Genomic DNA, 231576 nt, shown 5'->3' on the forward strand with positions numbered 1-231576 from the left:
CATTTTAAAGTGTTCTTTGTTGCTCAGTTAAGCTGAACACAAATGAGAGCCAGAATGAGTCATGAATTCAAAAGAAATCCACACAAACACAATTGGAGCAAACAAACCAGATGCTGGAAATCAGAAACAACATTGAAAGCACAAGAAACAGCCAGCAGGTCACATTTCGCAGAAGGTTTCCTTGACCAAAATCGTCAATTTTATGATTCTACCCCCACTGGGGCTGTCTGGTCTGCCGAGTGCTTCCAGCATTTTCTGCCACAGAAATGTCATTGACGCATAATATAACAAGTATTTCTTCATAACTAGCTATTTGAAATGAAATTTTATTTATGAACTAAGGTAGCATTCCTTGCTCAGAAACCCATGCAGTCAACATAAAATAACAGATTAGCTCAAAGCTTCCACAGAAACTCCAAGGCTTTGGGCTTCTTTGCACTAGTATTGGGGTTATTAATTTATTGATTTGTTTTGTTGCTTATTACATGATATCTATGAGTATTGTGTTTACAGGCCTGTTATACTGCTGCAAGTAAGAATTTCATTGTTCCGTTGTCGGTACAAATGGCGATTAAACACTCTTGACGACATTTGAATTGCTGGCATTAACCTTTACATCTGCGTCAATGTTCTGGATGATAACATCAATCCCAAAATTGTGTACAGTTGATCGTCAAGGACTTCCTGTTATTTATCTGTCATTGAAATCCTCATGAAATTCAGTAACTTGGCCTGAACATTGTATGAATGAATGTCTCAGTGTAAGCCCCCTTGGCACTTACACTCGGAGCTATGAGCCCATCAATTGAATGAAGTAGAATTGCTGTTAAGGCGAAACTTAATTCATGTCATTGACTTTATTTATAGTTGGGTCAATTGCTCATTGTGTTTTTTACATGGGTTTCAAAATGTTATAATTTTTAAGATTTGAATCTTATGCTTTGTTACATTAAACTATTACAGTTCTTTGTTTAATTCAGTTTTTTGTAACATGTATCTTATAGAATTGGCTCTTATTGGATCTTATAGAAACTAATAGGATCTTATAGAAACTTATAAAATTATAAAAGGACTGGACAAGCTAGATGCAGGAAAAATGTTCCCAATGTTGGGGGAGTCCAGAACCAAGGGCCAAGGGGAGGGCATTTAAAACTGAGATGAGAAAAAACCTTTTCACCCAGAAAGTTGTGAATTTGTGGAATTCTCTGCCACAGAAGGCAGTGGAGGCCAATTCACTGGATGAATTAAAAAGAGAGTTGGAGAGAGCTCTTGGGGCTAGTGGAATCAAGGGATAAGGAGAGAAGGCAGGCACTGGTTACTGATTGTGGATGATCAGCCATAATCACAATGAATGGTGGTGCTGACTTGAAGGACTGAAAGGCCTCCTGCACCTATTTTCTATGTCTATGGGTACTGAGATAAAGTGAAATGCTTTTTTTGTTTCGTGCAATCCAGTCAGCAGCAGAAAGACAATATGTGATTACAATCAAGCTGTCCACAGTGTACAGATACAGGATAAAGGGAATAACGTTTAGTACAAGACCAGTAAAGTCCGATTAAAGATAGCCTGAGGGTCTCCAATGAGGTAGATGGTAGGTTAGGTCCACTTTCTGGTTGGTGCTAGGATGGTTCCGTTGCCTGATAATAGCTGGGAAGAAACTCCTTGAATCTGGAGGTGTACGTTTTCACACTTCTGTACTTATTTTTGGATTGACAAGATTGCTAAGATTTACACTTTAGGATTGAGGCTTAATTCATCCTCAAAATGTTTCCATTGGGACTTACAATCAGACAAGCTTGCACTTTTCTGATACAATACAAAAAAATACAATCAGTTTTATTCGTCAATTGCATTTTAAAGTGAAATGAATTTGCCAGCAGCGGTACAATGAAAAAGAACACACAAAAACACAATAAAAATTTAACACAAACATCCACCACAGCATTCATCACTGTGGTGGAAGGCACAACATTTGGCCAGTCCTCCTCCATTTCCCCCCCGTGGTCGGTAAGGAGTAGGTTTAGCAGCCACTTGACCAACCCGGGCAACTTCAACTCAACAGAAATTCAAGACTGGTATAAACATGGGCTGATGCATCCAACATAATGTTAATATTTTGCATGTCCCACTAACAATGAATTTTCACATTTTATTTTGAACTGTTATAAGATATATTAATATAAACAGGCTCTGTACTAATTATCAGAATAGAAAGATCCACATGTACGCACAGACAGGGAGCTTGTAATTTAGGCAGTTGCAAGTTGTTAATTGTTGCCAATTACTACAATCGGTGTGTTCTGCCTGTAGTTAGGATTGTAGGAACAAATTATCAGTTCACTTAATCAGCTTTCATTACTTACCTAAATGTAGCAGCTAAAAGCCTCTGTAGACCACTTATGGGCCCAGAACAGCAAGATCCTTTTTCAATGTGAATTTGACATATGAACTTGTTCTGTAACTACTTGTAAAGCACAGACACCTGAGATAGGTTTTATGTGTCCCCTGAGCCCTGGCTATGTCTAAAAGCTTTAACTAATAAAGTCTGATTTATTCCGATGTCTTAGTAATTTGAGTGCTTGTGATGAAGCAGAGATAGCGGAGCAGATGTCTACAGTATCACTTCCTTAATTTAGGCCATGAGTATATTCTGCACTTTACAGCAGTTATGTAGTTAGAGAGTGGTGAGAGTTGGCTTTTTGTTAGATCTCTATATAAAGACCAGCAGTCTGCAAGGCAGCGCCAAAATATGAAGCAGCAGAGATGTTTTTATCAATGCATTTCATTGTCTTTTTTTAAATAAGTGTCATTTATAATGGGAACAGATTGCTTTGTTATCCACAATATCTGTTCATGAATGTCGAACCAAGACATGGCAAATAGTCAAAGTCTGAGCCTTGATGGGTTGCATTGCATTCACTTCGGCTCCTCTCTGGCTTTTGAGTTTGTTAGCTGATATTGGATGGGAAATTGTGTATTTCAGTTTTAGTTGGGATAAATGTCACAAAGGCAGATTGAAATAGGCTTTTTAAATAAAATCCTGTGTTATGTGACTCAAGGCAATTTACTGTTGCTAATTCATTTCAGATTGTTCAACATTTTGATCAGTGGGAAATACCTCCAATAACAGGCATTTGTATATTATTTTCAAATGGTTAAAATATCTGTTTAGGCATCAATTCAAACAATGCAAACGTATTTACAGTGCAATAACAAAACTGCTGAAATATAATGTTAAAATCTGCAGACCTTTATCCGACTTGGTCAGGGCAGGAGTCTTTTCCCCATATCCCCTGACTCCGCTATCTTTAAGAGCCCTATCTAGCTCTCTCTTGAAAGCATCCAGAGAACCTGCCTCTTGGGCTCACACCTTCCCTAACCAACAATGGACCTACCAGGCGCCGCCCTGACAGGTCATTTTGTGGCTATGATTGGTCCTGGTCTACTCTCGTCTCAAGCTATTCACCCCCCCCCCCCCCCCCACTCTCTCAGCATATGACCATCCTGCCATCCCGGGAATTAACCTTGTAAACCTATGATGCACTCCCTCAATAGCAAGAATGTCCTTCCTCAAATTAGGGGACCAAAACTGCACACAATACTCCAGGTGTGGTCTCACCAGGGCTCTGTACAACTGCAGAAGGACCTCTTTGCTCCTATACTCGACGACTCTTGTTATAAAGGCCAACATGCCGTTCGCTTTCTTCACTGCCTGCTGTAACTGCATGCTTATTTTCAAAGATTGATGTACAAAGACCCCCAGATCCCGTGTAATTCCCCTTTTCCCAACTTGACGCCATTTAGATAGTAATCTGCCTTCCTGTTTTTGATACCAAAGTGGATAACCTCACATTTATCCACATTAAACTTCATCTGCCATGCATCTGCCCACTCACCCAACCTGTCCAAGTCACCCTGCATTCTCATAGCATCCTCCTCACAGTTCACATTGCCACCCAGCTTTGTGTCATCTACAAATTTACTAATGTTACTTTGAATCCCTTCATCCAAATCATTGATGTATATTGTAAATAGCTGCGGTCCCAGCACCGAGCCTTGCGGTACCCCACTAGTCACTGCCTGCCATTCTGAAAAGGTCCCGTTAATCCCTACTCTTTGTTTGCCAACCAATTTTCTATTCATGTCAGCACTTTACCCCCAATACCATGTGCCCTAATTTTGCCCACTAATATCCTATGTGGGACCTTATCAAATGCTTTCTGAAAGTCCAGGTACACTAAATCCACTGGCTCTCCCTTGTCCATTTTCCTAGTTACATCTTCAAATAATTCCAGAAGATTAGTCAAGCATGATTTCCCCTTCCTAAATCCATGCTGACACGGACCGATCCTGTTACTGCTATCCAAATGTGCAGCTTTTTCATCTTTTATACAATAAAAATGTATAATTGACTCCAGCATCTTCCCGACCACCGATGTCAGATTAACTGGTCTAAAATTCCCTGTTTTCTCTCTCCCGCCTTTCTTAAAAAAGTGGGATAACATTAGCTACCCTCCAATCCAGTGGAGGATAATTGTAAATGGGCACTTGATGGTTGGCACAGATTCATTGAGCTGAAGGGCCTGTTTCTGTGTGTATGCATTCTATGACCCAATGAATATCTTGAATGATAAAACTCCAAAAAAGGTAGTCACTACTTGGTTGTGGGATAACAGACTATTGTGGATTTGCATTCTCTCTTGGTGTGCAGTTGGCAATCGTTTTTCTTTATGAGAGATGGGGTTAGCAGCATAATTTGCCATAGCAAATCTGAATTGATCATTATCCCGCCAATATTATGATGCAATAGTCAGCCTCGTAGCCATATGCTGCACCCAATTCAATGAATGGCACTTCAGCAGCAAACTCTTGTCTTTCTGGTACACCGCAACATTAAACAAGGAAACAATTTGCTCCAAGTTATGGTTTCTCACGTGCCTGGTGTGTTTCAAAATGATAAATAACTATTGAATAATGTTTGATGAATAGTCATTGTTAACATCTGGGCAATTCTGTCAGCGAAATTGTTTGCAGCAAGGTTTCCCAAGTAACAGCTTAGGTAAATAACCAGTTAACCTTTTGTTGGTGTTAGTCTAATCAAAAATATAGATTAGCGCACTAACTCTTTATCAAATCATGCTTTTTGTGTCTCCTTTAGGAGATGATACACATTGCCTCAGTATTGAATGGAAGAGCCTATCTATATTTCATGCTCAGATTCTCCTATGAATTTCTCAGGTACCAGTTTTTACTTATACAAAAGTGTGACCTCATACTTAACCCCAAGATAATGTCTTCTCACTACTGCCCTCCCACAGTTCCTCAATAACTTCACAATGGATGACTTTGAAATCATGGGAGACAAAAAGGCAAATTGCATTGTATCTGACACCTTGTGATTGCTAAGTATTCAATGCTGCAGTAGGAATGGGCATCCATGTTGCTGTGAAATATCTACTAGTGGATCTATACTGCGGACAATAATTACTCGTTTGCATGGTTTCTTTGGAGGACATCTACCAGCTCTCCGTTGTGTTCCAAGGAACTCGACTTAGAAATAAACTTCTGGATTAGCACAGGTGGCAGGGGTTATGGGGAGAAGGCAGGGGAATGGGGTTAGGAGGGAGAGATAGATCAGCCATGATTGAATGGCAGAGCTCGATGGGCTGAATGGCCTAATCCAAGGGATTGAGTGAAGTGGAGTTGAGAGGCAGATGGAATGAGGGGACAGTTAAGAAGAAGGGTTGAATATCAAATGGGATTAACATGGTGTGCATGAGGGTTGGATGGGGACGGTTTGGCTATTTACAATTTTACCAAGCCAATTAACCTACAAATCTGTACGTCTTTGGGAATGTGAGATGAAACCGGAGAACCTGAAGAAAACCCATGCCTGTTACATCGATATAGAGCTACGTGGCTCTGTAACTTTCTTTTGCTTTGAGATAGAATGAACCTTTCTCACAAGCTTTTGGTGATTTGTGCTGAACTTGTGACTCTTTGCTGAATGCGGCTCTTGATACTGCTTCTGTCAAAAATTTGCCACACTATAACAGTTTGATTTAAATGGGCAAACCAGAAGTCATAGAGTTCTCCAGCATAGAAACAGGGCCTTTGGCCAAACATATCCATACTAACAAAGTGGGCATTCTGGGCTGGTCCTATTTGCTTGCATATGCCACATACCCCTCCAAACTCTTCCTATCCATACATCGGTCCAAATGTCTTTTAAAAGCTGTAATTGTATCCACTTCCAGAACTTCCTTGGGCACTTCATTCCAGATACTGAGTGAGGTCCTTCTTAAATCTCCCACCCCTCTTAACTTGAGCCGATGCGCTCTGGTTTTAGTATCCTTTACCCAGGGTAAAAGGTTGTGAGTGTTCACTTCAATTATGACCCTCATGACGTTGTGCCTTTGATAAGGTTACCCCGAGCCTCATCCTTAAAACTGCAAGTCCCAGTAAAATGAAAATTGAAAGTGAAAAAATAGAAATGCTCAGCAGCTAAAATTGCTAATGTGGAAATAGAAACAGAGTAAATATTTCAGGTTGGTCCCATGTCATTAGAAGCTGCAGAATCTATCTGCACAGACACTGCCCACCTGAGCATTTCTGTTTTCTAATGCTGTGTATTTGGAAGTTCAAAATTTGTTCTAGAAAATAAAGAACGCTTACTTTGAAACTTATTATTTTACATGTTACTTTATTTTACATATCACAGGCATCAAATAATCTATCATAATGTTTTTGTTAATGAAGCCCATAACAATAGATACAGTTAAATAAATTTTGTTCTGATGTTTTCTCCAATCCAGCCCGTGAAGTTATCGAAAGTGATTCAAAGTCCGCTTAACAGTTCGTTCCTCGTCAGTCGCATTGTTTGCACTATGGAGAAACAATAGCAATGTTGCATCTTGGCTCTGAAATTCTCTGCCATTGACTGAAGAGACTGGGGATGAATATAGAGGCAATTGGCTTAATAACAAGCAGCTGAAACAGCACAGGTGCAGATTTGATTGGTCAAACGGCTCATCATTATATTTCAGTCTGAGTTCATTGTGTTTGGGATTAGCCTTTACAGTACTGATGTATCTTATTAACCTGCTGCGTACAGTTTTTTTTACCTTCACAGTTAACACTAGTGAATATACTGAGGTTGAATGTGAATAAAATGCATGTTCTGTAAAATATACAGTAACTAATGAGGCTAAATTTAGGCTATTGTGCCAAAGGGCACGTAGTATAGATTAATGTAACTTTTAGTAGGATCTGAAAGGCCCATATGTCAAACATGCCATAACACAAGGGATGTATGTAACCTTTCCGACAACAGATAAAACTTCCATTGTTCACTAACACTGCTGGATATATTACATGGGTGGCTATTGAATCATATTCTGATAAACCTTACCACTTGAAGATGAGATGCAGATTGCAGTTGGGGGCTTTTCAATGCTGCTTCTGTGTTTTTGTTTGATTCTTTTGTGAGTAGATAAGGCAATTAATCTTTTGCAGAGGCCGTGCAAAAGGGAAAAAATATATATATTTTCTCCAAATGCTTTAGCAAGGCCTGCTTACATGTTACCAAGGGGTGAATTTATTTGGTTAGTTTGGGAGGTCTAAGATTTAGATCTGATATGAGTAAAGAATTTCAGATGGAATTTAATCTGAGCTAATGTGAGCTGCTGCAGTTTAAAAGAGAAAGTTTAAAAGAGATGTGGAGGGCAAGTTTTTGTTTACATGGAGGGTGGTGGGTGCCTGGAATGCACTGCCAGGGGTGGTGATGGAGGCAGATAAGATAGTGGCATTTAAGAGGCTTTTGTTTCGGCACATGGATATGGATCACATGCAGGCAGAAGGGTTTAGTTCACCTTGGCATCATGTTCGGCATGGCCACTGTGGGCAGAAGGGGATGTTATTGTGCTGCACTGTGCTAAGTTCTATGTTAATAGGTATGATAATTTTCTTACAGGGAATGGAACAGCATGAATTGGAGGATTTGGACTCTGAAGGTACAAACTAAAATATTAAAATGAAACTTTGCAACAATTAAACTGAGATATTTAATGTGAACACTAAAATCATTTCATTTGTAATGGGCAGGATGTGGGATATCCTGAATCAACAAATCTTCTGGAGAGTGCACTTGCAAGAAGTTATAATTAAATCCTTTGAGAAGCAAGTTGCCAGATTCAAGAAACAACTTGCAATCGGGGAAAAAGTTATCCGGAACATACTTTTCAGGTAGGTGTCTGCTGAATAGCAAGGACAGAGTGCTGCAAAAAAGTAAGGAAGAGTGTCATCCTTAAGAGATAACAAGGGGAATTAGAAGAAACTTGTGAAATTTGATTTACCAAACAGATCTACTGTTCTAAGAATAGCAAGAATGGAACCATTGATGAGGATAATCTAAAAACGATAGAACATTTTCAATAGATTGAGACCAGTGTGAATTTATGACAGTTAAATCATGTTTGTCAAATATATTGTTTTTATATTGGAATTATCAAAATAGATTAGGCATGAGCCCAAATAATGTGATGTATTGGAGCGTTTAGAAGTATTTTGACATTGAAGATAATTAAATAAAACTAGAACAGATGGGTATTAGAAATATTAAAATGTTAAAACTTTAAAAACCTGCAGATGCAAAAATTAAAAAAAAACTATAGATGGTGGAAGACTGCAATAAAAATAGATTGTTGGAAATACTCCACAAGTTAGGAATAAATTGTTAAAGAGAAACACAGTTAACATTATGAGTCAAAGACAATTGGTAAGAACTTAGAGTTTTAAGTTCCAGAGGAGGGTGCAGGAGGAAGGGATTGGATGAACCCTCTCACCACTTCCTCTCCAACTTAGAACTGCCTATTTATCTCTCTTTTGCATTCCTGACAATAGGTCCTCTACCTATAACTTAACAAGGTTTCTCTTTCCATAGATGCTACCTAACCTGAAAATTATTTCCAGCATTTCTTTTTTTTTTTTTTAAGTAATGGAGCGCAGAAATAGCCCTTTCGCCCAACCAGCCAAGCCAATCAATATAACCCATCCAAGCTAGTCTCATGTGCCTGCACCTGTCCATTGTCCAAATGTTCGTTAAATGCTGTTATTGTACCTTCCTCAACCACTTAGAGTCATAGAGTGATACAGTGTGGAAACAGGTCCATCAGCCCAACTTGCCCACACCGGCCAACATGTCTCACCTACACTGGTCTCACCTGCCAGCATTAGGTCCATATCCCTCCAAACCTGTCCTATCCATGTACCCGTCTAACTGTTTCTTAAATGTTGGGAAAGTCCCAGCCTCAAATACCACCTCTGGCAGCTTGTTCCATACTCCCACTACCCTTTGTGTGAAAATGTTTCCCCTCAGATTCCTATTACATCTTTTCACCTTAAACCTACTGCCTCGGGCACTGTCCGATTAGCACACCACTCCCTGTGTAAAAAAGTATCCCCTCTGGTTCCTATTTAATCCTTACCCTTAAACCATAAACCTATGCCCTTTAGTTCTTGCTTTCCCTAGCCTGGGCAAAAGAGTGCATTCACCCAATTTATTTTGCTCATGATTTTACACACTGCTATATGATCGCCCCTCTTTCAAGATCCACCCCTCCATCAAGATCACCCCCAGCCACTCTTCAGCATGTGGAACCTCCAAGCTGCATCTTGATCAACACCATCAACGGCAATAGCCGGTGGTGTCGATTTTTCTACTGAGATAGACGAGCATTAGAGCAGTTCAAACTTTAAATTACAGCAAACAGTCCTCTAGTGACAAGTGAAAACGTATACAATCATGAAATGACAACTTAGGGATAAGTGAAAGTGTAAAATTACGTGTGCAGTGTAATTTTAATGATCGTACACAAAAAATATGGTACAAATTTAGTGTACTGTATTTTGCCCTGCTGCTATAATGTCATAATTTATTAGTGCACTGAAGAACATTGCACTTCATTTCCCTTATTCTATAATCTTCAACTATTATCGATTATGTAAAAATGTACTTAACTCTTGACTGAGCAGCATTTTAACAAATATACATCCGGCTCCAGTCCTTGTGGATGCCATTTAGCCTCTGCTGGTGGCACATGCTTCGCACCCAGAAACATACATACACAATATTCACTAACATTGGAGACACAAGTGACTGCAGATGCTTAAATCTGGAACAACAGATGATCTGCTGGAGGAACTTAGCGAGTCGAAGGGAATGTAACGGTCAATGTTTTGTGTTGAAACATCGACCATTCCTTACCCCCTCTCCCGATGGATGCGCTTGACCAGCGGAGTTCCTCCAGCAGCTGATTTGTAGATTCACTCACATTATTTCTCGTAGGCTTGGGTAGCCAGGGAGTTTAGCACATCTCCTCCAAAACTTTATTTAAATTTGCAGTAAAGAATCTTCAGAAATGAAATGAATCACGGTGAGAATCTGTTCTTGTGAGCATGATAAATTCATGATAATAGTGGACGAGCAAAACAATTCCTAAGATGCTTCTCTGGTCTTATTTCAGGGAAAGCTTTAAATATTCTGCCTGGGAGGTTTGGAGTCTGAACAGGTTAAATGTTCACCTGCAAGTACCACTCATAATAATTTTTATTGTTTGGTGAGAAAACCTTGCTCAGCAGGTTGAGAAACAAGAAAAAGCATAGATTAGCTGGACACAAAATGAAGAAGATAGCTATTAATAAACTAACCAACTACAGTTAAAAAATGAGTACATTAAGAAATTTATAGAAACATGGATGACAGCATTGACAGCAAGTTTTAACCCTTTCCTCATAAAAATGAGGCTAATCTGAGCAATTTTGCTGTTCGGATTCAATCATTTTTTTTCAAATTAAACTTGGATTTTCTTTGTTCTTCTGAATAACTAAACCTGATTGCTTACAGCGGTAGCAGTAGTGCTTTCTATATAAAATGGCAACTCCCGCAGAGAATTTCAGTTATGATAGCATGCATTCATGAAAAGGCAGATTATCTGTTTGTGGTCTTGATTGAAGTGCATAGCAAGCAAATATAGGGTTTGCCCTGTGCAAAGATATTTGAATCAGTGTTGATGCCACATACAGCCATATCCATTCAATAGTGCATGTGGTTTGAAAGCTTAAACCCTCTTCTCACACAGCACCAATCCTGTGATGAGGCACTTGCAGCGTCTGAAGATTAGGGCATGTAAAATACGGGGCTGGAAGAAAACATCCTGCTATTCCATTGGATGCAAATGGTAGCGTTGGCCCATAAAACACCTCTTCTTTACCTTCCGTACTGACATCCAGTACCTGGCAAAACAACATAGATTTTCGAGTGTCACGTGCATTTTTATTAAGTCATATATATATATATTTATCACAACAATTTCCTGGTTAAAATATACCATGTTCTCACTTGCATTTTTAATGTCTGCTGAGATTTAAGCAGCAGGCATGCCTTCACCTCCCCTTTTAGCATTTTAAGTGAAACATTCCCTTCGCAATTTTCCAGTATGTTCTCACTAACCACTACATATTTTATGGAATTTACCCTTGCAACCACACGACGCAAGGCCTGTCCTTTCTCCTCTTTCCCTCCCACCATACTGGGATCCAACCAGCCATTCCTCAATTTGTTTGTCCTTCTTCCAATGTCCTCTATTGCATACAGTGTTCTTAAAATGGAACATCACTTATTTTTCCATCTGAACGCATTGCAGTCTTCTGGATTAGATAGAGAATTCACCAACTTTGGGTATCTCACTTTATCTGCCTGGATCAGAACTGGTCATTTGTATCGTAACCGATACCTGTAGGTCAGTGCAGTTTAGTTTATTGTCACGTGTACCAAGGTACAATGAACAGCTTTTGCTGCGTGCTATCCAGTCAGCGGGAAGACAATACATGATTACAATCGAGCCATTTGCACTGTATAGATACATGATAAGAGAATAACGTATAGTGCATCAATCTGTAATATTGATACAGTTTTACCCTCTCCATTAGTACAGTGTTACCTGCTACACAGGTCTCTCAGCCTTGCTACTGCCAACATATAGAGTATAGACAAGAAGTATATTCACTCTCTAACTATCCCTGTAATCCATTTGGGCGAGTCTCACCCTACCAAAGATATTGTCTGTTATATCTATCCCTCCAGCTGCTTTCTCTGCAAACTTAAATTAACATTTAAACATTTTTATTTCATCATTCTGACCTGTAACATTAACTCTGTTTCTCCTTCCACAGATGTTACACTGACCCACTGGGTGTTTCCAGCATTTTCAATATTTATTTCAGATTTAACATGGGTTTAGATATTCATTCAGAATAATAGCGTTTATAAGTTCTTTTGCACCATTTAAACTTCAAACATATAATTTGTTTTCCTGGTCATCTTATCTTGTGTTACAGGTCAGAACAACAAAAGAGATATTAAAAAATGTTCATTTAAATTCTGAGAGATAGCGGCTGGAGGGATGGATAAAACAATGACAATATCTGTGGTAAGGTGAGACAGTTCATTTCATATTTTCCAATATCCAAAACTAGGTATGCCACAAATTTGGTTAATTATAGCTGTCAATTTCATTTGTTTCAGTCTAATCAAGATTCCTTATTGTAGTGGATAGTGGCAAAGCAATGGTGCTTACTGAAGATCTGCACAAAAGTTGTGCCATTTTCTAATGCCTGTTGCTCTAAGGCATCAATTCAGTAGGATCTCTGGAGCCCATCAGCTGTGAGGCCATTGAATTAGCAATGTGGTTAATCAAATAATTTTTACAGCAAGCAAGATGGAAAAAAAAAAAGCAGTGTTGAATTAACTTTTTTTTTTACATTTTAGAAAACATTACTGCACTTAATTAACTATAATTAAGATTAAAGTTGAAATATCCAAAATAAATATTAGAAAAATAAACTGATTTTTTAATTAAAATATGATGCAATATAAATATAATTTCACAAATATAAAAATAGTTTTTTTTAAATAGCCTAAAATTACATTTAAAACTCAATTAAGCTACAAAGCATATGTTTGACAGTAAGTGTCTTTATATTAACAGTAATTTAAATGATTTTCAGTGATTTCTTTGGTGAAAACTGCCAAAAGCACATTCTGTGCAGGAAGACAGAATCACAGACCGCACCTTCTGGATTTCCATGTCAAGCGACACACACACAAAAATTGAGAATTTGTTGCTGGTTTCATTATCGAACAAGTAGCAATGCCAATAGTCACAACATTTTTAATACTTTAAAATCTGAACCAACAGATGTATGTATGCCATTGTGGCATTATCCACAATATTGCATCTTGAAGATTACAACTAAATTTCTTCATAAAATGTATTAAATAACACAAATGAACTAAGATACTGACCTGGATACAAGCTAGTGGCTCATTGGTCCATATTGAATACCCGCCAACTAGGTATATTCTTTCATTGTGCACTGCGACACCAGATTCATTTTGACCTCATGTAGAAAAATATAAAGTAATGATTTGTAAAAATCTACCACAGCTTAATTCTATGGAATTTGAATATTGTACTGGTATTCTGAATAAAAGATGAAAATTATAGTTAAAATAGTTGATAATGTCTTTTAGTCATGCTTTTTAACCATTGCTTACGTGTTGAATTGTATTATTCTTATGGAGCTCGATGCATCAACATTGATGTTTCTTTTGCCTTAGAGTCATAGAGTTGATAAACACGGAAATAGACCCTTCGTCCCAACCCCTGCAAGCTGACAGAGATGTACCTACTGTAAGTACTTCACTGACAGCTTGTTCCATATACCCACCAGCGTCTGTGTACAAAAGATGACCCTCTGGTTTTTATTATATTTTTCCCCTCTCACCGTAAACCTATGTCCTCTAGTTCGTGATTCCCTTATCCTGAGAAAAAAGACCATGAGCATTCACCCTTTTAATTTCCCTCATGATTTTATACACCTCCAAAATCACCCCTCAGCTTCCTGTGCTCCAAAGAGTAAAGTCTTAGGCTGCCCAATCTCTCCCTAATGTTCATGCCTTCAACTCCTAGCAACATCCTCATAAATCTTCTCTGCACCTTTCCAGCTTAATGGCATCTTTTCTGTAAAAGGGTGATTAAAATCTGAACCCAATACTCCAAGTGCAGCTTCACTAACATCTTGTACATTGTAACGTAATGTCCCACCTTCTCTACTCAATTCCCTGACTGAAGAAAGGCCACCATGGCAAAAGCATTCTTCACTACCCTATCGACCTGGGACGTAACATTTTCAGGGAACCATGTCCTTGTACTCCTGGATCCCTCTTTTCTACAACACTCCCCAGCAGCCCGACCAATGCCCCTATGACAGAACTTTCTCTAACATTTTCTGATTTATTATAGGTGAGTATGGTTGATGTGTAGACCTCCACGTTCATTCAATGGAAAGGTCTGCTTGTGCAAAGATCAGGACATCTTATAAGTAACATTTTTTTTAAAAAGAGGAAGAAATTATCTGTAATAAAAGTGTGAACAAAGAAACAAATGCCTACCTCCTAACACAACCTCAGCCCGCCCAAAGTGTTCGGCAACCAGTGAAGTTAAATACTGGTGTTAGGCTGAGAAAAATTCACATTTAAAAATACAAAAACCAAAAAGGACATAGAGTGATACAGTGTGGAAACAAGCCTTTCGGCCCAACTTGCTCACACCAGCAACAATGTCCCAGCTACATTAGTCCCACTTGCCTGCGCTTGGTCCATATCTCTCCAAACCTGTCGTATCCATGTACCTGTCTAACTGTTTTACTTAACAGATGGGATAGTCCCAGCCTCAACTGCCTTCTCTGGCAGCTTGTTCCATACACCCACCCCCCTTTGTGCAAAAAAGTTACTCCTCAGATTCTTATTTCATCTTTTCATCCTTCACCTTGAACCTATATTCTCTGGTCCTCGATTCCCCTACTCTGGGCAAGAGACTCTGTGCATCTACCCGATCTATTCCTCTCATGTTTTGGTACACCTCTATAAGATCTCCCCTCATCCTCCTGCGCTCTATGGAACAGAGACCCAGCCTACTCAACCTCTCCCTATAGTTCACACCCTCTAGTCCTGTCAACATCCTCGTAATCTAATCAAGAAGGTATCAAGTAAATTGCTAAACAAGAATATAGGTATGAAGAGTGGAGTAGCCTGGGTAAATAACTGCTGTACATATTGTGGATGGTGCACTATGCAGTCATGGTGTGTTGGTGGTGAAGTGAATGAATGTTTAGGGTGAAGGTTGAACGCCAATCACACTGTTTGCTTTGTACTAGAATGTGTAATTTCAAACAATTAGATACAAAAGACAACTTAGTGAAAACTGAGTTAGATAAAAAATATTTGGATATCATGAGAGGAATAGATCGGGTAGATGCACAGAGTCTCTTGCCCAGAGTAAGTCAATCAAGGACCAGAGGACATAGGTTTAAGGTGAAGAGGAAAAGATTGAATAAGAATCTGAGGGGTAACTTTTTAACACAAAAGGTGGTGGATGTATGGAACAGGGACTATCCCAATATTAAAAAAGGTTAGATATGTACATGGATAGTACAGGTTTGGAGGGATATGACCAAACACAGGCAGGTGGGACAAGTGTAGCTGGGATACTTGGTCGGTGTGGGCAAATTGGGCCGAAGGGCCTGTTTCCACTATGTATCACTTTATGACTATCACTCAGTAAAACCATGACCTGCATGGCTCTGGATCTAGTGCTGGAAGGTGTGTATAAGTTGGGTTGCCCTTTCTCAACCTGTTTGAGAAAGAACTGCAGATGCTGGAAAAATCGAAGTTTGACAAAAAATGCTGGAGAAACTCAGCGGGTGAGGCAGCATCTATGGAGAGGAAAGAAAGTTTCTCCAGCATTTTCTGTCGACCTTTCTCAACCTGCACACACACTACAAACACCTCCTGTGTTGTAAATGTTAGGGCTAGAGCTTGGGAGAGACTATGCTCAGTTAGCAGGGGCAAGGAAAGATGTGGTACTTATAGCTAATTAACTAGTGATAAGTAAGTCCACTGATTTTTGGCGTTGAAAGCCAGGAACAATGATTTTAAAGAAGACGGACTGAAATAAAGGCAATCTTCAGTCTTTGAAAAATGGGCAGCGATGCCATTAAACTCTTTATACTCTTAAATAGATCAGGTAATAAATGATTAAACTAATTGCAACAGACTCTGAAGATGTGTACCATATCAGGGAAATATCAGATTTTGGTCCGAACATCTTATAATCAAAGTTTATTGTTCACGAGTGAATTTACCAGAAACATCTGCCAGTACTCCAATTGGTAAGTATGTTACTTTACAATAATTCAAATTTACTTGACATAAGCTGCAGACTCTTTGCAGTCATTTTATTCTTGGCAAACAAGAAAATGCTCTGTTATTGGAATTATACGAATAAAAAAAACTTCCTTTACAATAGGTTTCAGAAGACACATGTAATTCTGTAATTCATCCTAGTTGCATGCATTAGACACGTGATTTCACCTATGTCTCATACTATGCTTCTAAAATTCAATTCAATGAAGTCAATGCAATCTTAACTTCAGAAGCAGAGTACATCACGCAGACAATTGTGAAGCAAAAGTTTAACATGAGACTAAAATTGAACTTCTAAGAGACTAATCAATCCAAGGTCATTACTATGCAATCCATTGCTGCCCATTTCCCTCAAACAGCAGTCATACTTTCATTTCACTGCACATCTTGTATGTGTATGTGACAAATAAACTTGACTTGACTGTGTATAGCTTTGTGATTTTCTTCAATAAATAATACAACTAATTAAATGCACATGGAGATAGAATGCTAAAAACAAAATTTTAAAACAATGTGAAAAAGACTTCATAAGAAACTAATTGATGGAATTTGTCATTAATGCAGACTAATTAAAATGTAAGGTTAAATACCTACCTGTGAGTAAGTTGAATTGGCAGCGTACCCACTGGTCGGTGTCTATGTTGTAGCAGTCAATTTCTCGAACCAAAATCCGATCATTATTATAGTCCAAGTCATTTCCACCAAGTACATAGAGCTTTCTATTGACAGCTGCCATTACATGATAGACTCGCCTCTGTAACATGGGACTGTGGCTAATCCATTTATTCTGAGTCAGAAAAAAATGTAGATTACAAAAGGATTTCAGGGCTATTTCTTCGTTACTATTATCCTGACATGACCCTAAAGCTATTCTGATCTGCATCATGTCCCCAGAACGCCTCAGTTACTGAACAATATTGTGATGTTTGTAAAGCAGTGAGAGGTGGGCTGGTTCCCACACCTTGTCAGAGCCCGGCGAGCGTGCAGGACTGGTTACGGATGGGGCAATAAACCAGGGGGGAGGTTGGAGCTTTTATTAGATCCATGACGAAGATACAATAATCTGTTGAAATCAGCTGTATCTTTGACAACTGGTTTCCAAGAGTGGATCAAAGAGAATCTGCAGCTCATTGATTACTTTCTTTAGGAATTTATGTTGTCATTGGCAGATTTCTTCACCAGATTTACAAACAGAACCTGACCTGACAATAAAAGTGTAGGAAGTAACTGCAGATGCAGGTTTAAACCGAGGATAGACACAAAAAGCTGGAGTAACTCAGCGGGACAGGCAGCATCTCTGGAGAGAAGGAATGGGTGAAGTTTCGGGTCGAGACCCAGCACCCATTCTTTCTCTCCAGAGATGCTGCCTGTACCGCTGATTTACTGCAGCTTTTTGTGTCCATCTCTGACAATAAAAGTATTGGCAAGAGAATATATATGAGCTTCCACATACACATCTACATGTTTCCTCAGTGTACTCTCTTCCTGTTGAAAATGGAGCACATTGCAGTCTAAACCAATACCAGTGTGCATCAACTGCCCCTATCATTCTCTTAAATGGATGACTTCTTATTTTTAAACACTGACCCTTACTTCTCCCACAAGAGGAAACATACTTTCCATGTTCATCCTGTTAAGATTGCTCATGATTTTATCTTTCCGTTGCCGGGCCAGCAGGTCCAGGAACAGCTTCTTCCCTGCGGCTGTTACATTACTCAACACTGTACCTCGGTGATTGGCAATCACCCCCCCCCCCCGGACACTCCTTCCACCAGGAAAAAAAATAATTGCACTACTATGACTGTATGCACGTGAATATATTGACTTATTGCACATATTCTATGTCGCTTGTTCATATTCTATGTCGCTCTTCTAAGGAGAAGTTAACTGCATTTTGTTGTCTCTGTACTGTACACTGCACAATGACAATAACATTTGAATCTGAATCTGATGATTTTATTGATTTCAATCAAGTCACATCTCGCACTTCCAGCCATTTTGATCAACTTGCGCATTCCAGGTATTAGTCTCGTACATCTCTGAATTGTGTTCAAATGCATGCCGTCATTCTTTAAATAAGGACAACAATACTGTACACTGCACACCCGATGTGATCTCACCGATGTCCTTTCTAAATAAGGCATGACATCCATACTGATGTATTCAACAGGAAAAGAGACACTGGGGAACTGTGTGGTCATTCAAAAATAAATAAATGACTAGCTGATACTAATCAGTGGAGAAAAAGAGGAGTCAGCACTGTTAGCAGCTACCTGCGTGCTCGTTTGCACATGGCAGCTATTATCACACGACAGACAACGTGCTGAAAACAAAACCCATCTTAAATGACAAATAATAGACTTATTGGAATTCAGAGCCATGTCCTTCCAACTGTGACTTTTGTTGGACACTATTCAAATAAAACGCCACATGAATTTTAAAAAGCCAGTGAACGTGTAAACACGAAACAGACCTGATTAGAAAAACATTCACTCTTTGAACACTGCAATGGCAGTTTTTTATTAAAAGTTCATTTGCAAATAATAGACTAACTCTCCTGCAGTTTTAATCAAGGTGCATAATGTGGTAATATTTCACAACGGTTGCTTTACTGTATGAACAAATTAAGTGTTAAACTTTAATTGAAGCTGTGCTCGCTGAGGAAAAACCTTGTGTTTAAGCCAAAACTAAACTAATGGGCATCTTGGTTGGCATGGACAAGTTAGGTTGTTTCCATGACTGTATCTTTAAAGTAAACTAACTCTAATCCTATGTGTGCGAAGGAACTGCAGATGCTGGTCTAAACAGAAGATAGACACAAAAAACTTGAGCAAGTCAGCAGGGCAGGCAACATCTCTGGAGAGAAGGAATGGGTGATGTTTTGGGTCGAGACCCCTCCTTAGACTGTGTGAGGAAGGGTCTTGACCCGAAACGTCACCTATTCCTTCTCTCCAGAGATGCTGCCTGCCCCGCTGAGTTACTCCAGCTTTTAAATCTAATCCTATTGTCTAAGGGTGGCACAGCTTCATTACATTGCTGCATTGCAACGCCAGAGACCTGGGTTCAATCCTGACTATGGCTGCTGTCTGTATGGTTTTTGTATGTTATCCCTGGATACAAATGATTAACCATTGTTGAACCTGATTAGTACATTTGGTTAACTTCTTGCACTAAACATTTTTCCCCTTATCATGTATATGTACAATATGGATGCCTCGATTGTAATCGTGTATAGTCTTTAGACTAGCAACAAAAGCTTTTCACTGTACCTCAGTATAAATGATAAAAAAACTAAACTAAACTCCAGGAATAGTTAAGGGCCTGTCCCACTTAGGCGATTTTTTAGGCGACTAGGCTGTTGCCGGGATGCCGCCTGTATGGTCGTGAGTAGTATCCTCGGTCGCCGCTGGAATTTCAACGTTGAAAATTTTTTGGCGACAGTGAGATGACGCCAATGAGCGTTCCTTGACCTCTCCTGACGTAGGTGCTGTTGTAGTTGTCGCCAGGTTGTGCCGGTGCAGACCTTCTTTTTGTTGTTAAAGTAATGATTCTTTTTCAAATTTTATGTCGAGTGGGGGGGGGGGGTCCAGTCGTCGGTTTTTCAGCAACCTGCTATGTCTATGACAGTCGCCTAAAAATAGCCTAAATGGGACAGGCCCTGTACAGTAAAAGAGCGATAGGCCCAAATCAAAAATACCAGAATCTCAACATAGATAGTGAGGTAGATGTCTTGACAAATGTTTCCAAATTCTTGATGAACCACATGAAATATATTCTTGAGTTTAGTTTATTGTCACATATACCGAGGTTACCCCATTTAAGCCCTTAGCACCATGGTAATCCCAGTCTACATTAGGAAAATTAATATTCCCTACTATGACCACTATCAGTTTTGCAACTGCATGCGATATCTTAAACAAATCAAATTACACTTAATCTTTTATATCCAAGGAAATACAAATATCATGTGTTTAATGCTTACTAGTATTGCGATCATTTAGGTACAATTAAAGTAAATTTATACTGCATCTGTTCCAAGGCTGTCATTAACCTTTACGTTGAATCTCAGAAATGCTCACAGTTGATGCAGGTAAGTAAGGGTTGTATGTAATTGCGGCTTCACATCTGTCCTATAATACTACACTCTTCTTTCAAATTCTGATTATTTTCTAAACCAGTTTCTGATAATTTAACGATTTTCCTATAAGGACACCCGAGTCTTTTTGATTGAGAGCTAAGCTGAGGCATGAGACACTGAGGAAGTTACTGTTAGCAGGTTTAGTTCCCATTTCATAAAATTTTAATTTTCAGTGCACACTTACAAATGTTAAGACTAATCATATGAAGAGTCTTTACAGTATAGAATAATGATGCTTACCTGACTTGGATCGTACACCATAAGCCTGTTCTGGTATTGAGCCGTGTTCGTCACTCCACCTAACACAAAATAATAATATTAATTCCAGCTAAATACTTACTTGGTGAGTATTTCATTGTACTATTACATTTCATTCCAAATTTTCATCAACATCTATCTCACCCTGCCTTGCCTCTCAATTCAATTCAATTCAATTCAATTTTCAATTCAACTTTATTGTCATTGCACAGATACAAGTACGGGTACAACGAAATGCAGTTTAGCGTCAGTCGTAGTAATAGTGCAATATAGAAATAAAAATACAGAAGAAGCAAACAATGTGGACGGAGAGACTGGAGAAATCTATCGGCGGGACTCCGAGTTCAGCAATGTGATAGTGTTGTTGTAGAAGCTGTTCCTCATCCTACTAGTACGAGACCTGAGGCTCCTGTACCGCCTCCCTGATGGGAGGAGGGCAAACAGTCCATGGTTGGGGTGGGAGGGGTCTTTGATGATCTTCCCGGCCCGTCTCAGACACCGTTTTCGGTGGAGGGTATCCATGGCAGGGAGCGGGGCACCGATGATGTACTGAGCGGTTTTCACCACCCGTTGTAGTGCCTTCCTGTCCGCTACGGTGCAACTGCTGTACCATACCGTGAAGCAGGTGGTCAGGATGCTTTCGATGGTACAGCGGTAAAAGTTGGTCAGGATCTGGGGGGACAGGTGAGCTTTCTTGAGCCTCCTCAGGAAGTAAAGGCGCTGCTGCGCCTTTTTGATCAGCTTGGAGGTGTTGAGGGACCAGGACAGATCCTCCGAGATGTGTACCCCGAGGAATTTGTAGTTGGAGACGCGCTCCACCTCAGTCCCGTTTATATGGATGGGGGTATGTCTGCCCCCTCTGTTCTTCCTAAAGTTAACAATAATTTCCTTCGTCTTCTTGGAGTTGAGGACGAGGTTATTGTTGGCACACCAGGTTGTCAGGTGCTGGACTCGTCGTTGTCACTGATCAGTCCTACCACCGTGGTGTCGTCGGCAAATTTAGTGATGGCGTTGGAGCCATTCTTAGGGATGCAGTCATGGGTGAAGAGGGAGTAGAGAAGAGGGCTGAGCACACAGCCCTGTGGCATGCCAGTGTTCAGTGTTATAGTGGAGGAGGTGAGGTTGTTGACCCTAACAGACTGTGGTCTGTTGGTGAGGAAATCCAGTGTCCAATTGCAGAGGGAGGTGGAGATGCCAAGTCCGCTGAGTTTGGTGATCAAGCTGGCGGGGATGACAGTGATAAAGGCAGAGCTGAAATCAATGAACAGCATCCTGATGTAGGTGTTATTGCTGTCCAGGTGGGTCAGGGCAGAGTGTAGGGCCGTCTTCATCCCCATTTCATAGAAAATAGGTGCAGGAGTAGGTCATTCGGCCCTTCGAGCCAGCACTGTCATTCAATATGATCATAGTTGATCATCCAGAATCAGTCCCCTGTCCCGCTTTCTCCCCATATCCCTTGATTCCGTTAAGAATATCCAGCCAGAGCAAGGTCTTGAGGGCAGACCAGAGTTATTGGAGTGGCATCTGTGATTATTTCTATAAATTCACAGTGGATTATGGTTCCAGAGCGATTGAAGCTTCATTAGTATCTAACCTGAGTAGTTATTCTTCATACTGACCATGAGTAGAAAATAGCACCAGGAACCATCTTTCAACAGGGTTTTAATGGGAGCCAGGAGAGCTTGTGGTTAGTGACCAATTAGCGTCTACGGACAGTGAGTGGAAGGTACCCAGGGATCCAGTGGCTGGCAGGAACCAATGAATAGTGAATAAGAGAATTCAGTAGACAGAGGAGCCAATGGATAGGTAATAATAATAATAATACATTTTATTTAATGGGCGCCTTTCAAACATCTCAAGGACACCTTACATAGTATATCGGAATAACATATAATCGGAATATAACAATAAAGACATCACAGAGACACAATTTAAAAACAGGATTCAATCCAAAAACAGAAAATCAAAAACACAGTGTGAAGAGGGAGCAGCGGCAGCCAAAGCGCGCCAGCGTCCACTCTCTCTTCACGGCAGCCATCTTGGACACAGGCCTACAAGACTACAAATAGACAAAAAAATCATCCCCCCACAGTGGATAGCACTGTGGGGGAAGGCACAATGTCCTGATCCCCTGCTACAAGGTAGGTAGCAGGGGATCAGAGGGTAGTGATCAATGCGAGCAAATGGACCATGACAAGAAGATACCAAGGGATAATGTTCAGCCGATGCCAGTGGTGACATCTATGGAGAGCCAGTGGACTGAGAGAAAACCAGTCCGTTGATAATGAACAGAAGGTAGCAGTGGATGATAACCAACAAGAGCCAATGATCAGCATGAGGAGGTGAGTCTGTATAGAGGAACCTGAAGTTTACCCTTCTCCATCTGTAAGCCTGGGGCCAACTGTGACACCAGTGTTACTCCTTCTTTTGAAGTTGATTAACTTGGCACTGTTCAAAGCAAAAGTTCTTGTGAGCATTACCATTACCACACGTCCATGTTGGCCAGTGTACACGTCAAATGAGCCTTCTTAATATTATTTCATTCTATCTTAGGCCGATTGATATTGTCCAAACTTTGAGAGAAACATGCTGCTGGATAAAGCAAAGTGCTTATCTACTTAAAATGCAATGATATGAAAGGGAAATGGTATTTATGATGCCACAAGGAACTGCAGGTACTGGTTTACTAAAAGAGACACAAACTGCTGGAGTAACTCAGCAGGACAGGCAGCATCTCTGGAGAACATGAAGATGGGTCATGAATATATATGCACATACATACACACAATAATAGTGCAAAAAGACAAAATCAATGCCCCCGTCTATGTAGTTCAGAGCTTATTTGAAGGTTGTGTTAAATAGCTTGATGGCTGTAGGGAAGAAACTTTTTCCGGAACCTGGACGTTACAGTGTTCAGGCTCCTGTATCTTCTTCCCGATGACAGGACTGTTCTCATGAGATGCTGCCAGACCCGCTGAGTTACTCCAGCACTTTGTGTCTTTTTTGAATGATACAATATTTTAATGTTAAAAACAAGTGTTTTACTCTTAATATGTTGCACAGGTAAAGAAAACAAAAATGATACAATTAATAAATAATCAAATTCTTAAGTACCATTTTAAATATGCAATGGATTAAGGTTTAGCCACATAAACTTGAGATTTTTATTTAGGTTATTTTTCCGCAAAAAAAAAACATTTGCTGTGCGCTCCGGGCATTCAATACGACCTGAAGGTGACTCACTTTTAAGTACAATCATACCAAAACACAAACCGAGAAACAACCCTCCATGCATGAAACTCCAGTGTACAATCTATTCACTGACAGACCCCACCCCCCTTCGACTTAATCTTCTGTCGACAGCTCAGTAAAAACACCACTAATCCTTGAAAATATGAGAAACTCTAAACTCCACATGTACGACTTAATCAATCAGTAATAGCCTTCGTTGACACAAGAAATTAGCCATGTGTTCCAGTCGGTAATAATATCTATTCTTGGACATTTCTTTCTTAAACATTGTGGAAATTTCATGCAGTGAAGATCATGTCCACACCGTCTCTGGATTGACAGAATCTACATAGTGGCTCAGGAAATGTTGAATAACACAGACTAACGAAGAGGGCCAGTTTTTTCAGATGTTTTATATATACATTATTCTCGGGCACAAAACTGTTCCTTCACAAATTCCACTTGACATAATTGACACTTGTTAATTTTTAATCTATCTGCTCCAGGCCTAGGCCACAAACTGGTTACAGCACTCGTTTCCATTCAAATCATCAATGACTCTCAGCGTTTTAGTGATGGAGATCATATTTCGCTCAATCATCTTTACCCCCACTTAAATCAAGTTCTGGCAAACTTTAGCTGCATATCCTAGAGATATGGCTGTTCTCTTCTTTGATCTATCTCCAAGCCACAGAATCGTACCAGACAGAAACAGGCTCTTCGATCCACCCTCTGCACCAGCCACCTGTTGCCTATCTACACTAATCCCATTTCCAGCACTTGGCCCACAGCTTTTTATGTCATGCTGTCTCAAATACTCAACAAAATACTTATTTCATTTTGTGACATCACTCCTCAGACAGTGTGTTTCAGCTTTCAATCAACCCTTAGGTGAATAATTTCTGTCTAAAATTCCCTCTAAACCTCTAACACCTTACCTTAAACCTACCTGGACACCTCTGCCAAGGGACAGAACTTTCTCACCGTCTATGTCCTTAGATACCACAATTAAGTCCTCCTTCGGCATGCTCTGATCCTTTAGAATCCAGCTTCATATCTGAAATGCTCCAAACCAGGCAACATCCAAGTGAAGATAGACACAAAATGCTGGAGTAACTCAGCGGGACGGGCAGCATCTCTGGAGAGAAGGAATGGGTGACGTTTCGGGTCAAGACCCATCATCAGATCCTTTCTGTGTCTATCTTCAGTTTAAACCAGCATCTGCTGGTTCCTTCCTACACACAACATCCAAGTGAAGCTCCTCTCCACCCCCTCCAGTACAAATGACATCCTTCCTATAAGCGTGGCGATCAAAATTGTGCCGTATGTTTCGTATGGTTGTACCAATTCTCCCTCTTATATTCTCCATCTTGGCTTTTATTGAACCACACCTCTCGTGAGATAGATGGACCATTTTGCCCTTTGAGCTTTTCCAGTTTACAGAGCAATTCAACTATTCCAGATGGGGCGTGTCAAAGGCTTTGGAGAAGTCCATAGTACCAACTGAACTGCTCTCATTAATTCACTTAACCATCTCTTCAAAATATTAGCACCATGACAAAGCTACCCCTGATTAACCCCTGCCTTTACAAACCCAGATTAATCCTGAGCCTTAAAACATTTTACCAATTTGTACTGTTCTATGTTCTACAGAGTTGGGCACAGACATGGTGGGTCGAAGGACCTGTCCCTTTGCTGTAATCTCTATGTTCAATAACTTCTCTACCACTGTCGTTAGATTAATTGCCCTGTAATACCTGGTGTATCCCTGCTGCCGGAATAAAGTTACATCATCACTGACATACATTTATCTGGCATTTCTTCTGTGACCAGAGAAGATATAAAACTTTCAGTCAATTTCCTAACCAATCTGTCGTTGGGATAATCTCATTTTGCCCTGGGGATTTTTCTATTGATGTCTGCTGAAACATTCCTTTTCAAAGGTACTTGGTTCTAGAATGCACAATCCTCCTCCCAGAATTCTCCATCTACAATGTCCTTGTCCATCGATGGGAAACAGTCATTTAAGACCTCACCTGTATCCTCTAGCTCCATCCAAGGTTTGCCATTTTAATTAAATTACCAAAAAGACCTTGAGCAATCAAAATAGAACAGAATCTATCCGCCTATTTATTGTCACATTTTTTAAACAATGCTCTTACATTGACATTTATAAGAGGTGAACATTTAAAATAAACCTTTCCAAAGTGTCAATTAAGAATCCTGGTGCAATTACAGATTCAAGCAACTTAGCGATTAAATAAAATTAGTTTCACAAAAATCCTCCAAACTGGCCAATAATATCTGCCTTACACCAATTTCAACCTTCTCCCAAGGTCCAGACTTATCCTTATTCCTAACTATCTTAAAACATAAAGATTTGTGTTCACTGTTCTCAAAATGCTCTCCCACTGAAATGCCAGTCATCTGGCCAGGCTTGTTTCCCAATACAAGGCCTAGTTATGGTCGCATCTCAATAGACAATAGGTGCAGGAGTAGGCCATTCGGCCCTTTGAGCCAGCACCACCATTCAATGTGATCATGGCTGATCATCCCCAATCAGTACCCCGTTCCTGCCTTCTCCCCAAATCCCCTGACTCCACTATCGTTATCTCCAGTTAGACTATCTGCACATTATTTCAAATAGCCCTCTTGGATTCACCTATCAAAGCCTCTTGAACTGGTAAAGTCCCAGTCAATATTGGGGAAGTTATAGTCACTCAACTGCAACAACCCTGTTGGTTTTGCATTTTTCTATCGTCTGTCTACATACCTATTCTGATTTACATCCAGTGCAAATTATAAATAAGCAGTGTTGGCTCTTCCTCTGACTCTGCCCATTCCTATTTTCAGACGTTATTCATACAATACAATAATACTTTATTAGCCAAGTGTGTTTTGCAACATATGAGGAATTTCATTTTGCCAAGTCAGTCATACAAATAAAAAGTAACAGAACACACAAAATACATTTTAACGTAAACATCCACCACAGTGACTCCTCCACATTCTTCACTGTGATGGAGGGACGAAAATAAAGTTCAATTTCTTCCCTTCTTTGTCGTCCATCGATCGGGGGCCTCGAGCCTCCCGTTGACGGGATGATCTTACTTCCGTAGCCAGCAGCGGGCCCCCTCGTCGGGGCGATCAGCTCCTGCATTGGGGGGTGGGAATCTCAGCACCCCCATGCCGCGAGATCGGACGGGGCTACTCGAACGTCGTGAGGCTTCCAGAGCTCCCGACTCAGTCTCTCCTGAGACTGCGAGCCCTGGATGGTAAAATCCGCAGGCCACGGTTGAAGCGATCCCAGGCAAGAAATCGACCCCAATGGTAAGTCCACGCCCCGCGGTGGGGCTCAAAGTCAGTCCCGAGCGAGGCCGCAGAGCAACCGGAAATACGACCCGAAAAACAATCGCATCTCCGGCAAGGTCAGAAACTGAAAAGTTTCCCCCGACCCCCGACCCACCCCACCCCACAAATAAAACAAACCAGAGAACATTTACATCAAGTTTGTAAACTCTCTAAAAATAACAGGCTGCCATCGTGTGGCGCACCAGGTGGTCTACCTTCCCCTCAATTCATCCACTTGCTGACCTGCTGCTCTGACTCCAACTCCCCTGCCACTCCCCTACGACACAATACAACTTTATTCATCCCCGGAGGGTTAATGCAGCCCGTGGGTCACATGGTTAGTATCACCCCGTAATACGTAGACACAACATGCTGGAGTAACTCAGCGGAACAAGGCAGCATCTCTGGAGAGAAGGAATGGGTGACTTTTCAGGTCGATATCCTTCAGACCCAAAAGGTCACCCATTCCTTCTCTTCTGAGATGCTGCCTGTTATGCCCCTGTCCCACTTAGGAAACCTGAACTGAAACCTCTGGAGACTTTGCGCCCCACCCAAGGTTTCCGTGCGGTTGCCGGAGGTTGCAGGTAGTGAAAGCAGGTAGGGAGACTGACAAAAACCTCCGGGAACCGCACGGAAACCTTGGGTGGGGCGCAACGTCACCAGAGGTTTCCGTTCAGGTTTCCTAAGTGGGACAGGGGCATTACTCCTGCATTTTGTGTCTATCTTTGATGTAAACCAGCATCTGCAGTTCCTCCCTACACCTCTTGAAACATGCTGCTCGGAAGTTGGTATGAATAACACACAGAAAATACAGAGCTAATCTCTCACTGATTAATCTCTCCTTGACATGGTGAATGCTTGACAAGCAGTGAATATTGTTTTATTTGGGAGGAGAACACCATGGAATGTCTATTATTTGTATTTTAAAGAGAACATATTCAGTGTTCAGTTCCGTTTCGGAATGTAATTCCATCCACATGTGCACTTTATATTCATTCCTATCTATCAGCGAGGAACTCTGAGGATTTGCATACAAATTTGATTGTACAAAAACAGGTATTAATTTAGAGTGTTCTTATTGTTTAATTTGCTTAAAAGTGAGGTGCATTTGCCTGTTAAAGTTCTCAAAATTCATCAAGCTGATTTTTCAGTTACGTTATGCTACCTCATGCTGGCACATCATCCCTTGCAATCAAAGCCCCATGGATTCCAGGGCTCACCTATTGAGCGTATCAGACAGATTAACATTTCATTCTATTTGCTTCCCAGGGGTCTAATCAGCATGCTAAGGTTTCAGTGCAGCTATGATTAAATCACCTGATGTTGTTAAAGATGATTCTACAGCTCTTGGTTTCAGTCTTGACAGTGTATCTCTGGCAAGATACTGAATCTTGGCTCTCCTCTGTAGTTTTAATTTCAGATCAACAGCATGTACAGTTTTCATTTCAGTGGTTTGTCTTTTTTGCATTTTTCTCAAAAATATTGTAGCAGCTGTTGGCTAGGAAACATAGCTCTGTGATGCAACTCTGTGTACTGCTTAATTGAAATCTTCTATTCTTATACTACAGCCCTGCATTCTTGATTGTGATTGTGCTTATGTATGTGTGATTTTACTGAATTATATGTTAAACAACAATTTTCACTGTATCTCAGCATGTGACAATAAAATACTACTGATTAAAAATGTAATTTATGTTGTGCCCAATGGAGAGGCAAATTTGTGAAACTGCAAAGGCTCCACTGTGTACATTGACTCAGGGGGGCCTGAACTGGCCAAGTCTTGACCTGAAAAGTTAGAATTTGGTCAAAGATTAGTCCCCAGCTGAAAACAATACGTCATTCTGTGGTAATTGACTCCATGTAACCTGCTACCTTTGAGCCCTAGAATGCATGTAGGAAGACATAGATCACAGGTGGAGACAGAGACAGACAGAGGGACATTTGGCTTGAAATGGTTCAGAAGTGGTAGGATCAGAATTAGGCCATTCAGCCCATCAAGTCTACTCTGCCATTCAATTATGGCTGATCTTTCTTTCCCTCTCAACCCCATTCTCCTGTCTTCTTCTCATAACCCCTGACATCCATACTAATCAAGAATCTATGCCTTAAAACTATTCATTGTCTTGGCCTCCACAGTCTTCTGTGGCAATGAATTCCACAGATTCACCACCCTCTGATTAAATATATTCCTCCTCATCTCGTTCCTAAAGGAACGTCCTTTTATTCTGAGTCTACGACTAATTTCAGACTGCATGCCATGTGCTTAATGCTAGAGTAAAGGACACCAACAGGTTGAAGATAGACATTTATGTGGGCTAAATTAATCAGCTATAGGTTGTGGTTAATGTCGGAACTAATGACATTGATAGGACCACAACGGCATGTTGTGCCTGTTTCCCATAATGAGGGATCAGTCATTGCCATCTTCCGGGTCGGTATAATATATCGGGCGGAAATCCCGGGGGGCCAGGTGGAACACGCCCCCCCCTCCCCCGATTATGAGAGGTGGAGGACAGTCCCCCCCCCCCCCCCCCCCCCCCCCCCATTTTTTGTAATCCGGATTTTAAAAACCGGTGAAATTTCCGCTTTCCGCGAGACAGTGGGGGTGGGACTGCTGATTGAGGGCGCTGATTGGACGAGCGAGACGTCGGTCAGCAGGCAATGGGGGCTGGACATGATAATTCAGCGCGATGATTGGAGGAGGGAGACGTGCCAAAACACTCTCGGCACAGACCTGCGCCTCATCCACAGCCAGGATCGATCCCGGCTCTCCGGCACTGTCCCGTCCCCACCCGAGTGCCCCCACGCCCGGGGGTGGCCAGAGACGTCGGGAGTCAGACGGGCACGGTGCCCCCAGGCCCACAGCCAGCGCAGAGAAGCAGCGCTAAACTCAGCTCAACTCTGCCTGTCCTGCCAGGTTAACCTACAGCCCTGCCTGGACTTGCGGGAAATATGGCCCAGGCTTACAGTCAGCGTGGAGAAGCAGCGCTGGTGTCCAGGCAGGGCTGTAGGTTAACCCGGCGAGACAGGCAGAGTTGAGCTGCATTTAGCGCTGGATTAAGCCTCCGAAGCCTCGCGCGTGGGTGTGTGCGCGTGGGTGTGTGTGCGCGCGCGCGCGCGTGTGTGTGTGTGTGTGTGTGCGCGCATGCACACGCGGCCACCAAGAAATTCTGTCCCCCCTGTCCCCCGATCCCCTCCATATTTTGATAGCAATTTCCATGCCTGTAATATATAGAGTGGTCAGATTAGAGATAAAAAAACAAATTAACAACAACCGTGGCCCTTTTATCTTAACTCTAAAAGACAAGCTGGTGGAAAGAAGTTCAACAAACTCAAGTCCCTTGTTCACGAAATGTGTTGTGATTCTTCTCACTTTTTTGATGGTCACCGTCCAATTAGGTTTTCCGTCACTTCTAACACTGGGCAGGACAGTGGTGCAGAGACAGTAGACTGCTGCCTCAGCCTAAGAGATGCATATTCGATCCTGACCTTGGGTACACATTCTTGCTGTGACTGCGTGGGTCACCTCTGCATACTCTGGTTTCCTCCCATGTCCCAATGTAGATTTTTAAGTTAATTAGTCTCTGTAAAATGCCCCTAGTGTTTAGGAAGTGGAAACGCAAGTGGGGTAACAAAATCAGTGTGAATGGGTGACCTATGGTTGGCGTGGACTGCGGGAGGGGGGAGGTGAAGGGGCCGTTTCCATGCTGTATCTTTCAATCAACCAGCACTTCATTAAAAGAAAAGTATCCATATCCACATTTTTTTTTAATTAAACAACCCATGCCAACACTGTCAAAACAAATGTATATAGTGCCTATTTTGTGTATCTGTTCTCCCATCCTTTTGTACCAAATTAAGTGTTTTCCCCAAAGAGTATAATTTGGAAAATGAAAAGCTGCTGAACCTCCACTGAGGATTCAGCAGATGACCAGGATGAACACTGGGATAGGAGTGTTCAGCTGTAGACTGCAGCTTCTTGGCCAGTCAAGAATGTTCAACACAGATAGGTGACACCAATAAGATATCTTAGATTAATTTAGTTTAGAGATACAGTGTGGATACAGGCCCTTCGGCCACTGAATCTGCGCCGACCAGTGATCACTCCCAAACAGCAGCACTCTGATGCACACTAGGGACAATTTACAATTTTTACCATAGTCAAATTAACCTACAAACCTGTACGTCTTTGGAATGTGGGACAAAACCGGAGCACCCGGGGGAAAACCCACGCGGTCTCTGGGGCTGTAAAGCAGCAACTCTACCTCTGTGTTACTAGGCCGCCCCTGTGGAGTGCCACTCTGAGGCAGTCAAGGCCAGAGGGTTTAGAGTTATGTCAGAGTGTGAACTAGTCTTCTTGCGTTTGAAGCAGCAGCAGTTATGTAACGTCCTCCTGGCGCTGTAGCCAGTTCAATGTGCTGTTGTCGAGGGCCGTGAGGTCTACCCCTCCACCGGGGGGGTGGAGGACAGCGCAGTCGAAAATGACGCACTGCGCTGTTTGCTGGTATGCTCCACACACGCAGGCTGCTGATGAACTAGTGAATTGATGCAATACTCTGAAAGCCCTTCATTGTCTCCAAGGTTATTTGTCAGTGAAAATAAACTTGAAATTCAGTGGCAGCATAGGGGAAGACGATGACAAGTGTCCTCTCCCAGGTCTACTCATGCTCAACCAGCTCTGTTGGGTGGCCCACATGATCCATGTACCTAATACCAGACTTTCAAAACAATTACTCTCCTAAGCCAAGTTTCAGCACGGCAAGCGGTTTCTAGGAGTATGATGAAAATACATTGAGGATCAGAGGACAATAGCACATAGGTTTAAGGTGAAGGGGAAAAGATTTAATAGGAATATGAGGGGTATTTGTTTTCACACAAAGGTGTTGGGTGTATGAAACAAGCTACCAGAAGAGGTGGTTGAGGCAGGGGCTATCCCAACGTTTGAGATACAGTTAGACAAGTGCATGGATAGACACAAAATGCTGGAGTAAGTCGGCGGGAAAGGCAGCATCATTGGAGAGAAGGAACGGGTGACACTTCGGGTCGAGACCCTTCCTCAGACTGATCTCCACCCGAAACGTCACCCATTCCTTCTCTCTAAAGATGCTGCCTGTCCCGCTGCATTACTCCAGCATTTTGTGTCTAGCTTCGATTTAAACTAGCATCTAAAGTTCTTTCCTTCAGGTGCATGGGCAGGGCAGGTTTGGAGGGATATGGACCAAACGCAGCCAGGTGGGACTAGTGTAGCTGGGACACCAGGGCATTCTCACAGTCCCTTTGACAATTTCTTCACAGACTCACAAAATCCATGGCTTGCAGTCAGTCAAAATGGAGAAGGAACATCTGATAAGATGTCTCTACAATGGAAGACAATGCACAAACTTAGGAAGCAGCATACAACATCCCTAGCCATACATCCATCCGTTGAGTCAAGCACCCCCTGTTCCATCTAGTGCAGAGTCTGCGAATACTGTGACAAGCACTCTAGAAACAGGAGTGAGAATAAGGTGCGCCGTGACTTATGCTGATTGCAAAGATGCATGTTCAAGATTATAAATTTTCTGACAGTAGTGGGTACAATTATTATGCATATGGATATCTGCATTTTTTTTTTAAATATCTACATTTATCCACGAACAATGCAACAATAATTTAAACACCCTCAAATGTACAAAATTTGTTAAATGTTCAAATGTTTTCCCTGTTTTCAAACAAAGCACTTGCAACAGCATTTTGTTTTTAGTAGGAAATGCAGTTTTTCAAGCACTTGCAGGGATGACCATTTCTGACCACTAAGAATTAGAAGAGGAAAGATAGAGGCGTACAGAAGCCTTTCGTAGGTTTAAGTCTGTGAAATTTGAAGCCTCACAGAAAACTGCGGAATACTCTTTTCCCCCTCAAGATTTTTTTTTATTGTTAATTTGACTAACCTCTTTCTATTCATTGTGATTTTATAGTGTGCAATTTGTTACTTGCAGTTTGTTTTCAAGTACTACCAGCTGCCATGGTTTTAATCATCGATGTAATAATTGCAGTATTTCTAACTAATCGTGACTGACAATCAAAAATTCACAGCGATGTTTCTGGCATAACTGATGCATTTTGTCCCCAAAGTAATGTTAAAAATTACAGCAAAACCCAGTTATTAAAAGCCTTGAAACCATAATTAGCGATGAGCAAAATCAAGTTTTGATTTTTTTTATCTCTTCCGTTATGTTAATCTTGATATTGTTTCACTATGTTTTCCCTAGTCGCACACCATTCGACAATTTAAACGACAAGGAACAGCATCTCATATTTCGCTTGTGCAGCTTACAGCCCAGTGGTATGATATTGATTTCTCTAACTTCAGGTAGCCCTGGCATTCCCCCTCTCTCTCTATCCCTCTACCACCTAAGTCACACCACCTTCTAATTTTCACCCAACGAGCAGCTAATAATGCCCTTATTATCGTTACATTTTTGCATATCTTTCATTCGTTGTTCTTTATCTCTCTACATCATCGCTTATATCTCACGTTTCCCTTATCCCTAACCAGTCTGAAGAAGGGTCTCGACCCGAAACGTCACCCATTCCTTCTCTCCAGAGATGCTGCCTGTCCCACTGAGTTACTCCAGCTTTTTGTGTCTATCTATGGTTTTTAACCCGTGTTTGGCACAGCATTTTTGTGCTTCCCCACCAAATAACATGAATGGATAATATCAACAACCTGCATGAGGCAGTTTCATTTCCAGAATTTAAAGAGTGATTGCATGCAGTTTGATGGATTTTGCCCTTGGGAGTGCACCAGAAGGAAATGGCAGAATGAAGCGCGAATCTGATGTATAAACTTCCAAAGCTGTAAAAAAATAAATCTAAATTTGTAAAAATAACATCCAGAATGTGCAAAGTAATCTCTATCAGCAGTATCACTGTCAACAAAGGTTTTCATAGTAGCAGACAAGTAAGCAGTCGTGAGGTGTCAGTGCTCCTTGGCATATTTCCCTGTCATATCTCTAATCTCCTCAATTGCCACTGTGTTCACATCATACTTTCTCTGGCGATTCCAGCAAGCCCAGGAAACATGTGGAAACACAATGAAATCCATTTATTTCTACCTTTGAGATCCTGCCCTTTAAGTATCACAATTACAAATATACCACATTCACTACTGCCATCACAATCTACTAGCCTGCTAGTTATCATCTCAAAAAAAATTTCAACTAATTTATATTCAAACACAATTTTACAGTCATGGGATCATAAAGCATGGACACGCCCTCCAGGCCAATCTGCCCATGCCGACCAAGATTCATGCTCGTCCCACATGCCCACGTTTGGCCCATATCCCTCTGAACCTTTCCTATCCATAAATCTTGATTTATTAATTCATTGTGACTCTCCCCAAACATACATTTTCTAAAGGACTTAGAACTTAGAAACACTAAGGGGCAGAAAACGCTGGTGGGTGTTGTGTACAGGCCACCTAACAGTAGTAGTGAAGTTGGAGATGGTATCAAACAGGAAATTAGAAATGCGTGCGACAAAGGCAAAACTGTTATAATGGGTGACTTCAATCTACATATAGATTGGGTGAATCAAATTGGCAGGGGTGCTGAGGAAGAGGATTTTTTGGAATGTATGCGGGATAGTTATCTAAATCAACATGTAGAGGAACCAACGAGAGAGCAGGCTATTTTAGACTGGGTATTGAGTAATGAGGAAGGGTTAGTTAGCAGTCTTGTTGTACGTGCCCCCTTGGGCAAGAGTGACCATAATATGGTTGAGTTCTTCATTAGGATGGAGAGTGACATTGTTAATTCAGAAACAATGGTTCTGAACTTAAAGAAAGGTAACTTTGAGGGTATGAGACGTGAATTGGCCAAGATTGACTGGCAATTAATTCTAAAAGGGTTGACGGTGGATATGCAATGGAAGACATTTAAAGACTGCATGGATGAACTACAAAAATTGTTCATCCCAGTTTGGCAAAAGAATAAATCAGGGAAGGTAGTGCATCCGTGGATAACAAGGGAAATCAGGGATAGTATCAAAGCGAAGGATGATGCGTACAAATTAGCCAGAAAAAGCAGCAGGGAGAAATTCAGAGACCAGCAGAGGAGGACAAAGGGCTTAATTAGGAAAGGAAAAATAGATTATGAAAGAAAACTGGCAGGGAACATAAAAACTGACTGCAAAAGTTTTTATAGATATGTGAAAAGAAAGAGATTAGTTAAAACAAATGTAGGTCCCTTGCAGTCAGAAACGGGTGAGTTGATCATGGGGAACAAGGATATGGCGGACCAATTGAATAACTACTTTGGTTCTGTCTTCACTAAGGAAGACATAAATAATCTGCCGGAAATAGCAGGGGACCGCGGGTCAAAGGAGTTGGAGGAATTGAGTGAAATCCAGGTTAGCCGGGAAGTGGTGTTGGGTAAATTAAATGGATTAAAGGCCGATAAATCCCCAGGGCCAGATAGGCTGCATCCCAGAGTACTTAAGGAAGTAGCTCCAGAAATAGTGGATGCATTAGTAATAATCTTTCAAAACTCTTTAGATTCTGGAGTAGTTCCTGAGGATTGGCGGGTAGCAAACGTAACCCCACTTTTTAAGAAGGGAGGGAGAGAGAAAACGGGGAATTACAGACCAGTTAGTCTAACATCGGTAGTGGGGAAACTGCTAGAGTCAGTTATTAAAGATGGGATAGCAGCACATTTGGAAAGTGGTGAAATCATTGGACAAAGTCAGCATGGATTTACAAAAGGTAAATCATGTCTGACGAATCTTATAGAATTTTTCGAGGATGTAACTAGTAGCGTGCATAGGGGAGAACCAGTGGATGTGGTGTATCTGGACTTCCAGAAGGCTTTCGACAAGGTCCCACATAAGAGATTAGTTTACAAACTTAAAGCACACGGCATTGGGGGTTCAGTATTGATGTGGATAGAGAACTGGCTGGCAAACAGGAAGCAAAGAGTAGGAGTAAACGGGTCCTTTTCACAATGGCAGGCAGTGACTAGTGGGGTACCGCAAGGCTCAGTGCTGGGACCCCAGCTATTTACAATATATATTAATGATCTGGATGAGGGAATTGAAGGCAATATCTCCAAGTTTGCGGATGACACTAAGCTGGGGGGCAGTGTTAGCTGTGAGGAGGATGCTAGGAGACTGCAAGGTGACTTGGATAGGCTGGGTGAGTGGGCAAATGTTTGGCAGATGCAGTATAATGTGGATAAATGTGAGGTTATCCATTTTGGTGGCAAAAACATGAAAGCAGACTATTATCTAAATGGTGGCCGACTAGGAAAAGGGGAGATGCAGCGAGACCTGGGTGTCATGGTACACCATTCATTGAAAGTGGGCATGCAGGTGCAGCAGGCAGTGAAGAAAGCGAATGGTATGTTAGCTTTCATAGCAAAAGGATTTGAGTATAGGAGCAGGGAGGTTCTACTGCAGTTGTACAGGGTCTTGGTGAGACCACACCTGGAGTATTGCGTACAGTTTTGGTCTCCAAATCTGAGGAAGGACATTATTGCCATAGAGGGAGTGCAGAGAAGGTTCACCAGACTGATTCCTGGGATGTCAGGACTGTCTTATGAAGAAAGACTGGATAGACTTGGTTTATACTCTCTAGAATTTAGGAGATTGAGAGGGGATCTTATAGAAACTTACAAAATTCTTAAGGGGTTGGACAGGCTAGATGCAGGAAGATTGCTCCCGATGTTGGGGAAGTCCAGGACAAGGGGTCACAGCTTAAGGATAAGGGGGAAATCCTTTAAAACCGAGATGAGGAGAACTTTTTTCACACAGAGAGTAGTGAATCTCTGGAACTCCCTGCCACAGAAGGTAGTCGAGGCCAGTTCATTGGCTATATTTAAGAGGGAGTTAGATGTGGCCCTTGTGGCTAAGGGGATCAGAGGGTATGGAGAGAAGGCAGGTACGGGATACTGAGTTGGATGATCAGCCATGATCATATTGAATGGCGGTGCAGGCTCGAAGGGCCGAATGGCCTACTCCTGCACCTAATTTCTATGTTTCTATGTTTCTATGTCCTCCATACCATGATTGATTCTAGTATTTACCCTTATGGTGCTGGCCAGTTCAAATTGGGCTGTCATCTTTCCCTTGAAAGAAGAGTTAAGTTTACCTCATTCCAGTCCAGGGGGAATCATGATAAATCATTCTTCCTGTACATTGGACTGGCACCGATGACTGAAAAAATAACTTATTACCATTGTTTAAAAACAGAATAAGGTATGACCTAAGTAATCACAAGACAATTAATTTAGCTTTGAAAGTGGGCACATTATTGGAATCAGTTCTGTGGGACATCATAAAACTGCGTTCAGAAGGACACAGAATAACCAGGGACAATCAACATAGACTTATTAAGAGAAGGTCATGACTAACTTGGTTGGATGCTTTGAGAAAGTAACGTAGAGGTTGGTGAGGTAGTGTGTTTTGTGTTGCCTGCATGGATATTAGGAAGGTATATGGTAAGTCATCTATGGTGGGCTGATCGAAGGAGTAAGGATGCATCTGAGGGACCGGCACCTTGCAACCAGTATTTTCTTACTCACAAGAAACAAAACATAATGTTTGATCAGTGTTTTGTGGAGGATGGTGCCAATTATCATTGTTATTCAGGGAGGCAGAAACCCTCATTACTTTTAAAAGATACTTGGATTGTGACCTATGGAACAGTTACAGGAAGATGGGATAAGGCAGAGTCACTCTTTTTAACTGCAACAGATACTGTGAGCCTCCTTCAGTGTCCTACATTGCCTATAATGTAACGTTTCTGCCTAGTTATTTGCACTAATCCTTTTTATATTACCAATTAATGCTTTTGTAAATACTTTTATCCCTTTTGCTAGTTTCTCACTCAGTTTTCATTCTCAGTCAATTTATTGGTGATCCTTTCCTAAATTCCAAAAACTCGTGTTTGATTTTCTTTGCCCACATAATAAGCCCTTAATCCACCGCCATCTTTGATTACTCTGATTAGCCACAATTTGATCATGTTAATTTGTTAACATTTATTTTTTTAGGATTTAGGATTTCTTTAAATATTTGTCATTGCTTATAAAGTATTACGTCTTTTAATCTAGTTTCCCAATTTATCTCACCAATCTCTCCTTTCATATTTAAATCTTTTACTTTGTCCACGTTTTATGTCCTAGTTTAAGACTAAAGTTGTCAGAAAATATTACTTCAACCATTCTTCCCCAAAGTCTCCTCTCGCATAAGGTTATTAATTAACAATGCTCAAATTAACTGTACTAAATCAAAATTTGCTTTTAATAAAATAGTTATTCATCATTCCGATCTCAATAAACTATCTCACCTTTATTCTCCACATTGAATGTTGCCTCTGTGAAGATAACTGAGTCTGAAGAAGGGTCTCAACCCGAAACGTCGCCTATTCCTTCGCTCCATAGATGCTGCCTCACCCGCTGCGTTTCTCCAGCTTATTTGTCTCCCTACTGAATTAACCTCGTTTCATTCAGATTAATTTTCTTATTTATTCTGAGTCTAATACTGCCACAACTGTTAAAGCACCTACTGACCAGTCCCTGTATTTTATGATCTTACCTTCTTCAAAATCAATTCAACATCTTGATTTTTCAAGGTAAGATGCATTCTGACTCCTTTCTAATAAATCAAACATCCCAGAATGTTCAGTTCTGAACCGTGATCACTGAACAATCACAGCTCGGGAGTGGGAATCTGTTGAAATGTATTTAAGTCAACGACTCTACATTTTTAAGGGAAAGTACAATGGGCAAGCACTACTATATTGCAACCTTTGCAAAAGAGATTTTGGATGCGTTTCCACGATTTTAGCTAACATTTTTCCGATTTTCAACAATGCCCATATTGATTTGCTTGATTTTCTATTTCTGACGTATACTGTTTATTCTGACCAAAATGTTATAACCATGATTCTTTTCTTAAAGTTTTTCCATTTTCCACTTTTCAGACTGCTCCCAAGTGCACCAGACTAATTTGAAGCTCTATTGCCCTAGTTATTTTATTTTTCACTGGGCTCACATAATAGTCTGCCTGGCATATACATTCTTGGACCATGGCATCTCAATTCTTTCAGCAAAATCTTAATACCTCATCTGCCTATGTGCACAATATTAACTAGGTCCTGATATAGACACAAAATGCTAGAGTAACTCAGCAGGTCAGCATCTCAGAATAAAATGGATATGTAATTTGGTTCAAGACCCTTCTTCAGACTAGATATAACTGGTCTTCATTTCAAGAGAGAGTTAGATTTAGCTCTTAGGGTGAAGGGAATCAAGGGATATGGGGAAACAGCTGAAACGGGGTACTGATTTTGGATAATCAGCCATGATCATATTGAATGGCGGTGCTGGCTCGAGGGGCCGAATAGCCTACTCTTGCACCTATTTTCTATGTTTCTATCTAGTTTTGATTAGATCCTGGTCCAAGTCAGTAACAACCAGCCAGGTTACACATATGGAGGTGATTATGATAAAACATGGTATCGTGGACAGTGATGATGTTATCAAGATTCTGATCAGCTGGGTGAGTGTGCCGAGGAATGGCTCACTCACCCAGTTCAGTTCAGTTTGAGCTGTCCTATTTTAGGAAGTTGAACAGGTCCTGCACAGTAAAAGGTGGGCCCTGAGAAGTGTAGGAAGGAACTGCAGATGCTGGTTTACACCGAAGATAGGCACAAAATGCTGGAGTTTAGAAGAATGAGAGGATATCTCATTGAAACATATAAGATTGTTAAGGGTTTGGACATGCTAGAGGCAGGAAACATGTTCCCGATGTTGGGGGAGTCCAGAACCAGGGGACACAGTTTAAGAATAAGGAGTAAACCATTTAGAACGGAGACGAGGAAACACTTTTTCTCACAGAGAGTGGTGAGTCTGTGGAATTCTCTGCCTCAGAGGGCGGTGGAGGCAGGTTCTCTGGATGCTTTCAAGAGAGAGCTAGATAGGGCTCTTAAAAATAGCGGAGTCAGGGGATATGGGGAGAAGGCAGGAACGTGGTACTGATTGGGGATGATCAGCCATGATCACATTGAATGGCGGTGCTGGCTCGAAGGGCCGAATGGCCTACTCCTGCACCTATTGTCTATTGTCTAACTCAGCAGGCCAGGCAGCATCTCTGGATAGAAGGAATGGGTGATCAGATCTGCACCTATCGGGTCATCTGGCAGATCATTTCAAATAACCACCACGCTCCGTGTGAAACATTTACCCAAGATCTGTTTTGAATTTTTCCTCTATTGTAGAGTTCTTTGCCCTGCAAAAAAATATTCTACCTGCACCCTCATAGATTAAAAAACTTCTCTGGGGTCATCCCTAACTTCCCATATTCCAATGAGAATAAACCCAGTCTATCCAATCTCTCATGTTAACTACTGTTTTCGACAACCAACTTAGTCAATCTCTTCTGCACTCTCTATTGCTACCACATCCTTCCTGCAGTGCAATGACTGGAAATGTACACAATACTCCAAGTGTGAAGTGTGATCAAACGGAAGGGTTGTACAGCGGCAAAATGATGTCACAGCTCTTATACTCAATACATAGATACATAGACAATAGATGCAGGAGTAGGCCATTCGGCCCTTCGAGCCAGCACCGCCATTCAATGTGATCATGGCTGATCATCCACAATCAGTAACCCGTTCCTGCCTTCCCCCCATATCCCTTGATTCAGCAAGCCCTAAGAGCCCTATCTAACTCTCTTTTGAATACATCCAGTGAATCGGCCGCCAATGCTTTCTGAGGCAGAGAATTCCAAAAATTCACAACTTTCTGTGTGAAAAAGATTTTCATCATCTCAGTTCGAAATGGCCTCTCTTGCATCTAGCGTGACCAATCCCTTAATAATTTCCATAAGATACCCTCTCATCCTTCTAAATTCCAGTGAATACAAGCTCAGTCGTGCCATTCTTCCATCATATGACAGTCCCACCATCCAGGGAATTAACCTTGTGATCCTACGCTGCACTCCCTCAATAGCAAGAATGTCCTTCCTCAAATTAGGAGACAAAAACTGCACGCAATACTCCAGGTGTGGTCTCACCAGGATCCTGTACAATTGCAGAAGGACCTATTTGCTCCTATACGCAACTCCTCTCTTTATGAAGGCCGAGGAAGACAAACCAACCAAATGTCTTCTTCACAACTGTAACCACCTGTATCACCACTTTCCAGGAGCTATGGATTTGTAGCCCAAGGTCTTTTTGTTTTCAAAACTGCAGTTCAACACATTGTATTTAACTTTGCTGAAATCCACCACCACAAATGTAATATTTGGGATAAATTAAAAAACATAATGAGGTCAGCACTTGTCACTTGCACTAAACTGGAGATATAAACATCCTTCTTTATTAGCTTATTTATTAGCGTATTGAATTTTCTGAAGAAATAACCAGGAGAGGTGGAGGCAGCAAAAAACATGGCAATTGGTTTTAGCTCTCCGGTTCCAGATTAGTACAGGAATATATAGCAGAGCTGGCATTTACTCTATGAACCATTTAAGAATCTTGATATTCTAATGCATCACATTTCAGAGAGCTTTACCTTTACCCAAATAAACAACACCTGATTATCGCATGGAAAATATATACTGGCGGGAATTAAAACTCAAATTGTGCTCCCTTACCTGATATCCAAAGCAGCCCATCAGCCGTACATCCTGCATGACAAGACAGCGATCTATCAAATGACTGTACGAAAGTCCACTTGTTCTTCTTTGTGCAGTACCTCTCCACAGTGGGCAAAACCTGCCGCAGCTCATTCCTTCCACCCACTGCATACAAGTATTCATCCAAGGTACCAAGTACAAAATGCTCTCGGCAGTTTTTCATGGGAGCTATCTCTGTCCAGGTGTTGCTGCGAGGGTCATAGCGGCATGCAGTCCTGACTGCACAAGTGCGGCCCGTCGCGTGTTCCACCTCCCCACCTGCCACAAAAAGGAAGTCTCCCATGACCGTCACGCAATGATGACTTCTCCCGATGGGCATCGGAGATAGCTCACTCCAGTTTGAAATACCGGCGATGTGAACGTTCTCCTGGTTCACTGGGTTAAAATACCGCAGGTCTCTCACTTTGCAAATCTCACGTTTCTTACCGCCTACAATATAAAGTGTTTTTGACTGGAAACGAGGCCGTGTCCTGATGGTTTGCCATATGGGCTGTGCATAGATACTCTGGTGGTACTCCAACGACTCAGTAACGAATGCTGTGGCTCTTTCACTGGCCTGTACTAGAGGGTGAGACAGGGCCACAGCGTGAAGTGTATTCACATCCATTAGACCGAACCGTATGTACTCTAAGAGTTCATCCATGTACTGATAACGACAACCATGTTCCAACCACCTCACTGCCAGCTGTCAAACAGAAACAAAATAGGCCCATTAGTCTTTTAGTGCAAGAAGAAATGCAATATGTTATAAATTATCAATAATTATACTAATTTAAAATTTGAACATTGAATTAGTGTTCGGTTCAGTTTAGTTTATTGTCACGTGTACCGAGGTACAGTAAAAAGCTTTTTGTTGCATGCTAACCAGTCAACAGAAAGACAATACATGATTACTGTGTATAGATACATGATAAGGGAATAACGTTTAGTGCAAGGTAAAGCCAGCAAAGTCCGGTTAAGGATAGTCTGAGGGACATTAAATAGGTAGATAGTAGTTCAGCTCTGCTCTCTGGTTGTGGTAGGATGATTCAGTTGCCTGATAACAGCTGGGAAGAAACAGTCCCTGGATCTGGTGGTGTGCGTTTTCACACTTCTATACCTTTTGCCTGATGGGAGAGGTGAGAAGAGGGAGCGGCCCGGTTGCAACTCGTCCTTGATTATGCTGCTGACCTTGCCGAGGCAGCGTGAGGTATAAATGGAATCAATAGAAGGGGGGTTGGTTTGTGTGATGGCCTGGGCTGCATTCACAATTCGCTGCAATTTCTTACAGTCTTGGATGGAGCTGTTCCCATACCAAGCTGTGATGCATCCTGCTAAAATGCTTTCTATGGTGCATCTGTAGAAGTTGGAGAGGACATGCCAAACTTCCTAAGCCTTCGAAGGAAGTAGAGGAAGTAGTGGATGTTGCCAAATAGTCAAAGTCATAAAGTCATACAGCATGAAAACAAGCCCTTTGGCCCAACTTGCCCACACCAACCAACATGCCCCATCTACACTAGTCCTACCTGCCCACGCTTGGCCCATAACTTATCCTATTCATAATTCTCCAACAAAAATCTAGAATGATTCTACTTATCAAAGTATATTCCTAAAATATTCCTAAAGACTGATGTTGAAATCCCACTCCATTTAATCTCAGATGGAAACTGGGAAAATAAAAAACATCAGAAATAATACACGGTCAAAAATATTTATCACTTCTAAAATCTGCAGAGTAAAGGCATTCGATAACAATAAATTGACCAGAAATGCACCAGAATTTCCAAGGCATTCGCTGAACCGAAATATAATGGGTGCAAGCAAAGATGGAGTATTACCACGATCCTTTTAATTCAAGGCTTAGAAGGCAAAACGAACGTTAGAAGGTAAAAAGAACATGAGATGGCAAATTGTTTAAGGGAATAAAACTCTGAGTATGAGCCCATGGCATGTGAATGAATGTCAATGACAGGATAATGGACGAGGGCATCAAAATAAATAATAGATTAAAGCCCTCAATTTATATTGTTGTTCCTTCCAAAACGTATTACATCACGACATTAAGCTCCTATGGCTTGTGTAAGTCCATTCCAGTATTATCTTCCCGATTGTAAACCATGCTTCCAGGTTTGTATCATTTGCAGATTTAGAAATAGTGCCCAATAGCATGGTCATTAATGTTACAAAATCATAGATTGATTGCATTATGGAAAGAGGCTGTTTAGTCCTTCATTTAAGTTCAAGATACCCCAAGAAAAGCAATTAACTTATTACTGACCCTCGAGGTCTTCCCCCAGCTCAGAAAATTAATGGTTCATCCCTGTACTTACAGTAATTACCCAAAGTCAGTTTCTATCCATGCTTTCACGTCCCTTTTAGTTTATCATCTTTTCGGCCCATCAAGCCTACTTGATTTAATCATGGCTGATCTATTTCTCCCCTCATTGGAGAAGAGGGTTACCATTCTCCCGCCTTCTCCCTATAACCCATGACACCAATACTAATCAAGAATCTACCTATCTCTGCCTTAAAAATATCCATTGACGGCATTCACAGCTTTCTGTGGCAAAGAATTCCATAGATTCACCACCCTCTGACTAAATAAATTCCTTCTCATCTTCCTAAATGGACGTCCTATAATTCCTTCATTTCGGTCCTTAATTTTCTAAAAATCTTATTATTTGGTACATTATCAAATGCCTTTCTGTAATCTCATAAAAACTACAATTAACTTAATTACTATTTGCCGACAACAGATCCAGGCTGGATTTCCTTTTTTTAAATCCACACTGGACAAATTAGCTATTAATTCTAGCTTTCTCAAAGTTGTGCAATTTCCCCTTGGCTTCCCACAGTTTTAAATATTGCAAATAAATCCTGGAACTGTATATACAAAATCAGCTAAAGTATATCATCCCAACCAATTGTGGAAAGAAATGAAAAATCACATCTGAACAGCATAAGACACAAAATCTGTGGATCAATTATATTGCTGGGACCTCGAAGACTGTGAATGACAACAAATTGAAAAAAAAATATGCTGGAGTAATTCAGCAGGATCTCATATTCCTCTTGAGTAGCTTACAACCCAATGGTATGCACACCGAATTCTCCAATTTTAGGTAACGCTACGGGTGTCAGAGGTTATGGGGAGAAGGCAGGAGAATGGGGTTAGGAAGGAGAGATGGATCACCCATGATTGAATGGTGGAGTAGACCTGATGGGCTGTAAGGCCTAATTCTACTATTCCTTATGACCCTCCCTTATCTCTTTCCCATGCCCTCCCGATGTACACCAAGTTTTCGTATTTATCCTGTCTCCGTTTCCCCCCCAACCCATCCCTTTTCAATTATGGTTTTACATATATGGTTCAACTTTACTGGCTTTACTTTCACTCCTCATCTGACACTGTTGCCTCCTTGTCTCTCTTTTCTTTCCTTTTGTCACTCTTTTGTCTCCTTTTAATCTTTAGCCTTTGTCCATCCTTCTGCCAGTCAATACCTCACCACACTGTATCCACATATCACTTGCCAGACATTGTCCTACCCCACTCTTTTCCCCATCTTCCTGCCCATACTACAATGATTCCGAGAAGGGTCCCAAATCATGTTGTTGTCTATCTACTCCCTCCAGAAATGCTGCTGCAGAGTTACTCCAGCACTTCATGTTCTGTATAAAGATAGAAATCCATACAGTTTTCAAAACTTATAATACTCACTTCGATAAGCAATATATATGGGAAATAAATTATATTAATAAATTTGATATGCCCCAAGTTGCTGATGTATTGGTTTGTTAAATTAAATTTAAAAGAGGATTGTGCTATCCTCCATATCGGAGCTGTCACGTAACGTTATAACATTGAGGAACTAGAAATGTCTGAGGATCTTTTTATGTTGATCTTACCCTGACCTGCATACTGCATTCCTTGCTCTGTCTGTCCCACAGCTCTGGGTCCCACTCACTTACAATGGACCTCAAATTTTAGTAACCCTGCACTATCCATAATACTCCAGGAGCCATTATTTTGCATTTGGGATTACTTTTAATTAAAATACTTGATACCTAGATCTGTTTTAAATATCTCACGACTAAATGCCACTGTACCGTAACTGTATTAATATTTTATTTAATGTATAATTGCTTTTAACATCAACCTCTGTTTATCAACAGAACATTTGCCTAAATAAATCAATGCCTGCATTGTTTAATATCCACCCAAGATATTAGCGCAATAGACAGATGTGATTTATTATCCTTAGATAAGTAAACCAGGAACAGCAACAAGCTTAGATATTTTAGATCCTCTTGGCACGATATAAATGTCATCATCTCTGGTGATGGGAGGTTGAAAAAGAATTCAAATGGGGAAAGGCAACATCATAATGGCCTTTCATTACACTGACAAATGTGTAGATATCACTTTATTTTCTCATTAATTTCTTATTTTTCTAAAGACACCATACTCCTTGCTGGCACACAGTTGGACATTCTTGAATTGCAGTTGAACAGTCACAGTTGAAGGGTAATAGAAACCACCAGTACACAAAGAGGCCATTCAGTCCATCATGTTCATGTCAGCCTCTCTCAAGCACCTCATATATTTTGTAGGATCCTTGATTATCAGTTCAGTTTAGTTTAGTTTATTGTCACGTGTACGAAGGTTCAGTGAAAAGCTTTTGTTGCATGCTCTCCAGTCAGCGGAAAGACAATACATGATTACAACCGAGCCATTTACAGTGTATAGAAACATGATAAGGGAATAACGTTTAGTGCAAGGTAAAGCCAGTAGTGTCCAAACAAGGATAGTCCGAGGGTCACCAATGAAGTAGATAGTAGTTCAGGACTGCTCTCTGGTTGCGGTAGGTTGGTTCAGTTGCCTGATAACAGCTGGGAAGAAACTGTCCCTGTTTCAGGAACAGTCTCAGGATATGCTAAATCCTTGTCCGTTTACCCTCCCTAATGCAAAAACTAATGGGCAATAATCTCATTCTTTATGCTGCCGAGATGATAACAACAGATCCCACAGCCTCAATAGCCCACTTTCTCTGTGATTTAACTCTTCGAGAAATAAGAGCACAGATTATGTTGCTTGTATGATGCTTAGCAGGACACGTTCCTGCACTGTACTGTTCTAGGTTTTTGAGGTATTTGTGCCAATATTGGGCAAATGGGCCGACGATGCGGCATTTGGTCGGCATGGATGAGTTGGGCTGCAGATCCTTTTTCTGTGCTGTATGCCTCCATGACTCTCAGACACTACGGAAATGAAAGCTTTTGTTGGCATACTAGCTGAAGCCTGCAGACTGAAGGGTTTCAAGGCAAATTATGTGATGGAGCTCAACCAATGACCTGCCTGCCCATGACTGCATCAAATTCCACTTTGAAACACTGCACTGAGTCTACAATTGAATATCAAAAAACTGCAAAGCTGGAAATCTGAAATTAAAACTGTTGGAAATACTCAGTTGATCAGGCAGCAGAAGTGGATAGGGGAACAAAATTAACGTTTCAGGGCAATGAATCTTTGTCAACCCTAACTGAAACTAAACAGATTCCGTGCCAAACTGTTGATGGCAGACAGATTCAGCTCTGCACAAAAAACTTGAGGCGACAAATAAAAACTGGAGCTGTGCAATCACCCGAGCACAGACATAAAATAGCAGATGCAAATAGTGGCAAAATTATATTATTGCTAGAAATTTGTGACATTTATTGGAACTGCCTCAATTAATGACAAGAGTTTGGTTTATTCCACAGAGAGAATTCAAATAATTTCTTAATTGATTCACCCTTTAGTAAATTCAGAATATAACTCATTACTGCAGTTACTTCCCCATTGAATGTCTGAAGCTTTGGGGGGCAATGTCTGGAAAAACACTTTTTTTTTATTTATCAGGCACGCTGGCCTAAGGCTGTTTTTCAGGCTGCTGTGGCTTTGAAAGGTGTGAGACAGCAAACTAATGCGCAATGTAAGATGTTAATCAAATTAGAAAATATTCATTACTGTTGCTCACAGCGGCTTTGTTTACAACTCCTACCTCTTAGAATTGCAGTAATGAAATATTTTTTTAATGTTTTGCTTTATCTCTGGATCTGGTCTTTTTTATTTGTTTTATCTCTCCTGTTTAATGTCTATGCTTAGTGAACATATTGTTCCTTATTCCAAGATTTTTTATAAAACATGTCATTCATCTCCAATGAAAGTACAACTCCATATCAAACAAAAAACAAATATAAATCAAGATGTAAAATTCAATCAGAAAATTTCAATTTTCAAGTTTTTAAGGTTAAACCTTAAAAATCTTAGGCTGTACAGTGGCAGAGATGTAGAGCTGCTTCCTCACAGCACCAGAGACCAAGGTTCGATCCTTCTGCAGTTGTACAGAGCCCTAGTGAGACCACACCTGGAGTATTGTGTGCAGTTTTGGTCCCCTAATTTGAGGAAGGACATTCTTGCTATTGAGGGAGTGCAGCGTAGGTTTACAAGGTTAATTCCCAGGATGGCGGGACTGTCATATGCTGAGAGAATGGAGCAGCTGGGCTTGTACACACTGGAGTTTAGAAGGATGAGAGGTATTCTCATTGAAATATATAAGATTGTTAAGGGCTTGGACACACTAGAGGCAGGAAACATGTTCCCGATGTTGGGGGAGTCCAGAACCAGGGGCCACAGTTTAAGAATAAGAAGCAAGCATTTAGAACAGAGACGAGGAAACACTTTTTCTCACAGAGAGTGGTGAGTCTGTGGAATTCTCTGCCTCAGAGGGTGGTGGAGGCAGGTTCTCTGGATGCTTTCAAGAGAGAGCTATATAGGGCTCTTAAAAATAGCGGAGTCAGAGGATATGGGGAGAAGGCAGGAACGAGGTACTGATTGGGGATGATCAGCCATGATCACATTGAATGGCGGTGCTGGCTCGAAGGGCCAAATGGCCTACTCCTGCACCTATTGTCTGACCATGAGTGCTATTTGTGTGGAATTTGTATGTTCTCCCTGTGACCATGTGGTTTTTCGCCAGGTGCTCCGGTTTTCTCCCACATTCCAAAGACATGTGGGTTTGTAGGTTAATTGCTCTCTGGAAATTGTCCCTACTGTGTGTAGGACCCTGTAAGTGTACGGGGATCGCTTGTCGACACGGACTCGTTGGGCCAAAGGGCTGTTTCTCTAAACTAAACTAAACCAATAAATACAAATGCAGTATTTTTAAATTAAATATGTCCGCTTCCCAAATATCCTGATGCAGGGCCCAGGCAACATAGATGTGAATGAATTGGTTGATGAATTAAGGAAAGATTAGAACATTTATTCTGTCTAAAGTATGGTGGCATCTGGAACTGCCTCAATTAATATAAGAGAAATGCTCATAACAATTTAAATTAAAATATACATAAAAGTGTATATTTTAAGACTATACACTTAAAATAACTTAACTGTATAGTCATGTCACGCTGCAGCTGAAAGATGAAATTAATCATTGTACGAATAGCCTTTGCTCTTTCTGTAACAAAATTGTGTGCAAGGAATTTTGTTTTGGAACTGTCAAGGACAGCCACGGTTTCTGGTTGGATCAGTAGCACTTTGTCACGGGACACGAGATATATGGTTGGAATTACCCAACAACATCAAGACCATGGCTGACAAAGTTTGTGGGCCTGCTGAACATGGAAGACACAGTACTTGTCTGGGAAATATCGTGATTCGATTGAATGATTGAAAAGTACAGCATGAGAACGCACCCTGCAGCCCACACCCACCATCGATCATCCATTCACACTGGTTCTATGTTATCCCACTTTCGCATCCGTTTCCCAACACACTCGGTGCTATTTTCACAGGCCAATTAACCAACAAGCAGACAGATCTTTGAGACGTGGGAAGAAACCAGAGCACCTGGAGAATATCCAAACAGTCCACAGGGCAAACTCCACACTGATCTTACCAGCTGCGTCACTGTGTCACTCTCATAGCTCCTGGAATTGTCTTCAATTATAGAGGTGTATACAATCATGAAGGGAATAGATAGGCTGGATGTACAGAGAGTTTACCCAGGGTGGTGGAATCAAGAACCAGAGAACATAGATTTAAGGGGAGAGTTAAAAAAAAAAAGGTTTTCACTCAGATGGTGATAGATATATGGAACGAGCTGCCAGAAGAGGTAGTTGAGGCAGCTACAATATCTACATTTATAAGATATCTGGACAGCTACATGGATAGGAAATGTATAGAGGGAAATTGGCTAAATGCAAGCTAATTGAACTAGCGTAGATGAGGCATCATGGTCGGCATGGATGTGTTGGGCTGAAGGTCCTGCTTCCATGCTGTCTCACTCTATGACTACAATAGTTCAAACACAACTTCATCCATCAGAGACGACAAAAACACTGCATTATCTGAAAGGACATGCAACTAGTTCCTAGACCCATCCTCCCTCCACACATTTAACTCTTTCCCAGTAGTTTTGGATAGGAGGAAAATCAACACCAATCAGAGTTCTGCGAGTTAAGATAGCCCAGGTCTGAACTGTTCTCAGGCGTTCCTGCCTATCCTGTCTCTCTCGTAAGGCGTGAATTTTAAATTCAAGTTTTTATTACACTTCATCTTTTTCATTTTGTTTTAAAACAAGACTATCTGACAGTGGTAACTATGCTGGTAAACAGTAATATGTTGAAATGACCCCGTAGGTTTTTCCTGGCAGATTCTGAATTGACTGACAATCTCCTTTACAGAGAAAGCTAAACAGAAGTCAGAGCCAGCTCCACTGCAGTTCTATTCAAAAGGCTGTGAAGGTCACCGCCGAGCAAATGAACTTCCTTCTCAAGGCAGAAATAAATAAATGGCAAGGAAAGAAACTAAAATGCAATCTCTAGTGTTCAGGACACGATCTCTAAATGACAAAGATTGACAGCTGAGCTATATCCATGCAATATCGGAGATAGCACGTTCTCATTTACCTCAGTGTAGCAAGCAAGCACACATTAAACATCCGTCTGATGCCCAAATTAACCTTCTCAGGAAACTGAAAGAGGCACAAACTATCATAATCAGCCTTTCATTATCGCAGCAGCCTCTAGTTAAAGGGTCAGAATAATTGTGCCATCAGAGCAATGATTGTTTTCAATCAACAGACGGCTGGAATGACAGGTCTGTGATTGAATAGTTTGATGAAACTGCACTAGGCCTAATCAGACCAGATGAAAGGGAGGCATGATTGGTGCAAATGAACATTCAAGGCTCTTCTCTTCATTTACAATTTGAAATTACACTTTAAATTCTAGTTTTCGTTTGAGTGTCTTGAGGGGGGGATGTTTGATTTGTTACAAGTTATGGCAGCTGAGTGTTATAAAACATAGGACGGGTGCATCTGATCTTGCAACTATTGTAATCTTCGCATAAAATTGTTTAGAAGTTCAAATTTTAGCTCCACAAGGTCGTGAAAAAAAATAAAGACTGACTATCTTTGTAGCATTTTATCGCTTTATAGGACATATCACTGGAAAATAGTTGCAGCAGCTATGCTCAATAAAGGCTAACTAAAATAAAAGACCTGAGGGGCAACATTTTCACACAGAGGGGGGTGGCCTTATGGAATGAGCTGCCAGAGGAGGTAGTTGAAGCAGGTACAATAACAATATTTAAAACACATTTGGATAGGTACATGGATAGGAAAGGATGAGATAACACCCTAACGGGGATAAATTGGATCTACTTAGATGCGGCATCCTAGTCGGCTTGTACAAGATGCCTAAAAGGCCTGTCTCCGTGTGGTATGACTATAACCTTTTAACCTTCTGATTAACTGTATGTTTTACTTAGTACTTTGGTTTTCAAATATCTAGGCAGTGACTTGTGCCAAAGAGAAAACTGGCTTCATTTTTTAATGGAAGTTCAGTTTTGAAACCATAATCAGAGAAATATAGAATTGTTACATTATATAACAGGTTTTCACAGCTACAGTACATGTGGACTAAGGCATTCAGTCAAGTAATGGTGAAATATAACTAATGTTATATACTGGGAAATAAAGCAGGTAAATTGCACACAAAATCTTAATGTTTTTAGAGGCATTAGTAAATGAAAAATATTGTACAGGATACAGGAAACAATCTACCTGCTCTCTCAAAATAATATTTTTTGGTATTCATATTGTAACACCGGTAAGACTAGGGTTTATTATCCTTTGCTAATGACCCTCAAGAAGATGGTAATGAACTCCCCTTTTGAATAACTTTAGTGTACTCGTAAATTCATTTCTACAGTGCTGTTGGGGGAAGACAGGAATATAGAGTATTGAACATGGAACACTACTGCACAGGAACAGGCCCTTCCAGCTACAATGTCTGTGCCAAACATGATGCCGAGACCAACTCTTATCTGCTTGTACATAACCCATATTACCTCCATTCCCTACAAAATCATGTGCTTATTCAGTCTCTTAAATGTCACCATCGTATCTGCTTCCACCACCACCACCACTGGCAGCACTTTCCAGGCATTGATCATCCTCTGCGCAAAAAAACTTACCCGATCATCTCCTTTAAATGCTGCCCCTCTAACCTTAAACTCTGCCCCCTGGTATTTCATACTTCCAGACTGGAAAAAAGGTTCTGACTGTCTACCTATGGCTTTCATAATTTTATATACTTCTATCAGGCTGCAACATCTGGATTCAAAGTTTTAGACCAAGCAACGATGAAAGAGTAATGGTATATTTCAAAGTCAAGGATGTTATGTGGTTAGAAGGGAAACTTGCAGATCGTGATGGTCCATGTACTTGCTACCTTTGTCACCCTGTGTGATAGAGTTTGCAGGTTTTCTGAAATGCTGTGAGAATAGCTGAGGCAAATCACTGCAGCTTATGCTGTACATGGTACACATTGTAGTCGCTGAGCAGTAGTGCTGTAAGGAACAAATGTTTGGGGCAGTGGATGGTTCAATTAAATGAGCTATTTGATGGTGTTGAGTTTCTAGAGAGTTGATGCAGCTGCATTCATCCAGGCATGCAGACAGTATTCACTCACCTCTGTGCCTTGTTAATGTCACAAAGCCATTGGGTATCAGGAGACACATCAAATGATAGCCTGTGAACCTCCATAGTGGTCACAGTGATTGTCTGGTCCAATTGAATTTCCATCAGAAACACGTAGAATATTGGTGGTGGGGACTCAGTAACAAAAATGCCATTGATTTCCTGGAATGGTGGTTACATTCTTTCTTGCTAAGATAGTTACTGCCCGGGACTTCAATGACATAAATATTATTACCACCCCTCCACGCTCATGCCTGAATGTTGTGAATACAGGCATGGATTGCTTCATTTGCTGAGAAGCTACAAATGGAATTTAGACATTGTACAATGAGACCAAAATTCCAGAAATCTGGAATCGGAGTGAAGCTTTACACATGGCCCTGAGGGACTGTGACGTCCTGAGGCTGAGTTGAATGTGTAGGAAGGAATTGCAGATGCTGTTTTAAACCGAAGATAGACACAAAAAGGTGGAGTAACTCAGCGGGACAAGCAACATCTCTGGAGAGGAGCAATGGGTGACGTTTTGGGTCGAGACCCTTCTTCAGACATCCGAACACCACCACCTCTCTCACGGCAAGTTTTGACTCCATCTATCGCATTAGTTTTTGCTTGATGCCCATTAACTTTACTTTACCAGGGCTCATAGTTGCCATACTCAGTCAAGTTCTGCCTTGATATTAAGGGCTGTCACTTTCACATCACCTCTGAAATTCACGTTAGGACTAAGGTTATAATTAAACCGCGGGTTGAGTCATGTGACAAATCAAAAAACTGGGCATCAATGAGTAGGTTATGCAATTGTCATTTCATAATACCGTCAATGATACCTTCTATCAGTCTTTTGGTGTGGCATGGAGTTTCAGACTAATCTATACATAACTAAAACTCTGATCATGTGCTCTTCCGGTTTGTGTTTTTGTTTTATTTGCGCAAAAAACGGTACATGATAGTGCTATGATTTTTTGCCACCTTACTCACCGTTCTCCTGTGCTCAGGTGCAACAAGTTTTGTTCTGATCGATGGTATAGTTTACAAGTTATCAAAGTTTAAACATCTTAAAAAACACGCATGCACAGATTAGTTTCCTCTCCTGCCAGTCTCCGCCACGCAGATTGGTTTCCTCTCCTGCCAGTCTCCGCCACACAGATTGGTTTCCTCTCCTGTCAGTCACCCGGCACAATGACGCCCAGGTTGGGATGCCAACACCCCGTCCAGCGCAACATCGCCGCACTGATTGGCCGAGTCCACTGTCTCTCACCGGCGGGGAGAATAAAGCTGAAGGAGCGGAGCAAGCAGAGTTTGTGCATCACTGCCGGCTGGAGCACGGCTGGAGCTGCGTCAACCAGAGCCTGGCCGACTGCGAGTCCCGACTGCTGCAACCTTGAGATCCTGGGGAGGTGAGGACGGAGACTCTGAGGTCGACTCTGAGGCCGACTGCGAGTCCCGACTGCTGCAACCTCGAGATCCTGGGGAGGTGAGGAGGGAGATTCTGAGGTCGACTCTGAGGCCGACTGCGAGGCCAACTGCTGCAACCTTGAGATCCTGCGGAGGTGAGGAGGGAGGCCCTGAGATCTACTCTGAGGCTGGCTGCGAGGCTGATGGCTGCAAACTCAAGATCGTGGGGAGGTGAGGAGGGAGAGTGGGGGGAGTAATGGAGAGGAAGGGGTATGGAGGGAGAGGAGGGAAAGTGGGGAAGGTGATGAGGGAGAGGAGGCGGGAAGTGGGGGAGGTCGGGAGTGGGGAACAGAGGGCGAGGAGGGCAATGGGGGAGGTTAGGAGGGATAGTGGGTGAGATAAGGGGAGGTGAGAAGTGGAGGAGGTGGGGGATAGAGGGCTAAGAGGGGAGTAGGGAGGGGAGATGAAGGGAGTGAGTGACTGAGGGTAGGGGAAAGGAAAAGGAGAGGTGAGGGGGGATTGGGGGAGGGGAGGAGGAGAGGGGAAAGAAGAGGGAGGATGAAGAGGAGGGAGAGGGAGTGCTGGGGATGAAGGGAAATGAGCCGTGCCTGCGCAGTTAGGGGCTATGCGTGAGTGGTGGAATATTGAGTTGGGGGAACGGGTTGCTTTGGGGGCCCAAGCCTTCCATGTGACCGGGACCCAATGGGTCCCACTTAGTCTAGTGTACCACTAAATGCAAAATTGTGTCTTTGACAGTACAGCACTCCTCACTACTGTTCAGAAAATCATTTACGATAACATACTCTGGTGTGGGACTTTAATCACTGAGCCATGGCCAATAGCAAACTTATATAATTTTCGATTGCTGTGTCACTATTAAAAGTTGCCTGCACAGGACACTTAGCATATCGCAATTTTATTTTTTAGATCCTCTAAATTCACATTTCTGAATTACGTATTGTTCAATGTTTCTCATTAACGTTCTTAACTGTATTGTGACCAAATCTATATTTTATTTATATTTGTCAATCCTTACTATGTTTTATGAATACCATGAGGCATTTAGTTTAGTTTAGTTTAGAGTTTTGAGCGCCGAAACAGGCCCTTCGGCCCACCGAGGCCGCGCCGACTTGCAATCCCCGCACATTAACACTATCCTAATACACACCAGGGACAATTTACATTTATACCAAGCCAATAAACCTACAAACCTGCACGTCTTTGCAGTGTGGGAGGAAACCAGAGATCTCGGAGAAAACGCACATGGTCACAGGGAGAACGTACAAACTCTATACAGACAGCATCCATAGTCAGGATTGAACCTGGATCTCTAGCGTTGTAAGTGCTGTAAGGCAGCAACTCTACCGCTGCATCACCCTGCCACGCCATTCTAAATTTTACGGTAACAAATATTAAAGTGTTCATATTCTGTTTATTAAATATGCACTTCTATTTGAACAAATGTTCAAAATGTTTGCAGATGGAGGATAAAAGAACAATCAAATAAAAAGCAATTCATCATCAATGACTGTCCAGATTCTTATTCCATAACACACTACCCAAATTCTTAGGGTGCCATTGGTAAATTATCTTATCCAAAAATTGCTATGATGTTCCCAAACATGAAAATATGGTTTAGCATTGTGCTTGAAAATATAAAACAAAATGCTAAGCAATAGTTTACCTGGCTACTTCTTAAGTGCAAGGTCAACCTTCCATTCTTAAAAAAATGAAATTGTGAAAGCAAGTGCTTACCAATTTAAGTCCCTTGCTATTACCCTTTGTCCAATCCAGAAGATGCATAGAACATCTTCTAGATAAACCTCCTCTGCACCCTTTCCAAAGCCTCCACAATGTTCCTGTGTTGGGGAGACCAGAACCACACGCAATACTCCAAATGTCCACAATAAAGCTGCATCATTAATTTCTGATACATACACAATGCCTCGACCAATAAAAGCAAGCACAGTTGCCAACTACCATTGATACAAAAAATGTAAATTAATTTAAAATGTAATGACCAACAAAAATCAACCTATGTAGACAGCGAATTACACAACGTCAGAATCAGTCTGACATTGAGCCACAGGATTGTGATTTACTCGGTAGCCTGTCGTACCTCCAGTGGCAGCTTGTATCTTGGAGATAATGAATGTCAGGCAATTTGCCTCATGAGTTGTGGTCCAAAAGTATGAGCAATGTATTAGAGCTAACCTCAATGAGTTTGGAGTCACGGAAAGACTCCTGCCAATAACAAAAAGGTTATTCATAAGATCATAAGACAAGGGAGCAGAATTAAGCCATTTGAGTCTGCTTCACCATTCAATCATGGATAATCTATATTTCCCTCTCAACCCCATTCTTCTACCTTCTCCCCATACACCCTTACTAATCATGAACCTATCAATCTCTGCTGTAAAATTACCCAATGACTTGGGCTCCACAGCTGTCTGTGGCAATGAATTTCACTTCCCTCTGGCTAACGTAATTCCTCTTCATCTCCATCCTTTTATTCTGAGGCTGTTCCTCTGGTCCTGGATCCTCGGAAAAAAACGTTTTAATTTCATTTTTTTTAAATTTCCATTATTGGTGATTTAGTGCTCTCTGAAGAATGTTGCTCTAATTATAAACAAACGGGACATTAAAGAGGTGGCTGCAATTTATCATGTACAAATGACCCGTAGCTGCTGTAAGCCTCCAACAACAATGACAAAGCATCAGGCATTGACAAATTCCAATTTGATATTGGCTATCCCACTACTAATTTATATGTCGTTTTATCTATTTCTACGCTGGCATTGAGAGATAGGTTGTTGTCTTGGCGCCAGGTTACGTGGTTCTCAATCTCCTTCCTGTACTCTGTCTCATCATTATTTTCTTGAAGTTAGAGAAAATAAATTCATACCACTAGGTTGTAAGCGAAATATGAGGTGCTGTTCCTCAAATTTACATTTGGCCCCTCTCTGACAATCGTGGAGGCCCAGGACAGAAAGATCAGTACAGGAACGGAAAGAGGAGTTAAAGTGTTTGGCAACCGGGAGATCATGTAGCCAAGGCGGACTGAGCAAAGGTGTTTAGCAATACGATCGCTTCTGGAGAAAAGGGATCGGGGACGTTTCTGGTCCCTTCTTCAGTCTGCATACGAATCTCAACCCAAAACATCACCTATCGTTTTTGTCCAGATATGTTGCCTGACCTGCTGAGTTATTCCAGCATTTTATCCAACATTCTACCTTCACCAGTCTAACTGTGGCACAGGCACCTGTCCAAGATAGGAAACACAGAGCTGACCACTATACAGGCCTTGAGGAGAAGAATTCCCTTTATCACACTGAGGACACATTTGTGAGGCGCGTCACTACGATCATGCTAAATCATAACAAATCAAGCCTGCACCCCTGGAATCAATCCAGTGCATCTGCCCTCCATCTCCAAAGACTGTACATCCTTTCCTCAATAAGGAGATGAAAGCTGCACACCACAGCCTAGATGGTGTCCTATTAAAGCCCTATACAACTAGGATAAGACTGTAATCAAACCTTCTCATTACAAAGGCAAACAGACAATTTGCCTTCATTTTTAACTGCTATACTTGCACGTTGGCCTTCAGTAACTTCTGTACACGCATGTCCTAATCTCAGCCATTTAACAAATATTTTGTGCTATGCTCACAAAAATGGGTGACCTCCAACTCAATTTACAATTCGTGGATGACACACCTTAATGGGCTAGATATAAAAATAATGATGAGCCAGAGTACAGGAAGGAGATTGAGAACCACATAACCTGGTGTCAAGACAACAACCTTCCTCTCAATGTCAGCAAGACCAAGGAGATAGTTGTACCCATACCCTGGGTATACATTGATGGTCGAAAGCTTGAAGTTCCTAGGAGTAAATACCATCAGCAATATCCTGGACCATCCAGATCGAAGCAATGGCCAAGAGAGTAGACCAATACTTCTACTTCCTTAGAAGGCTTAGGAAGTTTGGTATGCCCCCAACAACCCTCACCACCATCTACACATGCACCATAGAAACCAGTTGATCAGGATGCATCACAACATGGTTTGGGAACAGCTCCATTCAAGAAATTGTAAGATACAGCCCAGACCATCCCACAAACCCACCTCCCTTCCATTGACTCCATCTGCATGTCACCTGCCTTGGTAAGGCCAGCAACATAATCAAGGACGAGTCTCACCCCAGTCACTTCTTCTTCTCCCCTCTCCCATCAGGCAAGAAGGAGAGAAGTGTGAAAACACACACCTCCAGATTCAGCGACGGTTTCTTCCCAGCTATTATGATACAAATGAACCATCCTACCAGCAACGAGAGAACGGTCCTAAGCTACCTCTTTGGAGACCCTTGGAGAAAGGAGAGACCCAGTGGAGAGGAACTCACAGTACTCCGGTAAAAGAGGAAGTACCCATGTTCCTTTTCCACTCCTGCCATTCACCTTGGGTTTCTCTCCATTTGTTCACCTTTTCTATCTCTCTTACCTCCTCTGCCCGCTGTTACCGAGACTTTGCATCCTTCTTCACCTGGTCAATTACCCACATATCCATCAACCCAAGTTTAGTTTTTTTTTTCAGTTTAGAGATGCAGTGCGGAAACAGGCCCTTCGGCCCACCAAGTCCATGCCAACCAACGATCCCCGCACATTAACACTACCCTACACATACTAGGGACAATTATTTAAACATTCATACCAAGACAATTAACCTACAAACCTGTATGTCTTTGGAGTGTGGGAGGAAATCAAAGATCTTGGAGAAAACCCATGCAGGCGATGGGGAGAACATACAAACTCTGTACAGATAAGCACCCATCAGGTTCGAAACACTACCGAGACTACCGCTACGCCTCCGTGTCGCCCTGAAGTCTCTTTGCCGATGGTTCACCTCTCTGATCCCTTCATCTGCCTCAAGTTCCTATTTAATCTTTTCCCTCTCACCTTCAACCTATGTTATCTGATTCCTGATTCCCCTACTGGGTAAAGGACTCTGTGCATTCAGCCCGTCGATTCCTTCATGATTTTATACACCTCTATAATTGAAGTATTTTCCATGAGCTATGAGGGTGACACAGAGGCGCAGCTGGTAAAGCATTCAACCTATGCCTATTCCTCTCATGATCTCATACACCTTTATAAGATGCCCCCTCTTTCTCTCCTACGCACCAAGAAATAAACTCCTGTTCAACCCCTCCCTATAGCTCCGGCCCTCCTGGCAACATCCTCATAAATCATCTGTGTCTTCAGCCAAGTTGCTCCAGTGTTTACAACAGCTGGCATCTGTTAATGAAAGGCAGGACAAACCAGTACTGTCACGCTGCCCATAATTATGAAGAACCTGCTCATTTACTGTCACATGTTGGATCCTTCTCCGTCTCCCCCGGCCTCCGCCCTAACGGGCCCTGCTTTGTTCTCAGCCACCCACACACTGGGTCCCACTTGTTACTCAGCTGCCCCACCACGCTGGGTCCCTCTTTGTTCTAGGTAAAAGCCAGGTAAAGCCTGGCCTAATGTCTCAGTAAAATGCCAGGTAATGACTATCGGCAACAAGAGGGAGTGTAACCTGTAATAGTGGATACCTCACAAGGAAGCGGAGATGGATCATCGACATGTCACTTCCAGCTGAATTGGGTGCAAATGCTTCAGCCTTGACCCTGGGCACAGTACCATTGATGACATTCTTGAAAACCTTCTCCCCCTGAATGGGGTTCTGAATCTATTCAGTTTTAAGGATACAGGCAGTTTTGTCTCGATGTAAGAAAAACAAGATGAGCACAGCCAGGTCTCAGGGTGTTAAAATTGAACCAGGATTTGATCTGGCTAATGCTCCTACTCCTTTTTTTTTTTAAATAGTCAATTGAACACTGACTATCCCCTGCTCACATTTTCCAGCCTAGGGTTCAGCCCTGTAGAGTCTTCACGGCGAATGTACAATCATTCTCTCGCCAACAGACTTGATTGAGATTTTCAACGTGACATAATTTTCATTCTTGTTAAAGTAGTGATTTGTCTCCTTCATCATCAATTTCTGTACTAATCCATCATCAGTAAATAGATGATCAGTATCAGTAATCCATCATCAGTAAATTAGATTTCCAGCATCTGCAGTTTTTCTTTTTGATTTTCATCAGCAAATCACTTTTTGATTAGTTTTATACCATGACAATGTTATTTCCAAAGTTATATAATTTAATTCTTATAACTAAGTACTACTTTGCTGACTTGCCCTCAAAAAGTATTTTGTTCTAGAAACAATACATTAGCATTCTTAGTTTATGGCAAGTTAAAACTGACCGCAGTTAAAGTAATGAATGCACCTTGAATTTAACTAGTGAATCACCCGTGGTGATAGAAACCGTATTTGGGAATCACAGCCTGCAACTCAGAAACTGTAAACGCGTATACAACATGTTGCCAGTGAATAGGATTGCACAAAATGGCCATTGTGTGCACATACAATTTTGCTGACAATTGTTTCTTGGTCAATTAACAACAGTTAGAAATTGTCCCTGCCAGAAGCAATCATGATTCTGCTCAGTACAGCTGACATTTGCCTGGGGGTGGGCTACAAAGGAGGTGGTATCATTGGTCATCGAACACTCAACTACCAGTAATAATGGGAGCTCTGGGGAAATCCATGACCTTCATTAATAAATCAAAACAAAACAGGAGGACATTTTACACAGTTGGGGAATGAGATGATCAAGTCAAGTTGAGTTTATTGTCACATGTACAAGTTTGGCGAGGAACTGGTACAACGACAATCTTGCTTGCAAAGCATCACAGTGACATAGATTCACAAAAGCACAAAAATAAATTACATGTAAATTATACATAAATGGTTTATTTCCAAACGAAAGAATGTGCAATAGAAATTACTGCAACACACAATTAGAAAAAAGGTCCATGATAGTGCAAGAGATGGACCGTAGTGGTCATAGGATCATGTGATAGTAGAATTAGGCCATTCGGCCCATCAAGTCTACTCCACCCCACCATACAATCATGGCTGATCTATCTCTCCTAACTCTATTCTCCTGCCTTCTCCCCTTAACCTCTGACACCCGTACAAATCAAGTTCACTTGTCAAGGTAGCATTAGTGCTGTGCAGGTAGTTTTTGAACCTGGTAGTTGTCGGAAAGTTTTTGAACCTGGTAGTGTGAGACTTCAGGCATTTGCACCTCCTGCACGATGGTAGCAGTGAGAAGAGGGCATTGCCCAAATGGCTGGGGTCCTTGATGATGATGAATTGAAAGGCCTATTCTGTCATATCCATGGCTTGCATGTAGCATCTCCCAACCTCATTCTTCAATGGCCAGTGTGGTGCCTTGCACACTGGAACCTACCTGCAGTGGCCACGGGTCCCTTCATCGGTGCATGCTCAATACATGTGACATGCTACTTGCAAGTTTATCGAGTTAAGTCATGTTTATTGTCATATTATTGTCATAAAGCAAATTCAATGCTGGCATTCATTTCAAGAGGGCTTATATACAAAAACAGGGCATGTCCAAACCCTTAATAATCTTATATGTTTCAATAAGATCCCCTCTCATCCTTCTAAATTCCAGAGTGTACTAGCCCAGCCGCTTCATTCTCTCAGCATATGACAGTCCCGCCATCCCGGGAATTAATCTTGTGAACCTATGCTGCACTCCCTCAATAGCAAGAATGTCCTTCCTCAAATTTGGAGACCAGAACTGCACACAATACACCAGGTGTGGTCTCACTAGGGCCCTGTACAACTGCAGAAGGACCTCTTTGCTCCTATACTCACTGCTCTTGTTATGAAGGCCAACATGCTATTCCAGGGCTCTCACTTAACTTTTTTACTCTGTTGTCAGCCGGGCAACCTTTGCAGCTTTTTAGGTTGCCAAATGACAGTATAGGTGGTCATTTAAGACGGTTTGCATGACGCGTGCGATAATGTGCTTGAACGAAGTGCGTACTTACCAGTTGGAATTATGCTCAATGAAGCATTCACATATTATTTCTGCTTCAAATAAAGCCACAAACTAAACATATTCACCACTCAAGACATGATATTTACCACAATGACATGCAGCAAAATTGTAATACAGTATCTCAACTCTTTTTACACGTTGCAATTAATGCAATTTCTATTATTTCATTCCACTTCCAAACAAATATGTAGTTGGATTATTCAGCGTATGATCAACCTCGGTGAGACCAAGCGCAGGCTTGGCGATTGCTTCGCCCAACACCTCCGCTCGGTTCGCAATAACCAACCTGATCTCCCGGTAGCTCAGCACTTCAACTCCCCCTCCCATTCCGAATCCAACCTTTCTGTCCTGGGCCTCTTCCATGGCCAGACTGAGGCCCACCGTAAATTGGAGGAGCAGCACCTCATATTTCGCTTGGGCAGTTTACACCCCAGCGGTATGAACATTTTCTTCAATTTCAGGTAGTCCCTGCTTTCTTCTCCCCTTCCCAGCTCTCCCTCAGCCCAATGTCTCTGTCTCTTCCTTTCTTCCCGATGTTGGGGGAGTCCAGAACCAGGGGCCACAGTTTAAGAATAAGGGTTAGGGTATTTAGAACGAAGATGAGGAAATACTTTGTCACACAGAGAGTTGTGAGTCTGTGGAATTCTCTGCCTCAAAGGGCGTGGAGGCCGATTGGCTGGATACTTTCAAGAGAGAGCTAGATAGGGCTCTTGAAGATAGCAGAGTCAGGGGATATAGGGAGAAGGCAGGAACGGGGTACTGATTGTGGATGATCAGCCATGATCACATTGAATGGCGGTGCTGGCTTGAAGGGCCGAATGGCGTACTCCTGCACCTATTGTCTATTGTCTATTGACTCAGTAGGCCGTAGGGCCTGTATCTCTAATCTAAACTAAACTAAATGGTGGAGTTTCAACAGTGACTTCAAGCAGCAAAGTGATTCAGGAAGCCCGTGTCCCTAGAGCAGCCGTAGGAGAAGAAGGAGCTACGAGCACTCCAAGGCATTCAATGCAATAAATGTCCCTAGCATTCAGCTTTAGATCAATCAAAATCAAAACAAATTATTATGAAATATTTTTTGCAAAGCAGTCAATTAAAACAAATTAAAAAAACATAAATAGTTAAAAGTAATGAATCAAAGCAACAACATTATTTTTTTTTAATTACTTTTCTTCCTTTGCCACATTCCATTGAATTAATGTCTCAGGGCCTTGGGTCAGAGAGTTGAATCCTCTGCAGAATGATTGTAAGGAGGTCAACAGCAGAACACCATGGCTCAATGAGCAGCGATTAGCTGAGTGGATATTTGAGTCGTCCATTTTTGCATGGAAGCACAGATCATCTGCACCGTTATGCAGGTAAAAGCCGGTGGGCCAATTAGTTTTGTTTTCGTAGCAGTCTAATAAACATGATGGTTGGAGTTCTTCCGTCAGCGTTAACTGGACTCTTTCAGTATCACAATTTAACAGTCCTTGTTGCCACTTTTACTGCATAAACACTAATTATCCTAATATTGCCATCTTCCGCTCACTTCATATAATAATAATAATGGATGGGATTTATATAGCGCCTTTCTAATACTCAAGGCGCTTTACATCGCATTATTCATTCACTCCTCAGTCACACTCGGTGGTGGTAAGCTACTTCTGTAGCCACAGCTGCCCTGGGGCAGACTGACGGAAGCGTGGCTGCCATTCTGCGCCTACGGCCCCTCCGACCACCACCAATCACTCACACACATTCACACACATTCACACACAGGCAAAGGTGGGTGAAGTGTCTTGCCCAAGGACACAACGACAGTATGCACTCCAAGCGGGATTCGAACCGGCTAACTTCCGGTCGCCAGCCGAACACTTAGCCCATTGTGCCATCTGCCGTCCCATATAACTTCAGCTCACCAACAATCAGTTGCCAATACAAGTGTGCACTGTGGTTCTCTTATTTACACATTTATCCTGCTCACAGGTCTGATATTTAAACTAAATAATTTTTCCTGATAACATTGTTTTTATTATAAGGTTTGATAAACTGCTCTGGAAATCAATGTGAATTCTAACTGTGCTGATATATTTTTCAGCATGCAAAGTAAATTTTAATGCATGCCATTTTTATGTATTCACCATTTTTAATTGAATGGAAAATACTCGGTAAGTATTTTGGTCGAGGAAGGAAGAAACGTAACTCATCCCAATTATCCCAAAACCTAAAATCCTCAATGTTTTTACCAGGTTTTATTCCACAATATTTTTTTTCTCCTTGAAGTTGAGACAACTTTACTAGGATGTTGCCAACTGTGATTACTTCCATGCATAGTACTAAACTGGTCATTGTTCATGTGCAGGATACATTCAGGTTGGGCGAAGGGAGCTGTAAAATTGGGGTACAGACTTCCTCCATAAATGCATAATGCAAAGTCAAGCTTGCGTGCATGTAAGGAACCTGCCTCATCATCTTAAGTACTTGACTTTCCAAAATGTCATTTCCTCCACATGTCCCTGTTTGTTTGTAAAAATCAATAGGAATGACTTGGAGTGCATACTGTCGTTGTGTCCTTGGGCAAGACACTTCACCCACCTTTGCCTGTGTGTGAATGTGTGTGAATGTGTGTGAGTGATTGGTGGTGGTCGGAGGGGCCGTAGGCGCAGATTGGCAGCCACGCTTCCGTCAGTCTGCCCCCAGGGCAGCTGTGGCTACAGAAGTAGCTTACCACCACCGAGTGTGACTGAGGAGTGAATGAATAATGCGATGTAAAGCGCCTTGAGTATTAGAAAGGCGCTATATAAATCCCATCCATTATTACCTATTCAACTAGTGAAAGATCAGGTTAGATAAAATCTGTAGTATTGTGAACATCTTGGAAAGGATGTACAAGATTTGGAAAGACAACACTGTATTTTTTCTACTCGGAGGGTGGAGAGTAATGAGCCTGTCCCACTTAGGTGACTCGTTAAGCGACTGCCAGGGACTAGTTTTAATGGAATTCACCTATGACACCTAGCGACAAACTATGACAACACCTACGACAACGCCCACGACAACCCACGACGCCTACAACAACCTACGACAGCAAAATTGTCTCCACTGTCACCAAAAAATGTTCAACGTGTACGTTCTAGCTTTGTTCCGCCCACTACACTGCCATCAGTCTGAAGAAGGGTCTCGACCCGAAACGTCGCCCATTCCTTCTCTCCAGAGATGCTGCCTCACCCGCTGAGTTACTCAAACATTTTGTGTCTACCTTCAATCCAAAATAATAGCCAATATCAAAACCTACAGTTGATGTTTAAAAGTGCCATTATAATTTTCAATTTGATTTAGTTAATATGGGGAAAGAATCAAGGTCAGTGGATTCAAGCAAAAATTATGGCATTTACATAAATACTCAAATTTTGTTGTAATTCCCTTAAAACTTTGATAATTCTGTCACCAAAATCTGAAATCCAGCAAATTGCATTTTGCAATCGCATTCATTTCTATGACAGCGGAGAAAAACTTGCTTTGTCTTTTGTTTTCGTGAACTTTTGTTTTAAATATCAAGAAATAATCCTTACTTTGGCTTCACCAAGATACGACATGTCAGACATTGAACAAGAAACCAGGCTTCTCCAGACTCCTACAGACTACTCTCATTCTCTTTAATTTTCATACTATTTCCCTCAGTATTTCTGAAGCAGTTGTACTAAAAGTACACTTGCAGTAGTGAACTTTGGCACCTGCAGCTCCTGGATTCAAATAAGGTCATGTCGGAAACCGGGCTGACAACTGCAAGAATGAATATTCTACACTGCAATAAAATTACCCATAATGTTAGTGGGATTCATGCAATATTTTAAGGAGCCATTTTAATCTGTAGATAAAGGATTTTTGGAGAATATTAGTTGTCAAAAATATAACGAAGCAAGCCATTCCTCATCTCTGGATGCTGACTAATGCCATTGGTGCTTTCTAAAATGAGATGATAAACATACTCTCGCTTTGTTTTAGAATTATGAAGGCGTGCTCATTTCACATAACAGGATGGGTTATTCTATTTTCCCTAACAATTTTGTTTTAGAAATATATGCCGTATCAAAATTTAGGTGGAGGAACAATTTTTTGTAAACTATTTTTGATTATTGTAAGGAACATACAGTTTTAATATTCTATAATCCCTTCGAGAATTAAAAAAAAATTCCCAGAGAATTATTTTATCTAAATTCTCAGCCCTGCAGCTTATTCAGAGCCACACACTCGAAAAGGCATGGATTCCTCATGTTGCTCATTAACTAAAAAGAGGCAGATGATCAGAGAGCTGCAGGTAATCATCACTGTGGCAGGTCTCATTTTCATCTGATTGCAGCGAGTTTCTAAGCTGTTAGGCCAGGTTGCTACATACGGTGTTTTCCAACCCTCCAGTATATGCCCCTAGTATTGTAGGAAAGTAGTTGGCAGAATCACTCTCTGAAACCCACTCTCTCTCTTTAATTTGACTGTCCTGCTTTGTTCCATTTTCTCCTTGCATGGCTAACAACCTTCCAAGCTGCTATTCTTTTTCAGTGGGATTGAGGATGCAGGAAAGTCAACGAGCACTTTATTAAAGCCAGTGAGCTTGGTAATGAACAATTCAACAATTTAATGAGATTTTGTAGATCTGTCTCCAGCCTGCCCATCAAGTTTCACTTCTATAAAGAATGCTGACACTAATCCTGTAGACTATCCAATCTTCACCCAAGGCTGCATATTAGATTTTTCCACGGTATATTGCACTAACAGTATAACCTCAGCAGAAATGCTGGAACTTGACTACACTTGAGACATTATGGTTCAGTTAATTTTATTTTATACTGTTGAGTTTACTATTTAAATTGTCTGTTTACTTAAATAGCAAAAACAAATATCCATGCTTCACTGAACATATAATTGGCTAACAATCACACATGCCTGTTAATTGACTCCAAATAACAAAGCCCAGCTTCAAGGAGAACACTAAAAGAATTATAAAGATGCAGGAAACTGGGCTGGTAATTTTAGATTAAAATAAACCTGCTATTTATATCAAACAATCATCAGTAATAGGTAGACACAAAATGCTGGAGTAAATCAGCAGGCAGCATCTCTGGAGAGGAGAGAAGGAAAGGTGGACAGGCAGCATCTCTGGAGAGAAGGAATGGGTGATGTTTCGGGTCGAGACCCTTTAATCATCAATAATAGGTTTATTCGATTGTGCCTTAATATAATTGGCCTGAAATTCCTGGAGCCGCATATTGCATTACCTAAAGTATTGGAAGATAGGCTCTCCAAACACCACTCTACCCCAGAAATCACACCAACCAAAAATGCAGAACAAGAGCATTTATTATGAAGGAAGGAACTGCAGATGTTGGTTTAAACCTAAGACAGACACTAAATGCTGGAGTAACTCAGCGGGACAGGCAGCATCTCTGGAGAGAAGGAATTTATTTTTAAATTTCAAATTAGACTTTATTCAGGTAATAAATATATACAATACCTGAACCGTGCAACAAATTCATCCGACATTTTCGAAGGCTATACAAATTTTTCAATACAGTCTACATACATTGCTCAAATTTCACAAATTTATCCCCCACCCTTGCCACTCATGTGGCCCACTGGCGTGGGATCCCTTCCCTTATTTTGAGGGGTGTCTCCACCACACCCTGCCTCCCATGTCCAGCAGCGGAAGAACCGTAGACTGTGGTCCTCCTCCACCGGGCCTTGGCGTTGGCAGCATCGAGCTTCAGTGCGTCCCTCAGCACGTACTCCTGCAGTCTGCAGCGGGTCAGTCGGCAACATTCCCCAACGGACATCTCGCTCCGCTGGGTGGTGAACAGCGCTCGGGCAGACCAAAGGGCGTCTTTCACCGAGTTAATGACCTTCCAGCAGCACTCGATGTCAGTCTCTGAATGCGTCCCTGGGAACAGTCCGTAAATCACAGAGTCCTCTGTGACGGAGCTGTTCGGAATAAACCATGACAGGGACCCTTGCAGACCTCTCCAGACTCTCTTTGCGAATCCACACTCCGCAAAGAGGTGGGCAACCGTCTCCTCTCCATAGTAGCCGTCCCGAGGGCAGCGTGCGCTGGTAGTGAGGTTCCGACGGTGCAGGAAGGATCTGACTGGGAGGGCTCCCCTCACCGCCAGCCAAGCCAGGTCTTGGTGCTTGTTGGTGAGCTCTGGCAATGAGGCATTTTGCCAGACGATCTGGGCAGTCTGCTCTGGGAATCACGCCACCGGATCCATCGAGTCCTTTCCCTGCAGTGCCTGCAGGACGTTCCGTGCTGACCTCTGCTCGATGGACTTGTGGTCAAAGGTGTTGGTCCGGAAGAACCTTTCCACAAACAACAGATGGGTCGGCAATGTACAGCTGACTGGCACATTGTGTGGCATCTGCGCCAGGCCCATCCTTCGTAACACCGGGGACAGGTAGAACCTCAGCAGGTAGTGACAGCAGGAATGGGTGACATCTCGGGTCGAGACCCTTCTTCAGACTAGTTAGGGGTAAGGGAACCAAGAGATATAGACGATGAAGTAGAGAGATAAAGAACAATGAATGAAAGATATGCAAAAAAGTAACAATGATAAAGGAAACAGGCCATTGTTAGCTGTTTGTTGAGTGAAAACGAGAAGCTGGTCCGACGGGTGGGGGAGGGATGGAGAGAGAGGGAATGCCGGGGTTTCTTGAAGTTAGAGAAATTAATATTCATACCACTGGGCTGTGAGCTCCCCAAGCAAAATATGAGATGCTGTTCTTCCAATTTGTGTTTAGCTTCACTCTGACAATGGAGGGGACCTAGGACAGAAAGGTCTGTGTGGGATTGGGTTGGAGAATTAAAGTGTTTAGCAACCGGGAGATAACGTTTATGGATTGTGAATGCACTGCCCGCCAAGATGGCTCACTACTTCATCATTTTGACATTGAGTCCTAGTTTGGTTAAATTCTTTCTCTCCAGTTATGCTACCTGTCCCGCTGAGTTACTCCAACTTTTTGTGTCACACTTTAATACAATAGCTTATGACAGTGCAAGCAGCAAGATATTAAATGTCAGATTGACTCAGTTGGTGGCATGTTTATTTCCAGAATAAAATCCCAGTAAGGGCTGGAGCATGTAATCCTGTCTGATGATATTCTTTTTGAAGAATTACTCGCAAATTAGGTATTCAACTGAGGTACAGTTTCCTGATCAGGACATCAATAAACTTGCAGAACGGAGAAATAATTGGCAAATGGGGAGGAAGATAAATGTGAAGCAGAACTTTTTGATAAAAAGAATTAGGGGTCAGATTACTTGGAAGGTGCAGGTGTAGGTGGTGGTGACAATGGACTGGTTGAGACGAATAATATAGATACATTCATGGGAAGGCAGGATAAGGATGTGAGGGAAAAGGAATAGAGTATTCGATTGAAAGAACACAAAGTGCTAGAGTAATGCTCCCGTCCCACTTAGGAAACTTGAACGGAAACCTCTGGAGACTTTGTGCCCCACCCAAGGTTTCCGTGCGGTTCCCGGAGGTTCCCGGAGGTTTTTGTCAGTCTCCCTACCTGCTTCCACTACCTGCAACCTCCGGGAACCGCACGGAAACCTTGGGTAGGGCCCAAAGTCTCCAGAGGTTTCCGTTCAGGTTTCCGAAGTGGGACAGGGGCATAACTCAGCAGGTCAGGAAGAATCTCTGGATAACATGGATAGATGACATCTCATGTCCGGGCGCTCTGAAGAATGATTCCGACCCGAAACGTCAGCCTGAAGAAGGGTCCCGACCCCAAAAACGTCAGACGGCCGAAGGGTCCTATCCCCCTGAAACGTCACCAATCCATGTCTTCCAGAGATGCTGCCTGTGCTGCTGAGTTTGTGTGCAAATAGATCCTTGAATTCCCACCTCAACCAGCATCACCCAAACATCCACAGACTAACTCAATTTTCATTCATGAGGGGGCTCACTGTGCATGGCTGTAATAATTAATGGGGTAAATATTGTGAGAAACAGTGAAGCAATTGTGCTCATCACTTTAGCAACGTCTTCCTAAAGATTGTGATCCTTGTGGCATAGACTAGCCCTTAACTGCCATCACTTCTAGAGCATCACCAGCAAGAGGAATATCATCAAACTGGCAGTGCAGCCAGTCATACTGCGCTTACAGCACCAAACATTCTAATAATAATAAATAATAATAAATTTTATTTAATGGGCGCCTTTCATACATCTCAAGGACACCTTACATAGTAATCGAAATAAAACATATAATCGGAATAAAACAAGTAATTAAAGACATCACAGAGACACAAATTAAAAACAGAATTCAATCCAAAAACAGAAAATCAAAAACACAGTGTGAAAAGAGAGCAGCGGCAGCCAAAGCGCGTCAGCGTCCACTCTCTCTTCACGGCAGCCATCTTGGACACAGACCTACAGGACTACAATTAGACAAAAAAATCATCCCCCCACAGTGGATAGCACTGTGGAGGAAGGCACAATGTCCAGTCCCCACCCCATGTTCACCCCAAAGTCAGGCCTATTGAGGCCACCGCAATTGCCTCTACGGAGGCCCGATGTCCCTGGCCGTTCTCACCGGGTGGTCTTGCCCCGGCGTCGGGAGAGTCCTTTCGGCGGCTGGGCCACTTGGAACGGCCGCTTCCTGGTTGGAGACCGCGGCTGCCGAAGCCGACAAGGCCGCGTCGGTTTGGCGCTCCCAGGCTCCCGATGTTAAAGTCGGCGCCCGCTCTCCGCACTGCCGCCTTGCCGCCTCTACGCACGCCGTCTCTCCGCTCCACAAACCCGCAGCCCGGAGATGTTGCTCTCGGCGGTCCAGCTCACCAGAGCTCCAGCGCGGCGACCCAGGCAAGGCATCGCCCGCTCCGCTCCGCTCCGCTCCAGCGCTCCAATGCTGTGCCGCCACCCAGGCCGAGGTGCTGGGTGGTTCCCGCCAAGAAACGGTGCTCCAAGCCCGCTGGTAGGCCACGAGGACGGGTCGACGGGCAGCCCGGAAAAAAGGCTGCCACACCGACCAGGTAGGGACCTATAAATAAAGTAACACCTACCCCCCCACATTAAAAGACCATATCCCCTACAAACAAAAAAACAGGACTCACTAAAAACTAAAAAAAAAACGAATTTAAGACGGACGGCTGCTGGCTAGCAGCCGTTCACCAAGATGGCTCCTCCTCCTTCTACCCATGGGAATACAGCACAAGTTTCATCCCCCTTTCTCCCTTCCAAATTGAGTCTTCCAACTTCACATCTTATCTGTCTACATTTTTAATTAAGTTAGCCATCTGAAGAAATGCCCTGATTCAAAACGCCATCTGTCTTTTCCCTTCCACAGATGCTGCCCAAGTTCCTCCAGCACTTAGTTTTTCTTTGCTCAAGATTCCACCACCTGCAGCCTCTTGTGTCCCCAGCTAATTAATTCACGTTGGTTGGTTGGTGATTAGCAGATGCCAGATTGCATGTTCCAAATTGAATTCCAGTAAGCAAGAATGATCTAATATCAATAGGGTCTATGTTTACAATGCTTCTCTGCAGCCAATACGTTTTAGTGCATTCATTGGCTAAGGTAGATTGTTAAAACAAGACAGATGAAGCCTATGAATTCAATCGCCAAGGTGTTAAATTATGAACATAACACTCATACCATCATAAACTAAGAGACTGCAGAAGCCCTGCTGAAGATTCTATATTAGTACAGGTATCAGGGGTTATGGGGAGAAGGCAGGAGAATCGGGTTAGGAGGAATAGATAGATCTGTCATGATTGAATGGCAGACTTGATGGGCCGAATGGCCTAATTCTGCTCCTATCACTAATGACCTTCTGAAGAAGAATGACATCACAGCTTTTTTTAAGTTCTTTCCAAAAATTGTTTTTAATTTCTTTCCAAAATTATTTGTGTTAACAAAAATGAGAGATTTAGAGCAGTAGAAACACAATGATAGTTCTTAGTATGGATTTTAAGATTAACCTACAAGTGATGCGAAGTTCCAAAAACAATGCATTATAAAACCCTCAGACTAAAAAAATTAATAGGACACACCATTCTAAGTCAGAACTATAAAGTGGAAAAAGGGCCAACATGCCTCAGCTATGAATTTTGTTATCTTTGTTCAGGTTTGTGTGGATTTAAGCTTCTACCCTGACAACACTTCACAGAACTATTAGAATATCATTACATTACCTATCTAGCTCCTGCTGTTATATTTTGGCACCCTAATTGTTATATGAATTTACTTCTCTACATCTTCTTTCTCTTTAAATTGTTTGTAAATCTTTTCCTCCAGCTGCCAAACCATTTCCAAAAGCACACCATATTTGCTTTTCTTACTCTATCTATTAGAGGCACTGTCTCAAAAAAAGGTAACCAGCATCACCAAGGACCCACATCACCCTTCCCACGCTCTCATTTCACTCCTGCCATCGAGAACAAGGTATAGGAGTCTGAAAACTGTAACGTCCAGGTTCAGGAACAGCTTCTTGCCAACTACCATCAAAGTATTGAATACTACAAACTCCACCAAAACTTTGACTACGAACTGCCTGAGTTGCATTAGGAACTTTGGGCTTTGTTTTGATTTTTGCACTACACCACAAACTTTGCAATACTATGGTTGTTCTACCTAGTTTGACATTTGCACTGTCAAGGTCCAGTTTAGTTAGAATAACTGATACTTTATTGTCTAGTTTTTGTGGTTGTGTTGCATTGCAGGTTATGTGCATGGTTGCAGCAGGAACATTTTAATTGTCCAATACATATAGCCAATAATTCATGACACTGATATGTTTCTCAATGGCCATATCAGTCCACAAAATGTAGTATATAACTAGTTTATCCACTCAATCCCTTCTTTTCCATGCTCTACTAAATTAAGTGAATTTTCTTTTTTCCTATTAAGTTGCAGATTAACCCATGCCCTGTGATTATTTTAATCATTATGTACATCTCATTCAATCCAAAGTGTACATAAATACTGCTAATCTACTGTTACTTTTTTTGTTAAACTGTGTGGGCATTTAGCAGGTAGACATCAAAGCAAGGAACAACCTTTTCAAATATTGCACATTCCAGTCCAGAACTCTGGATTTAAAGAGCACAGCGAAACACTCCAGTCAATAACATTTGGTTTCATATTTCATAGCATGTCAAAACAGAGAAAAGTATAGCACAGGAACAAGCCCGTTGGACCACCAAGTCTGCCTGATCATGATGTCAATCTAACTAATCCCATCTGCCTGCAAACCATCCAAATTCCTCTATTCCCAAATTCCTCTTAAACATAGCCTTCATATCTGTTTCCACCACCTCCCTGGCAGCGCATTCCAGTCACCTAACGCTGTGCAAAGAAAGACCTGCCTCACACAACTCCATTAAACTTTTCCCCTCTCACCTTAAAACCCTCCATTGCCTGATATTTTCACCCTGGGAGAAAGACAGCCTCTGACACTCCAAAAACAATCAAACTTTGTCCCACCTCTCCTGATAGTTGACACTCTCCAACCCAGGCAACATCCAGGTGAACCTCTTCTGCACCCTGTCCAAAGTTCCACATGGTTTCTATAGTGTGGTGAGCAGAACTATACAATCCTCCAAATGTGGATAAGTAAAGTTTTATACAGCTGCAACATGACTTCCCAACTTTTACACTCAAAACTCTGACCAATAAAGGCGAGTATGCTGTATGCCTTCTTTCCCTCCCTGTCCACTTATGTTGCCATTTTCAAGTAACTATGGACTCCCTCAAAAAAATGAATACAATTTAATTTTAAATGTTAATCCTTTTTACAAATAACACTAATCTAGTTTGAAATCATCAACAAAAAAAATCAGTGTTAGTGGGAAAGCTTATACACCGCAAAACCATGAAGAAATCATAGAAACACCACTGCATAATGAAGCCCATTGGCTTTGATGATTAGTCAATGAATCAGTAGGTATCAGTGGGGAAGCGGAAAGTCAAAATGTGACAGGAGACAGAATGTGTGAAGATAAAGCTCTAGATGTAAAAGGGGCAAAAACGGAAAGGAAGGGTAGTAAAAATCATCTGAAAGTGCTTTATCTAAATGCACGGAGTATTCGTAATAAGATAAATGAATTAACGGTGCAATTAAGTATATATAGTTATGATATTGTGGCCATTACGGAGACATGGCTGCAAGGGGATCAGGACTGGGAGTTAAATATAGAGGGGTACTCGACAATTAGGAAAGATAGACAGGAAAGAAAGGGAGGAGGGGTGGCCCTTTTAATAAGGGAGGGAATAACGGCAATAGAGAGGAAGGATATTGCATTGAAGGATCCGGATAGTGAAACAGCTTGGGTACAGATAGAGAATAACAAGGGGAAAAAAACACTAGTGGGTGTAATTTATAGACCTCCAAATAGCTGTGACGCTGTTAGTCAGAACATAAATCTGCAAATAGTTGACGCATGTAAAAAGGGAACTGCTGTAATCATGGGGGACTTCAATTTTCATATTAATTGGGCAAACCAAACTGGGCAGGGTAGACTAGAGGAAGAGTTTATAGAATGTATTAGAGACGGGTTCCTAGAACAGTATGTCACAGAACCGACAAGGGGGGAGGCAATCTTGGATCTGGTCCTGTGTAATGAAGCAGGATTAATTAAAAATGTCATAGTTAGGGACTCGTTGGGAACAAGTGACCACAATATGGTCGAATTCCATATTCAAATAGAAGGGGAGCAGGTTGAAACTCAGGCTAGGGTGCTTAGTCTAAATAAGGGGGATTATGAAGGTATGAGGAATGAGCTGATCAAAGTTGACTGGGATAGCAGACTCAAGAATAAGACGGTACATGAGCAGTGGTGTACGTTTAAGGGTCTACTGTATAACCTTCAAGAAAAATTTATTCCTATGAAGAAAAAAAGGGGTAAGGGTAAGAACAGTCAGCCATGGCTCAGTAAAACTATAAAGGATAGTATTCGGCTGAAGGCAAGGGCATATAAGGTAGCCAGAGATAGTGGGAGGGTAGAGGATTGGGAAGCATTTAAAGGTCAGCAAAAAATAACTAAGAGATTAATTAAGACGGGGAAAATAGACTATGAAAGGAAATTAGCAAACAACATAAAAACTAATAGTAAGAGTTTTTATAGCTATATAAAAAGAAAAAGGGTGGCTAAGGTGAACGTTGGTCCATTGGAGGGTGAGACTGGAGAGTTGTTGGTGGGGAACATGGAAATGGCAAAGGCATTAAACGAGTATTTTGTATCAGTCTTCACCATAGAAGACACAAAAAATATTCCAACGCTGGATAAACAGGGGGCGGTAGGAATGGAGGAGCTAAATACTATTAAGATCACCAAGGAGGTGGTATTAGGGAAATTAATGAGACTGAAGGAGGATAAATCCCCTGGGCCTGATGGATTACATCCAAGGGTCTTGAGGGAGATAGCGGTGGGGATTGTGGATGCATTGGTGATAATTTTCCAAAACTCCCTGGAGGCAGGAACGGTCCCAGTGGATTGGAAAATGGCCAATGTAACACCTATATTTAAAAAAGGAAGTAAACAGAAGGCGGGTAACTATAGACCGGTTAGTCTAACATCGGTGGTGGGTAAAATGTTAGAGACAATTATTAAAGAAACACTAACGGGGCACTTGGATAAACATGACTTCATCGGACAGAACCAGCATGGTTTTGTGAAGGGGAAGTCCTGTTTAACGAATCTGCTCGAATTCTTTGAGGAAGTAACAACCCGGGTGGATAAAGGGGAACCGGTGGATGTGGTATACTTGGACTTCCAAAAGGCTTTTGACAAGGTGCCACATAAGAGACTATTGCTAAAAATAAAAAATTATGGGATTGGGGGTAATATATTAGCATGGGTAGAGGATTGGCTAACAAATAGGAAGCAGAGAGTGGGGATAAATGGTTCATACTCGGGATGGCAACAGGTAACTAGCGGGGTTCCGCAAGGGTCGGTGCTGGGACCCCAGTTGTTCACAATTTATATAAATGATTTGGAGGAGGGAACCAAGTGTAATATATCAAAATTTGCGGACGATACAAAAATGGGAGGAAAAATAGGGGATGAGGAGGATAGGAAGAGTCTGCAAAAGGATATAGATAAGCTAGGTGAGTGGGCAACAACTTGGCAGATGAAGTTTAATACTAATAAATGTGAAGTCATTCACTTTGGGAAAAAAAATGATAGGGCAAGTTATTTTCTAAATGAGGAGGAGCTGCGTTGTAATGCAACGCAAAGGGATCTAGGGGTATTAGTACATGAATCACTAAAAGTTAGTATGCAGGTGCAGCAAGCAATCAGGAAGGCCAATGGAGTTTTGGCCTTTATTGCTAGGGGGATTGAGTATAAAAACACGGAGGTCTTGCTGCAGCTGTACACAGTATTAGTGAGACCACATTTGGAATACTGTGTACAGTTCTGGGGTCCATACTTAAGAAAGGATGTACTAGCCCTGGAGGCAGTGCAGCGAAGGTTTACAAGATTAATTCCTGCAATGAGGGGATTGACATATGAGGAAAGGTTAAGTAGGCTGGAACTCTACTCTTTGGAGTTTAGAAGAATGAGAGGCGATCTCATTGAAACATATAAGATCGTGAGGGGCCTTGATCGGGTGGATGCACCGAGGATGTTCCCAATGATCGGGGAAACTAGAACTAGGGGACATAGTTGCAGAATAAGGGGGGGCTCTTTTAAAACGGAGATGAGGAAGAACTTCTTCACCCAGAGGGTGGTTAATTTGTGGAATTCACTGCCCCAGGGAGCAGTGGAGGCAGAAACTTTAAATATATTTAAGACTAAAATAGATGGTTTTTTAGCTGCCAAGGGGATAAGGGGCTACGGGGAGAGGGCAGGGATATGGACCTAGGTATGGTTAGTATAGTAAGACCTGAGTGATCTCCTGGACAAGTGTCGATCGCCTGGATTGGGGTCGGAGAGGAATTTCCCGGATTTTTTTCCCGAATTGGACCTGGGTTTTTATCCGTTTTTTTGCCTCTCCCAGGAGATCACGAGGTTTTTGGGGTGGAGAGGGGTGATAGCGGTATAAAGGGGAGGGTAGTGTCTTGTGTTCTGTGTCTTATGTCTACTGTTTGTGGGTAAGTGTGTCTGTTTAGTGTTCAGCCATGAGCGAATGGCGGTGCGGGCTCGACGGACCTGGTGGTCTACTCTCGCACCTACTTTCTATGTTTCTATGTTTCTATGTTTCTATACATATCTTCACATCTTACAATAATTATTTCCAGTAAATTAATACTTCTCTATCCATTTTGTCATGAATTTGTTATTTTCAAAATATTGAATGAATTTCCCCCCCCCCCCCCGAATAATTTTATCATACTTAGCACTTGAAGTGAAAATTGTTTTTTTTCAAATATTGCTTATTATGTATAGTTGGACATAGAAGTATTTTTAAAGATGTATACTCCCTGACAACACATCAAAGTTGTGAGAAATACATAAATTGGCCTTTAATTGGATTTAAAATATGGTTACAAGAAATAAAATAAGAATGTGCACACGTGCTATCAAAATTTTATGTGGCATGGAGTTATTTTGCTAAAATTTGATTTGACCTGGCAGCACAAATCTGGATATACATTCCATCATCAAACATCTGTAATAATACAATTTGCAATGTCCACTAAATAATAGACCGAACAAAATAAATATTCCACCAAACTAAACTAAAATAGTCTATCACTTTATCTTACAGCAACACAAATCAACCATCTTGTACCTCAACTGCACTGTTACAAATATATATTTTTGGCTTCACAACAGTATATTTTTTAAAGAATAATTTGGGTTCCAGAATTAGTCAGCTTTTTCTTGTAGATGGTAAGTTAATAAGGCCCTTATACAACACAATAATTAGCCAGAAATCACTGTTCCATTATTGGATGAATTACTGAAAGGTTGCTAGCACGATCAAAAAAAATCATCTTGATTTCTCCAAAATAAACATAATATTAAAATAGAAGTTTGCCATTCAATTACCTCAGTAGGACAGACACAAGAGTACAAAGGCAAAAAGGATTGCAATATCAAATTTAATATTCCCAAATCCAAATGACTTCAAATTCAGCGAACTAATTTTATGCAGCGACGGAATAGAATTCTCAAAGACTCTCCCACATCGTCTTCCAACACAAACACATAATCTGACAGTAACAGGACTTTTGTGACAGTCTTCTTTTAATCAGAGAATGTTGGTATGTCTATGGTTGAGTGATCACAATTGTACCTGTGAATTGTTTCACTTTGTAATCCAGATATTCCCTTTCTCAATGCCTTCCATGATACGATCACCAAAGCAGAATGCTTGGAAGAAAGCTTATCAGCCTAAAATGAATAGTCAATAAGCAATTAATAAAAGGCCCTCATCCTATTTCGAAAGATCTTTACGGTCTCAGGAGACAGGCAGTGAATCAAATGAGCCCTTTTCTACGCTAAAGGTAACTTCAACAGCTATATTGCGAACCATTTTAGAAGAGCTTGAAATTAGTCCATTCTAATAAACTTCACACTTCGAAATAGTTTTGAAATACTTAGTCAGGAGCCTGAAAACTGTAATGTCCAGGTTCAGTAACAGCTTTCTTCCCCACAGCCATCAGGCTATTAAACACAACCACAAATAAGCTCTGAGCTCTGAACTGCAAAAGACTATATATTATTAGTTGTTATTTGCACTATATTTGTTATTTATTGAACTGTTTCTTCTTTTTTTTCCCCGTTATGTACAATGTTTACATATTCACATAGTCTGTTGTGCTGCAACAAGTAAGAATTTCAATGTCCCATCCGGGACATATGACAATAAAACACTGTTGACGTTTGGATATAAAATTCACATCCACAGTGGGCTCACAAGAATGCACCAATGGAAAATTTGAACACTGAACTATTATGTATCCTATCTACATATATGTTATAGGAAGGTGACTACTACAGTTTAGGAAGGTTGCAGTTTTGATCCTTCATGCATGCCAGTCTTTGGCTATCAACTAAAGTAGCAATAGTGATGAAAATAATGATCTAGTTCAGGATCCAGTGCACCAGTGTGCTATATTCAGCGCCACCTCCTGGACATTTGCAATACAGTCACTTAGCAATTATACAATAGAAATTTAATGTGAACAACCAATAACATGTACACTCAAGGATCACACCAGAAGTCCCACTTTAATACAAAAGATAGACACAAAAAGCTGGAGTAACTCAGCGAGACAGGCAGCATCTCTGGAGAGAAGGAATGGGTGACGTTTTGGGTCGAGACCTTTCTTCAGACTGGTTAGGGATAAGGAAAACGAGAGATATAGATGGTGATGTGGAAAGATAAAAAACAATGAATGAAAGATATGCAAAGATATGAAAGATGATGTAGGAAACAGGCCATTGTAAGCTGTTTGTAGGGTGAAAATGAGAAACTAGTGCGCCTTCGGTGAGGGAGGGAATGCCAGGGCTACCCGAAGTGAGAGAAATCAATATTCATACCACTGGGCTGTAAGCTGCCCAAGCGAAATATGAGATGCTGTTCCTCCAATTTGTGTTTAGCCTCACTCTGACAATGGAGGAGACCGAGGACAGAAGGGTCTATGTAGGAATGGGAAGGAGAATTAAAGTGTCCAGCAACCGGGAGATCAGGTTGGTTCAGGTGGGCTGAGCGAAGGTGTTCCGTGAAACAATCGCCCAGTCTGCGTTTGGTCTCGCCGATGTATAAGAGACCACATCTTGAACAATAGATGAGGATACAGTAGATGAGGTTGGAGGAGGTGCTTGAAAAACTACTCACTACCACTTTAATACAAACCTGGTGGGGATAATGTGGATCCATAGCACAAGAAGGAACACAAATATTTTCAAAGGGAAGAACTTGGAACACTGCAGGGAGTTGAACATCTCAGCTTTTACATTACCTTCCATATCTGCTCCTCACTCAGCGAAGTCAGACGGTCACTCTTTAAAACCTCTCGAAGCAGCCTGTAGGGAAGAGTCATGACCTTTTCTGCATGGTTCTTCAGTAGTTCAGAAAGGTGTTTGACCAGGAAGTTCACCACTGCTTCTTCCAGCAGTGTAAGGTTAAATAGGTCAGCAAGTTTATACAAGTCCAAATAATTGAAACTATTCAGCTCCTGGAAAAACAAAATAAAAACAAAATGCCATTCCTGTCAATCAATCGAGTAGGTAAGGTACATACAGTTTCACAATTGTCAATTTCACATTATTACCTGGTTGGGTAGCACTGGTACAATCGCAATATATGTTGAATGATAACATTGGAAAATATCATGGCAACGAGAAAGTGAGTCTTCAGTTAAGGGAGCTACCCCAGACAGATTTTGGATGAGCCAGGATAGAGACATCACTCGTTTGATTGCATATGCAGAAGAGCATTAGAAAGGTGATTGCTGTACCTTCCAATAATTGAAAAGATGAAAGGTTTTATTTTGGGAGTGGGGTGCAATATAGACAGATGGAATCAGGCTGTGTGAAGGGGAACAAAGGGGGAATACACGCCTCCTACCCAACATTCCCTCCCCATCTGTTTCCACCTATCAACTATTCAGGGGCGGAAAACACGGGGGAGGCCAGAAGGGACATGCCCTCCCCCATGTTTTGAGAGGTGGGCGACATCCCCGCCAGGTTAACCTGCCTGGGCTTGCGGGAAATATGGCCAGCGAGGAGAAGCAGCTCTGGTATCCCGTCAGTCCAGACAGGGCTGTTAGTTAACCCGGTGAGACAGGCAGTTGAGCTGCATTTAGCGCTGGATTGAGCCTCCGAAGCCTCGCGCGCGTGTGTGAGTGTGCGCATACGCACACTTCCGCCAAAAAATTGTGTCCCCGTCCCCTCCATGTTTTGATAGTGAGTTCCGTTCTTGCAACTATTGGCCATTTAACATTCCCCTCCCACTCATACCGCCACATCTTGCCAGTTTTTCTTCTTCCCTCATAGTCCTGATGCAGGGTCACAACGGCAAAATAGCAGCTTACCCTTTTAGCCTCCACAGTTGCAGCTTGAGCCATTCACTTCCTCAAGCGTTCTATTTTACTTTGTTCCAGATTCCAGCATCTGCAGACTATTTTATCTTCACACTCTTGATTTTTTTTTTTTTTAAAAGGTTACAAATCTACTCACCGCAGCTTAAATATATTCAGGGACTCTGTCCCACATCTTTCTATGACAAGGATACACTCATAACCATCATAGAAGATATACTATTTCTCATCTCAGTCTTAAGTGGGCACCCATGTCTTCTGGTTCCAGCTTCTCACATGGCCCCAAAGAATCTTACACGATTCCTCAACTCCAGTAAGTAAAGTTCCATCAGCCAATATAAAACCCAAATCAAGACATCCCAAGGGACTTTCTATGCAGGATATGTTTCCTACGTATCCTTGTGTCATTAGTTAATTCAGCAACCACACTCTGCTTTCATCCAAATCATTCATATGAATTGTAAAAGGCTGAAGCCACAGCACCAATCCCAATAGCACATCACTCATTACATTTTAGACCTGGCTCCTAGCAATGCTGAACTCATGCATGGCACAGAAAACAACCCCACCTGTATGGAGAAAGGCCAAGACTGTCGCAATTCCCAAACCTGGAAAGGACCCATCATCCCCAAAGAGCTACAGACCCATTTCCCTCCTCTGCATCACCCACAAGCTCTACGAGAGGCTACTACTCCAACGCCTTATGCCACTTATAGACTCCAAGCTTACTAAAGATCAAGCTGGCTTCCGCCCTGGCCGCTCCTGTGCCGGGCAGCTACTGAACCTCACCCAACACATTGAGAACGGTTTTGAGTGCAAACTCATCACCGGAGCAGCTTTCATAGACCTCACTGCTGCCTACGACACTGTCCAGCACCGCACCATGATCAGGAAACTTTTTTTTTTTTTGTAATATATTTTTTTATTAAAGGTAATCAATTACAATGCTTCAAACAACTTTATATCAAATTAATTCAATTTGCATTAAGTAAAACACTAGTAATACTTATCTACTGTTTTTTTAGAAATAATGATAGAGAAAGAATAGAGAAAGAATAAATCATTAAGAGAGTGATTAAATAATAATTTGATTATATATAAGAAAGAAAAGAGTAACGAAAAAAAAAAAAAAAAAAAAAAACATTTTTAGTAACCACAATATGTATTATTAATAACACTACTACAAGTGATAGTATCAATAAAGACATATATGTAATTCCAATATAAAAATGAATTATTCTCACCAAATCCCGCAGGGTGCACGTCGAGCTGTGTTGCCAAGAACAGCTACTTCTCTAAATACTGTATATATGGAGACCATATCTGTTCAAAAGAATTATACTTGTCCAATAGGACAAATCTAATTCTTTCCAGATGTAACGTCTCCATCATCTCTGTTGCCCACATTTTGGTTGTGGGGGATTGATCAGGAAACTTTTTGACATGACTGGTGACCTCGACCTGTGCCAAGTCATCAAAAGCCTTCTCAACAACAGGCGCTTCTTCGTTCAACTAAACGACAAGAAGAGCAAATGGAAAGCCCAAATTAATGGCCTACCACAAGGCAGCGTACTGGCCCCCCTCCTCTTCAACATCTACACCAACGACCAACCACTTCCCCCACAATGCCGCCGCTTCATCTATGCTGATGACCTCTGCATCACCACCCAACAGGAGAACTTCCAGAAGATCGAGTCTGTCCTGGAAAGCGCCCTCCAAGAGATGACAACCTACTACAATAACAACCACCTGAAACCCAACCCATCAAAAACCCAACTATGCAGCTTCCATCTTAAAAATCGAGATGCAGGAAAACAACTGAGGGTCTCATGGGATGGCCACAAACTCTCCAACCACTCCCACCCCGTGTACCTCGGAGTCACACTCGACAGGACACTCTCTTTCAAAACCCACCTTCAGAACACCAAAGCCAAGGTCAACACTCGCAACAACATCCTGCGCAAACTGGTAAACTCAAAGTGGGGCGCTGATCCACCAACCATCCGTGCAACTGCCCTAGCCCTGTGCTTCTCCACAGCTGAATACGCGTGCTCAAGCTGGAGCCGCTCCCACCACACCAAACTGGTTGACACAGCCCTCAACGACACCTGCCGCATTATCATGGGATGCATAAAGACAACGTCAGTCCCGTGCCTCTACGCCCTAGCTGGTATTGCCCCCCCCCCCCCATATCAGACGATCCATCGTCGCCCAAGACGAGCAGAGAGCACAGGAGATCGATACCAGGCACCCTCTGCACGGACACACAGCACCTCCACCCCGACTGAAATCCAGGGCCAGTTTCTTGCAGACAGTCCCACCTCTCCAGACAACCAAAGAAACAGCAAGGACCAACATCTGGAAAGATGAATGGAACCAGCTCAACACACGAGCCCACGACTGGATGGAGAGAGGAATCACTCCGACTGAATGCCTCGCCAGCGGGCACGACCTCCCATGGCCAACCTGGAAGACCCTCAACAGATTACGAGTGGAGCAGGGGAGGTGCAAAGCACTTATGAAAGCATGGAACTACCAGGCAGAAGACACATGCAGCTGTGGAGCAGTACAGACAATGTCCCACCCACTGGAGTGTGACGACGCCCCCCAGTGCAGCCCCCAGGACCTGGCTGAACCGACCCGACCAGCTGTGACCTGCGCCAGATACTGGCAGAACGACATCTGAGATTGCAACGGACTCGAAGAAGAAGATTACATTTTGCAAGCTGAGAAATTATTATGACCACGCTCTATTTCCTGTTAATCAAATTAATCTTCTATTCACATCAATATGATCTCTACCAAAGCCTTTATTTTACACAATAACCTGCAACGTGATTCCTTATCAAATTGCTTCTGTAAATCAAAGTATGTTTTATCTACCATTATTTACAGCACATGTGAATCTTCAAAGCATTCCATTAAACTGGTGAAATATGATCTCCTTTTCACCAAATCATCTGGACTTTGTCCAATTCCCTCAAATGTTTCCAAATGCTCTGCTATAACATTTTTAATAGTAGCTTCTAACATTTTTGCAATGTCAGATGCTAAGCTATGTGTCCTCCTGACTTCTTTCTTTTTTGAATAAAGGAATAACATTTTCTATTTTCCAATCTACTGAAACTTTATTTAACTGTAGGATATTTTGGAAAATAGAAATAAGCGCATTAATCATCTCAGCAGCCAATTTCTTAACACCCTAGCACAGCTATGAGGAAGCAAATAGGTTTATGCATGCCACAAGTTTTTAACGTAAGCAAATGAAACCTGATGCTCTTTAGGTGAAACTATTCAAAGCATACAACAAGCAAGGTTGCTTGACCATTGCTATGAGAGACTGCAATTTAATGATCATTAAAGGTTTTGACTAATATTGCAGAGCTGTATGCTAACCCAAATAGATTGTTGAGAATCACTGCTAGAACAGTCAAAAACAAAACATGAAAGGCAGTTTTTCCCCAGAATAAAGGGCCTGTCGCACTTACACATTTTTGTTGGCGACTTGCCGGCACCCGTCATAGTCACAGCAGGTCGCCGAAAATTTTCAAAATGTTGAATATCCAGTGGCGACCAGAAAAAGGTACGACTCTTTGGGTTTAACAGAGAGGGGACAAACAGAGCTATCTAACTGATGCTTAATTTAAGTGGCCGACATTATCAGTAGAGACTGAGAAAACTAAGGATTTACACTTTGGAAGGTGGATGAGATTGAATCCTTTAAAATAATGACAAAACCAGATTCCCTCATAGTGGGTGTGTAATAGCCTAAACTGAATACCTATCACAAACCTGGTACTGAATGACAATCAGACTCAAAATACATACTATATTCTCATATAGTTTCATCAGAGGTGGATGAAGTTAATTAAATATGGAATGACCTTCCGAAACATTATCACTTTCAAGTTAAATAACAAATCACTCGAAGAAAAGTAGTCTGATCTCCAATATGCAGAAGATATGTAAGAATATTTCTTAAATACAGCTGGAATGTGTTTAACACTTTTACTTCCAGAAGGGTGATGGATGCCTGGATTTCCTTCACAAAGTGTAACTGCAGAAGAAAAGACTGACTTCTTCCGTACAATTAAAACAATTCTGGATATTCTACAAGAAACGAATGCTACATCCATATGTCTGTCAAGGAGACAAGGCATAGCTCAAACCCTCTTGGAGATATTAATAGCTCCCTTAAAGCTGAAGGATAGCAGTCTTAATAATCCTTTCACATACTGAAGTTTTACCTCACACTTAAAGGATAAATCTTGCATTTTATCCCTTAAGACATTATGATAATATGCCAAATAGGCCGGATAACTGCCCAGCCCAGCCTGCAAGATACTGCTTAGATGTTACTTACTACTTCAAGCATTTAGGCTTCAAAGCCTTCGCTCACTCTCAGTTTCTAAAGAGGACAAAATGAGAAACCAATCTGCTTGAATTAAATAAAGTGAAATGTACTTCTTGAGTCAGTCAATGGTTGAGGCATGCTGGTAAGCAGAAAAGACAGACAGCTGGCAGTTTCTTAGTTAGATAAAACAAGGCCTTATTAATGAGAACTATGGAGTGCTCATCAGCAATCCTGCTGAATGCTGAAAAGGTCAATGGCAATTGTGACAGTTTTGGTCTTGAGAGCCTGTGATCATGCGTTTGATACCACAGAATTTTTGAAATACAAACATTCTTCAATACCTATTTTGCAGGATGTAGCGAAGTGAAGCAGCAAAAAATGTCATGACTTTTGCAAAGTCTTAATGCACTTTAACAAATTAATCTTCCAGCGCTACAGAGAATGACACAAAACTGATGTCTTATCCAACAGGCTGTGGTAGGAACCAATCTGCATCGAGGTCGGAAAAGCAGATAGAGGTTAAAGTATTATTGTAAGGACGTGAATATTTATGCTTATTTTGCCAATTAATTAAATACAAGGCAAATGGCAATGACCTTAGGGCCGTATATATGAAACTACATACTCACCTTATCCTCATATCCTTTGTTATTTTTTTGTTTATTTACTTTGCTATTAAGTTCAAGTTCAAGTTACATTTATTGTCATATGCACCAATAAGGTCCCCCACATAAAAAGGACTAAGAAACCTAAGACACACTAAAATAACGAAAAGGGTGAAAGGACTAACAGCTGCTGGCAAGGCTGCCACTACGATGGCGCCACCCGGTATCAGTTTATCAGTATATTAGTTTATGATATAATAGTTTAGGGTATGAGTGGCATGCATTTTCTATTTCCAATTGTCCATTAACGTCAGAAGAATGTTAGAATCAATCACGTTGGTGGGCCTGAGCTCACATTATGAGTCATGGTGGCAGGCGTCCATCCCCGAAGGACACGTGTGAATCAGTGGATTTTATGACAATTCAGCAGCAGATGGTGGATTCTTCAATTCCCAGATTTATTTAATTTCTTGGGTTTAAATTCCTCAGCTTCCGACGGATTCACAAGTTCTAGGAGTAGAATTAGGCCATTCAGCCCATCGAAACTCGTGCTTCAAACTCGTGCCTCTGGGTGATGGTCCTGTAATGTGACCACCATTCTCTCAGTCCCACTGATGTAAATAAATGGATGCTGGGATGTAAATACAATGCAGGGAGCACAAATGTACACCTGAATGTTTGAATATACACAAATGTATGCCTGAAAATGACCAAGAAATGTCAGAGAGTCATGCAACGTGGATACAGGCCAACATACCCACACTGACCAACATATCCCATCTACATTAGTCCCTTCTGCCTGCGTTTGCCGCATATTCTTCTAAACCTGTCCTATCCATGTACCTGTATAAACGTTTCTTGAGCATTGTGATAGTACCTGGCTCAACTACCTCTTCCAGCAGTTTGTTCCACACACCCACCACCCTTTGTATAAAAGTGAACCTATGTCCTCTGGTTCGAAATTCCCCTACTCTGGGCAAGCGACTCTGTCCGTTTACCCGATCCGTTCCTCTCATGATTTTGTACACCTCTCACTCGCTGTGAAGATGCTTTCCTCAAGCTGCTGCACCACATGCATTGCTGGCCTTGATGGCCCGAACAAGTAACAGGATTCCGTTCCCATGCGTAATTCTTTGGCGTGAAGTGCCTTGATGTACAATTACAGAGCGGCACGGTGGCGCAGTAGTAGACTTGCTACCTTACAGCACTTGTAGCGCCGGAGACCCGGGTTCGATCCCGACTACGGGTGCTGTCTGCACGGAGTTTGCTCATTCTCCCCGTGATCTGCGTGGGTTTTCATCGAGATCTTCGGTTTTCTCCCACTCCAAAGGCGTACAGTTATGTAGGTTAATTGGCCCGGTAAATGTAAAAATCTGTCCCAAGTGTGTGTAGGATAGTGTTAATATGTGGGATCGATGGTCAGCGCGGACTCGATAGGTCGAAGGGCCTGTTTCTGCACTGTATCTCTAAACTAGACTAAACTAAATTACAGGAAATACTTAGTTTAAATAATGTATTATTTTTAAACAGGCTTTCAGCCTTGGTGTCTTTGGCTGTTGTTATGAAAAAGCTGTGACTATTCAGAACACGAGGGAAGATACATCCCCCTCTTTTCATTGAGCAAATAACAGATTTTGTGCAGGTGAGGATGAAAATTGATGCATGAATAACTCTTGCAGCTCCTAAACATTTCTGGTCATTGTCTGGGTTTTTGCACTCATCCCAACTACTTGCAATCTGAATGGGAAGCAGTGATAATCTTCTGGTTAAGATCATGGTGGTTGTATTCAGCAGAGTTTGGTTCCGTAGCTGCCACTGTACACAAGGGTATGATTAAAATCGATACATCATTTCCAGTGCTGACCGTCACTTTCTTTATTTGGTTTCTCATCTTCCTTAAATATGACTACACTGATGATTTTCACAATGTCCATTGATGTTTGAAGCATTGATGGGATGGACAGTCACAACCTTTTTTTATCAGGATAGAAATCAAATACCAGAAGGCATAGCTTTAAGGAGAGAGGAGCAATGTTTAAAGGAGATGTGTGGGGCAAGGGGTTTAGTTTACACACAAAGGGTGATGAGAGCCTGGAACAAGCTGCCGGGGTAGTGGTGGAGACAGATATGAGAGAGGCACAGACAGGTTCACCAGACTTTTGGACAGACACATGTATATGCAGGTAATGGAGGGATGTCGATTACATGCAGGCACAAGAGTTGGGTTTGGTTTCATGTTCGGCACAGACATTGTGGGCCAAAGGGGCTGTCCCTGTGCTGTACTGTTGTTCTATGTTCTGTTGTTCTATGTTAACATTAAAAAAATGACGATTAAATTATAGCAGAACAATTTCAAGTTTTTTTAGAGCATGGTATTTGTACGCTCACAAAGTTTGTCTCACAGACGGTGTTGTGCAAGAGTTTTTTAGATAATGTATGCAGTTTCAGTTGCCTATTTTGAATACTGTGAAGTATTTAATCATGGCTTTGGCCCTGTATTATTTTTCACTTTTCTTTCACAGCAAGGTCATTTAATATTGTCTGTGTGTGAATATAAACTTCTGGCTGCGGCACAAACTCTAAATCACCGACCGCTGGCCTGCGGCCTACACAAATCTGAAGCAGCGGCCTCCGGTGGGGGAGGCACCAATTCTGGACTTACCTTGACTTTCATTCATCTGGACGCCCGCAGCGGCGACTGCGGAGGGGTGAGGTCCCGACCACGGGGGGAAATGGAGGAGGACTGGCCAATTTTTGTGCCTTCCACCACAGCGATGGATGCTGCGGTGGATGTTTGTGTTAAATTTTTATTGTGCTTTTGTGTGTTCTTTCTCATTGTACCGCTGCTGGCAAATTCATTTCACTTGCACTTTATGTGCAATGTGACGAATAAAACCATATTGTATTGTATTGTATTGTGATTCTATCCTGAACCGATCTTCTGGCATTTGCTAAACTTAAGAATAAAACTAGTGGACTTACAGCATTATATAATTCACCCTTTATCAGTACAGGTGCACAACCTTTTATCCGAAAGCCTTGGGACCAGACACTTCTCGGATTTCGGAATTTTTCGGATTTCCGAATGGAAGATTTTTAGCGTAGATTAGGTAGGTAGCACGGGCGGCTTGAAAAGTCTGGAGCGGATGCCTCCTCCCCGGAGACCGGGGAATCATTGTAAATCATTGCTTAAATGTTAGTCAGTTAGTTTGGAGGGATTTTATGTGGTGGGGGGGGTGAAGGGGGAAACTTTAATTCTTAGTCCCCTACCTGGTCGGAGAGGCGGGGAGCAGGCAATGCCTTACCGGGTCACCGTGCAGTAAGCTCCGGAGCGCTGTGGCCGCCGACTCCCAACATCGCGGAGCTGGGGGCTGCGGGCGTCCGGCCACGGGCGGCGCCGGGTGGAGCTCCGACCCCGGCAACTCTACCCCTGGCTGCGCGGCGCCCCAAATTCAGCGCCGCCCGCGGCCAGACGCCCGCAGCCCCAGCTCCGCGATGTTGGGAGTCGGCGGCGTCGCAGCGCTGGGATACCAGCGGGGAGCGGGCAATGCCTTACCGGGTCACCGTGCGGTAAGCTCCGGAGCGCTGTGGCCGCCGACACACAACATCGCGGAGCTGGGGCTGCGGGCGTCCGGCCGCGGGCCGCGCTGGATTTGGAGCACCGCGCAGCCAGGGGTAGAGTTGCCGGGGTCAGAGCTACAACCGGCGCCGCCCACGGCCGGACGCCCGCAGCCCCAGTTCCGCGATGTTGGGAGTCGGCGGCCACAGCGCTCCGGAGCTTACTGCACGGCGACCCGGTAAGGCATTGCCCGCTCCCCGCCTCTCCGACCAGGTAGGGGACTAAGAATTAAAGTTTCCCCCTTCACCCCCCCCCCTTCACATAAAAGCCATCCAAACTAACCGACTAACATTTAAGCAATGATTTACAGATGTTTAAGTGTCTCCCCGGTCTCCGGGGAGGAGGCAGCCGCTACAGTAGTACAGACCTGGGTTGACCGTGGGTCGTTTCGGGTCAAGTTTGGCGCCAAACGCGAGCTTTGGTGTGCAGACGACATCTGGAAAAAATGTCCGGTTGTCAGAGCTTTTCGGTTTCCGGAACTCCGGATAAAAGGTTGTGCACCTGTACCATGAAGTAGCAAAATAGATGACTGTGAAAACAAATTGCAAATGCATTTAGAGTCATGGAGTCATACAGTGTGGAAACAGGCCCTTCCGCCTATCTAGTCCACGCGCCCCATCTATACTAGTCCCACCTGCCCGTGCTTGACCTAGAACCCACTAAACCTATCCTATCCATGTATCTATCCAAATGTCTTTTAAACATTAACGATAGTACCTGCTATTTCAGGTATAATACGTCAGGAAGAAATATTTAATTATGCAAAAGCCACAGAGGGCAGCCAAATAAACCCTTCTAAAAAAAACATTAAACAGATCTCGGAAAAGCCTTGATCATTACGTTTTCAACATTTTGTATACATACGCTAGCCATGACAGCACTTAATACCCAAGTTGGCTTGGAAGCATTTTGGAGAGAAGTTAAGACTAAACCACATTGGTGAGCCTGGACTCACACAAAGGCTAGACTGATAAAGACAGAAATTTTTCTTATTTGAAGGATACTTATGGACTTCATTGATTTTTACAACGACCTATTATTTTTTTTAAATTACAGATTTATTTAATCCTCTGAATTGATTCATTCCTTAGATTTGAACTTCTGTGTCTGGAGAGGTAGACCAGGCATCTCGTTATATTCAATAGCCTTATCAATACGATAGCACTTGAGTACAAGAGTATTGGCATCTAAATGGAATTATACGAGAACTTTGGTGAGACTACACTTGGAATATTATGAACAGATCTGGTTTCCCTGTCCGAGTAAGGATATACTTGCAACAGAGGATTTATGGCCAATGTTCACTAGATTAAATCCTTCAGTGGTAGGCAAAGAAAGGGTAGGTAGACTGGCCCTTTATTAAACAAGGCAATCTCATTGATACTTACATAACTCAAATGAGACTCGATGGGTTAGATGCAAGGATGATGCTTCCCCTCATCCACAATCATAGAGTATTTGGAACCAGGAGATCACAGTCTCAAAACATAGGATTCAGATTCAATTTCATTCCCCCAGAGAGGGGTAAATATTTGGACAAATCTTTGGCTAAAATAGCCAGGAAGGAAATCTCTAGATTATTGGAAATTAAGGAATTCTAGGATAGACACAAAACGCTGGATTAACTCAGCAGGACAGGCAGGATCTCTGGAGAGAAGGAATGGGTGAAGTTTCGGGTCAGACCCTTCTTCAGACCCAACCCGAAACATCACCCATTCCTTCTCTCCAGAGATACTGCCTGTCCCGTTGAAAGTTACTCCAGCTTTTTGTGTCTAATCTTCAGTTTACACCAGCATCTGCAGTTCCTTCCCACACAAGAAATTCTAGGAATATGGGGTTGGAGCAGGAGTGGTGCTGAGGTAAAAGATCACCCATTATCTTACTGAATGGTCGAAATGGCACAAGGAGTTGAGTTGCCTACTCCTCCTGCTTATTATGCTTTTTTCAACTGCTCATGTTGCAATTATTGGAGCAATGAGCTGTGCATAGATGGTCATTGTGAGATTACCTTTGACAATCCTCAGGTTCATAGGAAGATTCAGTGTTTCTTAAGGGCCTGTTCCACTTACGTGTCCTTAGCACGCAAATTACGCAACCTCGTGGTCGCGTTGAGGCGCACGTGCATCGTATGGCCGCGCGGGGCCCGTCCAACTGAGAAGCGCGGAGGGGTATGTAGTTGTGCGCGACATCGCGCAGGGCTCCGAAATTTTTGTAGCGAACAATATCTTCGCGCGCCAACGGCCTGTTGCGGAACTGACGGCCAAAGTGGGACAGGCCCAAGACCCTGGCGCGACGCAACGTCTTACCTTCAACAGCAGCAGAAGCAGGCAAACGATCGCTGAACTCGGCCTGGGGCTCACGGCTGTTGCGGATCCGGATCCGCCCCCAATTCTACTCCCAGAGTGGTGCCAAGAAAATTGAAGATAGACACAAAATGCAGGAGTGACTCAGCGGGACCGGAAGCATCTCTGGAGAGAAACAATGGGTGACGTTTCGGGTCGAGACCCTTCTTTCAGACTGAAGAAGTCTCGACCCGAAACATCATCCATTCCTTCTCTCCAGAGATGCTGCCGGTCCCGCTGAGTTATTCCTGCATTTTGCGTCCATCTTCAAATGACGTCACGTGCTCCAGACGGCTGTGCGGTCGATTGAAGTCACGCCTGACCTTCACGGGACCGTCGCGGCTCAACACGACCACGAGGTTGCATAATTAGCATGCCAAGGACGCGTAAGTGGGACAGGCCCTTTAGAGACTGTACAGCGTTTCTTAGAAACTGTATCTTCCACCAGGTGGCAGCCGCGCCAGCGTCTCGTGTGTTTTTTCGACTTTTTTGTTTCTTTTAATGAGTCTAAATGTATGTTTTACTGTTTCTCGGTATATCTGATGTGGGGGAGGGGGAGAGATAGGGCGAAACCGTTTTAAGTCACTTACCTTGACGGAGATGCAACTTTTTTCCATGTCGCATCTTCGCCCTCCTCGCGGCCTGGTTTGGTGCGGCCTTTCCAGACTGGACCTGAGCTTCAAGCAGCAGGCGCGGCTGGGCTTCAAGCAACAGAGGATCACTAGTGTTGGAGCTCCAACCACGGGTGCCAGTTGACTTTAACATCATGGAGCAGCTGCAGAGCTTCTTGCCGCATGCGGGGCGCGGACTCCGACCACAGGGTGTGTGGACTTTAACATCCTGAAGCCGCGGACTCCGATAAGAAGCGGCCGATTCGGGAACTCCAAGTGTGTTCCGATCCGTCCCGACGCTGGTGTTTCGATCATCCCGACGAGAGGGCCTGAAGATCTGTAGTGGCGACTGCGGAGGGTTCGAGGCCCCGACCACGGGTGAACAAAGGAGGAAGATGACAACTTTATTGCCTTACATCACAGTGAAGAATGCTGATTCTATTGTGGTGGGTGTTTATGTTAAATTCTATTGTGTATTGTGTTCTTTTTACTTCTATGGCTGTATTGTAACTCAAATATCACTGTATCTGTAAAACAAAACATTATAACTAACTATACTAGGTGCAGACCCGTTGGTCCCGTCCCCAAGGCAATATTCCACCACTGACCCATAGCCCTCAACTGCGCAGGCGCGGCTGAGGGGTTTCCGTCACAGAGATCCCCGTTGTGTCGCGAGTCACGGCAACCCTCCCCCAACTGCGCCTCGCCATCCCTCTTCCTACCCCTATCCTCCATTCCCCCTCATCCCCAGCACTCGCTCCCCTTCCTCTTCACCCTCCCTCATCTCTCCCCTCTCCTCCTCCCCTCCCCCACTCACCTCTCCCTCCCTCTCCTTTCCCCTACCCTCAGTCACTCCCTCCCTCCATAACCCCTCTCCCCTCCCTATACCCCTCTTCTCCCTCCTTACCCCTGCTCCCCCACTCCTCACCTCCCCCATCACACTCCCGCACTCTCCCTCCTCACCTCCCCCAACAGCCCTCCTCTCTCTCTATCCCCCACACCCTACCTCCTCCACTCCTCCCTCCTCTCCCTCTATCCCCCCTCCTCCCCCACTCTCCCTCCTCACCTCCCCTCCCTCTCCCCTCACTACCCCCTCTTCTACCTTTATCCCCCTGCTCCCCCACTCCTCACTTCCCCCCTACCCACCCACCCATAATGAAAATTGCAATATTTTTTAAATTAAACCTCCCCCCTATCCCAACCCCACAATGAAAATAGTTTTTATTTTATATTACATTCTCAATGAAAATCGCATTTTTACATTAAAATAACCTAAAGACAATGTTTGTTGTTAATGAAAACGGAAGAATTTGATTAAAACTGAGTTTTTTGGAAAATCATCATTTGTTATGTAAATGAGATTCGGGATCTAAATTGTGATGTCGAACGCAGCTGGCGGGCAGGACAAGTAGTTTGAAGTGGTTTGAAAAGTGATTTTTGTAAAGTTTAAAATGTCAATAATGTAAAATATACCACCAATCTGAACAAAGCTTGTTTGATTTACATCACAGGACAAATTATAGCGCTATCGTGTACCATTTTGGCGGGGATCTCACACGCACGCATACAAACAAACAAACAAGATGAGAGTTTTAGTAGTATATACTAGACCAAGTGGGACCCGTTGGGCCCCTGTCGCACAGGAGGCCTGGTCCCCCAATGCAAACCATTCCCCCAACGCAATATTCGACCACTCACCCATAGCCCCCATGGGAGGCCTGGACCCCAACACAACCCGTTCCCCAAGGCAATGTTCCACCACTCACCCGCTCCAACACAACCCATTCCCCAACACAATATTCCCCTCCCTTATTTTAAACTTTAAAAAATGCAATTGCACTTGCTAGGGCTGCCAGGACTCAGTGTACTGGGATTGCAAGATTGTAGCGGGCAGGGCTACAATCCCATTGTGACGTCATAGCTGTAACTGCCAGTGCAGATGGAAGAATTTTTTTCTCAAAGTGGGATTTTGTAAAGTTGAAAATGTGAATAACTTGTAAAATATACCATCAATCTGAACGAAACAATAAAAACACACCACAAGACAATTGTCAGTAAGGTGGTCCAAAAATTATAGCGCTATTGTGTACCATTTTGGCGTAGTTCAGGGCATGAATCACAGACAGGCAGACTCAATAACAAACAAGATGAGAATTTTAGTAATATATAGATAGATACTGAAATAAACATGTAAAGTGGAAAATGAGGAGGTAAGTAGAATTGGCGTCCTTCAGCGGTATTTCATGATCTATCTTAAGATAGTAAACATTTGCTCACCGCTCTATGGAAAGAGCAGAAAAATTGCTTCCTGTTGCTTTCATGGTTTTTATTCTTGGACTGCATTCTCAAAAGTGGTATGCAACCACGCCAATTACTAATTCTTGCGATGATGGGAGGAGAGCTCCTGAAATTGCTGTGTATGGATAGGCATATGGATATGCAGAGAATGGAGGGATATGGATTATTTATGGATGGCAGGTGGATAAAGGATGGTCTTGGCATCATGTTTGGTACCAACGTCGTGGGCCAAAGGGTGCATCCTTGTGTGGTGCTGTTCTATGTGCCTCTGCTAAATGACAACCAGGATTTAGCAACTGAAGTCTGTGCCAAATTGCTACAGCAGATTCCAATTATGAGAGGATCACATTAGTAGGTCTCAATCCTTCACCTTCAGAGAATCAAGCAGAGTGCAATGTTATCAAGTAGGCAGACTGTTAGAACAACAGAGGATGAATTGGCAGAAAACCTGAGCTAAGCAAAAAAAAAGAAAAAAATGCATGGAGTAGGTTTGGCATAGACTTTCTCTGAGGATACATGGCTGCATTTGTAATAAATTGGTAACAAAGTTTGAGGATATTGGCACCTGCGGCGCAGTGAGCCATAACTAGCGCGCTATCCACCGAGTGGTGCCGTACATGGCAGCCTCGCCAACAGCCTGTCTCATCTGTTTCTTCTTTTGCTGTTTTGGTCTGTGTTTACTTGTACATTTTTAGTGCACTTTCAGTTTTTGTATTATGTGGGGGTGGGTTTGGGGGAAAACCTTTTTTATCTCTTTCCTCGACGGAGATATAAATTTTTCATTGTATCTCTGTCTGCACTACAGCTTTAACATCGTGGCGCTGGCGGTCCCTTTGTTAGGGATCGACTGCGGGAGCTCCAACCGCAGGAACTTTGGCTTCATGATCGCGGGAGCTTTGATCGCCACGATGCGGGAGCTTCGACCGTCCCAACTGCGGAAGTTTTGATCGCCCCAACCGCGGGAGAAAAGGAGGAAAGAAGGGTCAAGTTATTTGCCTTCCATCACAGTGGGGAATGTGAGGTCGGCGAAAAAACAAGATGGACGTCCTGCTTGCACTGGTGAGGACTCGGAGGGAGTGCCGTGAGTGCAGTGATCTTGGTGTTTTGCAGGGACATGGCTCCATGAGGACATCCTGGAGTCCAGTGCAAGTATGGACAGCTTTCTGACTCTGGCGGACAGGGACTGTGTTCGGCACAACTCTGGTCACATCACAGTGAAGGACACGTGTGTGTGGCCCGGACATTAAACTGGTGGCTGTGGGCCTCCACTTATGCTGTGTGCCCTGGAGGTTCTCACACGCCATTGTGGTGACCGTTTAAGTCTATGTTTAATTTTTATGTAGTTATGTAACTTGTTGCTGTTTTGTATGACTGTTGGCAAATTAAATTCCTTGTACTTGGCTAATAAATTAATTACAATTAACCAAATGCTGATATGAGGGTTTTGCAATCATAAAATGTTAACCTGTTGAAATTAGAATATTTCTATTATAAATGCTGATGTAAAACAATTACAATAGCAAAGTACACCAAATCAATCTGAACAAGAAATCTCAATATGTTAGCAATACTTACAGAGAAATAATGATAATTATAATATATAGATTTCAATGTTATCATTTCAATTCTACCAATCTTTGCCTCTGAATTTACAACATAGCAGTGGTGAGACAAAAATATCGCATTACAATCACTTTTGGATAAGTATAATATTTTTTGCAATTAATTGCTGACCTGAATTACATTCCCGAACACAAAACTGTGGTTATTTTACTATTTAAAAAAAAAAGAGTCCAGAGACATATTTTCAGGCATGAAAGCACTTTAGAAAATTATGTGGCAGTAAATCGCTTACAACAACTTGGAAAATACACATTCCAAAAACACTGCTTCTTAACTGGCTGCCACAAATTAGTTGAGACTCTTGATTATTGCAATAATCAGTAACCTATCTGAACAGGATTTAGTCACTTGATACCCTTATATCATTACTGAGAAATAGTGTTAGTGATTTAAAAAAAAGACACTTATTATTTAAAAGACTATGTAACCTAATGTAATTCTCTTGAATACAATGCAAGTCCTATCCAGCCCTTTTTAACTTTATTTCCAGCAACAAACAGATGTACGGCAAAAATCTTCCCAGAGAAACTGAATGTCTGTGTACAGCAATCTAACATTTGGCCAACGGATGTGGAGAATCTGTAATGGTGATGGAAAACCTTACTCCCTTTCAATTTACTTACTCAATAATAATATTATCTGTGACGATGATTGAAAACTAATAACATTGTCATCCTTGCCACTCATCATAAATTAGTGTTGCACAACATACACGATTTGCATTGTCAATAAACAGGTAATTATGTCGATCTGAATGGATGACATTAATAATAATGTACTTATTAATTTTTTTGTGTACCCTACCCCATCTCTCTTCCTCTCTTTAATGTCCATCAACGTGCAGTATTCACTAATTCTGTTATTTTGTTTGATTCCCCTGATCTCAAACAAGTGACTGTTCCAGCAATGAAAGTACAGGGAAATACTTTCCCTAAAGGACATGTCCCACTTAGGTAATTTTTTCGGCGACTGCCGGCGACTGTCACAGTCGCCAAAAAAGCGGCCACTGGACCCCCGCTATGACAATGTCTACGGCAAGCTATGACAACATACCACCTAGTCGACGGCAAGCTACCGACAACCGGCGACCCATTAGTACGTCCACACCTACAACAACCTAAGTCAATCTACGTCCACCCGCGACAAGCTACGACGAGCAACGATCCTGTCGGCGACAACTGAAGACAATTCAGTTGCCGGTACCTGTCGCCGGTTGACGTAGGCGCCAATGGAATTCACAAAAGTCAGCACCTGGCGACAACAAACGTCACCTGTTCTATGTTCTAACAGGGCCGTCTTGGCTGATCAAGCTCAGAAGGTATGGTAGGAAAGTGTACTGTTAAAAATGACACTGATACACCTTGCTGTGATGTTTGGTTTTAATGTTATGTTACAGAAGATTGAGGCCTGGAATATTACCTAATTCCGTTTTTGAAGTAGTTAGCAAAATGTAAATTATCGCTCTTTTTAAGCAATCTTGATGAAATGAATCCAAATTTAAGTATTTTCAGACCATTTGGGAAGCTAGGGAAGAAATTTCAGAGAGCCTTGATTCACCTGAGATCAGAGATATTTGCATCATCTCTAGCCACAGATGAAGTTCCAGAATACTGGAGGGTGGCTAATGTTATACTATTATTTAAAAGGGACAGCAAGGATAAGCCGGGGAATACAGGCCAGTGAGCCTGATGTCAGTGATGGGAAAGTTTTGAAGTGAATTCTTACCAACATTATCGAATAGCGTTTGGATTGGAGTTTCGTTGCTGCAAAGGAGGCTGAGGGGTGACCTTATTGAGATGTACAAGAACATGAGAGGCATGGATAAAGTCACATTCTTTATTCCAGGTTAGAGGATCCTATAACTATAGGGCATGGAATGAAGAGGAGAGGGGAACGAATTAAGAGAAATCTTAGGAACAACTTTCTCACTCAAAGGACAGATGGTTTCTGGAATGAACTTCTAGTGGAAGCTATACAAGCAGACAAAATCACAACTTTTAAAAGACATTTGGACATATATGGATAAGAAGAGTTTAGAGAGCCAATGGCCAAATTCAGGAAAATGGTGCTAGCCCAGTATGCCAACTTGGTCAGCATGGCAACGTGGGCCGAAGAGCCTGTTTCTGTGTTTAAAAGCTCTATGACTCCATGACTCTAAAATGTTACACAACTAACATATGTATAGCTCTTCGATTCAAAAACTGATGATGAAATGACGGCTGATAGACATATATACACCGTTCTTCACATTACTAATGCCACTAGTGGAATGCTAAACACCATGTAGAGCGAATGCCTTTCTCTATTCAACCTAACGTAGCCACTAATAAATCCCTGGCCACCTTCGAGAGTGTCAGCTCTCCATTCAACCACTGGAATGTTAAATGTCAACGTTCCACAGCCTTGCCTCTGTGCTAATAACCAAATTCTATCATTTTTATTATTAATCAATTACATCAAAAAATTTCCAACTTTATGCTCTTCTGCAGCAATTTCCATCCTGTCTATGGTTGCTACACATTATATACTCTTAGCCTGTTTTGGTTTCCCTGCCCTTTTTTTCTCGATTAATCTTTTTAGCTTCAATTCTCTCTGTTATACTATTTATTCTGGACTGTTTACTGGAAATTGTGGCTTAAATCATAGTGTGCTATTTCCTCTGGTGAGGAAATAAGGAGGTATTTTTCTTACACCATTAAGAACATAATCTGGAGAATGTTCTCATGTAAAAGATTGACTCTAGATCTGTTTCTCCAGAGAGTTATGTATGCAGTGTCTGTTTGCATTTTCAGGACTAAGCCTGAACAATTTTGTAAGGGCATCAAGAGATATGGGGAAAAACAAATAAAGTTATTGAGGTGTCCAGTTAAACAGAACAAGAATTGAACGGTTGTTCCAGTTCCAAATATTTAAAAAAGCATGAATAAAAAAAGATTAGAACAACATAACAATCAGGCTGGATTATAAAACTTTTACTGGGATGATTCTAAATATTCAAAATGTATTCAAGAGAGTTAGATATAGCTCTTAGGGTTAACGGAATCAAGGGATATGGGGAGAAAGCAGGAACGGGGTACTGATTTTGTATGATCAGCCATGATCATATTGAATGGCGGTGCTGGCTCGAAGGGCCGAATGGCCTACTCTGCACCTGTATTCTATGTTTCTATTAGCATTGCATATCGCAATTATTCGCAATATTGCATATTGCTAAATCTAAACCTGTATATTGCAAAGGTTGGAATTTTGGACCACCCGCTTGATTCCCCTTCCCATTAGAACTAGGTTGTAATTGATAGAATGTCGTTACCAACATGCTGGAGATTTTTCAGCATTTAACTACCACTATATTTTTTTACAGAATTGCCGGTGTGAGAATGGCCAATCACAAAATAATTGAAGTTTAAAAACATTTTTTTTTTTTTAATAATTTGTTTTTTTAATAAGGAATTTGTGTCATTAGCATCAAGCAGTTACCAAGTCATTGCTCACCGGTGGGATAATCCATGTAACCCAGTGATCTACACTACAACTTTGCATTGTAATGCCTTCTTCAATAATGCAAAGCAGCTGCACAGTAATACAGCAAAGAATAGCCATTGCACGTATTACAGCAAGTTCCTCTTTCAGATCACGTTCAGCACATTAAAGTGATAAACTAATGGTTCATAATAACATATTAATGTCTGTGAATTAAAAATAAACTCATAATAGGTCAGAGTAATTTGCCATTACAATATCATCTCTGGACATGCTCCTTGTTTAATAAGATGTGTTTAATTCAGACCTAATGACTGAAGTATGAAAGAAGGGAGATGAACCCAACAATCTCTCTTTTGCAAGTCTGCCACCCTGTTTGTAAAACGCAAGTGTAATTTACATACAAATTGTAACAAATGACTAGTTTTATTATGTACAATGATAATTGATTTGCTGGTAAACAGCATTAATGCCAACCTTAGGAAATTAAATACTACCATTTTTAATATTTAAAAATTAACATTATCAATGGCAGAACATTTTGAAATATTTAAACAAGGTCTTCATACCCCTCCAACCTTTAAAAGGAAACTTTTGCTAAAGCATGCATTTTGAGACTTCTTACTTTAAATGAGTTCATACTGCCATCTACTGGTGCTTAATCTTTAAATTAAGGATGGCAGGGCACAGCGTTTTATGGCCGATTATGTTTTTTAATGAGCTCTACTCATCTGTAACCAAGCAAGGATGGATATTGGAACATTCAAAACACATACCATATGCCTTTTTTACCACTCTATGTTGCCACTTTCAGGGACTTGGAACCCAAGACGACTGATCCTCTCTCTGTTTAAGAAGGAACTGCAGATGCTGGAAAATCGAAGGTAGACAAAAATGCTGGAGAAACTCAGCGGGTGAGGCAGCATCACATGCTGCCTCACCCACTGAATTTCTCCAGCATTTTTGTCGATCTTCTATCTGTACTATCTCAAGTCATTTTCCAACACTACAACAACTCATAATTCCCTTAAAGTTAACAAAGTGAGAACATTAGAAATGTATATCTCCTTAGGCCAAGAACAAAACTTGATATTACAGAGACTTCAGACCTAATATTTGCAGGATGACACCGGACCAGACGACTCTTTACGTGCTGGTCCCAGAAGAGGATTAAAGGGCTTGTCCCACTTTCACGACCTAATTCACGACCTCTGCCGAGTTTGCCCTTGACTCATACTCGCAGCATGGTCGTCACGAGGTCGTAGGAGGTCGTAGGTAGGTCGTGATGCTAGTCTTAGGTACTCGTGGCATCAGGTAGGTCGGGGCGTTTTTCTAGCATGATGAAAAATGTCCACGAGTTAAAAAGGTTGTGAATTAGGTTGTGAAAGTGGGACAGGCCCTTTACTATGAACCACTACAATTGTTCCACTCTTTTAATTATCTCTGGCTTGACTACATCCACGTATGTGATGATTTGACTGGATAGCACACAAAACAATGTTTTCACTGTATGTCGGTACATGACTATTAAAGTGTACTAAACTAAACGACTGTCCTAAAATCCACACTCCTGTATTTCTCCCTAAATCTTCCCCAATTCATTATTTTCACCCGGAGAGTTGTGAATCTATGGAATTCTCTGCCACAGAAGGCAGTGGAGGCCAATTCACTGGATGTTTTCAAGAGAGAGCTAGATTTAGCGCTTAGGGCTAAAGGAATCAAGGGATATGGGGAAAAAGCAGGATTGGGGTACTGATTTTCGATGATCAGCCATGATCATATTGAATGGCGGTTCTGGCTCGAAGGGCCGAATGGCCTACTCCTGCACCTACATCTACTTTTCCATGTAATGAACATAACTGGGTCTCCACAGCCTCCCATGGCAGAAAATTATATAAGTTACAACCTTCTGAGTAAAAAAAAATCTCATCTTAGTCGTAAAGAGCTCACCGCTTGATCTGAAACTGTGCCTTGCATCCTGAACTTCAGAACAAGGGGAAACATTTTACCTGCATACAATAATCAAACTCTTTAAGAATTTTGTATATGTTTATGAGATCTCTTCTCATTCTTCTAAACTCTGGAGTTCTCAATCTCTCCTCAGAATTATTTAATGTGTATTAGCAAAGCCAAGGTACATAAGAAAATAGGAACACAAAGGAAAGCTTAGAAGCACCTTGGAACTAGCCTCACTTCAAAGATCCCTAATTCAGTTTTTGTTATTATGCTCCATTACTAAGCAGATATCCAAAATTCCCAGGATGGGGGACTGTCATATGTTGATAGAATGGAGTGAAATTTAGAAGGATGAGAGGATATCTTATTGAAACATATTAGATTATTAAGGGATTGGACACACTAGAGACAGGAAACATGTTCCCGATGTTCGGGGAGTCCAGAACCAGAGACCACAGTTTAAGAATAAGGGGTAGGCAACTTAGAACAGAGATGAAGAAAAAAAATTTCACCCAGAGAGTAGTGAATCTGTGAAATTCTCTGCCTCAGAAGGCAGTGGTGGCCAATTCTGTGGATGCTTTCAAGGGAGAGCTGGATAGAGCTCTTAAAGAGTGCAGCGTCAAGGGATGTGGGGAGAAGGCAGGAAAGGGGTACTGATTGTGGATAATCAGTCATGATCACAGTGAATGGCGGTGCTGGCTCGAAGGGCCGAATGGCCTACTCCTGCACCGATTGTCTATTGTCTATTATCATAAAAGTTCTCCCAATTCCGATTAAGGGCAAAACCTGCTGTAATAGAGGTAGTATTTTCCAAATCCTAACTGGTCTAGCCAAGGTTTGCAACCAAGGTTCATCGTCATATTTCTGAAGCAATCAAAGGCATCATCCATTGCCTCCTGCCTATCTGCCTACCTTGCCTGTACATCTTGCCGCCAGCAGCGGCGACTGCGGAGGTTTATGGTCCCGACCACGGGGAAAAATGGAGGAGGACTGACTGAACTTTGTGCCTTCCACCACAGTGATGAATGCTGTGGTGTATGTTTTGTGTTAAATTTTTTTATTGTGTATTGTGTGGTCTTTTTTATTGTACCACTGCTGGCAAGTTCATTTCACTGCACTTCATCGTGTATGTGACGAATAAATCTGACCATTGACTATTGACTATTGAGTCCACTCACTTAGTTCTTTGTGGGAACGTTAGCAAGTGAATGCCGTAGATTATCCATTTAAATGTTCACAAACATATGTTTTCAACCTTAAGCACTCATCTGCTGGGCACCTTCATCATTGAGAATGGAGCTAATTATTGTGCCACTCCACCTTTAATTCTTCAATAGTCTGCCATCACTCATGGTTGGATATGGCAGGACCACTATAATGTAATTTCCAGCTTTAAGATTCTGTCTTTTGCCTGTTACTCCACTGTTTAGCTGCAACACCTACAGACACCCCAACTCTTGACCTCACAGTAGTCTGAGACGTTCCACCACCAATTACCATCCCAAACTCCCCAATCCCACAAATTCCCTGTTGTCCCAAATCCCCGACCCCAGTCACCCCATCCCAAGTAGATCACATTTCAAAATTAAGTTCTGTTCACCCCAACTTCTCCCGCCCCTCCCCCAACTAGGCACCAATTCCGTCCCCACCCCCATCCCCCTGCCCCCACAATGACCACAATTCTCTTCTCCACCCACCCTTTTCTTGAACACATGCAACATATGTTCATAATTACTGATGAAATTTATAGAGTCTGGCCAGTAACTGAAAAAAAGCAATGGCATAAGAAAATGCAGCTGCTGGAAGCTTCAACAACTATAAAATGGCATTGCCTCTCTGTGCACTGATCCACAGTGACCCAATTTGGATGTGCAATTACAGGCCCATCCTCCCATAATGAGCCTAGTGAGGCAAAAGGATTTTTACTGCCATCGAGCCCCTAATAGTCACCGCTAATGATACTAGCAATTTACTTCAATTGCATTGGTGGGATTTGAACTCAGATCTCTAAATGTTTAGACCAGGCCACTATGTTAAAAAAATCCACCAATATAACTATTACTCCACCTACCCCATCTCACAGGTAAACCATGATGGGTTAAATAGACTCTTTCTGTGTTGCAACAGCGCAGGAGCTAACAGACAAAGTCAAAAGGACAAAAATGCATTGTGGCGGTACGATAAGAAATGTGTACGTTTGGTGGAGTGAGCGAGCATACTGTAAAATGGGACACACAAATCTTTCTTCAAAATGCAATAATAAATGACATACTCTATTCATAACATTTATACACGTACCCACTATTTGGAATGCCCACGTTTATGTCGAGGGTGGGTGGAGGGGATGTGGTGTAGTTGGAGACAGTGTGTTTTAAACTTTAAAATTTCATATCGTATCACCACAATGCCTTTTTGTCCTTTTGACCTTGCCTGTTAGCTCCTCCACTCTTTCTCTACAGCCTAAACCTTACAATTTTCACCAAGGCCGAAAATGTTTATGGTTATTTCAATGCCTGCAAAGATGCTCCAATATATATATTGCTCAAATGCAATGACTTATCTTTAAATATCTTTCATTGCAAACAGCAGTCCTTTAAGAAATGTATAATCCCGATTAGGCAGGCCCCAATTCATTACACCCCTGTACAAGTCCCAAGCTGTGCAATGAGCATGTGTAATTTATTAAAATTAGCTGACCTTGCAGAACCCACCAAGGTCAGCTTCCCTACTTCAATTCTATGAGTACATTTGCATATGCAGCAATCCCAGAGCCATTTTCCCTGGGACAGTGGATTCATTCCCTTCTGTCTTAACCCAGCCAATGCTGCTTTCTGATTTCAGAATATTACTGTCTGACAGGCAGAAGCACTTCAGGAAAATTGCCCAGGCTTATTAGAATTACAGGTATGTGTGACTGTCATTTACTTAAACTCGTTGTAAATGATCACATTTTCACATTTCTAAAAATTTAGCATGCATGGAAAGAATTGACTGAATAATTTTCAATTAAACCAAATGGGAAACATTAAATGAAAGTGTTTTATAGTTGTTAGTAGCTTTCTGGTCATTCGTTTCGAATGTATTGGGAATAAAATTTGTGATTTGCCATGGGGAAGAAGCGCTAAAACATTACAGACATAGGCTTAGGTTTATTATTATCATGTGTATCAAGGTACAGTAAAACGGCTTTGTTCAGTTTGCTGTCCAATTAAAACAGATGGTACTGTATATAAATACAATGAAGGCAAACTCAAGCACAAAAGGTAGAGCAAAGTGAAAGATACAAGGTGCAGAATATAGTTTTCAACATTGTCGTGCACCAGTTCGAGAGACAAGTCCAATGTCTGCAATTAGGTGGAAGGGGGGGGGGGGGGGGGAGAGGTGAACCGTCTAATACCTGAGCCTGTGAAAGGGCTGTTCAGAAGCCTGATAATGAAGGGGAAGAAGCTGTTCCTGAGTCTGGTGGTGGGTACTAACATAACATGCCAAATAGATAAGATGAGGAAAGGTACAATGGTTTGAACACATCATGAGAAGGACCAACATCAAAATGCAGGAAATTAAGAACAAAAAAAGAACATGAGAGAAAAATGCACACGGTTACAAATTAATTACCAGGATGGTCAGCTATCGATTCATTGAGTTGAGAGTGGTCTAAACCACCAAACAAAGGGCAAAATGGAAGAAGTTGGTTAATTGAAAAAATTATTTTCTTGCATATTGACTACAGGTGTACCGAGGAGAGCGTATTGACTGGTTGCATCACGGCCTGGTTCGGCAACTTGAATGACTAGGAATGAAGAAGACAGCAAAAAGTTGTGAACACTGCCTAGTCCATTACGGGTTCTGACCTCCACACGATTGAAGGGATTAACTGGAGTCGCTGCCTCAAAAAGGCAGCCCAGCATCAGCAGAGACCCACACCATCCTGGTCACACACTCATTTCACCCCTGCCATCGGGAAGAAGGTACAGAGGCCTGAAAACCGTAACGCTCAGGTCTAGCATCTTCCCTATAGCCATTAGGCTATTAAACACTACAACCTCAAATAAGCTCTGAATCACACAGACTATTATTGTTATTATTGCACTATTGTTTGTTAACCTTTGGAAAACTTGCCTGCTAAATACAGTGACAAAGAGCAGCTGTAATCTCAAGATTGCAACAGATAAGAACCTAGACAGAACTATGAAGGAACCCAGACAGAACTATGAAGGACTATCCTCCTCCCTACTGATAAGAAAGTCACCAATAAAATATCACCATTTTTTGTCCAGGATGCACTCCAGTGCCTATGGTAACCACAGGTCCCGAAGGCCTCCAGAGAGCCAGTGGACATTGTTATCTCCCTCTGTGGACATCAAGGCATGGGCATTAGCTTGGCTAAGGGTAAGGCAGTCAGCTCAGGTAGTCCCCCCCCCCCTCCATGGACCGCTACGCTAACTGCACCCGCCAATGCTCACCGTGGCCAGGTCCAGCAGTACACCAGCAACAAGGTTCTACAGCCAAGTCCCCCACCCTTCTCACCTCTCCCATTCACGATCCAGATGAAACACAGACAATTCCAGGCCACAGGAATGAAAAGTGGGCTGGGATCAATAAACCAACTTAAAACTTCAGTTGCACGGCACTGCTCTGTGCAACACTCTCCACCCTGATGTATAAGGGGAGGACTTCTCCACAGAGAGACCTCCATTGGAGACCCTCCTCGCTGCCAGATGACAGAATGGACTGCCATGACATAACCAGCTGGCAAATAAGGGCTAGAAATAAGAGTGTGCAGGATCAGTCCGTATTCCCAAGTGAAGAGGCACAGAGGGATATTTCCAACAGATGGATCATAGAAACATAGAAACATAGAAAATAGGTGCAGGAGTAGGCCATTCGGCCCTTCGAGCCTGCACCAGCCATTCAATATGATCATGGCTGATCATCCAACTCAGTATCCCGTACCTGCCTTCTCTCCATACCCCCTGATCCCTTTAGCCACAAGGACCACATCTAACTCCCTCTTAAATATAGCCAATGAACTGGCCTCAACTACCTTCTGTGGCAGAGAGTTCCAGAGATTCACCACTCTCTGTGTGAAAAATTTTTTCTCATCTCGGTCCTAAAGGATTTACCCTCTTATCCTTAAGCTGTGACCCCTTGTCCTGGACTTCCCCAACATCGGGAACAATCTTCCTGCATCTAGCCTGTCCAACCCCTTAAGAATTTTGTACGTTTTGTGTTGATGTAAGAATCATGTTGTGCAAGACGCGCTCCCAGTGAAGGTTTCTGGGCCTGGTTCAAAGTGACCACCCAGTACCACAGCATGGAGGTCACCAATTGGTTCCTGCATCATCCAGCACTCCAGACATGTTTGATTTGAGTTGAGAATGCTGCAAAATCTTTGAACTTGGTAGAAAATGAACACATTTATTTTTAGAGATTGCAAAAGATTAATTATACCAATGGGATTGTCTGGTCAAATCTTTCCGAAATAATTTGCCAATTGTTTGATTTAATCATTGTTACTCAGCCTTTCAAAATGTTAAATCCTTGATATTCATGGTAGCCTCTGCCATGATTCACCCCTGCAGTGAGTGACTCATCTCCTGTTATCTCTAACCGCTTCTGCTGACTGCAAGGCAAATGTCAGGAATAGAGTCAGAGTGTCATAGACAGGGCCGGCCTTAGGAGGTGCACGGCCCAATTGGGAACAATTTTGGTGAGCCCCAGGTTCCCAGCCAAGGTCTGTAAAATCATAGAAATATAAATAAACTCCATTATAGACTTTATATCTCTATGGTAGAATGGAAAGTAATCAAAATGTGCTCTTAAAAAGTGCATGTGAGTCAATGGACCAAACAGATCTAAACTAGGTTTCAAGATAAAATTGCACACATGTAAGCCTACAAGTAAAAAACAAAATGTGTAGATCACCTCTGAAAAGTACATAGTTACAATACCACTTGTTTTAGTGACGGTGAAATGGAAAAAAAAGTTATTTGATTCACTAGATCGTGGAAAACCAATAACTATTGGCGAAAAACCAATCCAGGCATAACATTTCGGGCTTCTGCCCCTCCTAAGGGGGGGGGGGGGGGTGGTGTGTGTGTGTGTGTGTGTGTGTGTGTGTGTGTGTGTGTGTGTGTGTGTGTGTGTGTGAGTGTGTGTGTGTGTGTGAGAGAGAAGGGAGTGAGGGAAGTAGAGAAAGAAGGGAGTGAGAGAAGTAGAGAAAGAAGGGAGGGAGGGAAGGAAGAAGAGAAAGAAGTGAGTGTAGAAGATGGGAAAAGAGAGAGAGGAAGGAGGGAGGGAAGGACAGAAGGGAGGGAGGGAAGGGAGGGATAGGGGAGGAGAGAAGGGAAGGAGAGGGCCGGCAGCAGAAGCGGATGCCGGGGACCGGGCGGACGGGTGTGAGCTGAGGCCGAGGTTTGTAAACGTTGCTCCAACCCTCGGTCCGGCACTCCCTGTATTGTTCACCGCGTCTCCCCGGGTAGAGAGAGGGGGGGAGCCGGGGCTGTGTGCGTGAAGCACGGTGACTGGAGGGACGGGAGCGCAACAGAGGATGTACTTCCTGCGGCAGCTGAGGAAGCACAATCTGCTACAGGCAATGATGGTCCAATTTTACACAGCCATCGTAGAGTCTGTTCTCACCTTCTCCATCATGGTCTGGTTTGGCTCAGCCACCAAGCACAACACCTGGAGGCTGCAAAGAATCGTCCGATCAGCAGAGAAGGTTATTGGCTGCAACCTTCCCTCCATTGATGAACTGTACACTGCAAGGGCCAGGAAGCGAGCGGGCAAGATCATCTCTGACCCCTCTCACCCTGGCCACAAACTTTTTGAATCACTTCCCTCTGGAAGTTGACTCCGGACTGTCAAAGCTGCCACAGCCAGACACAAAAACTGTTTTTATCCATGAGTAGTTGCACTACTCAACAGCCAAAAATCTGTAGCCTCCCTTTGATCTGGTATTTTGTTGGTTCACATGCTTGATCAATGGTGTTTTATCATTAATGTTTTATTATTATTAACGTTTAGTGTTTTCTGAGTCGTTCGTAACAGTCACGGTATGTCATGTTGTTCCTTTGACCACATTCCAACACTCTCTTTGCCCATTCAATGCCTATTAATGGAATTGCTATAGCCAATGCATATGTTTTCATGCAGTTAAATAGGGATTTTTTTTTTTAATTCAGCTGGCCAAGTGCATTGCTTAGCTGCTCCCATCCATGAATATTCTGCTATGTACCCTATATCTTCTTTAGTGTTAAATTAGATTTATTTTTGAGAGAACAACAGAACATAACATTTGCTTCCACCATCTTCTATAATGCACACCCTCTCAAATTGTTTAGCACTTTCTGCACAAAAGAATATCCAACTTCATCTTTTTGTGCAGTGTGATTTCAAATGCAGCAGCCCAGTGTAATGAAAGTAAGTAACAGCTCACCTGGATTAGGTAGTGAGAACAGAGTTTCAGGAGCTCCAGTAATTGAAGGTGACTTCCTGCAGCAAGCACGTCTTGGATTATACTCGGTTCCAGTAAGATCTGAAAATTAAACAATTCTGGTGTTTATATTTTGCTAATCACAGGAGGTCATCTACCATGTTGAATCCACAACAGCAGTACGAAGGTGCAATCATCCACTTCCCAACCCCTTTCCACAATCTGCAAACTCTTTCCTTTCAGATGTACACATCGGTAGTCTCCATGACTAGCCCCGGCAGTGCCTTCCTGATCCTAACTACTCACTGTAAAAATTATTTTCCTCAATGACATTTGTCAAATATCTTCATTCCATACCCCTGCTTCTTGACCTTCAAAGGCAATAGTTTCTCCCCGTCTACCTTTTTTTAAAATAAATAACTCCCATCAGATTTTTTTCCACCCTATTCTATTCCAAAGAGAACGACCCCAGGATCTCCAGTCTGTGCACATAACAAAAGCTCCTAATATCAGAAATCATTTCAGTAAATCTTTTTTATATCCTATCTGATCCCTTGACATCCTTTCTGAACAATGGAATCCATATTGGACACAATTCTGCAAATGTGATCAAACCAGGTTTGTCATCATTCCCTTTCTCTTGTATTTTATACCTTTCTTTATCAAGCCCAGGAACATGCAAGCAATCTGCACTATCACTATCATTGAATTATACAAAAGTCATAAAACATGGAAACTATCAGATTTCTTCCTAATCAGCCCATGCCAACCATGCTCTCTATCACATCACCTTCAATCTACTTGTTTTGTACTTTGTGGGAACTGTGCATCTGTACCCCTTGGTCTCTGCTATATAATACTCTCGGTCCAGACCATTTACTGTGTACTTCCAGATTGTCATTCTTGTACACCTTTTGTGCCCTCTGGTTTTGGTTGGATCTTCCCATTCTTCCAACCAAAATGTAACATTTCATTTGCCACCCAATTGCTGTTCCATTGACTACATGAAATGTATTACTAATCTGCTCTCTGGCATAACATAGAATAAGTGTAGGGGTGATCGTGGTAGGACTGGACTCGTTGGGCCATTTTCATGCTGTATCTCTAAACTAAACTGTTTCGCCATGCATCAAAGTTACATGTCCTTGGCAAATTTGGAGACTATGCCCTGTGCACCCATTTCTCTTCCGTAGATATTGTTTGGCCTGCTGAGATTTTTCCAGACTTACTTTTTTTATGTTATATTTGCTGTTTTAGCTAGGTATCTGTTATTGTCACAACATCATAAGTGCAGCTCATTTGGTTAATATGCTACTCGAGTTCACATACACCTCCTGATCCGCTGAGTTGCTCCAGCAGTTTGTGCCTTTTTCTCCATCAACTGTAAGCCCATTTTAGACTTTCTTGTACTTTCTCATAGTTTGAAGATAGACTCAAAAAGCTGAACTCAGCGGGACAGGCAGCATCTCTGGAGAGAAGGAATGGGTGACATTTCGGGTTGAGACCCTTCTTCAGACTAGTTTGAATCTGTCTAAAAGCACGTGCAAGCCTCCTACAAAGACACGTTCCAGCTCTTGAAGAGAAAGCCATCCAGATTGTACTTGCCCCATCTAGCTCGCAACCGGCCTCTGTGCTCAAGATGGCAAAGTCTGCGCCACCTCATCAGTCATACCATCCATGCTATCCCATGGTGTCTAACATGGTGTTCTAATACTCACTAGCACGTGGTTGAAAGTGCAATCCACAGGTTGCATCTTTGAGGTCCTGTTTCTTAAGCCCCTGTCCCACTTAAGAAACCTGAACGGAAACCTCTGGTGACCTTGCGCCCCACCCAAAAAAAAATCAAGGTCGAGGTGACCTGCAACCTCCTACCACCTCCCACGCATATGTTGGAAACCTTCTTCGACTATGAAGAAAACCTCCTTCGACCGACAGCAACCTCCTTCGACTAATTTGAAAACTGGCTTCGTTAAATTGGTCCGCGATTGAACACCCCCTTCAACCTTATACAACCAAACTGAAAACCAACAAAGACCAGCGTCGACTGGTTACAGCTCAGTTGATCACGTGATGAAATGATGTCATGAATGGGTTTTTTTCTTACAATAAAAGTCTCCCAGGTTTAAAAAAAAAATCATTCTGAACCATGAGAGCAGGGAAGGAACAAGTTAGGTGGATGTTACTAAAAGTACATCTACTGCTGTCAGCAGCAGCCCTTTTGCTTCTGTCATGCAGGGCTACCTCCTCCTGTGGCATGTCATTCTGCCACTCCTCCTCCTAGGTGTGCGGCACATGCATAGCAGGCTTTTTGGAGGGTTGTGCCCAACCCCTGCGAGTCTGCCTTTTGGGAACTATCACTTCTACAACTTTCCTCGGCTAAAAAGAACTCTGCAACTATGATTGAGCACGCCCAGGAGTGACAAGAGGTCACATGCTTATGTTAATATTAACCTTTTTTTCACCCAGTTTTTTTCCACCCGGGAGGTCTGACCTTCCACTACCTTCAACCTCCCGTGACCACCTTCGACTAGCATCGCAACCGGCTTCGATTAAAAAATTAACGATTTTTAAAACGGCAACCTACTTTTAGTCGAGGTCGGTTTTGATTTTGTTGAAATAATCGAAGGAACATAGAAGAAGCCTCGACTACGTGGAAACCACTTTCGACCATTAGGGAGAGTGACCAAAACCTCCGTGAACCTCACAGAAACCTTGGGTGGGGCGCAAGGTCACCAGAGGCTTCCGTTCAGGTTTCCTAAGTGGGACAGGGGCTTTAATCTCTCACTCCCCCTAAACTGCCTGCAGGAACACTTTATCCCCTTTTTCTCCGTACATCAGTTATTTTATTGCGATGCTCATTGATCCGAATCATAGCTCTATTACAACTCTATTCAGCATAAACGTTAACAAAATAAAAGAGAAATTGAATACTTTTTAAACCATTCAGATGCAATGTAAAATCACAGCTGTCCCCAGGGATAAAAGGTCACACATATGGTGAAGCAAAGCCAAGCAGTAATCCAATTAGGTACAGGAACAAATCACTGTAAAACAAAAATACTTTCACAGACTGGAGGGAAATAAGTCTCAGGAGGACAGAAAGGTATTGACCTCAGCTAAAGGCAACAAATGCTGCCTACAGAGCAATCAGAATCCTACTTTGGAGATAGTTGATAACTGCATAGAAATAGTAAAATCTCTTTTTAAGCTTGTTCAGAAGTCAAGAACCATTAAAGCAGCAGATAATTATAAAAGATTCCTCAGGTGAATTGCCACACTCTAAAAGAGTTAGAAATAGCTCCCTTTCGTTGATCTACATTACAGTACTCTCAGCTCATTCTTCACTCTTATCAACCATGCTCATGTACTGTTCTCAAAAGAACCACAGTTGTAAATGCCAGGAGAGATGAAACAACAATGAGAATATTCAATACAAAATCAAGGATTCACCAAAAGATGCTAAAAAAAACAAAAAAACAGCTATTGCTCATTGACTGTCGAGTGCACGTAGCTGTTAGCTCACTCTTGATATGGACATTAAACGTCATCATTTCACACCAATGTTGAATAAATCAAATCCAGAAAAGAAAATTATCCCACACATCTGATTATAGGCAAGCAGCAAAAGATACTGACTGGCCTATAAATTGGATAACCCCAAGAAATGGGCAGGAATTTCAGCAACTGGTGAACCTGTGTTTGGAGGAATTCCGGCAGCAAGCCAATTTAGCGCTGCTTGCTTAGTATGAGGTACGTATGCAGCCACCACATCCAAACAACAAAGGCTAACTTGTCGTTCATAATTCCTAGTTGGCACTGCGTTAAAGTGAGTAAGCATTTCTTAAAGGAAAGGTGCATAATATGTAGAGCAGATGCTGGGGTTCTGCAAATGAAATTGACCTGAAAACAAAAGAAGTATGGAGGTACAAGACACTGCAGATATAGGAATCGGAATCAAAAAAAAAGTTCTGTCGGAATAATGGTGTGCCTCAGAAATTGGTGCAGGGGATATTGCTGTTTGGGGTTTATATTAATGATTTGGGTGAGGATGTAGAAGGCGTGATTAGTAAATTTGCAGATAATACATAAAGCAGGTAGTACCGTAGATAGCAAAGATGATTACAGCAGGATCTTGATCAGCTGGGCAAGAGAGCTTAATGCAGATAAATGCTAGGTGTTGCATTTTAGGAAATCAAACCACGGCAGGAGATTTACAGTGAAAGGCAGGGCCATGGGGAGTGTCGTAGAGCAGAGGTCCTTGAAAGTCGTGTCGCAGGAAGAGAGAGTGGTCAAGAAGGCTTTTGTTACGTTGGCCTTCAGCAGTCAAGATATTGTATATAAAGTCTGTTACAGTTGTATAAGATATTAGTGAGCCTGGATTTGGAGTATTGTATTCCGTTTTGGTCACCCTGCTATAGAAAGGATGTTGTTAAGCTGGAAAGACTGCAGAGACGATTTACAAGGATAGACACAAAAATGCTGGAGTAACTCAGCGGGACAGGCAGCATCTCTGGAGAGAAGGAATGGGTGACGTTTCGGGTTGAGACCCTTCTTCAGACTGATGTCAGGGGAGTGGGCAGGACAGAGATAGAATGTAATGGAAGACAGTAAGACTAGTGGGAGAACTGAGAAGGGGGAGGGGATGGTGAAAGAGGGAAAGCAAGGACTATTTGAAGTTAGAGAAGTCAATGTTCATACCGCTGGGGTGTAAGCTACCCAAGCAAAATATGAGGTGCTGTTCCTCCAATTTGCGCTGGGCCTCACTAGGACAATGGAGGAGGCCCAGGACAGAAAGGTCAGATTGGGAATGGGAGGGGGAGTTAAAGTGCTGAGCAACCGGAAGATCAGGTAGGTTAACGCGGACTGAACGGAGGTGTTCACCGAAACAATCGCCGAGCCTGCGCTTGGTCTCGCCGATGTACAGCAGTTGACACCTGGAATATCGATACAGTAGATGAGGTTGGAAGAGGTGCAAGTGAACCTCTGCCTCACCTGAAAAGACTGTTGGGGTCCTTGGATGGAGTTGAGGAGGGAGACAAAGGAACAGGTGTTGCATCTACTGCGGTTGCAGTGGTAAGTACCTGGGGATTGGGTGGTTTGGGTGTGAAGGGATGAGTTGACCAGGGAGTTACGAAGGGAACGGTCTCTGCGGAAAGCAGAAAGGGGTGGAGATGTGAAGATGTGGCCAATAGTGGGATCTCGTTGGAGGTGGCGAAAACGTTGGAGGATGATATGCTGTGTGCGATGGCTGATGGGGTGGATGGTGAAGACAAGGGGGACTCTGGCCATGGGGAGTGTCGTAGAGCAGAGGTCCTTGAAAGTCGTGTCGCAGGTAGAATGGGGGGAGGGGGAGAAAGAGCAGAGCTGAGGGATATCGAGGAGACCCTAGTGTGAGCCTCATCTATAATGTAAGAGGGGAACCCCCATTTCCTAAAGAATGAGGACATCTCCGATGATTCAGTATGGAAAACCTCATCCTGGGTGTAGATGCGGCGTAGACAGAGGAATTGGGAGTAGGGGATAGAGTCTTTACAGGTAGCAGGGTGGGAAGAAATGTAGTCTAGATAGCTATGGGAGTCAGTAGGTTTATAGTAGATGTCGGTCAATAGTCTGTCTCCTGTGATGGGGACGGTGAGTTCCAGAAACGGTAGGGAGATGTCGGAGATGGTCCAAGTGAATTTGAGTGCAGGATGGAAATTAGTGGTGAAGTTGATGAAGTCGGTGAGTTCTGTATGGGTGCAGGAGGCAGCACCGATGCAGTCGTCAATGTAGCGGAGGTAGAGTTCGGGGATAGGGCCAATGTATGCCTGGAACAGTGATAGTTCGACGTACCCTACAAAGTGGCGGGCATGGCTGGTGCCCATGCGAGTGCCCATAGATACGCCTTGGATTTGGAGGAAGTGGGAGGAGTCGAAGAAGTTGTTGAGGGTAAGGACCAGCTCTGCTAGGTGGCGGAGAGTATTGGTAGACGGAAATTGGCTGCTTCCTCGGTCGAGGAAGAAACGGAGGGCTTTAAGACCTTCCTGGTGGGGGATGGAGGTGTAGAGTGACTGGACATCCATGGTAAAGATGAGGGAGTCGGGGCCTGGAAAACAGAAGTAATTGAAGAGACAAAGAGCATGTGAGGTTTCTTGGACATAGGTAGGGAGGGATTGGACCAGGGGGGGGATAGAATGGAGTTGAACTATGTGGAAATTAATTTGGTTGGACATGATCAAGCAGAAACAATGGATCTGCCAGGACAGTTCTGATTATGGATTTTGGGGAGAAGATAAAAACGGGCTGGGGAACGTTAAGGTTGGAGGCTTTAGTGGGCAGAGAGTCGGAAGTAATAAAATCAGAAATGGTGTGTGATATTAAGTTCTGGTTCTCCAAGAGGAGGGGCCATTTACAAGGATGTTACAGGAACTTGAAGGCCTGAGCTAAAAGGAGGGTGAGCAGGTTAACACTTGATTTGAATGCAAATAAGATGGAAATCATTAAAATGAAATGAAATTTAAAATGTGCAAATTAAATTCATCTGAAGTGTGTGAATGTGCAGATGGCGATCTATGTGCAATTCAGAGTAAACAACTAAATTAGCTGATGCTGAAGTTAGGGTGTTGTTTACAGTTTGGGATTTTACAATGCAAAAGCGAGGGAAAATCTGCGTGATCAGCAACATTTCACTGGAAAATTATCATCCGAATCTTCAGTGATCTTCAGTGATCAGCGAGACTAACTAGTGTTGGGATGCTCAAATTTTACTGGATTATGATCACATGAATAATCACTCACCAGTTGTTCGAAAAGCTCAGTGAACTTAAGGTTACGACAAAAGAACGAAAGGGCAGTATGAAACAAATAATTTACCTTGAAAATTTCACGTCCACTGCTTTCTTTCACAAATCAGTGTTGAAGTCAATAAATGATTTCTAAAGAGCATTTTTGTTTAAACAGGAAGATTATGGGGAGTTGCCTTCTTGACATAATTCAATTTTTAAAATCTTATTATTGTGATAAAATCATGTGATAAAATATTATTATTGAGAAGGTGTTGCAGCATCTGGACACAGAATGGTGAAGGAGTAGCAATATACTTCTAAATCAGGATGGTGTGCATCTTAGAACAGGAGATAGTGGTCCCATGTGTCTGTTCTTCTTAGTGGTAGGGAACATAAGGATGAAAAGTGCCATCAGAGTAGTTTTGGCAAATGTATTTTGTAGATTTAAAACATTGCAGCCACAGTGTGTGGTGGTGGAGTGAGCAAACACAGATGCTCCCCGATTTACGATGACACGATATTTTGACTTTATGATGGTGCAAAGGCTGGGCAACGGCAGCGAGCCGCACGTCACTTTCGATCACGTGATCAAATTGTATTAAATGCATTTTCAACTTACGATATTTACAATTTACGATGGGTTTATCGGAACGTAACCCCATCGTAGGTCGAGGAGCAGCTGTAGTTCAAGCTGGTGAAAAGGATAATCAAGGGCTGTTTAAGCAAACAAAGGATGCAGATTAAATGAATAATGACATGGAGAAAATAAGGGCAGATGTGACAAACAGTGTGACTTTTAATATTCATCTTTATTGAGAGAGTCTGAAAAGCAAAATACCCTTTTTTTTTAGCTCTTTCTTCTATTTGTGTTAGTTTAAATACCCGGGAACCTCGAGCTTCCCCAGGACCACCACCTGGTGGCAGAAGTGGGAAGAATACCAAGTCAATGCTTTAAAATAACATTGACAATTCTTACTATTTTGCTGAACCTTCAAAAAGATTAAAGTACACAAAAAATAAATATAATAACAAGAACAGAAAATCACAAGAACAGCGAGATTGATAAAGATTCATGGATAGCGGGAGAATTTTCTGCAAACCCTAATTTATCTTAATAGTTTGGAGTGACGTAAAATGCAAACTACACAAAATTATATTAGATCAATGAACAAGTCACTTATGTTTTGGTTGTTATCCAAAAATTAGAAAACATTGAACTGTACTTAATTTTACTTCTACTGTCTACAATGTTCTTTTTGCTTAGAGGAGCCATTTCCCTGGTGTCCTCCCCAGCCTCATCTCCCCAGTCATAAACTGGCCATGCACATCTCATTCCAATGGATTGCTCCCGTTTATTCTTCAGCTATTTCAAACAGGAGGATTGATTGAATATAGTTGCTATGTCATGTTGACTCCCAAGAGGAGGAAGTACAATATAATCTTTGTACAAACTGAAGGCTTTGTGTCTCAATGCAAGGAGTATTCGTAATAAGGTGGATGAGTTGAACGTGCAGATAGCCATTAATGATTATGATATAGTTGGGATCACGGAGACATGGCTCCAGGGTGACCAAGGCTGGGAGCTGAACATCCAGGGATATTCAATATTCAGGAGGGATAGAGAGAAAGGAAAAGGAGGTGGGGTAGCGTTGCTGGTTAGAGAGGAGATTAACGCAATGGAAAGGAAGGACGTTAGTTTGGAGGATGTGGAATCGGTATGGGTAGAGCTGCGAAACACTAAGGGGCAGAAAACGCTGGTGGGCGTTGTGTACAGGCCACCTAGCAGTAGTAGTGCAGTTGGAGATGGTATCAAACAGGAAATTAGAAATGCGTGCGACAAAGGCAAAACAGTTATAATGGGTGACTTCAATCTACATATAGATTGGGTGAATCAAATTGGCAGGGGTGCTGCGGAAGAGGATTTCTTGGAATGTATGCGGGATAGTTATCTAAATCAACATGTAGAGGAACCAACGAGAGAGCAGGCCATTTTAGACTGGGTATTCAGTAATGAGGAAGAGTTAGTTAGCAGTCTTGTTGTACGTGCCCCCTTGGGCAAGAGTGACCATAATATGGTTGAGTTCTTCATTAGGATGGAGAGTGACATTGTTAATTCAGAAACAATGGTTCTGAACTTAAAGAAAGGTAACTTTGAGGGTATGAGACGTGAATTGGCCAAGATTGACTGGCAATTAATTCTAAAAGGGTTGACGGTGGATATGCAATGGAAGACATTTAAAGACTGCATGGATGAACTACAAAGATTGTTCATCCCAGTTTGGCAAAAGAATAAATCAGGGAAGGTAGTGCATCCGTGGATAACAAGGGAAATCAGGGATAGTATCAAAGCGAAGGATGATGCGTACAAATTAGCCAGAAAAAGCAGCATACCAGAGGACTGGGAGAAATTCAGAGACCAGCAGAGGAGGACAAAGGGCTTAATTAGGAAAGGAAAAATATATTATGAAAGAAAACTGGCAGGGAACATAAAAACTGACTGCAAAGGTTTTTATAGATATGTGAAAAGAAAGTGATTAGTTAAAACAAATGTAGGTCCCTTGCAGTCAGAAACAGGCGAGTTGATCATGGGGAACAAGGATATGGCGGACCAATTGAATAACTACTTTGGTTCCGTCTTCACTAAGGAAGACATAAATAATCTGCCGGAAATAGCAGGGGACCGCGGGTCAAAGGAGTTGGAGGAATTGAGTGAAATCCAGGTTAGTCGGGAAGTGGTGTTGGGTAAATTGAATGGATTAAAGGCCGATAAATCCCCAGGGCCAGATAGGCTGCATCCCAGAATACTTAAGGAAGTAGCTCCAGAAATAGTGGATGCATTAGTAATAATCTTTCAAAACTCTTTAGATTCTGGAGTAGTTCCTGAGGATTGGCGGGTAGCAAACGTAACCCCACTTTTTAAGAAGGGAGGGAGAGAGAAAACGGGGAATTACAGACCAGTTAGTCTAACATCGGTAGTGGGGAAACTGCTAGAGTCAGTTATTAAAGATGGGATAGCAGCACATTTGGAAAGTGGTGAAATCATTGGACAAAGTCAGCATGGATTTACGAAAGGTAAATCATGTCTGACGAATCTTATAGAATTTTTCGAGGATGTAACTAGTAGCGTGGATAGGGGAGAACCAGTGGATGTGGTGTATCTAGACTTCCAGAAGGCTTTCGACAAGGTCCCACATAAGAGATTAGTATACAAACTTAAAGCACACGGCATTGGGGGTTCAGTATTGATGTGGATAGAGAACTGGCTGGCAAACAGGAAGCAAAGAGTAGGAGTAAACGGGTCCTTTTCACAATGGCGGGCAGTGACTAGTGGGGTACCGCAAGGCTCAGTGCTGGGACCCCAGCTATTTACAATATATATTAATGATCTGGATGAGGGAATTGAAGGCAATATCTCCAAGTTTGCGGATGACACTAAGCTGGGGGGCAGTGTTAGCTGTGAGGAGGATGCTAGGAGACTGCAAGGTGACTTGGATAGGCTGGGTGAGTGGGCAAATGTTTGGCAGATGCAGTATAATGTGGATAAATGTGAGGTTATCCATTTTGGTGGCAAAAACAGTAAAGCAGACTATTATCTAAATGGTGGGCGATTAGGAAAAGGGGAGATGCAGCGAGACCTGGGTGTCATGGTACACCAGTCATTGAAAGTAGGCATGCAGGTGCAGCAGGCAGTGAAGAAAGCGAATGGTATGTTAGCTTTCATAGCAAAAGGATTTGAGTATAGGAGCAGGGAGGTTCTACTGCAGTTGTACAGGGTCTTGGTGATACCACACCTGGAGTATTGCGTACAGTTTTGGTCTCCAAATCTGAGGAAGGACATTATTGCCATAGAGGGAGTGCAGAGAAGGTTCACCAGACTGATTCCTGGGATGTCAGGACTGTCTTATGAAGAAAGACTGGATAGACTTGGTTTATACTCTCTAGAATTTAGGCGATTGAGAGGGGATCTTATAGAAACTTACAAAATTCTTAAGGGGTTGGGCAGGCTAGATGCAGGAAGATTGTTCCCGATGTTGGGGAAGTCCAGGACAAGGGGTCACAGCTTAAGGATAAGGGGGAAATCCTTTAAAACCGAGATGAGAAAAACTTTTTTCACACAGAGAGTGGTGAATCTCTGGAACTCTCTGCCACAGAGGGTAGTTGAGGCCAGTTCATTGGCTATATTTAAGAGGGAGTTAGATGTGGCCCTTGTGGCTAAGGGGATCAGAGGGTATGGAGAGAAGGCAGGTACGGGATACTGAGTTGGATGATCAGCCATGATCATATTAATGGCGGTGCAGGCTCGAAGGGCCGAATGGCCTACTCCTGCACCTAATTTCTATGTTTCTATGTTTCTAAACCATTATCCATTTCCACAAAGAATAGAACCACATTTATGTTTCTTCCGTTCTATTAGATGGTGCAGTTCACATAAATAAATCTACAGCATCACATATCAGCCATCCTGAACAGCCCCAAATTAACTTCAACACAATATTCTTACAATAGTCGAATCAATTATGTGTATAGGCTAGAGGGCAGGGGGGATCTGTATAGGCTAGGCTTGTGGATTACAATACAATTTCTGAAGAGTTGAAACATTTTTTTTCTCTCCAGGGTTACCCTGTCTCCAGATATTTTTTTACAGTTAATTTCATTAGTGATTTAATTTAATAATTTGGTTTGTATTATTCTTTTTCCAAAACTTTTTAACATTGTGTATAAAGTGGGGTACCGCAAGGCCCATTGCTGGGAACCCAGTTATTTACAATATATACTAGACCAAGTGCAGACCCGTTGGGTCCCGTTCCCCGAACGCAATATTCCTCCAAACTGCGCAAGAGCAGCTGATGGGCCCGCACTGCACAGGCACGACTGCTGTGTTCAAAGTTGTGCCATTGACGGCAGAAATTAAGTTAACGTTGAGAAAGTGAATAGAGGACCCGTGGAGCCATTTGTAAAATACAACAAAACTTATCCGTGGAGCCATTGAGTCCCTGTTGTGAGGCCAGGCAAGTACATGTGGGGGAAAAAAAATAAATGGTGATCTGAAAATCGGCAAAGGCCCCAACTGCGCAAGTGCAGATACCAGGCCCACTGAGCACACGTGGGGAGACGGAGTCATTTTTCGTCACCAGCGCCATTTTCAATTGTGAAGTGGCTGATGGGCCTCCCCCAACAGTTGCAGTTGCAGCCGGCAAGTGGGGCGCTGTTTCAAGTTAATTTAAGTTTTAAATGTCAATAACTTGTCAAATATAACATCAATCTGAATGAAACGTGGCTAATGTACATCGCTGGACAATGGTGAGTAATGTGGGACTAAAATTGTTGCGGAGTTTCGGGAAAAAACAAATATATATATACAAACAAACACGAGTTTTAGTAATATACTAGATACTAGACTAAGTAGGACCTGTTGGGTCCCAGCATCACATGGGAGGGCTGGTCTCCCAACGCAATATTCCACCTCTCCACCAATTCCAATATTGCTGGCCGGGGGGGGGGGGGGGGGGGGGTGCTTTCTGGAGCACTAGTATGGGTTTTGTTGGCTGAAGGGACTGGTTTCCAGAGGGCTTCCTTCACTCCATAGATGCTGCCTCATTCGCTGAGTTTCTCCAGCATTTTTGTCTACCTTCGATTTTTCCAGCAACTGCAGTTCTTTCTTAAACATGGAAAAAGAGATGTTATGCTAGGCGTCCCTGTAGATTGTGACTTTGAATTAAATAATGGATGGAATAATTTATGCGATCGATTGAGGTAGGTTGCGAGATGGATTTCAGCTCAAGTAGTGTTTTAGCTAGATGAATGCCAACACATTAAAGGGTCTATCTTTCAGCGCATGGAAAAGTAACGTGTGGCAAAGCATTCATGAATTACACACAGGACAACAGTTGCATTCAAAGAACTAAATAAGGCTGCAAATGGTTGAGACCACAAAAGAAACATCTTAACCTCTGAAGCACCCTAGGGAAGAAGTTTTAAACTGAACCTAGAGAAATGAAGTAGCAACTGGTTTAGAAACTGTTAATTTTGAGAACAGCTTTTAACACGCAACTTAAAAGGATATCAGTAAAATGTATTAAAAAAAATACCGATTCAGAGTAAACTCTGAGAGCCCCGTTCACATAACCAGTAATTAATACCTGGAGTAGGGAGGTAAAAGTTCCTGAGTCATGCAAGTGACAATTAGCATCGAAGATGGAGGGGGCATTCCACTGTGCTGCAGCAAGAACTGAAAGATCTAAATAATCACCATCATTTCTACTTTGCGATCTTTCTTGGCCTTTTTGTTGAAAGCAACTGCTTTTATAGCCCAAAAATAATTCTATGACTCGTTCTTCAATCATCCTTTAACTTCCCTCACAAACCTACCTCCTGGCAAACCATTCAATCCAACACAATGTTTAAGGCAGCAACCTTTAAGGATAAAGAGAGTTCAGACATCTATTGATCTTGCTCTGCAGTTTCACAGAACAAGGCTGCCAGTTTGGATTCATGGTAAATGTGGTTGATCTGGGCTTCTCAATGTTAAAAGGAAGCAGCAAGATAGAAACAGTTTGTTCTTTAGCTTTGACTGGAATAAAAACAAATTTGATCAATACAGTTGTCTATAGAAAGCATTCATTCTGCGTTTTCTTATAATACAAAAATAAATGTTTTAGCTTTCATTTTATTCACTCTGATGGGTCTGGATTATTATGTATTGAACCCGATGTTACATCATCCCCATCAAACAGTGTAATGTCATAAGATGTTAAGTGACAGGAGTAGCATTAGGACATTTGGCCCATCAAGTCTACTCCGCCATTCAATCATGGCTGATCTATCTCTCCCTCCTAATCCCATTCTGCTGCCTTCTCCCCATAACCTCTGACCCAAACCTACAGTGCCCTCCATAATGTTTGGGACAAAGACCCATCATTTATTTATTTGCCTCTGTACTCCACAATTTGAGATTTGTAATAGAAAAAAATCACATGTGGTTAAAGTGCACTGTCAGATTTTCTCAACGCAAAACATCACCTATTCCTTCGCTCCATGGATGCTGCCTCACCTGCCGAGATTCTCCAGCATTTTTGTCTACCTCAGATTTTATTAAAGGCCATTTTTATACATTTTGGTTTCACCATGTAGAAATTACAGCAGTGTTTATACATAGTCCGTCCCCCCCCCCACCCCCCCCCCCATTTCAGGGCACCATAATGTTTGGGACACATGGCTTCACAGGAGTTTGTAATTGCTCAGGTGTGTTTAATTGCCTCCTTAATGCAGGTATGCCTAGTCAGCACCTAGTCTTTCCTCTGGTCTTTCCATCACCTTTGGAAACTTTTATTGCTGTTTATCAACATGAGGACTGGGGCTCACGTTGTCGACCTCCCCGTGGTGAGCCCTGTCAACTGAACTCAGTCAGGCGAATGACAACAAACAGAGACTGCAGCAGCGCTACAGCTTGGCGCCGACCCAGAGCATGTGCCCTTTTTAGGACAGGCACCTATGGATGTCGAACCGGATGGCATCACCCTGCTGCAGACCTCTGCTGCCTCAAACGCAAGAAGAATATGAGGATCAAAGTTAAGTAAGTAAGTACGTTTATTGGCCAGGTATTCACATACAAGGAATTTGCCTTGGTGCTCCGTCCACAAGTAACAACATGACATACAGTGACAGTTACGAATGACTCACAAACACTAAACATTAATAATAATAAAACATTAATGATAAAACACCATTGATCAAGCATTTTTGGCTGTTGAGTAGAGCAACTACTCGTGGATTAAATTGTTTTTATGTCTGGCTGTGGCAGCTTTGGCAGTCCGGAGTCGTCTTCCAGAGGGAAGTGATTCAAAGAGTTTGTGGCCAGGGTGAGAGGGGTCAAAGATGATCTTGCCCGCTTGCTTCCTGGCCGTGCCAATGAAAGTCAAAGAAGCCATTATGAGACCGAGAAACAAGAATAAAACTGTTAGAGACATCAGCCAAACCTTCTTCTTCTTCTTCTTCTTCTTCTTCCCTTTGCTCCTCTGGGGAGCATAGGCCATTGACAAATGTCCTCCACCTCACTCGGTTGTTGGCAGTTCTTTCGAGATCTCCCTAGTTGAGCTCACTCTCAGACATTTCTGTCTGAACACCTCTTCCCCAGCTGTTCCTGGGGCGACCTCTCTTCCTTTTTCCTTGGGGGTGCCATTTCAGGGCTTGCCGGGTGATGTTTGTGGCAGGTTTCCTGAGGGTGTGTCCAATCCAACTCCATTTTCTGCCTCGAATTTGGAAGTCAATGGGTTCCTGGCTTGTTCTTTTCGACAGGTCCACATTGCTTACTTTATCTCTCCACCAGATGTTAAGTATTCAACCAAGGCAGGTGTTAATGAATGTTTGCAGCCTGTTTGTAGCGTGTTTTGTTGTTTTCCATGTCTCTGATCCATACAACATTACCTGTTTCACATTTGAGTTAAAGTTGTGTATTTTTGGTGTTGATTGAGATGTGTTTTGAGCTCTTCCTGAGCACGTTAAACACCACCCTGGCCTTATTGATTCTACTTTTTATGTCTGCCTCTGCCCCTCCGGTGATATCCACAACACTGCCTAGGTACGTGAATGTTTCTACCTCCTCTAGAGCAGTGCTGTGCATAATGCCCCTGTCCCACTTAGGAAACCTGAACGGAAACCTCTGGAGACTTTGGGCCCCACCCAAGGTTTCCGTGCGGTTCCCGGAGGTTGTAGGTGGTTGCCGGAGGTTGCAGGTAGTGGAAGCAGGTAGGGAGACTGACAAAAACCTCAGGGAACCTCCGGGAACCCGAAGGAAACCTTGGGTGGGGCGCAAATCCTCCAGAGATTTCCATTCAGGTTTCCTAAGTGGGACAGGGGCATAAGGATAGGGTTGCCGGTTTTGGAGTGGATCCTCATCACCTGCGTCTTTACTGTATTAGGTGTAAGACCAAGTTTTGTTGCAGTTTGTGAGAGTCTGTCCGTCTTCTCCTGCATTTGTATCTGTGTGTGTGAAAGGAGAGCTATGTCGTCTGCAAAGTCAAGATCATCTAGCTGTTCCCACTGAATTCCATTACAGCTTCCTGAAGACGGTTGAGGATGACCCGGCTGAGAATTTTACTGGGTTCAGAAGGTAAAGTGATCCCTCGGTAGTTGTCGTTTTTTTTAGGTCACTTTTTTTGGCAGTTTCACGATGTATCCCTCTGCCCATTCTGTGGATGTCTTTTCCTCTTACCAAATTCTCCCAAAGAACCCATAGAGCATGTCTGTTGACGAGTCTATATCTACTTTCAGAGCTTCAGGTGGAAAGCAGTTTTCTGTTGCTTGATTGCAGCCTTAATTTCTGATTTTGTTGATCTGTCACACTTAATTTGTAGTGGTATCCTGTCTTTGGGAATCTGTGTCTGTACAGCCAGTGGTGGCCTGTTTAGGACTTCTTCGAAATGTTCTACCCATCTGTCGAGCTGTGCATCCTGGGTTAAAAGCAGTTGGCCGTTCTTGTCTGTAATTGGTTTAGATCTACCTACGCAGATATGTCCCAGACAATTTCCTTGTGATGGTATATAACTACCTCATTTTCCCTTGAGTCGCCACCATTTCTGCCTCTTTGGCTAGCCTCTCCACCTGTGTTCTCTTGTCCCCCCTGATGTTCTTTCACACTTCTTTGTGGCAACTGTTGTACTCCTTTTGGGCCAAAGCCTTTTCAGTCTTGTTCTTGAGTTGTTTACTTTCTCCTTTAACTTTCTCCTCTGTTGGACTGTGTTGAGGGTTTCTGATGTCATCCACTCTTTGTGCTTTTGGGTCCTTCTCCCCATGGTCTCCTCACTGGTTGAGCTCCAAGCAGCTTTTAGGTGTTCCCACTCCTCATTAATTGTCTATCCTTCCTTCCTTCCTACTCCGCTGTAGCTCTGTGTTTTCCCTTGAGAGGGTATCCTTGAACTACTTCACCACTTGAGCACTGCTGAGGTATTCAATGTTGTATTTAGCTCCTTGGCTTTTGGCCTGGTGGCGTCTCTTCAGCCTCAGCTTGAATTTCTCTACCAGGAGGTGGTGGTCTGAAGCTGCGTCTGCTCCTCTTCTTGTTCTGGCATCTTCCATGGACCTTCTGAAATTTTTACAGATACAAATGTGGTCAATTTGATTTTCTGTGACATGATCTGATGATCTGATGATCTGATGACACCCAATTTGTTTTGTAGATTGTTTTATGAGGGAATACACTTCCCCCATTCAACAGGTTATTGTTAACGCAGGTCTCAGCAAACCTCTCACCATTTTCATTCATTTTCCCCACTCCATGCTTTCCCATTACTGCCTCATATCCCTCGTTTTGGCCTCCAACCTTAGCGTTAAAATCACCCATCAGGATAATGTGGTCTCTGCCTCCATTACTACCAAGTACGTGGTTCAAGCTGTCATAGAACCTGCCTTTGACCTCATCCTGTGCATTGTTGGTGGGTGCATAACATTGGATTATGTGGGCTTTCACTCTCTTGTTGTTGGTTTTGAATGTTGCGGAGATGAGGCGAGAGCTGATGCCGTTAGAGCCTTTCTAGTATCCTTCATCATCATGATGGCCACTCCCTCTGTATGCTTCGCTCCCTACTCTTCCTGTCCAGAGTAGATAATGGACTGCCCGCTGACCAATTTGATCTTCCCTGACTGTGTCCATCTTGTTTCAGCCAAGCCCAGGACTAAGAGATTGTAGGGCACCATTTTGTTGGCAATTGTGGCAGCCTTGCCAGCCTGGAACATGGTTCGGATGTTCCGTCCCCACAAGGATGGTTTTCTTGGGCATCAGTGGGTGTGTCAGCTTCCCAGCGCCCTTGCGGGTTTGGCTGGAAGCATCATGTTCCCCATCGCTGGGGCACCTTCTTCAACAAAGTGTGTAATTTGGGTTTCATTCGTCAAATTTTGTGTAACTCATTTCCAGGGTGGGGTAGTTAACTCCACGCCCAACCCCCAACCTGGAGGACCAGGGACTGCTTTGTCTGCCTCCTCACCCGAGACCTGCCCGGTTTGGTTGAACCTGCCAGGGATATGAAACCCCATCCGGCATAGCTCTCAGGATCACTGGAGTACACAAGCCTCTCCTCCATGTCAAGGTTGCTGTCCAGTAACCTTAGGCTTACCAAAATCAATTGTTTGGAACATCATTAAAAAGAGAGCACTGGTGAGCTTACTAATCACAAAGGGACTGGCAAGCCAAGGAAGACTTCCACAGCTGATGACAGAAGAATTCTCTCTATAATAAAGAAAAATTCCCAAACACCTGTCCGACAGATCAGAAACACTTCAAGAGTCATGTGTGGATTTATCAATGACCACTGTCCACAAAAGACTTCATGAACAGATATACAGAAGCTACACTGCAAGATGCAAACCACCGGTTAGCCGCCAAAATAGGATGGCCAGGTTTCAGTTTGCCATGAAGTATTTAAAAGAGCAACCACAGTTCTGGAAAAAGGTCTTATGAACAGATGAGATGAAGATTAACATATCAGAGTGATGGCAAGAGCTAAGTATAGAGGACAGAAGGAACTGTCCAAGAAACACGGTGGTGGGGGTGTTATGGCCTGGGCATGTATGGCTACTGAAGGTACTGGCTCACTTATCGTCATTGATGATACAACTGCTGATGGTAGTAGCATAATTCATTCTGAAGTGTATAGAAACGTCCTATCTGTTCATGTTTAAACAAATGCCTCACAACTAGTTGTCACAGCAAGACAATGATCCCAAACATACTGCTAAAGCAACAAAGGAGTTTTTCAAAGCTAAAAAATGGTTAATTCTTGAGTGGTCAAGTCAATCACCCGATATGAACCTAATTGAGCATGCCTTTTATATGCTGAAGAGAAAACTGAAGGGGACTAACCCCCAAAACAAGCATGAGCTAAAGATGGCTGCAATACAGGCCTGGCAGAGCATCACCAGAGAAGACACCCAGCAACTGGTGATGTCCACGAATCACAGACTTCAAGCAGTCATTGCATGCAAAGGATATGCAACAAAATTCTAAACATGACTACTTTCATTTACATTACATTGCTGTGTCCCAAACATTATGGTGCCCTGAAATGGGGGGGGGGGGGGGGGGGGACTATTTATAAACACTGCTGTAATTTCCACATGGTGAAACCAAAATGTATAAAAATGGACTCTTTTAAAATCTGACAATGTGCATTTTAACCACATGTGATTTTATTTATATTACAATTCCCAAGTTGTGGAGTAGAGGCAAACAAATAAATGATTGGTCTTTGTCCCAAACATTATGGAGGGCACTGTATCTATCTCTGCCTTAAAAATATCCACTGACTTGGCCTCCACAGCCTTCTATGGCAAAGAATTCCACAGAATCACTAAAGAATTTTCTCCTCATCTCTTTCCTAAAAGAATGTCCTTTAATTCTGAGGCTATGATCTCGAGTCCTAGACTCTCCCACGTGGGAACATGCTCCCCACATCCACTCTATCCAAGCCTTTCATTATTCTGTATGTTTCAATAAGGTCCCCCATCATTCTTCTAAACACCAGTGAGTACAGGCCCAGTGGCGACAAACACTCATCATAGGTTAACCTACTCATTCCTGGGATCATTCTTGTAAACCTCCTTTGGACGCTCTCCAGAGCCAGCACATCCTTCCTCAGATATGGTGCCCAAAATTGCTCACAATATTCCAAATGCGGCCTTACCAGCGCCTTATACAACCTCAGCATTACATCCCTGTTTTTGTATACAAGCCCTCTTGAAATAAATGCTAGCATTGAGTTTGCTTTCTTTACTACTGATTCGACTTGCAGATTAACTTTTTGGGAATCCTGCACCAGCATTCCCTTTGCACCTCTGACTTCTGGATTCTCTCAAGATTTAGAAAATAGTCTACACCTTTATTCCTACTAGTAAAATGCATGACTCCACACTTTGCTTTGCCGCTTTCATCTGCCACTTCTCTGCCCACTCTTTCAATCAGTCTAAGTCCTTCTGCAGAGTCCTTGCTTTCTCCGCACTACCTGCCCCTCCACTTATTTTCGTATCATCCGCAAACTTGCTCACAAAGACTTCAATCCCCTCGTACAAATCATTAATATACAACGTAAGGAGTAGCGGCCCCAGCACAGACCCCTGCGGTACTCCGCTATTCACTGGCCGCCAACCAGTAAAAGTCCCCTTTATTGCCACTCCTTGCCTTCTGCCATCCAGCCAAGCTGCTATCTGTCCTTTGATAGCGTCTGATTTAATTCAAAGCTTAAGGTTCTGTGCTGCTTAGTCATATCTAAGTGACTAGTACATAATCACAGAAACCACAGTCCCAAAACTGACCAGGGAAAACAAACGGCAAGAGATAGCTATTTATTATGACTTTCCAAAATAAGTTAGCAAATAGTGCAAAGGTCAGAGTATTACCCAGAGTAGACCACCCACGATCATTGCAGGTGAAATCAGGAGGCTGGACTGAGTGCTACCTAAACTTTCGCCAGCACCGGACCCCACCTATAGATGGCAGCATCTGTACTGGACCCATCTAGCCAACATGAAAGAGAACTCAAAGGAAGTAAACACAAAGTGCAGAAGTAAACACAAAGTGCTGGAGTAACTCAGCGGGTCAGGCAGCATCTTTGGAGAAAAAGGATAGGTGAAGGTTCGGGTCGATACCCTTCTTCAGACTGCTATTGCAGAATGGTCTCAGCAAAGCTTGAAACCTTCAAGGCTAGGATTCCTCACTATTTTAAAAGGCAGCTCTTTTGATCTGACTGGCCCCCTTTTGAATGTGTTCAAGCTGTCCGCCATCACTTCGGAAGTCCGGAAGACTGAGCTGTAAACATGCTGGGGCCTGGGCAAAGAGAGCTTGGGAAGTGGCTGCCTTTATCTCCTCCATCTGTGTTAATCCGTTCCTGAAATAAGCAAATAAGTTTATTGTCCTCACACATCAAATGTCAGAGTGACCTGCAATCAACTGTAAACAGATTGATGACAGCAATCAGTGTTAAACGAAAAAGAGCAAGGAGCCTCAGCGCCATGAAGTAGAGCACTTTAATAAATTACCAATAAGAACAATACGAAATGTAAATCTCTCCCATTTTGCAAAAGAATTTCAACAGACAATTGGATTTCAGCTAAATGAGCACCATTCATCACACCTTCTGATGTACATTCAACACCCATCTAAGTGAGTCTAAATTTAACACATATGATAACATCACATGCCATAAATTCCCAGGGCCTGATGGGATCTATCCCAGGTTACTGTGAGGGACAAGAGAGGAGATTGAAGAAGCCTTGAAATTCAGATCTTTGTATCCTGTCTAATCACAGGCTAGGTCCTGGAGGACTGGAGAGTGGCTTGTATTGTTCCTTTGTGACATGAGACGTAGAGACAGTCCAGGAAATTATAGGCCGGCGAATCTCATGTCAGTGGTAGGGAAGATATTGGACTGGAATCTTCAGGATAGCATTTACTTACATTTGGGACAATTTTGGCCTGGGCAGGTCATGTCTGCGGTCGGCAGTCGATGAGAGCGTGGGGGGAACCGCAATGAGGGGGGGGGGTGAGATGGGAGGGATAAACAATGGAGGACCCGGCGTCGGGGAACTGCTGTGCGGGGGGGGGGGGGGGGGGGGGGGGGGGAGAACAAGAGGAGCCGGCATGCTTTTTAAATTTGTCCCGCCGTAGGTGGCCGCTATTTGTATACATTGGGTATGCAAGCAAAGAATTTCACTGTGCCTGGTCTCATGTGACAATAAAATATTCCATTCCATCCATCCCATTCCATTCTTACTAATTTGGTCGAGTTTTTTTTGAGGAGGTGAAAAAAGGATTGATGAGGGTAAGGCAGTGGACAACGTTCATATGGATTTTAGGAAGGCTTTTGGTAAAGTCCCCCAAGAAAGGCTGATCCAGAACATTAAGATGAATTATAAAAAAATTGAACTTAAATGTCAATAGGCTGGTTAGTAATTTTGCAGATAACACCAAAATTGGTAGAGTTGCAGATAGTGATGGAGGGTGTCAAAATATAGTGAGATAGTCTGAAGGAGGGTCTCGACCCGAAACATCGCCTATTCCTTCTCTCCAGAGATGCTGCCTCACCCGCTGTGATTCTCCAGCATTTTTGTCAAGTCAAGTCAAGTCAAGTTTATTCGTCACATACACATACGAGATGTGCAGTGAAATGAAAGTGGCAATGCTCGCGGACTTTGTGCAAAAAGACAAACAAACAAACAAACAACCAAACAAACTATAAACACAATCATAAACACACACATATCCTTTTACATATTAAATATTGGAAGGAAAAACATTCAGTAAAGTTAGTCCCTGGTGAGATCGGAGTTTACAGTCCGAATGGCCTCTGGGTCCACCAGTGAGATAAAAGATCAGTTACATACATGGGCAGATGTAGTTTAATCCAAATGAGTATGAGGTGTTGCACTTTAGGTGGTTGAATGCAAGGGGAAAGTATACAGTTAATGACAGGCCCCTTTAATGTACAGAGGTATCTTGCGGTCTAAATCTATTGCTCTCTAAAACTGGCAACACAAGTAGATAGGATAGAGTAGAAGACACATGGTATGCTTGCCTTCATCAGATGAGGCATTGAGTATAAGAGTCAGGAAGTCATAGAGTCATAGAAGGATAGTGTGGCAACAGGCCCTTCGGCCCAACTTGCCCACACCGGCCAACATGTCCCAGCTACACTTGTCCCACCTGCCTGTGCTTGGTCCATATCCCTCCAAACTTGTCCTATCCATGTACCTGTCTAACTGTTTCTTAAACGTTCGGATAGTCCCAGCCTCAACTACCTCCTCCGGCAGCTTGTTCCACCCACCCACCAACCTTTGTGTGAATAAGGTACCCCTCAGATTCCTATTCAATCTTTTCCCTTCACCTTGAACCTATGTCCTCTGGTCCTCGATTCCCCTACTCTGGGCAAAATGTTCTGTGCATCTACCCCATCTATTTCTCTCATGATTTTATACACATCATGATTTTATAAAACTGTAGTTAGCTTTAGGTATAATTATTGTCACCGAGATACGATGGAAAGCTTTGTTTTACATGCTCTCAATAAGATCATGGTGGCCGACTAGGAAAAGGGGAGATGCAGCGAGACCTGGGTGTCATGGTACACCAGTCATTGAAAGTGGGCATGCAGGTGCAGCAGGCAGTGAAGAAAGTGAATGGTATGTTAGCTTTCATAGCAAAAGGATTTGAGTATAGGAGCAGGGAGGTTCTACTGCAGTTGTACAGGGTCTTGGTGAGACCACACCTGGAGTATTGCGTACAGTTTTGGTCTCCAAATCTGAGGAAGGACATTATTGCCATAGAGGGAGTGCAGAGAAGGTTCACCAGACTGATTCCTGGGATGTCAGGACTGTCTTATGAAGAAAGACTGGATAGACTTGGTTTATACTCCCTAGAATTTAGGAGATTGAGAGGATATCTTATAGAAACTTACAAAATTCTTAAGGGGTTGGACAGGCTAGATGCAGGAAGATTGCTCCCGATGTTGGGGAAATCCAGGACAAGGGGTCACAGCTTAAGGATAAGGGGGAAATCCTTTAAAACCGAGATGAGAAGAACTTTTTTCACACAGAGAGTGGTGAATCTCTGGAACTCCCTGCCACAGAGGGTAGTCGAGGCCAGTTCATTGGCTATATTTAAGAGGGAGTTAGATGTGGCCCTTGTGGCTAAGGGGATCAGAGGGTATGGAGAGAAGGCAGGTACGGGATACTGAGTTGGATGATCAGCCATGATCATATTGAATGGCGGTGCAGGCTCGAAGGGCCGAATGGCCTACTCCTGCACCTAATTTCTATGTTTCTATGTTTCTATCAGATAATACAATACATACATACATTCAAGTCAAACTCATGTACATTAGGTAGAGCAAAGCGAAAGATGCAAAGTACAGAAGAGAGTTCTCAGCATTGTAGCACATCAGTCCGATAGACAAGATGCAATGTCCGCAATGATGAAAAGGTAAAATTGGACAGTACCCCAACATGGTGGGACTATTGAGAAGCATGAAACAGAAGGGAAGTAGCTGTTGCTGAGTCTTGTGGTGCAGCGTTCAAGCTGGACCTTCTGCAGGGTGAAAGAATGACCGAGGTGGGACAAGCTTTTGATTGCGTTGGCTACATTTCCGAGGCAGTATGAAGTGTAGATGGAGTCAATGGTGGGAAGTCTGGTCTGTATGATGGACTGAGCTATAGCTACAACTCTCTTTCATTTATTGTGGTCTTGGACAGAGCTGTTCTCAAACGAGGCTGTGATGCAACCCAACAGTATATTTTCTATGGTGTATCTATAGAAGTTTGTAAGAGTCTTTGGAGGCATGTCAAATTTCCTCAGTCTCCTAAGGAAGTAGAGGCATTGGTGAGTCTTCTTGGCAGTCGCATCAAGGTGGTTGGTCCAGACAGTTCATCGGTAATATTAACATCCAATAAATTAATGCTCTCAAACATTTCAGCACCATTGATGTTGCTTGTGGCATGTACTCTAACACACACTTGAAGCCTGGAATGTGTTGAGGGACCATGATGGAAACAGATACAATAGTGGCATTTAAGAGGCTTTTAGACAGGCACAATGATGTGAACAGAGGGATATGGATCACGCAGGCAGGGGTGATTTCTTTAACCTGGCATAATATTCATCATAAATATTGTGGGCCAAATGGCTCGTTCCTAAACTGTACTGTTCTGCATTCTATGATAGACTGCACACTCATGCTTCAGTGCACTGGAGTGTCAAGCTAGGTTTTTATGCCAAGCCCTGGAGGATGTACTTTTCAGTGCTAATTCGTCTCACCAGAGCCTGTGCACCTAATTGAGCTAGTTTCTGAAATGCCATGTGGCTTCTGTAATTCCCCAGCATCAATAAACAACTATGACATTTTAACCAAACGAGTAATGAACAAATTAATATAGAAACAACTAACAGGCAAGGACCAAGTGTAAGTTGCTCAGGCTGAAGATCCCGTCAAGCCCAAAAGCAACTCATGTCAATTTCTTTATTAAACTTCTTTACCAAACTTTTTAAGGCAGAGATAGACAAATTCTTGATTAGAACGGATGTCAAGGATTATGGGGAGAAGGCAAGAAAATGGGTTTAGGAGGCAGAGATCAGCCATGATTGAATGGCGGAGTAGACTCGATGGGCCGAATGGTCTAATTTTACTGTGGCAGTTACTAGTTTAGTATTGTATAGCTCTACAGCAAGTTCCCACAGCTTTCTGGCATTTCACTTAATTTTCAACCTTACAGGGTTAAATACAAGGAACATTCATTTAGTTACTCAGATGTGAGGCTGCTTATAGAATAAAAGCTGCAATGATGGGATGGGGGAAGAGAGAGTTCTCCCAGTGGGTTAAAAGGAAACTGAAGAATAACACCCAAGAGAAACTTGTTCTTTGAACAATGAGGCTGCCAGAGGAGTTTTCTGAGGGTAAACATTTCAAGAGTGTAGTTTAGGAATAACTGCATTTTGCTAAAGCAGTAATTTGAGCAATTCTCCACAGGTGTTCTATCTGTTCTTGCGCATTGAAGGGAAAATAGAAAAGGTCACTGCTTCTCCAGCATGCTGTGTTGATGGGTTACCAAATGCAGCGGTGAGTTTCAAAGTGATAGATGGGGCAGAGCTTCTCAGCAGCAGCCTGGACTGATTAGATGAAATTGAGAGTGCCAGTGGCCTTAATCTCGATGGGCAAAGCAGACATGTGTAAATTATATTTGGGGGCACAGAAGATCAAAGATCTCAGCCAGAACAAAGATCAGAGTGTGACGGTCAGCATTCTAAATAGCAGCTTCTGGCTGTGCTGCAAGGAATCCAGCAAGGTTGGGAAATCTTGCATTTACCCAATAATAGGTCTGTAGGGTGCTGTTCAGGTCGCATTTGTAGTACAGTGAGTAAATTTGTGCCCCATATCTGAGGAAGGATGTGCTGGCTCTGGAGAGGGTCCAGAGGAGGTTTACAAGAATAATTCTAAGAATGAGTGGGTTAGCATATGATGAGCGTTTGACAGCACTGGGCCTCTACTGGCTGGAGTTTAGAAGGTTGAGGGGTGACCTCATTGAAACTTACACAATAATGAAAGAAACAGACAGACAGACAGACAGACAGACAGACAGACAGACAGACAGACAGACAGACAGACAGACAGACAGACAGACAGACAGACAGACAGACAGAGAACCAGGGTGTTTCCACTGGTGGGAGAGTCCAAGACCAGAGGTCACATCCTCAGAATTAAAGGGTGCTCTTTTAGAAAGGAGGTGAGGAGGAACTTCTTTAGTCAGAGGGTAGTTAATCTGTGGAACTCATTTCCACAGAGGGCTGTGGAGGCCAAGTCATTGGGTATTTTTAAGGCAGGGATAGACAAATTCTTGATTGGAACAGGTGTCAAGGATTATGGGGAGAAGGCAGGAAAATGGGACTAGGAGGCAGAGATCAGCCATGATTGAATGGCGGCGTAGACTCGATGGACCAAATGGCCTAATTCTACTCCTATAACGTGAACTTGTGAATACACAAGTTGGACAAGACACATGAAGATATATTTAGTTAATGTGGCAGTAGCACCATGGAATATAGAACACAGAAAAATACAGCACAAAGACAGGCTTTTTGGCCCACTGGGCTCATGCTGAACATGATGCAAAGTTAAACTAAACTTATCAGATGATCTATCCTCCTCGATTGCCTGCATATCCATGCCTATCCAAGAGCCTCTCAATTGCCAATATCTTATCTGCCTCCACCACCATCCCCAGCAGTGCATTCCAGGCACCCACCATCCTCTATGTTAAACAATTTGCCCCACATATCGCCTTTAAACTTTGCATCTCTTACCTTAAAATGATGCCGTCTGGTTTTTGACATTTCCACCCTGATACAAGGCTATGACAACCTATTCTATCTATGCCTCTCCTCATTTTATGGAATAAATAATCAAATGAGGCTAGCTGCCAGGAAGAATAAAAATGAGTGCTCTTGCTTATCAGACCCCCCCCCCCCCCCCAAGTTTCATGTAGATTTATTAAAATAACCAAAAGTCATTCCTTGCTGCAATTTACATTCCCTTAGAAGATGGCCACCAGGGTTTACAGGGTTGAATATTTGAAGATCCCTATGCGATTTCTTGTAGGAATTCAAATGCATCAATAAATATGGATTAGTTTAATGGATTTTTTTTACTAGTACTTGATTTGTAGCTATTGATTTGACTTAATCCCAGTTTTTCATCCCAGTTTTGCTACTGTGTAATTTTGTTCAAATTTCCACAATTTTCCTATATTATGTAATGTACAGAACTTTCTCTCTGCTGTTTGTTGTCTCTTTTTCTCCCAAGCATCATTCTGCAAGAACTCTCTGCTGGTTTATTGCAGCCTCCTCCAAAACAATCACAGGCTCAGGCTACCTTCATCAGATTCCACCACCTCACCATCCGTGGCTTGAGACCCATATCATCACTCTATTTGTTTAGCGTGAGACAAAAGGAAATTGTCAAGAAACAGAAGAAAAAAAAGGAAAAGAGTAAAAAGAGAGAAAAATAAGGTTGGAACGAATGAAAAAAGGAAACAGAAATACAACTATCCAAATATTTAGCTGGACACAGTGCTGGAGTAACGTATTAAAAAACAAAGAAGTTCACTGCACCTAGCTAGGTACAAGTGTCAATAAAGTACCCCCATCATCATCACACTCAGCAGGTCAGGCACCAAAAAAAGGATGGGTGATGTTTCGGGTTGGTACCCTTCCTCAGACAACAGGAAGGGTGTCTGAGGAAGGGTGTTTCAGACATTGTTTGAGGAAGGGTTCCAACGTGAAATGTTACCCATCCTTTTTTGCCAGGGCTGCTGCCTGACCAGCTGAGTTACTCCAGCACTTTGTGTCTATTTTCAGTACAAACCAGCATCTGCAGTTCCTTTCTACATATCAAATATTTAGCAATTGCCACCTGGGGCTTTTGTTTTGGGGGGTGAGCAGCTAATAAATGTTTATTGACTGCTGAGTCGAGAAGAGTTTTCAGAATTGAGGTAAGTGTTGCTGGCCTCATTCTGTCAAGAAGAGGAGCATTTCCGTTGTAGTTACATTAATTACCACAAGGGGTCATGAATGTATTAAAGATCATGAATATGGGGGGAAATATATTACCAAAAGGCAAGAAAGAACACAAATTTTGAATGTCAGATGATAAAAAAAAGTCTGCTATTCGGAAGTGATAATAAATTATAAGAATAACAAAAAATAATGAGATGGGGAGAATTACAGATATGAATAAATGAATGAAAGACACAAAATGCTGGAGTAACTCAGTGGCTCAGGCAGCATCTCTGGAGAGAGGAAATGGGTGACGTTTCGGTTCGAGACCCTTCTTATGTTACTATGGACGTTCAGTCACTCCCCCCACCAGGAAGGCCTCAAAACCCTCTGTTTCGTCCTCGACCGCAGAACCAGCAAATTTCCCTCACTGAGTTACACCAGTATTTTGTGTCTATCTTCGGTTTAAACCAGCATCTGCAGTTTCTTCTAACACTTGAGTAAATGAATGATGCGTAGGTTCCCTTTGCAAGTTCACTATTTAGAAAAGCCATTTTGATGCTCCGACGTTTTGCCTTTGTATTAAATGGCCATTTTAAGGTCCAAAATAAACAGCACACACATTCTCTTCCGGCACAAAGTCCACAGCACCTCATCTTGATAATTGGTTAGCTTGTTTAACAGAAATATACAGAGCATGAAGACCACAAGTTTGATCAGTAAACAAGGCTACACAGATGCCAACAATACCTCTTTAGCGTTTCACACTTCACTTCACACTCCTTTTAATCTTTGCTCTGGTGATAAAGCACCAAGCAATATAACGCCCTCTCAGCTGCGCCAATTTAACGAAAGCTTCAAATACTTGCAGATTACACGAGAGTTTACTTCCTCTGTCCATTGCTGCAATTGTAAATGTTTTAGGGAATTGGTTTTATAAGTCTTGAAGCACAATTCTATTAGCCAACACATTGATCCAATGCATCTCCTCAGGGCTGGTTCAGTGAGGCTTCCTCTTAGCATTGAGCAGCCACAGACACACTGAGCAGGTTCACACTGTTTGATAAAGGAAGAGGAGGAAGATGGGGAAAAGGAAGAATTGTAAGCAAGGGGGTCTCAACAAACAGCCATGTCCACATTACTGTGGAAGTAGACATGGATTACTGTGACTCCCTGCAATTGCTTCATGCATCACATCGACAGCCACAGTGGTAGCAATCTGATCCCACATTAAAAACATAGAAACATAGAAAATAGGTGCAGTAGGTCATCCGGCCCTTCAAGCCAGCACCACCATTCAATATGGTCATGGCTGATCTTCCAAAATCAGTACCCTGTTCCTGCTTTCTCCCCATATCCCTTGATTCTGTTTGTCCTAAGACCTATATCTTAACTCTCTCTTGAATACATCCAGTGAATTGGCCTCCACTGCCTTCTGTGGCAGAGAATTCACGATTCACAATTCTCTGGGTGAAAAGCCGGCACCAAAACATGCAAGCTGCAGTGTTCTAGTGCCTGGTGTCATCCTAAGTAAACATCCTGCCTCTGTACTAACCCATACATTATATGTGGTGTCAGTGTCAGAGCCAGCAGTGGAGAAATCAAATGGTTCAGTTTTATCGCTATTTCCTTCCTCTTCCTCCACCAACTGTTGAGTTTCCAATCAAGGTCCTGAATGGAAAAGTATCAATAGTGGGGCTGCATGGAACGGGTAGGAAAAGGGAAATAATCACTGCTTGCACAATCAAACTGCTTCTCTTCCAAAGGATTGTGGACAAGTTCACCTTCTATTAGCTCCAACTGCATCAGAAGCCATGGTCTCACGAAAGACCTTTCTCAACATTGACCAACATCCTCTCCACAATTGTGTTTGGAACAGGCAGGAATGCCTCTTCTCAACCTTCTCTTCTCCAAAGGAAACCGTCCCAACCTCTCTAATCAATATTGGTAACTGCAGTCTTTCACCTGCATGTTTTGGTGCCAGCTTCATGCAGGTGAAAGACTCGTGCAGGTTCTGCCGCAGCAAAAGTTTAATTCAAGTTGATTGGGGCAGGTTATTTGAGGGGAAAGGAACATCAGCCAAGTGAGATGATTTTAAAAGTGTGATGACAAAACCTCAGCATGTGTACGTCCCTGTTAAGGCCCTGTCCCACTTTCCCGAGTTACCCACGAACTCTCCCAAGTTTTCCCCTTGATTCGAACTCGGGGAACGTTGGGTAATGTCGGTAGCGAGCTCGTAGGAGCCCATAGGAGTCCGTAGATGTTTCGTAGCGGCTCGTAGGAACTCGGGGCATCAGGTAAGTCGGGACTTTTTTTCAACATGTTGAAAAATGTCCACGGGTTTAAAAAAAATAGCCCCGAGTACCTACGAACGGCTATTACCGTAATTCCCCGAGTTCGAATCAAGGGGAAAACTCGGGAGAGTTCGTGAGTAACACGGGAAAGTGGGACATGGCCTTTAGAGTGAAGGGCAAGGCAGGCAAACATAAGGAAGCTTTGCTGATGAGGGAAATAGAGGCATTGGTCAAGAATAAGAAGGATTCATGGGACGGGTATCGGCAGCTGGGATCAAGTGCATCCCTGGAGGAGTTTTGGGAACTATGGAGCAGAGTGAAAAAGGAGTTTAGATGGGCAAAAAGGGGCCAGGTGATAGCTCTGGCAGATAGCATTAAGAACAATCCCAAGAGATTTTATAAATACATAAGGGGGAAATGGGTAACCAGCGAGAGAGTGGACCCCTCAGGAATCAAAGCAGTCACCTCTGTATGGAGCCACACGAGATGGGCAAGGTCCTCAATGAGTATTTCTCGTCTGTATTTACCGAGGAGAAAGACAGGAAATCAGAGGAACTTTGAAGTACTTGAGAGCAGTCAGTGTTACGGTCGAAGAAGTGCTGAAGGTACTATTGTGTATAAAGGGAGACAAATCTCCAGGGCCTGATCATATATATCCGAGGACATTGTGGGAAACCAGAGAGGAAATTGCGGGAGCCCTGGTTGAAATTTACGAGTCGCCTTTAAATACAGGAGAGGTGCCGGAAGACGGGAGGCTGGCAAATGTTATGCCCATTTTCAAGAAGGCTGCAGGGAAATTGTAGGGAACTATAGGCCAATGAGCTTAACAGCTGTAGTTGGAAAGTTACTAGAGGGTATTCTGAGGGATTGGATACACAGGCATTTAGACAGACAAGGGCTGATTAGGGATAGTAAGCATGGTTTTGTACGTGGGCAGTCATGTCTCAGAAATCTGATTGAGTTTTCTGAAGACATGCCCCAAAAGGTCGATAAAGGCAGAGCTGTAGATGTTATATACATGGATTTCAGTAAAGCATTTGATAAGTATGGTAGGCTGCTCTAGAACGTTAGATCGCATGGGATCCAAGGAGAGATAGCTGAATGGATAGACAATTGGCTTCATGGAATGAAGCAGAGGGTGATGGTAGAAGGCTGCTTATCGGACGGGAGGCCTGTGACTAGTGGTGTGCCTCAGGATTCGGTGCTGGGCCCATTACTGCTTGTCATCCAGATCAATGATTTGGATGAGAACATACATGACAAGATTACCAAGTTTGCTGACGATACAAAAGTGGGAGGTTTTGCAGATGGTGAAAATGGTTGCGAAAAATTGCAGCAGGATCTGGATCGATTGGCCAGGTGGGCTGAGGAATGGTTGATGAAATTTAATACAGTAAAATGTGAGTTGTTGCATTTTGGAAAGTCTAACTTGGGCAGGACCTACACAGTGAATGGTAGGGCTCTGGGTAGCGTTGTAGAGCAGAGGGATCTAGGAGTGCAGGTCCATAGTTCCTTGAAGGTCAAGTCGCAGGTAGATAACGTGGTCAAAAAAGGCATTTGGCACATTGGCCTTCTTCAGTTAGAGTATTGAGTATAGAAGTTGGGAGGTCATGTTGCAGTTGGAAAGACGTTGGTGAGACTGCATTTAGAATATTCTGTTCAGTTCTGGGCACCATGTTATAGGAATGATGTAGTCAAGCTGGAGAGGGTACAGAGAAGATTTACGAGGATGTCGCCAGGACTAGAGGGTCTGAGCTATAGGGAGAGGTTGCGTAGGCTGGGACTATTCCTTGGAGCACAGGATGAGGGGGATCTTATAGAGGTGTATAAAATCATGAGAGGAATAGATCGGGTAGATGCATAAAGTCTCTTTCCCAAAGTAGGTGAATCGAGAACCAGAGGACATAGGTTTAAGGTGAAGGGGAAAAGATTTAATAGGAATCTGAGTGGTAACTTTTTCACACAAAGTGTGGTGAGTACATATGGAACAAGCTGCCGGAGGGGCAGTTGAGGCTGGGACCATCCCATCGTTTAAGAAACAGTTAAACAGGTACATGGATAGGACAGGTTTGAAGGGATATGGACCAAGTGCAGGCAAGTGGGACTAATGTAGCAGGGACATGGTGGCCGTTGTGGGCCAATTGGGTCGAAGGGCCTGTTTCCACACTGTATCACTCTATGACTCTATGAGCCAGGAATTATCCTTTTTTTTCCCCCAAATGTTCTCCAATGTGTCCCATCCTGCTAATAATATGTGACCAGAAATGAAAATAATACCCAGTTAAAGCCAGTACTGCTTCCAAGGGCATTTCTGTTGACAGCAGAGACATCGAAGCCTGTCATACCCTGCCCAGTAAAAACAAAACGGCCGCACCGCCAATAATAATCCGGTTCACCAACAGAAAGAAAAAATATGACCTCCTCAGACAAGGAAGGAAACTAACAGGGACCGACGTTTACATCAACGAACACCTCATCAAGAAAAACGCGGACATCGCGAGGAGAGCACGCATTCTAAGAAGACAAAACAAGATTCAGGCAACATGGGTTTCAAATTGCAAAATACTCATCAAACTGAATGGACTAACACCAGAGGCAGCGAAAGTGCTCATCATCAGGGACATCGCCGAGCTGGATAAGTTCGAGGTATAAAAAAACACACACAAGATAACTGAATACACACTGAATTGAATACACCAAGAACACCCATGACAAACTCGGACAGAAACCACCCATCTACTGAATATGAAAGACTGGACTTGGGTTGTTTTAAATACACTGAACATAAATCACAAGACATTGAAAATGACATTGACCCTGAAAATAATTTCTACAATAACACACACAGCTATTGTGAGTACTACACAGAAGAACAATTCAAAAGGAATGTAATAATGGATGGTTCTATATCAGTGATACATTTTAATAGCAGGAGCCTAAATTCAAATGTCTCAAAGATCAAACACAGTGTAAGGCAAACGGACAGAACTTTCACAGTAATAGCAATATCTGAGACTTGGCTTAATGAGGAGCAAACTAACATGGTTGGGATTGAGGGATATGAAATGTTCAATATTAATAGGAATCACTCTAAAGGGGGGGGGGGGGGGGCGCCTGCATTATACATCGATAAAAGTTACAAAAGTAAATGTGCTAGTAACATGTCTTTTGCTATAGACAACATCATGGAATGCATCACAGTAGAAATTGAGATTGAGTAATCAAAAAATATTTTGGTAAGCTGCGTGTATAGAAAACCAGGATCTTGTATTGATACGTTTAAGGAAACATTAGTGGAACTTTACAACAATATTAATAACAAGAAAATGGTTTTTGTCTGTGGAGATTTCAACATTGATCTGCTAAACCCACAAGAACACAACTCAACCACAGAATTTATCAATGCAATGTATAGCAGCAGCTTATACCCCACAATCACACGACCAACCACAATAACACACAGTGCTACACTTATCGACAATATATTCACAAACGTTATGGATAGAAAAGTAGTGAGTGGTTTAGTAATAAATGACACAAGTGATCACCTGCCAGTCTTTGCAACCATACAGAGCTGTACCAGGATCAAAAAAGACACCAAAACAATCAAAATAACCAGACACAAAACACAAGATGCTGTTAATTCCGTCAAAGAAGACCTATCGAAACAAGATTGGAACAAAGTTTATGTAAAAGATGTAAATGTAGCCTACGAATCATTTCTGTCAATTGTATCAGGACTGTACGAAAAAAATTGTCCTCTAGTAAAGAAAATAGTGAAACTAAAATATGCTGATAAACCATGGATAACTAAAGGAATATTAAATGCATGTAAGGAAAAAAATTTATTGTACAAAATTTTTTTAAAGAAAAGAACAGCAGAAGCTGAAGAAAAATATAAGACATATAAAAACAAACTAACAAAAATCATGAGATGCAGCAAAATCGATCACTATAGTAAGTTACTGGAGAACAACAAAAACAATATTAAAAATACATGGAATGTATTAAATGCCATAATTAAAAAAGGAAATGGAAAGGCACAATACCCAAACCATTTCCTGTCTAAAAACAACACAATAATCACTGATATGGCCTCAGCTGCAAACGAATTCAACAAATTCTTTGTTGGTGTTGGTCCTGATTTGGCCGGAAAAATTGCAAAGACTGGTAGCAGCGATGGTGTAGAAAGTAAAGAGATATATGTAAAGGATACAATATTTATAAGAGGGACTGAAGAAAAATAAATTATTGACACTGTAAAAAAACTCAAGAGTAAGAAATCCACAGACTGTCATGATATTGACATGTTTACAGTTAAAAACATTATAGAATGCATAGCAAGACCTCTGACTCACATTTGTAATCAGTCCCTTCAAACCGGTGTATTTCCCAACAAAATGAAAGCTAAAGTCATACCAATATATAAAACTGGAGACAAACATGTACTTTCAAATTACAGACCCATTTCATTGCTTCCACAGTTCTCCAAAATACTGGAAAAAATATTTTACACAAGACTGGACGAATTTATCACCAAACATAACATACTGTACGAACAACAATATGGTTTTAGAGCTAACAGAACAACTTCATTTGCAATTATTGAATTTATAGAAAAAATTACTAAGGCAATAGAAAATAAAGAGTATGCAGTAGGGATTTTTTTGGACTTAAAAAAAGCATTTGACACCGTAGACCACGAGTTATTAATAAAGAAACTACAAAGATATGGCATTAGAGGCATCGCACTATCATGGCTATCCAACTACCTACAGAACCGGGAACAATATGTCGAAATACAAAACCATAAATCACAATTACTGCAGGTTACGTGTGGGGTGCCCCAGGGCTCAGTGTTAGGGCCATTATTATTCATTTTGTATATCAATAATATATGTGAAGTGTCAAAAACTCTTGAAACTATTCTCTTCGCTGATGATACTAACTTACTCTGCTGTGGAGACAACTTGGAGCAGCTCCTGGATAGTATGGAAAAGGAATTGAGCAGGATGAAGATCTGGTTTGACGAAAATAAACTCACATTGAATTTAAGTAAAACAAAATTCATAATATTTGGAAATCGATCAACCAACACAGAGAAAAAGCTCATGATAAATGGCACAGAAATAGAAAGAGTATCTGAAATAAAATTTCTTGGAGTATTAATTGACAACAAATTAACTTGGAGACCTCACATAAATTATATTAAAGCCAAAATATCCAAATCAATTGCAATACTGAATAAAGCCAGAGACCTAGTAAATCAAGCCTCCCTGTATATGTTGTACTGCTCCCTCATACTCCCATACATGATCTACTGTGTGGAGGTTGGGGGAACACCTACAAAACAAATACACATCCAATCTTCATCCTCCAAAAAAGAGCAATACGAATTATACATAAAACCACCTACAGACAATCAACAAAACCATTATTTATCAGACTAAAAACATTAAAATTTCAAGATCTGACAGATTATAAAACTATCCAAATTATGTTCAAAGCAGCTAATCAGCAATTGCCTTGTAATATCCAGGGGTTGTTCCAACGGAGAGAAAGCAAACACAACCTGAGAGGAACCTATATATTCGAAAAACCGGCAATAAGAACTAATGCAAAACTCCAAAGGGTGTTAGTCTCTGGAATAACTGCCACGATGAGCTGAAAAAATGTAAGACTCTATTCAAACTAAAAACACTCTTCAGAAACAAAAGATTGAATGGTTATGAGCTGGACCAGTGATTTTCTTTTCTGTTTGGTTATTTCTTGTTTGTGGACTGTTCAACAGATTTTGGGTCCATTTGTTCCCATTATTTTGTTTTTCCATGAAAATGTATAGAAAATAAGAGGGGGTAGGACCAGAAAAGTTTTCGAACTTCTTCTTACCCCTTTTGAACATGAACGATATTATTTGTATTATTTGAGTTACTTATTTGTTTGTTTTCCTTTGTGTTTTCTTTTCTTTTTTTATTGCTTACAAGTTTATTTGTGTTTATATTTTTTAACATGTTCAATAAATTAATAAAGTAAGTAATAATAATAAAGTATATAAAAGGTTCAATATAACATCATGCATTTATACTAAGTGCCTCTCATGACAAAGTGCAGAAAATTGTGTTTGTCTTATTAACTACTTTAGTGAACTGCCTTTCATTTGTGCACTCGTATTCCCACAGCCCTTGCTTTCCTTTTGCACCAGGATTCTTTACTCCATAGTGCTTCTCATCATACCTCTCCCCAAAATGCATCCCCTCACAATTCTCTACATTAGGTTTTATCTAACATGTGTCTGTCTGTTTAGATCCAGCTGTAATTTATCTGTATCCTCTTCACAGTTCACATTACTCCCAAATTTTGTGTGAAACGCAAATTTAAAAATTGCCGATTGTTCCTAAGTGTAGATCAGCTGCCTGTGTCTGTAGATCAATCTCATTTACCACATTCTACGTATTTATATGAATACAGCCATTGAAAACCAAATTATGCTTGTTATTTTATTTCCATTTTCAAATTATCCTTAAGACCCTCACACTGATCTAATCCAATGTTAAATATCTTCCCTTTTATCATTTTATTTTGCCTTTAAATATTATCTGATTGTTTTCCCTAGCCAGGACTAATGTTGACACAAAGTGCTGTGGTAATTCAGCTGGTCAGGCAGCATCACTGGAGAAATTTGATGGGTGACGTTTCAGGCCAGAACCCTTATTCAGACTGCTTATGATTGCAAGGTCTGTCCCTTCAGAACACACATCGATTATCATTATCCCTATCATGACCCATCGTTGACCCACTCTAATTATCCTTACACCTATTATTCCCCTTTTTCTTAGCTTTCCTGTATATCTCCTTATCTTCACCCATCTATTTCCAGCTTAGCTTTACTACCTTCTGATTCTACTCTCAGCTTTCCACCAGGAAACTAAACTTGCAAACAGTTTCTTTCTTTACTTTTAGTCAACTAGGAAATAACTCACCAGCTTTGGCCTCTTTTCTGATGCTATCTTTCAATGTGTGGTTCATTATTGATGGCCTATCAATCCTTCTGCACATAGTACTGGCCCTCATGATCATATACTGCCTTCAGCTTTGAAAGCAGAGGACTGCTCGACAGATCATAAATGCATCTTTATTTAATGTTAAAGAATAATGTCAAGCATTATTCCAAGCTCCATCACAAAGCAACAAGAGACCCATCAGTAGCCAAGCCACAGTGATAATCTAAAATTAAACAAGGGCGAGTAAAATTATGACATACTCAACTTTATTCTCACCAGTTTATCAGCTGCAGGTATTTCAATGTTTGCATTAGTATTGGTTTATTATTGTCATGTGTACCGAGATACTGCAGGCAAACATCGTACCATACATTAGTACATCAGATAGTGCAGAAAAATAAAATAAGAGTGCAGAATATAGTGGTACAGTTTCAGAGAAAGTGCAGATAAAACAAAAGTGCAAGAGCCACAATGAGGCAGATTTGGAATTCGGCCCTAGCATACGAGAGGTCCATTCAAGAGTCTGATAGCAGCGGGGAAGAAGCCGTTCTTGAATCAGGCACTCACTATTCCATGATTGTTTGGTGCAAAAACATTGCTGAAGTCACCATGGTTCTGCTTCCCAGCAACAAGAATGTCCTTCTAGGATTATTGTTTTATAAACTATTCATGATGGGCCTGCAAAGAAACATTTAATTTTCAAAGTAGGGTTTGCGATCCCAGACATCAGAGTCATTTCAGAATTAAAAGTAATGAGGCTGGGGAAAGAATTAAAAAGTAGAACGTGTATTTATTGGCATTGTCGATCTTTTTTTTTTTTAAGTTTATGGATACACCTCCATGGAAGTTGACAGTCATTTAAAGTCATGATCCAATCCCATTCAGACTTTGGAGTCACTAATAATTTGTGACATTACAGGCAAAGGAAAATATACACATGATAGCTGAAGCAGTTTTATCGCGTTGTGTCAAACATTGATGAAGTTTGACAAATATTTTCTTCTTAAGTGAAGAAAAGGGCCATTTTTAATTTTAAAGTATTTGATGAACAATGTGCGGTACGGTATTATCAACAGTCGAGAGTGTTTTATTGTCATGTGTCCCAGATAGGACAATGAAATTCTTACTTGCAGTAACAGTGTTAAGACAATTAAAAATATATAATAATAATTGATGCCTGTTTTCCCTCTGCCATATATGCACAATCTCACAAGATTATTTTCTGAAAGGAAGTCAAATGAATGCCAGTGTTTTGCTTTTATGAAATAAACATTTCTGTACCTGTCCTGTATATGCAAACTCCAGCGCTTGTTTCAAGCCCAGGCCGGTTACCCCATGTAGGTTCACTTCTTCAGCAACACTTTCCACCATACAGAGACTAAACATGGCCTGAAAACAGAAGTAAAATCAATTAACGTCATGGGTCAATCAAAGAAAATATACAACAGAAGGCCAAACATTATCTCTCAAGGCATTGCTAGAATTAAATTTGTACAGCCACCAAAATATTGCAGATGCACGATTCGGGCAGGTTTCTGATACAGGTATTTTCAAACGGGTCTGTAGATCAGAGAGTATTAATGTTGAGTTAACAACAGAACATCTTTGTGACGCACATACCGCCGTGACCCTAATTCACTTGATGATGGCCGCAGGTGATGATCTTATAATCTCCAACAATCGATAATGTGAGGAATGAAAGCTTGACTGCAGGTTGAAGTGGCTGAACTCTGGCAGGGTAGAGATTAAATGTGCAGGAAAATGATATGCATTAGGAGGAGGAAGACAACTAGGGTTTTGGAAGGCAGCAGACAAAAATAACTCAATAGTAGCAACAGGAGGATTGATTAAAATTGGATTATTTTAAAATAGGAAAAGGTATTGCTGGAGTAAAAGGGCAGGCCAAGGCAGTTGTTTAGTTTAGTTTAGTTTAGAGATACAGTGCGGAAACAGGCCCTTCGACCCACCTAGTCTGCACTAACCAACGATTCCCGCACATTACCACTATCCTACACACAACTAGGGACAATTTACATTTACAATAAGCCGACAAACATGCAAGTCTTTGGAGCGTGGGTGGAAACCGAAGATCTCAGAGAAAACCATGTGGTCACTGGGTACCGACAGCACCCGTGGTCAGGATCGAACTCTAGTCTCTGGCGCTGTATGCACTGTAAGGCAGCAACTATATTGCTGCGCCACTAGGCTGTATCTGAAAGACTTGTTATGGAGTGAAGAGGTGGCGGATGCGGACACGACAGGCGGTGTATTAGTCAAGCAAATGAAGAAACTGACATTTCTATCATGAGAAATAATGGCAGGTATCATGGTAGCACAACAGAGCCCACAGCTAGAGCAGGAGGGAACCGTAGGTCCAAACAGGTGGTCAGACCCACAGTAAAGGCTTTCAGGATCAGAAACAGATGGCATATAAAGGAGGCATTTGTAAGTAAGAGTACAGGAGAAGTAGTGGAAGAGGAAGAAATGGGATACAGAACCAGCAATGAAGTTTCTGCTCCGTGGAATGGCCCAAATTAACTACAAATTAGGATGATTACATGCCAACATGCTCCTCTTATTATGGTCAAGAATACTGACTGAGGTTCAGAGGCCAGTTCACTGGCACACGGCATCTCGGTGGCCAATGGGCTTATTGGTTAGATTCGCCTAAACCCATATTGCAATCCTCACAGAGGCTATGTCCCTTATCTCCTTTGATACCAAGCTACATCCTCAGGCTAGAGCGGCACAAGGATAGTAATGCTGCCTAATAGCCCTTGCAGCGTCAGAGACCCAGGTTCGATCCTGACTACGGGTGACTACTGTACGGAGTTTGTACGTTCTCCCCGTGACCTGCATGGGTTTTCTCCAAGATCCTCAGTTTCCTCCCACACTCCAAAGACGTACAGGTTGTAGGTTAATTGGCTTGGTATAAGTGTAACTTTTCCCCAGTGTGTGTAGGATAGTGTTAATGTGCTGGCATCGCAGGTTTGTGCAGACTCGGGGCCTGTTTCTGCTTTGTATCTCTAATCTAAACTAAACTACACACAGATCCCATATTAGTTCCCACTCTTTACCTATTCCTGTCAAGATTCTTCTACCTCATAGACCAGATAGCTCATATTTCCCTGAGGCTTGAATGCAATGCATTAACGCACTTATTTCCCCTCTGTGAATAATTTCCACTTCTCTTCACCAATCTCTTATTGAGCAGGAACAAGAGCCAAGTTGGACTGTGTGCTGATTCCTTACACGGTAATGATAATATATCAAAGTTCAGGCCATCTGCTTATTTTTAAATTAGTTCAGGATTATCAAATAAAGTGCTTTGAAGTCTTGCGTAAGCGTCTAGGTTCTGTTATTATGGATCTGAGCACATTCCATTTTTCTCTCCAATTCACATAATTCTATCTGAATCTTGAATATATTTATTGACACAGTATCCACAGTTGTCTGGAGTAGAAAACTCCAAATATTCATAATGTCATAGAGATACAGCGTGGAAACAGGCCCTTCAGTCCAACTGACCCATACACACTTGTCCTACCTGTCTGTGTTTTGCCTATATCCCTCTAAACCTGTCCTATCCATGTGCCTGTCTAAATGTTTCTTAAACATTGTGTAGTACCTGCCTTAACCACCTCCTCCGGCAGCTCATTTCATACACCCACTATCCTTTGTGTAAAAAAGTTACCCCTCAGGTCCTATTAAATCTATCCCCCCTCATCTTAAACCTACATCCTCTGGTTCTCAATTCCCCATACACCAGGCAAGAGATTTATGCTTCTCATGAGTTTACCCGATTTATGCTTCTCATGATTTTGTATACCTCAAAAATAAAATCTCTCCTTTTCCAATTCGTACATGGTCAACCTCTTATTCTGAAAGTATACCCCCTGCCCCCCAACTCTAGGTTCTTCACAAGGGGAAACATCCTCACAGGATCCAACCAGTAACATTCCTTCATAACCCTGTACATTTCAATAAATCATGTCAAATTGTATTAAATTCCAGAGACCACAAGCCCTTTCTGCTAACATTTTCCTTCATGGGACAACCATCTAATCCAAAGGAAACATCACTCTCATCCTTAAAACAATGCAGAATCAACATGGCAGTTCTAAAGTGCAAAAACAAAAAACAAAAATCTCCAGAAGAGATGGCAAACGTTGGAATCTAGAACAAAAACCAAATAGCTCAAATAACTCAGCGTGTCAAGCAGCCTCCGGAGAGGCAAAGTGATGGTCGGCATTTCAGGTTGCTGAACTCAAAATGCTCCCTCCCACATGAAATCAACTGAAACGTAAGAGGAGTGCTCACAAACCATAAGGAAATTGAATTCAAGAAAGAGACAAGAAAAGAGAAAAATAATTACTACAATAGAAAGAGGAAACCTGCAATACAAACTCAATTGTTTTTTTTCCAATTTCCATGGGAAACTCAGCAGGAAATTAATTAGACCACATATCTAAAAGCAATTGCTGACTTATCATAATATGATTAGTTTTAATCTGCAATTTGAGAAGGAGAACGTTAAATCTGAAGTGTCAGTGATGCAGTTGAACAAAGGGGACTATGAAGGCATGAGAGGGGAGCTGGCCAAGATAGACTGGAAAGGGATTCTCGCAGGAATGACGGTGGACACAGCAATGGCAGGAATTTCTGGGCATAATCCGGAAGACGCAGGATCATTTCATTCCAAAAAGGAAGAAAGATTCTAAGGGGAGTAGGAGGTAACTGTGGCTGACAAGAGAAGTTAGGGATAGAATAAAACAAAAAGAAAAGATGTATAACACATCAAAGAGTAGCCGGAAGCCAGAGGGTTGGGAAACTTTCATAGGACAACAGAAGGAAACAAAACGGGCAATACGGGCTGAAAAGATGAAGTACGAAGGGAAGCTGGCCAGGAATATAAAGAAGGACAGTAAAAGCTTCTTTAGATAGGTTAAGGGAAAAAGTGTAGCAAAGTCAAATGTGGGTCGCTTGAAGGCAGACACGGGTGAAATTATTATGGGCAACAAGGGAATGGCAGAAGAGTTGAATAGGTACTTCGGATCTGTCTTCACTAAGGAAGACACAAACAATCTCCCAGATGTACTGGAGGGCAGAGGATCTAAGGGGGTAGAGGAACTGAAAGAAATTTTCATTAGGCAAGAAATAGTATTGGGTAGGCTAATGGGACTGAAGGATGATAAATCCCCTGGGCCTGATGGTCTGCATCCCAGGGTCCTCAGGGAAGTGGCTCTAGAAATAGTGGACGCATTGGTGATCATTTTCCAATGTTCAATAGATTCAGGATCAGTTCCTGTGGATTGGTGGATAGCTAATGTTATCCCACTTTTCAAGAAAGGAGCGAGAGAGAAAACAGGGAATTACAGACCAGTTAGCCTGACTTCGGTGGTGGGGAAGTTGCTGGAGTCAATTATTAAAGAGGTAATAATGGGGCATTTGGATAGCAGTAAAAGGATTAGTCCAAGTCAACATGGATTTATGAAAGGGAAATCATGCTTGACTAATCTTCTGGAATTTTTTGAGGATGTGACAAGTAAAATGGATGAAGGGGTGCCAGTGGATGTAATGTATCTAGACTTTCAGAAAGCCTTTGATAAGGTCCCGCTCGGGAGACTGGTGACTAAAATTAGAGCGCATGGTATTGGGGGCAGGGTGTTGACATGGATAGAAAATTGGTTGGTAGACCGGAAGCAAAGAGTAGGAGTGAACGGGTCCTTTTCAGAATGGCAGGGCGAGTGGAGTGCCGCAAGGCTCGGTGTTGGGGCCGCAACTGTTTACCATATATATTAATGATTTGGAAGAGGGAATTAGGAGCAACACTAGCAAGTTTGCGGATGACACAAAGCTGGGTGGCAGTGTGAACTGTGAAGAGGATGTTAGGAAGGTGCAGGGTGACCTGGACAGGTTGAGTGAGTGGGCAGATGCGTGGCAGATGCAGTATAATATAGATAAATGTGAGGTTATCCACTTTGGCGGCAAAAACAAGTGGGCAGATTATTATCTCAATGGGGTTAGGTTAGGTAAGGGGGAGGTGCAGCGAGACCTGCGCGTCCTTGGACACCGGTCACTGAAAGTTGGCTTACAGGTACAGCAGGCAGTGAAGAAAGCTAATGGAATGTTGGCCTTCATAACAAGAGGATTTCAGTATATGAGTAAAGGGGTTCTTCTGCAGTTGTATTGGGCTCTGGTGAGACCACATCTGGAGTATTGTGTACAGTTTTGGTCTCCTAATTTGAGGAAGGACATCTTGTGATTGAGGCAGTGCAGCGTAGGTTCACGAGATTGATCCCTGGGATGGCGGGACTGTCATATGAGGAAAGATTGAAAAGACTAGGCTTGTATTCACTGGAGTTTAGAAGGATGAGGGGATATCTTATAGAAACATATAAAATTACTAAACCAAGTGCAGACCCGTTGGGTCTGTTCCTCCAACGTGCGGTTGTGGGGGGGAGAGGCGGCATGCAGCGTCACACACTAACTATCCCACCTCCCCCCCGCACTCACGCTAATTACCCTCCCTTGATATTATATTAATATTGTTAATTTGCTCCTTTTACCCCATAACCACCCTATCTACTGACGCATAGCCCCCAACTTGCAGTCACATCTAGCATCTAGAGAGGGGGGGGGGGGGGTTGGGGTGGTAGGGGGGGGGTAGCGAATGAGGGCAGAGAGAGAAGGGGCAGAGACAGAGAGAGACACAGAGAGAGGGGCAAGAGGGATAGGGGGTGGAGAGGTGAAGAGGGAGTGTGGGTGAGTGGGGAAAGGTGGGGGAGGAGGGGAGGAGAGAGAGAGGGTGAGAGTGAGAGTGAGAGGAGAGGGGGGGGAGGGGAGAGGGGAAGGGGAGAGGGAGAGGGGGAGGAGGAGGGGGAGGAGAGGGGGAGAGGAGAGGGGGAGAGGTAAAGGGGGAGAGGAGAGGGGGGGGAGAGGAGAGAGGGGGGGGAGAGTGAGGAGAGGGGGGGAGAGGAGAGAGGGGGGGAGAGGAGAGAGGGGGGGAGAGGAGAGGAGAGGGGGGAGGGGAGAGGAGAGGGGAGAGGGGAGAGAGAGAGAAAGAGAGAGGGATAGGGAGAGACAGGTGGGGAGAGAGAGGAAGATAGAGAGAGAGAGAGAGAGAGAGTGCCTTTTTTACTCAACCCAATCCAAACAACCATTTGCAGGCAGTGCTTTTTTACTTCAAACTATCTATATTTTCATTTTCAAACCAAATTAAGAGTACTCACTCACAGTGCTGTAGACATTTGTTCAATGTCATTCAGAGCTCAGAGTGACAGAGACTAATTGACAGAGCTCCAGCTTGCAGAGATTAATTGAGGCACGCCACTTCCTGGTTTTATAGTCCCTCCCCCTCCCACCAGCAGGAGCAGCAGAGAGAATGGAGAATTTTGTAAAAACATTAATATATCTGTCATTTTTCATCGACGGGAAGAATCCTCGGCACACATACGGCGGAGGGGGGCTCTGAGCGAGGTGGCCAAAATTGACGGCCGTAGGTGGCGGCGTTCTCTCGGAAATCGCAGCACAGATGGCCAAAACCGGTCAAGAACAGAGTTTTAGTAATATAGATAGATAAAAGGACTAGACAAGCTAGATGCAGGAAAAGTTTTCCCAATGTTGGGTGAGTCCAGAACCAGGGGCCACAGTCTTAGAATAAAGGGGAGGTCATTTAAGACTGAGGTGAGAAAAAACTTTTTCATCCAGAGAGTTGTGAATTTATGGAATTCCCTGCCACAGAGGGCAATGGAGGCCAAGTCACTGGATGGATTTAAGAGAGAGTTAGATAGAGCTCTAGGGGTTAGTGGAGTCAAGGGATATGGGGAGAAGGCAGACACGGGTTAATGATAGGGGACAATCAGCCATGATCACAATGAATGGTGGTGCTGGCTCGAAGGGCCGAATGGCCTCCTCCTGCACCTATTTTCTATGTTTCTATGTTATCTGACTATTTACCAATAAACAAGTAGTAATGGGCCTGTCCCACTTAGGCGATTTATCAGGCGACTACCTGCGCCTGTCAAGTTACAAATTCCGTAGAGACAGTACCCATAGTCGGGATCGAACCCGGGTCTCCGGCGCTGCATTTGCTGTAAGGCAGCAACTCTACTGCTGCGCCACCGTACTCTAGAAGAAGTTAAATAAATATGACGTTGTTGTAGCTATTCTTGAATCACTTGACACTGATTGCATTGGGCTGCAGCCGATGTAAATACTTCCCATTACCATCTCTGTAATGGCAGAGTAGATTCTCATTTCATTGTTCAAGGGCAGCAGGTGTATCAAATGAACTCATAGCGGAATCAGTTAATAGTTCATTCATTAACATCTTTGAAAGGGAGAAGCTAAATGCACATAATAGCAGGATTGAAGATCAGATGGATAAATACAATGACATTGATGAAATACTCTGAACAAAGGATTCAAGCAGTGCTCTGAAACTGTAAATGTCACCACTGGGTTTCAACTGAGCAGATTAATTCAAAATGAATTATCATTTTTACGTGAAACCTTATAAGAGTTTACTTCTTAAATTCATTGAAAATGTCTCCTTTCCTTCAGGAAATCAAGAAAATTCAGAATAGATCAAATACTATTTGGAGGAATAACTACGAGAGCCACACAGAATTTATTCATTAAATTATTTTTTTTATTAATTCAATAAAAGATCAGAATACTTTCTACTTAAAAGCAAATTATGATGTCAAAGGACTCAAGAGCTCTTCAGCATAATGGATCATTTCAAAATCATCCTATTAATTAACCATAGAAGTGGAATAACCAGATATAAAACTCATGAATATTGGTCATTTCATAATACCAAATGACTTCTGCAAACCACATTATATAAACAGCAAGGCCACAAGATTCCAGATATTCCTCCATGTGATAAGTCACATTGAAATTCTTTACTTGCATACCCAAGGTATGCAAATAGTCGCCCGTAAGGGTCGCTAACAAGGTTACAAATTACCCCCCCCCCCACCCCACCAGTTCCCCCATTGTTCTTCTCCCTCCCTCACGACGGTCCCCCCACGCCGGGTCCTTCCTTCCCTCAGCAGCAGCGTCCTCACTTCCACGTGTCCGTCCTCTTCTATCGGTCAGTGCCATCATCGACCACCGCACCAACCTCTCTAGTGACACTGCTGGGTCCTCTCCGGACGCCTCCCTGGTGCCGACCCAGGCCCCAGCCGCTTGCTCCATCGACCCGGGCACCTATGCCCGCAGGCTCGTTAACCCACAAGGCTCCACCTCTGATCCGCGAGGTTTCAGCCCGCGAGGCTCCACAGCCGACTCGCAATGCACCAGTCTGAAGAAGGGTCTCGACCCAAAACATTGCCTATTCATTCTCTCAATAGATGCTGCCTCACCTGCTGAGTTTCTCCAGCATTTTTTGTCTACTTTCGATTGTTCCAGCAACTGCAGTTCTTTTTTAAACAAAGCAGTCTGCTTGATTGCCACACAGTGGCGGACTGGCCAGGGTGTCAGCTTGAGATTTTGAAATTTTGAGATTTTAAAAATCAAGTCTGTAATTTATCCCATCAGATAAAGCACAGAAAGAAGTTTAATTTGTCACCTAATTCACTTTCATATCTTCAGTATTAAAAAAGTTATGGCCATTTTCATACTAGGAAATCAGCATCTTGTTCCCTATTGTTTTTCCATTGACAACACAAAAGCTGTGATCGAGAACATTTAAAAGCCCATAACTTTCTTAAAAATTAACAGAACTAAAATAAATTTTCAGTTATTATAGATTGAAGCATTCTGAAACAACTATGAAACAATCTTACTTGGATGACATGAAATTAAAGCATATAATTTGTTAGTTACCTAATTGTAGCTAATTACAACATTCAATTACTAGATCTAAACATCTATCAATTTCTCAAGAATAGATTAACATTTTTAAATAGCCTAAGTGTCCAAATAACATTCACACAAGAATTCACAATATAACATAAATTTTAAATCTCATTGTCATGGATTTATAGGCCAAATGGAAGGAATTTAATGTTTAATACCTGTAAATTAATGGCCATTTAAATCATCTTGCGAGTGGGTTTTTCTGGAACGCGATCATTTGGAACGTTGCGGTTTGCGGTGATTTAGACCCCCATATCGGCATGCCGGTTCATATGGGGACTAAATCACCATTTCGCAACTTGAAATGTGAACTAAAGGCATCTTAAGGACCACTTTTATACATAAAAATAAACGGCTTTCTTTTACCTGTCACCTACATGAAATCCGTCCCCGTTGTCGGCGTTGACGGCTTTAGAAGCTGATTTTAAAATGACTCCAGCGCTGAACTAGTTGGGCGATTAAAAAAAAAAAATACACAGAACGGCCGTCGGAACGATTCTTCAGCAAAAGCTTGCACTCCAACCAAATATAATCCAGGACAAGGTAGGAAAAAAAACGCGTTTTAACCCCGCCCCCCCCCTCAAAGGCGCCAAAATCGCGCACACGGCCAGTGGCAGAATTGCAGCGCCGCTGAAGGTAAGTATTGTAACATACCTAGTATCTGTACACAAAAAAATGCCTCGATTGCAATCGTGTATTGTATTTCCGCTGACTGGTTAGCATGCAACAAAACTTTACACTGTACCTCGGTACACGTGACAATAACCTAAACTAAACTGGAAGTGCATTGCTGGTGTTTCTTCCTCTCTGTGTCAAACTCCTGGAACTCCCTGTCCAAAAGCACTAAGGGATTTTCTTCACTAGAATGAGAGCTCACCTGCAACTTCTCCAGCACAATTAGAGACAGGCAATAAATTCTGGCCTCAACAGCAACACCCTCAGGTATTTAAAAAAAAACAACTGTCAGAAACATGAATAAGTCATGGACTCATATCGGAAATACTCAACATATTGACAGAGGAACTGACGGAAATCCACATTAGGCAGGAAATGGGTAGACTGATGGGACTGAAGGCTCATAAATCCCCAGGGCCAAATGGTCTGCATCCCAGGGTATTTAAGGAAGTGGCTCTAGAAATTGTGGATGCATTGGTGATAATTTTCCAATGTTCTAAAGACTCAGGATCCGTTCCTGTGGATTGGAGGGTAGCTAATGTTATCCCACTTTTTAAGAAAGGCGGGAGAGAGAAAACAAGGAATTATAGACCAGTTAGCCTGACATCGGTGGTGGGGAAGATGCTGGAGTCAATTATAAAAGATGAAATAGCCGCACATTTGGATAGCAGTAACAGGATCGGTCCGAGTCAGCATGGATTTACGAAGGGGAAATCATGCTTGACTAATCTTCTGCAAGATGTAACTAGGAAAATGGACAAGGGAGAGCCAGTGGATGTAGTGAAGCTGGACTTTCAGAAAGCATTTGATAAGGTCCCACATAAGAGATTAGTGGGCAAAATTAGGGCACATGGTATTGGGGGTAGAGTACTGACATGGATAGAAAACTGGTTGGCAGACAGGAAACAAAGAGTAAGGATTAACGGGTCCCTTTCAGAATGGTAGGCAGTGACTAGTGGGGTACCGCAAGGCTCGGTGCTGGGACCGAAGCTATTTACAATATACATCAATGATTTAGATGAAGGGATTTAAAGTAACATTAGTAAATTTGCAGATGACACAAAGCTGGGTGGCAGTGTGAACTGTGAGGAGGATGCTATGAGAATGCAGGGTGACTTGGACAGGTTGGGTGAGTGGGCAGATGCATGGCAGATGCAGTTTAATGTGGATAATTGTGAGGTTATCCACTTTGGTAGCAAAAACTGGAAGGCAGATTATTATCTAAATGGCGTCAAGTTGGGAAAAGGGGAAGTACAACAGGATCTGGGAGTCTTTGTACACCATTCTATGAAAGTAAGCGTGCAGGTACAGCAGGCAGTGATGAAAGCGAATGGCATGTTGACCTTCATAACAAGGGGAGTTGAGTATAGGGGCAAAGAAGTTCTTCTGCAGTTGTACAGGGCCCTAGTGAGACCACACCTGGAGTATTGTGTGCAGTTTTGGTCCCCTAATTTGAGGAAGGACATTCTTGCTATTGAGGGAATGCAGGGTAGGTTTACGGGATGGCAGGACTCATATGCTGAGAGAATGAAGCGGCTGGGCTTGTATATTCTGGAATTTGGAAGGATGATTCAAGATTCAAGAGAGTTTATTGTCATGTCTCCCAGATAGGACAATGAAATTCTTACTTTGCTTCAACACAACAGAATATAGTAGGCATAAATAAATTCAGAACAGATCAGTTTGTCTATATACCAATGAATATATATATACACACATAAATAAACAGATAAAGTGCAATGGGCTATTAATGATCAGTTTTGTTTGAGTTGCGTTTAATAGCCTGATGGCTGTAGGGAAGTAGCTATTCCTGAATCTGGATGTTGCAGATTTCAGGCTCCTGTACCTTCTACCTGAAGGCAGTGGGGAGATGAGTGAGTGGCCAGGATGGTGTGGATCCTTGATGATGCTGGCAGACTTTTTGAGGCAGCAACTATGTATGGGAGGGAGGTCAGAGCCGATGATGGACTGGGCAGTGTTGACAACTTTTTGCAGTTTTTTTCCGATCCTGGGCGCTCAAGGTGCCGAACCAAGCCATGATGCAACCGGTCAGCATGCTCTCTACTGTGCACCTGTAGAAGTTCGAGAGAGTCCTCCTTGACATACCGACTCTCCGTAATCTTCTCAGAATAGAGGCGCTGATGAGCTTTCTTTATAATTGCATCAGTGTTCTCGGACCAGGAGAGATCTTCAGAGATATGCACGCCCAGGAATTTGAAGCTCTTGACCCTCTCCACCATCGACCCGTTGATATAAACGGGACTGTGGGTCCCCATCCTACCCCTTCCAAAGTCCACACTCAGTTCCTTGGTTTTGCTGGTGTTGAGAGCTAGGTTATTGTGCTGGCACCATTTGGTCAAACGGTCGATCTCCCTTCTATACTCTGACTCATCTCCATCAGTGATACGTCCCACAACAGTGGTGTCGTCAGCGAACTTGATGATGGAGTTCACATTATGACCGGCTATGCAGTCATGAGTATAGATTGAGAATAGCAGGGGGCTGAGCACGCAGCCTTGAGGTGCTCCCGTGCTGATTGTTATCGCGTTGACACATTTCCACCAATACGAACTGAGTGTGGTCTGTGAATGAGGAAGTCGAGGATCCAATTGCAGAGACCCAGTTCTGAGGGTTTGGTAACCAGCTTCGAGGGGATGATTTTATTAAATGCCGAGCTGTAGTCAATGAATAACAGCCTGACATATGAGTTTTTGTTGTTCAAGTGGTCCAGAGTGGAGTGGAGAGCCAGTGAGATCGCATCCACTGTTGATCTGTTGTGGCAGTAAGCGAACTGCAGTGGGTCCAGGTTTATGTTGAGGTAGGGGATGAATTGCGCCATGATCAGCCTCTCAACGCACTTCATCACCACCTACGGTAGTGCCACTGGTCGATAGTCATTGAGGCACGTCACCTTGCTCTTCTTGGGCACCGGTATAATTGATGCCCTTTTAAAGCAGGTGGGAACCTCAGACCTCAGAAATGAGAGGTTGAAAATGTCCGTAAAAACTCCAGCCAGTTGGTCCGCACAGGTTTTTAGAACACGACCGAGTATGCCATCAGGACCAGGCGCTTTCCGAGGGTTTACCCCTCTAAAGGATTTCCTGACATCGACCTCTGTGACTGTGACCAAAATACTATCGCAGCGAATGGGGGCTCGGGAAGGCACATCACTGTTCTCCCTATCAAAGCGTGCGTAAAACGCATTGAGCTCGTCAGGGAGTAATGTTTCGCTGACATGTGTGCTGCCTCCTGATTTCGCGTTGTAGGAGGTGATTGCATTCAGGCCCCGCCACAGCTGCCGAACATCTGTCTCATCCTCCAGCTTGGAGCAGATGTCCCTTTTGGCCTTATCTAGTCTTCTTGTAATCCTCAGTATCTTCAAACATGAATGCTTAGTGTCTGGACTTCAGAAGAGTGCGGATCTCATAGTTAATCCAAGGCTTCTGATTGGGAAACACTCGGAAGGTTTTGGTCGGGATGCAGTCCTCCACACATTCCTTTATGAAGTCTGTAACGACTGTGGTGTATTCATTCAAGTCCCTGAACATTGCCCAGTCTACAGACTCCAAACAGTCCTGGATCTGTTTGGAGTCTGTTTGGAGACCTGTTCTCCCCCCCCCCCCCCCCCCCCCCCCCCAAACCAGCTCTGTACCGTCCTCATCTCTAGGGGTGCGCTCTTTAATTGCTGCCTGTAGGCAGGAAGAAGCAACACCACAGTATAGTCGGATTCACCGAAGTGAGGGCGAAGGATAGAGCGATAGGCATCCTTGATGGTGGTGTAGCAGTGGTCGAGGGTGTTAGGTCCTCTGGTGCAGCAGGAGACATGTTGGTGGAAGTTAGGGAGCGATTTCTTGAGGTTTGCTTTGTTGAAGTCCCCAGCAATGGTGGTAAACGCCTCGGGGTAAGACGTCTGGTGTTTGTTGACCACGGCGTGCAGCTCCTCCAGTGCCAGACGAACGTCTGATTGGGGTGGGATGTAGACCGCGGTCAGGATGATGGAGGTGAATTCCCTCGGTAGGTAGAAGGAAATTACCATTGTGGTCACCCTTCAATCTGCAGCCATTTCATCCTATGGAAAACAACGTGACTTCAGGACCTGCAAGATATTAAACCAATGGTGGTTTAGCAAGTAGTTCCCCAGCATCATTCCTGGGAAAACCAACTCCCTCCCTCTCCCACCACACTCTCCCCTTTTCTTTCACCCCTGTGTCCATGCCAACCATCAATCTCATATTCACATTAGTCCTATATTATCCCATGTTCACATTCACTCCCTACACACGAGAGGCAATTTACAGAGGCCAATTAACTGACAAATTGCGCATCTTTGGGATGTGGGGAAAAAAACCAGAGCACCCAGAAAAAGCCACAAGGTCACAGAGAGAACCTGCAAACTCCACACAGACAGCACCCAAGGTCAGATTCAAACCTGTGTCTCTGGCGCTGCGAGGCGCAGCTGCACCACTGTGCCACCCAGGAATTTGCAATGGTAATGAAAAGGAATATAGATTCATTTTTAAATCCATAAGCTAAATATATGATGAGTCCATCATAAGTAAGGGAACTATAAAGTAAGATTGTAATTAGGTCAAACTAAAACTAAGTCTGAAGTACAAAACAGCACGCTGAGGCAAGGTTACAATAATCACAATGTTCAGGAGCTGATTTTATCTTATATGTTAATTCTGTAATCTTGAATCACAACCCAGCATTGTTCTGGGTATTGAGCAATCTTTGCAAATGTTAAACATTGACCATAAATTCTTATAAACTTTATAAATAGACTGATTAATGGTAAGATGGTCATGAAAAAAAAAGATTTGGTATCTTCAGGATGCGCAATAGACCACATGTTATATGTTCAAAGAAAGTGAGATCTTTTCAGTGAATAAAAAAGGTCTGTGTGTAGAACTAGGGTGCTGTCTGCTTCAGATACAAGTTGGTGTCCATGCCCTCCAGCACATACATCAAATGACTCCACACCACAAAAAATCCAAAATCCATTGGAATTTTCAAGTGACCGAATACTTCATCACACACTGGTCCAATACTTGAAATATTTATTCCCTATTCATCAAAATGAAATATGAAGGTGACAAGAAAATCATTTATACCTATATGTATGTGCTGTGGAATGTTGTTAATCTGCAATAGGCATTGACACTGATGGAGCAAATCTACCACTGAAAAGTTCTATTGCCCGCTGTTGACAAAGAGCAAACTTTCACAGTATTCCCACTGAGGCTGGAATCTGTCGACTGAACCAGTACTAAGTCAACCTGGTATTTGCAAATATTGCAAGACATTCACAAACTATTTTAAAAAGAGTTGATTATTTCTAAAAAACATTAAGAACATTAGATCACAATTAAAACCAATTAATAAATTCAAATAAATTAAATTAATTCAAAAAGATTTTGTTTTTTTTGCATCGACTCATAGCCCAGTTCTGCAGGAGTTGTGAATATATATATTTTTTTAATCATTTTAAACTCATTAATTTTATTAATAGTTTGAGAATATATTGGGACATTTGCAAATGCCAAAGCCATCCACAAACATTCACCTACCACAAACCAAGCACAAAACCAATGACAAAAAAAAACTTGAACGGCGAGAATCTCTGTTGAAGACATAAAGTAACTTCCACAATCTTAACAAAATTCCTTTTCAATGCCTGTTTCAGCATAGTGTACAAAATTAGGAATATAGTTGATTCAGGATACTTTCTGGAGCACATCTCAAAACCCCATTCAGAAAAAATGTAGGAAGTTTAAATAAAACAAATCTTACAAATGAATTTCCATCGCTCCCAAACCTTGAAACAAGCATTGCACTTGACAATTATAGTCCTCACTATTCAACCTTCAGGAAGCATCTTCTGTAATATCAATTGATCAAATAAGAAAAAAATATTCAAACGTTTACAAAAAGCTTAATCCCAGGACAAAACCATAAAACAGATCAGGTAACAATCTTCAAATATAAGTGCAATATTTTACGTATCAATAAGATGTATTGTTTCTGAAATCCCTGTGTGAACATGAAGGCAATCTCCAACTTACCCTGAAATAATCACTGCACGCTGCCAGCACTGCCTTGTGGGCATGGAATTTTTGATCCTCAGCAACCAGAATGACATCACAGAGTATCCCATCAATCCTCTGCTGATTCAGAGCTGCCAGGACAGCATCCTTGTGAGACTTTGATTGGCAAAGCCTGTGACCCGTTAGCATTTCTTGAATGCTGCAAGCAAACAAAAGGAAGTCACACGCAAAATTTATCCAAAGCAAACCAGCAATTGTGTGCTCCACTCACACACGAAAACAAAAATCTCCTGCCTCAAATTCTGCGCAGTAAACAGAAACAGCAGCCTATTGAATTGACTAAAAGGCACCCGCTCTAATAAATAATTGGAAAACAATGGAAGCACCATTCAGTTAGTGTGGCTCACATGCTGGATTAGAAGCAAAGCCTTGGAAATCTCATGACTGCTTGGCTCACAACTAAATCCTTTCAAATGAACCCGAGGTGATGCAGAGAATACATGGTTATTTTGTACACAGCATGCATTAGAACTATATTTATGAGTTTAACATAAGCTTTTGATCAGAAGCTTAAAAATGAAACTAGAAACAAATCAACTGACTACATTTTCTATATCGTCCCAACTGTGCAATGCAATTTGCTGACAATATGGTTCAATTCCGCAATGTAACACAATAATCTATCAATTGAATTAAACGCAACCAGTTCAAGGTGACATCACATGCACTCAATGGGCAGATGCACAGTACCTGAAGCACATTTCAGACGGCATAATCCAATCCAGACCCAGAAGCTATCGGTGTGAAAGATGTTCGGACGTGCAAGAGGGATCCCGGCTGAAAATGCAACAATGGGATAGCAGTGCATGAGCAGGAGCAGGCTGGACTTGAGTTAATTGTACAAGTATGGATTCATCCAACACCAAAAAAGGAAATGAAAGGATGCATTACACTAAGATTATGTGACTACAGCTATTATGTTGTGCATGTTATAATGTGTGATGCATTTTTGTTTAATCACTTTGCTGACAAAATAGATACATTTGTTGTTGAATCAGTACATTCATTCTTGCACAAGATATCTTTCAAAACCTACATACCAGCTGATTTACAATTAATTGCTGCTATACCTTCCGAGCATTAAGGGCCTGTCCCACGAGCATGCGACCTGCATGCGGCAAGCGCGACCAAACCGGAAGCGGGGGCCGCGCGGAGGTCGAGTGATCCCCGTACAGGGCCGGTCCCATCAGCATGCGCCTGCATGCGGCGAGCGCGACCAAACCGGAAGCGGGGGCCGCACAGAGGTTGAGTGAGTGACGTGAAGTTCGAGTGAAGTCCGCGGGAAGTTCCCGTCGAGGCTGTGCGTACGGCGTCGAGGCGGCTGTGGGCCGGCAGGCCGTTGCCGCGCGGAATTTTTTAACACGGTCAGTTTTTCGGAGCCCCGCGCGATGTCGGAACCAGCTCCGCACAACTCCATACGGCTCCGGCGATCGAAGTGGGACCGGCCCCGCGAGGCCGTACGGCTCAAGCGACCACGTTAGGTCGCGCTTGCCGCATGGAGTTGCATGCTCGTGGGACAGGCCCTTTACATGCCTCATTGTTACCCTGTTCAACAAATCCATTTATAACACTGTAGTGGTGCTCTTGGAAAAATTGGACAAATTGCAGTTTTATGTGAAATACACACATATATAAATGATTGGCAAAGCAAATTAGTATGTAATCCAGCCTGTGTCTTCAGGTATATTTACTAATCTGCCCGGATAGGCAGATTTTGAAATGAAAAGAAACAATGTTATTCCTGGTAGGTTATTCCTGTAAATACCAAGCGAGACTCAAGTATACAGGACAGTGATTGGTGATAGACACAAAAAGCTGGAGTAATTCAGCGGGTAAGGCAGCATTTCTGGAGAATAGGAACAGGTGACATTTTGGATTGAGGGTAAGGGGAAAGGGAAACGAGAGATATAGGTTGTGATTTAGAGCGATAATACTGTAGAACAAATGAATTAAAGATATGCAAACTAGTAACAATGATCAAGGAAACAGTCCATTGTTGACAACTGGGAGATCACATTGGCCAAGGCAAACTCCCAAAACATTCCCAAACACATTAAATCCCATACTGACCTTTCGGTCCTGGGCCTCTTCCATTGTCAGTGTGAGGCCAAACGCAAATTGGAGGAACAGCATCTCATATTTCGCTTGGGCAGCTTGCAACCCAGCGGTATTAATTTTGATTTCTCTAACTTTAAGTAATCTTACATGCTCTCTCTCCGTCCCTCCCCCCACCCTAGTCGTTGTACTAGTTTCAGTTGGCCTGGTGAGTTTCATTGTCTGTATAACTCATTATCACATAATCCACATCCAGCAATGGACCATTTCCTTGATCATCGTTTACTTTGTTGCATATCTTTCATTCATATATATCTCATGTTATATATCTCATAATATCACCGTCTCATTTCCCTTTCCCCCTGGCGCTTAAAGGGCCTCGACCCGAAAGGTCACCTATACCTTTTGCGTCTATCTTTGGTTTAAACCAGCATCAGCAGTTCCTTCCTACACAAAGTGACTTGGTGGCTTGCTTCTTTTCTGTTTAAGGAAAGCATTTCTTGAGCGAAATAATGGGACATGAATAATAGATAGAGATGATAGACACAAAAACCTGGAGTAACTCAGCGGGACAGGCAGCATCTCTGGAGAGAAGGAATGGGTGATGTTTCGGATTGAGACCCTTCTTCAGATGATGAATTGAAAAATACCACTGAAAGCAGAGGTCGGAACAATCCGGTAGCCTAAGTTACTGCCTTGGCAGGGGATGGAACCAACGGCAAGCATCCACAGTTTCTGATGAATTCGAAGATGGTAGTTTGCCAATGCTTGTAGCACTTCCGAGCTTGGAAAAGCAACTGGTCTTCTGAGTCGTTATTGACAGCAAGTTGGATAATACTGTTTTTAAAAGCCTGAAATTTAAAAATTAAAATATATTATGGCACTAAAATGACATGTTGCCCCTTTCAGGCTAATTGCAACGTGAATACTGAACAGAATTAAAATTGCTTTTTCAACTCTGCAAATGAGAAACGTAAACTTTTTATTTTCTTTCCGCATCCCTACTTATTCAAGTTTGGTAAGTGTCATAGACAAAATCAATTTACTAATTATATAAAGCATGTAGTTATGTAATTTTAACAACATAGAAAATCTAGTTCAGAGGCTCATACGACAGAGACTAAAAAAAGCGTGTAGTAAAGAACTGCAGATGCTGGAGTAACTCAAAGGGACAGGCAGCATCTCTGGAGAGAAGGAATGGGTGACTTTTCAGGTCGAGACCCTTCTTCAGAGGCTAAAACAATCCGGGTGATTGCCTCAGGTTTCTTTAAATATAATTTATCGTCTCAACCTCACTCCTGACGTGAATCTTTCTGATCTGGTTTCTAGTGTCGTCTCAACACAAAAGCAGCCCGACTCCAAACAACATGCTGAGTTTGCAGGGTGCAAGATTCCTCCTTGATCACTCCAGCCTTTGATACAGTGAAGTGCATCATCCGTCTCTCAGATCTTTCAACCACTGCCAAGCTCAGTGTCGCTGTTCTAATTTACAATTCTAATTACAGGGACTCTTTCCAAATTCCCATCAAATGTTCTGCATTTCGTGCCCATACCTTCCATTCCCTTGATACATCTATCTCTTTCACCATTTTCCAGTTATGTCGGATTATCACACTACACTCACAATTTACAGGACAAAGTGCACCCTAGTCATTCTCTTCTCTACCCTCTCCCATTAGGTAAAATATACAAAAGTTTGAAAGCATGTACCACCAGATTCAGGAACAGCTTCATCCAGACTATTGAACGGCCCTTACATAAATTTAGGGTGCAGTCCTAATTTCCCAACCTAACTCATTGCAGACACTGCACTTTAAAAAAAAAATTGTACTCTCTATGTGACTATAATGTTGTTGGTCCTGTAATACTATGTTTTACATTCTGTTTTTTTTCTCTTTGCACTATCTGTTGTACTATGTGTATGACTAGCTTGTACTCATACAAAGCATGTTTTTGACGAGATAGCACACAAAGTTTTTTTCCCCACTGTATCACAGATAATAAACCAATAAACTAAAAACGTTCAACATGCTCCGAATATATCTGCAGCCTATCTGCTGTGACAGCTCACCCTCCATCTCCCAGGTTTGAGGAAGACTGAGACACTGGGAAGACCGCCAGCTCCACTGTGTGGTCAACACTGAGCTGCTGAGAAGAAGCCCTAGACAGCCAGCGCCTCTACTGAGACTAAGACTGTGGTAAGCCAATGATGCCAGTGCCTTTTCTTGTTCACGAACAATGAGGGACTGCGTATCGGTGACGTGCGGTGAGGTCAATGGCTGGGGAGGCACTGGCTAGTATCAGTGACCTGGCCCTCCCTGTATTGATCACCGCATCTCCCCGGGGAGAGAGAGGGGAGGAGGAGGGGCTGTGTGCGTGAAGCACGGCGACTGGAGGGGCGGAAGCGTTGCCCCTGGACCGTGAGGGAACGACCCACCTTCCCCTCTCCCCCTTCTCCATTCCCCCTCCCTGTCCACCCCTTGCTTCCCCCTCCACCCCTCCACTCTCTCTCCATCCCTCTCTCCCCCCCTCCACCCGGGGTAGATCTACCCGAGCATACATTACTCCAGCGCAGGGCTCCCTTAGGCGTGGGGCCCAATTGGGAGCTCTTAGCGGCCCAGAGTCTCCGAATAAGCCGCTACAAATTAACGAATCAACCTAGCAGTCAGTGCTGCCCGCAGCTGGAAAGTCAGCGCCTCCAGCGGTGGAATCCAGTGCTGCGCCGCCGCTGCTGCAGCTAGCTAACGTGGAGGGAGAGTGAGGTAGCATCAATTACATGGGCTGAGTCTACGTAATTGACGCTCGCTCTCCCTCCACTGGGGTCAAGACACGCCCCCTCAGTGAGGCAGATGTAATCGCTGCCTGGGCTGGTCCTTTTTAATTGCAGTTTTATGACGAGACCAGCGAGCCTAAATTTACTATATTTATACGAGAAATAAGCTACCTGGACTATGGAAGGTGAGGATAAGTAATGAAGGGTTTAAAAACATTACATTGGTGACATACAGGGAGATAGTAACAGGTACACACTTATTGCCTGTGCTCCATACAGTTTCTGAGGGGTTGCGCAATCTGAGAGGAGGCTCAGCTCGTCGCTGCCTCACCTCTCATCTCTCCCTGTATTTGCAGCGGAGCTGTGCAAATTTGACTATAAAAAATGATTAGATTCATATAGAAATGACATTTATAACAGATCAGTGGAAAATCCTTATATTTATTTTATTTTATTATTATTTTTCTTTACTTTTCTTTACAGCTATTTTCATAGGGAGTATGACAGGTGAGGCTCTGCCTCCCCTGACCGCACGTCACTGCTGCGTATATATATATATTATATACACATATATATATATACACATATATATATATACACACACATAAACACACATACACACAGGCAAAGGCAAAGACTGAGCCACCTGGGTAATCCAGAGACCGCCAGCATAGCCCCTTGAGGCAAAGGAGAACTGCAGGAAGTAGCCCAAGATCACAATGCCTCCTCCATCAAAGACCAGGATTGAGCTGCCGGGACAAGACTAAGGTCGACAGTGGTTCTACACATGCACCCTGATGGTGAGGGACAGTGGCCCCATTTAGTCCCGGACTTTCTTACTACTGTAAATAACATACATATGCAAGCTCACCCTACGGCGAGCGTTGGTGTGATCACTGCCGAACCCGCTGTCATCCCTGATGCCGCATTACCTATTCCACCTTGGCTCACTGTCACAAAATGCTGGCTGCGCTATCCCTAGTAGAGAAACGGTGTGGTTGTGGGGGGGGGGGGGGGGGGGGTGAAGATGGAAGGGAAACAATGGGGAGAAACAGGAGAATGGGGTTGAAAGGGAAAGATAGATCAACCACGAAGCTCTAAACATTTGTTGCTAGGCAAGTATAGTGCTTCTGATTTATAGGACATTTTGTAATAATATGCAGAGGATTTGCTTTCAAGAGAGAGTTAGATGGAGCTCTTAAAGATAGTGGAGTCATGGGATATGGGGAGAAGGCAGGAACTGGGTACTGGTTATGGATGATCAGCCATGAACACAATGAATAGCGGCTCTGAATAGTGATCTTTGGCTCGAAGGGCCGAATGGCTTACTCCTGCACCTATTGTCTATTGACCAGGAAGTAAGGTACATGGTCATGTGCCCACTCTTGAACAAGTTCATGGTTGAAATGTAACCAAACTTTGCATGTTGTACACTTGAGCAAATGTTAAAAATTAATCATAGCCTAAAATGTGATGGATCTTATGTACGGACTCAGTATGGTGCACTCTCTTACACTCTTGTACTTAGAATGATTTGCCTGATGTACAGCAGGATTATCATTGAACTATACTTGGGTACATGTGACAATAAAGTACAATTGGACCATTAACCTTAATACAAAGCAATTTAGCAACACAAGAAACTTAATTGGGATTGTTAGAGAATCTTAAAAAGGAACAGCACAAATCAAGCGCTTTCCCCCCTGATTCCACACTGACCATCATTTATATAAATCCTGCCATTCAATATCTAATTCAATAACATTCAACAACACCACCAGAACCTATTTGTCACTGTTTTATACATTAAGTCTGAAGTCCTCTAGTTTTACACGTATTGTAAGCAAAAAATAAAAAAGAAATTTAACAAACATAATACATATTACCGATGAAGTTTAGAAGATTCAAGATTTCAACTGGTCCAAAACACTCTGCCAAAAGGCCACTGCTCCAGACTGTAATCCAAAATTCCACATAGTAAGAAAGCGTTTTAAATGTGAAGAAAACAGAAAATGCAAGAATCACTCAGCAGATTGGGCAGCATCTGTAGAAAACTAGAACAGAGTTACTGTCTCAGGTCACAGAAGCTCGTTCAGAAGTGGGAGAAAAGAGAGTATATGTGTTGGTTTTAAGGTGCAGACAAGGTGGGGGAGGGTTGCATGGAAGAATGTGAAGATCTCGGCTTAGGTCAGCATAGGGTTACCTTGCAGGTAAGCTGTTGATGAAGCAATCTGGCTAATGGGTTATTAAGGACTGTCGAAAAGAAACAGCATGAATAAAGGAAATTAAAAACTGTGAGGCAAGGGGGGAGAAAGACAGAGAAACACAGAAAGAGAGAGAGGGAGACGGAGGGGGGGGGGGAGGGGGAGGCGGAGAGAGACCATGATAAAATGGATGACCTTTAAAAGAACTAGCCAGTTCTGATAAGAGAGGGGGACGTGATAAAGAGAGAGATGGACAACATGAGGGCACAAGAGCACAAGCAAGACAGTGGGAGCATTACCTGAAGCTGTTGAATTCAACACAGAGTACAATTAATTCAAAGTCCCCCGGTAAAGAACAAGGTGTAGTTCCTTATGTTTAAGTCAAATCTCAATAACACAATACAGGAAACCATCTGATAAGACAGGTTAATCTTGATGGAGAATTGAAGTGGCATGGAACAGAACAGAAATCACATTGTTGTCGATTTGTAGTCCTTATAATAACAGTGGCCTCACGCCATATCAGGTTACATAGAGTTTATTGGGTACAAGCAATACAACTTCTCACTTAAGAGTTCACTTTAAGACTAACGGAATGCAGCAGACTGCGCCACTAACAAGCTTGTGGACGTAACTACAAATGCATGACTCATAGCATGAACCACTAATCTACAATTGTGAACAATGAATGCAGTGCGCAAGAACTGCAAGTGAATCATCACTTCTCCTGGTAGGAATGGTTGGGATCTTGTGTGGCAAACAGGGAATAGATGTATGGACAGGTATTATATCACCAATGGTTGCATGGAAAAATATGTATAGAAATGGGAAAACGCACACCTCCAGATTCATGAACAGTTTCTTCCCAGCTGTTGTCAGGCAACTGAATCATCCTACCAACAACTAGAGAGCAGTCCTGAACTACTATCTACCTCATTGGTGAGCCTCAAACTATCTTTGATCGGACTTTACTGGCTTTAATTTGCACTGAACATTATTCCCTACATGTATGTATCTACAGTATACACTGTAAAGAGCACAACTGTAATTATGTATTGTCTTTCCGCTGACTGGTTAGCATGCAAATAAAAGCTTTTCACTGTACCTCGCTACATGTGACAATAAACTAAACTGAAATATCGTAAGAAGGGGATTAGTTGGTGCAGATGGATGAGAGGATCAAGGAGCCACGATGGTATTTAATTTGCATTGCAGGGTGACAGTAGAGTCTTGGAAAAACACGAGCTGAGGTCAAGCGCTCTAATCAACTATGGTAGAGGGGAAGTCACAATTCAAACAGGGAAATATTTTATGAAGCACCGGTATGTAAAGTCTCATTGTCAGGGCAGGTACAATGGAGGCAGAGAAACATGCAGACTAGAATGACATGCACACAGGAGGCAGGTTGCGAAGTATAGTTGAGGTAGCAGTGGGAGTCTGTAGGCTTGTAATGGATGTTTATTGCCAAGCTTATGTTCAGGCACGCAATATGTAACCTGTGTTCCCTAACAAAACGTCACGGGCACACTGGCATTAGACATTTCAAAACTATGTTTAGATAAAAAATGCTAACATGCAAATATCAATTAAATGGTTAAAAAATATATATAATAAACAAGGAATTACAGGTACTGGTTTACAAAAAGAAAGACTAAGTGTTGGAATAACTCAGCGGGCATCATCTCTGGAGAACATGGATCGGTGACCTTTTGGGTCAGCACCCTTCTTAATAATAATAATAATAATAATATATTTTATTGTCATTGCACATAAGAGCAACGAGATTTGGTATGCAGCTTCCATCCGATGTCATAACATAAATAACTAATACAATTTAGATTTAGATACCCCGAGAACATGGATTGTAAAAAGAGCAGTCATTGAGGTAATTGAAAACAACATTCATTGTGGTGTCAGGGATGGGGAAGAGGCAAAGCTGGGAAGAAAGACTAAGAAATAAGAAAAAAAGAGTAAGAATAAAACCGATAGATTGAAAGAAGCAGTAATCACAGAGGGGAAACAGTGAGAGAAGATCGCACTGAACTCCCACTGGAGAAAGGAGGCGAACTTCAAAGTCGGCATACCTTAAGGAGATTTCGCAATGGAGCAGTAAAATGGATTTTAAAAAAAGGAACAACAGAATCCAGTTTATCCAAAAAAGACATGGTGTTGGAGTAACTCAGCGGGTCAGACAGCATTTCTGGAGAAAGGACAGGTGTTGTTTTGGGTCTGGACCCTTCTTCAGACTAACTGGTGGGAGAAAGCTAGACAGGAGGAGCAGGAGGACAGCCGTAATCAGAGGGGGAGCTGTGAAGAAGGTCTCACAGAACTCCTGAAAAGAGGAGAACTTCTACTAAGTAGGCATGCCTTGAGGACAAAGTACATTGAATCCGTTATATATTTGTTTTACGTGTTTAAAAGTAGCCAAAGGTGGACACCTCACAATAGGTATTTTATGTTATAAAAGCTGTCTTATAATATTCATGATTAACACCACATCCAAGATAATCAAAGATCACAGTTTAATGGAAAGAAATTGTACAATTATGCTGCAATACAGTTTGGTGATTCAGAGTAGGTTTTAAAACTTTGTTATCATGCAAATTATTGAACAGCAACATTGTCAATTTTAAGTATTGTGCAAAATGCTCTCCAGACTTCAATGTTTTCATAAGATATTGAGCAAAATAACATCTTTCCCCAACATAATCCTCTTACAGGAATATACACACTAGATCAAACATTATGCATGCCACAATTCATTGGATTATGAAAACGCCCACACAAAATATGAATTTTAGCTGCATTAAAACATAACTCTTTATATCAAAAATGCTCTTCACTGCCTCAAATATATTTGCATCCTAGCCTTTTCAAAATGTACCTGCTGACCAAAGAAGTTATTCCAATTTAATCTATTTTCTGAATGACAATGGGCTGTTACCAAAGTAAATGTTGGCTTTGGGAAGTTATTTGCTCAGACACAGAAATCATATCTCGTCAAGTATATTCATTTGAAAAGTTGATTTTATACCAGTAAGTTTGCTTTCTAGTACATAAGGCTTATTCCTTATTCTTAGACTGTGGCCCCTGGTTCTGGACTCCCTCAACATCGGGAACATGTTTCCTGCCTCTAGCGTGTCCAAACCCTCAACAATCTTTGAGATCAATGATAGGAGTCAAGGCCAAAATCCTGGATACAGTGTTGCAAGTTCAACCACCACAGGAGTGGTCCTGGTCAATGAATCAACCACCAGCCACTAACTGCAACACTGGCTTTATATACTATTCAACACAGCCAGTCCCCATCGCTTATCTGACAGCAACCTCCATCAGTATTTTTGCACATTAATGGGCGGCACAGTGACACAGCGGTAGAGTTGCTGCCTTGCTTCAACTATGCAACATCTAGGAAAACCCTCAAAAGGAACATGGAACTGCAATTGGCACGTGGAGTTGCAGTTTGGCAGAAATTAGCACTGCCCACGAACTAACATTGAGAAGAGTCTACTCTGTCTGGAAGGACCGTGAGGTTGTGGTGGGCGAGAAATCGTGGCTCATGGACCAGTGTCCTTCCTGTACAATATAACAACCATAGTGAATTACAATGCAAATGTGTTCGCTCACCACCATATTGGAATCAATTCACACGCAAACCAACATTAAGGGCATGATACAAAATGCTGGAGTAACTCAACGGGTCAGGCAGCAAGCCTTGAGGACATGGATAGGCACAAAGGAATTAATTATACTGCATTCATATTGTCAGCCAATAGGTAACTATTTATGTCATGGTACACCTTTAATAATGAACACATTGAGGCATGTAGGAACAATTCAGAAAGCTGACTGCTGACCAGCTGGCAAACTGGATTTTGGTAGCCCTTGGCCCACATTTCCAAGGCCACAAAGTGTTTTAACAAGAGAATATGGAAGTATATTATTATTTCATTGTAGTTTATGTTTAAAAGTTACTTCTAGATTGGCACCTGCATGTAAACCACTAGCTCCTTCCTTTATGGGAATGCTAAGTTATATAATGTTCAACTAATCCAAAGCACACGACACTGTACAGATCAGAGCAAAGCAGCTTTAAGCTACATTCTGTGAATTTAAATCCACAGAATTAAAAAAAAGTGTTTTCCTGGAATTGTAAATCTATACAAATCCCATAAACTCAAGTCCAGGAGACTGAGAGGAGCAAGATCTCCAAAAGATAATGCTTTATCTTCTGAGAAAACATGATTACATTGAATGAAGGAAATGCTCGGGTAATTTTCCAATACTTTTCGGAAACATGTTTAAGTACCAATACTAATAGGATTTTGCAAATATATTCGGATATTTTACAAATTTCCATCTGCCCTGTTTATCACATTGCTTACTTTAGTTCCCACCTGTGATTTTTCGTTCATGGTTAGCAGGCGACAACACCTCCAATCACCAGCCTCTACATTCTATGCATCATTTTGACATTTTCAGCACTTGGAACACAATACCAATCACAATTTAGCTTCCCTGTCCCTATCACAGTGGGCAGCACAGTGACGCAGTTGGCCGAGATGCTGCCTCACAGCAGCAGAAACCCAGATTAAATCATATCCTCGGGTGCTGTTTGTGTGGAGCTTGCACGTTCTCCTTGTGACCACGTGTGTTTCCTCTGTGATCTGGTTTCTCCTCACATCCCCAAAAAGTATGAGTTTGTATGTTAATACAATAAAATAATATTATAAAAAAAAAAAAAAATAATCGTTAATATGTAAATTGTCCCTGGTCTGTGTAGGGAGTGAATGTAAAAGTAGGATAACAATAGACAATAGGTGCAGGAGTAGGTCATTTGGCCCTTCGAGCCAGCACCGCCATTCACTGTGATCATGGCTGATCATCCACATTCAGTACCCCGTTTCTGCCTTCTCCGCATATCCCCTGACTCCGCTATCTTTAAGAACTCTATCTAACTCTCTCTTGAAAGCATCCCGAGAATTGGCCTCCACTGCCTTCTGAGGCAGAGAATTCCACAGATTCACAACTCTGGGGGTGAACAATTATTTATTTATCTCCATTCTAAATGGCCTACTCCTTATTCTTAAACTATGGCCCCTAGTTCTGGACTCCCCCAACATTGGGAACATGTTTCCTGCCTCTAGCATGTCCAATCCCTTAATAATCTTATATGTTTCAATAAGATCCCCCCTCATCCTAAATTCCAGAGTATACAAGCCCAGCCGCTCCATTCTATCAACATTTGACAGTCCCGCCATCCTGGGAATTAACCTCGTGAACATACGCTGCACTCCCTCAATAGCAAGAATGTCCTTCCTCAAATTTGGAGACCAAAACAACACACGATACTCCAGGTGTGGTCTCACTAGGGCCATGCAACAACTGCAGAAGGACCTCTTGCTCCTATACTCAACTCCTCTTGTTATGAAGGCCAACTTTCCATTAGCTTTCTTCACTGCCTGCTGTACCTGCCTGCTTACTTTCAGTAACTGATGAACAAGGACCCCCATATATCTTTGTACTTCCCCTTTTCCCAACTTGACACCATTCAGATAATAATCTCCCTTCCTGTTTTTGCCACCAAAGTGGATAACCTCACATTTATCCACATTAAACTGCACCTGCCATGCATCTGCCCACTCACCCAACCTATCCAAGTCACCCTGCATCTTCATAGCATCCTCCTCATAGTTCACACTGCCACTCAGTTTTGTGTCATCTGCAAATTTGCAAACGTTACTTTGAATCCCTTCATCAAAATCATTGATGTATATTATAAATAGCTGCGGTCACAGCACCGAGCCTTGCGGTACCCCTACTAGTCACTGCCTGCCATTCTGAAAGGGACCCGTTAATCCCTACTCTTTGTTTCCTATCTGCCAACCAATATTCTATCCATGTCAGTACCCTACCCCCAATACCATGTGCTCTAATTTTGCCCACTAATCTCAATGTGGGACCTTATCAAGCATGATTTCCCCTTCGTAAATCCATACCGACTCGGACCGATCCTGTTACTGCTATCCAAATGTGCCACTATTTCATCTTTTATAATTGACTCCAGCATCTTCCCCACCACCAATGTCAGGCTAACTGTTTTCTCTCTCCCGCCTTTCTTAAAAAGTGGGATAAAATTAGCTACCCTCCAATCTATAGGAACTGATCCTGAATCTATAGAACATTGGAAAATGATCACCAATGCGTCCACGATTTCCATAGGTCGTGTTAATGGGATAGGCCCTTTATGCATTTTGGTAGTAGGAATAAAGGCATAGACTATTTTCTAAATGAATTGAATTGAATACTTTATTGTCACAAGTCAAGTCACAGTGAAATTCTTTACCAAGATATGCAAATAGCCGCCCACAAGGGGCACTTACAAAGTTATAAATTCCCCCCTACAGCTCCTGCTTTATTCTTCCCCCCACACCAGGTTCTCCATTGTTCTTCATGGTGGGCCCCCACAACCGGTCCCAATTGTCTATTGTTCTACTCCCCTCACGGCGGTTCCCCCACGCCGGGTTTTAATTTCTTCCTCCCCCCGGCAGGGGCATCCTCTCTTCCACGTGGTCCGTCCTCGTCCGTCGGTCAGCGATAGATAGATTTTAGATTAGTACAGGTGTCAGGAGTTACGGAAAGAAGGCAAGAAAATGGGGTTAGGAGGGAGAGATAGATCAGCCATGATTAAATTATGGAGTAGACTCGATGGGCCGAATGGCCTATTCTGCTCCTCTCACTTATGACCTCAAAAGAAAGCATTGCTTTGGCCTCAGAAATCTGAGAAAAGAATCCAACTGTATTATTCTTTCTTGAAACCAATGAGATTGAAAAAAAAAAAATCAGCCCACAATTCAGTATTGTATGCAAACTAGCACTGAAATTAGCCAGCTCTAATGTACAACCCCATTTCATGGGACCTCTTCTCTACCTTTAAAGATTGTTTGCCTGACATACAGCACATGATTATCAGTAATTCCCACTATTTAACTCACAAGATAATCACAAGTTTTCTGCTATTTCTTTCAACACCTGAAGATAAATCAGTGCCAGCACATCAGGATCAAGTATGAATAAGTAATAAAAAGGTATCGTGTGGGATTAAGGCGGTGTGAGGACGACCCGATATACATTTCACTTTTTCATGCTTAGACAATACATGCATCCTTTAAGTGTCATTGAATTGTGTTTCATTTACATCAACATTGTTTCTGCTATCAATATTTCATTACCAATTGGCTTAAAATTGTACCCAAGTACTGAAGCATAAGAAATGAAACTGTCAAAGTGCCTTACAGCAACAAAAAAGCCATTAACAGAGAAGAAAATGAAAGCCATTTAAGGAAAATATGGGCTGAGATTACTCACAGAATAATTTTTAAATTACCAGAAATGCCAACTTTAATCTCCGTTGGTTATAAGTAAAATGAGCAATTCTCATGGGATGTTCAGGACAGGGTACAGAATATGCCATTTTATCACATCTAATCCTGTTTATTACGCCAATTTCTTCGGCAGTTACTCAGGTTCAAGGATGACTTGCTTTCACTTCAGTTCGGTGGGTTTGGAAATGGCTGAGAAGTCTCATGTAATCTCTGCCACAGATGCGACAGATGATAGTTCAAAGGTTTCAAAGGACTTTTATCGTCACATGTACCAATTAAGGTATAGTGATATGTAAATTACCATAAAGCCATATGAGAAAAAGAAGCAACAAGATACACAACTACATAAAAGTTAACATAAACATCCACCACAGCGGATTCCCCACATTCTTCACTGTGATGGAAGGCAAAAAAGTCCAATCTTCCTCATCTTTATTCTCCCAGGGTAGGGGCAGTCGAAGCATCCGTCGGGGCGATCAAAACTCCCGCAGCCGGCGGTCGAAGCCCCCATGGCTTGGAGTTCCCGAAGTCGGTCTCTGATCAGAGATCATGGGCTCCGTGATGTTATGTCTGCAAGTACCCACTGTTGGAGCTCCGAGGTCGACCCCTGGCAAAGGGATCGTGGGATGGTAAGTCCGCAGGCTACCGCGGTGGAGCTCTCAATATCGGTCTCCAGCACAGCCCACCAACTCCTCGATGTTAGGCCACAGTGCCGACGGAGATACAATACAGAAAAAAATCGCATCTCCTTCGAGTTAAGAAATAAGAAAAAGTTTCTAACTGAGTAGTCATGGTCATTTGTCCGTTTCCTCTGTACAGTGGATTATCCACAGATAAATGTTTAAGAAAGAATTGCAAATGCTAGAAAAATCAAAAGAGAGAACTTCTTCAAAGTAGACATACCTTGAGGAGATTTTGCAGTGGAGTAGAGATGTTTATCCTTCGCTCCATAGATGCTGCCTCACCCGCTGAGTTTCTCCAGCATTTTTGTCTACCACGGATAAATGTTGGTAGTTTTTGTCCAGTGCTTCAAGGTGTCAAATGTAGGTTGTCTTCATCTCCAAAATGTACATGAGGGTCGGGAGCACTGCTCATTGGCAGAACCGGTTTGAGAAATTGGTCTTTGTATATTTCAGCCTAAAATTGGTCAAATACCGAAACACGGGTGAAAAGGGTGAATTTTATCACCGGGTGGCAATTCCCAAGGTACAGAAATAATTCATACTTCTGGGGGAAAGCTTTTTCAGTCACTTACCTCGACGGAGATGCGATTTTTCTCCATGTCGCATCTCCGCGTCCCCCTTTGCGGCCTACAACGTGGAGTGGTGCGGGCTTTCCTGAAGACCAGCCCGGAGCTTCAAGCCGCGGGTGCAGCACGAATTTACCATCGTGGAGCCTGGGATCTTTTGCTGAGGATCGCCAATGTTGGAGCTCCTGTGGACTTTAACACCGTGAAGCAGCGGTGTCCGGTAAGAAGCGGCCGACTCGGGAGCTCCATGCCACGGAGTGTTCCGATCCATCCCAACGCCAAAGTTTCGATCATCCCGAGGATAGGGCTTGAATAGCGGACCGTCGGCAATGGCCCCGTTCAAAGGCCCCGACCACAGGTGAACAAAGAAGGAAGATGACTGAACTTTATTGCCTTCCATCACAGTGAGGAATGTTGATTCCACTGTGGTGGATGTTTATGTTAAACTTTATTTTATGTGCTGTGTGTATTTTTGCTTTTTACTTAGTATGGCTCGAATAGTAACTCAAATTTCACTGTACTTTAATTGGTACATGTGACAATTAAATTGAATCTTGAATATCCTTCATCAAAAGAGTCAACAACGACATGGAGCTCAGTCAATAAATGTGTTCACCCTTTACACCTGTACTTCCGTCGAGACAAGGTAATTTTAATTGAAGAACATTTTGTATTTTCTAGTAATTTGTTTTGAGATCACCTGGTTAATCTTCCCAAAACTGTCTTAGTGTCAAAATCGTAAAGGCACATGGCACAGAAACAGGCCCATCCACCACCGTCCAAGCAATCCTGCAGCCTTCTAAGTCTTGGCGAGTGCTTGCCCATATACTTCTTAAATGTTCCTTCCAGCAAAGTCTCTTCCAGCAACACCTCCGCAGGCTCTATTCAAGTTTCATACTATCTTTAACTGAAATAAAATTCTCTAATCTCCTCTAAAACTCCTATTCCTTGCCTTTTAGTTTTAACATTCTCTGCCGATGGGGGAAAAAAATTCTTACCATCTACTCAATCTCTGCCAATATAATTTTGGATATTGCGATAAACCTTCCTCCACTCCAATCAAGCTACACTATCCTCAAAAGTGAAAAGTTCCATCACAAACAACGTCCTGATGAATATCCTCTGCACCCCCACCAGTGCAATAACATCATATAATACAGAGACCCCGGGCTGTACACAGAACACCTACTGTGGCCAAACCAATGTTTATGAACATACCAGAAGCTCTAGGCTCTCGCATTCTATACCCTAACAATGGCAAGTATTTGAATCACCTTATCGATCTGTACTGTCACCTTTTAGAATTCTTGAACAGAAGGGTCTCTGTTGCTCAATACCGAAGGGCCTGTTTCCACGCTGTATCTTGACTAATTAAACTAAAAACACTAAAACCAGAGGAAATCTAAAGAAGGGTTTCTACCCGAAACGTCACCCAATTTCTTCTATCCAGAGATGCTGGCTGCTCCATGCAGTTCCCCCGCACAATTAAAGCATGGAATAGTCTTCACCCTACCACAGGTACCCAATCAGACACAACTAAATTTAAGGTAGCTCTTTTTTCCCCAAGAACCCTTTTTTGCTTAAATCCAAGTCAAGAGTCAAGAGAGTTTTATTGTCATGTGTCCCAGATAGGGCAATGAAATTCTTGCTTGCTGCAGCACAACAGAATATGTAAACATAATACAGAATAGAAGATAAAAGTTCAGTGTGTCTATATACCATCGACCATATATATACACAATAAATAAACAGATAAAATGCAATAGGCTGTTATTTTTCAGAGTTTGGAGTTTGGTGGTGGTGGGTCCACCAGTTTAAATTCCATTTCGAATATTTTTAGAGGACCAGGAAACCAAGAAGCAAGAGTTCCTCCAGGGAGTTACTCCAGCTCCAGGGAGTGATTCTGCGTTGGTTTTCAGCGGTCGCGGTGAGGCAGCGACCGGACAGTAATGGCGGCCAGATCTCCCACAATGTAAAGGGAGGGAGAAAGTGGATGACACCGACCAGTTGTCATGGCAGTGCGCATGTGCAGGGCGTCACATGCGCACAACCACGGCCGATGATGTGCTGGCCGTGGTTGTGCGCATGTGCAGGGGGAGGATGTGCAGGCCGTGGCAGTGCGCATGTATAAGGCGGCCGGCCGTGCCGAGCGGAGACCCAAGAGCCGAGAGGAGACCTGAGACCCAGACGGGGGGGAGGAGAGAGAGAGAGAGAGGGGGGCGAGGTGAGAGAGTGAGAGGGGGGGGGGAGGGCGAAGGAGGGGGGGGGGGGCCGGGGGGGGAGGGGGGCGGGGGAGGGGAGGGGGGAGGGGGGGGAGGAGGGAGGAAGGGGGGGGGGGAGGGGGGGAGGGAGGAGGGAGGGGGGGGGAGGGGGGGGAGGAAGAGGGGGGGGAGGGGGGGGAGGGAGAGAGAGGGGGGGGGGAGGAGGAGAGAGAGGGGGGGGGGAGAGAGAGGGGGGGGAGGGGGAGAGAGAGGAGGGGGGGGGAGGAGAGAGAGGAGGGGGGGAGGAGAGGAGGAGGAGGAGGGGAGAGGAGGGAGAGGAGGGAGCGGGAGAGGATGGCGAGGGAGAGGAGGGAGCGGAGGGAGAGGAGGGAGAGGAGGGAGAGGAGGGAGAGGAGGGAGAGGAGGGAGAGGAGGGAGCGAGAGGGAGAGGAGGGAGAGGAGGAGGGAGAGAGGAGGGAGAGGACGGGAGAGGAGGGAGAGGAGAGGAGGGGAGGAGGAGGGAGAGGAGGGAGAGGAGGGAGAGGAGGGAGAGGAGGGAGAAGGAGGGAGAGGAGGGAGAGGAGGGAGAGGAGGGGAGGAGGAGAGAGGAGGGAGAGGAGGAGGGAGAGGAGGGAGAGGAGGGAGAGGAGGGAGAGGAGGGAGAGGAGGGGAGAGGAGGGAGAGGAGGGAGAGGAGGGAGAGGAGGGAGAGGAGGGAGAGGAGGGAGAGGAGGGAGAGGAGGGAGAGGAGGAGAGGAGGGAGAGGAGGGAGGAGGGAGAGGAGGGAGAAGGAGGGAGAGGAGGGAGAGGAGGGAGAGGAGGGAGAGGAGGAGGGCGAGGAGGGAGAGGAGGGAGAGGAGGGAGAGGAGGGAGAGGAGGGAGAGGAGGGAGAGGAGGGAGAGGAGGGAGAGGAGGGAGAGGAGGGAGAGGAGGGAGAGGAGGGAGAGGTCGGGAGAGGAGGGAGAGGAGGGAGAGGAGGGAGAGGAGGGAGAGGAGGGAGAGGAGGGAGAGGAGGGAGAGGAGGGAGAGGAGGGAGAGGAGGGAGAGGAGGGAGAGGAGGGAGAGGAGGGAGAGGAGGGAGAGGAGGGAGAGGAGGGAGAGGAGGGAGAGGAGGGAGAGGAGGGAGAGGAGGGAGAGGAGGAGAGGAGGGAGAGGAGGAGAGGAGGGAGAGGAGGGAGAGGAGGGAGAGGAGGGAGAGGAGGGAGAGGAGGGAGAGGAGGGAGAGGAGGGAGAGGAGGGAGAGGAGGGAGAGGAGGGAGAGGAGGGAGAGGAGGGAGAGGAGGGAGAGGAGGGAGAGGAGGGAGAGGGGAGAGGAGGGAGAGGGGAGAGAGGGGGGAGGGGGGGGAGGAGGGAGGGGGGGGAGAGGGGAGGGGGGGGGGAGAGGGGGGGGGGGGGGGGGAGAGGGGGGAGGGGAGAGGGGAGAGGGAGAGGGAGAGGGAGAGAGAGAGAGAGAGAGAGAGAGAGAGAGAGAGAGAGAGAGAGAGAGAGCCCGCTTAGAATTAAACGATAGGTGTCCCAGGTGCTTGCCAAGCTGGGCAAAATAGCATGGCTTTTAGGTTGCCAGGCGGGACTGTAGGTTGCCATTGGCACCCGGGCAACGGCTAGTTTCGAGCCCTGATTGGCTCCTGTTGGTTGAGGGTATCAAGTTGACCGAGAGATGCTTAGAGGTTTTGTTTTTGTTGGAACCCGTCATGTTGATGGTAGACTCAAAATGCTGGAGTAACTCAGCAGGACAGGCAGAATCTCTGGAGAGAAGGTATGGGTGACATTTCTGGTTGAGACCCTTCTTCAGTCATGTTGATGTTCCTCTGTTGCCATCTAGAGACGAGGGCTCATGAGTTCCACCTCAAAAGATTAGGTAACACTCAATCAGGCCACATGAAAGGGTTCATGAGTCTACACAAAGTGCAAAAAGGACATAAAACAGTCATAGAGCTATACAACATGGAACCATTTGATTATTTAGTCAACATTTCCATGCTGATAAAGTTGGCATTCTGTGCTCGGCCCATTTGCATGCATTTAACCTACACTGCTCCAAACTCTTCCCATCCATATGCTTTCTGAAAGTCTTTAAAATGTACCTACTCCTAGAGCTTCGTTTGGCAGCTTGTTCCAGATGTGAACTGCCAGAGTGAAAAAGTTGTCCCTGACTTCCCTCTGAAATCTTTCCCCTTTCATTTAAGCTTTTGCTTTCTGGGTTTAGAAACATCTACCTGAGGATTAAGACCATCCTGGCCCCTCATAATTCTGCATATGTCATGAAGGTCACCCACAGTGCAGCACAGAAAAGATTCTGTCTCTCTATCCTCTATATGTCTCTCATGATGTTATATACTTCTATCAGGTCTTCCCTCAGCTTCTGATACTCCAGAGAAAACAATCCAGGTTTACAACCTCTTCTTGGAGCCAATCCACACAACATCCTGTAAACCTGCAGCTTCTCCAAAGCTTCCTCATTGGGGTGACCAGACTGCACACAATACTCCAAATGCAGTGTAATCAAATCAAATCAAATCAAATCAAATACGTTTTATTGTCATTGCACAAAAACTGTTCAACGAAATTTCATTGCATCTCCTTCAGTGGTATACATAGAAGACACGGGATAAAAGATTAAAAGATCAAAAACACAAACAACCATTGACTCTCACATACCGGCAAGATCAGTAAATGAAATTAATAAATAGAAAATAGAAATAAAAATAAAATAAAAATATTGCGCATTATATTGCACCACAAATTGTGTTGCCCGCAGTGTTGTCTATCTGAGTTTAGTTCTTTTATGGCACGTGGGTAGAAACTGTTAATTAGTCTACAAATGCGGGCCTTCAGACACCTGTATCGCCTCCCAGAGGGCAACAGCGCAAAAAGGTGGTTGGCAGGGTGGGATAAGTCCTGTTTGATGTTTGTGGCCCGGCGTAAACATCGGGCCCTGTAAATGTCATCCAGGGAAGGTAGTTGGGCGTTTGTGATGCTCTGTGCTGTTTTAATAATTCTCAGTAGTGCCATCCTTTCAGCCACAGTGCAGCTAGCAAACCACACCAGGATGCCATAGGAGAGAATACTTCCCACGGCGCACCGGTAGAAGGACAGCAGCAGCGACTGTGAAACATTTGCTCTCCGCAGAGACCTCAGAAAATATAGCCGCTGCTGTGACTTCTTCACGAGAGTGATGGTATTCACTGTCCATGTGAGGTCCTGGGAGATGTATATACCCAGGAACTTAAAGTCAGTGTCTCTCTCCACCATGTCTCCTTTGATATAGAGAGGAGCAGGTTCCTCTCTCCTCTATCAAAGTATTATAAACCTGCAAGGTGACCTCTTGATTCTTACTGTCAATACGCCCAAAAGATAAAGACATGCTTACCATACGCCTCTGTTACCACCCTAGCTACTTGTGTACCCACTTTCCTCGATTTGGACCCCAAGATGCCTCTGTATGTCAATGCTGTTAAGTCCCGCCATTTACTGTACATTTACAATTGACTTCCCAAAGTTCTAACACTTGCCTGGATTAAACTGTATCTGCCATTTCTCCATCCATATCTGTAACTGATCTTCACTGTCCAACCCATCTCCATTTTTTGTGCAAGTCATTTATATATCACAACCAACAGAGATGATGGTACTGTAGCATGGCAACTCTATGTGCTAGTCCCAAAGTAGGATTTTCTACCATCCAATAACAGAGGTTCCACATCAAGATCCGCAAAGGACCTGGCACCAATTTGACACCTGGATTTGTTTGGAACTTAGAGAAAAAAAAAATGTCAGTACAGAAGAGGAACTATTTCCATTCACACTCTGTTTCAGCTAAAGTGGCAATTTTCACAGTAACACAACCAGCAGCTGTTCAGTTTAAAAATATGCAATAGAAGCATGGATCAAGTGTGCTTGAGCTTGATCTGCCGTTCAATTATGTGATATCTAACTGTCTATCAAAGCTCCAATTTTCTGCACCCAATTCCCATTTCTCTCTCTACTCCTTTAATATTAAAAACCTGTCATCTCAGCTGTGAATATGCTCAACAATAGACCATTTACAGTGATTGAATGCATCAATGAGCTGTGCCCAGGACAGATCTTCAAAGGTATGTTCGCCCTGGAACTTGAAGATGTTTGCTCTCCCTACCACCAACCCATTATCTAGCTATGGATCCTCAGGTTTTCCCATTCAAAGACAACAATCAGCTCCTTGGTCTTGCTGATGTTGAGAGCAAGATTGTTGTTGTGGCACCATACAATCAGATTTTCCATCTCCCTTCTGTAATCCAACTCATCATTACACATTATTCGTCGAACAACTGCGATGTATCAGTGAATTTAATGATGACATAGGAACCGTGGCTGGCTACAGTGATGAGTATAAAGTGAGTAGATAAGGGGATGGAGCACACAACTCCGAGATGCTCCTGAGGTAATGGTTATCAAGGAGAAAGTGTTGTTGCCAATTTGTACTGACTGTCATCTGCCAGGATGTCAAGGATCCAGTTACATAGGAATGAGCAGAGAGACCAATTTCAAGATGTACAACTAGTCCTGTGCAGAGTAGAGTGCCAGTGAGTTCACACCCGCCTTGGATCTATTGTGGTGGCAGGCAAATTGTAGGGAATCCAGGTTCTTGCTATGTTAGGAAGGAGTCAATATATACCATAACCAATCTCTCAAAGCACTTCATCACCATGGGCATTAGTGCCACTAGTTGGTAGTAATTGAGGCATGTCACCTCACCCTCTTGGGCATCGGTATTATTGATGCCCTTTTAAAGCAGGTTGGAACCTTGGATCTTAGTAATGAGAGGTTGAAGATGTCCACAAAAACTCCAGCCGATTGGTTTTCACAGGCTTTACGCACACAGCCATGAACACCGTTGTGTCCAGACGCTTTGAGGATTCAGCCTCATGAAGGATCTTCTGATGTCGGCCTCAAACTTTGAGGTTACAATGCTATCAGGAGCTCTGGGGGCCCCCCAAGAAGATGCATCAATATTTACAGGTTTAATATTAAAGACATTACTAACATTGAGAGACAAATAGCAAAATATTGTTTACATGTCCAAAACCAAATTCCCAAGACAAACACTCTATTCTGAATTCTGTCACAGTGAAATATTGCCAGATGCACAGACGAAAAGACTCAAGAATGATCCCTTAGAAAGGTTATACATCGCACCAAGTTTTCAAGTAATTAACCAATTGCAGCTCAAATTACAAAGGCAAATTCAGAGTTGCCATCAAGAACCTCAAGATGAGTGGTTGCAACTGTTGGGACCTCATAGTGACCTGCACAGCGGCAGAGACTCAGGTTTGATCCTGACCTTGGTGTTGTCTGTGTGGAGTTTGCACGTTCTCCGAGTGACCACGTGGGTTTCCTCCGGGTGCTCTGTTTTCCTCCAACATCCCAAAGACATTCAGGTTTGTAGGCTAATTGAATTACACCCAGTGTGTTGGGTGTCATAGAGTCATTGAGTGATACAGTGTAGAAACAGGCCCTTCGGTCCAACTTGCCCACACAGGCCAACATGTCCCAGCTACACTCGTCCCACCTACCCGTATGGTCCATATCCCTCCAAACCAGTCCTATCCATATACCCGTAAATTTTATTCAAAACTAAAACTATTCAGCTCAACGATTGAGTGGAAAAGTAAATGCATCAAAAGGAAAATGTCCTTTTAATATGTCTAACTGCATGATTAATTAGTGTTGTGGCAATCTGTTATGAATTTCTTATATATTAGCAAAGAATTATTCAGCTCGAAGTGCTGTGAACAGGTTGTCCACTGATTAGCAATTTACAGTTTTTTCAGTCCCAGACTGCAAAACGAACAAGCCTTAAAATTCCAGAATTAGTATTCATTGAATACACAAATCATTTAAAACCCTCATCTATATACAAAAATACCTTGCAGTCAGTACATACCATTCTTTAAAGATGCAAATGAATATCTATATTATACTAAAATTGTGTGTGTGTGTGTGTGTGTGTGTGTGTGTGTGTGTGTGTGTGTGTGTGTGTGTGTGTGTGTGTGTGTGTGTGTGTGTGTGTGTGTGTGTGTGTGTGTGTGTGTGTGTGTGTGTGTGTGTGTCAATCTGGTTAGTTTTCCTATTTTATTCCAAACGCTAGGCCACAGCCTTCCCATTTTCACACATTCTGCTCACATTGTTCCCGTCGAGGCCATAATCATCTTCCCGTCGCATTCCTACCTATATTTCCCAAGTTTTTAATCATTTACAGTTTTAAAAACAGCCAGAAAACGCACCCATTTTCCGACCGAGTGACGTCGCAATGCACTCTCCAGCACTCCAACGACAACTCGTAAAGCAGGACGTGACACTACAGGAGGGAGGGGCACTCAAGCGCTTGAGAGGAGTGGCGGTGTAAATCCTGGCCAAAAAGGAGCAGGAATAGAACCAAAATGTAGTAGAGGATTCATGCATTGCTAGGTCATTTTGGTCATTTTTTTATTCCTGTATATAATAAGACAAGCTGCTCATTGGTGCCAGTAAGTCTAGGTCCCAGGTCAATGTTGCAGATAAGAAATGTATGAGTATCTCTTCAATTGACAGAATGAATGAGATTTTTGCAGAGGACCTCCAAAGTACTGTAAATACATGAAGCTGATTGAATTATTGCAAACAAATTGTAAATAGTGTAAATAATGTTGCAAGACAGTTACCCTGCTGTTTGTTGATTGGCCAAAGTGTTAAGCCCTGGCAGGTTTGTTTGAGTTCCAGGCTAAATGTTGCATTATTCAGTTAAGTTAGCTTCCTTCCAGAAGCTTCTCCGAGAAACAATGTATAGGAGACTCTGTAATTGGTTTGGGGAACTGTCAATAATGTACTGATGTAATTAATATGTAATTAATATATAATTAATATGTTTGAATTGTAAAGAAAAAACCTCTATGTAGTTCGGCCCCTCAAGGTTCGTGGACCTATAAAAGGTGGGTCCATCTTAGATCGAGGTCGATCTTTTGGAAGTGCGCTTGGGACTGCGTGACCTTTTGCAGTGTTTCTGCTTGCATGAGGCTGAAGGCCTTGGACAGGCAGAGACAAGGATCAAACCCGAGGTGGTTCAGGTATCTTGAATGGGGAAATTGCAGTTCAATCCAAAAATAAAGATTAGTTGTTCCAGTGCTTGACTCAGTGGTTTTTGACTGAACTAGACTAGGGGGTAAGCTTGAGAAGAGCATATTTACAGCGGCGGCTCCCAAAGCCAGACGCCTGACGCCCGCCGCCCGAGGCGAGACGCCCGCCACCTGAGGCCCGGCGCACAAGGCCAGATGCCTGATGTCCGACGCCCGGCGCCCGACTCCAGGTGCCCGAGGCCAGGCGCCCGAGGCCAGGCGCCCGAGGCCCGACACCCGATGTCCTCCAGCTCCACGCTGCTCGGCCGCGTGGTGGAATATTGTGTTGGGGACCACGCCTCTCAACGGGTCCCAGTTGGTCTAGTATATTACTAAAACTCTCATCTTGTTTGTAAATTTGTTTGTAGGATGTACGATAGCACTACAATTACATCCTTACTCCCACCTTACTCAACATTGTCCCGTGATGTAAATGAAACAACTTTCGTTCAGATTGATGGTATATTTTACAAGTTATTGACATTTTAAACTTTACAAAAAACACTTTTAAAAAAATGGTTCCACTTGCCCTGCCCATCAGTCGCGTTCGATGTCACAATGGGATCCCGAATTTAATTTACATAAAATATCACGATATTTAAAAAAAAAAATGTTTTTAATGTTTTTTTAATTTTTTTATTTCGAGCTTTTAATAAAGGTAGAAATAAAAGAAGTAAGGAAAGTGAGCAAGAATCGTGAAGGTGCAGGAAAGTGTTGGGAGAAGAAAGCCCCTTAGGGAAGAAGTTAGAGAAGGAAGTAAAGAAAGAAAAGAAAAAAAAGGAAAAACAATCGCTCTATTATAACACAAAACTCCGCAAAAAAGGATATACCAACCGTGTTTTTTTTTAAATTTTTTATTTTATACCCCCCGTTACCAGATCCTGGTACCATTTATATTTTAAATTACTATTGCACCTCACGATATTTTTAATTTAAAAAAAAACTGTTTTAAAAAAAAACATAGCGATTTTCATTGGGGGGTGGGGGGTGAGGTGAGTAGTGGGGGATCAGGGGGATAGAGGGAGAGGAGGGGGTAGGGAGGGAAGAGGGAGGGGGAAGTGGGGGATCAGGGGGATAGAGGGAGAGGAGGGGGTAGGGAGGGAAGAGGGAGGGGGAAGTGGGGGATAGGGGGGGAGTGAGGGAGGTAGGGAGTGGGATATAGAGGGAGAGGGCAGTGGGGGAGGAGGGGGGGGTACAGGGAAAGGAGGGGGAGTTGGAGAGGTAGGGAGTGGGGGATAGAGGGAGAGGAGGGCAGTGGGGGTGGTGAGGAGCGAGAGTGCGGGGTGGGATGGGGGAGGTGAGGAGTGGGGGAGCAGAGGGTTGGAGAGGGGTTATGGAGGGAGGGAGGATGTGACTGAGCGTAGGGAAAGGAGAGGGAAGGAGCAGTGAGGGAGAGGGGGAGGGGAGGAGGAGAAGAGAAAGAAGAGGGAGGGTAAACAGGAAGGGGAGGGAGTGCTGGGGGATGATGGGGAATGAAGGATAAGGGGAGGAAGAGGGATGGCGAGGGATGGCAAGGGAATGGAAGGGAGGGGGAAGAGAGAGGAGGGGAGGGAGGGGAGGGAGGAGGAGAGGGGAGGAAGCAGAGCAGGGTTGGTGGAGGGTGGGGAGAAGGAGGATAATGGAGATGGGGAATAGGGGACTGAAGAGGGAGAGTGAGATGCGTTCAAATTGATCTTATTTTTTGCACGTTATTGCCACGTCAGCCGCGCCTGCGCAGTTGGAGGCTATGGGTGAGTTGCGGAATATTGTGTTGGGGGATCAGGATCAACGGGTCCGCACTTGGTCCAGTATATAAATATTACTAAATCTCTCACCTCATTTGTTTGTGTGCCTGTGTGTTCTGGAAACTCTGCCAAAATGGTACATGATAGCGCTACAATTTTTGGCCCACCTTACTCACCATTGTCCTGGGATGTGCAGTACCAAGATTTGTTCAGATTTATGTTATATTATACACGTTATTGACATTTAAAACTTAAAATAACTTGAAACAGCGCCCCCACTTGCCGGCCGCACCTGCACAGTAGGCCCGGTACCCGTGCTGCGGTGGGTCCGGGGCGGGGAGAGGCCGCGCCTGGGACCTGGGGCCAGGGCGCTGGGGCTGGGTCTGGGGGGCGGCGGCGCTGCTGCTTCGGGCCCGCAGGGAGGGAGAGGAGCAGGACCCGGGGCAAGGACTAGGCCTCAGCCTCTCCCTCCCCCAGGCTGTTCGGCCCGTCTGTCCCCCTCAGCCCTGCCTCAAGTACAACTTCATCACCGACGTGGTGGACAAAACGGGGCCGGAGATGGTTTTCATCGAGTTCATGTGGAGGTGAGGAGGGAGAGTGGGGGGAGGAGGGGGGGGGGAGATAGAGGGAGAGGAGGGAAGTGGGGGAGGTGAGGAGGGACAGTGGGGGAGTGGGATAGGGGTAGATGAGGATTGGGGGGGCAGAGAGATAGAGGGAGAGGAGAGGTGTACAGAGGGGAGAGTGGTTATGGAGGGAGGGAGTGACTGAGGGTAAGAGTAAGGAGAGGGAGGAAGAGGTGAGGGAGGGAGTGGGGGAGGGGAGGAGAGGGGAAAGATGAGGGAGGGTGAAGAGGAGGGTGAGGGAGTGCTGGGGATGAGGGGGAATGGAGGAGAATAGGGGTAGGAAGAGAGATGGCGAGGCGCAGTTAGGGGAGGGTTGCCGTGACTCACGTCACACAGGGATCTCTGTGACAGAAACCCCTCAGCCTCGCCTGCGCAGTTGGAGGCTATGGTTCATGGTGGAATATTGCCTTGGGGACGGGCCCAACGAGTCCGCACCTGGTCCAGTTTAATATAAATATTATATGCAGGGGAACATAAAAATGAAAAATGCACATTTTAAAATGTGAACTGGATTGTATAAGAACGCTTGATGCAATTATTACCCTGCACTCGAATACCATTTCACTTGAAATACATTTTTATTTTTTATTCCAAATTTACACCCATTTCGGGAAATCGACAAATCATCGCAATAATATGTACATTCCATAAAATAATGCTAATCCTGGTCCTCCACCTATAATTTCTGAAAAAAATAAACTAGAGAAGCATATAATTTTAATATTTAATTGTACAAATAGGATTTAAAAAATAAGTCTGAAGAGGGATCCTGACCCAAGACGTCACCTATGCTTCCTGACCTGCTTAGTTACTCCAGCATTTTGTGCCTTTTAAAAATATATAAAATCCTGACGGAACACAGAATAATAACCAAACTGGTGAACCCTGAATTACAGTTCAAGAAAACCATCAACATTGAAAATTTATGTCAAGCACTTTTTCCCCATTGGAGATACGGTTCCACAGAATGTTTTTCTCTCGCATAACGTCATTTTACCAGTGATGACCAACCAACGTTATTTTGTTGCTCAGACCAACATCAGACTTGGGGGATGATTAAGTATCATGCGAAATAAACTATAAACTTTGTCCCTTTTTGAGTGTTTGTGTTTCTGGACAAGGGAGAGACAGTGGATGTAGTGTACCTGCACATTCAGAAAGCATTTGATAAGGTCCCACATAGGAGATTAGTGGGCAAAATTAGGGCACATGGTATTCGGGGTAGAGTGCTGACATGGATAGAGAAGTAGTTGGCAGACAGCAAACAAAGAGTAGGGATTAACGGGTCCCTTTCAGAATGACAGGCAGTGACGAGTGGGGTACCACAAGGCTCGGTGCTGGGACTGCAGCTATTTACAATATATATTAATGATTTAGATGAAGGGATTAACGCTGGGTGGCAGAGTGAACTGTGAGGAGGATTCTATGAGAATGCAGGGTGACTTGGACAGGTTGGGCGAGTGACAGATGCATGGCAGGTGCAGTTTAATGTGGATAAATGTGAGGTTATCCACTTTGGTAGCAAAAACTGGAAGGCAGATTATTGTCTAAATGGTGTCAAGCTGGGAAAAGGGCAAGTACAACGGGATCTGGGGCTCTTTGTTCTTCAGTCAATTAAAGTAAGCATGCAGGTACAGCAGGCATTGAAGAAAGCGAATGGCATGTTGGCCTTCATAACAAGAGGAGTTGAGTATAGGAGCAAAGGAGTCCTTCTGCAGTTGCACAGAGCCCTAGTGAGACCACACCTGGAGTATTGTGTGCAGGTTTGGTCTCCAAATTTGAGGAAGGACATTCTTGCTATTGAGGGAGTGCAGCGTAGGTTCACAAGGTTAATTCACGGGAAGGCAGATAATGGAGCGGCTCGGCTTGTATACTCTGGAATTTAGAAGGATGAGAGGGTATCTTATTGAAACGTATAAGATTATTAAGGGTTTGGACACGCTAGAGGTTGGAAACATTTTCCCGAAGTTGGGGGAGTCCAGAACCAGGGGCCACAGTTTAAGAATAAGGAGTAAGCCATTTAGAACGGAGACGATGAAATACTTTTTCACACAGAGAGTTGTGAGTCTGTGGAATTCTCTGCCTCAGAGGGTGGTGGAGGCCGGTTCTCTGGATACTTTCAAGAAAGAGCTAGATAGGGCTCTTAAAGATAGCGGAGTCAGGGGATATGGGAACGGGGTACTGATTATGGATGATCAGCCATGATCACATTGAATGGTGGTGCTGGCTTGAAGGGCCGAATGGCCTACTCCTGCACCTATTGTCTATTGTTATGTGTCAATTGAGTTGACCATCCCAGTCAAGTCACTCCTTTGCCACAACGTTTCTAGTCCAAGAACATACCAAACAGATGTCTCAGAATGCCAGTGGCGGCACTGTGGCGCTGCGGTGGAGTTGCTGCCTTGCAGCGCCAGAAACCCGTGTTTGAACCCGACTATGGGTGCTGTCTGTACGGAGGTTGTACATTCTCACCGTGACCCCGTGTGTTTTCTCCGAGATCTTCGGTTTCATCCCACACTCTGAGGACATATATATTTGTCCTAGGTAGGCGGCGCGACTCTCGTCAGCTGCGGCCTCTGCAGTCCGTCTGCGTTTTTATTATTTTATGTCTATGTTTTTATGTAGTTTTTGTTATTTTTGTTGGGGTATGTGTGTGGGGGGGTGGGGGTGGTGTGGGGGGGTTGGGGGTAACTTTTAAATCTCTCCCTGCACGGGAGACCCGACCTTTTCTTTGACGGGCCTCCAACAGGAAGACCGGGGGCTCTGGTGCCGACTACTCACCTCACCGTCGCGGAGCTGGCCGAGTCCAGAGCGGGTGGAGCTGTGGTGGACGCTGCTGCGACCCGACCCCCGGAGATTCGGTGGCTGCAACTGCGGGTTTGGCGGACGGTAACACCGGGAGCCCGCGGGTCCCTGGAGGGAGACCGCTTTTCGGGGCTTCCGCAGCGGCGACTTCTCCCGCACGAGTTGCGGGGTTGAAGCGCTCCTGGAGCGGGGCCTTACAGCACCGCCCCGCGCGGCTTGGAATGGCTGCGGGCTGCGAGCGCACGCCGGGGGCTCTAACACCAAGACCCGGTGTGCGACCTTGCATCACCCGGCGTGGCTTTAATGGCCACGGGACAATCGCCATCGCCCGCCGGGGGCTTTGACTTTGACTCTGACATCGGGGGGGAGAGTGCAGTGGAGAGAGAAGTTTTTTTGGCCTTCCATCACAGCAATGTGATGGATGTTTATGTAAATTATGTTGTGTCTTGGGTCTATTTGTTTGTAATGTATGGCTGCAGAAACGGCATTTCGTTTGGACCTCAAGGGGTCCAAATGACAATAAATTGAATTGAATTGAATTGAATTGAATTGAATTGTAGGCTAATTGGCTTGGGTTTGTATACTTGGTATAAGTGTAAGTTGTCCCTAGTGCATGTAGGCTTGTGTTAACGTGAGCGGATCACAGGTCGGTGCGGTCTCGGTGGGCCGAAGGGCCTGATTCCGCGCTATATCTCTAAACTAAACCAAAAGTGCTATGCTGCCCTGCTCTTCATCTGCAAGACATTTTCACTGAGCTCGTAGATTAGGAAACGGTTGAGGAAGTGGGAATAACAGATAAAGGGATTGAAGGATCAGGGTTCATGGGAGAAAGGGTGGTGCAGTTTAGTTAATAAACGTGTACCGTGGTATAGTGAAAAACTTTTTTGATGTGTGCAATCCAGTCAGCGGAAAAACTACACAGTTCTGTAGGGTAGGTAACGGGTTAAAGGAGGTAAATTAATGATTGATGTCTGCCTTCAGTGAGTAGTGATTCCCCTTTAACTGAAAATAATCTACAATATTTCAGTCTTGACCTGAACCTTGATTGGCAGGGCGTTGTGTAGAAAGGGCACGTTCAAAGGAGGTATCACTTTATCAAACTCATTACTCATTAGAGTAAGGCCCATCTTATGTTAAACTTCATGGCAGAATCAATGTTGGCTTGGATTTCAGTCTCTGATTGCACATATGCAAGCATTATCAGCAGATTTGATGTGCGTTTATACCATTGATTGTAATAAACTTCAATATGTACAATTACAACAAATCATGTTTATGCTTGTATCAATGTGGATATAAAAATATATCATAGCAACACTGACTCATTTTTTTGGGATGCAAGATTAATATCAGAAATATTTAATTACTAAATTTTTCACTACACATTTGATATATAAGTTGCCCGATCATTAAAAATGGTGCTGATAATTTATTTGCACGTGTTGGAAAATTTCTGAATCCACTCCTCAAGCAACATGGTTCCGTATGTAGGTCATACTTTCCACACATCTAGCACCTGACCTTATTGAGGGGGTCTTATTGAAACATATAAGATTATTAAGGGTTTGGACACGCTAGAGGCAGGAAACATGTTCCCGATGTTGGGGGAGTCCAGAACCAGGGGCCACAGTTTAAGAATAAGGGGTAAGCCATTTAGAACGAAGACGAGGAAACACTTTTTCTCACAGAGAGTGGTGAGTCTGTGGAATTCTCTACCTCAGAGGGCAGTGGAGGCCAATTCTCTGGATACTTTGAAGAGAGAGCTAGATAGGGCTCTTAGAGATAGCGGAGTCAGGGGATATGGGAAGGCAGGAACGGGGTACTGATTGGGGATGATCAGCCATGATCACATTGAATGCCGGTGCTGGCTCGAGGGGCCGAATGGCCTAGTCCTGCACCTATTGTCTATTCTCTATTGACCTCCAAAACAGGCATCTTACTCCAAGTTCCATCATGCGAGGACACACCCTTCAAGGATGTGCTCAAAATCCAAATCATCTTGTAGTAAATGTCATCGCCCACTTAGAGGAATCCCTGTCCTTTGACCACTTGAAATAGAGAAAGTTCGTCCATGAAGGCACTCAGCACCACCTTTCTTCAAACCGTACCACTAAGGCCTACTAACAGTACTACAAACAGAGGAGTACATAAAATCCCAAACTACCCACCCACCCCATTAAGCATCACTCGGCCCATAAGAAGCAGCATTTGCTGAGATAACACGACTATAGCATCTCAAAACCAACAGAATTTAAGTGAAAGGAAATTAACCCCAATCCCAAAGGAATACCTAAAAACAAAGGTGGCGCACTCTTTGCATGGAAACGCTGCAGTTTAGATTATAAATGAGGACATAATAATTTGGTATGGCATGTTGGTCTTCACTGCGAGAGGGTTTGAGTTTAGGAGCAAGGAGGTCCTATTGCAGTGAGACAGCACCTGGAGTATTGTGTGCAATTTTGGTCTCCTAATTTGAGGAAGGACATTATTGCTATTGAGGGAGTACAGTGTAGGTTCTCCAGGTTAATTCCCAGATTGGCTGGACTGACATATGATGAAAGAATGGGTCGACTGGGCTTGTATTCACTGGAATTTAGAAAGATGAGAGAGGATCTTATAGAAACATATAAAATTCTTAAAGGATTGGACAGGCAAGACGCAGGAAAAATGTTCCCAATGTTGGGGGAGTCCAGAACCAGGGGGTCACTGTTTAAGAATAAGAGGTAGGCCATCTAGGACTGAGATGAGGAAAAAGTTTTTCACCTAGTGAGTTGTGAATCTGTGGAATTCTCTGCCATAGAAGGCAGTGGAGGCCAATTCAGTGGATGTTTTCAAGAGAGAGTTAGATTTAGCTTTTAGGGTAAAGGAATCAAGGGATATGGGGAAAAAACAGGAACGGGGTACTGATTTTGGATCATCTGCCATTATCATATTGAATGGTGGCTGGCTCGAAGGGCCGAACGGCTTACCGCTGCACCTATTTTCTATGTTTCCATATAAGTGCAAAAATGGACAAAATAGCTGATATTATCACCTGCCCTCTACTCTAACCGCAAACTACAGTTCTGATTCCTCACTTGAACGACTGGTTCAAGTTAAAATTGGAACAGCCTTTAAATCAATAGCAAGGTAGTTTATAATTACAATGAATGACATTTAAAAACAAATACATTCCCAACATTCCCTAAACATTATAAGTATATTATCGCAGCATTCATTAGTTTAAGAACATATCAAATTTTTATTTCCACTTTGCTATGAAATGGATTATAATTTTAATTATATCTAATATCTACTCGCAACTCGGATGAGATCATAATATCGAATTCCTGTCCAAATTCTCCCTTCAAGCAAGGTCACGTAGTGTTCTGTCTTACATCTATGTTGCCATGGTAAAGCTAAAGTCAACTAAAGTCTTATGACAGAATAAGCTATTTTCACCACATTTACAGCGTCCTTTATAACAGGGCAATCCAAACCATGCAATCCCGGCGCATTTTCGAAACACAAATATTAAAGCCTCGGAAACAGTTTTAACGACAAGCTGATAGTATACGGACCACCATCAGAATATTGCAATTTCTAACCCTGCATTCAGAAGCCCTCTGGTAATTGCTACTCCCCGGAACTACAGATCCTTAATTGCAATATAGCAACTTGCACTCACCCTATGCGTCTGCTTTTAATTATTTGGATGCTGCGTTTATTGTCTGGCTTTGCATCCTGAGAATTTTGCAAATGCGATTCATAATTTTTCATCTGCACCGTGGACGTACACTGGCAAATCTCCTGGTCTCTCGTACGCCCGACGCGCTGAGAGCACAGCTTTAACATACAACTGGACCAAAAGCGCCACCGTGTGCACTGTGATTTACGCGTGACGAGCAGCGCTCTGTACGCTTCTGCCAATCTGTGGAACGCTGTGCTGGCGGGGGGGTTGAGGGAGCCTTGAGGATTTCACCTTGGCCCTGACTACAAGCAACACCTTTGCTTTACCTTGCTCACTCTTTGCACAGCTTTTGGTCATTTCTGCAGTCGCTGGAAAAAAAAATCACAGGGCCCCGCATCAATTTGAATATGAAGCTGCATGAATTTAAGATAGGTTACATTTTGAGAATCAAAATAAAGAATGGGCACTCTAATTAATGGGATTCTCAAACTAATCCTTCGTTTTACTTTAGACTGCTGCTAACAAAACAATTGGATTTCTAAGTGGAAGAAAAAGTGTGCCTTCGATGTTGTTCTTCCCATTATCCAGATGGAATTTAGATTTTTTGACTGAGTAAGAATTATGAACCTGAAAGGCCCAGAATTAAAATGTTATGACATTATAGTATAGTACCAAAATTCAGCATCCTTTAAAATAATGGCAATTGTGTTTTATTTTCTACAGACATCCACCAAAAAACATTAGCGCTGAAAACTTGCCCATAAAATAATGCCACTTTGAATGTGACTATAGCAATGTTAAAATAAAATCTCTCACTGATGACTTCCTCTTTCTTGCTTTGACTATTATCTCTTTCTGCTTCCACATATTAATACCTCACCCAATTGCAAAACTATACCCACAGCATGATGGCTGACAAAGGAGATTTGCATCAAAATAGCATTAATTATATTTCTTCCACTTTGTGAACTTTGTGCATTGATACTGAAATTTGTCATATTTCACACACACAAAATATGACAAATTTGGAATTAAATAGTTAAGTTATTTAATGAGCTAAAAAAAAGCATGAACTAAAATAATCACGTGGTTCCAAACTATAATCAAGTCACTGGTACAAAATAATCTGAATCAATAAATTCACTTTTTTTGCATTCTTTCTGATCCAAGAAGCTCACAAGGTGTGGGGGAATGGCATATCTATTGCATTATATTCAGCCCTGGATCACATTGACAGTAGGAACCCCTATATGTGGATGCAATTCAATAACTGCAGTTCAGCCTTCAACACCATAACAAAGAATAAAATATTCCCTAAACTGCTGGAACTTGACCTTGAGGCTTCCGTCTGCAACTTGCTTCTGGACTTCCTGACTAGTAGTCCTCAGCCTGCTAGAATGGGTTATAACATTTCCTCCTTCCTAACCGTTAACCATTATCATACCATTTCCTCCTTCCTGACCTCCTTCCTGGTGCTCCTCAGGATTATGTGCCCAGTCCCTGGCTCGACTCCTTGTACACCCATGATTGTATGAACAGGTACAACACCGACTTGGTATTTAAGTTGACCAATTACACTACAATTGTCAGCCAGAACAACAACGATGAAACAAAGAGCTTGAAAACCTTGTGTCACAGTGTCAGGACAATAATCTGGCACTTAACCTGCCTGTCCCGCTGAGTTACTCCAGCATTTTGTGTCTACATTCGATTTAAACCAGCATCTGCAGTTCTCTCCTACACAACCTAGCCCTTAACATCAGCAAGAGTGCAGAGTTGGTTGTTGACCTAAAGAAGTGAGGAGTAAACATAAACTCGTCTTCATCAACACAGCTGCTGTAGAGATGGTTAACTATTTTAAATTCCTACGTATCCACTTCACCAGTAACCTAATCTGGTCCCTTCACAATGATGTGCTGATCAAGAAAGAGCATTAGCATATTTATTTTCTTTGGTATTTAACAGATTTGGAGTGTCCACGAGGATTCTCTCAATCTTCTGTAGATACGTTATAGCAAAATCCTGATGGATGCATCTCAGCCTGGTAAGGGAACTGCTGAGTCTGAAGAAGGGTCTCGAAACGTCACCCATTCCTTCGCTCCAGAGATGTTGCCCGTCCCGCCGAGTTACTCCAGCTTTTTGTGTCTGTCTTTTCTTGACCGCCTGAACCTGCTGAGAGTATTGAATCGGTTGGCGCCGCAATGGCGGCCACGCCAGCAACCTGTGTGTCATTTCGACGTTTTTGTTATTTTTAGTATGTCTAAAATGTATGTTTTAATGTTTCTCGGTATGTTTTATGTGGGGGGTGAGGGGGGGGGGGGCGGGGGAATAAGGGGAAACCTTTTTCAGTTACTTACCTCGACGGAGATGTGATTTTTCTCCGTCCCTCCCCTGCGGCCTAACAAGTTGGATTGGTGTGGCCTTTCCTGGAGACCGGCCCAGAGCTTCAAGCCGCAAGTGCAGAGCTACTGATCCTTTGCCGAGGATCGCTGTGGAAGTGCTCCGACCGCGGGGCCTGTGGACTTTAACACCGTGAAGCCGCGGTCTCCGGTAAGAAGAGGCTGACTCGGGAGCTCCATGCCGCAGAGTGTTCCGATCCGTCCCGACACCGGAGTTTCCATCATCCTGATGAGAGGGCTTGAACAGTGGACCTTTGGCAGGGGCAGTGCTGAGGGTTCAAAAGCCTCGACCACCATGGGTGAACAAAGGATGACGATGACTGAACTTTATTACCTTCCATCACAGTGCGGAATGTTGATTCCACAGTTGTGGATGTTTATGTTAAATTTATTGTGCATTTTGTTCTTTATTACTTGTATGGCTGTATAGTAACCCAAATATCACTGTACCTTATGGTGCATATGACAATAAATGTGAACTTGAACTTAAATACATCGCATCCATCATAGGCTCGTCACTATCCTCTATCCAGTCCATTTTCACATCTTGCCAGGCTGAGATGACACATCCATTTATGCCTCATCAGTCCATATCTAAACTTTCAACACAATCTCATTCCCTTTTCTCTCATTTTTTTAATTCAGATTAGTTTATTATCATAAACAGGTAGCAATGAAATTGCTTGTTCACATGCAACTCACAGAGTAAACTTTGTGAACTTTGTGCATTGATACTGAAATTTGTCATATTTCACACACACAAAATATGACAAATTTGGAATTAAATAGTTAAGTTATTTAATGAGTTAAAAAAAAGCATGAACTAAAATAATCACGTGGTTCCAAACTATAATCAAGTCACTGGTACAAAATAATCTGATCCAATAAATTCACTTTTTTTGCATTCTTTCTGATCCCAGAAGCTCACAAGGTGTGGGGGAATGGCATATCTATTGCATTATATTCAGTCCTGGATCACCTTGACAGTAGGAACCCCTATATGTGGATGCAATTCAATAACTGCAGTTCAGCCTTCAACACCATAACAAAGAATAAAATATTCCCTAAACTGCTGGAACTTGACCTTGAGGCTTCCGTCTGCAACTTGCTTCTGGACTTCCTGACTAGTACTCCTCAGCCTGCTAGAATGGGTTATAACATTTCCTCCTTCCTAACCGTTAACCATTATCATACCATTTCCTCCTTCCTGACCTCCTTCCTGGTGCTCCTCAGGATTATGTGCCCAGTCCCTGGCTCGACTCCTTGTACACCCATGATTGTATGAACAGGTACAACACCGACTTGGTATTTAAGTTGACCAATTACACTACAATTGTCAGCCAGAACAACAACGATGAAACAAAGAGCTTGAAAACCTTGTGTCACAGTGTCAGGACAATAATCTGGCACTTAACCTGCCTGTCCCGCTGAGTTACTCCAGCATTTTGTGTCTACATTCGATTTAAACCAGCATCTGCAGTTCTCTCCTACACAACCTAGCCCTTAACATCAGCAAGAGTGCAGAGTTGGTTGTTGACCTAAAGAAGTGAGGAGTAACATAAACTCTTCATCAACACAGCTGCTGTAGAGATGGTTAACAATTTTAAATTCCTACGTATCCACTTCACCAGTAACCTAATCTGGTCCCTTCACAATGATGTGCTGATCAAGAAAGAGCATTAGCATATTTATTTTCTTTGGTATTTAACAGATTTGGAGTGTCCACGAGGATTCTCTCAATCTTCTGTAGATACGTTATAGCAAAATCCTGATGGATGCATCTCAGCCTGGTAAGGGAACTGCTGAGTCTGAAGAAGGGTCTCGAAACGTCACCCATTCCTTCTCTCCAGAGATGTTGCCCGTCCCGCCGAGTTACTCCAGCTTTTTGTGTCTGTCTTTTCTTGACCTGCCTGAACCTGCTGAGAGTATTGAATCGGTTGGCGCCGCAATGGCAGGCCACTGCCAGCAACCTGTGTGTCATTTCGACGTTTTTGTTATTTTTAGTATGTCTAAAATGTATGTTTTAATGTTTCTCGGTATGTTTTATGTGGGGGGTAAGGGGGGGGGGGGGGGCTGGGGAATAAGGGGAATAAGGGGAAACCTTTTTCAGTTACTTACCTCGACGGAGATGTGATTTTTCTCCGTCCCTCCCCTGCGGCCTAACAAGTTGGATTGGTGCTGGCCTTTCCTGGAGACCGGCCCAGAGCTTCAAGCCGCAAGTGCAGAGCTACTGATCCTTTGCCGAGGATCGCTGTGGAAGTGCTCCGACCGCGGGGCCTGTGGACTTTAACACCGTGAAGCCGCGGTCTCCGGTAAGAAGAGGCTGACTCGGGAGCTCCATGCCGCAGAGTGTTCCGATCCGTCCCGACACCGGAGTTTCCATCATCCTGATGAGAGGGCTTGAACAGTGGACCTTTGGCAGGGGCAGTGCTGAGGGTTCAAAAGCCTCGACCACCATGGGTGAACAAAGGATGACGATGACTGAACTTTATTACCTTCCATCACAGTGCGGAATGTTGATTCCACAGTTGTGGATTTTATGTTAAATTTATTGTGCATTTTGTTCTTTATTACTTGTATGGCTGTATAGTAACCCAAATATCACTGTACCTTATGGTGCATATGACAATAAATGTGAACTTGAACTTAAATACATCGCATCCATCATAGGCTCGTCACTATCCTTTATCCAGTCCATTTTCACATCTTGCCAGGCTGAGATGCCACATCCATTTATGCCTCATCAGTCCATATCTAAACTTTCAACACAATCTCATTCCCTTTTCTCTCATTTTTTAAATTCAGATTAGTTTATTATCATAAACAGGTAGCAATGAAATTGCTTGTTCACATGCAACTCACAGAGTAAACTGTATTTATACAGTAATGATAAATACAAGGGATACAATGAGTGCAAAAGAGCAGAACGGTGGAACGATTGTAGTGCAATCTAAGGTATTGCAAAAATAATTCAAATACAATAATGGAATAGCTAAATGAGGTAGAACTAAGAATAAGAGTACACAGCAGCATCTCTGGCAAGTGGGTGTGAAAAGGGTGATTGGTTCAGGAGTCTGATAGCAGCAGGGAAGAACTTGGTCTTTAGATCTGGATGTCTAAGCTTTCAAATTCCACATTCTCAACATTCTTTGAATAAAGGATTTATTATTAATTTATTTTTAGATTGCATGGCAATAAGTTTAAAAATAAGGCCTCCACTTGTGCTCACCCCCACAACTGGATATATTTTCTCTGTATTTGCTGTATGAAATCCTTGCATAATTTTAGAGCTCTCGGGGCTCATCTGTCATTTTTCCGCTCTTAATAGAAAAGATACAAGAGCAAGAATGCCTTGTTACATTATACTTACCATGGAGGCAAAGCAATAAAGATTTACTGAGTTGATCCTTAGGATTAGCAGTCTGTCCTATCTAGACATTATCTTGATGCAACAAATTGAGTCGATATTCTCCAGAGTTTAAAAGAATGGAGGTGGGTTCAATGAGCTTTTCTTCCCATAACCGGAAATTTTGAAGGCAGGGAGCACAATCTCAGGATAAGTAGTCTAATACCGAGATGGGGAAAAAATCTTCTTGTTGAGCTGTGTGAATCTGTGGAATTTTTCTTCTTGAAGAGCTGTGAATTCTCTTCTGCTGAGTATATTTAAAGCGGATTTAGCAGAAATTTGGAATCAAAGGATTATGAATATTGGGCAGGAAACTGGATGTGAGATAAAGGTTTAGCCGGGATCTCATTGAACAATGGAGCAGGTGTGAGGAGCCATGTGATTCATTCCTGCTCCTGTTTATCTTCTTACCTTGTGCAAAAAAATGAGAGAAAATGTGAATGAATAAAGAGAGAATTTTATATAATAAAAGAAAAGAAAGAAAAAATATCCATCATGATTTTCAAGCATCCTAAAGCACTTAAAAACTAATAAACACACTTGAAATCGCATCTGGAAGTTCTCCCGAAAATGTAGTGCCTAGGCCGGATAAGGCGGCCGATCTCAACCTCATCGGGACTTCCGCGCCGATCAGCGGATCGAAAAAGACCACTGCGGCCAGGGCTCTGGAAGTCCAGCCCGGCAAGAGCCAGCATTCCCTTAGCCAACTTCCAGGGCCAACTTTGTGGGCCAGTATCTTGGCACCCTCTGTTGGTCTGGCAAAACATAATAGGGCAAGGTTCTGGAACCAAGGGTGCTGGAAAATCGTTGGCGGACCTGTACTGCATATCATCAGATAAGGCTTTGATTTAATATTTCATCTGAAACATGGTATCATCTCACAACCTCATAATTGAAATGTAAAAACATAGAAAATAGGTGCAGACGTTGGCCATTCAGCCCCTCGAGTCAGCACCGCCATTCAATATGATCATGGCTGATCATCCAGAATCAGTACCCTGTTCCTGCTTTCCCATCTTCCCTGATTCCGTTAGCAATCCGGATCGTTTGTCTAAATTCCTGACTAAATATTGTATTTACCAACATTTAACTCATAGTTGAATGTGAACCTAGAGCCAAACTGACAAGAAATTGTAGAGAAATTAAACCAGATTAACGCTTTATAAGACAAATATGTCGTGCAATACATCACCCTCACAAAGCTGCAAACAAAAAAACATGAGAAATAAGTAACTAAAGGTAGAAAGATAAAGAAAGTTGAAGATCATTTTATTCAAAAGTGTCAACAATTTGCTCAATGCAAACGTTAGGAAGGCTTTCAGGTTGTTACTATCATACTTAACTAAGTGGTTGCCAAATATTATAATCAACCTCAGACTTTAGATTCCGAATGTACTTTAAATTTTACCATTCTGCCATATGAATAAAAAGAACACAATACACAATAGAGTCACTGCTCTAATAATATATGAGAGCAGACTTCACCAACCCAAAGGTCAAAAGAGGCTGAGCACCTGCCATCTAATTCAACTGTATGTTTTATATGTTACATTCCATATTGGAAAATCTTTCAGTTCGCCATGAGTTGATGGTCTAGATTAAATAGTCAATATTGCCAATTTCCTATCATTAAACTTTAATCATTAACTAGTAATGATTAATATCTGAAGGAATTAGGTAACTATGATACAAGATCTAGTTTTAGTTTAGATTATTTAGTTTAGTTTAGTTTATTGTCATGTTTATTGGTACAGTGAAAAGCTTTTGTTGCATCCTAACCAATCAGCAGAAAGACAATACATGATTACAATCGAGCCATTTACAGTGTATAGATAGATGCAGTGGCGGACTGGGTTTAAAAATATTGGTTGCCAGGAGACAAAGGGGACCCACTTCATCAGGGGCCTACTTGATATAGGGGGCCCACTTCATCAGGGGCCCACTTGCCACTGGGCAAGCTGACACCCTGGCCAGTCCGCCACTGGATAGATGATAAGGGAATAACGTTTAGTGCAAGGTTAAACCAGCAAAGTCTGATTAGGGATAGTCTAAGGGTCATCAATGAGGTAGATAGAAGTTCAGCACTGCTCTCTGGTTGTGGTAGGATAATTTAGTTGACTCATTACAGCTGGGAAGAAACTGTCCCTGAATCTGGAGGTGTGCATTTTCACACCTATACCTTTTGCCTGATGGGAGAGGGGAGTGACCAGGGTGCAATTCGTCCTTGATTATGTTGCTGGCCTTGCCGAGGCAGCTTGAGGTATAAATGGAGTCAATGGAAGGGTTTGTGTGGTGGTCTGGGCTGCGTCCACAATTCGCTGCGATTTCTTACGGTCTTGGATGGAGCCGTTCCAAAACCAAGCTGTGATGCATCCTTATAAAATGCTTTCTATGGTGCATCTGCAGAAGTTGGTGAGAGTTGTTGGGGACATGCCCAACTTCCTAAGCCTTCTAAGGAAGTAGAGGCATTGTTGTGCATTCTTGGTTGTTGCTTGAATATGGGTGGTCCAAGAAAGGTTGTTGCCAATATTGACACCTAGAAATTTGAAGTTTTCAACCATCTCTACTTCAGAGCCATCAAAGCAAACTGGGATATGTGTACCACTTCACTTCCTGAAGTCGATCACTATCTCTTTTGGCTTGATGACATAGAGAGAATGGTTTTTGTCTCGACACCAGGACACAAGGTTTTCGATCTCCTTAGATGCTCGATCTGCAGATATAGTGTATTTCTGACAGAATACTTACCATATTGAAAACAAGAACAATATTATGTTTGCATATCTCAAGCCAACTCAAAGATTAGTCTTGTAGAAACAAGGAACTGCAGATGCTGATCCACAAAAAAAAGATACAAAGTGATGGAGGAACTCAGCGGTCAGGCAGCATCTCTAGAGAGCATGAATAGGTAATGTTTTGGGTTGGGACCCTTCCTCAGACTGATTGTGGTTAGGGAATGGAAGAAAGCTGGAAGAGAGGAGGGCAGGACAAAGCCTGGCAACAAATAGGAGGATACAATCACCCCCCCCCCCCCCCCCCCCCCCCCCCATCACCAACCCCCTCACCTGTATCCATCTATTTTTTGCCAGACTTTGCCCTCTCTTCCAGCTTTCTAACCTCCCCCGCCTCCCCCCACAATCAATTGGATGAAAACTGGAGGAGATGTGGAGGTGGGTCAAGGCTGGGCAAGTGGGAGGTGGATACAGGTGTTTGGCTTTGTTCTGCTCCTCCACCCATCTTTCTTTCCCCCTCTTCAATCAGTGTGAAGAAGGGTCCTGACTGGAAATGTCATCTATCCATTTTCTCCAGTTGCTGCCTGACTCGCTGAGTTACACAACAACTTTGTGTCAATAATTATTCTTGTTTAAAATCCTACTTGGTTGGATGCATTCCATCTTTGGAAGATTAACGAATGTCTGACTATTGTGTTCTGCATCTAATGCTCGGAGCTTCAGTAACCTATCTGCATTGCTTTGTCCTTGATACTGCTTAAATAAGAAAAAAAGTTCCATTTTTATGTCACGGCAAACTATTTCTCCAGCTAATGTATTGTATTAAAAATGTCTTCTAACATGAAACTCATTTTAAAAAGCAGTAATGAATTAATGAAGATAGTAAGCCACCAGAAAAAAAAATCTGAATACTAAAGGTGATAAAAGCAGTGATGAGATTTCTATGTTATCACTGCAGCTCATGCCAATACATACACGGGACAGCATTCAGACATTGCCCTAATTTTGCAAAAATAGACACAGAAAATGATCTAGGCCACTGAAAACATCACTCCCATGTCCACAATGACCTAATTTATGTCAGTGTAAAAATCCATGCACAAAATTGGACACAAATAGAAAATATTTAAAACATTCAACGTTAAGCAGTATTTGTGGCTCGAGAAACAAAGTTAATGTTTTAGCTTTAAGACCCTTTGTCATCAATAGGAAAGAGAGGAAAAACAGAAAAACAAGTTTGTTTTACATTTCAAAGGTGGCAATAGAATTGGCTTGAACAGTGGGACTCTCTGCAATAGTTTGTGACTGGGCTGTTGGAAAGATAAGTTGGGTATGGGGTCAATTAGAAATTGTTGCAAGTAAGGGGTCGGTTAGAAGTAGACAAAGGAGTGAGAGGTGTTGTTAATTGTAGATCAGGGTTAGCTAATGGAGAGGAAAAAGATATGAGCCAATATTTACTGTAATACATACAGTTTTAACAGAGACAAAGTGATTCATTAGATATTGGGTAATGCAATATTGAATCAGAAAGACTGCAACATGCCCAAAAAGTGAATAAGGTGCTATACTCCAGGTTTTCATTGGGCTTTGTTAACAACAGTGTTGGAGGTCAAAGGCATAGATGGGTTGGAGTAGGGGTGAGATGGAGAATTAGTGGCAGGCCACAGAGAGCTCTGGGTCAATCCTGCAGACTGAACACTGATGCCCCGCAAAGCTGTCACTCAATCTGCAATTGGTTTCTCCAATTAAAAAAACACATTGTGAACTCCAAATACAGTGCAGTAGATGGGAAGGAATGCTGCTTCACCTGAAAATAAATTGCTGCTTCACCTGAAAAGTCTGTTTGGGCCTCTGTAAGATGGGAAGGAAGAGGTAAAAAGATAGGTATTCTGTCTGCTGTGTTTAGTTTAGAGATATGACTTGCGTCTTTTGGGCTCTTTTGCATGAGTGCAGCTGGAGAAGTTGTTTAATGTGAGAACAAATTCTCAACACTGATGCCCTACATGGATGCATTCCCACCCCATTATTAGATTCCCTATACATACATAACTGTGTGTCCAAATTTTGCTTTAACTCCATTTACATGTTTGCAGATGACACCACCATAGTGGGCTGGATCTCAAACAACGAAGAGAAGGAGTTCAGGAGATAGGGACTTTAGTAATGTAGTGTCAATACAACATGTCAAGGGTTTGGTGGAGCAAAACCAGCTTGAAACAATGAGTCTGCCTGAAGACCTGGGCAGGAGGTAGAAGTGAGCAATGTAGAGCAGGTACACTACAAGACTGTTGAGGAAAAGTATCTGTGGAGGAAATAAGGTCTGTGAATGTTAGAGTGACAACAGCCTGATATTCTGTAGATTTGTATTCTGAAGGAAAGTATGAGGATGTATCTGAGAACTGATGTTTGGCCTCTTAGAGACAAAGGCCTAATCGTCACATCACAAAGCATCGTCTTAATCCACAAGTGATTGTCTCGCATAAACTCTCCAAAAACCTTCGCATCATTGATGTTAAACTCACTGGCGGTAGTTCTCAGGGTTTTCCTTGCAATCCTTCTTAAATAAAGGCATAGCATTTGCCATGTAGGACATAACCACAACATGGCCAGTCGTTTGCAACACATCATACTTCTTTGTTAACCTTTATTGTTAGCCATTATCAGCAGCAACCTGATCTCAAAATGTAATTAAAAAAACCCTATGCCCTATCCATCCCTATCGCCACCTTTACAATACAATACAATACAATTTATTTGTTGTCATTTGAACCCAGAGGTTCAAACGAAATTTGGTTTCTGCAGTCATACAAACAAGAAGAAGAGCCAAGACACAACACAATTTACACAAACATCCATCACAGTGAATCTCCTCCTCACTGTGATGGAAGGCAAAGTCTTGTCTCTCCCCTGCACTCCTCGTTCTCCTCCCGATGTCAGAGTCAAAGCCCCCGGTGGGCGATGGTTAATAAGTCTTGCGGCAATTATAAAGCCGCGCCGGGTGATGCAAGGCCCCACTCCAGGTCATCCTCAACCCAGCAACTCGGGCGGGAGAAGTCGCCATTGCGGAAGCCCCGAAAAGCGGTCTCCCAGCAAGTCTCCACCGGGCCGGCAGCTGGAGCCTCCGAATCTCCTGGGTCGGGCCGCAGCAGCGCGCCACCACAGCTCCTCCCGCTCCGAACTCGGCCAGCACCGCGATGGTGGGTAAGTCCGCAGCTCCGCGACTGGAGCCCCAGGTCGTTCCGGTTGGAGGCCGCTCCACGGTGCTAGGCCCCAACATCAACGGAGACCCGACAGAGAAAAGGTCGGGTTCTCCGTGCAGGGGAAAGATTTTAAAAGTTTCCCCACCCCCCGCCCCCCACACACATACCCAGTTTAAAAAAAAATTAAAACTACATTCAAACGTTTACTATTTTTCTCTTGCTCTTTCGTTACATCTTGATGAAAAATTATAAGATTGTAGAATCATTCCACCAGATTTCTGCCGACCATTATGTATCGATCAATACGATGGGGACTCGACGTGGGGGAACTGTTGGGGGAGGGTGGGGAACAAAAGGGGGAGCCGCCGTGCTTTGTAATTTTGTCAGCGCCGTATGTGACTGCTATTTGTTCACATTGTGTATGCAAGCAAAGAATTTCACGGAGCCTAGTCACATGTGGCAATAAAGTATTCCTATTCCTACTTATCCCTTTCAGCTCTAGGATCTGAAACATTAACCATTCCTCTTTCCACAGTTAGACCAAAAAGCTGGAGTAACTCAGCGGGTCAGACAGCATCTCTGGAGAAAAGTAATATGTGACACTTCTTCAGTGATCAGGTCTCGACAAAAAAAGTCACATATTCCTTTTCTCCAGGGGATACTGTCTGACCAGCTGAGTTACTCCAGCTTTTTATGTCTATCTTTGGTTTAAACCAACATCTGCAGTTCCTTCCTCCACCTCTTTCCACATCATGCTGACTAACTTAATCGATTTTACCAGCATTGTCTGCTTTTGTTTCAGATGTCCAACATGTGGATTAAAAAAAAATATTCACATGAAAATACTGTACCATGTGAGAACCTGCATCAAGATTTTACTTCAATCCATTTTTTTTGACGAGTGTTCATATTTCATGTTTTGAGGGAACACAATTTTCTGTCCAATTTATTTTATGGTTTATTTTCAACGGATTCTTTAATGCTCGATGCTGCAGAGATCAATTTCAATTTAGTTGTTTAACGATTAACTCAAGCTTCTGGCCTGTAGGGGCATTATCTCAGCGATGCTCTTTATGTTATTCTCTATTTCAAATCAACAAATTACATAGAGGAAAATTATATTAAATGAGTATGTTTGTGAAAGGCAGGAGAATTCATCAATCAATGGTTTCATGTCTTTGCAATATTGTTAACTGATACTGAAACCATCCCTCCTCTCTTGACAGCCAACAAATTAAATGATAAACACAAAGTGCTGGAGTAACTCAGCAGGTCAGGCAGCATCTCTGAAGAAAAGGGATGTTATGTGACTTTTCAGGTCCTAACATGGATTAGAGCAAAGATGGTCCGAACCAAAGATCATAGAGCTCTATGATCTTTGGTCCGAACCGAAATATCACCCATCCTCTTTATCCAGAAATGCTGCCTGACCCACTGAGTTACTCCAGCACTTTGTGTCTATCTTCGGTATAAACAAGCAGCTGCAGTTCCTTTCTACACAAGTGATAATGCAGGAAAGGGAAATGTATGTTGTGTACTAGGTCACAGGTTTGGAGGGCCGGGTATTCTTTTCATGTTCCTAAAACCCTACCTGTTGTTCAACATCCAAAAAAAAGTTGCAAACCTGCAATACATATATTAAAAAATAATGCTGCAAGGAGGTAGTTGAGCCGGGTACCATGAGAGAATTTAAAAGACACTTGGACAGGTAAATGGATATGAAAGTTTGAGAAAGATGTGGGTTAAATGCAGTCAAATGGGACTATCTTAGATGAGGCATCGTGGCCGACATGGACTAGTATGACCGAGGTGCTTGTTTTCTTGCTGTATATCTCTGTGACTGCTTTGCAGGTGACATTGCATATGTGAAGAGAAAGACCGAGAAAGAGAACGAGAAAGGGAGAGAGAGAGAGAGAGAGAAAATCAAAGATACTAGAGGAGCTCCTCTAGGATCTTTGAGAGAAATAACATTTGGGAGTAAACCAGTCTGGGAGTAAATTCGTTCATCCACCCCCAGTGTTTCCGGGAGGTGTCGCTGCCGCTTTTTGTGGGCGATATTTTGCAGCTGAGCGAGGTGGGGATTTGCTTGTTTCCGGGCCGGCTCAGCTTTGGTGCAGGGCAGCTGCTCTGCTCTGTCTGCAGGCGGTGTAGCGACCATGGGTGCGCGTGTGTCGCGCGCGCTGCGGAACTTTAACCTGGAGCAGTGGGCGCACGGGGAGATCGGGCGGCAGCAGCCGCGCCCCGCACCGCGGCACCCGGGCACAGAGGCGCTGCTACAGCAGCAGCTGCACGGTCAGTGTCTCCGCCCGCCACACACAGAGCGAGCAAGCAAGCGAGCGAGCGGTTACCGGGACCTGCAACCAGTGCAGTGCATAAGCAACTCAAAACCCCGCCGCAACTTCCTCCCCGTCCCGCAAGCGAGAGGCTACAGGGCCCGAGCAACTCAAAACCCCGCCGCGCTCTCCTCCACCTGTCCTTCCCCCTCCTGTAGCGAGTATAAGGGGCTCGCACCATCCTACCCTTCCCGCAAACGAATGGCTACCGGGACCTGCAGCGAGTCACAACTGAAGGCTTCGCTGCGCTTTCCTCCACCCTCTGCACACACACTCTTCCCTTTCCCACAAGAGAGCGAGCGACTACAGTGCCCTATAATGAGTGTAGGGCACAAGCAACTCAAAACCCCGCCGCGCTCTCCTCCACCTGTCCTCCTCCACCCGCCGCACACGCTCCCCCTCCCGCTGTGCCCTCCACCCGCCGCACACGCTCCCCCTCCCGCAAGCGAGCGACTACTGGCCCTAGCAGCGAGGGCAAGGCACTCGCAACTCTAATCTCCGCCTCAGTAAAGATTCTAGAGCTCTATGATCTTTGGCCTTCAGCGTGGTATCTGTTTTTTGTGTGTATATCTGCCGGCGACTTGGTAAACACAGGCCGGTTGCATGAGGTTAAGGTGACTTTGAGGTTATCTGGAGTAACAGCACGGAAACAATACTTTGCGCCCAACTCTATGCCGCCTCAGGCGCCCAGCTAGTCCCAATTAACTGTGTTTGACACAACTCTCAGCCTTTCAAATGCATTTACCTGCCCAAATGTCTTTTAAATGCCGATGCTTCAACTTCCTCTGAGGTCAATGAAGTTTGGTCTGTCTCCAACGACTACTATAGATGCACATCAGAAAGCATCTGATCTGGATGATGCATCTCAGCTTGGTTTGGCAACTGCTCAAGAAATTGCAGTTGAGGATGAAGTCTATAAATTGATCCCAAAGTGCCCACTGGGTCATAGGGCTTGACGCACGGAGCCGCTAAATCCATCTGGAGGACATCCGTAACTTCCGGTATATGTTATTAATGCAAGAAATGCGTACTTTCCTACCTGTTAAAAACGCCAACATGTTGAATTTTTGCGCTGTAAAAAATTGTGGAAGTCGGGGTAAGTGTGAGAGACATGTACCCAACTTCAGAATTCCAAAAGTGAAGCGAAATGAAGGTAAAGGGAAGCGAGAGCTGAAGGGACAACAGCAGCTAAAGTGCTTGGCGAACATTGGCTGTGCAGATATTGGAATTGAAAATATTGGCAATTATCGCGTTTGCTCACTGCATTTCATCAAGTAAGGCATTATTTGTGGTTTTTCTTGATTCCTTTGGTATCTAAAAAGTCTCAGAAGTGATAAATCTGGCTGTAAATTTGCTTCAGAGGCGTTTTCTTTTTGTATGTAAAAACCCACTTGAGAACCATGGGCGATTTAAAAATTTTACAGACAGATTTATCACCTGAAACCTTTTAGATGCCAAAGGAATCAAGAAAAAACACAAATAATGCCTTACTGTTAATGAAATGCGGCGAGCAAACGGCCAATGTTCGCCAAGCACTCTGGCTGTTGTTGTCCCTTCAGCTCTCGCTTCTATCTACTGTCATTTCTCCTCACTTTTGGAATTCTGAAGTAGGATAAATGTCTCTCACACTTATCCCGATTTCCATAATTATTTAGAGCGCAAAAACGGGCCCGCTACGCTGGAAACAATGGTAAGTGCTTACCTGCAGTTCATCGTGTGTGCTCCACTTAGCGTAGCTAGCAACAGTACGGGTCATGGGTCGTGACCCTACTGCCGTGAAACCTCCCAATGCGGGTGTGTGTGTATATACATGCGCACATATATATATATATATACACACACACACACACACACACACACACACACACATATATATATATATATATATATATATATATATACTAGACCAAGTGCAGACCCGTTGCTCCCCCAACGTAGCCCCCACGGGAGACGTGGTCCTCCAACTCAAGCGGCTCAGGAATCAGCAGTGCGGCTGTTTTTAAATGGCGTCTTTGAGGCGAGATGCGGGCGCCAGCAGCCGTTATGGTCGCTGGACAGCAGGAGGCGACAAAATTAGTGAGTGAGTGGGTGGGGGGGGGAGAAGGATTTGATTAAAAAAGTGTACATAAACACGACAAAATTTAATGAGGAGTGGATACTTGGAATGAAAAGTGAAATCTCTACCGAAATAGAAAAAATCAGGGCGTTTGTGGGTCGGGTGTTGTCGTGGCAACAAATCAAAGGCTGGCAGCCACAAGTCAGGCAGAAACACACAGCCAGCCGGCAGCCACAGATTTTTATATTATAATAGATATATATATATATATAGAAGCTTAACGAATTCCACTGCGTCTTAGCTCTGAGCATTAAGGCAGTCCCAGTCCATATCTGGAAGGTTAAAGTATGGCAGCCTTATTATTCTTGCAAAACTCATAATCTTCCTGCATATTTTTCCCTTTAATTTCCATTGACTATTTGGGGGGATATAGTAGGATCCAACAAGGTGATCAACCCCTTTTTATTTTTCAGCTCCATCATGAGGTCTTACTGGATGATCCCTCTAATTTAATCTCAGACTACTGCTGTGATATTCAAAATGCCAAAAGTGCAACTCAGCTGTCTCTCTCTCCTCCACCTGTATCCTGCCTGTTAACCTGGAGCAACAAGCTGGCAGTCCTGTTCCTCCCACAGCCACGTTTATATAATGGCTATAATATTTCAAACCCATGTACCTCTCTCTCGATGTCCTGAGTTTCATCCAATAGTGTTTCCTCACTCCCTGCCATGCTACTGCCTGTTTTGTCTAGTAGACTTGCTGTCGTCGAGTTTTGTATCAACTTTTGTGTAAGTTGCCTCACTAATGCTTTGAATCCACCCTCCTGCCAATCTATTTTAGAGATTCAAGAGACTTCAGATGCTGAAATCTGGTGCAACAAACAATCTTGGATTAATTCAGCGAGTTGAGCTGCATTTATGGGGGGAAAGGGGGGGGGGGAGGAGGAATAGTTGATGTTTCAGGTCGAGGCCCTGTATCAGGACTGGAGTCCCTCAGGCAGATTGTTTGTTGTTTGAGATCTAATTTCCTGGTGCCTGAGCTCAGCTTTAATCCGTTCCAAATCCATGCAAACACAAGAATTTAATATCCGTGCTATGTTTGTTAGCTGCCTTTTCTATGACCTTCTTTGATGCCAAAGAACCTAATCAAAATAAATCCCAAGCTAAATTGGACATGAGTTTGTGCTCTCTCATAACATAAAATAGGAACTGCGATTTAATGACCTGACTAACTCTGTGGTTGTCAATCCTGCATGTATGTATTTTACACTCCTGTTTCGGGGAAAATTTGCTGTTAAGATTATTATAGAAATTGAATTTATTGAAGAAGAACACACATTGATGTACTTCAATGCCACTTGTTTCGTCTAATTGTTTGTTGTTTGCCCACCTCCCATCCTCACCCTTGACTATCTCTGTCCAGTGTAAATTATCTGACAAATCATAATTTCTTCAATTATAGCAAATGTAATTTTAGTTTACACCACAGTTTTCAGTCCTTTCCCACAGACTGCATCTTCAGTTCTTTCCCTCAGATTATATCCTTGGCCAGCAATTTTTGCAGAATTTTAGACAACTCATCCTATTAAGTAACAGTAACATTGATCTCAAACTCTTGCCTATGTTAACTCATTAAATAAAATGTAATTCTGGACCAAAGAAGCAATCATTGAAGAACAGCAGGAGTTTCTTTGGGCTTTTCTAAAATCAGCCTTTGTCCTGGAAACATGCAGAGAGATTAGGTGGTACCCATATGACTTGATATGAAAATATGGAGCAGTCCTCTGAACTGTGTTGACCGTATGTGATGAATTAATTTGTCAACTTAATATTTTAGCTGTATAGTTCAGTCCTGGTCACTGCTGACGTTTCAAATACATTGCTGATAAATTACCACACCAAACAACAGGGAAACTAAGGGGTATTTGTACTTGAATTTCAAATTCATGAAATGCATCCCAATTGAATAAGTTCTGGGATTGTGCTTGATTCCTTAACTGAGCCATGAACATTAAACTTTTACTTTAATTCCATAGACAATCCTCAAGTCAATGAAGTACACAACAAGAATGAAAAACTTGTGTCTTTTCTGAAAGATGTTTACGTTGATTCAACAGATTCTCCTTCAAAGGTAAACATTGTAAAAGATGCACAGCAGTGAATGTTTGTCTCGACCCGAAACGTCACCCATTCCTTCTCTCCAGAGATGCTGCCTGTCCTGCTGAGTTTCTCCAGCATTTTGTGTATCTTCAGTTTAAACCAGTATCCGCAGTTCCTTCTTACACACAGTGAATGTTTTGTGTTGGGGGGGGGGGGGGAAGGAAGAATGAAATAATTTAGCCTCTGAAATAACTTAGCTCGGGTAGTTTTAAAACTGGTAAAACTATCAGTTTTAGCACATTGACAATTCTACAATTATTATTTTTTTGATAGGTTCTAAACTAAATAATATATAATTTATTAGAAAAATGCCATGTATTCCTTTAGAGTGAGTCAGATATGAATATGCTGATGCTCTGGTGTTTATTGCCCAATGTCAGCTGTGCCTCAGTTAGGAGCAGTCATAATTTTGGTTTAAGACCTAATCTACATTGCCACTCTGGTCCAGATCCAAGGGAGTGCTTCGCCGGGTAATTACCCTGTTGTCCTGGTCCGTCATTCACTGCCACCTAAAATAGAGTATCAAATCATTATCACTTTGCAACTTGTGGACTTAGCTTGCTGCATGAAATGTAGGTACCACTTTGTCTTCATTCCCATTGTGGTTACAGGTAAAACATACTTCATTGGTTGTTAAGAGTTTCGTGAAGTCCTGAAAGGGACATTAAAATGCTGTATAATTGGAGGTCTTTTTTTTCCTCAATCTCTCCTCTAATCTCAATGTCACAAATGTTGAGTAGGTAAGATCTGAAACTCATTGCCGGTAATTCATGTAAACAGAATCAATTAGTGGTTTCAAATTGGATAAGCAGTTGAGAGAAATAATTTGCAAGGCTCTGGGGGTATGGTGAAATGAGATAGCCCTACCAGAATCTTGACAATACCTATAGGCCTGACAAAGTGACGGCATGCATCTCGATAAAAGGCATTGGTGAAGCATATAGGTTTGTATGAAAATCTGGCTATTCCTGTGACCCTCTTTTCCAATGTGTGAGTCTATAAATTGTCAGAATGATTATATTTCACACAGAATGTGTACTCAGACTCGGGTTGAGGAATACTTGAATGTTATTTAACATAATTTCTCTGCCAGAGGAGATATTTAAGGTTGGTACTATAGCAATATTTAAAAGACATTTGGACAGGTACATGCATATGAAAGGTTTAGAGGGATATGGGCCAAAAACGGGCAGATGGGACTCGTGTAGATGCAGCATCTTGGTTGGCATAGGCAAGTTGGGCTGAGGAGCCTTTTTCCTTGCTGTATGACTCTCTGACCAAATGTTTCTCAAAGATCTGGGAATCAAGAAGGTTTAGAAGATCAGGAACCTTCTAATTGAATACCATTAATAAGATCAGATGAACTCAAGGAATAAATATAATTTTGTACAAGATATTTCAGTTGATTGTTATTTATGGGCTGGATCTTAAAACTCAAGAGAATTTCTGCAGCAAGTCTAACTTGATTTGGTAGGATGTCTGTCCATGGTGTGGAGAAATCTTAATATTTCAAAATTAACATCTTAGTAGTGAAGTATTGAAACCACTAAAACATAATACAATTCTGTTCTCTTTTGTTTAGAATATTTGCTTTGAGAAATCTTAATTATTTTTGCACTATCTTTTCATGTGTAACTCATTTATTAACAGTGTCTACGTTTTGTCCACTTTACTAGATGTCAATAGCAGATGTAGGCTTGGTTTCACTGACCTATTTGAGTTATCTCTTATTGATTATGCATCTCGAATTTGAGCTTTACTGACTAACAATGGTTTAGAAGGTTTGTGTGAAGGCTTTTTGAATTGAGAAATTAAATGGATGGCTTTCGAATCAATAAAATCTTAAAAGTGAGACCACTTACTGCAACACCAAATTAATTTATTCTGTGCATCACCAAGTACCCTGATTCAAAGACCAGGATAGAGAGCATTGTTAAATTTCCACTGTAAAAAAAATGCAGAGAGGTGCTGAACTGCACCGGAAGCTTTACCAAAAGTGAGAGCCGTTTTCAGCCATCCCTGTTAACTCAGTTGTGCAGCAGAGCAGGTATTGAAGGAGCTCCGGAACGGAGAAAGCAAAAGCCTTGTTTTACACTCCATTGCTGTGTTAGTCTTTCTGTATGCCATTTCCGAAAAAAGTGATAAAATCTTGGTATGCAATTGTTGTTTTCTTTTTTCTTGTTATGTTTGTATTGTAACTGGTTCTATTAAAAGCAATAGATTGTTTGTATCTGAAATTGGTTCCACCTGTTTGAAGTGAACCTAGAACACAGTTGCAGAACATGAGGATGTCTCTGTAAATCAGATTAAAAATGGACCGTTTGATACAAAGCCTTGATAATCAACGATTCTTTTAAAAGCACACGCTGAAAGAAGACTCAAAGTGCTGGAGTAACTCAGTGAGTCAGGCAACATTTCTGGAAAACATAAATAGGTGATGTTTTGGGTTGGGCCCCTTCTTCAGACTGAAAGGAGGACAACATAGTAAATCAAACAGTTTGTCCAGTGTAGTGAATTAAACAACACTGGAATTAAACAATTTCCATGCATGCTGATTTGAAGAAAGTACTTATAATTTTGAAATTTACTTATAGAAACTTACAAAATTCTTAAGGGGTTGGACAGGCTAGATGCAGGAAGATTGTTCCCGATGTTGGGGAAGTCCAGGACAAGGGGTCACAGCTTAAGGATAAGGGGGAAATCCTTTAAAACCGAGATGAGAAGAACTTTTTTCACACAGAGAGTGGTGAATCTCTGGAACTCTCTGCCACAGAGGGTAGTCGAGGCCAGTTCATTGGCTATATTTAAGAGGGAGTTAGATGTGGCCCTTGTGGCTAAGGGGATCAGAGGGTATGGAGAGAAGGCAGGTACGGGATACTGAGTTGGATGATCAGCCATGATCATATTGAATGGCGGTGCAGGCTCGAAGGGCCGAATGGCCTACTCCTGCACCTAATTTCTATGTTTCTATGAAATATGTAATGATACAAAACATAGGAGGTCAGGCAATGGTCAGGCAATAGCTCTGGAGAAGAATAGGTGACGTTTCGAGTCGGAACTCTTCTTCCAACCCTGAAGGATTCCAACCCGAAACGTAACCTATTCCTTTTCTCCAGAGATGCTGCCTGACCTGCTGAGTTACTCCAGCACTTTGTGTCTATCTTTGGTATAAACCAGCATCTGCAGTTCCTTCCTATACATGGTAGTGCAGGAGTTGGTCTGAGGTGATACAAATCCTGAAGTAGGATCAGAAAGAGTTTATGTCTGTTTCGTCTATTATAATACATTTGATTTAAAATAGGTTGCTTTATCAGCTGAGCTTTTTGCAAGATGCTGAAACTTCCAATTGTTTGAAGCAGCTGTTCAGGAAAAATGTAACAGGCACTTGGTGATGTTGATGAAGGAGAGCCTCTGGATTTGTGAAAAGGCAAATTGTATTTGATCAACGTGATAACTTATTGGTGATGTTATAATGATTCAAAGTAACATTAGCAAGCAAATTTGTAGATGACACAAAGCTGGGTGGCAGTGTGAACTGTGAGGAGGATGCTATGAGAATGCAGGGTGACTTGAACAGGTTGGGTGAGTGGGCAGATGCATGGCAGATGCAGTTTAATGTGAATAAATGTGAGGTTATCCACTTTGGTAGCAAAAACAGGAAGGCAGATTATTATCTAAATGGTGTCGTTGGGAAAAGGGGAAGTACATTGGGATCTGGGGGTCCTTGTTCATCAGTCAATGAAAGTAAGCATGCAGGTACCGCAGGCAGTGAAGAAAACGAATGGTATGTTGGCCTTCATAACAAGAGTAGTCGAATATAGGAGCAAAGAGGCCCTTCTGCAGTTGTACAGGGCCCTAGTGAGACCACACCTGGAGTATTGTGTGCCGTTTTGGTCCCCTAATTTGAGGAAGGACATTCTTGCTATTGAGGGAGCCCAGCGTAGGTTTACAAAGTTAATTCCCGGGATGGCGGGACTGTCGTATGCTGAGAGAAAGGAGCGGCTAGGTATACTCTGGAATTTAGAAGGATGAGAGGGGATCTTATTGAAACGCATAAGATTATTAAGGGTTTGGACACGCTAGAGGCAGGAAACATGTTCCTGGTGTTGGGGGATTTCAGAAGCAGGGACCACAGTTTAAGAATAAGGGGTAAGCCATTTAGAACCGAGATGAGGAAACACTTTTTGACACAGAGAGTTGCGAGTCTGGAATTCTCTGCCTCAGAGGGCGGTGGAGGCCGGTTCTCTGGATACTTTCAAGAGAGAGCTAGATAAGGCTCTTAAAGATAGCGGAGTCAGGGGATATGGGGAGAAGGCAGGAACGGGGTACTGATTGGGGATGATCAGCCATGATCACATTGAATGGCGGTGCTGGCTCGAAGGGCCGAATGGCCTAGTCCTGCACCTATTGTCTATAATGGAGGCGTGATGAAAGGAACATAGTAGACATTGTGTATGGTTTTCAGAAGAGATTTATCACAGCCAGCATGTAAAAGGTTAGTTGATAAAATTGAGGGGGGGGGGGGGGGGGTAGAGGGTTGCGTGGGGAAGAGTCAGTGAACAGATTTTCTTTTAAATGCTTTAAGGTCAAAAAACAAAGGCATGGCAAATTGTGGAGGGGACTGGGAGGCTGGTGCACAATTATATACCCAGTGATGAGTGGTAGGACCTCTGTTATCTTTGGTATAAATTACTGGGTGTAGATGTGCAGTGTCAAATTTTGAAATACACTGATTACAAAATCTGGATGAGGAAGAAAGCAATAGATTTCCTGAAAACAGAAGAGCTAAAATTAGCAGGGCGATGGATAAAATTTAATTTAGATGAGTGTAGATTGGCAGATGAGGAAAGATGGCGTGGCTTATCTGCAGAAGCAAAGGATACCAAGAATATATCTTTGTACAATTTAGAGGTGGCGAACAAAGGTGTATGAATAGAATACTGAAACAGGGAAATTATGTTGAACATGTACAAAACACCAATTAGGCTACTGCTGGAATACTGTGTAAGTTGGGCCGAGAGCAGATGCATAAAGGTTTTTTATAGAGTTGTTCCAGAGATGAGGATTCAGTTTGAAAAGTAATTTCAGTTTGACTGAAGAGTAAAGAAGTTACAGAGCAAATGTAACAGGGATTAATAAGATCATGAAGGGATTTGAATGACGTAAACAGGGGAGATGCTCCGATGAGTGGATCGTTTAAGGATGAGGAGACACAGTTTTGAAGTGTTGGGAGGCCCTTGCTGGGGGGGATGCAAATAATGATTATGATCAGGATCTCGCTGCCTGTGGGGATTGTGGAATTTGAAGTGATTAAGGAATCACTTTCCACTGGGAATTGGACAGGCCTTTGAGGGGAAATCATTTTCAGGGTAACTGGGAAAGATCAGGACAAAAAGATTGATTGGTTTGGCCTAGAAAAAGCCCACATGGATTGAATAACTGTAGGAAAGAACTGCAGATGCTGGTTTAAATCGAAGATATTCACAAAATGCTGGAGTAACTCAGCGGGGCAGGCAGCATCTCTGGAGAGAAGGAATGGGTGATGTTTCGGGTCGAGACCTTTCTTCCAACTGATGTCGGGAGTGGGCGGGACAGAGATAGAATGTAGTCGGAGACAGACTGGTGGGGGAACTAGAAGTTAGAGAAGGATCTAATAACGTCTTATGATTTCTATTGCATGTATTGTGGTTGACAGTAGTGTCTTCATCGAAAGGACTGTTGTCTAAAGGGAGCACAGACATTTTACAGGATATTACTTTTTTGCCTTTACAGAACCTGCTAGTTGATGAAAAATCTAAGCAAGTGCCGGAGTACAGACTTCCCAAAGCCACTTTGAATTATGAACCTTTTGGTATTAAACGTGTTCCAAAAGGCAAGCTGAGCATTGTGGAAGCTCTTACAGTACTCAACAACCACAAGCTACAATCTCAAGTATGGACTGCTGATAAAATAGCTGAAGAATACAGTCTAGAACTTCAATATGTTAAAGGATTGCTGGAATTTTTCAAACCGTTTGAAATAAAATTGCTACCTCCAAAGCAAGACAAAAAAGAACAGATAACTGCAAGATAACAAATATATACACAATTTCAGTCAATATATTTAATTCTATAAAAACAGGCACCAAATGTTTAATTTCTATATTTAAGATTTACAACCTGTTCACTTTAAAGGAATATTATTGGATATTGTGTGTAAAGCTTTAGACCTATGCTGAGATCCTGTGAATAAATTGGTCCTGGAACTATTTGTGTATTGGGCAAGAACAGCATCACAATATATTATCACAAGAGTTTAGTGTTTTCCACTTGTGGCTGCATCATAGCAAGCTTTCATAACACTGTGAAAGTGCAGCCACTCAGGACATGTAGATCTGGATCATCATACATTGTAGATTTTGGTTTATATTTAATATTATTAGTTTATTTATGTTTTCTGCCTATTTTGGTTTCAATGAATGCTCCTTCGTAATGTGTTCCAAATATTCACCGGATGTTTGCTCAAAAAAGTGGGTAGATCAAAATATGGCATAGTGAGCAGGTTTGTTTTTGATTATGGAAATGTTGAAGAAAGGTGTTGAAAAGGCTACTTTTATAACTACTAAACCAGGTTCGCTTCTTAATAAACAGACACCACACAAACTGTTTGGTAGACCAGTTCAAAACTTTACTTAACATCGGCCGATGGAAGGGAGCGAGAATTCCAGTCAAGTGACCAATACAGACACTTGACCGTCCTCTGTCCACTTCTCTGAACAACAGAATTCACATTGCCTTAAATAGGGTTTTTTTGTCCCCTTAGCACATTTCACAGACATTAGTCATGGTCAGAGGTACAGGAAAAGGCATCACATCAAAGGCCTTTTGTCACATGGTACAAGATAACATTGGCCATTTGGTTTACGACATTTTATCTTCAAAGAGATCACCCTAGCTCTTTCGCTGCTTCCTCTCTGTCACTTGGTCCCTCATAAACATTGGCCATTAGGTTTATGGCATCTTACTTCACAGATATGACTAGCTGTTTCTTTCTCTGTCACTTCCTCACTTGGGAGACAATGTTATAGGATTTATTATCTCACACACCCGCAACCTGAGGCAAGCCTAATTTGAGACTAAATATAAGCTGTAAGCTAGCCCAGAAGCCAATTTAATATCTTCTTATATTTTAACTAAAATTCGGCTTCATCAGTGGGTGCAAATTAAAATGTCTATTTCCTATACATCTTGCAAATGTATGTAAAACCAAACCAGAGATGCACTGATATAATTTATGCCTTGGCTGTAATATTGTAAATCCAAAAGGATAATACCAGATTTTGAAAGTTTCGGTGGGACATATTTCATTTTTTTCTCATTTGAATTAATTCATGAAGTTAGTTTGAATTTTTCAGGCAGTGAAATTTCAAATTGTTTGCTACTTTGGATCATTCATCCAAAAAATAATGCAAAGTTACTGACAGGAATCAAATAAATCTTTCTCACCCTAGTGATATGTTTGTGCGATTAAGCTCCGCTTCATTGATATGAACAGATAACTAACCAAGTCCAACATTTCAGTGTGAATTGCGGGAATGCCGCAATGTTGGAGGTGCCGTTTTATGGATATGATAAAATACCTTATTCTTCCTCTGGGAACACATATCAAAGCAACAATGAAAGAACAAGGGAAGCTGTCCTCAGTCCTAATCGACACTCAGCCAAAACCACTAAAGCCATATATCTCATTGCTATTTGTGGCTCTGTTGGGTAAATTGACTGCCTTATTTACTTACATTTCAATAAAAATACTAGTTTTGATTTAAATCTTTTTATTTGAATTTCACAGCAATTTGCATACATACAATGATAACAGACAGTGACAGTCAAGGCATAATTGTGCAACAGTATGTAAGCGACCCTCAAAGCCCTTACCCTTACCCACCTTCAACCCACCCGAATCAGGTCGGAACCAAACGGGGACAAACAACACTCACATACATACACATCCACACAAATATGGTAAGATAAACGAAACAAAAAGTACTAAAGAAAAAGAAAAAAAAGGGGTCACTAATAACAGTAAATAAGTAAGTAATTAAATAAGTAAGTGTGGGGGGGGGGGGGTTAAGGGGAGAGCAGCTGCAGTAGAGCAGAACAATGGTGGAGAGCACTCAGTCCTCTTCCGAGTCGGGACAAGTTGAGAGAGTTAACAAGTTCCAAGAAAGGGTTCCATGTATCTAGGAATGTCTTGGTAGAGCCTTTGAGAGAGAACCTAAGTTTTTCAAGCTTTAAATTGTAAAGCACCTCCTTAATCCAGCGGGCGTGTGTCGGGGGACAGGTGAGCCTCCAGTTAAGCAAGATCAGTCTCCGGGCTAACAAGGTTGTAAAAGCTAGAACCCGTTTCACCGCAACAGAGAGGTTGGTGTTGGGAGGGGTACCGAAAATGGCTGACAGTGGGTTTGGAGGAATAGTCTGGCCGTAGGCTCTGCTTATCAAGTCGAAAGCACTCCTCCAAAAGGCTGCTAGCATAGGGCAAGACCAAAACATATGGCTATGGTTGGCAGGAGATTGATTACATCTGTTGCAGGTGTCCCTAACAGCGGTGTAAATTCTAGATAATCTTGCATTTGTGTAGTGGACTTTGTGAAGGACTTTGCATTGGATTAGGCCATGACGGGCACATATGGAGGAAGAATGGATCAAATCCAAGGCAGAGTCCCATTGCTGGTCTGTTAGTTTCGTATTCAGCTCACCCTCCCACGCAGCTTTTAATGAGGTATGAGGTTTCAATATAACCGACCCTAACAAGTTATACAAAACAGAGATGCATTTCTTCCGGTTGGGATCTAGAGCTAAGATGGTATCGGTCAGGGTTTCAGGGGGGCGATTTGGGAAATGGGGGAATGTCTTCTTCACATAATCCCTAATCTGGAAAAAACGAAAAAGGTGGGAGTTTGGGAGGCTATAGTTGGACGAGAGCTCCGCAAAAGACGAAAAGATGCCATCCTTGTATAGGTTTTTGATACTACTGATACCGTTGCTATGCCAGGTTTTGAATGCGTGGTCTGTACTTGAAGGTTTAAAGATGTGGTTTTTAAGCAGTGGGGTCAAGATGGAAGGGCCTTGTAAACCGAAGTTTTTCCTGAGTTGACTCCATATCTTGAGCGAGAGGGACGCAATTGGGCCTGCACCCACAGATGTTATAGGAAGGGGGAGTTGGGAGCATAGGACAGACCGCAACGGGAGATGTGAACTCGCCTTTTCCATGTGTACCCAGGTCGGTAGGTGGTCGCAATCATCATTCATCCAATACAGGAGTTTTTGCAAGTTAGCTGCCCAATAGTATCGCCTAAAGTCAGGAAGTGCCAAACCGCCGTCACTCTTAGGAGACTGCAGTATCGCCTTTCGGATTCTAGCCGGTTTGCTACCCCATAAAAATTTAGGTATTGTCCTTTCTAATTTATCAAAAAAAGATTTAGTGATAAGTTTAGGGATGTGCTGGAAAAGATACAGGAATTTGGGTAGGACGACCATCTTGACCAGATTTATCCGGCCCACGAGGGATAGCGGTAAAACTGACCAGCGGTCAAAATCTCTTTCAGCTTTCTCAACCAGAGGCAGAAAGTTTGTGCGGAACATATCAGATAAGGGTGTTGTGATAAAGACGCCGAGCTAGCGAAACCCGTCCTCTGCCCATTTGAATGAGGTTAAAGAGCGAGGGAGCTGCTTAGCCAATGAGTTAATCGGTAATAGCTCACTCTTTTGGTAGTTAAGTTTATAACCAGAATACGCGCCAAACCGTTCTAAAATATTCGTAATCACAGGGAGAGAGCTGACTGGGTTCGAGATGTACATGAGCAGGTCATCCGCATACAATGAGACTTTATGAGTTGTGTCGAACCGTGTAATACCTTTAAAGCCCTTCTCTGAGCGTAACCAGACCGCCAAGGGTTCTATAGCGACAGCAAACAGAAGTGGTGATAACGGGCAAACCTGTCTGGTACCTCTCTGAAGGGGGAAGTGGGGCGACAGTGTGCCGTTTGTTTGTACTGAGGCCACTGGGGACGAGTATAATAGACTGGCCCAAAGAATAAAACTGTTACCGAGGCCAAACCTGTCCATCGCCTCATATAGGTACCTCCACTCGACCCTGTCGAAAGCTTTTTCGGCGTCGAGGGAGACCACTATCTCCGGGGTCTCACTACTCGGTGAATGGATGATGTTAAGGAGACGCCTAGTATTGTGGGAAGACTGTCGGCCTGGTATGAACCCTGTTTGGTCTAACGAGATAATAGAGGGCATCACTCGTTGAAGACGGAGCGCAAGGGCTTTAGAGAGGATTTTGAGGTCCACATTCAGGAGTGAAATTGTTCTATAGCTACTACAAAGCAGGGGATCTTTCTCCTTTTTAAGAATTAGGGAGATAGTAGCCCACGACAAGGTGGGCGGTAGGCGACGATGTAAAAACGCCTCATTGTACATATCTCTCAGGAATGGTGCGAGTGGAGCGAGTAGAGACGTGAAGCCGTCAGGGCCGGGTGACTTTCCGCTTTGCAGCGATGTGATGGCTGCTTGGACCTCAGTGACAGTTATGGGACCACCCAAGTCTCTCGTGGCTTCATCGTCAATTCGGGGAAACGTCATACTACTGAGCATGTCACCTGCAGTGGGAGGACAATCGGAAACGTATAGTTCAGCGTAGAATTTAGCAAATGCTTCATTAGTTCTAAGAGGATCAGTATGAATCTCCCCTAAGCTGGATCTAATGGCTGGAATTAGCCCTGAAGTCGCCTCGGTTCTGGCCTGATGGGCCAAAAGCTTCCCAGCTTTATCCCCAGATTCAAAAAAGTGTTGCCTAGATTTAAGCAGTCGTAGCTTAGCTTTATTAGTAGACGTGAGGTCAAAGTCTGTTTGTAACCTAAGGCGTTCTCTATAAAGGTTAGGGTCTGGGTCAGATGCATATTTGTCATCAATGTCCTTTATTTTTTGTAACAGGTCTGCCGTTTGGGACGTCTCGGTTCTTTTCAGGTTGGAGACAAAAGAGATAAGTTGGCCCCTAATATAGGCTTTTGAAGCTTCCCAGAGTATACCTCTTTCTATGTCCGGCAAGTCATTCAGATCAAAATATAAGGTGATTTGGGAGTGCAAGAATTGCATGTAGTGAGCCTCTGCTAATAATGAGGAGTTGAACCTCCACTGTTTAAAGGGGTTAGTTCGTTTACGAAAGTGGAGATCGAGGGAGGTTGCAGCGTGATCTGATATTACGATGCTATGATACTCGCTGGATTTGATTTTGGAGAGCAGTCTGTTATCTAAGAGAAAGAAGTCTATACGGGTATAGGTACGGTGCACGTGGGAAAAAAATGAAAATAATTTAGTCGTGGGGAATGTAAATCTCCATGGGTCTATGAGCCCAAGTTGTTTGGCGAAAGCATGCAGAGTCTTACCTGATTTAGTTAAAGTAGAGGCTTTGTTCGAAAAATACTAGTTTTAAAGTGCTTTTGGACATCCTGGGGTGATGACATATTACATGGTACCTTTTTTATTCAGTTTAGTTGCATTGGTTCTTGTGTGGGGAAATCAAACCTTTTGGACTAATGTATCTAATGTATGTGACAACATTTTTTAAAAAATGATTGTTTCTGCAGTCATGAGTTGGTACGAGCATTGAAGTAACCAGCAGAGGGAGCAGTTTAACAGCATATGTAGATAAATACAGGTCCATTGATTTTTCCAGCACCTTTGGTTTCAGAGCTTTGCTGGATTATCCGTTTTGCCAGACCAACAGAGGCTATGGACTTCGGGAGGTGTAGAACAGTCTTCCTAGGCTGCCAAGGAGCTGAGACACCAGCCCGCAAAGTCAACCTCGGAAGTTAGCAATGGGAATGGATCCGCCGACTCTGGCTGGGCCGGAGTTCTAGTGCCCCGGCCGCAGGAAGCAACTTCAACCTGCCGATTGGAAGTCCGGAAAATCCCAATGAGGTTGAGATTGTGCCTCACCCCGGCCTAGGCACCACATTTTCAGGGGGATTTACGGGGAGGATTTCAAGTGCAAGTGTAATTTTGTCCGGATTAAAGGACCGGATCATCAATTGCTGGGAAATCAGTGCCTGTCATGTATATATATTCATAGGATATACTTGTTTCACAATCAGGTTCATTAAACTTTTACACTACGTTCTACCTAACACTTTTAGTTTTGATTCTGAGCGCTACCCATTTGTACTTTACTTAAGCTTGCAGATATGGAAAAAGATTATAAGACATTTTCATATAAATTTATGGAAAATGCTATTTTGTGGCTGTTTCCACATCAATTACTAATTTCTGACTGACAGTGAAAATGGTATCCAGTTAAAAACTGAAAAATTAATAACACCCTTTTACCTGTTCCTAAGTTAAAGTTAACCACTAAGACAAAAGCAAAAAGACAGAGGTACTGGGCATCAGAAAAAAAAGAAAACTCAATAGTTAGTAGGTCAGGCAGCATCTATGCAGAAGTCTATCTAACTTTTCAGCCTGGATAGAACCTTTCAAATATTTTATTTATTCTTTCCTTTTTATATCCCTTTTATTTATTATTTGTGTTTTCCTATTCCTTTCCTAATTATTAAAATATATCATATCTCGCTAACATTTTAGTTATAATCTGAAATATAAACTTAATTTGTGAGTGGTGGCGCCATAGAGTGTGGCAGCCTCGCCTGCAGCTGTTTGTTTTTCACCCTTTTTTTATTTTTAGTGTGTTAAAAGATTTGTTCTGGAGGCCTTTTAGTCTTTTTATGCGGGGGAAACCGTTTTTTCCAGTCCCTACCTGGGCGAGGATGCGTCCTTCCTCTGAGCCGCATCTTCGCCCCCTCCTCGCGGCCTCCCACCTGGATTGGCGCGGTCTTTCCTGCCGGAGACCGCCCAGAGCTTTAAGGGCGGAATTTTTCAACGGTCAGTTTTTCGGAGCCCTGCGCGATGTCGGGAACAGCTCCACACAACTCCATACGGCTCCGGCGATCGACGTGGGACCGGCCCCGCGAGGCCGTACGGCCCAAGCGACCACATTAGGTCGCGCGTGCCGCATGAAGTCGCATGCTCGTGGGACAGGCCCTTTAGGTCACGCTTGCCGCATGGAGTTGCATGCTCGTGGGACAGGCCCTTTAAGCTGCCGCTTTAGCGGCAGCGCAGCACTAAGGTACCATCGCGGAGCAGGACAATGCCTTACCCGGGTTACCGTGTGGAGCTCCGGAGTGCTGGGACTGCCGACTTTAACATCGTGGAGCTGTGGTCTGTGGAGGTTCCTATCGCAGCGGCTATGCCTTTAAACGCCGCGGAGCCTGGGATCTTTCGCCGAGATCGCCAGCGTTGGAGCTCCGACCAGCACGGCCTGAGGACTTCGGGAGCCGTGGTCTCTGATAGCAAGCGGCGTTTTCGGAACTCCAAGCCGCTGAGAGCGTTCTTCCGACGCCGGAGTTTCACCTTTCCGGCAAGAGCACCTGAGACATCAGGCTGCCGTAGTGGCAACTGCAGAGGCCTTATTAGGCCCCAACCACGGGTGAACATAGAGGAAGTGGACTGAACTTTGCTGCCTTCCCTCACAGTGGGAAACGTTGACCCCTCTGTGGGGGGATGTTTTTATGTTTAATGTTATATTCTATAATGTTGTGTCCCTTTTATCAAATATGATAACTATCATTTAGATAACCAAAGATACATTGGTGACTGGTACATTATCAAACAAATTAACAACAAGATGATGATGTATCTTCCCAGAATCTCATCAAGCTTCCCGAGTTTTCGTGGGCATAGCTTCATGATTCCCGTCTGATGAGTCTTCACCTCCTGAGCTTTCGTGGGCGCAAATCCCCTCCATCTGTGTTGTCAATCCCTCTGTACTTGATCCATAGTTGAACCTATAATTCCTAAGAAAACTTGGGATGAAGTAAGTTACACTCCATACTTTCACTGATGCTTTCCCATCCATTCCTGTCACCCACTATTAACCAAAAGCCCTTTTCTATACACTATTACCACACTGTGATATAATCTTTCCCATACTATGATCAACACTAACAAGTAATCAGTTATCTCTGCAGTCACATGGTGGTTTCCAATGTACCTCTAATGAAGGTTTCTCATATAAATTTCAGCTGGGTTCAGTCCAGATTTCCCTGCAGGCATGACTCTTATTCAAAATAGCCACGGGGAATGCTTCAATTCAGCCAAATTCAGTCTCGACCTTTAATTTACTATCTTGAATTTCAGGGTCTGTCTTACCCTTTTCCAATCCACAGCTTGCGGTCGATAACACAATTCAATCAAATTTCTGTGGAATTCCCAGCTGTTTAATTTCATCAATTAATTTCCATTTGTGTGGGCCATTATTTCAAATCAAGCCAATTAAGAATACCGAATTTAGGGACAATTTTCTTTATGCCCTGATAACAGTAGCCTCTTTATTACCAAGGGTTGGATACATTTTGATCCACCGGTCAAACACATCAACTCTGACAACAAGTACCCATTCCCCTGGTACTTCTTCTAATTCAGTCACCCCTTTCTTCTCCAGTAACTCTTCTCTAGGCCTTGACTCCTTGAAGGGAGCTTTGTCATTAAATTAAATTTCTTTATTTATATAGCACATTTTTAGTCAACTTGCATTGACCCCAAAGTGCTTCACATAATTACATCCACACACACAGGCAAAGGTGGGTGAAGTGTCTTGCCCAAGGACACACACTTCCTCATTCCCTACTCTTTTTACGCCATCTCTCACGTTCTCTGAAATTTCATATTTTGTCAAGTTCTGTTCTTTCCTTCATGACTGTTACCAATCCTTCCCATCTTTGGCTGTCTATCTGAGGGTGGGACAATAAAAATACCAGGTTAATCCTCAAATTTCAAATACTCCTAAGCCATATCCCATTTCCAAATTTCAAAGTTCTTCCAATACATCACCACACAATTTAGAGATCTAATTCAGAATTTTGTCAATTCATTCCTAACAGCTAAATTTAGGTACAAAGTAAGTGTTCCCGAACCACAGAGAGGTGTTCATTCCCAGATTTCCTTCTTTAATTTTTTAAGTTGGAGCTTGCCTCAATGGTCTTCAGAGGCTGTCTATGTTTCTTTAAATTCTTGAGACTTGTTCTTTTTCACTGGTGTCAATTATTATGTTATGTTGGTACAGTTGGGCACTAGGGTATGTGTGAGATCTTTTAAATTTGTAAGAATAGGAATACCGAGGAGCAGCCTTCTTTGTCTGTTGGCCTTTTCCAGATGGTAGATGTTAAAGGGACAGAACAGTATCACTTCTTTCTTTCTGTTTGTTTCTGTCTCTGGGGAGCTACCTGAATGGAATGATGATTACACATCCTACCTGAGCTGTGTCTGCTGCCTGTTCTCGTGGGTCCACATACTCTTTTACCTCACTCCCCAGATAACTGCGTTTCATAGGTAATACTGTCCTGAAGGCACGACAACTTAACAAAAAGGTTATTAAACAAGTTCACAAATGCTCCTATTCCTCCTATACCTCCTGCGCAATATATTATTTTTCTTCCTTCCCTAGTGCCAATCTAAGTTTATTTGAAATTGTTCGTTATCTTCCGACACCAGTTACTTTGTCTCTTTCTTGGTTTCCTTATTAATTTTGCTCCTTCCTATCAATGGGCTGTTCTCGATCCTGATTCGACACAGAATTGCTACCTGCTCTCTTTTTGTCCTTCCCTTCAGGTATTGGCAAGGATTTCTTTCGTTCTAATTCTGGTTGTTACTATTTTCGTTTGGACCATCCCAGTGTTATGAGGGTATTTTATCTTCTCAGAATCCTTTCTGTTTTCTGAGGCAGGGGTCAGGTTACTCCATCAGCACTCTGGACAAACTGGCAGATCAGGATTATAAAAATGGATTTCGGCTGCGAGAAGGATGATTGACCTCTCGCCCCCTGATCCTCTGGCCAGCGTCCTCTCCTTCGTTCTTCAGGGTCCCAAGTATCCCTATATCCCCTAGGGATCCACTGACATCTGGGACCTTGTGACCCTTTTCTTTGACCCCTTCCTCCGCTCTGATCTCTTACGGGGCAAGCTCTGCTCCAATGCCCCCTCT

The 231576-nt window shown here is 42.8% G+C and overlaps 2 protein-coding genes across 2 annotated transcripts; one reads left to right on the forward strand and one right to left on the reverse strand.

Annotated features, from left to right (window-relative positions):
- Positions 1-10908: 10908 nt before the first annotated feature.
- klhl32 (kelch like family member 32) lies at positions 10909-163526 on the reverse strand. Its single transcript, XM_033021048.1, has 9 exons — positions 163356-163526; positions 148027-148134; positions 109665-109763; positions 80259-80474; positions 41947-42673; positions 20704-20762; positions 16920-17112; positions 13365-13459; positions 10909-11293 (listed from the first exon to the last, which is right to left on the reverse strand). Exons 1-9 carry the CDS (start codon positions 163524-163526, stop codon positions 11132-11134), a joined length of 1830 nt encoding a protein of 609 aa, XP_032876939.1. The 3' UTR covers positions 10909-11131.
- Positions 163527-211052: 47526 nt separating this feature from the next.
- On the forward strand, positions 211053-221760 carry ndufaf4 (NADH:ubiquinone oxidoreductase complex assembly factor 4). Its single transcript, XM_033021049.1, has 3 exons — positions 211053-211244; positions 215377-215471; positions 221273-221760. Exons 1-3 carry the CDS (start codon positions 211109-211111, stop codon positions 221570-221572), a joined length of 531 nt encoding a protein of 176 aa, XP_032876940.1. The 5' UTR covers positions 211053-211108; the 3' UTR covers positions 221573-221760.
- Positions 221761-231576: the final 9816 nt, after the last annotated feature.

This window comes from Amblyraja radiata, chromosome 5, assembly GCF_010909765.2.
Source record: "Amblyraja radiata isolate CabotCenter1 chromosome 5, sAmbRad1.1.pri, whole genome shotgun sequence".
NCBI classification, from domain to species: domain Eukaryota; kingdom Metazoa; phylum Chordata; class Chondrichthyes; order Rajiformes; family Rajidae; genus Amblyraja; species Amblyraja radiata.

What these genes read in the sequence shown, in the direction of transcription:
- klhl32 (XM_033021048.1), bottom strand. Translation starts at nt 163,526, where the DNA reads ATGCTAACGGGTCACAGGCTTTGCCAATCAAAGTCTCACAAGGATGCT. An exon ending in CGTGCAGTGATTATTTCAGG is followed by an intron (nt 148,135 to 163,355) that starts GTAAGTTGGAGA and finishes TTCTGTTTTCAG; the next exon opens with GCCATGTTTAGTCTCTGTAT. An exon ending in CCAATTCAACTTACTCACAG is followed by an intron (nt 13,460 to 16,919) that starts GTAGGTATTTAA and finishes TTTCTACATGAG; the next exon opens with GTCAAAATGAATCTGGTGTC.
- ndufaf4 (XM_033021049.1), top strand. Translation starts at nt 211,109, where the DNA reads ATGGGTGCGCGTGTGTCGCGCGCGCTGCGGAACTTTAACCTGGAGCAG. An exon ending in GCTACAGCAGCAGCTGCACG is followed by an intron (nt 211,245 to 215,376) that starts GTCAGTGTCTCC and finishes TTAATTCCATAG; the next exon opens with ACAATCCTCAAGTCAATGAA. An exon ending in CAACAGATTCTCCTTCAAAG is followed by an intron (nt 215,472 to 221,272) that starts GTAAACATTGTA and finishes TTGCCTTTACAG; the next exon opens with AACCTGCTAGTTGATGAAAA.